Raw genomic sequence first — 288,358 nt, forward strand, 5'->3', positions numbered from 1 at the left:
ACAGGGCCACCATAGACATTATTGGCATTATTAACAAGTAATATGCATTAATTCATAATTGAATGTGATGAGACAAAAAAACTTAAATTAGACAAAAAAATTTGTTTGAACCTCCAATGTTCTAGACATGTTTATGCTCTTAATCCAACATAATATGATGGTATTTTGCAAATTCATAAATATACAGTACACAAGAGAAATGAACAAAAACTGCATTTGTAACAATTTAAAGTTAAGCATTGTTCATTTGGTAACCAATATTGGTTAAAAGAACCAACTCATGTTTGGAGAAATGGTACTTCAGACTCATTTGATCACATGGGATATAATTTATATAACAAGAATGCACTGAAACTTAGACCATAGAGTTTCATTAATTCCACAGCTATGCAGAAGCTGCACAGAGGAATAGGCATTCCTTTCCATTGATAACATCAGCATTCCTCTCTGTGTAGGAAAAATGAAAGTATGCAAGATCAGAGAAAACATAATTTCATTGAGGTCCATTGACTCTTTCAGGGGATCCAGACCGCATGGCCTCCTGCACTGAGAACAATGGTTAATCTGCATATCACACATATAAAATAAGGTTTAAAAAACTCACAGTGTAGGCTACACTAAGTTTCTGGGCTCATGGCATCTTAGACACCAATAGATTAAAGGTGGTGACATACTGTATTATGCCCTTTTTTACAAGACGTAGGGCCTTATTACACCAAGCGTAAAGTGCCAAGTGAGACACAAGTTTTTTGCTTGTTTCAGTCCGACGCAGTTATCATTTTGCGCCACGTTGTTTAAATAGCAAATGCATTTGCGCCCATTTGTGCGCCCATGCTGGTCTGAAAACAAGGTGTGTTCAGGCGCATTGTTGGCGCATTGCTATTTTGAGGCAACAGAATTTTTGGATATTTGAAGAGCGCGTTAAGCCCAATTTATACTTCTACGTTGAACTCACGGCGTAGCTACGTCGTAGGCCATGTGTAGCGCGCTTACCCTTCGGCGTACCCTGACATGTGTAACGGAGGCCAGCTAGTAGGCGCTGGTCGAGTAAACCTAGAGCCTGCAGTCTTTAGCCTCCTTGTTAGAGTGCCTGACTCTCATGCCGGAGACCCGGGTTTGAGACCCGCACGGAGCGGGGTGAGAAGGACCCGGGTGGAGGGGTTACATTGGTGCCGTGACCCGGATGGGAGTGAGATTTAGGGGGGTGAGTGTAACAGAGGCCAGATAGTAGTTGCTATGCGAGTAAACCTCACTCCTCTGATCTCAATGGGCGCTCTAGCGACAGACGCTAGAGGCTGCAGTCTTTAGCCTCCTTGTTAGAGTGCCTGACTCTCATGCCGGAGACCCGGGTTCGAGACCCGCACGGAGCGGGGTGAGAAGGACCCGGGTGGAGGGGTTACACATGCACCTCTCCAAAAATGTAACAATGCGTTAACACGGACGCAAGCGCTGTGATTGGTCTGCTAGAACCCCTCCCTCGGGTTTCACACGCTCCCTATAATCAGCCTTAAATAGCGAATCCGCCATGGCGCGAGTGCAACTGGCATTTGGGAGATGGGAGATGAGAGTCTGATTGGTTTACCGCACGTAAATCCCAAAAACACAACCATTACTCATTAGGAGAATAGGGACAACCCTTTTAGACAGTGCGCCTGGTGCACAGACCATTTTTCCCATCATTAAACTAGCAAAAGTGGATTCGGACACACCCTAAGTGAACTTGGGCCCTGCACTTTAGACCATGCGCTTAGATCGTTAAAATATGGCCGTAATTTAAATCTATGGTGTCCCCAGAATGTGTCTGTGAAATTTTAGCTCAAAATACCCCCCCAGATAATTTTTTATACCTTGTCAAAGTTTTTGGGTGTGAGCAAAAAACGCGCTTTTGTGTGTGTCCCTTTCAATGCAAATGAGCTGCTGCTCCCCGCCTCCGTCCAGAAGGCCGATCCTCGAGCTTCGGATTCAATAACAAAACACGCGAATTTCAGTCAGATTTCAGAAATAAAGAGCAGAGTGCAACCTTATGGAGAGACTTAGGAAGAGGTTGCAACTTTTAGACTCCACAACAACTACATAAATGTATCCACTAATCCAGGTGCAGTTACATTGATTCATCTTATCGACTTACATATCCGTCATGTTTAACTTTTACTCAAGTTAGTTGACCCTGAAGTCTTTATAAGACAGCTGTGACATTTTTGGTCAAACAGTGTTCTGTGCTCGTCTGTGCAGGACAGAACAGTTTGCATGCTTTACTCAAACTTTTGCCATTGCTTTAGAACTGGTTACACTGTTGTCGCTTGCGAAAATGGCGGCGCCAGGTGGAAACGTGCAGATTATGTTATAATATTAACATATTATAATGTTATAATATTTTATAAAATTATAATAAGATCCCCTTCCTACGTCACAAGGGGAGTGAAATCCAATCTGCTTTTTTTTTTTTGCAGAGAAAGGCTTACCAAAACAAAGTTACTGGGTTGTCACTTTTTACGGTTTCTGGGTTGGTTTACCGGGGACCAGATTATATCACTTATGGAAAAAGTCTGATTTTCATATTATTTCCCTTTTAACGACTCATAAAAGACCATAAAGTATGGAGATAAAACAGTGGATATTATAACTGTTGTTTGCTTTTGGGATCTGATAGAGCGTTTAGATCAACCTGTAAATTTCAACAACAACAGCAACAACAACAACAAAAACTTCAGGGGCCTGTTTCAGAAAGGAGGTTAAGTGAAAACTCTGAGTATATTAACCCTGAAATGAGGGAAACTCTGGGTTTTCCGTTTCAGAATGGGAGGTATATCAAACCCGAGAAAGCAGGGTAAGTCAACTCAGAGTTCAAGTTTTAACTCAGAGTTGGTTGAACCTCCTTATTGAAACAGGCCCCTGGAAAGTCGTTATTTACAGATTTATTCATTTATTAATGCAAATATAGCCTATAGGCTATATATTTGAGACTGCTTGACTATATTGAATCAGTAGCTAAAGCTACTCTGAACGTCCGAATTTGGGAACTTAAAGTGTAGAAGAAAAACTTTAGTCGAGTCTACTTTGTAAAAACTTTACCGCCTTTGATTATGCTTCCCCCGCTTCTGAACACGACGACACACTGCGCGCAGTGCGCATGCCCAGAATTTCCCCCTAATTATATGCACGTGAACTAATATTTACATTCAATTGAATTGTTTTTAGGGAACATAAAAACAGTGCTTTCGGAATCTTCCATCTCTCTCTCTCTCTCTCTCTCTCTCTCTCTCTCTCTCTCTCTCTCTCTCTCTCTCTCTCTCTCTCTCTCTCTCTCTCTTTTGAAAACGTACTCGGTTACTAACGTAACCTCGGTTCTCTCTAGGAGAGGGAACGAGTACTGCGTCGAAAGAACGCTACGGGAAAGATATTTCTTTGTCGAGATTGAAGCCTAAAATTAATCCTTAATTTTGTAATATTGTAAAACGCTTTTCTGAAGCATACAACCTAGGCGGAGCAATACAGCTCACCCATTGGCTGCTCTGCCAGAAAAGCACAGCCTATGCGAGGCCAGAGACGCTGACCAATGAGGACGCTTCGCGCCCTTCTGCGTCACCTCCCGCCCAAACAGGCGTGGCCTAGGCCTATAAATACGAGCATAGCTGTCTAACACGCCGATTTTCGTCAATGAAGCGACGCAGCGTGGGCACGCACGGCCATGAGACGCAGTACTCGTTCCCTCTCCTAGAGAGAACCGAGGTTACGTTAGTAACCGAGTACGTTCTCTTACGTAGAGTTCTCTCGTACTGCGTCGAAAGAACGCTACGGGAACCCTATGCAAACCGCCGTGCGTGCTCTTGGACCGACACAGACACCTAAGGGCGCGCGCGCCCTGGTATACAAGTGCCTACCCCAAGAAGTATAGGGAGAGCGGCTAAAATAGCATCATCCCTTTATAGTAGTGCCTCTTAAGGCATAATAGCATATATATGTAAATATAGATATATATGAGGGGTAATAGCATGCTCATGGGACACATTGTCAGTGAGTGATGCTTAAACATTGAAGTGACCTGGGCCGCAGCGCGGGGCAGGAACACTTATACATATTAAACATTGAAGTGACCTGGGCCGCAGCGCGGGGCAGGAACACTTATACATATTAACATTGAAGTGACCTGGGCCGCAGCGCGGGGCAGGAACACTTATGCGTAGTCTTCTAGACCGAGAGCAGTTTAGCCTGCAACGCAGGAACCTCTAGGTTATAGAACCTAATAAATGTAGACGGGGAGGCCCAGCCTGCCGCCATACAGATATCTTGTAACGAGATTCCGCTATACCAAGCCCATGAAGAGGCCATGCCTCTCGTGGAATGTGCTCTGATGCCCAAAGGGCATTCCAAACCTCTAGATGCGTAGGCTAGCGCAATGGCGTCCACTACCCATCGAGACAGACTCTGTTTCGTTGCGGCTCGCCCCTTGGAGCGCCCGCTGAACGAAACAAAGAGCTGCTCCGTCTGTCGAAAAACAGCGGAGCGGGACACGTAAGCTCTTAATGCCCTGACCGGGCAAAGGGAGCTATTTCCGTCCTCTGAGGCCGGCAGGGCCGACAGGGAGATGACCTGAGCCCTGAACGGTGTGTTGAGGGACTTAGGCACGTACCCATGCTTCGGTTTCAATACGACTACAGAGTCGTTTGGCCCGAACTCCATACAAGAAGCTCTCACTGAGAGCGCTTGCAAGTCTCCCACACGCTTCACTGAAGCGAGAGCCAAAAGAAACACGGTCTTGAAAGACAGGTGTTTCATGTCAACTGAGTGAATAGGCTCGAAAGGGGCCCCTTTCATAGCGTTCAACACTGTAGAAAGGTCCCAAACGGGGACTGAAGGAGGCCTTGGAGGGTTTAACCTCCTGGCGCCTCTAAGGAAGCGGACCACCAGGTCGTTCCTGCCTAGTGAACGGCCAAGCGTTGGATTAACGAACGCTGATATGGCAGCCACATAGACTTTGAGCGTGGATGGGGTTCTTCCCTTATCCAATAGCTCTTGCAAGAAGGAGAGAATCTCCGGTTCTCCACACTGAAGTGGTGACAGACCTTGATCTGAACACCATCCAGAGAACACCGACCATTTGGAAGCGTAGAGTCGTCTAGTAGACGGAGCCCTAGCTTGTTCGATCGTGTCTAACACTCCTCTTGGGAGGTTAGCGGGTACCCGTTTATGGCCCATACGTGTAGGGACCAAAGCTCGGGGTGAGGATGCAGAATCGAGCCCTTGGCCTGTGAGAGGAGGTCTCTCCTCACTGGAATCGGCCACGGGGCAGTACTTTTCAGTCGCATCAAAGCTGGGAACCAGGTCTGATTCGTCCAGTATGGAGCAACTAGTAGTACTGAGCATCCGCTCTCCTTGATACGCTCCAGCACTTGAGGCAGGAGTGAGACAGGAGGAAAAGCATAGAGCGGACGGCGGGGCCAGACTCTGGCCAGCGCGTTCGTGCTCTTCGAAAAGAATTCTGGGCAGTGAGCGTTTTCCTGGTTTGCAAACAGGTCTATTTCCGCTCTGCCGAACGTTTTCCACAGCAGACGCACCGTCTGTGTGTGTAGGGACCACTCTCCCGTAGGAACGTTGTTCCGTGAGAGTCTGTCCGGGCCTACGTTCAAGTGGCCTGGCACGTGCATTGCTCTTAACGAGCGCAGGTTGTGCTGGGCCCACACCAGTATGCGTTCCGCTAACCTGAATAGGTTCCGGGATCTCACGCCACCCTGGCGGTTTTTGTAGGCTACTACCGACATGTTGTCCGAGCGGACCAGGACGTGGTGTCCTTTTATCCGGGGACAGAAGCGCCTCAGCGCAAAGTCCACTGCCATCATTTCCAGGCAGTTTATGTGCGGTAGTTTGGCTCGCTCTGCCCACTGGCCAAAGAGCGGTCTGCCGTCGAGCAGTGCTCCCCAGCCTGAGGTGGACGCGTCCGTGGACACCACCTTCAGGCTCGAGGAAGTCCCCAGGCTTACACCTGACCGGTACCAGTCTGACGCTCTCCATGGTGTCAGGGCTGAAATGCATTCCTGAGTGACCTTGAGGCGATAACGACCGTGTAACCATGCTCGGCGCGGTACGCGCGCTCTCAACCAGAACTGTAGTGGGCGCATGCGCAGCAGGCCCAACTGCAGCACTGTTGAGGCTGAGGCCATGAGGCCCAGCATTTTCTGAAATCTCCTGAGTGGCACTATGTGGCCGCTGCGGAAGGATTTCGCCATTTGCAGGGTATTTCGCCTGCGCTGTGATGACAGCTGTGCTGTCATAGACAGTGAGTTCAGATCCAGTCCTAAAAAGGAGATCCTTTGACTGGGAAACAGTGAACTTTTCTCCCAATTGACTCTCAGACCTAAGCACTCGAGGTGATCGAGTATTAGTGTCTTGTGGTGAGCGAGTTCTCACCACAAGACAATGTAGCCAAAAGATGTAGCCAATCGTCCAAATAGTTCAGAATTCGAACGCCTCGGAGTCTCAGGGGTGCCAGCGCCGCGTCCATGCACACTGTAAATGTACGAGGTGCTAGAGACAGGCCGAATGGCAGGACTGTGTACTGATATGCCCGGCCCTCGAAGGCGAATCTCAAAAATCGCCTGTGACGTGACGCAATTTGTATGTGAAATATGCGTCTTTCAGATCTATCGCCATAAACCAGTCTCCTCGGCGAATTTGCGCGAGGATTCTTCTGGTCGTGAGCATTCTGAACTTTCGCTTTGTCAGCGCTTTGTTCAGATGCCTGAGATCTAAAATGGGTCTGAGACCCCCGTCTTTTTTCGGTACCAGAAAATATCTGCTGTACAGACCCCCTTCGCTCTGAGATAAAGGCTCTATGGCCCCTTTGCTCAATAGCTTCGCTATTTCGGCTCGAAGTAGATGTGCTACTTCTGTTTTCACCGTGGTTTCGACTTTCTCCGTGAAACGGGGAGGGCGTCGATGAAACTGTAGCGAATAGCCTCTTTTTATAGTCTCTAGCACCCATTCTGAGACCCCGGGAAGTCTTTCCCATGCATCTGCACGTGTGACTAGGGGTTGAATGTAATCTGGGCCCTGGTCGCGAAATGGCGGCGACACGAGAGCAACCGTGTGCTGTGACATGGACGCCGTGGCGTGTGAGGCGGGGGGCATGTTTAACACAGTATGCATCCCGCGCGCGCTCGGCTCTCTGTGTCGAGAGAGAGCGCGCGGGACGAGTCCCGTAGGGCTCGTTATGCTTGTGAATAAACGTGGGCGCTTGGTGGCGGGCACATTTATAACACCGGGGACACTGTGTTTGTGTACTGACTGACCGTTCGTTAGTTTCGTTTTTACAGAAACCGCTGAACGTGCAGTGTGTAGTGGTTGTGGGCACTTGGCAGTGGGCACGCTTACTACATGTAAAGCACAATCGATCTGAGTCGATTTTAAGTGTGCAAACCCTGTGTTGAACGGGGCTGCCCGTAGGGCTCGTATATTTGTGAATAAATGTGGGCGCGTGGTAGCGGGCACATTTATAACACCGGGAATACTGTGTTTGTGAACTGACTGATCGTCCGTTGGTTTCGTTTTTACAGAAAAACCGCGGAACGTGCAGTGTGTAGTGGTTGTGGGCACTGGACAGTGGGCACGCTCACTACATGTAAAGTACAATCGACCTGAGTCGATTTTATGTGTGCAGACCCTGTGTTGTACGGGGCTGTGCTTGCACGGGTTGAAAAACCGGGCTCTGGTCGCGAAATGGCGGCGACACGAGAGCAGTCGTGTGCTGTAACATGGCGTGATGCGGGGGCGCGCTTATCGAGCGGGCAGCCCGCGCGCGCGCTCAGCTCTCTCAGCTGAGAGAGAGAGAGAGAGAGCACGCGGTGCGAGCTCCGTAAAAACCATGTTGACATGTAGCTTGTAGTGATTGTGGGCACTTGAAAGCGGGCACGCTCACTACATATAATGCACAATCGGCATTGAGTCGATTTTATGTGTGCAAGCCCTGTATTGTGAGGGGCTGTGCTTGTGTGTATGAATGGGCACTGAGTCGTGGGCATACAGTTACACACATTACATCATCGGCTGTGGCTGGGACACCGTGTAGCACAGAGAGTACTGTCTATCAGAACCGACTGACCGTGCATTCGTTTCGTTTTTACAGAAACCACGGGACATGCAGTGTGTAGTGATTGTGGGCACTGAAAAGCGGGCACGTTCACTAACTTACATGTATTGCACAATCGACACGAGTCGATTTTATGTGTGCAAGCCCTGTATTGTGTAGGGCTGTGCTTGTGTGTACGAATGTGCACTGGGTCGTGGGCATTACGGATACACACATCACATCATCGGCCGTGGCCGGGACACCAGAAAATACATTTTCAGATTTACCTGGGGCGTCGTGAAAACGGCGTTTGTGTGCAGGCAAACGAGCATTGATGCTGATTTGGTGACTGCAAAATACACTGGCACGGTCGCGTATGTTGGGACTGTGCGAGCGAGACATTTTAGTGAAATCCGGCCGCGGCGGGATTTTAACACTGTAGCTTCCCTCGAAGCAGAAGTGCGCATCCTGGCTAAAGACGGGGCTTTCCGGGACTCCGCGCTTTCTTCGTGAATTCAGGAAGAAAAGGGCGCGGGTCGTGAGGACGGTAACGTACGTTCCTCTGCAGAAAAACAGCCATCCAGCCGGTAAGCGCGTCGATGCTGGTCTTTCTCCGTCGACGCTCATGAGCGGCGGGGGAGGGGAGATCCTCGGAGCTCGCCCATCCGAAGCGGGAGAGAAAAGCAGTCGTCCTCCACAGACGCGGCTTCACCTTCCTCGTTCACGACGGACGCGGCGGCACACAGCGGCCCTTGTCCGTCGATATAGAGTCCAGCGAAGCGGGCGGAGAAGCTGGCGGCAGCAGCGGCGAGCACCTCGTGGTGAAGGGAGGTTCCGGGCTCCGCTGAGCACGGCGCTTTTCACGGCGCGGCACTACAGCGGGCGGAAAAGATGCAGCTTCAGTAAATGAACGCCAGGCGAGTCCGCAGAGTCACCGTAGGCATCAAATCACAGTGATGGCAGCCGCCATCGACGAGAGCTGAAGCTGCGTGATACTCACAGGCAGGAAACACAAGCACGTGGTCCCCGTCGCTGAGCGGGGCTCTACACGAGCCACAGGAGGTGCGAGACATCTTGAAAAAGACGCTCGGCTCTTTTAGTGTGGAAAAACTGTGTGACGCGACGGCGAACACACACACAAAACACACACACATAATGTAAAGGATATTCCACGCCGGAGAAGCGCAGCAGGGAACGGCGGCTGAAGGCGGCGAAAACCAGCGGCTTCAGGTAAGGGCTCGTCCTGCTGAAGTGCTTGTTCCAAACGGCTGTGGCGGCTCGAATCAATCCAGCGATGCGTGCAGCTTCGTTGAATTTAAGAAAATCGGCGTGTTAGACAGCTATGCTCGTATTTATAGGCCTAGGCCACGCCTGTTTGGGCGGGAGGTGACGCAGAAGGGCGCGAAGCGTCCTCATTGGTCAGCGTCTCTGGCCTCGCATAGGCTGTGCTTTTCTGGCAGAGCAGCCAATGGGTGAGCTGTATTGCTCCGCCTAGGGCCCTGTCCCAAATGGCGCACTTGATGTGGACTTTCGGTCTCGTGGACTTAAATTGCGCGTGCTCGCTGAGTCTACGAGTCCGTAGGCCGTCCCATTCATCACTTTAACGCTCTGAAGTGTGCTCAGCAGCGCCCCCTTTGTACCCTTGAAGCGGTCTTCCGCGAAGCCCGCATAGATGCAGGCTTCACGCACTTTAACTACCCAGGAATCCTTGCAAATTTGCGAAAGGCCAATCAGACAACGAATGGGAGGAGCTTTCGCTCACGTTAACATGGATGAGAAGAAAATATTTAAGTGTAAATATCATTATGGTTTTTATGACCTATGTGTACATTTTACCAGTTATTACCTACAGTTTATACAAACATTATGGTCATCAACCAGTGGTTGATATCTCAAACATAAATATAAATATATATTTATATTTTATAAACATAAATAGCTTGCTGAATAATAGGCTACGATCGCATTATGATTCATTAAATAAATATAACCGAATGTCAGGGCTTTACTGAGTCATATATAAATGTAGAAATATAATATTTAAACAACAACCGGACCGTCTTCCTATTTCCGGCGTGACGATCGAGTCTGTCCCAAAAATACCTCTCAATGCGCCCTCGTGGACTCGCGCCAAGGGCCCTTTAGGTCTGCACTACATGACGTCAGCAAAGTGTGGACTCTGAGGAAGTCCACAAGTCCGGAGTGTGCCATTTGGGACAGGGCATAGGTTGTATGCTTCAGAAAAGCGTTTTACAATATTACAAAATTAAGGATTAATTTTAGGCTTCAATCTCGACAAAGAAATATCTTTCCCGTAGCGTTCTTTCGACGCAGTACGAGAGAACTCTACGTAAGAGAACGTACTCGGTTACTAACGTAACCTCGGTTCTCTCTAGGAGAGGGAACGAGTACTGCGTCGAAAGAACGCTACGGGAAAGATATTTCTTTGTCGAGATTGAAGCCAAAAATTAATCCTTAATTTTGTAATATTGTAAAACGCTTTTCTGAAGCATACAACCTAGGCGGAGCAATACAGCTCACCCATTGGCTGCTCTGCCAGAAAAGCACAGCCTATGCGAGGCCAGGACGCTGACCAATGAGGACGCTTCGCGCCCTTCTGCGTCACCTCCCGCCCAAACAGGCGTGGCCTAGGCCTATAAATACGAGCATAGCTGTCTAACACGCCGATTTTCGTCAATGAAGCGACGCAGCGTGGACACGCACGGCATGAGACGCAGTACTCGTTCCCTCTCCTAGAGAGAACCGAGGTTACGTTAGTAACCGAGTACGTTCTCTTACGTAGAGTTCTCTCGTACTGCGTCGAAAGAACGCTACGGGAACCCTATGCAAACCGCCGTGCGTGTTCTTGGATCGACACAGACACCTAAGGGCGCGCGCGCCCTGGTATACAAGCGCCTACCCCAAGAAGTATAAGGAGAGCGGCTAAAATAGCATCATCCCTTATAGTAGTGCCTCTCAAGGCATAATAGCATATATATGTAAATATAGATATATATGAGGGGTAATAGCATGCTCATGGGACACATTGTCAGTGAGTGATGCTTAAAACATTGAAGTGACCTGGGCCGCAGCGCGGGGCAGGAGCACTTATACATATTAGACATTGAAGTGACCTGGGCCGCAGCGCGGGGCAGGAGCACTTGTACATATTACCATTGAAGTGACCTGGGCCGCAATGCGGGGCAGGAACACTTATACATAGTCTTCTAGACCGAGAGCAGTTTAGCCTGCAACGCAGGAACCTCTAGGTTATAGAACCTAATAAATGTAGACGGGGAGGCCCAGCCTGCCGCCATACAGATATCTTGTAACGAGATTCCGCTATACCAAGCCCATGAGGAGGCCATGCCTCTCGTGGAATGTGCTCTGATGCCCAAAGGGCATTCCAAGCCTCCAGATGCGTAGGCTAGCGCAATGGCGTCCACTACCCATCGAGACAGACTCTGTTTCGTTGCGGCTCGTCCCTTGGAGCGCCCGCTGAACGAAACGAAGAGCTGCTCCGTCTGTCGAAAAACAGCGGAGCGGGACACGTAAGCTCTTAATGCCCTGACCGGGCAAAGGGAGCTATTTCCGTCCTCTGAGGCCGGCAGGGCCGACAGGGAGATGACCTGAGCCCTGAACGGTGTGTTGAGGGACTTAGGCACGTACCCATGCTTCGGTTTCAACACGACTATAGAGTCGTTTGGCCCGAACTCCATACAAGAAGCTCTCACTGAGAGCGCTTGCAAGTCTCCCACACGCTTCACTGAAGCGAGAGCCAAAAGAAACACGGTCTTGAGAGACAGGTGTTTCATGTCAACTGAGTGAATAGGCTCGAAAGGGGCCCCTTTCATAGCGTTCAACACTGTAGAAAGGTCCCACACGGGGACTGAAGGAGGCCTTGGAGGGTTTAACCTCCTGGCGCCTCTCAGGAAGCGGACCACCAGGTCGTTCCTGCCTAGTGAACGGCCAAGCGTTGGATTAACGAACGCTGATATGGCAGCCACATAGACTTTGAGCGTGGATGGGGTTCTTCCCTTATCCAATAGCTCTTGCAAGAAGGAGAGAATCTCCGGTTCTCCACACTGAAGTGGTGACAGACCTTGATCTGAACACCATCCAGAGAACACCGACCATTTGGAAGCGTAGAGCCGTCTAGTAGACGGAGCCCTAGCTTGTTCGATCGTGTCTAACACTCCTCTTGGGAGGTTAGCGGGTACCCGTTTATGGCCCATACGTGTAGGGACCAAAGCTCGGGGTGAGGATGCAAAATCGAGCCCTTGGCCTGTGAGAGGAGGTCTCTCCTCACTGGTATCGGCCACGGGGCAGTACTTTTCAGTCGCATCAAAGCTGGGAACCAGGTCTGATTCGTCCAGTATGGAGCAACTAGTAGTACTGAGCATCCGCTCTCCTTGATACGCTCCAGCACTTGAGGCAGGAGTGAGACAGGAGGAAAAGCATAGAGCGGACGGCGGGGCCAGACTCTGGCCAGCGCGTTCGTGCTCTTCGAAAAGAATTCTGGGCAGTGAGCGTTTTCCTGGTTTGCAAACAGGTCTATTTCCGCTCTGCCGAACGTTTTCCACAGCAGACGCACCGTCTGTGTGTGTAGGGACCACTCTCCCGTAGGAACGTTGTTCCGTGAGAGTCTGTCCGGGCCTACGTTCAAGTGGCCTGGCACGTGCATTGCTCTTAACGAGCGCAGGTTGTGCTGGGCCCACACCAGTATGCGTTCCGCTAACCTGAATAGGTTCCGGGATCTCACGCCACCCTGGCGGTTTATGTAGGCTACTACCGACATGTTGTCCGAGCGGACCAGGACGTGGTGTCCTTTTATCCGGGGACAGAAGCGCCTCAGCGCAAAGTCCACTGCCATCATTTCCAGGCAGTTTATGTGCGGTAGTTCGGCTCGCTCTGACCACTGGCCAAAGAGCGGACTGCCGTCGAGCAGTGCTCCCCAGCCTGAGGTGGACGCGTCCGTGGACACCACCTTTAGGCTCGAGGAAGTCCCCAGGCTTACACCTGACCGGTACCAGTCTGACGCTCTCCATGGTGTCAGGGCTGAAATGCATTCCTGAGTGACCTTGAGGCGATAACGACCGTGTAACCATGCTCGGCGCGGTACGCGCGCTCTCAACCAGAACTGTAGTGGGCGCATGCGCAGCAGGCCCAACTGCAGCACTGTTGAGGCTGAGGCCATGAGGCCCAGCATTTTCTGAAATCTCCTGAGTGGCACTATGTGGCCGCTGAGGAAGGATTTCGCCATTGCAGGGTATTTTGCCTGCGCTGTGATGACAGCTGTGCTGTCATAGACAGTGAGTTCAGATCCAGTCCTAAAAAGGAGATCCTTTGACTGGGAAACAGTGAACTTTTCTCCCAATTGACTCTCAGACCTAAGCACTCGAGGTGATCGAGAATTAGGGTCTTGTGGCGGATGCGTTCTGAAGGTGATTGAGCTAGAATCAGCCAATCGTCCAAATAATTCAGAATTCGAATGCCGCGGAGTCTCAGGGGTGCCAGCGCCGCGTCCATGCACACTGTAAATGTACGAGGTGCTAGAGACAGGCCGAATGGCAGGACTGTGTACTGATATGCCTGGCCCCCGAAGGCGAATCTCAAAAATCGCCTGTGACGTGACGCAATTTGTATGAAAATACGCGTCTTTCAGATCTATTGCCATAAACCAGTCTCCTCGGCGAATCTGCGCGAGGATAGCTCTGGTCGTGAGCATTCTGAACTTTCGCTTTGTCAGCGCTTTGTTCAGATGCCTGAGATCTAAAATGGGTCTGAGACCCCCGTCTTTTTTCGGTTCCAGAAAATATCTGCTGTACAGACCCCCTTCGCTCTGAGCTTGAGATAAAGGCTCTATGGCCCCTTTGCTCAATAGCTTCGCTATTTCGGCTCGAAGTAGATGTGCTACTTCTGTTTTCACCGTAGTTTCGACTTTCTCCGTGAAACGGGGAGGGCGTCGATGAAACTGTAGCGAATAGCCTCTTTTTATAGTCTCTAGCACCCATTCTGAGACCCCGGGAAGTCATTCCCATGCATCTGCACGTGTGACTAGGGGTTGAATGTAATCTGGGCCCTGGTCGCGAAATGGCGGCGACACGAGAGCAACCGTGTGCTGTGACATGGACGCCGTGGCGTGTGAGGCGGGGGGCATGTTTAACACAGTATGCATCCCGCGCGCGCTCAGCTCTCTGTGTCGAGAGAGAGCGCGCGGGACGAGTCCCGTAGGGCTCGTGATGTTTGTGAATAAACGTGGGCGCTTGGTGGCGGGCACATTTATAACACCGGGAACACTGTTTTTGTGTACTGACTGACCGTTCGTTAGTTTCGTTTTTACAGAAAACCGCGGAACGTGCAGTGTGTAGTGGTTGTGGGCACTTGGCAGTGGGTCACGCTCACTACATGTAAAACACAATCGGCATGAGCCGATTTTATGTGTGCAGACCCTGTGTTGTTCAGGGCTGTGCTTGCACGGGTTGAAAAACCGGGCTCTGGTCGCGAAATGGCGGCGACACGAGAGCAGTCGTGTGCTGTAACATGGGCGCCATTGCAGCGTGATGCGGGGGCGCGCTTAATCGAGCGGGCAGCCCGCGCGCGCTCTCAGCTCTCTCAGCTGAAAGAGGGAGCGCGCGGTGCGAGCCCCGTACGGCTCGGCATGTTTGAGAATAAATGTGGGTGCGTGAACGCGGGTACATTTATAGCACTGGGAAGTACTGTCTATTAGAACTGACTGACCGTGCATAGGTTTCGTTTCATAGAAACCGTGTGACATGTAGCTTGTAGTGATTGTGGGCGCTTGAAAACGGGCACGCTCACTACATATAATGCACAATCGAAATGAGTCGATTTATGTGTGCAAGCCCTGTATTGTGCGGGGCTGTGCTTGTGTGTACAGATGGGCACTGGGTCGTGGGCATACAGTTACACACATTACATCATCGGCCATGGCCGGGACACCGTGTAGCACAGAGAGTACTGTCTATCAGAACCGACTGACCGTACATTCGTTTCGTTTTTACAGAAACCACGGGACATGCAGTGTGTAGTGATTGTGGGCACTGAAAAGCGGGCACGTTCACTAGCTTACATGTGAAGCACAACCGACACGAGTCGATTTTATGTGTGCAAGCCCTGTATTGTGTAGGGCTGTGCTTGTGTGTACGAATGGGCACTAGGTCGTGGGCATTACGGATACACACATTACACCATCGGCCGTGGCCGGGACACCAGTAAATACATTTTCAGATTTACCTGGGGCGTCGTGAAAACGGCGTCTGTGTGCAGGCAAACGGGCATTGATGCCGATTTGGTGACTGCAAAATACACTGGCACGGTCGCGAATGTTGGGACTGTGCGAGCGAGACATTTTAGTGAAATCCGGCCGCGGCGGGATTTTAACACTGTAGCTTTCCTCGAAGCAGAAATGCGCATCCTGGCTGAAAACGGGGCTTTCCGGGACTCCGCGATTTCTTCGTGAATTCAGGAAGAAAAAGGCGCGGGTCGTGAGGACGGTAACGTACGTTCCTCTGCAGAAAAGCAGCCATCCAGCCGGTAAGCGCATCGATGCTGGTCTTTCTCCGTCGACGCTCACGAGCGGCGGGGGAGGGGAGATCCTCGGAGCTCGCCCATCCCTCGCTACCCGAAGCGAGGAGAGAACAGCAGTCGTCCTTCACAGACACGGCTTCATCTTCCTCATCCATGACGGACGCGGCGGCACACAGCGGCCCTTGTCCGTCGGTCAGAGAGTCCAGCGAAGCGGGCGGAGGAGCTAGCGGCAGCAGCGGCGAGCACCTCGTGGTGAAGGGAGGTTCCGGGCTCCGCTGAGCACGGCGCTTTTCACGGCGCGGCACTACAGCGGGCGGAAAAGGGTGCAGCTTCAGTAAATGAACGCCAGGCGAGTCCGCAGAGTCACCGTAGGCATCAAATTACAGCGATGGCAGCCGCCATCGACGAGAGCTGAAGCTGCGTGATACTCACAGGCAGGAAACACAGCACGTGGTCCCTGTCGCTGAGCGGGGCTCTACACGAGCCACAGGAGGTGCGAGACATCTTGAAAAAGACGCTCGGCTCTTTTAGTGTGGAAAAACTGTGTGACGCGACGGCGAACACACACACAAAACACACACACATAATGTAAAGGATATTCCACGCCGGAGAAGCGCAGCAGGGAACGGCGGCTGAAGGCGGCGATGACCAGCGGCTTCAGGTAAGAGGCGCGTCCTGCTGAGGTGCTTGTATCCAAACGGCTGTGGTGGCTCGAATCCAATCCAACGATGCGTGCAGCTTCGTGAATTTAAGAAAATCGGCGTGTTAGACAGCTATGCTCGTATTTATAGGCCTAGGCCACGCCTGTTTGGGCGGGAGGTGACGCAGAAGGGCGCGAAGCGTCCTCATTGGTCAGCGTCCTGGCCTCGCATAGGCTGTGCTTTTCTGGCAGAGCAGCCAATGGGTGAGCTGTATTGCTCCGCCTAGGTTGTATGCTTCAGAAAAGCGTTTTACAATATTACAAAATTAAGGATTAATTTTTGGCTTCAATCTCGACAAAGAAATATCTTTCCCGTAGCGTTCTTTCGACGCAGTACGAGAGAACTCTACGTAAGAGAACTTAGGCTACTGTTTTGTAAAGGGCAGCCCGTGAAGATTCATTCTTCAGAAATCTCGTGTGTTTCAAAAATATCAGCATGGGTGGGACTGCAGCGTTATGAGGGTATGTGATGACAGAAGTCTAATTTTTTTAGAACTATCCCCTTAATATCACGTCTAAAACAAATCAATTTCACGTCAGTAAATATTTTGGCCTCTTGGGTCAACGGAATATTTTTTTATAACGAACGCTTAACCTTTTTCATTAGAGCCAATTTCCTTTTTGTGGCTATAAATAATAAATCCGGGTGCATTTCTCCTAGTACCCACAAGAGGCTGCAGCATCACAACTAACTGACTGGTCATGTTAGGTTATTAACGGGTCAATACTGTACCAGTCAAATGCAGCGAGCCCATGCGATTTTAAACCGGTCAATGCAGTATCGACGTTTAGAACAACTGATAGAGCAGAGTTTATCATCAAACAGTTTAATTGGAATTATATGTGTAAGAAAACTTTTTTTCTGTTTGTTTATCAAATAATGATCAAAAGGCTGCATACTTTATCGAGCGCGTTCATCACGATGACCAGAGAACACCATACGTCATGTGATTACGCGCTCTCTGACATAATAATGGCACGCGGACTCGCTCACCTTGACTCCCTCACTAGCAACCGTTACACAAACACTCACAACTGTTGCGGGTTTGAAAAGATGGAGCAGTTTCCTCCAAAATTCAGTAAAGTGCTGGTGACACCCGACCCGCAATACATCCCTGGGTGAGTTCTCAGTTATTTCTCTGAATTGTTGTTTAATGATTTGTTACTTATTTTGTTCCAGAAGTTCACAGCGGTTGGTATTTTTATGAGTTTGAAAATATGCACTTTCTTTCATTTGAATGATTATAAGGGTTTATGTTAAAGTAACATTAACGTTAAAAGCTACAAACCTTTCTAAATGTAACGTTACCTTCAAATGAAGCATATTAATGTACTGTAACGTTAGGCTACTGCCAGCTGTCACTCTTGACTGCTATAACGTTAATGTTACTGGATAAATTCACTGGTGGAGGTCATTGTAATCTCTAACGTTATCTGTCTGCCTGTCTACATAATATCAATATAATTGGAAATGCTAATCACTAGGTGATTCTCCAACTTTACTAACTTTTATGTCCCATCTGTAGGCCTATCCCCCAGGGGATTTCAATCTCCATCATTCAGTTAGCATATATTGTTTGTGTTTTATTTATTTAATCTTGACTCAGACTTTCAATCTTAAACCATTAAAATCCTCCATAAAAATGCTATCCTAGATGTATTTGATTTTATTTCTTTTTTTTTAGATGAACACAAATGAAGATTTTTAGAAAACAATCCATCTCTGTTAATGCAAGTTTATGGGACCCACAAAGCTGACACTTCATAAAATTTCAGTGTGAACACACTACAAGAACGCAAATTGTGACGCACCTTGTGTATATTTAGAATACATAAAAATGCTAGCAGCAAAATTAGTCAAGAGTCAGAAATGTTTTCCCAAATTCTTTGGTGGAAGTGTTTGACAGTATGCAATGTGTGTATGTCCACATGGTTGATATATCATTATATGTCCATAACATAATCATCATTCCCAACATCTGCTGATGGTTGTGTGCAGGTATGCAGGCTACTGTCCTCAGCTGAAGTATCACGTGGGCCAGAGTTATGGTCAGTTAACAGCAAATCTCCTGTCTTCCCCGGATGTATCTCACTCACAGAGGCTTGTGCTCCATACCGGTCGCGTCCCATCCACAGAGAAGGACACAGAGCCCCACGATGAGACCTGGAGGAGCCAGCATGGAAGCAACAGGAACCTGGAGAAAATGATACCGGGATACACAGGTTAGTAGCATCTTGGGGGATTGCAGTACTTGGTGTCAAGTTTGCAAATCTGTTAACATATCTCTCTGTGCTCCAAGGTTTTGTTCCATTGCGCCAAAACTACTTCTGCAAAACATACGCAGAAACCTGTCGAGATGCAATATTGGAGTTCAGCCAGGAACAAAAGAAGAGACTTCGTTTAGCTTCTGCTGACCTGTCTTTTGCTGTCAACAACAGCGTCCCAGGCTTCAAAGTAAGACGTCACAGTCGGTTTGCTCCTCTTTCACAGCTCCCCTGTGTAGGGTCACCCTGTTTAATTATACATGCTAAATATCCAGTATCAAAGCAGGTCGAGTGTCACATGCCTGTGAATGAAAGGAAGAACTGTTACTAAACAAGCTCTCCAATCAGGACACAACATGATCTCTGGCAATTATCACCCCATTGTGATGAAACAAGCTGTGAAAGTCCCCTGATTAGATAGATAGATAGATAGATAGATAGATAGATAGATAGATAGATAGATAGATAGATAGATAGATAGATAGATAGATAGATAGAGATAGATAGATGTAATTTTTTTTAGCAACATTCATCAGCTACCTTCTTCAACTTGCAATGTCTAGTTTTAAATTCAAAGCTACATCTAATGGTTGTCCTTTGTTGTAGCCTGGAAGATCGAACAGCCCTCTCATTGCAATATCTAACGATCCTGCCCCCTACAAGGCCCCGGACCCCTGGATGCCACAAGGCTCCCCATACCTCATGGAGGATAACAGCCCACATAAGTATTTCATCTCAGGTGAGCCAGAGTTGTGCCTACCAAGATTGCCAAGGTATTTTAATGAATTTTGCACTAATGTTTAACAATTGTAATCTTGACAGGTTTTACTGGCTATGTCCCCAAAGCACGGTTCCTCTTTGGTACTGGATATCCCATCATCACCAACAAGGCACTAATCCACTTTAGCAAGGAAATGAAGGGAGGTCAGACCTCCCTCAACCTGGAAGAGGAGGAGTCCACCAGCTTGCCTCTGATACCCACAATATACCCCTCCAAATCAGGTCTCCTGCCCTCCTACACGGGCCACATACCAGGTAAGAGAAGATGGTAATTACTGTATGTTTCTTTCCAGAAGTGATGCTGTCTTTTCCAGTAGAAGAGCAATGAAAAGTTGTCATTTTATATCAACAGGGTACAGATTTCAATATGGCCGTACATTTGGGAAGCTCACCCGTAATGCTTTGGATCACACTGGTACACAGAGGAAGAATGCAGGGGGAAACAGACTGAGCTGAAGACCCAACCATGCAACGGAAATCAGTGATCACACGTAACTCATCTAAGGACAATTAAAGTCATGTGGGTCATCTAACAAGAAGCATGTAGCTGTGGTGTCAATGTTGTCATATTTAATGAGATTCACTATAACTTTAAAAGTGGTGGAATTGGTATGGTTTAGTATTATTATACAAAATCATGTGATCACTGAAAAGCTTTTCATTTAATCCAACAAAAAGAAATCTATTTTGACAAAATATATGCTTTTTACAAATACTTCTTAAATTCTTCTTGTACATACATACACACATACATGCATACATACATACATACAAAAAAAAGCACACAATACAAACATTAATGACTCAACAAATCTTTATTGTCACAAGGTTCCAATCAGGCACAACTTTAATATCAGGAAATAGAAAAAACACTGCTGTTAAAACTCACTCATAATCAAATCTTCCTCTTCAATGAGCTCTTGTTCATCTTTGCTTTACTAACATCAGGGGTCACGCTTGGGCAAATGTAGTCATCCACAAATATCACTACTTAACTAGTCCTGCTGTTAAGTGATCAATAAGTAATATATAGCTACTCAGCATGCATATTTATCAAAGAAAATAGCTAGATTTCATCGTGCAAAAAAATGCAATAAACAAAAAAGTTGTAATTCACTGAATACAAAACAGGAAAACTACAGTATTAGTTTGTCATGAGTATACATTTATACTGTCATGCATGGAAATGGCTGTAATATAAACTACCGGTATTTCGAATAGGCCATAATGGAAATGTACTTCTTTTTTTTTAAAGCCACAGTTCAATAACAGCAGAAATGATGTGTCTAGATGATATGACAGCTAATGACCTGAGACGGAGATAAAGTGCAGGGATTGGTTGGAAAAGACTTCTGGGGACCTCAGTTCCAGTTTTGTGCTTGATTGCTGATAGACAATATACGACTCTGCACAATACTTTGTGTTATAAATTTAATCTAAAAACCTTTATAACATCATGGCTTAAAAGTAAGTGAGTATTTTGATACATTTGAAAGACAAAGCTATAATATAAATTCTCCTGATTGGTAAATCACTATAGCAACATTATCCAGGAACAGATATGGTGCTCTTGCGTTGGGTAAAATCTGGATTAAGATTGGATTTTGGATTAATTGTGCTTTTACTCTGTCTAGCTGAAATCAGACTCCTTATGGGGTCTTAAGAGTTAATATTTCATCTTTATTTGCTGTGTCTCTGTCATGGTCACCACTTGGATGAGCCTCTGGCCATTTCCCTGTCCACACTGACTGTGCTAGCAGATCCACTTTTGATGCCCCAAGCTTCAGCCATTCTGAGGGCCGCCTAGAAGAAGACAAATGTTCTGTCATAAAGGCAACCAGAGTTAACAAAGTGAATTTATCAGAGGTTTTGAGGAATCACAGCTACTGACCTTCTTCTTAGAGATCCACTAATGCTCTTTTGTGCCCTCTGTGGCCCAACTAGGGTTCCAACTCCAGAGCCAAAGAGTCTGGCCCAACGCAGTTCACTGAAGTGTTTGTCCTCCAGAGGACTTGTTGAAGATTGTGGCATCTTGATGTTTTCCATTCCGTTTGCGTCATCTTCTTTCTTCTTTGTTCCACGCTCTGAGGTGGGTGTCTGATTTTGCCAAGATCCGTCAGTTACCCTTCCACTAACATCACTGTGACCTGTTGAGCTTCTGCTGTTTGTCTGGATAGAGCTCATCTGAAGAAACTGAGCTGACTGGGCAAGAAGCCGATGAGGCAGAGGTGCTCCGTGCTTTTTCTTTTCCATACTTTGAGGTTCGGGTGGCAGATGGAGGTCAAAGGGCACCAGGGAGAGTGGCTGCACCAAAAGAAGCAGCTCTTGAAACAGTTGTCCATAAATTGGCCCCTGGGCCAGAGCCAAGAAACCCCATTGGTGATAATGTTCCGTCACAACATCTATGAATTGAGTAGAAAATTTATATTTATTTTAAAAGTATAAAATGTAGTAAGGAATTAAGTATTGTGACGACGGACAATACATTCCTTTATAGTTGTCGCTAAACATCATAATACTTACCTACGCAAGTGTATAAATGATGGATCCAGAATTCCAAAGCACGCAAGCTAAAGAGCAACATGTTCATTAGTTAACTGTACTGTAGCATAACCTTACCAGATGTATTCAGCATTTTACCTACTTTAGCAGATCTATGATGAAGACACTGAGCCGCATGCGACTTGACAACTGGGAACATTTTTTTACCACAGATACCAAGCTGTGAGGCAATCGGGTAGATGAGCCTATGAAGACAGAAACATTTCTTAAGAAAGACTGTCCAATCAGCTTTTTGAGGGCACTTCACTTGGGAATGAAGTTGTTTCATTTGATTATCATGTGACTGACTCCCACAGACCTGGTTGTGCCGTGGCCTCCACGATGTTCCATAGTTTGTTGCGTCGCTTTCCAATAATCAAGTCGAATTTATACGCTTTCAGACCATCTTGAAGGATGTTCTGGATTGCGGGGTAGAGCTGTTTAAGGACAAGGATGCTGATTGTGGTGCACAGTGAACTGTTTCCCAGTCTGATCTAAAAACAAAATGACAAAACAATTTAAGAGATCTGCTTGAGACTTAATCTTCTAAAAGGACTCTGTCTGTACATAAAAATATATTCTAATATATTCTAATTAAAAGTCTAATTAGAAACCATGGGTATTATTCAAAATTTCTGTATTATTTAATGATAAATCTATCCAATATATTTTGCCCCATTTTCCATTTTAGGGTTTTTCTTTTTCTTTTCTTGATAGACTCCTGATAGTACCTTTTCCTCTGGGTCTTGTCTTGAGTTGAAATTAGCTATTATTAGATTCACTGCTAAACTCACAGCTTTCAACATACCTGCAGAAAAACAGAAAGAAATGAGAGGGATGGGAGTGAGTTAGAGATTCAAATTGATTCTGTAAAAAACACATTCTGCTGATAAACAGTGTTTTTGATCCCTCAACATTCGGCCTGATGCTCTGTAAAGGATTTTAAGACTCAATAAATATTTACACAATGCAAATTTTAAATGCTGTATTTTTAGGTAATTTCTCTCAATCCCTCTAAAGGACACGAACAAAATGAAGATACGTGAACCACAATAAAAAAGCAACATATAGTACTACACACATTTCTGTTCACATAGAAACACACATACAAACATGCCGAGTGTGTTAGCCAATCCAAGGCAGTGAGTGTTAAAAGTAGGTCACATTTTCCCCTTCAGGGAAGCAGAGGCAATGCTGCAGAGATCCACTCTGAATATTTCTGTAGCAGAAGGGATTTTTGCCATCAATGGCAGTCATTTGTACTTCAGTGTTTTCGGCATTTGCAATTCCTATGCAGCACAAGCTACTGTAGAAATTTTCATATTCACATAAGTCTCCATACATATCATGGGTACATTGCTATTCTGAATAAAAAACAGAACATTATATATTGATAATTGATAATAATAATCATGTAAGATGGGTGTTTAGTCATAAAAATATATGCAAAAATATTTATCATCTCACTTCTCTTGTGCAGAAGATCAATTGAAAGAATATCTGAAGGGGCTTCTGGGGAAAGGCAGAACTCGTCAGGGGGTCTGTCAGTCATAGAGAATGAGTCACTGTGTTGACGCTCCCTCATAACACCTGCAGAGTTAAGGAAGCATGCATAAAATTTGACTTAAATGCATAACTTCTGCCAGATTGCTTAGTATAAATTTAGGTGCGAAGGTTTTAAGCATTAACATCCACATCAGTACAGTAAGTGAATGGAAACAATAATATGATTTGAGATTCAATGACACTTACAAGGTGTTCTCAATGGCCCAAAGATGTAGTGAGCATTGGTCTTGGCTTCTTTATTGGTGCAAACCTGTGATGCAGCTTCAGTGCCAGGTAGAGAGATGAGGGAGGAGATAGAGGTCAAGGAGGTGACTGATGTAATGGCAGGGGAGGAGCTTTTTTCTAAAGGGTGGGATGCATCCAGAGGACCTGTAGTCTCCTCTATAATTACTGGTGGAGTCTGAGTCTGAACAAGGGGCACCTGCTCGAGAAGACAGTTGTGAGAAGCCTTTTTTCCAGACCAGGATTGATTTTGACTTTGACTTGAGCAGGCCTTTGGACTCTCTTCTGTTTGCTCTGGGCTTTGAGGGTTTCTTGGTCTCATATTTGGACTCATATGTGGATTGCTGTTCATCAAGTCCTGGTGAATAAGCCCTAACATTGTGCTGGGCTGGGTACAATGGGGGCGATTATGTGGCAAAATAGGACTTGATGTGCAGGTGGAACAACTGTCTGAACTGGTCGCTGCCTCCAGGTGAATGTTAGAGTAACTCCCGAGAGGAGAGGGTTGTACATGGTGCGGATGTACCTTGCTTTTGCAAGGAGCTTTGGATGGACCAGCCTTGGTGTACTTGTGGCTCATGTACTGATTGAGAAGAGAACCAAGAGTCTTGCTCTGTTGTTTTCCTGAGGGTGCCTGAAGCACAAAGGGCTGAATGGGTAGAAAGGTGGGCCTTTGTGCTTTTGTGTATCGCACAACTTCTGGGGATGAAGCACATGCACCTGTAGAAGACAAGACATTTTTTTGGAAAATAGTTGTGGTTTTTCTATAAAACAAAGAACTGAATAAACAAAATATTAGAGGCTTTCTAGTTTGTTTTACCTTCTGGATTGGACTGATTACTGCTGTCAGCACTCGTGGACTCTGCTGCCATCTCGGAATCATCCTGTTTCTGAATGGAGGAGAGATTATGGATAAAGTTTGAGCCTGATGGATCCTCTATGGTCTTTTTCATAGATGATTCTTCATTTCCCTTCTTGCATCGGACAATTTCTGCAAAAGAGGTAGCGTGTTTCCTAGATAGAGGTGAAGATGCATTTGTGTCTAAATGGCAGGGACAGCTGTTCTGCAGGGCTCCCAGCTTCTGTAAGGCAGAGCATTTCTGACTGCCAGTCCAGCTCTGAGACTGAGGAGTCTTGATATAATTACAACTTCCATGTTCTCTTGAAGCGGACTGACAAGTTTTTATGTGTGCCATCCTCTCTTTTGTTCCCTTAGATTGGTCCTTATTCTTCCCCTCATCACCCTGGAACAGTTGGAAAATTAGTTTCACTGTTGTGGATATCACTCGGTAGATGTAAATTATTCATAAATCAAACAATTTGGCTATTCAATGACAGTACATTACAACACATTAATACGTTAATCAAACCCTGAAACTAGAAATTTACCATAGGTAGGGTACAATAAGGGCTTAAATACCTGGTGTTCACTTTGGTCAACCTTTGGCTTCTCCTTTTCATCTCGCACTGAATGTCCAAAAAGGAAATATTCTGAAGGTGGAGAACAGCTTCCATGGCTTTGAGTCTCAGAGAAACTGGTCAAAGAGGACCAGGGTGGGCTGGGTGAAGACTGGGATGATAGGTCACATGTCACCAGTTTATAGTAATTCTGGGTGGAACCTGCTAACCGTGCCTGACTCTGCAGACACATGGTTAGGTCAGAAATTTCCATTGATGGGAAACCATCAGAGTTGGATGGATAGATGTTGCAGTTTGGATCACTGCTGTGAGATGACCAGCTTGGCAAAGGGTTTGAACTTTCTTTGAACATTGAACCTGATCCATGAACAGGACTATCTAGGCTAAGTGGAGTTGCAGGAACTGCATTGTTGGTTTTGTTGTATATGGCACTGAAGTTAACTAGTACTCCATCTGAGCTATTACATGAAGAGTCAGTGATATAGTCTGTTTGGTTTTGAGTAAAGGATTCAATAAGATTTTCAGTTGGAGCCCAGCTTCCAGGTTCCTCTAGAGTTTGCTTGCTAAAGTCTTCCACATCACCCCAATCCTGTTCATCACATTCCATTAATACAGGGGTTCCTTTGCTTTCACCGCATGCATCAAGCTCCCTCCCTTGTTCTTTGTTTTCTTTGGCTTGGTTAAACGTATTCATATTACATTGAGTCACATTTCCTTGTAATTGAAGGGATGACCCCTCATAGTACTTATGCAAGTTATCTCCCTCCGAGTCCTCATCCTCTTCATCCTCATTCACTTCTGATTCAGGGATGAAGAGGTTTTGCAATCTGGGATTACCTCTGCGATGGGATGGCTCTTTATTTAGTTGAGGACTGTTTGATGGAGAGTTCTCTGACAAAACACAAAGCATTGGGAACGATTTATATCCTCTAGTATTTTCAGTCCCCTTCCTGTCTGCTGTTTCTGTTGAACTTGACTTCCTTGTGTGGCTTAGCCTGCCATAGTCAAGTGCTTCCCTCGGTAGATCTCCTCTCTCCGGTAGGGATATACTGTGGGTTAAATTCAGAGAGCGTGGCTGCCTAGATGTCTGTACCGCGTTATGTAGGTGCCACCCAACAGACTGGCCATGGATGTGGTACACAATCAGAGTTTCTCCTGACTTTGGGGAGACGTCCATTTTCTAAGCACAGCACTTCAAAGCATCAGTCTTTGCATGGCAGGCTGGCTAAGTGACAAACACAGTGAATGCAAAGCTCAGTGTCTGCATTTTTATTGCTTTCAAGAAAGAATATTAAATGGAGAAAATAGGCATTCAGTGGATTAGCTATAAATCATGACTCAATACTTTATCAAATTTAAAGGGTTAGTTCACCCAAAAATTAAAATCCTGTCATTAATTACTCACCCGCATGTTGTTCCAAACCCGTAAAACTTTTGTTCTTCTTCAGAGGTTAATCCACTGGAGTCACGGTAGTTGCGTTGCTGTCAATGGAAGGACAAAAAGCACTCATTATTCGTCAAAAAGATCTTTATTTGTGTTCCGAAGATGAACGAAAGTCTTACAGGTTTGGAACAATATGAGGGTGAGTAATTAATGACAGAATTCAAATTTTTGGGTGAACTAACCCTTTAAAATCCAATTTTCCATATAAACCAATAAATCACAGAGTTGCTTGGATCTTAATGGGTGTGTCCCAATAACCATATAAGTTTTTTTAATGAGAGTATTTCTAATTACCATAGATTAACTCCACCCACTTTATTACCACTTCACTACTTCATTGCCTTATATATCACAGATCGATCATAAAAACAATGGCAAAAAAACAAGCATTTTCTTCTTTGTGAGAACCATCTATTGAGTTCAGTTGTTTTCATGCTAATTTTATTTTCTATCCCCTAACCCCAAAACGTTATTTATTACGTTTATTCATCTGGATTCCTCACTGGAACCGTTGGCTAGACCCCATATTAAACCTGAACACACACATACACACATTTACTGACACTATATCTAAACAAAGACAGTATAGATTTCTCATGTTGCAATTATAAATCCTACAGACTAACCCTTAAAAAACCTATTGAGATTGTAAAACATCATTATGTAACTTTTGATTCATTAATTATTTTTCCAAATAAGGTCATGTCAGAATGACTCCAAGAGAAAAATGTCAAACTTATGGTGATACTTTTGTCCCCAAATAGCTTAGTAAATTAAACACTGTAATTTATAAGATACTCAACAATATATTTTAGTATTTTAGTTGATAAATTCTTTGACCTCTTTCTTTAAATTCCAGACCTAGAATTCTATGTTTAAGTAACAGTAAATTAGGACCCTGTGGTCAGGCGGTTAGCATGGGTCAACTGCATCAACTCACCCAGCCGTAAAGCTCCATCAATCCGAGAGCCAGCACATAGTCACTCTCATTCTGTCTGCACAGTAACTAGAGCAAACACACTGCATGGTCACAACATAATGCTCTACATCCACTCAGCAGAGACCAAGCCAAGAAAAATAAAACATGGAAAGATAGGAAACGGGCAACGTCCCTCTTCTAGTTCCTCTTTAGTCACACTTCTTTCTGCTCGCTCTGCACTCCTCACAGCTCATCTGTTCCTCATACCTCCCCTCCTCCCCCTGTACAGTGGTTCTGAGCCCCACAGTCCTATAGCAACAGCATCACAGACCCCACTGAGCATGCTCAGTGCTTTGTTGTTGAGGGATCATATTTGAGGGGATGGCAGATTTGCCTCTGCTCTCAGATTGAACACTGACTCATAGAAGACTTTTCTAAAATTGAGATCCTCAATGAGAAACGAATGTTTTAAAAATAAGCAGATCTCTCACATAGAAAATATGATGGTCGTAACGCCATTTCTTTCGAGAGGCTTAAAGGAATAGTCGCCTAGAAAGGAAATTCTGTCATAATTTAGTCACCTTCAATTTATTCCAAACCACTTTCTTTCTACCGTGGAACTGTTGTTTTGAAGACTGTGCTGGTTGCTCTTTTCCATGCAATTACAATGGCGACTGGAGCCTCAAAAAAAGACACAGAAGCATTTTAAAAGTGGTTCTTAAGACTCTTCCAAATTGAAGAACAAGTCATCATTTATTGATAATCTTCCCATCCATTGAGCCGTTAACTGATGCGACAGGAGTTATTTATGAATCTTAAAACATCAATTTTGTGTGAACCAATCTTTTACTATTACATGAAGGAGCTGTTCAGAATTATACTTATCTTTGAGGTAAGTTACAGAAAAAATTGTCTGCCACAATAATCATCTCCTTCTGGTTGTCCTCATCCACCCCACGTCACTAATGAGTTGAGAGACTTGCCTTTGATGACGCATGGATATGGATAATCTCACAAACATCTGGTGTAGGCACTGATGGAAAAGGTGGCTAAATCCCTTCGCATGAATGCCTCTGTCTCTCAGTTCAAAAACCCATTGGAGAAAAGCTCTTATTTGTATCCACCATACACATGGTAAACAACAACAAGCTCATCAGATTATATATCAAAAAGCTTACTGGCTTTTCTGTTAATCTACTGACCTAAATCAGTATAACTATAAGATGCCTCAAAAATATTTTTTATGCCACTGTTTCCGTTTCGTACTCTAAATAGCATTTTAATAGTATTATAACTAACTGTACAGTAAATATAATGAGTTGCATAGGTTGATGAGCACACATCATTCAGAGCTTCATTAGGACAAGTGGCCTGTCACTCAAACCTCCTGTATATTTTCATCAAGCTCATCCGGTGCACTCAAGCAGAAAAAGACAAAAAGAGCCTTGTTTTTCCAGGGGAAGTCTTCTAGTCATTTTGTGTAGATGTGGACATGAACGCAACATGATGATAATCGCAGTACTGGGCTCAATCAAATCTCAATGTTTGTCAGTCTTTGAGCATACTTGGAAGAAAGCTCAAAACATTGTTAGTAAGGACAAGCCTTACGAAGTGTTCTTACAAATGCAGTTTCCAAAAGAGACAATTTCTTTGTATAAGAAAATATAAAGAACAGCTATTTTATGTTTGTTATTTATTTTGTTATTGGTTAATTATTAGGTGTCTTTAACCACAATGTACTTATGAAAAAAAAGATGGGTACAATGTACTTATTTTGTTCATGTTGTACTGCAAAACGTGGGATACTGGTAAGGTTAGGATGGGTTTGGTGACATGAGTAGGCGTAAGGATGGGTTAAGGTGTAAGGAAGAGGTCAATAGTGTAATTATAGATGTCATTACAGACATTACAGCTGTAATTACATGCATGCACACGTGTGTGTGTGTGTGTGTATGTGTGTGTGCACTACTCACTACTCCTAATGTGTGTGCACTAACTTGGATGGCTTAAATGCAGAGGACAAATTCAGAGTATTGGTTACCATACTTGGCCTTCACATGTCACTTTTACTTACACTCAAGTAGAATGATCAATGAATTTGAATAAATTGCTTAAAATGTTTTGTTCCATAACTGCATTGATCTCAGTACTGTGCATTTATTACTACAATATACTAATAAAATAGATTTTGGTAAATAAAACAATCACTAAGACAAATAATACAATAAAAATTCAAAAGTATTTTCTTAAAGTTTATTGTATATCACTAATCAAGGCACATTTGCATCTTTGTATAAAACATGATAAAGTAGAATGTCAAATCAATACATTTTGGAGACATTTTCAAATATTAATATTAAAAATACAAAACATCTACAAAATTGTCATACATAATTATAGCACTTGAAATCTGCTTGTGTGAAGCTATTTTTCAATAATCTCTAGGCCTTTTTATGTGCGGACAGACTAACAGCAAGATAACAAAGTTTGAATGTCCTAAAAATGTATTATAATATATATTCTTCTGTCCTCTGGTCTCAATAGGAACCATATAGGTGATTTTGAAGTGTTTCTAAGTGTTGTTGTAAGTGCAAGTTTTATGACATGATTTTCAGCAACTAATCGCAGCTAAAAACAGCATCTTACTTATTCAAAGCTTCACTTCATCTCACTTATTCCATATTTTTAAGCCCTGCCAAGAATACTTCTCCAAATACTCCTTTAGTATGCAATATTAAAACTTGCCGAAGCTTGACGGTAAGTCCTCACAAGTAAATATACAATAGAAAAGGCCTTTATGGGCTCTGAGTCTCCTCGAATATGGTTCGATACGTCTGGGGTATGCTTTCAGCCACCGGTGTCTGGCTGTGGGAGAAAAGAGCCGGTCTGGTCTTAACTGGGATACGCAGGAAGCGTCCAGAGGTGACAAGGTCTCCATAACCACGGGCATGAGAGAAAGCATAACCAGATCGCCGTGTGCTGATTCGTCTCCGGGGGAATTTGCGAGGCAGCGGCGCAGGGACAGCTTCGGCCTGTCTGACTTTATGTCGCACCTGTAGAGCGGAAGACAGAAATACGAAGAAAATAGAACAGAGAGTGGAAAGGAAAGAATATCATTAGTAAGAAGAAAAAGCAGGAAGGAGGAAAAAATGAATGATTCCCGCTCATGAGATTATGACCCGACTGATTGTGGATTCCAGAAATAACCTTGACATTACGCCTCAGCGTGAAGCCGCCGTGCCACTGCATCCCACAGCTCTGACTCACTCTACACATGCGTTCTACTCAAGATCTCACATTGTCATCCGGTCCTGAGTACTGGCGCATTGCCTGAGAGAGTATGAATGAGCTTTTAGAACAGAACTACTTTAAATTTTAAACATCCGGGCTTGACATTTACTTTTTTTGCTCACCAGCCAATGTGGTTACTAGCCACTCAACGTTTTCACTGCATGGCCACAATATCGATACCTATTGATCGATAAGTGACTACAGTGGCTCAACCATAAGTTTATCAAGCGACGAGAATACTTTTTGTGCGCAAAAACACGATAAATCGATATTTCACTGCGTGAGAACATGATGTGTGGCGTGAGAGAGCCATGGCTTGTCGGACGTACAGTAGCAACAATAACTTAAGAGAGAGGGTCTTTGCGAACCGCCAATCGTTTCAGAGTCCATGAAAACATGGTCTCGCACTATGGTATCGAGTACAACAAAGATAAATTGTATAACTGAAGTAAATTGTATCACTGAAGGAACTGGTTGAATCACCCACCTTGTCATTGATAGTGGGCTTGAGTTGGATGAAGAGGAACCGTTTTGCCACCACAGGCAGCGAGCACAATATGGTGGTCAGAAAGATGGTCAGCCACACGTTCGGCTGGTTCAGGGAGTTTCTTGCAGTGCCTGAGAAAGATTGAGTCATTTGGAGCCGTTTAAAACACACACAAACAACAGGATAAGCAGATGCGTTTAAGAGCGAGGGACACTCACCAATGAAAGGAACAAAAGACGTGAAGATCAAGTACATGCCGTTGCTGTACATGGTGAAGGTGACGGCAAAATACACTGACAGACTGCCCCACAGGAAGAACTGGTTCACTGCTGTCCAATAGTACGTTTCCAAACCCAGCTTAAACACACATAAACATGGTGTTTATGAGAACATGTACACGACCATTCTACATTTGGGGTCAGTAAGTTAAGGGAATTTAAACTTTTATTTAGCAAGGATGCATTAAATTGATTTAAAGTAACAGTAAAGATGTTTACAATGTTACAAAACATTTCTATTTCACAAAATGCACCTTTGAACTTTCTACTCTTCAAAGAAAAATGTATCATGGTCAGTTTCCACAAAAATATTAAGCAGCACAACTGTGTTCAACAGTGATGATAATAATCAGAAATGTTTCTTGAGCAGCAAGTCAGCATATTAGAGTGATTTCTGAATCATGTGACACTGAACACTGAATGATGCTGAAAATTCAGCTTTGATCACAGGAATAAATGACATTTTAAAATATATTAAAATGGAAAAGTTTTTTTAAATTGCAACAATATTGCAACATTTTTTTTATTGTATTTTTGATTCAAATATAAATAAATGCAGCATTGTTGAGCAATAGAGAACTCTTTCAAAAACATCTAAAATCGACCCCAAACTTTTGAATGGTAGTCTATACTGTACAGTGACCGTAAAACTATTTGGATGCTCAAGCCACACTAAAAAAATTATGAAATACTATAAAAATATTTTTTTTTATTAAAACATTTCACAAAAAGTAATTGTTACATTCCCAAAAATTAGCAAATAATTTTGGGGTTACATACAGTATGTGTCCAATATGAAATAAGTGATGCAATGCATTGCTAAAATGTGCAACGATTAATTTTTTCATCGATCAAACTTTGGAGTATAAGACATGAATATGCGTTAATAACTGTTTTAATATTTTTTTTGTATAGTGTTGAATGAGAATTTACCTGCACACTGACGGCAATAAGCAGGCAGGTCTGCGCCAGCAGGGCGAAGGACTGATAATCTGCGATTTCTTTGCCATCATCTCTGACCGTGTCGCACATGGCGGCCCAGGGGACGAAGAAGAGGATGAGTGAGCTGTAGCAGCTGTGCAGCAGGATCCTCGCGAAGGCCATCTTACTGAAATACTGGTTCAGCTGTCCCGGAGCATACAGCTGGGGGTACTGGAAACTCCAGCGGTCATTTACGTCCTGCACACATGTTCATGAGTGAATTTACTTTCAATGTAACATGCTAATCCAGGGGTATATTGATATACTGTATGATGATGACATACTTGATCAAAGAGACTGAGTCCAATCACAGGTAAAGCCGTATACACCAGGTTGTAGAGCGTAATGAACCACTCATCATACACAGTCTACGGAAAGAGAATAACACACACAGAAAATACAATGTATGCTAAAATATTCTAAAATTCATGGAATTAATTGTTCAATTCACACTTTCACTCAAATTGTTTTGCTGATAATGACATTTTAAAAAATTTTGTATTATAAGAAATTATTTAATACAATATACATAATTATTTTATGTATAATTTTATACACATGTAATATTATAATGTATCATTTATAATTATTTGAATTATTGTTATACAATAAATGCATTTTAAAAATAAATGTTAATATAATTTAATGTATTTAATTAGAAAACATTTTAAAATAAGCATTTCACTTGGACTGTACAGTATACATTATAATTTAAAGTTGTCAAATATTGTACACAGAATTGCTGAACTGAAATTAAACTCAATATTCACAAAAAATCGGTAGATTTTGGAATGAATGGTAGGAAGAGCGTACATTTCGACACCGTTATGTCAATAATCTCAAAGTGACCACACATCATCTACTGTATCACTAACTGTAGTACAACCAAATTCATGTGATATCATTTGAAAGATTTCCATCTCACCTGTGCAGAGAAGCCGCAGAAGAAGCCGTACCAGAAGTGAACGAATGTGAAAGTGAAGTTCTTGTAGAAGAAGTAGCGCAGGAACTTACACATGCGCAGATAGGACCAGCGGCCGTGTACCAACAGGAGGCGCTGGAGGTAACGGAACTGGGCGAAGGAGAAGTCACTGGAGAGAACCGCCTGCATGCCCTCCTGACCACTAATGCCAACGCCAATATGGGCACCTATTGAGGTCATGAGGAGTTGAAAGATTGCAAATGTTTTTAAACAGAAGAGGTTGGTAAGCAATTTTAGCATACTAGTCTTAGGTTTATAGTATACATATACTATTTATGTTGTAACGTTTGTCACTGACCCATTGTTTCTTATGAGTGCATATAATCTTACTCTTGCCAGATCACTTTCTGTGTCTTTCACACTCTTTGGGCCCCATCTTGCACCCAGCGCAATTGACTTTGTACACCGGCGCATGTATCATTCCTATTTTGCACCCGCGCACAGCGGACTTTTCCCTCCACAGACGCACGTCGGTAAATTAGGGAATGAACTTGCGCTCGCGGGGGCGGTTCTGTGAAAAGAGGAGGCGTGTTCCGGCGCAAAAGTTCACTAGTGCTATTTTGCATTTTTAGAAAGCAATTCCGCCATTGACCAGGAAAAACCCAGTCTAAAGCAAGCGGCAACCTCCCTGTCTCTCTCTTGAAACCAACACGGAAGTGAATTAAACGGCAATTCATCGACTGGCCGCTTGAGGCTGGCTGCAGAAGGGAGTCAAATCTGTATCTCCCGCATGTTAAAATGCCCAACTTTACAGCAGAACAAAACATGTTTACAGCCTGGTTCTCTCTGTGGCTTTGGTCTATAAAGCTAACTTTGCCCTTCATAACAACTGTGAGGGGGGTGCATTTTTTTATAACTCGCCCGTGTAGTTGATTAATATTTAAAGTTCTGCAAAATTAAGGGTGTGTCCACTTTTGAGTGACAGGTGGATTCCCGCTGATGTAAATGCTAGCCGGTTAGCAGTCACTTCACTTCAGCAAATTCCAGCTGCTGAATTTGCCATCTCTGCCGTGTTTGTGCTTTTATTCGGGATTATTTCATATAATTTAATACACCCATTACCTCGCCCACGGCTTTGGATTCCGCCGTTTTTCGTCGAGTATCGTTCGAGAGAACCAGCGCTGTATTCCAGTTGTTCTCCTCTGTGAACATGCACTAATGGATGTGATGTCTGACAATTTCGTTGCTTTTTGGAGTTTTCAGATTTAAAAACGTCTATAGATATAAAGGCTACACTCGTTCTGCGGTGCCGTTGCTCTGGACAGATTATAACATGCTTATGTACCGTCAGATGAAATCCTGCGGGTGTCTGTGTTTCTCCGTTCATGCAATAAATGCACATCCTTGAATGAGCGCGTATTTCTAGCGCATTTACTTGAACTTCACAGGTAATATATCTATGTTTTGACCCATTTGAGAATTGAGATGCGGCCAAAATCAGAATTTAAAATGGACTGAATAATAAAGCTCTCTACGGACTTGACGAGCGATGCCGCGCTGACGGACCATAGACTGTAATAAAGAGTGACTGACATGTATGCACATAATCACGGTCACACACACTCTCAGAGTAGCCTAATATTGTAAAGTTACTGCATAATACATTTTCAACAAGCAGAATAACTTAGCTGCACAGAATCGCGATACACAGTCTCACTTGTAGCTATGTCTTTTAACTATTACAATATTTCGAAGGGCAAAAACAGGACCTTTTAATTGCCATTCAGATTTTAATCATCAACTGTCAGTGTCACTTTAGCGCGAGCCCCTGTGCAGTCGCAGACTTGGTACTGTGAGTAGCATATAGCACTAGCTCCCAAGCCTGCTAACTCCATAACGTCGCGCTAGGTGGGCGTGGTTTCAGATAGCCAGGCTCCTCAGCTCCGCCTCTTTGCCCATATTCTGTTATCCGGGAGTGACGAGCGGTGACGCGAGGCCAAGATGGCGACGGCCGGCTCCGCCCACTTTAGGCTTCAAAAATGCTCTTCAGAAACCTACGGGTGACGTCACGGACACTACGTCCATATTTTTTTACAGTCTATGGTCTAAAGACAGTGGCGCGTTGCGCGTTAGTCATATGGTATTTTAAGGGCGCGTGCTTGGCCATAATGTAGCGTGTGAACAACGCGCATACACTTTGATTCTCTAATATAAACAGACACAGCAGTTTTCATTTTTGCAAATCAAACATTATTACAAGGAAAAATATTAACTCATGAGGGAAATCATTGTTGTGTCCGTGAGGATGTGAAAAAAAATCTATCTAAAAAAAAAAAAAAAAAAAAAATCTAGATTACACATTTACCCAAATTATACGCCTGTTTAACCAAAACTAATTTGGGTGGGTTTCTCCCATCATCCCCAATGTCACTTCTCTGTGTTTTACAGCCCTGATGTGAACGTCGGTCTCCTCGGCTGTGAACCGCTCCTGGCGTGCACCTGGCAAATCCGCCGTTATAATAGCAATCCGTGTTGGAACAAGCGCGCCTGCTCTTAAAGGGAATGTGAGAGGACGCTCTGATTGGTTTATTTCACATTACGCCCAAACCACACCTATGAATAATGAAGCTACTTCAGACCAACCCCTTTTAGATTTGCGTCGAGCGCAAGAGGCATTTAACCCGCCGGTATAATAGCGACAGCGCCGGGATCCGCCCACAAAGTTACTTGCGTTTCGCATTTGATACTTGCTTTTCAGAAGGTTAAAATAGGGCCCTTAGTGAGAAACACTTACTTTTGATCATGCTGACATCATTGGCTCCATCTCCAATAGCTAGAGTCACAGCTTGCTTGTGCTTCTTGACAAGTTCCACCACTTGAGCTTTCTGAAGAGGGGTAACCCTGCAACAGATGACCGCTTGGCACATACATGCGGTCCTCAAGAGCTCCAACTCCATGTCCTTCTGCAGAGCAAATGCCTGGGCACAGAATATTGGGAAACACAAGGATTAAAACAGTTTTCTGCTAATCAGCTGTTGTGTTTTATTGAATTTATGAGGAATGTTGGTTAGATTTCTCTTACCAGACTGTGGCCGTTAATTACCAGTCCGTACTCCCCATCAACCTTCTCGTCTTCAACCACCTGAGATTTTTTACCCGGAAATCTGCTCTTCTCAATGGGTGGCTCATCCCCTGAATCTGGTGACATCTTTTTCCTAGCATTCCTGAACATAGAGTGTGGATCACTCAATTTCAAATGTGATCCATTTAAAATGGTTTAGAGCAGGGGTGTCCAAACCCGGTCATGGAGGGCCAATGTCCTGCAGAGTTTATCTCCAACTTGCCTCAACACACATGCCTGGAAGTTTCTAGTATTATTAGTAAGAGCTTGATTAACTGCTTCAGGTGTGTTTAATTGGGGTTGGAGCTGAACTCTGCAGGACAGTGGCCCGCCAGGAGCAGAATTGGACACCCCTGGTTTAGAGATAGAGCGGTGAAACTCACACAAGCTCCTCTCGCACTTCCTCTGCTGTGCTGGCAGCCACGATGAAGATCTCTTTCATTTCCTCTCGGAGCATATTACAAGCGTAACCAATGTTCTCAGCCGTCTCTGTGGGACACAGCAATAGTTTGCATAATGAGCGGAAGGAAACACCAACTAGACCAGCACCAAACCAGCGTGGCATAAGCTGGTCTTCTGAGAAGTTTAAAAGGGCATTATTAAAAGCTATATTTGTGTAAATTAATAAGTTAACTCACCTTGTTTGTCTCCTGTCAGCACCCAGATTTTTATGTCAGCTTTGGCGAGTTGCTCAATGGTCTGAGGCACTCCATCTTGAAGTTTATCCTCAACTGCAGAAGCACCAAGGAGCTGAACGCACATATAAACACACTTCACGTAAGAATAAATACTCAGAAATAAGAGAAATCCCATTGGCTTACATCGAAGGAGGGACATCTAGAGAAGCAAACAACCTAGCATTGTTTAGCATTATGTGTGATGGTGATTTTACCAGCAAATCCTTCTCGATCTCTTCATAAATAGCATCCAGTTTTTCCTCGCGGTCATCCATTGACGTGCTGGCCTCATGATGTCGCTCTCTCCATTCCTCAAACTTGTCTTCATCTAAGTCCTTATAGGCCAACGCCAGTGTCCTCAGACCCTCTCCAGCATATTCCTGGGATTGTGTTAGTCAAATATGAGCAACTCATATTTGAGCACTCAACACAGTCTCATGGAAACACAAATGTAACTCACGTTAAGGTGTTCTGTGGTGACTTCCATGAGTTTGGAGGACGATGGATGCAGCCTCTCATAGATAATTGTGTCGGCTCCCTTACAGTACAGTGTCAGCTTGCCCTCTGGATTACGAACTGAAGAAACACATATACTAGACGATATTGTACTGGAGATTCAGAATGTTTTGCTGTACCTCCAAATCTCTCAAGTCTCACCTATAACAGACATCCTCTTGCGGACGTTGTTGAAGTCCAGCACTGCCAGTAGCTCGTAGGTGGTGGGCACTCCCATCTCCACCACAGAGATGGTCTCTGGGGTACGAGAACGAAACACGAAGCCAAAATTCCTTGCTGCGGTGACCAGAGCCCCCTCATCTGGAGACTGAGCCTGGTAAAATAGCTCTCCTGTGGAGAAAGAGAGAGTTCAGAGGTCAGTCCACTGAATGTGGGTGGATGGATATGAAATTCAATAATTGTTTCTTTAGAAATGTACTATACATTTTGTTATTATAATGATTATATTTGATTATTAATTTTCATAATTGGTGCATACAATATTCATTGTCAGATGCATTCATAAATTGTTACTACACTAATACAGATAATACAGGGGTTGGACAATGAAACAAACACTGATGTGGAGGTTTCACGCCTATACTGTACAGGTATATGCACGGCCTGGTGGCCAATTTTCACTGATTTTACATTCCTTCAGTAAGAGCAGAGTGTGAATTAGTAGAGAAATAGCACAGCTGTACATAAAATATTGCAATCCATACAACATAATGGGAGACATATCAGAGTTCAAAAGATGACAAATTGTTTGTTCACGTCTCGCTGGCTCATCTGTGACCAGGACAGCAACTGCCCAACCCATCGCAGGACCAGCGGTGTAGCCGCAGTGGTCTGTGGCCTGTTCCAGACATAGAAAGCAGTGTAGTCAGGGCCTGGTGATCTGTCCTCAGGATGAAGGCGTGGCCATAGAGATACAAGTGCCACCTCTCGCAGGCCCAGATGCAGGCTAATGCTTCATGTTCCCCCACCGAGTACCGGTGCTCCGTCTGATTGAGATGCAAAGGCGATGGGCTTCTCCACGCCCCACTGAGTCTGTGGCAGCACTGCTCCAATGGCTGTAGCCGACGCAACGCAGGTCACCAAGGTGGGGCTAGAGATATCGAAGTTAGCCAACACTGGAGCTGTAGGGAGCTGCACCTTGAGCGCACGTGCCACCTCAGAGCATGTCTGTGATCATAACCCGTTTAATTTTTTTAAACAGCTGGGGGCGGAGCTAAGTCCAAACGGCATGAGCGTGTAACGAAACACACCTGCATGGGTCACGAATTCTGGGATGGAGAGGCACTTGTAGGTAGCCCTGTCTGAGATCCAGTTTAGAGAACACTGTTGAGCCATGGAACTGAGCAGTGAGCTCTTCCGAGCTAGGCAGTGGGAACCTGTCCAGGATCACTGCCTTATTCCCTGCTCGCAGATCGACAAACAGCCGTAGGGCCCCTGATTACTTCTGAGCTACCACCAGGTTTGAGACCCACGGCAATGCATCCACTGGTTCGATAATGCCAGCGTCCAGCAGCTGCTTAAGTTCAGCTGAGACACCATCACAGAAAGCCCGAGGAATGCGGCGAAGTTTAACGGCGTGAATGACTGGTTTAAATGGCGGGGTTCAGGAGAGGTTGGTGGGCAAAAGCAGTGAGGCAACCCAAGCCTTCAAACAGGGACGGCCATTTATGCTGCCAAGGCGTGGAGACTGTAAGAATCACGACTCCATTTGTGTCCTCTAGGGAGAATCCTAGAGCCGAGAACAAATCCAGACCCATCAGATTGGCCCTGCGACGGGCAACATGGAAGGTAAAGCTGGGTACCAACTTGTTTGCCATACCCAACAGTCACTTGCAGGAACCCACTAGGTCAATCTTTGAGTCGCCATAGCCACAGAGTGAAGCAGAGGGTGGTGAAAGTGGCAGCGCTCTGAAAAAAACCCCCCCCTGTATGTGTGGATGTTCAAGAGAGACACACTGGCACCAGTGTCCAAAAGCAGTGGGATACACACATCATTTAGGCGCACTGAGCATGCTTTAAATGAGACTGGTCCAGAGTAGACATTGTGAATGATAGTGGGTGACTCGGCTGGAGCCGAGCGGCAGACTGAAGCAAAATAGTTGCGTTTGCCACAGTTGCGACACGTTTGGCCACGTTGGGCTGGGCAGTTCTGTGCTCTAGACGGATGAGATGAAGATCCACAGTTATCACAGGGCCGTGACGCTAGTGCTTGTGGGCGTGGCCGAGACCGCTGTGGTCGTCTCAGTAGCATAACTGCAGAGGAGTCTGCTGCCGCCAATGTGTCGTTCTGGCTGGGCTGTAATGTTGATGGGGGCATGGGGGAGGGGGCTGGGTAGTCTGTGATTGTTTGTCATTTAGTCAGCGCCGACGCACATGCAGCTGCACTCTCTATTTGTAATGCAATCATGATTGCTTGGGATAGTGATAAATCATCCGGTTCTAATAGCAGAGATTCACATACTTTTGCGTTGTTGGTATGTTCAATTAACTGGTTGCGAATAATTTCGTCCTGCAAAGCACCGAACTTGCATGTGCTGGCCAATCCACATAAGTTGGCTACATACTGTTGCACTGACTCACCAGGTGGTGTCTTTGGCAGAACAGAAAACGGCACAAGAGCGCACTCTGTGGGACTGCAAAGTGTGCGGTCAGTAGTTCCACGGCTGTGTCATAATCGCTTGTGGTGCCTGACTCGAGCGTTCCCAGCATACGCTGACCCTCGGCTCCCAAGCAATGCAGTAACAGCGCCTTTTTGCGGGCTGTGCTCACGTCAGTCAGCCCCACTGCCAAGATGAAAGTCTCGAAGGACTGTAACCAGTGAGTCCAGGGAATCGGAGGCTCACCAGGTAAAGCGAGGAAAGGAGCAGGAGGTGGTAGTGCGATATCAGCCATCCTCATCGCCAAATGTTGTGCTTGGTAAGGATCACACTGACACAGAGAGTAGCATCAACTTATCGTAACTTTATACTTCCAACACTCCCCTTTCAGACCCAAGTAAATGAACGCATACATTCGGCAGGCATAACAGAATGCTCTCAGCACAATCAAACTCTATGCATCACTAAACACAAACTCAATGCATTATTAAACCCCACTAAACCACACACGGGATGGATCAGTGATGGTTTGGGCTGCAATATCATGGCATTCCCAACTGTGCTTGATGGACATGACACTGCCAAGACCTACCTAACCATTCTGTTGAACCATGTGCACCTAATTCAAGCATTGTACTCTGAAGGAGGTGCCATCTATCAGCATGATAATGCATCAATACTCACAGCAAGACTTGTGACAAAATGGTTTGATGAACATAAAAAATTAAGTTGAACATCTCCCATGACCTGCACAGTCACCAGATCTAAATATTTTTGAGCCACTTTGGAGAATTTTGGAGAAACAACTCAGAAAACGTTTTCCTCCAACAGCATCACATAGTGACCTGGCCACTGCTGTGGAAGATGAATGGTTCAAAATCCCTCTGGCCACTGGTAAGGACTTATCTGTCATTCCCAAGATGAATTGATGCTGCATTGGCCACAAATGGAGACTTTACACCATACTAATAAATGATTGTGGTCTAAAACCAGATGTTTCAGTTTGTCCAACTCCTGTATATTTAAAACACTACATTAAAAATAAATGCAATGTGTGTATAAACATGTGAGAATCCATTTTGAATAGCTAATAGTGTTGTAGAACATGCACTAGATGGCACTCACCTTCTGTTTTTTCCTCAGGCATGACAGTGTGGCAGAGCGCCAGCAGACGGAAGAAGGACCGGACCTCTGGAGAGCCCAACTTCACCGCTTCCACCAGCTTATGGTCATGGAAAAAGAACTTCGGGTCGGCAAGAGAGTTCCAGGAGAAATCAACCTTCTCTGTCTTCTATAAATGAGGAAGAAAAAGGTAAAGGATTAGTAAGGAAAATAGATTTGTTCTTATTCTTAGGGGAGTCACTAGAATCAGTTTTTACTCAAGTATATATTTATGAGAAATAGATATTGTCAATTTTGTAACCACTAACCTCAGTGACTTCAACCCTCTGCCCTGCAAAGTCCACAACTTCACCTGAGGAATGTAAAAACAGGTGAATTACTGTAAACTGTGTAGTTGAAATTGTTACATGCAGTATGACAACTCTTTGAGCTCTTACCATATGATTTTCCATTGATGGAGCACATGTTAAAGGTCATGATGTTCTGGGTCAAGGTTCCCGTCTTATCAGAGAAGATATATTTGATCTGACCCAGCTCCTCATTGAGAGTGGTCGTCCTGGCCTGGGCTGGTGTGTCACTCTTGACATAATACATCTTACGATCCCAATCAATGAAATAGCTGTTCCCTAGACGAAGGATCTCGACACTATTGACAGGCAAAAAAGATCAATAGTATTTTGGTCACACTTTATATTAGGTGACCTTAACTACTATAGGGGTTAGAGTTACAAATGATACTACACATAACTAAATGCAAGTACTTTAAATGTACGTATAATGCACATACTAAACATGTATAGACATGCAATAATACGTATATTGCATAAAATCGTTAAGCATAGTAGTTAAGGTCACCAAATATAATGTTTGACCAGCATTTTTATCATTTCATACAATTGTCTTTCATTACAAATTATATCAGCATAATCATGAAAGGTTTAACTAAAAGATTTACATGAATTTCAGAATTTATTGATGTACTTGTTCATTAAATATATCTTCATTTTGCATCATAACTTATTTTGTTTTAAAGTAGAGGACATTTGCGGATGTTTCAAGTTCTACTTGTATTGAAAATATGTAAAATGCATGCAAATAATGAGATAGTTTTTTTTTTCAATATAAGTTAATTAAATATAAGTTAAGTTCTGACCTGACATAGAGAGAAATGGGCACTACAGTGTTGAGGATGATGACGTAGGACCAGAAGGTGAGAAATGCTGAGAGAGATGCATTCGCCCCATCAGCCCTGGGGAGGAAGGCAATGAAGGAATTCCCTTCCTGGTATTCCCAAATGGCATTCCCAATAGACAAAATGGTGCACATGAAGGCCAGAAAACCAAAAATCTAACAAACAAATGAACAATATTTGAAATGAAACATCACTCACAAACATAAACCAACAATATTTCTAAAGACATTTACATGAATCTACTCACAAATATCACCAGGAAATTCATGAGATGATCAATGCTGGTTCTCTTGAAGATGGATTTGCCAGAGTTCTGCATGAGCTTTGTGTCAGGACCTAACCAGATTTGAACAGAGCCGTTAAACTGTATTATAATCTGAGAAACTTTGGGCCGGATTTATTAACAGCTTGCTCCAGAGCAAACCCGGTTTTGGGGTTTAAAAACTAGTCAGTATTTACTAAAGATACACAGTGAAAAATTAGCAATGAAAAGGCTCAGACATGTGGCTGACCGTACTGGATATGTAGGAGTTTCCTTTTCAGACGCAAAATTCATAGGAGGATTTAAATAAATAATGTAATTTAGGTTTGCAGTAGTCAATTTGCTGGGTATTTTGCGCATTATTTAACACCTCAAAAAACTCAACCCTTAAATGTATGCCTCGGGTCTTTAGTGACCCGGGACGTCATTCACTACACTCCTCCTCATTCATTTTTTAAAGTTAGACATCAACCTTCTTAGTATTCCTCAATCAATTCATTATAAACAACATAACAAGAAAAAACATTTTTAAATGTAAAAGAACATTTATATTATAGCTACAGGTATAGATCCATCCGTGTTAGATATAGATCCGGGTTGCTAAAGACCCCCGAATATGTAATAATGGCGAATTGGCAAAATATTCATGCATGCTATGATAGTTCCTGTAGGAGGAGGCGTGACAGAGAACAGATAGAGTGTGATAGAAGGGAGAACATTAATTTTGCATGCCAGAGAAATAAGTTATGGTTGGTTACTCTTGGTAGATTACGTTAGTCATAATGGAAATGAGCGGCGGCATCTGTGTTCTTTAATATGCACATTGTCAGAAAATCACCTGCAGAACTTTCCAATCCCATTGGCACATTTATGGGATTGCGGTTTCACTCTAATTTGCCCTGTTTAGTAAACGGGCTCTTTTAATATAAGCATAATACGTCCATTTTCAGTATGATTCCGCACCTCCAAACACCACCAGGCCGAAGCACCACTCTGTGTTTCTCAGAGTACATCCTCTGAGCAGAATCCTCTCATTATCCACGGAAAACGTCTCTCCTCCCACCGTCAGAGTTCCTGTGAACTTATCCAGACGGTTGTTTGGAGGCTCACAGCGCATCTCACCTGAGACATACAGCATTATATATTTAGTATGCGGACACCAAACAGAGACACGTTCAGTCTATATATAGTAAGTTAGGCTGAATACAAAATTTGAGGCCTGAATTTATAAACATAAATGTGATTCTAGACAGTAGACATGTTTTTGTACAATTCAACTTTAACAATGTCCTAGCAAACACTCAGAACACCTTAGAAAGCACTTAGCAACACCTAGCAACCTGATATCATGCAGTTACTGTATAAGTGTCACTCACCATTGAATGCTGCGAGTCTCTGGATGTCATTGCCCAGGTCTCCTGTGATTGTCAGAGCTTGTTTCACCTTCAGGTTCGTCTCTCTGTGAAAGACAGGGGAAGAGAGACAGATGATGGCTCCGGTACACAGTTATTACAGATGAAGTCCATGTTTACATGCACATGCTGGGCTACTGACCCGTCCAGCTCAGCTGTCTCGATGTAGACGAGGTTGAGAGGTTCACTACTAGAGAGCAACAACAGATCAGCCTAGAGCACAGGAAAAACAGGCAAGTTACTTTATTAAATTGCTTACAAAGATGTAATGACTTTTACCTTCACGGTTTTAGTACCGGTACATTAAGGTTTATGTGTTACTCATGTTGTGTTTTAGAATGACGTCTCGCTGTTTTTAGTGATTGAAATAGTGCAGCAGGTGCTGTATAGTTGTATAGTTCTTTTTCCAATAGTTAGGTATATTATATTATATTATATTATATTATTATTAATTATCATAATTTTTTTTTTTGAGTTCTTTGGAGAAGAGTTCTGGCACAGTGTTATTTTAGTATTATTTATATACTATTATAGTATTTATTAATATTTTTGCTTTAATTTTTATACTTTCAGCTTTAATTAAAATTTTAGTAATTTTGTTATGTGCTTTAGTCATTATTTATAGTATTTTAGTCCTTTTAATACTTCAACTGGTTACGTAGCTGCCAAAGCAACATTTCCAAATTTTGTTTTAGTTTCTTAAGTTTTAAACTTTTCATCTAATATTCATATTTGATTTTGTTTCAGATGTATTTCCATGAAAACTATTTTTTTTAAGTTTTAGTTAACAATAACAACACTGTTCTGGCTATATCACCCACCAGCTAGTTGTTAACCATAATTTCTCAAAAAAGAAAAGAAAAAAAAGCGTTTAATGAAAGTAGCTTTTAATATCAATACTATAAACTTACTGTGACAAACTGATTGTTTTCCAGCTTGATAATGTCGCCCACTTGAACATTCATCCATTTTTCACTTTTCAACCTGTTTGAGAATATGACGTTTTATTCACCACCAAATTCATTTTGGAAAATACTTTTTGAAATAAAAAGATAAAAGTAACGTATACACAGAGGTTGAACACTTACTCTCCATCAATAAGCACGTCCACTTTTCTGTTGTTCACATGATTGTCGTTCTTGTGTCTGGTCTGTGTTGTAGAGTGAACATAAAACACAAGGCAACAGAAAGACAAATATGAGCGGAGAGTCCCATTATTGTCAGTATTGGACATGGACAGGAAGTAGACTCACAATGTCGTCAGAGAGATCTTTGGCTAGAGTTATAGACAGCACCAGCAGCAGAGGAACTACAGTGGTGAACCAGGACAGAGACGAGATTTGAGGAATCAGCTGTCCAACACAAACACGGTCAAGTATGTTAAAATTCCTCTCATTTTATATTCCTCTTATTTAAAAAAAAAGATACTTTTGTAATTCCAGAGCAAAATTTGAAGATAATACTGAGGTAATCTGGTTACCTGTAAGAGGAGAAGAAAGACGAAGTAGGCATTGGCCAGTCTCTGAAACTGCTCAAACAGATTGAGAGGGAGGAAAGTGAAGACGTTGTACTTGGAGGTCTTGATGGCATTGTTCTGTAAGGATACACATAAGAAATGCTCACGATATACTTCAAATATATATATTTTTAAAGTGCTCGGGATATTATGCGGATATTATATATTATATATTTCGGATATTACTTTTCATGCAGTGTAATAGCTATTTGTGAATGTAAAAGGTCTGCAACATTTCGAAGATCAAAGTGCAGATACGTGTCTCCTAAAGGAAAGAACTTATTCTGAACTGCAATCCGTAATCCCAGACTTACTTCCTGCTCAAATGTAAGTGTCAGGGTTCTGTCACTTCTGTCTATTTCTTGGTTTTGTGACAGAGCTCTGACACTGTTTTGTCATGTCTTTGTGTGGGCGCGCGGGTTCGAGCGCTCTCGGCCCGTGCGCTCTCTTGTCTGTATGCCTTGTTACATGTTGCATTCATTACATGGAGCATTACATTCATGCTCCGCGTTTTTGTATTCTGTCGTGTGAGCGTGTTGTTCTGTGTTCTGTGTAGCACGCGGTTCGTTTACATCGGCCACGTGCTTTCATGTCGTGTTAGCATTCATGATTCATGCTTTCATGTTGTCATGTTTTGTATGAACACGTGGTTTATGGGTGTTCTCATTGGCTGCGTGTTCATGTTGTGTAGGTTTGTAACACATTTGCATAAATCCACCCTATGGTCTTCATTGGCTGCCTGCGGACAATGTCTACTTTGACCCTCAAACTTTGTAGTTGTAGCTGAGACTGAAAGATTGTGGTTCCTGTTATTGACATGTTGAAAAGACACTGTTTTCTGTGCTGCGAAAATTCAAATCCACTTTGATGCACTTCCAAAAGATGAGGAATCTGGCTCAAACTGATACGGTAAAACCGACACCATCATTATTGTTCATATCACTATGTATCAAGTGCTGAGTTCGGTTTCCACACGCGTGGTAAGTGGTAGACCAATCACAACAGACTGGGCCATCAGACCAATCAGAGCTGAGTAGACCAATCACAACAGACTGGGCTATCTGACCAATCAGAGTAGAGTAGACCAATCACAACAGACTGAGCCATCAGACCAATCAGAGCTGAGCAGACCAATCACAACAGACTGGGACATCTAACAAATCAGAGCAGAGTAGACCAATCACAACAGACTGGGCTATCTGACCAATGAGAGCAGAGTAGACCAATCACAACAGACTGGGTCAGCTGACCAATCAGAGCTGAGCAGACCAATCACAACAGACTGGGCCATCAGACCAATCAGAGCAGAGCAGACCAATCACAACAGACTGGGCCATCAGACCAATCAGAGCAGAGCAGGCTGTTGGACAGGAGGGTTTTAGAGAAACTGAATCCTTTATTGAACACTTTCAGACAGTGCATGTAAGAAAATAGGTGATTCTGCCATCTATATTATGAGAAAATGTAAGATCCATGTAAACATTAAAAAAAGCAACAAAAATCTTTTAAAAAAGAACCTTTAAAATAGAATAATGGGGGCACTTAAAAAAAGTGAATATATTACTCACCGCATACTGAAACGACAGGTTGGATTCCCTGTCATTAGCTCGCAAATGCCTCTCCTCTGAGGTAAGTACAAAACAAAAAAAAACATAAATAACATTGAACATTGGGAAAAGAAACTATAAAGTAGTTTTATTTCAAGTTTCAAACGGTACATGCAGTGTAGTTATGAGTGATATACCTTCTACTTCCTTTTTCTTCGCATTAATTCCACACGCAGACAGCAGGGAGCCCATGTTTCTATGATCAAATCATCACGCTGATAAAGAGAAACCAAACCATGAAAACACATTAAAAATAATAATAATAAATAGTTCTTAAAAACATTAAACATGATGAAAACTACAAAACTAGAAACATCAATTGCTTCAAAATCTTCTAGTATAGAATAAAGAGCTGTATAATCTGGCATGTACCATAGGGGCCGGTCAGTTGTATCTAATGCATAGAGTTATGTTTATTGTACTATGATCTACTGTGTCATGATCTTGGATTTTGATGGATTTTGAACAATTAAAAATAATTCTGAAGCATTTATAAATCTTGGTTAATGTTTTTTTTGTCAACATTTACTAATATATTACTAAACATAAAAGTTGTGTCTTGTCTATGTAGTGTCATGGGATGCAGGACATTATAACTACATTTTACTCAAATAATTTATTAAATTGAAGTATTTCATTAATACATTACAATTTTATGTTAAAAGAAAAAATTGCCCTCATTTAAGTAAACAAAAAAGAAAAATCACCTGAAAATGAATAAATACCATGTGACCATATTTATGTGTTTGTTCTATAACAGTCTGTAGAGGGTTTCTGTAAAAATGCATGTTCACTCATCTGAAGCTGAATTGTGGTCAGTTTAAGTAACAGCTCATCCAACAAAACCTATTTAAAATCAAACTGCAGGTTGGATAGTCTCATCGTAATGCATTATGATCTTTCTGTTAGTGTCTGTGGTTAATGATAAACTGGCAGAAAGTTCAGTGTATTTTACAGCTCTCTTCTTATCAGCGCAGGTTATTGATGACAGGAACATGTATTTACACATATAGGCCTCCACACACATGTACTGTCGCTTCCTGATCTCATAGATTATGTCCCTGTCAGCCATGTTCATAGAGGTAAGCATTTGTTCATATAACACAGACACATTCAGCTTGATCTTAAATAACACTCTAAAATGCTGGGTTGTTTCAACACAAGGTTGGATAAAATATGGACAAACCAAACCGTTGGTTTACATTTTTTTAAACTAATTCTTAAACCCAATGGTTGAGTTTTTCCATATTTTACCCAAACATGGGTTGTAACAACCCCACATTTTTTTGTAATCACTATTAGATGCCTCTAGACTATCATACCTTTGTCTACATGTCAAAAACTAAGACTGAAAATACTGTATGAAAAAGGCTATACTGTATGAAATAAAAATGAAACTGGCCAATGTGAAACTAGTAAAAAGTGTTGTATCCGGTCACTCACTCACAACCCTGAACATTAGACCAAACTCACTTCATCTCACTCTTTATCTAATCTAATATTATTATGATCGCTCAAAAGTCAACACATTGCCAACGCCCATGGAAAGAATTGCTGTAAAGACTTAGTATCAAAAATGGTTGACCGTTTAAATTTAAATAATTTATTTCCAAGCAAAATAAGTTTAACATAACATCAGTGATTTCAAATAGAAGTTCTCAAAAATAATTTGTCTAATGCATATCATCAAATTAAACGCTATAAAATTAGAAAATAATGACACTGCAATATAAAGTTCCCAATTATTCAATTATTATTATTATTATAAATGTTAAACTTGTTATTAAAAACTTGAAGCTGTGGTTGCTAGAACATAAAAAGTGTTAATGTTTCCTGGCATTATAGAAGGGTATTGCGAGACTGTATGATTTATGATATGGTAATAAACAGACTTAAGCTAAAATCATTTGCTTAATATTTTGAAATATAATTAGCACCATAATGACACATTAGAAGACTACGTTATTACATAGAGAAGTTCAAAAAGGCCTTTTTAGCAGCCATGTAAAATTACTACAATGAAGAACACAGTGTTACGTGTGAATTACAATAAATGCACTAAAAACGTAGCACAAAACACTCCAATCCACATAATAACAAAAACAATGTAAATAAAACAAATGTGATGGCACAAAGCACTCCAACACACACACTATATATATTATACGTGTGTGTATCATCAAACTATTTGTTACTTTTCATTAAATCACATGTATTGTCTTTTTAAATATGATTTTATGGTAAGGTTACTTATGGTTAACTAATTAACTGGATTGTTCCATAGCAATCTATAATTGTTATATTCTATTAGAGTGACTCGATTTTGCCACATTGACAAGGAACAGTTCAATGACCATAACTAATGTTGGCGGTAAATGGCGTTGGTCTAGAGACCGGTTTCCCCTCGACAGCAGGAAAACACTCGACCCTTCACCATCTATATTCAAGAGTCAACAAGGAAAATCACACACCCTTAATGACTGCTTAAAACTCACCACCTTATCTCTTCACTTTTAACAAATCTATTTCTATACTGACACGCATATTAATACTCGTTATAATGTTCACTATTATTTTTAAACTAAGCACACTGCACTGCAAGTGCCTTTAGCCACTGTAAATAAGTAACTTACTGTAGACTTTTCACTTTCAGAGTGAAAAACCTTCCTCCTTAAAAAGGAAAATCGTACAAGATCAACACACTCTCTCAAAAACTCCCTAAACATCTATTAAATGATGAAGCTGCTCCAGCTAAAGGGGTGTCATACCTGAGTCACACGTTTGCCATCCAAGATCCCTAGAGAAACAGCAGCGTTTCAGAGTAAACCACCTCCGCATAAACATGCGTGGAAAAGGACACGCAGCACCTCACTACAGTTCCCATAATGCAACTGCAAACGAGTCCCCTACTTAGAGTACAGGTGAAAGTTGAGGGTGTAACCTGTCATCAGGAAGAGGTTTTCACGGCTGGGCGGAGCCACCGGCTGCAGTTGTTTCCTATGGAAAGGGTTAATGATTGGACAACTGCGGTTATGCTTGAAGAAGACGGAGGGATTGTACAGTGTAGCGTGTCCGGGGACAGGCAGAAAGCAAACAGTGGATGATCTTTGGACTCTGCTGGGATGGAAGAGAGAAGCTGGTAAAACAGTTGGATGAGGGAATGATGTGAGCCAGTCGCTAGAAAACGGCTGAATTTTTATAGAATGAAAAATCTTCCAATCTCGTTTACATAGTTTAGCTCAAATTTGGACAGCCGTACCAAGAAGAAACTCATTTTATTACTCAAGAGTTTGCTCGTTCACAGCTCAGGAGACAATTCTTCCATTTAATCTAGTTGTTGTATAGGACAAACAACGGACATATTACATAGAACTCTCTCCTCGGTAAAAGCTATCAAAACACTCCAAAACAGATGCTCATGTTTACAGCATACTATATCACACGTCAGCTGAAGATATGCAAGAAAGAGCTGTTTTATTGCCTCTTTTATTGATAGAGATTACAAAGAAAGGGCAGAAGAACAGCAAATGTTGCAAGCCGGATTAAAACTTAAATTTCGTACATGTGCACCATAGCTCAACAAGTTGGCACATGTGCGCAAACCACTAGGCCACGGCATCATCCTATATACAGTAGTGTGAGACTGAAAGGAATAGTTCACCCAGAATTTCAAACCATGGTATTTATTTACTCACCCCAATGATGTTTTGAACCTGTATGATCCGTGGACGACAAAAGAAGATTCATGCTGTTCTTTTTCAAATCATGAGGGTAAATGGGGACAAATGCTACAAAAAGAGGAGAAAAAACACCATAAAAGTTCATAAAAGCAAACCATATTATTAAGTCTTCTCAAGTCATACTGTAGTTCTGATTGTAGGATGTGCGATGTCAAGTATGGCAGGGATCGTAGCTTATTGAAACGCAAGTGATTAATTGCAAAGTTTAAAAGTACAATATGTACGAATTTTGTAATAAAATATCCCTAAATCACTAAGTTCCACAAGTTCCATAATTCCGCAGGAAATTTTGCGTCATCAACCTACGCCTTTGTTTTTGTAAGAAGTTAGCGACCCCTAGCGGCGAAAAAATAAATACATATTGTATCTTTAACCATCATGGAGTGAAAGTTTATAATTTGCACGTGTTTTAGGTCCTGTCAGTTTAAACATTCAAGCGATTTTAAATAATTCGAGCACAAGACGATGCGAAAGAGACCTAAATTCGGAACTTGCGCGCTGTTTTCTGTGTGCCCACACAGAGGAGCACAGACAGAACACGAACACCGAATTCCGCTCTCTTCCAAGTCTATTTGTGCTTACGAACACATACACGAAAAATTATATCCAAATGCCCGTCTCGGCAAGTATCCTATAAATGTTGAGTTATGCATACAGTATAAATACTGTTCCTAGGAGGGAAACAAGGTACAACACATGACTGTAGGATATCACACTCTTGCAGCTTCTGCTGTAGACACCTTTATTCACGGCTGAAAGGCCAATGCCACATGACGAAAGACAGCCCCTGGTTAAAAAAACAAAACAGCGGTGACCACGGACTGAGCTACCATCGCCGCAGTGACATCTAGTCAGCTGGCATCCGCACTAAAATCTTAAACCACGCCCATGACATTTCCATTCCCTTGTAGAGTGGACACACACACCTCCAGGTGGAACCTTATATGCTATAGACATAGCTTTTCTACAATCCAATGTGAAAGATGTCAGTTAAGATAGTGGCTTCCCACTGGCCGAGTTGGAAAAGATGACAAAAGACTGGTCAGGCGAGCGGGCCTGAAGAAAGTCTCCTGTCTTCCTCTTGAGTCTGAGATTTTACAGGGCAGGCAGCTTGAACGTGATCACACTCCCGACATCACTTTAGACGCCGCGTTCAGACGCAACACCACCAAACACAAATTGGATATAAAAGGCATTATGGGCATCAACAGCCCATAAAGTTCACCAATGTGCTTCGCTGATGCCAGTACCTACGACAGGGCAGCATCTTTACATTCAGGCTCAAACGGAGGTTCACACACAACCTCCAGGCCTATCATCAGGTCATGACGGCGCCATTACATTTTGTAACGAGCCTAAAACGCAGACTCCTCACTCCGCGCACCATCCACGTGACCATGGCATACAGTGCATGTATGACTTGATAGTTTGGGAACAAAGTCCACTAGCAAGTGCAAGTGCCGAATGCGTCTTTCTGCACTTATGGCCGAAGAAGTGTACATTGAAAAGCTCACACTCTCAACTGTGTGAAAGATGGAGTGGAACGAGGAAGTTCCATGACGGTCCACGCACCGTCCTTGTGACGTAATTATCAGGAGAGTTCGCGGATGTCTCCACACACCGTCCATGTGCAGCCCAATTTTTGTGACGCGCGGAGGGTGCGTGTACAACAGCGCATGTGCGAGTGACATGAATGAGGTATTTCTATAGCGTGTTTGCTATGTACTACCACACACCCCAAGCGCTTTACAATCATGTAAGGGGTCTCTCCTCAACCACCACCACCAGCATCCACTTGGATGATGCGTCGGCAGTCGCAGAACAACGGCGCCAGTGTGCTCAACAATCACCAGCTATAGGAGAGAGGGAGCGCTTGAAAACTAAAGCATTTAAAAAACAAAATCCACTAGATAGTACACATGCCGAAAGCATCTTTCCACCCACGCGGCCAAAAAAGTATACTTTGAAAAGCTCGCAATCTCGACTGTGCGCGAGATGGAGCGGAAAATTAATACCCATGGCTTTAAGGAATCGAAAGGCAAGCAGGTAAATGTTTGGTGCAGCACCATTAATGCCCTCATGACAAGCCGAAACTGCCATCCATTAAACTTCCAGCATGGAATGGGAGTGACTTTCCTTCAGAAAAGAACACAGTATCCCCTCAATTGGGCACTGATACGTCGATTCAGATCTTCGCCCGCAACAAGCTTCAAATACACGCTACTTCAAAGCAATGCAACGCACTTCAAAATGCAATGCTTCTGTATTGTTGCTACAATTAGATTTTCCCTCGCTCAACAGGTAGACCCCTAGATACCACCGTTCCGGCCGAGGGTGCAGAATCTCATACAGCTGCGTACTCATGCTGCGTACTTGCGTACACAGTCTCATACTCCTGCCTGGGAGCAAGTCCCTGCATAGGGAAAGACACTGTGGTGTCCTTAACAGCAACGTCATGATGCTCATGCACCATGTCTTCGCTAGTCAGCAAGACGCTATCAAAATCAGTGTACAGAGTCGTGGGCTATACATGTGACAGGGCATCCATCAGGGGCACTCCTCTCCATAATCAAGAAAACAGTGCATGTTTTCTGTAGATGCAAGAAGATCCACATCAAGGGTGCACACGCCACTCCAGGGGAGACTGCAGGTCTGCCCCATAGTAAGAGCGTCCGTTCCAACGGTAGGAGAGAAAGAGAGGGATACCCCCTTGCCTGCTTATATACTTATATAGTGTTTCAGCATCAGGAGAACTACTCCAAAAAATTTATGTATCTGACATAATAATCATCTTACAGGGCTGTCGACCACTCTCCTCTTACAGAGTTTCTAGTCTGTGTTGTTAAGCATTTGTCGTCACTACTACACAGGACATAACGCTGCCCAGGGTAATTCCTTCTGTCAACAGATTTTGGTGTCCCAGGGATCAGGGCCTGAACACACAACGGCACTATCAACATACCTATGCTTAAATGTTGTGTGCCATACAGCAAGCTACCAAGCGCCAAGTCCCGAAAGCCACGCACAAAGAGGAGAACCCACCCGTGCAACTGCTATCGAGGCCATGAGCCCCTGCAGTCTCAATTCTGTAAGAAGAAAACGCACTTGTCTCCCCAGCCAAAACTGAGCCATACAGCCACGAAAATCCTCTGCCCTCTGTTCTGCTCTGAATCGATCTCCATACCGAGATACAACAGCCCCTTTTTGAGATTAATCTGGAATCAGAGAGCTCATAAATTTAAATAAGTGCATGTATTTGTAACACTGCTTGTTCCCTGCTGTCTGCAGCCATGAGCAGGCCGCCCAAATAGGAGAATCATCTTACGCTCTGATGGCACCGTAGTACCAACACCGTTTCTGCACATCTTGCAGATATGCGTGGCAATATAGGGACTTAAAACTTGTAGGCAATTCCCTTGACAGAGACCTCAAAAAAATGTGTTGTGCCCCGAGTGGATTTTGTGGCAATATGCATCGTGCAAATCCACCGATGAAAGCCAATCCCGAGAATGCAGAGGCCATAACAGGTGACATACTGCAAGCAACTTATAACATCTTAAAAGTGTTTGTTCAACTGCCGCAAGTCTAAGATAGGGCAGAAACCCCTCTTTTCTTTTGGAGGAGGAAGTAACAGCTGAAAAACCTCTTCCTCAATCGTCCCTTGTGGCACCACCTGAATTGCCACTGAGGAGAACACAGGTTTCCTCTCTCAGCACTGGGGAAGCCCTCTCAGACAGAAGTTGTCGTTACTACGCAGAAATAGAGGGGGGATAGAAAAAAAACAGCCGATAGCCCCACTGATAGATTGGCAGGCGAGTTCTCACCACTGATTTTACAGGAGTCAAATAGAGCATGAGCTTCTCTGTATCGGGCCACTTAACTGACAAACTTTGTTGACGCCTGATCTGCCCTGCTTGAAAAATATATCGTCATTGCATTCCTCGCCCACATTATGCGAGTATACCATAAACCCTTTATCTGAACTTATGTTCAGATATTTATCATGAAAAAGATTATTACCAATTTGTTATTTGTACTAAGCTAAACTTGTGCTAAAAGCTTTCTCTTTTATGGTTAAGTTTCGACAAGAATCACCACCGTGGGCTTCTTGCGAAAATGTTGCGTGATTGTGTTCTAACATCGCGCTGAAGAACAAAGGGAATGACGCATGTGACTGCATTTATATGCTGTGTGTAGGTGAGCCGCCCATGTCGTTATGTGTCATAAAACTGTGAACTGACTGAATGGGAACACAGTTGCTAATGGCTCGTTAACTTAAACAATTGAGAAAGAAAACTGCTGCGTATCATTATATTGGATCCCTGCATTCGGTCTTAAAGTGACAGCAGCCTAAATGTCCCTGCTCCTGTCTATGTCATTTATGTTCAGCAAACAACAATATACAAAGATCAAAATATTTTCTAGCTTTAACAGATTAATTATATTAAATTTTTACAGTGAAGACTATGCAGTGTTACTTTACATCGGATTATTCAATTTCCATACCGTAATACTGTTAGACTTACCTGAAAAACAAAGCACTGCTTATTTCATATCTTTGTTCTATTGTATTTATCTTGCTTATCATTTGTTTATCATTTTCTATGCCCAATAAATCATTTTCTACCCAATAAAATAGCCCCAATAATTCTAGAATGAATAATTCATTCCAAATACAGCTATTCAAGTCATCAGGTGAAATTGTTTTCATATCGCAATATATATTACAGGAAAAAAATATATCGGAATATAATTTTTTTCTCCAATATCATGCAGCCCTATCTTCCACATACTCAAATTTGAGAGTGAGAGCGCATGACCATTTTTGGTGAATAATTATTTAACTAAGTAAATAAACTGCCCATCACACAATTTTTTCTTTTACATAAATGACATCAAGCAAACATTAGTTTAAGTTACTTTATACATAAATTCATTTGTTGAGTGCGCACACACATACATTTTAATAACACATTTTCCTTGTCAGTGACAGTGTACAATACCTATATAACTTAAAAATGTGAGTAATCTCTGTGATTATTGTTTCAAGAGTTTGAAAAAAAGGTGAGAACTTCCACAAGTTGGCACAAGGAATGTGTATATTACAAAGAGTGACAGTTCTCTTCTAAAATACAGTCCGAACACTGCTGGCCTAAACAACGGTAACAGTATATAAAGTGACACAGAGTTAGAAGTGAGAAATGTACAGAAATAAATAACAGGTTTAACAGTCACAATAATGATTGGCAATATTAACATACATTTTACATATTGGCAGTGCTTGTGAAAAATACAATAATTTACATTGAAATTTGGTTTAAAAAGGTGAGACTTTTTGCACAGGCAACAAACGAAGGGAAAAATCTAGTGTTACTGTCCTTTTCCTGTTTGTTTTTGCATTTTGAGTCATTTCTGGAAAAACAAAGCACAACACAGTACAAAATTCCTCAAATGAACAACTGAAGAAAATAAATCAGTCAAGCAAAACAAAGACACAGAGTAACAAGACTTCACAAAAAAAGACACTCATCTTTACTTTAAAAAAAAAGTGTTAAAATCATTTAAATAGAAAATATCAGAGCAAATAAAATAAGGCCGCTTTGAAACGAAAAAGAAACCTCACCATTATCTTTAATTGATCAGTTATCGTATTTGAGCTTGATCAGATATTTGTTACCTTTCGTATTTTCTCTTCCCAGTTGATGCTCTCCTTCCACTATATAAATAGCATTGAAAAGTATTACACGACACCCCATAAGCATTCACACGTTTTAGCTTCAATACTGTCCGATGCCGCTGCATTGTCTTTCGTTGGACAAAAACAAAAAGCAGGTGTACATGTGAACTCGAGATTATTGCTGCCACCTACTGGTCATAGACGATGGCTGAAGTACCGCTCACTTTGAAACGAATGGTGACCGCAAGAGGCAGAAGATTTGTGGGTTGAGGTGCAAACAGGTCATCCATCATCTGAGAGGCCGCAAAGCCTGTAACAAAGGCACACTTTCGGCTGACGGATGCGTCACGTGCGAGCAGACTTGGAAATGATGTGAAATGTACATGATATCTCTCTACAAACACTTTTTTTTTGACTTGTCGATTTTGATTACTTACTCTGATTCATGCATCGAATCACTCCACAACACCAAGTGAATGAGATCTGGCCCCTTGGAAACTAACACACTGTGTCTCAGGAGCCACGACATTCATAACAATCATAATCATTACATTTCAAACTGACACATTCACAGCATCAACAAAATAAGGCAATAAACACAACGCAAAAGGGAAAAAGTGCATGAATAGACGTGGAATCTGTGTATTCTACAAACTAATGTCCCCACGCACTCACAGCGCCCTCTAATGGTCGGAGGTCAAATCTCAGATTCAAACATTCTGAATACTCATAGGAACTTAAGTCAGGGATAGACAATATTTTTCCACAAACATGTTCACAAAAGTGTTTGTGAGAGAGACATGCCTGGTTTTACTGTTGTGTGCCTTGACGTTGATTATTATATGAATGAAAACATAAATAATGGCTGAATCACAAAATGGAAGCATCTCATAAATGTCAGGGTCAAAATTCACCCCAAAATCTGAATTAAAAAAAAGAAATTATATTTTACTAGTCTATTTTTAAATAATATGTTAGATTATTTGCATTGTGAATTTTTTCATTATTTATTTTAATTTTAATAATTGTATAATATTAATTGTATTTTTTAAATGGTATAGTATTCATCTATTAATACATCATTGTGAAATGAGCTTAACAGTCAAGAAAAATGATGCCAATGTCAAAACAGTCCTATACAGGATTCATTTTATAAATGTAAAATTCTACAAATGTAATAATTTCAAATTTTTATATTATATATAATTGTATGTTTTGGGGTAAATGTGGTCCGTTTTCATTAAATTCACTTAAATACATATTTCTAAAAAAAATATCTAATGGACAACAAACATGATTAGGTAAAAGTTAGGCACAATACAACCCAGTACAGTATGTCCATCCATCACAGTCTCGTTTTTCATCAAATATGGCATCTACCCTGACTAGTCCATTGCTAGTTTGTCAGTGGCTTGGTGTGTGAGTGTTTCTCATTGTATATCAACATATGGAAAAAACAAAGTCTTTCTTCTTTTTATCAGGATGACTCCCCATTCACTTTCATAAAATGTCACATGGCCGCTGAAAGCCCTTCTCTGTGGTACACCGGTGTGTGTCAGTGAGCAGCGAAAACATTGATGTGGACACAGAAGGGTGACAGTGTTGAAATCCAGCCTTTGTTTATCCGTCAATAACTAAACGAGTTTCAGATTGTCTTCGGCTGTCAAAGAACGTCCTCACCTCCCCTCCTCGGCCGAGCGGGTCTCGGACTTGAGTTTCACGAACTCTTTGGCCACCTCGTCACCCGAGCGCTGGGAGAGGATGCGCATGACGGTGAGGCCCGTGTCGTCGATGTGTACCCGTGGACCCAGCGGACACCAGCAGGCGCAGCTGGCCCTCGGTGCGACATCACGCAACTGTACGACGGCGATACCAACCACACGGTCTGCACGGCCGAAGCAGTAGTCCTTCACACACACCTGCAGCTCGTAACACTCCGGACCATCCTCGTTCCCAAGAATACTGCAGACAGAGAGGGGGAATTCATTATTTACTTGTTACACAGTTCAGTGCATACAGTCAGATAACAAATACAGTGAGTCACAGGCGATTCACACTCCAATCCAGAAGGGGGCGCGCGGTAATGCAACGCTTTTTGCTAACAGTCACAACAGGGAAAAGCGCAGAAGAAGAACAATGACTTGGGCCCTGTCCCAAATGGCGCACTTGATGTGGACTTTCGGTCTCGTGGACTTAAATTGCGCGTGCTCGCTGAGTCTACGAGTCCGTAGACCGTCCCATTCATCATTGTAACGCTCTGAAGTGTGCTCAGCAGCGCCCCCTTTGTACCCTTGAAGCGGTCTTCCGCGAAGCCCGCATGGATGCAGGCTTCACGCACTTTAACTACCCAGGAATCCTTGCGAATTTGCGAAAGGCCAATCAGACAACGAATGGGAGGAGCTTTCGCTCACGTTAACATGGATGAGAAGAAAATATTTAAGTGTAAATATCATTATTTTTATAACCTATGTGTACATTTTACCAGTTATTACCTACAGTTTATACAAACATATGGTCATCAACAAGCGGTTGATGTCTCAAACATAAATATAAATATATATTTATATTTAAAAACATAAATAGCGCACTGAATAATAGGCTACGATCGCATTATGATTCATTAAATAAATATAACCGAATGTCAGGGCTTTACTGAGTCATATGTAAATGTAGAAATATAATATTTAAACAACAACCGGACAGTCTTCCTATTTCCGGCGTGGCGATCGAGTCTGTCCCATAAATACCTCTCAATGCACCCTCGTGGACTCGTGCCAAGGGCCCTATAAGTCTGCACTACATGACGTCACCAAAGTGTGGACTCTGAGGAAGTCCACAAGTCCGGAGTGTGCCATTTGGGACAGGGCAATGGGCACTTGAAAACAAAGTCCACTAGATTGCGCGCATGTGCCGAATGCGTCTTTCTGCGCTCACGGACAAAGGAGTTTACTTTGAAAGGCTCCTATTTGAGTATAGGAGGGTTGGGCTTTGGGATGGATGTCACTTTGGAACAAATTGTAACACTCCTAATGCACAAATTATATTTTTCATTATTCTATTTATTTTGTACTTTTATAACACAACATGCTTTTCAGTTTTGTAGCTGATTGTGGCCAAATACCTATTGATTTTATCAGCCCTGCAACACAATATGAGCTATGCAAGAGTGGTCTGTAGTGTTTACTGCTTGGTACAGTACAGCCTCCTGTAGTGTATTAAGCACTAACTACCTCAAGGCCGCTAGGTGGAACATTTGCACTACTGTTCGTTCAAAAGAAATGAAAAGAAACCTAGCATTGTGGATTTTAGTTTAGGATTTAACACTTTAGTTTAGGGTCCAATTCTATGAACTATTCTGCATTACCATATTCTACATCCCTAATCCTACACAATACCTAAACTTAACAACCTTACTAACTAATAATAAGCAGTGATTAGGAGTTTTTTTTAGGCAAAAGTCATATTTGGACATGAGCTAAAGTGTGACCATTTTTCCTATTGTACCAAATTCGTATCAAAACGTACCATCCATCCACACTTCTATCCACTCATCCACTCATCCATCCATCCATCCATCCATCCATCCATCCATCCATCCATCCATCCATCCATCCATCCATCCATCCATCCACTCATTCATCCATCCATCCACTCATTCATCCATCCATCCATCCATCAATTCACGTTTGTTGCCCCTCTGATAAACCTGCTAATGATTTTAAGGCACTTTTAGATTCATTGGACCTTACCCAGTCCATATCCCGTCCCACTCATAGGTTAGGTCATACCCTTGACCTTAGAACTGTGAGGTTCTGGATTTTCCCATTTCTGACCACTCTCTCATACGGTTTGACATCTGTGCTGTTCCTCCTGCTCCCTCATCCACTGCCCCCCATCGTCGTCGCATTATTACTCCATCTACAGTCGATAACTTTGTTGCTGCCTTCTCTGTTTCTGACATCGTCTCCACTGCTGAACTGGCATCGCCTCTATGTCCTGACCTTCTTCTCTGCTCCTTCCACACCATCTGCTCCCAGATTATGGACTCTGTTGCGCCCTACAAGGTAAAGACCACCAAAGGTCCATCGGACCCCTGGCTCAATGATTCAACTTGGGCCCTCAGGCGCCAGTGTAGACAGGCTGAGCGTAAATGGAAGAAGGATAGGCTGCAGGTGTCACTGGAGATGTTTAGAGACAGTCTTGCCACCTATCAGAGAGCAGTGACGGAAGCTAAAAGACAGTACCTTTCTAATCTCATCAATAGCAATAGCCACCGCCCTGGAATCCTGCTTAGCACTATTAATTCTGTCATTAATCCGGTGTCTGTTGTTTTGAATGATGTATCAGAAAATACATGCAATGCATTCAAACAACACTTTTTGGACAAGGTTTCATCTGTTAGGCAAACTATCACACAAGCTCCTGCTGTTGTCCGGTTTCAGGTCCAGACATAGCACTGAATCAGCGCTACTGAGGGTCCATGATGACATCCTTGGAGCTCTGGATAGTAAAAGCTCTGTGGTTTTGGTACTACTGGACCTTACCGCTGCATTTGACACCGTGGATCATTCCATCCTCATCTCCCGTCTTCAACATTTTGTTGGTTTGCAGGGCGCAGTGCTCAAGTGGTTCTCCTCATATCTCACTAACAGAACTTTTTCAGTAATGCTTGACGACTTTTCCTCCTCATCTGCCCCTCTGTCATCCGGTGTGCCTCAAGGATCCATTCTCGGTCCTGTTCTGTTCTCTCTCTATATGCTGCCACTTGGACAACTCATCTCCAATCACAACGTTCATTTTCATTTCTATGCAGACGACCTCCAGATCTACCTTCCTGTGATTCTGAACAATCGTTCTGCGCTGGACCCCCTTTATAACTGCCTTAAGGACATTAAGCAGTGGCTTTCCCAGAATTTCCTTCATTTGAATGAAGGAAAGACGGAGTACATCCTGTTCAGCCCTGACTCACCCAATAGTTCTTTCAGTTTTGGTCCTCTTACACCTCAGTTTGCACCCACTGTGCGTAACTTGGGTGTTATTTTTGACAAAAATTTGCAGTACGACAAACAGATTAGTGCAGTTGTTAAGGCGAGCTTTTACCAGCTAAGGCTTCTCAGTAAGGTCAAACCATTCTTGTCCCGAGCTGACCTTGAAAAAGTCATTCATGCCTTTATCAGCTCGAGGATAGACTACTGTAATGCCCTCTACACTGGACTTAATCAATCACTTCTTAATCGGCTTCAACTGGTTCAAAACGCGGCAGCACGTCTCCTCACCAACACCTCCAAACGCTCGCACATCACCCCCGTCCTCCGCTCGCTCCACTGGCTCCCAATACGGTTTAGGGTGGAGTATAAGGTCCTGCTGTTCGTGTTCAAGGCCATCAATGGTCTGGCCCCGGTCTACCTCGCCGATTAAGTAACGGTCTATCATCCACCCAGAACTCTCCGCTCATCTGAACACATCTCTCTGGTCATTCCAAAATTTAAATATAAAAAGTTTGGAGGCCGGTCATTTGCTGTCCAGGGCCCTAATCTGTGGAACGCTTTACCAACACTTCTACGAAGCATCACCGTGTTGAGTGTTTTTAAATCGCAGTTGAAAACTCATCTGTTCAGACAAGCTTTTAACACGTAACCTCCGACTCTGGCTAATATTTGTGTTTTGTTTTTTCCCGTTTTTATGTTGTCTATTGATGTTTTTATTGGAAAGCGCCTTGTGCACCTTTTGGCTGTTGTAAGGCGCTATAAAAAAATAAAATTTGATTGATTGATTGATTGATTGATCCACTCATTCATCCATCCATCCACTCATTCATCCATCCATCCATCCACTCATTCATCCATCCACTCATTCATCCATCCATCCATCCACTCATTCATCCATCCATCCATCCATCCACTCATTCATTCATCCATCCATCCATCCACTCATTCATCCATCCATCCACTCATTCATCCATCCATCCATCCACTCATTTATCCATCCATCCACTCATTCATCCGTCCATCCATCCATCCACTCATTCATCCATCCATCCATCCATCCATTCATTAATCCATTCATCCAACCATCCACTCATTCATCCATCCATCCATCCATCCACACTTATATTCATCCATCCACACTTCTATCCATCCATCCATTCATCTACACTTCTATCTATCCATCTATAATCCATCCATCCATCTACACTTCTATCTATCCATCTATAATCCATCCATCCATCTACTCTTCTATCTATCCATCTATAATCCATCCATCCATACATACATACATACATGTGAAAGAGAGAGATGCATCCATTTTGTGGTCTCATTTAATTCCTCACGCATCATTGTTTACTGTACCGTTGTTCATTAATCTAATTTGTCCTGAATGACTAGGTTTTGCACTCACAAATGGAAGGTCTCGTTGAATTTGGGCGCCCAGCTGTTGTTCTTTGATTTGGTGGTGAACCTGCGCTTCTTGTCGCTGAGATGAGGGCCGATCATGGTGGCCTCCACAAACGGCCGAAACATCCCAGACGTCTGCCACTTCAGATCGTTTGCAGCCACAACTAGACACAGAAAAATGTAATTCCGCCATCAGACAATACACTTGTGGAACAGAAAACAAGCCCACTTAAAACAGATAAAAATGCAGTAAGACATACCTTTAACTGTAACTTTATGCTCTCCTGTGCCCGGGTGAGTAAAGAGGTCGATCTGTATGGATACTTCCCCTACTGGTTTATCAACTCCTGAGCCTAAACACACAGATATATTTACTTAGTTATCTAAATGGGGATCATATAGACTTCTGCTTTTTTATATATTGAGAAGTTATAAATACTATAACCTAACCAGAAAGAAAGAAAATCTGTTAAAATTCTGTCTCAGAAAACCCTCAATTATACCCAAAATGAGGTTCTGTCAGGTTTAGCTCACTTTGGAGTACCAAATTAGGGTTAAGTAGGGTTAAGTTAGGGTTAAGACACACACACACAGAAACAAAGGCCTCACATGCACGGTGGAGGAGATTTTAAAGGGGTCATCGGATGCCCATTTTCCACAAATTGGTATGATTGATGATGTAAAGTTTGTAATGTACTTTGGTTAAAATTTCTCAATGGTTGTGTAAAACAACACCCTTTTTAATTGTCTCTTTAAATGATAATGAGCAACTGCTCACCCCACCCCTCTCTTCCATGGGGGGTGTCGAATGGCTGAGGGCAGAAATATGCTAATACGGGACAGTCCGTCAGTGGTTGTGGGCGGAGCATGAGCAATATGACATCATAGTGCTCAAAAAATGAACCCAAAACAAATGTAGGAACGGATCTGGAGAAACGGGCTGTGAGGGTATTCAGGTCTCAGGGAGTCTGTGGTGACCTACCCTTGGAGGGCTGCATTTTCTCACTAGGTGTTATCCTCATACCCTTCCCATTATGCACTTGGGGCAGACACAGGCAGAAGCAGCAGTGAAAGAGACAACGATCAAAAGCAAAGCATTAACAACAAGAACAACAACAGAGAAACATGGACAGTAGCCACATTAAGCAGTGAGAGACAGATAAAGCTTGACGAGAGCAAGAGGTTTCTGTATTCAAACGAGTCCCGTCTACAGTTATCCACAGCTCAATACTGACACCTAGTGAAGCATTGCTTAAACTAATCTTTAAGATATCAAAATATATGAATTGGAGGATATGTGAGAGTGATCAGTGACGTTATATCACTAAATGGAAAAAACAGTGTGAACTTTTATGTTCCACGGAAGTAAGTCAGTCTTACAGGTTTGAACAGGCTTGGAACAACATGCGCAAATGATGACTGAATTGTCATACTATTGCTTTAAAATTGATATTATGATGCTATATTTATGAAAAAAGTGTGGATGTGTTACTATATGCGTTTACCTTGAGCATGCTGAGAAGTAACGAAGGTCTTGATGAGTGTGTCGGTGGTCTGGGTATAGAGGGACAGTGCATGTCTCAGTGAGGACAGTTCAGGACTCTTCTCCAGGAAGGCCTTCTTCAGTCCATTTCCTCCAGCATGGAAGTATTGCTACGGAGGATAACCAAAGATTAATTTTGAAAACAACATGGAACTTTGCAGCTGTTTTAAAGAAAACATAATTTATACCTTTATGGTATCGAGGGCCACGTCCATGACCGCGCACTGCTTGGGCGTCAGGCTTTTTGCGTCACCAGACATGTGATCCTGCAGAGGCAAAAACTGTTTAAAAAAAAAAACACAATACAAAAAACAAACTCTGACGCAAACCAAAACTCTACAACTGTTTCCTTATCATCACCTCAATGGACAGGAGTATCTGAACCCTGAATAGATGTCATTGACTAGAGGCGGTAATGTTTTAATGTTTCTGGATTTCTGACATCAGAAACCTATGGAAACCCGTTTCTGCCTCAGTGTAAATAATTATAATAATAATTGTTAATACAGTTGGAATTTTGAGAAATAAAGTTGCAACTGTGAGATGTAAAGGTCACATTGTAGCATATAAAGTCACAATTACAAGAAGAAAAACACAATTACAAGAAATAAAGTTGTGTTGACAAGAAATAAAGAAAGTTGTAAATAAAATTGCAATTGTGATATGCAAGGTCACGTTGTCGCATATAAAGTCACAGTTACAAGAAGAAAAACACAATTACAAGAAATAAAGTTGCAATGACTAGAAATGAAGTTGCAATTACAAGAAGATTTGCGAAATGTAAGGTCACAATGTGGTTATTTATATGACCACAAATACAGGAAATAAAATGTAAAAATTACAAGAACAAAAATGAACTGCCAGTGCATAGCATTTCTTTTTTTTTAACTGAGCTCAGTTTTTTTAACTGAGTTAGTTGATGAAAACGTGATGCAATGCATTTAATGCCTCAGATACGGACGTTTCCTAATGACTGAAAAAACACAAATCTCCGACATTCACTGGTGAAAAACATTGTAACTCCATTTGAGCTTGGTTTTGGTCAAATACTAATAATATAATGACACATGCAAGTGTCAGACCACAAATGAAGCCACAAATGTTGGACAACATGGTGTTTAATTATTTGTAAAAAAATATTTTTTATTTATTTCCTGAATAGTAGTGGTCCTACACTAACCTGCAATTTTCACTGGTTTGAAAACACACACCATGCTGGATATTACCTGCCATTCGTTTTCACTTAATTGTAATGCTTAAACGGTAAGTGACATTTCCTTGGAAAAACTCCTGAGATCCAAAAGCTAATGTCAGCGACTATGATGACTTGACAACTGAGCGCGGGTATTTCACTCACGCTGGAAGTCACACTGTCACATTTGCATAGGCCGTACTATTTTAATTCATGATTGGTTGACTGCCAAATTAAAATATTAAACAGAACGCTAAGATAACATTATTAACCAGTTAATGGTCATTTTAAATAAGCGTTTCTGTTCAGAAGGATTAAACCTGATCTCGTTTTTGTTTTTTCTTACGTTCCGGTTAAAAGTTTGTTTGTTTTCGAGCCCTGACCAGGATACAGAAACAATTTAAATTGAGACTCTTCATCTATATTCTCTTCCTGAACTCAGAGCTGGTTAAAAGAGATCATAGTCCGGATTAAACAAGCCTAGAGCGGTACCTTGAGTTTGGAGAGATGACCCAGTTCTTTAGCCGCTGAAAATATCATTCCCTGCCAGAAAGAGAAAAAGTGTTACAGCATTGTGTTTGTGGAAATCTTTACATGGAAAACAGGGATTTTGCATGTTAACATTTTACTTTTTAAGACGATGATAATATTAGATAATACGACTGGCTCTTAAAATTAAGCATTTAGGGTCCATCTAACATTTTTTGGCTAACTAAATCACTTGATTTAGACAGCAGTGTCTGGAAAAAGTGTGAGTCTCTTGCAGGTCTTACGAAGGTGTCATTGCCCTGAGGAAGGATGATGGTCTTCTCAAGACTGTTCATCACGATCCTCCACAGCTCCTTCAGCACTCTCTTCAGCACAGTTTTCTCACACACCGAGGCAAACAGCATCAAACTGTTCACAAATACACACAGGTCAGGGCAGGCTTCAGGTACACTAATGGTAGTTTCTGTACAGGTGAGGAGTTTTTCACTGACTTTGCATCCAGGAAGTCCATCAGTGGCCGCAGCATGTTATCTGAGTCGGCCTCCACCTGGTTACGGCTGTCGGCGTTGACGGGACCTTTGATCTGGTACAGCAGACTGGACATCTGCCGCATACAGTCATCGATGCGGCTCTGGAAACTACAGAGGAAGATCAGAGTCTAGCATGAAGAAGACACGTGCTGGACTGCAAACGTGTGAAATTAATGTCTTTTTCATTTAAATCAATTAAGGACTTTTTAATCTTTACTCAACAAAGAGTGAAGATATAAAAAATATATAATAAATAGATATATCCATTTATTTATAATAATAGTTCTTATTAAGTTAAGTATTTATATCATGGTATTTGTTGCACTACATTTTGTTTATGCTTATTTGAACAAACCAATTCCATTGTATTACAGGTTTTGGTAACACTTTATTTTACATGTTACGTGTACTTACTATTGTAATAACATTAAAATATGCATAGTGCAACTAATCCTAAACTGAACCCTATTCCTAAACCTATAATTGTTTCTTAATATTACACCGTACTGTCTGTTTTCATGTTATTCACCCATGTGTATATATGATATTTAAACACTGACGTGTTTCCAAATGTGCTGCTCAGCTCGTCCAGGACGTTGTTCAGCTTGACCTGCAGATCATTCAGGATGTCACTGGCCTCGGTGTCCAGCTGCAGACACACACAGACAGCACGAGTTAGTTCAGTGACTCTCCAGCGTCACATCATTTCACCCGGTGCACAAACACCACTCTCATAACCCCCGATGCTTCACTGATGGTGTGGTGAAAAATAACATGGTTTACGGTGATGAATAGCCTGTGAAACTTCACACAGTCCCAGTGAGAGGAGAGGGGAAATGAAGAAACACAGAACTGGATTCCTCTATTGTATATGTGCTCCGTTTATGAGCTCTCAAACACGTACAAACACACGTGTACCATGACAGCACAGGCTGCGTAACCCACCTGTTTATTGCTGTACACCACCTTCAGAAAGAGCAAAGTAAAGGAACACGTTTAGCTCTCATTCATTTTGAACAATTATGTCATAACCACATAAATGAACTAGACTAATCAGCAGAATTGAAAAGGAGGGAGGGCTGATGGGTTAAATCATTCTGGTGAACTAGATTATATTACTATTACTAATATAATACTATTAGTATGTAATGTCTATAGCATGTAGTACTGCAGACTGGGACAACATATTTTTGTAGGCCAAAACCAAGAAATGAGTTCGCAGTTCAGCACTTCCGGTTCCATTGTCCTGAAGACACTGGGTAGTTTTGAGTTTTTGGTTAAATGCCTGAAATAAAGTCTGTGGTGAACACAAGCTCAATGTTTTTATTCTATGTGTGATTTTGAGGTTTCACATGTCTTGTAAAAGGCGGTTTCCAACAAGTGTCTGAATGGGACTCCAGAGGTTGTCAGGAACATTACACGTCATCACGCCGAACAGGTAAACTCATCTACTCACTATTCCGCTTTAACACACACATTGTGTTTATAATTGCACTCTTGCAAACTATTATAACACGTCCTTTCAGGGTTAGTTGTCGCGAGCTTAGGGATGGTGATGTTGAAGTCATGAGACCGTAGTTTAATCCGTTAATTGCCTAGGTTTAGTTTTTACTTTTGGTGATTGTATTTAACCATCTAAAATCATAAAAGGTTTGATTAATTGTGAAGATCATCATGGTGAACAAAACGTATAAGAATCACAAACTTTTGTTTTGCCACAGAGGTTATTACTTCAATAATCCAAAAGCCAATGGAAAAATACTATGGGTTTTTGTCGAGGGAACCAGGGAGATGCGAACTTTCAGGATTGGCCTAAAAATACATCATCACTGCAGCGCTCTATACTGCTGAACTCATGTTCGCCCAATCACGGGCAATCAAAGTCAGGGGAATTTGCATACGATAGTCCTATTGGCCCAAAATGCTGTTGCTGTAGCACAATCAACCAATCCCGAAATGATCAACACTTGCTCATGCTAATGCACAATCTCTCATTCTTTCAATGAAATTAAAGGTTATGTTGCTTGATTTCTGGACCAATAGGAAGGTTGAGACAAAATCTGGATATGTTAAGAGGATTGCTTGAATGAGCAAGTCTGTGCCTCACCTTCTGCTTCCTGTCAGCTTTCTCAGGCTTTTCATAGATATAAAGAGATGTTGTAGAATTAAGTACCAAGTGCAAATCAAGATGCATTTTTGAATGTGTAATATACAAAAAATAAAAACAAAATCAAGAAGCGACTCAAGGGACTCAATACACACCTTGTCCTCCGAGATCTCCGTCTATGGGCAAGGTTAAGAAAAAAATAGACTTTAATTGTCCACCTCTCATATAGAGATACAGTAAAACAATTACTGTGCTGTTTAGGGAGCAACACTAGGGTGATGGTTAAAAGAGTGAATATAATATATGATATTCCATTAGGCTCAATATGAAAACAGAATAAATAGGGGGGAAAATAATAATTTTTTTAGTTTTTTCAACAAATTATTTAGCCCACCTCAGGTTTTTAAATGAGGTGTGCAATTTTTGAACAGTTATGAAATTAATAAATTTTTAACATGAAATACATCAAGTGGTATAATACGTCTATTATTCAAAATATATAAATTGTAATTATAAACTACTGTTAAACATATTTTTGAAAAGTCTCTTATGCAAGTATGCATTTATTTGATCAAAAATACAGTAAAACAATATTGTGAACTTGTTTAAAATAACTTTTCTGTTTTAATATGTTAAAATGTAATTTATTGTGACGGCAAAGAATTTTCAGCATCATTACTCCAGTATTCAGAGTCACATGATCCTCCAGGAATCATTCTGATACACTGATTTGATGCTCAAGAAACATTTCTTATTATAAATGTTGAAAACAGTTGTGCTGCTTAATATTTTTGTGGAAATCATAATACATTTTTTTAAAGGATTCTTTTGAATAGACAGTTCACAAGAACAGTATTTATTTGAAATATAAAAGTTTTTTTAATGTTATAAACGTTTTAATTTTAATCAATTTTATGCATCCTTGCTAAATACAAGTATTAATTGGTTTCGAAAAAGATATTCGTACTGACCCCAAACTTTTGAACAGCAGTGTACATTACATACAAGCTGTTATATAAAGCCTGCTATTATTTATGCCTTTTTTTTTTTCATTTGAAATTTAGTCTGTAAATTCATATTGAGGGTTTGAGATGATCTTTGGTGGAGGGAGGGTATGAAGAGAATGTAATAAATTCCCCTACAAGACACATGAAGGTCACAGTGAGCCACTGTTAAAGGCTTCACGGGGGGAGGGGAGGGGCTGAGGCTCGGATGGGAGTTCACACACAGTTCAGACACGGGACAGCAGCGTGTCTGTGGGCTGGAACGGGGCACTTGGGAGATTGCTGGATTAAACGGACAATAACGGATGAAACACAACCATGAATCCAGCACGCATGATCCAATAACAAACCTCCTGTAACTCGTCCTCCTCATCCTCACTCTCTTCCAGCTGGGGACAGAAGCCAGATCATACAGTCAGAACTGAAGTACTGAAGCTAATGTGTGACGCCCATACAAATACAAGCTTCTCGTAATGTACCACCTTCCTAAGCAATGAGCTGTGGAGAAATCTGGCCAGCAGATGTCACTGCAGAGTAAACCTGAGATACATTTGATTTCTGAGATACACTATTTACATCTTGAAAAAAAGGAAATGGGTCAAGCTTCCTTCAGAACCACCTTATAAGCTCTGATATCACATGAGATATATATATATATATATATATATATATATATATGAGAGAGAGAGAGAGAGAGAGAGAGAGAGAGAGAGAGAGAGAGAAAGACAGAAAGATGTTTTTCTATTGTCAAGTAATTAATATATATCTCTAATAACGCGGAATCATTAAGCAATAAAGACCTGCCAAGAACACAAACATCTTACCATAATAAATAAATGAATAAATATTGTTTACTTATTTTTCAGTAAAAAAATATATTGATACACTATAAAAACCTAATAAATATACTTCAGAAGTAAAATTGGATAAGATATTAAAACATGTTTCAGAAAATATATTTGAAAATTAAATATGAGTTTCATTTTCACTGGCAAATAGTTTTTTTTTTAGCACAATTCTGACAAAAGCTAGTGATATTTATATTTAAAAACAACTTGACAATATAAATAAACTTTATATACTTTAATAAATCTTACATTTTTAATTAACTTCCAAGACATATTCTCTGAAAATATTCTCTTACTTTTATTTTACTTTTTTAGTAAAACTTTTTTTGACCTTACCCTAAGCCTAAGGATTTTAACCGAAAAACAAATGCATATTCAGAATTATTCACAGTTTTTGAAAACAACCAATGATAGACACTACATTGTCTTTTTTTTAAATAATAAATTATTTACAAAGAAAAAGGGAGCCATAAAACAAATGTACACTTAAGTCAACCACAACAATCTGAAACTGACTGAGATTTCTAAACGCTGCCGTACAACGAATCGAACAAACGTATAAAAAGCAAAAAGAAAATAAACCGATCAGCAATGTGGAGAGCTCGATGCCACTGTCTCATGCACAGAAACACAAGCAAGACTTCACTAATCCTTAACTACTCAGCCTGAGACCGGCTCACACTAATGCCACAACACACACACATGGGTTTCCATGATTTATGGGGACTCTCCATAGACATAATGATTTTTATACTGTACTATATTCTGCCCCCTGACCCTAAACCTATCCACCACCACAGAAAACATTCGACATTTTTACATTAAAAAACATTCTGGATGATTTATAAGCTATTTTACTCATGGGGACCAAAAAAAAGCCACACAAGGTAAAAAATGACTGGTATTACTATTTTTTTGTGGACAGTTGGTCCCCATAAAATAGGATTTACCAGGACCACACACACACACACACACACACAGGCTAACCTCAATCTCTCATCCACCCCAAATGAACACAACCAAACGCATTCTAAGCCATCTGATCCAACAGGATTCAAGACATCAGGCTTCTAATCAAGCACACGTTCCACACACAACACAAGCAACTACTCTACATTCAAAACTACAAATCTTTTCTAATATTAATTCTATGTTAATGGTTTTACTAGAATGGAGTATGGAAAAGTTGCCAGGACTGAAATTATTTATTAATATCTGGCAGAATCACATCTAGCCTACTTGTACCCACCTTGCCATCTTCCACATTTGCCTCAATAACCTGATTAATGACAGACGGAAAACAAGTGAAATGCCTTCAGGAGCACACATACAGATATGTGCATTTCGGGACACAACATTTCTGTGTACCCACCTCCTCCTCCTCCTCCACCTCATCCCCAGAGTCCACTTTTGAATCCATCTTTATTTAAAAAATATATATGTTAAATCACATGATTTATGCTATATATTTCTGAAGTCTGCTATCATGTTCAAACCGTCAGATTGACATTCACAACAGCTAAAACTAACACTACTCTACTAATTCTAGAGCGGTCTAGTCATACCCTGGCTTCCTCTGAGGCGATCTGATGAGGAAAGACACAAATGCTGCTTTAACATCAGCCAAAACTGTAATGAATGCAACACGAGCTAAATCTAATGATATTATCAAAGTAAAAAAATAACATCTGTGAAACACTTTGATATTTATATAATTCCTAAAAGGAACCTGTAAGCGAAACGTTGATTTTTATAAATGACAAGACGACAACGCTGCATCAAGCCCATGCGGATACACATGGGAAAGATTTCTCTTAATATGCAGGGAGAGAATACAGGCCCCTGATGTCCTCTGATGTCCCAGACAAATGACTCCTGTGCTTTAGGAAAGGTCACCTTTCTCTGCTGCTCTCCTACCTGTTTGGCACCCATAGATTCAAACATCTTCTCAAGCTGGACACGCAGCTGCTGGACATTATTCATCAAGACGCATGGCTGAGGACAAACAGAGAGACACAGACAGATTTATTAGAAGAAGAAAAAAAAAAATGCTTCAAATGCAAGCAAACAGAGGCAGACTAAATATTTTAATATCAACATGGATGTAAATAACTAACTTTTTTTTAATTTAACCTAAAATTAAAATGATCAATATAATGTAACTTCTATGATATTATACTTTATATATTTGATTCCATATATTTATATTCTATTAGTTACATTCTATTAGTAATTTGAATACTTATGCATTTAGGTTTAATAAAACATTTTGTATTATTTATTTAATTTTCTCAAATGTGAAATCTAAAATATGCACAAGTATTAAAATTACTTATATAATGTAATATTATATATTTGATTCCATATATTTATATTCTATTACATTATATAGGCTAAGTCATTTTAATACATATTTTAGATTTCACATTTGAGAAAATTAAATAAATAATATGAAATGTTTTACTTAACCTAAAATATGCATAAGTATTAAAACTACTTAGAATATAAATATATGGAATCAAATATATGATTAGTAATTTTAATACTTATGTGCATATTTTAGGTTAAATAAAACATTTCATATTATTTATTTAATTTTCTCAAATGTGAAATCTAAAATATGTATTAAAATGACTTATATAATGTAATAGAATATATGTATTATATTTATTTACAAATTAATAAGATACATACATTTAAATAAATAGATTTTTTTTAAAATAAATAAATCAAAACTGGTTTATAATTTAGTGACCATGTGATAATGGATAATCCAAAGGATGAATACTTTACAAATGAAAGAGCAGAGAGAGAGATGTATTAGAAAAGACAGCAAACTAACAGAAATGTCAATGTCAACTACCAAGAGAACAACTTACAATCTTCTCCTTATCACAATAGGACGGGAAGCTCTTCTTCAAAATGGCACTGTACTGCAGGAGGACTTTGTCAATGGTCTGTGAAGACAAAGGAATAAGAACCGAGCTTAACGTTTTTCAAAAGTCAAAATGTCTTGGTAATAGCATTACCAACCAAACAAATGAAAAAGCATTTCAGGAAATCTAGTAGAAGCTCTCTGGGGCCATCTCAGCGCTCGGCGCTCTGTGCCTGCTACCATAAAACTGCTGGACATCAGCCCAATAAACTCTCCACATGTCCCATAAACATTCTTGAGGGGACTATACATTTCTATCAGAGGCTTGGTCTGGGGACTGACTGAAGCTTAATGGAAAGGCCTGCATTAAGCGCTTTCATTTGATTACAACAGCATCTCATTCTTTCAGACAAATGTTTATGCACCATTGATATTCTTCATCTGCTCCGCACCAAGATGCCCTTTGGCTAAAAATGGGCCGTCTCTCAGAAATCGCAGATAATTCTAGAAACGAGATGATGCTCTGACAGTCGACGTTTGTTCTGACATGAATCTATTTGTAATCAGATTAGGAGGGACGCTGGTCCACCTTGGCGAAACGCCGGCTGTAGAGGGCCATGACTTTGGGGTCGGGACACTCCAGTTTCTTGATGATCTCAAAGCTCTGGTTGAGCTGGGTGAAGACGTCCACCACCGAGCAGGAGAAGAGAGCATGCTCTGACGTCTGCTGGAACTGTAGAGGAGATAGAAGCACGTCATTTAAATGCCATTTCCATTCAGTTTTGTGTCCAAATTTAACACTCGCCAATTGCTAAATGTCAAGGGCAAAGAACGATTACTGGACAATTTGAAAGATGTATCCCTCATTATGCAGACACAATCCAAGCAGGAAGAAACTCATTTCAATCTAAAATTACTCTGAAAATACTTGCATGTGGCAAAACTTTTGAACTCTTCAACAGTTTTGAAAGGCAAAACGACCGGATTGTGGGCGCAAGAGCGCCATAAAGCCCAAGAAACACTTCTGTGATAATTTGTGAAAGATAACAGGCTATTAGAGGGAAATTGCACTGAAAAACATCTTACTCCATCTTTTTTATCTCTCTCCAGGGCTCCATGCATGAACTCCATGGACACATCCTCGTTCTCATCCAGCCACTGCAGCACAAACTGCTGGAACCACCTGGAAAACAAAAGACATATAGCCAGATTTACAAACCGCCAGCGCAAACCGTTAAAAAACAGTAATCAATAACCGTTAAAAAAATCAGGATTTACTAAACATGCAGTGAAAAATGAGCGCTGAAAAGGCGCGGACAGTGTTATTTTTGCGGCTGAACTTATTGCATATGCATTTGTAGAAGTTTCCCTTTCAGATGCAAAATTTATGGGAGGAGAGTATTTAAATGAATCACACAAGGTGATTTTCTAAGGTTTGCGCTCGTTAATTTACTGGTGTTTGCGCCGATATTTAACGGCCAAAAAAAGCATGTCTTAAACCAGACGCTAATTTGCGCTGCTCTTGGTAGATTGCGTTGGTCATTATGGAAATTATCCGGCTGCATTAGTGTTGTTTAATTTGCGTGTCGTCAGTAGATCACGCGCAGAACTTTTCACTCCCATCGATGCCTTTGTGGAATTGCGCTGTCACTAATCTGCCCTGCTTAGTAAATCTGGCCCCTGATGTTAACAAATATCAAAAAATGCTTTTGCTTCTGAATGGGTTTGGTAGTTGAGATGATGAAGAGCTCACTCACGTCGGGTATTCAGGCACAACTCCTTTGAAGGCTGGCAAATCCTTCACATATTCGTTATACAGCCATTTGACCTTGAAGTGCAGGTTCATGTAGTCTGCGCTCTTACATAGTCGGTGTTTCTCATGTTCTATGGAGCAAGAATAATTGAATATGAACAACATTTGGTGGCTAAACAAAAAAAAAGGATGACACACGAGATTTTAGTTTGAAGTTTAAAGAAGTTAGTATCTCTGATTTACCAAATCATTGGACAGAACTGTTACTGACCTTCCATGGCGTATTTCATATCCTGAGAGAACTGATTCCACATGACCTCTGCACTCAACTTCCCAACGTTCAGTTCCTGAGGAAACCTGAGGAGAAACAGGAACAGATGGTCACATGATGGCAGGACAATAGAGTTAGATGAGGTGTATATATTCAGGTTTGCGTGCACACTCACTGGTTTAGGACAGGGGTGTAAGAGTTACGGTCCTCCTCAGTGATGGACACAATGAGGGTGATGAGTTTGGGCCAGAAGTCCAAGTTCTTGATGCTCGGGCCCTGATCTTCTGCAGTGCACTCGTCCTTATGCTGAAAAAAAAAAAAAAAAAAAAAAACATGAATCATTTGCATGGTAAAAGATAATTCATTATTACAATTGTTAATAATAACAATAGTTATTATATCAATTACATGTATCATGTCATTTTATGAACACAAGAAAAGTACACCCAATCCTTCTGTCGAAACACTGAGATAAAAATAAATTATCAAAACTGTAAATGTTTAATACATTTAAAATGTGGAAAATAAAAAAAGTCAATTTAAATTTCTAATTGTATTACATTAAAAGTCTAAATGTTTTAATGTTAAAAACTGTTGTTATTTTTTATTAAAACTACTAAAACAATGTTTTCACTCTTTTAAATAAAGCTGAAGTAAAGTAAAACACACATACGCACATAAATACAAAATATATATTATATATATACTTAAAAAATTAAAGAAAATTAAAAATATTGCTTTGGAAACTAACTGAAAAAAAAAATGAGTGCTAACATTAAAAACTAAAATAAATTCAATAAAAATAAAAAGCTAAATAGAATTTTTATATATATATATATATATATATAAATGACAAGAAAATAAAAAGACAAAAGAATATATATTTTATATATATTATATTTTATATTTAAATTATAAATACTATATTAGCATATACATAATACTTAAATACTTTATTCCATTCCATTTTGGTTTGTAGTGACTACAAGTAGTTTGTTGTTGATTTGCCCTGAAAAGTGTATACGTTGTGGCCGTTTTAAAATGGTTTGTTTGAACATCCTGACCAGATCTAAAGCAATGGTGTCAGTCTGGGCGATGTGTTTACTTATTTTTCAACACTGTTTGCCGATGCTAGTGGCAGAGAAATAGCACACTTCAGCTTTAAATCTTGAGAGTATGCATAACTGGTCGGTGGTAGAGGAGTGACTGTCTAACCGTGTCTCCAATTTGAGGATATTGCCGACTGTACAGCTCTTGACAGTTGTTGAAGATGTAGTCGTACGTGGAGTTGAGGCAGGCTTTGACACAGTCTCGCACAACCTGACTGGCTCTCGGGGGACTTTGCAGTTCCTGGACCTGTCCAGAGTAACATGGTAGAGAGTACATATAACTGACAAAATAAGCACTGATGGAAAATAGGCTTGAGAATCAAAAACTGGTTCTAATATTTTTTGCTTGTCATTCTTCACCTTCATTCTGAAGAAGGTGATGCTGGTCAGGAGGTCCACTGTAGATTTGAGGTCCTGTAAACGGTCCTTACTGCTCGCAGGGAAATTGTTCTGAGAAAGAGAAGAGACAAACACTGAGAATCACCATCTTATGAGCTAAAAATAGGTTGTAAATGAAAAAGCCAGTAAGTCCCCAAAACTCACTCGATACATTGAGAGGTCAATGCGCAGGGAATTGTGCAGCTGATCCAAGAGCTTGACAAACCTTTCTTTCTGTTAGAAGAGAAGAACGAAGCAAGATGTTCAGCCATCCAGGACATTGTCAGGAAATTAGGGATGCATCAATTTGAACATTTTGGCCGATACCAATAACTCTATATATATTAAAGCCAATAAATATTTTTTGTTTCAAAAATAAAAGCCATGTCACCATGAAAAGCCATGTCACCATTAAAAGCCATGTCCCAAGAACTTTAACATAAATAAAGCATATACAGTAGCCAAGTTTGAACGAGATGAGCTTGAGTAATTTATGATTTTGAGCCAACTACTATTGGCATTAACAAGCTTATTTTTCATCTGCAACTTAATGACATTAAACAACTGACACTGTTGTCTTGACACTATAATTCAACATAGGCTCGTTGGGAATACAGTCTCCTCCACCTATACAGTACTACATACAACTCAACGCAGTTTCCAGCCGACATGAACACTAGAGGCATTAAAACACAAACAACTTATTTTTTTTCAGAGAAGGGCAGATTATCGATTACTGTAAATAGTTCATAATTTGTAAACTAATACATTTTGATGTTTGCATCACATAAACAGCTGCATATATTTGGCTTTTCTGATGTAGTTAACTTGCTATGTATCTCTGATACAGCATTACACTTGAGATGCTCAGGTACGACTCCCGTGAAACACGAGTCATGATAAAAGAGCTCAAAGACTTGTAGAAGCAACCTAAAATGGCATGGTTGCTTCAGCAAATGTGTTTTATCTCACGTTTGCTTCTGTTTACACTATCGGGTATGTTTAGGGTTTTGTGTAGGTGGTATGTTGTTTACAAACGCGATAGAGTATTCTGTATAGTGCTATAATTACAACTTGCAATTAGCTGAAGTGTTCGATCCATAACGGTGATACTGAATTGTGTGTCCCATGGTACTTTCTTTATCTTGTATTGACAGACCAGCTAAGCAAAGACTGCCACAATAGACGCTTCCATTTTCAAAATGGTCTTTCGATTTCGTCTTTCAAATGTCCTGGTTGATGACTTGAACATGTTTAATGGTTTAGTGCTGACACATTAAAACTGTGAAATCTTTCTCAAAGTCAACTCCATCAATAAAATGCAGTAAAACAAGCAAACGCCAAATAGAAATGACGATTTTTGTTGTTGTTGCTTCTGTTCCATAACTTTGTCTACTTCCTCCTTCATTTAGAAGTATTATTTAGCATTAACACGGATTGGTCAAAAGTTGAACAGTTACCATCAAGCTTTACTTCTCACCTATCCTCTGTGGAAGCTTTGATAGAGCACAAGTGACCAGTTTTTGATTATGCAAAGGATGTTCCCTATTCACACCGAGTCAAGATTACACTGTTTTTAGTTTAGAGACAGTTAACATAAACATGCACTGTAAAAACTGTAAATACTATTTCAGTATTTCTATTTTAAAACTGTTATGTTTAATGCAATGTGTTACTTGCAGTTTATTTGTAATTGTTTTAATTAAATCCTACACTAAATTTCTTTCAGTGTACTTAAAGGTACAATATGTAAGAATTTTGTAATAAAATATCCAAAAAATCACTTGCACACTGTGATATATTTCCTGAAGTTGTGTACTTACAATATCCCAAAAGTTCCCAAAGATTTTTTATTTCAGAGAAATTCCAATTGTAAATAATTGGCTGTCCCGGAATCCCTGTTCACTTGTCGCCTGTCAATGACGTAATATCCGCGTTATCCCTGGTTTCCACTCGCTCGTACTGCCATAGTAACCATGGCGACAGACGTGGACAACTGCATAGTGCGTAACGCTTAGCGGCACGCTCACGCTGTTGTCGTTTCGTTCAAACATTATGGACCATGGTAAGCAGACTTTGGGAAAAAAAAGGAGAACTAAAACGAGGATTAATAGCAGCGTGGCGTTTTCGAGATGCCGAGAGCTTCGCGTCTGTGACAAACTTCGACTTGACAGAGCTGTTGCATGTACTTTATTAGATAGGTGAGCAAATGTATATAAAACCAATCAATGTTATATAGTTTAACATGATGAAATGTTAGAATATGATCAGTATGTTATTCTAATATTGATCTAGCTTACTACTAGTCTCATATAGCCAAAAACTAACAGATAGAATAACATTATAACTTTGTGAATGTATTCACTCATCCATAAACATTATTAAATCTATCGGCTTGACGTCAAGTTCCATTATTCCGCAGGAAATGTTGCGTCATCAACGTACACCTTTGTTATTGTAAGAGGTTAGCGACCCCCAGCGGCGAAAAAAATTACAAAAAGCTACCAGAATTACTTTGCATCTGAAGAATTTAAATAAATACATAAATAAACAAACCAAGCCTAGAGATGCTTTTGTCTAATCTTGTGTGTTTTTGTGACAGACTTGGACTTGGTGTGTGAACAGACCTTCAGAATGGACATTATGTATGTGTTCTTTACAGGTCGCATATTGTTTGATAGTTGAACGTACCCCAAAGTTGGATGCGGAAAATCTGTCGCTGGCGGACACATTGGTGGATGCAGTGGTGTGGGCGTAGTAGGCGTTGATGTTGGCCAGCAGGGTGCTCATCACAGCAGGGACACCAGGACACATATACTTAGACGAGAGACATGCAAAGTGCCTGTACACACACAGACAGGAGAGATGCAGAGAGCAAGTGAGCATTGTGCAAAGAATGACAATCACACTACTACAAAACCAATGCTTCTACGATTCCATGATGGTTAGGATCCCTAAACAGAGCTAAACAGTCAACTGGGTGAAATTAATTAATCAAGATGAAATGTTGAACTGAGACAACCTCCACACTTTTGACTCTCACTCAGAGGCAATGGCTCTCCAAAAAGGTCTGTCTGAGAGACCCCTAGTTAAATCACTGCTGATTGGCTGGGTAGAAGGATCTGCCATTGCTCCAACTGACCTTGTGGCTCATTCGGCGTGAAATATGGCCGTTTGCGTGCGCTTTATTTGAGGGATGTGCTCAGTTAATGAGCATCTCCTCACACTCCTGACGCCTGATCGACACCGACTCATACTCAAGCCATTAACAACCACAGACACGAGCAGCACTCAGGAGTTCATTTCATTACTGCCCTTGCTAGCCAAGATCCAGCTACTGCCACAGAGATGACGACTATATTTATTTATCCCTCGCTCACCTTCACTGATTGTCAAAGTTATTATACTTGAGCTGTAGTTCTCTTAACCATCTTAACTAGTCGTGAATCATTGCTCCTGTGCGATTATCAGGTAAACTGACTGGTAACGTGCGCAGGAGCTCACAACCTCATGATGGTCTCTAAAGTACAGGGAATCAAAACTTAGAAGATCCAAAAAGGTTATAAAGGCGTCGTAAAAAAGAATCCATGAATCTTTGAGATACAATAGCTTCATATGATGAACAGATTGAAATTAGGCTTTATTCACATATAAACACGCATACATAGAGCACATCACATACTATAAACACGAAAGCTTACGCTAAAACAAACATCATTGGTTCTCGAACATCACGCATTATATTTGAGCTTATGTGTTTACCATATGTGATGAGCTCTATGTAGTATATGTGCCGATCACTGTTTAGATATGAAATATCTATAAATAAATGCCTAACTTAAATCTGTTCATCATATAAAGTGATCATATCTCTTTACAAAACTTGGATTAAACCGCTTACTTCATATGGATTCATTTTACGATACCTTTAGTACCTTTTCGGATCTTCTAGGTTTTGGTTACCTATACTTTTATTCAGTGTTTCAAAGAGTAACCAAAGTCATACATGTTTAGAACTGTGAGTATATAACATAATTATTATTATTATTTTTTATAAAAAATAATAATTAAATATTAATTTAGTGTGAATATAGCAAATAAAAATAGGTGGATGAGGGGAAAGAAATATGATGACAATAGTAGACAGTATGGACGGAGGACTAATACATACGTCATGGCTTGGTAGATGGATTCAATCCCATAGCGCATTGCAAATTCATCCACTATCTCTTCTGGCACATCGTCAAAGTAAACCTTCCAGGCATCATCGCCACGGGCTTCTGGGATTTTCACCACACCCTGACCGAGGACATCTGTGATGTGATGAAAGAGGTTCTACGAGGAAGAACAGAGTTGAGTAGATCATCAACCGTGACTGATAATGACAGATTTGTGCATGTAAACGCATGAGGCAGATGCTGTGGTGTCTGTGAGCTGGTGGTGTTGCTCTACCTCATGCAGACAGGTGTACTGGACGTGGTAGGGGGCCACTTTCTCTTCTCCCTTAATTTCCACGCTGATCTGAAGACGGATGGCACCAGAAACAGCAGACTTGTCCGTTCTTTTCTCTGTGGTGTGAGATATGGATGAATAATAACTGTATGTGCAGAGATATTTAACCCAAGGGAATAGTAAAAATAAGTGCAACAGGGTTAGATAGGACCGGAATATATTTGTGTGTGTGTGTACGTGCAATAATACATAGCCAAATTATTATTTTTATTAGTGGTGATTGCCAAGGCATTTTTAATGGAAATTTTAGTTTTCAATATTACAGTAACAACAAATAAAAACTCAATAAATATGTTAGCCATTCATATTTACTATATTTAGAGGTTTCGGAATTTTACAACTAACACAACTAAATTGTTGTATTTTCTGTCATGCATTTTTGACAAGAATCAATGAATCATACACTTGAAAGTTGATCGTTACTTTACAAGCACAGCCGACAAAATAATGCACAGGTTGATCTTCATGACAACGCCTCTGATGTTTACATCACTTTTGTCTGCATTGGCAAGAGGATGTATTGTAGATGTTCTAGAACCAAATGTCATGAAAATCACTTGGTTTCAGTAATTTAAACAACTACTACTAGTTTCACCTCTAATAAATATAAAATAAAGCAACAAGTAACAAGTCACAAGAAGCTGTGCGTTACAAAGATGTTACATGTTCTTGAGCTAGGTTTTATAAAACTGGACCAACAACAAAATTCTTTAAATAAAAACATAATTTTAATAATAAATTCAAATGTTTAATAAATATTGATCTAATAAACATCATGTGAATCATTCATATGAATATGGTATGTGTCTTGTCTCTCTCCAAACAGAAAAATCCTTTGAAGGTCTTTTAATAGAGACACCGGGTTCTTCTTTGCGCAACCATTTCCCCTGACAGGCAAATTATTGGGATAATTTATATGTGTCGGCTAAGAGGAGAATTTCCAACTGGAGTGTGCTACATTATAATCAAGGAGGATATCTGTTCTGAAGGAGGGAATGGAAGAAAGAGAGCGAGAGAGAGCGAGAGAGAGAGAGAGAGCGAGAGAGCGCGAGAGAGAGAGAGAGAGAGAGAGAGAGAGAGAGAGAGAGAGAGAGAGAGAGAGAGAGAGAGAGAGAGAGAGAGAGAGAGAGAGAGAGAGAGAGAGAGAGAGAGAGAGAGAGAGAGACAGACAAGACGACGTGAAGCTGAATTACTACTATTGAGAATAATTGTTACAGCAGATGCGGTGGCCAAAGATTCAGAGGAAGACGTTCAGAACACTAGAACGGACTGTACAAATGAGGACAGCAGAAATGAGAGAATAAACAAAGAGTAGATCTCGTCAGAATAATAGTGAGACGTCAAGAGAAAAAGAGGGAGAGATGGACACAGAATTTGGAGCAGTGTATTTCACGGTTGGGACGTCCTGGAGGCCTCTGGGCTGCTGCACACTGGGGTAATTGGGCGAGAAGGGATGTGCTGTCAGGTTGGGAGATGTGGGTAATGGAGTACACACACAAATCTTGGAAAAGGGTCACATCCCACTTAGAGACAGGCAGAGAGGTTGTCTACACATGGCGGTCTTCCATCATCTGGAGCAATTGCCACAATGCAATAAGATGTTGTTTGAGGGTGAGGGTGAGTAAATGACGACAGAATTGACATTTTTGGGTGAACTATTCCTTTGATACCAACAAGTCTATAAGTCAATGTGAATGTTTTGTGCTCTGTAAGTGCCTTAGGTTTAATATTTTAGTAACAAAATAACCTTTTTTCTTTTATAGCGAAGTCAAAGCACGACAGAGAGATTTCCCACAAAAGACCAAACACATTAAATAGATGCATCTGACCACAATGACAGCACAGTGTCATCTGAGGAGACTCTTACTCTTCCGGCTAGTTTACTCTGACTCAACAAACACCAGCACACACCAACTTTTGTTGACTCATTGTCAAGTCAACATTACAATCATTTCAATCCAATATTCGGAATCAAATAACTGAAATGTTTCCGGTCGTTTGCGCAGTGTAAGGCAGAAGTCAAGTTCCTGCATGTCCTGGATGCAGCAGAAATCAAACAACCAGATAAATTTAATCTGTGTCTCTGAAATTTTACATAATTGCAGAGAGGTCAGGACAACATGCAGGCTGGATCAGAACCTGCATTTCCTGCATGAGCACTAAAGCTTAACATATAAAAAATAATAAATCACAGACATAACACACAAAACAGCACTAGCTTACCCAGGTTGTACCAGACGTCCATTTCTCCACTCAGCGTGCGCACCTCAATAATGCTTTGGCCCAAGAAGTCGTCAGATTCCCTCTTCAGACGCTGCTTCACTCGCGACTTTATGTCGTCATCTTCATCCCAAACACGAACTTTGATGCGATCGGAGGAGTTGTGGCATTCACTGGAAGACAACACGTATACATCTGTTTTTAAGATCAGAGACTAACGATGCACCAAAACATTTTTTTTTTTACCAAAACCAAAAATGTAATGATAAATTATGTGTCTACTTCAATTTGTATAATTTGTACTTCAATAATATACTGTATGCGTGTACATATATTAATATACTGTATATATGTGTGTGTGTGTGTGTGTGTGTGTGTGTGTGTGTGTGTGTGTGTGTGTGTGTACTACATATAAACAAACACACACTCACACACGTTTGTGTTAGATGCGATTTGACATCATTAAATATAATGCATATATTTAGCTAAATGCTCCTCTCTAAAGGTCATTCTTCTAGCTAAATATTGTGTTTATGGTCATTGAATGGCTTTTCTGAGGTAAACGTAGCGGTACGGATTTTGTTTAACAGTCGATTTATTTGTTGTCCTTCCACTGTTGGAACACTGATTGAGCGATTACATGAGACATGAATTTCAGTAAGTTGTACTGCATCTTCTGATGTCCATGCATGTTTAATTTATGCTGTAACTAATAGTAAAGACGGTCAGGTAGTTGCTTGGCTGGACAAAGTGCTGCAGTGTTTCTCGGAACTTGCGATAGGTTTTCTATCTAACAATAAGCGAAATAATCTGATATTAAAAGTCGTATTCCAAACTTATGGTACAATTGGCCTGAATAATATTTAAAGTAGACCAGTGGCTTAACCAGAGCCTGTTCACTCAGACAAGTTTATTCCATTACTGAAAAGAGACGAGACTGAAAACTGGGTGACACACATTCTGAGTGAGAGAGCCTGGGGCATGAGAAACAAGAATGACACTTAAGACACTTCTATCAAAGAGTTGGTCTCTGATTGGTCGAATTATACTTACAAATGAAACTTCTCCTCCCAGACAGGATTGAGATTGCCGTATATCGTCTTGGTCCTCTTTTTGGTTTTACCCACCTGGACGGTCACGTAGGGGTCACTGGAGCCGGTCTTATCTTTAGCCTGCAGCCCTTGAGCACAGACAACTATAACCGAGACAAGAGTAGAAGATGGGAAGTCATCGAGGTATAGTAGAGAGTTTGTGTTGTGCACCATTTAGAACTGAACTGAGATTGCTGAATTTTCAATAGCTAAAAGGGAATGAGAAATTGTGACAATGACAATGTTAATGATCAATGTCTGAACCTGTGATGGTGATCTTGGCTGACCACTTCGAGGTTCCATCAAGGACGCTCTGCTTGATGGTCTTCATCTGCTGAGCGTGGATGGCCTTGCTGACCACAAACACGTCTCGGATGACCTCGAAGATCTCGGGCTTGTTCCTCTCACGGATCTTCATGCGATCCTTCATGGCCATGATGATGTTCTGAGTGCGGTCCTCTGCACCATGTTTGGAGCTCTTTTCAGCCGCGCCTGAATGAAAAATAAAAAACATTAATATCTAATAAAGCAACTCAAAAAATTATTTTTGGGATTTCTAAAATTATTATAATAAATTAAAAATAAATGTTGTGGATGTAATTCATTAAATAAATGAATTGTGTTCATATTTTATAATAGAATTCTATAATTAAAGAATTAAATGTATTGCATGTTCTATTTGCAAAAAGTCTTCCATATTAATACGCACTAAACAACAACAGTAGGATATGACAAGCTCATAAATCCAATAAACACCCCGTCTTATAAAATATGTGTGTGATGATAATTTTACTGTGAGCATCACCTCTAAATCATTTTCGTAATTTTGGCTAATGGACCTGTCAACATGTCACTGAAGGAAGTCCATTTGGGTAAATGAGTTCAACGGGGAAGATGTTAATAGAATAAAAATAAAGTGTTTTGGTACGACAGAAGCTCAAAGGAGACTTTCAGTGAAAGCACCAGTAACCAAGGCTGTGTCCGAAACCAGTCTCAGGCAGTACATAAAGGTAGGAAGCCATAAAGCAGGTCTTTTGCTTCATATATAGTACAGGTGCTCATACTTACGCTGCAGGCAGTCTGCGTTCAGTAGCTCCTGACACTTCTCGTGACACTTGACCCCGCACTCAGTGCAGCGCATACCCTGCCTTGCGATGCCCCAAAGAAGCCCCTCACACTCGTAACAGTAGGTGGGCGTAGTGGCCGTCCACACCTCAAAGTTGTGAGGTGTGGTACAGGAAATGGGATAGATTAAAGCTTGTAGCGTTTTCTTATACACATGGTTCTTCTGTAGAAGTTTGGAAATAAAAGTAGATAAACATGCATTTAGAAAACTAATAAGATGTCTGTGCGTAATATGGTGAGAGAGAGCAAAACAAACTAACCAGTTCTTCATCTTTTATGGAGGAGCGTGAAGCCATCGCAGATGCAATGCCAGCCTTCCTGGCCTGGACCAGAGACTGTCATACAAAGAATAGATATTAGAACAATGCAAAACCAGACAAAATCCCATAAAACACCCAAGGTGAAAGAGATATCAGAAACCAAGTGGAATCTAGATGTCAAAAATAACATCTAAACCTAAGAGCAACAACCCAGAACTTCTAAACTAAGGGTGAAGACTATGGGAGTCCCAGAAATAAAAAGGGAAACCAATGTCTGTGCAGTAAAGGAATGAGGGGTAAATGAAGAAACCATCACTAGTAAGCCTGGGTATGAAGAGGCATCTACAGTAAAACACCCTATAAAATAGAAGAGAACAACCCGCTATAAAATAGCCCTTTGAAAGTGATGGCCCAAACATGTCAATGCATGTCGGAGGGAAAGTAGAAGTCCAGTAGAAAGGACTTTTTTTTTTTTTTTGCTTGCTTGTACAGTATATCAAGTAAGGTTGTAATGGTTTGCAAACACATTCATTAAATAAATGTTTTAGCATAATATCATAATTATATTATATATAATAATAATAAATGTATTGTGATATTAACAGGTAAGTTGAAGTATTTAAAAGACAGACATTTAAAATATTTTGTTTTTGCATGTTTTAACAATTACAGTTACAATGTAACACCCTGAAAAAAGTTTGACTATTCATCAAATTAATTTTACACTGTCAAATGTTCAAGCTGTGTATTTGCAAACTATTAGAGCAATACTGATCCTGTGGATACAGTATTATCTTGATATACACAAAAAAGTAGGTTCAATCATTCTGTATGGGTTATTCTGAAAACTTACCATAGCCTGACCATGCAGAGTGAATGCATTCAAAAGAGTTGTAGAGGTTTAAATGTATGTTTTCATGGGGAGGAGAGAGATCAGAGAGTTGATTTTACTTCACTTTATATTTTTCTGAGTCAGAACTTAAAAGTTATAATGGTCATCAATTATTGCTTATGAAACTGGAACTTTCTCGTAGTCGTCTTTGTCTAGATTGTTTTATTTGGTGACTTAATATTGTCAATTTACTTATTATTATAAGACTGAACAAGTAATATTTAGCAAAATTGGATTTGGATTGCTGATGTTTCTATTGGGGAACAACACCATGTTGAGAATTATAAAAACACAGGTAGCTTTTCTTCATTTTAATGCAAGGTGGAAAGAGTGCTTACCACATCGCTAACCAGAGGGATAGCTTTCTTCTTCCGCAGGTCTGGCATACTGTCAATTCCAAATATTCCACTCCCATTTCTGTGGATATCAACACATTGTGAAGGAGTATTTTCCACGCTTAATAATTAATACACAGACAATGAACACGTTAATAAAATGCCACTAACTTCTTAGAAATAATTCTATATACTCATAAATAATTCCATAACAAAAAATAGAAAAAGTACAATACGTTATAGTATCTGTGAAACCTAAAGAGAAACTTACCCAGCTTTAACCCAAGCATTTCTGGAAGTATCTCCTTTTTCTTTGCCCTATAGCATCAACAATACAGTTTAGTGTACAGGGGCAGTCAAAAATAAAGATAAAATAAAAACAATAAAACTTGAGTATAACCTAAGATAAATGCAGAGGACACAGGATTGGTTGAGTTTAACCATAAGGTCTGAGAAAGCAAACCAAAACAAGACAACGGTAAAAAAAAAAAAAAAGACTTTAAGTTCCATTGATGGAAATCCTTAAAAATCTGATCCAAATGATTGACATGCAACTCATGAGATCAGAGATAAAGATGAATGAAAAGTGAAAAAAATAAATCACATTTTAAAGCACACACACTCTCATATTGCCAGCAGACCATAATTATATGACGGACAAACACCCTAGTGAAATCCAGACAAACATTTAGCAAACTGTCCCCGTTTCCATCTTAGGTGAACCACTTTTGTAATAGCATGAGCATTCTTCCTCAGATAAATAGACGTACAGCTGGATAGCTGAAGTCCCCCAAGGGCAAGTGGTATGTGGTATAGAACTGCTTTTAAAAGCAACAATGCAGCAAGACGAACACCACCATTTCAAATAATCAATCATGTAAAAAGATGGCAAATCACATTAAAGTAAGCAAAACAAAACAGAAGCAAAACACTACAAGTAACCATTAAAAGACACAAAACATTGAGTGTTAAAGTCAGACAGAAGATACAGCAAAATGAAATAGAGGGAAGCCTCATACATTTATCATACACTCCACAAAAGAATGTGCATTCAAATAAACTTTGGATGAAAAACAAAGAAAACTGGCGTTAATGAAAAAAGAAAAGAAATAATGACTAAGAATTGACCAAAACATAATTATGACCTGATCATCTTCCCTGCTTCCCTCTGTAAGACAGAGCAGGATAATAAAGAAAAAAGAAAAGAACAGTTGATAAACAGTGTTAAAATTAGGGAAGATTCACAGAAAAAGAGTAGGAACATTTCATTGATCTTAATTACAGTTATAACCAACCAAAAATAAAAGACAGCTTTTTGAGTTCTGAACCACAAAAAAGTACCTTGTTTAAATTCCTCTTCAGAGAAAGTGTTCTTTGAGGCATTGGCAATCCTGGATAGTCTATGCCGATGTCTCTTCTCTTTGAGCACACGTTCAATATTGGCAAGGCACTTCTGGTGGTGAGGGTCCTCGAGGGCAGGTTCATTGTCAATACTATGCTCCACCTGTTTTGCATTAACATCTGTCTCCAGTGTTCCTGAATTAGTGCCCTCTGGACTTATTTCGGTATTACCGATGCCAAATGCCATTTGGTGATCATAATACTCAACAGTTCCTGAACTCAGACCCGCATGTTTTGGGCTAAGCTCTGGAATACACTGCAGATTGGAAAGTTTTTGATCTGTTAAAGTTTCCTCTACAGTATCTGAGTGGTCTACTGCATAATATTCAGTTGGAGTATGTGAAGGGGAAATCGTGCTAGGAGTAGATACTAGAGGATCAAAGGCTTGAGAATTACGCCGTTGGTTTAGTAATTCCAGCAAGTCCTTCCCATGGAAAGAGGCTTCGATGCTCTTATGAGGAGATGCACTGAGATCTAAAGTTGCACCATCACAGTGTACAACAGTGTCTACATTTGACTCACCAGCACTCTCCTCCTCAGGTTCATTAGATTTGCAGGGACTTGAGACTACAGACTTGGTGTCTTCATCTAGACACTGGGGTTCATGCATGTCAAGCTTTGTCAAGGCTCCCTTTAGAGCGGAGTGGAAGGTTATCATGGCTTTATTTATCTTTACAACATCATATCCTAGATTAGGTGGCTGTGACTCTTCAGTGTCTGTATTTTCAGAGTAATCTGGGTCATATTGATCCTCAGACACACTTGGGCAAACCGCACCTGGCCACTCTTTCTCCGAATCCATATCACAGAGGCAATGCTCGCAAGAGGAGTGTAGATTTTGGCAACCGTCATCATAGTCTGTCATTCCAACAGTTGAACAACTAAGGCTTCGGGATGGCCCACTACATGATTCATCAGCATATGCATCCATGGTGTGGTATCCAGAACTTCGGGAGTACAGGCAATTTGATGTGCAGTCACAACCAATGTTACCGACAGTCTGTTTCTTAGGATGCCCCCAATCTACAACACTGGATGAACTGGATGGAGAGTCATTATGGTTTCCAAACAGTAGGGATAGGTGTTCAGAGCTGCTTCGTGATGAATGACACGTTGTGCTGCTGTTCTCGCCACCATTGTACCTGTGCCATGTATCTGGGTGTCCAACAGTTTCCAATCCGTCTGCACTGTTCTGGCAGGAGCAGTAATCCTCCTCACTCCATCCAGTGTCTCCACTCCATCCTCCTCCACTCACGCTCAACTGCATTTCCGAACGTCTCCAACCACTGTTATGTTGGTCAACTTCCCTTGATTGATAACTTCCATCTTGATCATGACTGTTAGAACTAAGACCTGAGGATAACGAACTAGTGCTTGTAAACTCTTGCCCATAAACTGGACAATAACTTGACTTCTTAAATCTGGAAGAGGGGGCATTAAAGTTGTCAGAAATCCTAGGATTGTTTGAAATCTTGGCTCTTCTAGGTACATCTCGATAATCAGTTTCCATATCCCATCCTGACATGTTAGGTCTGGCTGCTAGTGATCTAACTTCATTCTTCTCCAATTTTCTATGCTTTACTACTGGGCTATTATTTCTACTTTGTGGGACTGCAGCGGCATTCTGCCCACCTGGACTCCTTTGATGAGCCACAACTCTTCGAGGTGATGGATGCCCTACAGCACCAACGGAGTACATCTCCTCAATTTCCAGCAGCACAGCATCGACACAGCAGGACACCTCATCTACGGAACCACTTACAGATGTCAGGTACTGTCTCAAATCTGATATCTCCTCTTGGATTTTATTGATCCCCTGCAGTTCCTTCAAAATGTGCTCCACTATGGTGCTTGAGCCGCCTCCTCTTGTTTTGTCTCTGTCCTTAATTCGGCTTGGTTTATTATCCATGGCACCTCTTCCATCTACACATCCACTGTCTTCTGCTTGGTCTGTGGGCTCCAATGCAGGACCATTCATTTCCATGATGCATGGGATTGTAATATTGCCATCACTATTACGCCTCCCCTGCCCAATAAATTTACTCTTGGAGGTTCTAGTATGACTTTCAAAACTACGCTGAGTCGAGAGAATACACTCATGAGTACAGGGGTCTCTCTTTATGCCACAGATGAACATGTCATCCTCTATCTCTACAGGAGAGTGCTGGGAGTCATAGGCAGTGTGTTCCCCTGAGCCCTGGAGGAATTTCTGAATCTTCTTGCGTATGCTCCGATTGACCTTAGGACTCTGGGTCCGCTTCTTCCCAAGGTCTCTTTTCTTAGACATTCTTTGCTGTAGTTCACTCGACCCATTTGTTTCATCTTGCTCATTGGAATGACTCCGTGATAACATCCCTTAGAATCAACTGTACCTCAGGTGCGGACCAGAACCTTGAAGCTCTGGTGCATGCGATTACAGAGTTGTTGCATTTCACCAACAGTGCACGAGGATGTGCTTTTCAGTCAAGATCATAACTGAGCTTCAGGCACACCTGACATTTGAGGACAATGACATGAATAGATTAATACAATTTAACAGACATAGTTTAAAAAGTTATTGAGAGTGTAATACAAATCATCAGTTAAATATTAGCATGCATGTAAAATAATAAACATTTACTCTTTTTTTCATGGCCATTCAATGTTTTGCACTTCTGCAAATACACTATTGCTCTGTTCTAAAACCTAATTGTCTACAGAGGTACTCCCAATGCAAAGGCCTTTACAAAATGTATGCATCTTAATTGTGCAGCATTCGAACATTGTTTATTTTAGTCCAATTCTAAGGCATCAGGAGTGTTATTTGTGTGGCACAGTTGAAATGCTGCCCATGTAGGCCATTCCAAATCAGTTGGTTGCTCTTGGAAAAGAGCTTATGACCCCATACTTCATTATGTACTGTACACTAAGCAGACAGGTGAGGTGCTGAATGTAGTTTCATAATTTATACTACTGGAGACTTTGATCAAAAGTAATACTAAGGGTCATCCATATGATGAAGGGTAAGAGTAAGAATATCTGGATCTCTGCCATGTAGTAAAACACCACCACAATGGGCAAAACAGATTTTACAATGGCGCTAAATCCCTTTACACGGTTTATGCAGGATGTACATGGCACATAGCGACTCATCAGCTGATACTGTAACACTGGCCTTAGCTTGCTTATAAAACTAGTCATACTAAAGTATGACTTTAATAACATTAAAATGTATTCAGTTGAAAGAAAGCACTACTATGGTCTTGGTCTCCAGAAAACAGCTCAATAAACCATATAAAGGTACAAAGTTTTAAGTGTTTAATCAAATAATGTGATCGTAGGCAAATTCTAATAAAAAATTTTGTTTAAGGATTCTGTTGTAGAAGTCCAGACATTGCCAAAGTGGTGGGGCATATTCCACACAGAACACAACATATTATCTTCTTGCCTGTCAGCTCTTCTAACAGTAACTGTTACAGCACAGGGAGGGCGACAGCCCAGCTGTATTCACTGTGCATCATGATTGTTAAGCACAACCTGCTGGGTCTAATAGCAGCTTCATCCCATTTCCTGCCTGTCAGGACAAAATGTTAGCTAGTCTCGTATACACTAGGCTATTCAGCTTTTGCTTATTTATTTATTTAGACACATTTATTAGGGGGGGGGGGGGGGGGGGGGGGGGGATCATACAAGGCAGTCATTGAAATTCAGAGACTGTCCTCTGTGTTATTCTCCACAAGCATTTAATGGCCAACATGATCTTTACTGTGACTCCAACAATGAGCGTTTAGGTTGGCAGCTTTCAAGGGCACATTTTGGCTGCTTGCCATGTGTCTGCAATAGGCTGAAATTAATGTCAGGGACAGTATGTTTTATGATGGATTTTTTACTTTACATTTAATACAGTTACAAGAAATGACATCCTTTCGGATTAAGCAGTTTTAACTAAACTTAATTAAAATACTACTTAAAGTGCTCAAGTTAAAATTTTACACAAATGTATGTGCCCTAGTTTTGCCTTTAACTTTCATGCCACAAGAATGCTCCGAATTTCATAAATTACATTTAAATATTCCCATTATAAAGTTTAACCTCTGCCCAATATCATCCCCCCCAAAAATGACATGATAAGAGCACAGCTGACAGAAACTAATAATCAGACACTCTTTGAAGGTTTGAAGGGCCAATGAGGCCATAACTGATATGTGACTAAAAAGGCCTAGTTAAACTTGCTGGAATTAAATAAGATTGTGAACTAATTTCTGTGACATTCATTCCGCAGATAGCTCAGGTATCAAAATATTTCATATAACTGCCTAATTTGCTATTCCAACCACGAGATAAGATATAGTATAAGCCTCAGAATTTCTAATAAGAAACTGCAACTATCTCTGCACTGCACTGTTTAGAGTAAGTAGCTCTCATTACTAGCGCTGTCCCTGATTTACCTAGGCTAAATGAAGACATAATATAATAATTCAGGACTCAATAATAAGAATGACTCAATGCACCAGGCCAGAGTGAAATATTGTGCAAATTATGCTGACTTCTGGTAATTTAAATCATTTAGCTGACTGACATATAGAATTTGTCAAAACAGCAAGAATATATACCAGTCAAAAGTTTGTAAGTCTTTTGTTTTTTTAGAAGTCTCTTCTGCTCACCAAGGCTGCATTTATTTGTAAAAACAGTAATACTGTGAAATATTACCATTTAAAATATTCCAAAATCATTATAATATGCTGATTTGGTGCTCAAGAAACCTCATAATATAATATATGGTACATATCAAAAGCGCGAGCCCAGAAAGAGCGCGCAAATACTGAATTGTGTTCTCTTTCACATCATCTTGCCATTGAACAGACAAAAATACACATTATGTCAAAATGTATATTGGATCCGTGCTTTAGGTCTTAAACTGACACCAGCCTAATATACCTGCTGCTGTATGTTTCAAACTAATTTATTGACTGAATAACTTTTTGTAAATAATCTTAATTTCATTTATACAGTGAAGACTATGGTATTATTTGACATGTGATTACTTTATTTTATTTTTGTATCTGAAAACTACTGTTAGACCAACCTGAAAAACACTGTTTATTTTTACTTGTATATTTGTTCTATTTGGGGGTTGCTGCTTTACATTTTTTGCATTTAGCAATTTATTTGTAATAAACACATTAAGTGGGCTATTAAAAACGTATTATTTATACGTTTTAAAAAACACACGCGTAGTGTTACGTCATATTGTGACCATTGCAGTGTGAGTAGAAAGAATTTGTCCGCACTACTCAGAGCGCAAGTCCACCGTCTGTGTTGTGTTCATTTCTATTTATGTCGCTGTGCAGGCTCTTCTATTGTATATAACAGTGTAAACAGCTCAATAACCCTTTTATTTAAAGGAACACGGCGACTTTTTGGGACTTTAGCTTATTCACCGTATCCCCCAGACAGAGTTAGATAAGTCCACTCTGAGCGAACTCCCTGCTCCTCATCACGGGGCTTCTCGGGTGCGGTGAGCAAATCACTCCGCAGAAGTAGCAGTGCTTCGCCTTCTGAGAATATAGTTCCCAGTATGTATACGGATAGAAGATGGCTGTGTCTGCGGTTTAAACGAGTGTTCTCACTGATACGCATGTTGTGCTTCGCAGAGTTTTGACGAGTTTTATAGACTTGATATGGTTTTTTATTCATATCAAAAGTGGTCATAATTTGATTATTTGTTCTTAGTGTATTACTGGCGGTTAACTTGTCTTTAACAATATTTGAAATTTATACGAGTTGGCTAGTAGTTTTTGGTGTCATAACCTTATTTATTAAGGTTACATGGGCCAGAAACAATGCAAACAATGCAGTAAATAGGCCTCTATATATATATATATATATATATTTTTTTAGGTCCAGTGAAAATTGTCAGGGTAAGTAAAAATTTTAAATTCATACTTTTATTCCGCAAATAAGTATTTAATTGGTCAAAAGTGACTGTAAAGACATTTATTATGTCTTTACGTTACCAAAAAATTGTATTTCAAATAAATGCTGTTTTGAACTTTCTATTTATCAAAGAATCATGAAAAAAATGGCCACCAAAATATTAAGCAGCTAAAATTTTCAACATTTATAATAAGAAACATTATTAATAATTGAGCAGCAATGATAATTCATAATAGCTGATAATATTTTATAATAAAACCAGCATATTATAATGATTTATGAAGAATCGTGACACAAGAGTAGATTTATTGGCTGATGAAATTCAGCTTTGCATCACAGGAATAAATTAAATTTTAGCATATATTAAAATACAAAACAGTTATTTTAAAATAAAATGGTGTAATGTCATTCACAATACGATAAATTACCAATATATACAATCACTGCCTTACACTTCAGTAATTTGACTATTTATACAGAAGTAACATGGGTTGTTGAGCGCTTTTCAGATTGACTTTAAGTGCTTTCATTTTTATAGTGCATTATTTTTATATATATTTTTAATTAGGTGTTATAAGTATAAGTACTTCTAATACTTTCTATTACTCCTGGTGTTCGGTGTCTGCAATTGCTTTTTTGAATGGCATAAACAAGCGGAGAACTTATCAGACCAAACTACACAGTTATAAAACATTTAATTACTATTATAATAAAGATTCAACCTTTAGTTTAATATTACTACATTCAACATATTCAGGTGACCCTCATGAACAAGTGATCAGGACTTATTCCACCCCAAGAGGAGTAAAAAGGTTCTAAAAATAGGCTTTCGGGTAAAATATAACCCCAGCATTTCTTGACAATTTTCATAAAACTCACCCTTACTAATCTTCATCAGCACAAGACTCAAACAACTACACCGAAAAAAGTACAAAACTTACCTCACAGGGGAAAAAAGACAAAAATCAAGTTTCACTTTGAGGATTCCAGAACACCCAAACCACCTGCAAATAAAAATGCCTCCGGATTTCAAATTGTTGACCTAATCAACACTCCTGCTTTGCAAGGATTTATCCACTCGGCTGCTCTGGCAATCCAACACATTTCAAACAAAAAAGCAGACACAACCCTTTCCACAAACTGACATCTGCACAGTTGAGCGGATTCCAGTCTAGGCTAGTGTGACAGTCACAGTGGAGCATCTCTCCCTCAAACAACCTCCTCACTCGCTCTCCCTCACTCGCTCTCTTTCTCGTTGTCCTCTGGCAATGTATTCCAACACAAAGCTAATCTGGAATTGTCAAAATGCCAGCATTCCATCTCTCCTCTTTTTCCCTCCTCTTTTGTCGCTATTGCCTCTTATTAAACATTTAAATGTTACAGTGCACTTTGGTTTTTCAGAAATATTGTACAGTCAATTAATCAAATAACAGAAATGTTATATTACTGCTCAAAGATCCTTCATAAATATGGCATGATGTGGTACAGCATAATGTTAATTAAAAAATATATGACAACACAATAAACACCATTTCTGTAAAAACGCTAAAGACCAATCAGGGGATTAGCTAAATCGTATTACACTTAAAGCAGAGAGGTGTGTAAATCTAGTCTTAACAGTCTTATCTGTGTTTGATTTATGGCTGTAAGGAGGCATTTAAAAGGCTGTTTTACAGCTAAATCTCCTTTAATACAGATGTTTATAAAAATAAGCGTATCTTGAATAATTTCCTATGTCCTTCACAGCAAAAATAATTTATGTGACCAAGTAACGTGCTAAGCCACACCCATTGTCTCCACTGTATTAAATTAGCAGCTTTTACATAAGCATTCACAATAAGTCGCAAGCAGCAATCACTATAATGGAGCCTCAATCAAGAGTGCCGTATGTGAAACCACTTAATTAGCATGAGCGGCGCGTTATCGGAATAAATTACTACACCTTTACAAATTCATAGTCCTACAAACATTATACATAAAAGTAGACATATTCTGTCACATAAAATAAAAAAGCAGGCACTTTTCATCCAAAGTAATCTAAGTTAGAATTAATCTGATTTGCCATTATTATTTTGTGACACTATTAATTCTGACTTAAGGTGATCAAGCCACAAAAGTGCCTTGCGATGTTAATTTATTTCTAGTGGCTCACACACTCAATTGTGTGTGCGGTCAAATGAAAGAACCGAAGGGGGGACAACCGCATAACTAATTACTGACGGTCAAGATGAGAGAGAAAGAGAAAGAGAAGGAGAAGGAGAAAGAGAAAGAAAAAGAAAGGGAGAGACAGAGAGAGAAAGAAAGAAATGAGGCAAACAGGGCGAGATTTATAGAACAAACAACAGAACATGGGGGGGAAAACAAAAAAAACTGAATATAATGATGTATACAAAGCTTTAAAATTTAAGTAATCTAAAATACACTACATAGATTGTAAAAATGTATATAATATATAATTGCCAATAATTAATTGAATGTAAAGGAAAAATAACAGTAAAAGGACATAATTCGTAGAAATAATTATAAAAAAATAAAAATATATATTATACATATTTACAAAAAAAATGTTTAATACTGCAAAGATAATTTAAGCATAAGTGCGATTCAATTATTACTTTTATACACCCACATCCACACAATACTCCACTGCATATACCTTTACTCCATCTTTAACATACTATATTCCACCACTTTTGATAATTAGACATGACCAATAGCCCTGTACTTCACTTTGTGGACTTCCCAGAGTCAATTCCCCAATTTCTTTTAACTAGTCATTAAATACCCTTCAAGACACACACTATCTCTAGCTCCCTGCTTCTCTATGCTTAATTACTCTGAGACTTTATCAGAGGCATCAGACAGCAACTCTTCAGAGTCTGACCTTGGCCCTTGCAGATTAATGCTGTGAGGTCTAGGCTAGGAACCCAGCATGCCTTTTCTTAGCTGATACAGTACCATAGTGGACTACCACTTTTGCATTGATGAATTTACTATGCCCCAAGTTTCAACCAACCAAACAACGAAATGCAGATAAATATGTCTAAAAAGTCTCAAAAATGTAACCGTTTAAATCTTGTATGGTAAAACTCAACCAATCCAAAACAGATGTTCATGAATGAGCTGATAGGGGCTGTGCAATTCATACTTACCAACTAGAAAATAATAAAGGTATGTAGATTCAATTCAAGAGATAAATTCATTACAGATTGATAAGATGCTGGTAACTTGTGCAGGTTTATAGGGAAAAATATATGTGGTAGTGTTTGATCTAAAGTGTGACACTGGGTCAACTGAAGGAGGAATGACAAAGGAGATGGAGGGTATGAGCTCCCTACTATACCTCCTTAAGCTGAACTCTCACTTTGTTGATTGCCTTAAGCCAGCGTACTCTGGATTGAGAGAATGGCAAAGGTGATCCATCATTCCTGAAGCTAGAAAAATAAAACATCTTATGAAATTGAATTCATGCAATTGAAAATATTTATTATAATGTACTCTGCAAACTCACTGTAAGCCAGTACAATATCTGTACCTTTTGAGAGTTTTTTCAGGCATTTTGTCCACTTGAGAAACCCCTTCATTTTTAATGGTGCTGCTTATACCCTTTCCATTTTCTTGGGAGGATTTCAATTCTTCGTCTTCCCCCCAGGAAGCATGTCCATTGGTAGGGTGATGCCCATTTCTGGATGGCCGATAGCCGGTGCTGTGGTAGGAATGGTAGGACTCCTCTAACTCTGAACAGGCAGCACTCTCCTGACCAGTCTCACTAAGCTGAGAACTTGCTTGACTGAGATTGCCTGAAGATCCAAAACGACTAGAGTCCACAGGGCTAGAGAAAGAAAGAAAGAAAGAAAGAAAGAAAGAAAGAAAGAAAGAAAGAAAGAAAGAAAGAAAGAAAGAAAGAAAGAAAGAAAGAAAGAAAGAAAGAAAGAAAGAAAATTAGTAACAAGTGAGTTACAGTCACTGAGATTGTGAACTACATTCACTGCATAAGTGTCTAAATTCCAATTAAGAAACACAATAAAAGCAACACAGCTAATGGAAATACACATTTACAAAGAACCAAAGCACAGTTACAAAAGTCACATTGCGCTGAGAAGAAACAAATCACATGTAGGGAAAGACACCATCTTCATAAACTAAAGCTAAAACTAAAGTCAGTGAGAACGTTTACATGCACATTTATATTCTTAGTCTGCATATTCTGATAATGATGAGCCCTTAGAATATTTTATTGCTTAGAATAACCACAAAAAAAATTTAAATTAGTATTTGAAATTTTCAAATTGTAAAAGTAAAACACTAAACTACATAAGAAATAAACATTTATATATTTATATACAGTATGTTAGCCTTGTAAGAATTATGACTGTGCATGTAAACTTATTGCAACATAAATGGTTTATGAAACCATTTAGTATGCTGCTACTAGCCTTTTTGGAATCAAAAGGTCCTTCTTTTCCTGCTGTAATCCTGAAGAGACATCTGTAGAAGGTTGGGTCTGGATATGGATTTCTATTTCTTTTTGTGGAGGTGGATCAGGTGTGGAAGCACCGAGTTGGGATGTATCTGTGTCATTTTCTGGGACAACAAATTCTGTCTTTTGGACTTCCAAATTTGCAACAATTTCTAGTTTAATGTCAACAGGGTGTGTGATTTCAACATTTTCTTCCTTTGAGATAAAATTGTTATGCCCTATTTTAGTAGTTGTACTATCTTCAATATGTAGTTTATTCTCCTGAGCTTTAGGCTGGGTTGTAATAATTGTAGGTGTTTGTGGCTTAGGAGGTTCTGGAGTTTCTTTCTGCCATGGAAAACCAAATTTTGTTCCAAATAAAGATGTTGACGTTTCTTCTTTTGATATCACAGTCTTCTCCTCTTGAAACAGCCCTGCTGAAATTGACTTGAATCCAGAAAGAAACTTGCCACCTTCTGTGTTTGATGTTGAGGGTGGTGAAGAAAAGAGAGATCCAAAAGACTTTCCAGCATCTGCAGCTCCAGCCATGAAACCAAACTTAGGTGGTGTTAAACCTGGCATGCCAAATATGGACTGAGAAGGTTCTGATGATGGAGGGTGTTGAGCTATTTTTGAGCTACTGTCTACTGCAGGTAGTGATTTGTCTGTAATCTTTGCTTCAGGTTCAGAAACAATGACGATGTTTTTCTCATGTATTACTTCACCTTCAGTAGGCTCCTTAACAACCGTTTCAGCTGGATGACAGCTGGAAGCTGATGTGGGATCTACAGTTGCAACTGTTAAATTACTGAAAGTATCATCAGCAGGCATTTCTTTCACAGGTAAAAGGATTTCTACTTTATCTTTGTCTCCAGACAATGTAACATCCCCAGGAGATGATAGTGAATCATTGTGTGCACTCTGATCTTGGACTGACTGAAGCAACTGAGTAGAGGTAACAGATTTTGTTGTGTCAGCTGCTTTGGGTGCTTCTGGTGATTTAAACATACTGAAAAGGTCAGTTTTTATGGACTCGGTGGGTAAGCTACTTGGAAGGCCAAAGAATGAGGTTCTTTGTGTGGTGGTGTTTGGTTGTGGTTGTGAGAAGAGACCACCTGATGAATGTGTTGCTGAACTGGCACCAGTGAACAGTTTAGACATAAAGCCACTAACAGCTTCAGTTGATGAGTCTATAACAGATTTCTGTGGCTCAGGATGTTTAGGAAGTCCCTCAGAGCCATTGGGCTCGGTTGAATCACCCTGTTTTATATGTTGAGTTTGACCATCTGTAGTCTGAATTTCTGTTTTTATACTCTGCTCGGAGTTTGAATCAATATCCTTTGATAAAGCATCTCCAGGCACACTAGAATTATTTAGGGTAACATCTAGATTACTCCCTTCAACAACTATTGTCTTAACAATGGGATCTGAGCTTTTTTCAGTGATATCAGCAGAGACCGAAGCCATTGAGGCTGCTTTTTCTTCATCGACCAAGGGTATAGAGGGCTTGGAATCATCATCCTGGGGTCCTGATTTCTTTTCCTCCATGGAGCTCAAATTTGACAGGCCAAAGCCCACAGTCTTTGATTTATTATCCTCAGTGGCATTCCCACGGTTTAATAATGAAGTAACTTTCAACAGCCCCTCAGTCTCAGATGGTTTTGATGTTGGTCCAGTTTGACTGGGTGAAGGTGTTGAACTAGGACCACTGAACATGGAAAGAAGACCTTTACCAGGAGCATCCTTAGAAGCAACTCCAGATAGAATACCTCCAAATAGTGAAGAAGACTGAGGAGTGGCCTGTTGTGGACTTGATCCACCAAACACAGAAAATAAACCTTTTCCTGGCAACTCATTAAAGGCAGAAGCACCTGGACTATTACTTTCACCTTTATGCCCTGCATTGACTGTACTGGGCTGTGAAATTGGTCCAGAAAACATAGAAAATAGATTCTTGCCAGGAATTTCCATTGATCCTGAGGCACCAGGGAAAATCCCACCAAGTATAGATCCGGTCTGAGAAGGAGCATTTTGAGAACCTGACCCAGAAAACATTGACAACAAGCCTGAGGTTACTCCCTCTTTTGGTGGTACTACACCCTGAGCAGAAGAACCATCCTGGTGTGCTGGTGACTTGTTTAATTCAGAAGATGCCAAACTACCATCAATAGCTGGCAATACCTCTTGTGGGGCTTTTGGTGCTGATACAGTTGGATCACAGCTTAGTGTCTCACTTGCATTTGGTTCCTGGGTGCTAGGTCCACTAGACAATGATGGTATTTCATTTACTGATTGCTCTTTACATGGCCTATTAGGTGGGACAGCAGACTCAAGAGTCAAGCTTCCCTGTACAGCTGTTGGGTGGCTGGTTGTTCCGGAACTTGCAAGTAAACCCTTTGCTGGACTGTCATTAGGTGGTTCCTTCATAAGAGTTGCTCCTGTTGCAGGAGAAGAGACAGATTGCGGTGGAGCTTTTTGAGAGTTAGACCCATCCAACAACGTAGTATGTTTAACTTTCTGCTCATTAGTAGTGACTGCAACTCTGGTGGGTGGTGATTGTGCTCCAAACATAGAGAATAGGCCTTTTGCTGGACTCTCATTAGAGCTTGATGATCCACCTAATATACCACCCAAAATTGATCCTGCCTGCTGTGAAGGTTGTTGCCCTGAACCACCAAACATAGAAAATATACTTTTACCCAGGGGCTCTTTTGGTTGTTCATTCCCTTGGGGTACAGGCTGAGTGGTAGAGTGGAGATTAGGGCCACTGAACATGGATAGCAGTCCTGTTACTGGTGTATCTTTTGGAGGGTCAGCTCCAGATACAGGTGAAGTCTGCTGAGGGCTAGAACCACTAATCATAGAGAGTAATCCCATGGCTGATGTTTCCTTTGGAGGGACAGTTCCTGGTGTTTGTTTTTGATTAGAAGAACCCAGTTGTGTTGAAGACTGTTGTGTACTAGTGCCACTGAACACAGAAAATAAATTCAGACTCTGAGTCTCTTTCGGAGGAGCAGATCCTGGTGTATGAGTTTGACTCGTGGATCCAGATTGTGGTGAAGCCTGTTGAATGCTGGAACCTCCAAATAAAGTCAGGATGTTTTTGCCTGGTGGCTCTTTTGCAGATGCACCATCCATTGATTCTTGAGAAGTTTGTTGCTGACTGGAACCACCAAACATGGACAGCAGCCCTTTGCCTTCCTCTTTAGAGGCTGTGGTCCCTGAGAACATATCCCCAACAGAGAAACCAAATAACCCACCAGACTGCTTGGAGGGGGCATCTGGTTTTGTCTCCCCAGTTGGTGGCATAGTTTGAGATCTCCCTGGTGTTGGAACCTTGTTAGCACCGGCAGAAAATATCTGAGATCCGGAGACACTCCTTTTTTGAAATGACTGTGATACACTAGGTAATTCTGACTGACGATCTTGTCCACAGGTACTTACGGTTGGTTGTTTCTGAATTCCTTTAGGCATTGTTGTTTGGCCGCAGTCTTTGTTTACATCTTTTATCATAGAAGTTGGCTGCAGGTGTGAGGGAGAATGTTGCAGATTTGTCTTTGATAGTGTGGGAGAGGGACTTTCTGTGTTAAAAAAATCCCCTATTGACCCAAAAAGGCTAGACATTCCAGTTTTGTCTTGGTTTGCGGTTGCATCCTTTTTGCCAGCAGAAACAGATCCATCTTTCTCTGGTTGTCTAGATACTGACTGAGTAGATTTAGAGGGCTCTGACTTTACTTCATCCATTCCCACTGTTGTCTTGAAAAAGTTTAAAAACCCACCCAACTGCTCAGATGGCTTCCCACCATGTGTATCTCCTGGCTGGGAAACATCTGGAGAGGCAGATTTGCAGGTTACACTTGAGCAGTCTCTTGAAATTGTAGTAGTAGAACCAAAGGATGTTAAAGGAACAGAGGGCTGTTGTGACAATGTAGCTTGTCTAGCCAGTTTAGGTTTCTGAGATGAGCTTAAAATGGATGCACCTCGAGGAGTTGTGGAAGCTGGTGACTGTGTTGGAGATGTTAGTAAAACTCCAGATGTTGTTGAAATTGGTTTGGATGTTAACTGATTTGAACTCTCTGACTGAGTTGTTTCACAAGAGGAGTCATCCTTTATGATCTTTGATTTAAGACTCTGAAAACCTGTTGAGATAATGTTTTTGGCTTGCTGGTCAATAAGTCGAGTTTCAGGGGCTTTATTAAATTCGCTTTGAATTTGTCCTGGGTATGGAGCATCTTTGGCAGGAGGTGATCTTGAGGCAGTTCTGCTTTTGGTTGATTCTGAATCTGAGCTTTTACCAACAATTGAGGATAGAAATGACGATATTTTCTTAATGGATCGATCTGGCTGCTCCTCCCCAGGCTGTACTCTCTTTCTCCACTCTTCTTCTGAAACATCATCTACATGCTTTACTTGTACTCCAGTGGATGAACGGCGTCTCTGTTGAGGCTGGTAGCAGCTATAGACACCTGTGGTAGGTGAATTTGTAGTTGGGGTAGCACCAAATGAAATAGAAACCTTCTGTGATAGCAGTTCTTTCATTCCTCTGCTGTTGAGATTTGCACTATTGTGGTTGGCACCATAAAATGAGAGGTCAACAGCTTCCTGAGAAGGATCCCAGTAACAGTAATTGTTCTGGATCTGTTGTTTTGTATCTATCTTAACCTTGTTGAATTGATAATTGGAAAAATCCAGAGCTTGCTGTCTTTGACGAAGAATGGAATCCTCAAACATCTGAGAGAAACACTCTAGATTCAGATTCATGATTTGGTTACCTTTTCTATAGGCTGCTGACAAGTCAAGAGGTGCAGTAAGAAGTTCAGCTTCATTTTGGTCTTGCCCTGGAAGCCAGAGCAGCTCATCTTCATTGTAGAGAGGAATCTTAAAACCACAAACTTTAACCATCTCATTATACAACCAGGCACTAGGATAGAAGTCCCCTTTATTTCCCCACTCTTGTTCTGGGGCACATGCATAAACATATTGCCCAGACTCGTCTGTCAGTAGGGCGTAAATATACTCATAATCAGTGTAGACAAAATATCCACAATCTCCATCATCTGCAGGCCACCACATCCCTTGGTCCAAAAGTGAAAGCCATTGCTGATACCACTCTGACTCCTCAAGATAAACATGTCCCTCCATATCAATGTTGCTTGTTGAGGAGTAGTTCCAATGATTTGGTGATGTAGGTACATTAACATAGCTTCCATTATTCTCAGGTTGACTGAAGATTTCTGATGTGCCTTGATAAATATACTGCCCATTAGCAGAGTAAGAAAGATGTGGAGGGGTTTCCTCATAATATCCCTCATGATATGAAACACTGTTTAGACTGTAACAACTTTCTGCACTAAACGAGTGCCACTTGCCTAATTTAGCATTGTTTTTCATGCTCAAATTCAATACACCAAAATCTTGGCTACTAATCACATCCAAACTGTTATGGCTATTCCACGCTCTCAGTCTCATTGAACTATTGGGAATATCTTTGAAATACTCTGGTTGATTATCGTTCTCTCCCTGATATCTCATCCATTCCCGAGTAGGACAATATTGTTGATTTACATCCATATTTATATTGTTCAGACACTCAGAAGATTTGTGGACTTCATCGCTAAGTATACTTCCATGTCCGTCAGGATAGCAGCCCAATGACTGATCATTCAGCTGTTGCCACAAAATTGATTCTTGGATCCATGAGTGTTCATCATTGGGACTAAGTCCCAATGCATACGAAGAAGAGCCTTGTTGGTAACCATACTGCTCAGATATACTATGCAAGGATGGATAACTCTGCCTTAAATATTCCGCTGACATTACAGCTCGAGACGGGTAACCAAGAGGGGGGCTCCGAAGATTGTCAGTGGTGTATGAAGTGTTTCTTACTTGACTTGAGAGCAAAAAGTTTTGTGAGCTATATAAGAGGGGTAAATTACCAGTGCTATTTGATGTGTATGCAGCACGATTTTGTTGTGACCTTGCATAACTTGCTGGTGTCCTTAAATCAAGGCTCTCTGTGCCACTGTTCCTAGACACATTATTTAGGTCAGATACATTATGTCTCAGAAGTCCTATAGAATGCGATCCTTTCACACCCATGTCCTCCATTTTGGCAGGGGAAACATCTGTTGTAATCCTGGTGAATATTCCAGATAAGATACCTTGATGATTAGAGGGCTTTTGGTTTTGCAGTTCAGCTTGATTCTGAGAGGGTAGTTGAGGTAGCTGCCTTTTTGATTGACCTTTCTGAGTGGAAATCTCTGTTGGTATGTGATGCTGCTCCGGTTTCTGGTCAAATGAACTCTGTCTGTTTGGTGATGCATCTTCAGGATGCGAGGATGTGAGCTTACTGAAAAGACCAGACAAAATTCCAGACTGAGAGGATGTATCTTGCCTTGCCACAGGAGAACTCTGTTTTGTCTCAATTGACTGCTGCAAACAAGCATGGTCATTGTTTTCCTTTGTAACAGGTGGCATATTCAGTTCCTGTGACTCAGTGGAGGATATTTTAAGAAAGGCAGAGAAGAGACCACCTGACTGGGGTTTTTGTCTAAATGAATTATCTTGAGATGAGTGGCTTTGTTCCATCACATTTGTTTTTGGCTGGAGAGGAGAGGACTGCTTGTTAGATGCTTGTATTTGTTGTGCTGACTGAGAGACAGAAACATCTGACGTGGCAAACTTGAAAGGGCCAGACGAAAGTTCATCTTGTTGAGAAGGTCCTTGATGGGATACACTTTGTCCTGGGGCATCTAATATTCCTTTCTGATGTTGGTCTGACTGCTGATTACTAATTCTGGACTGCTGAGCAAGGTTGCGGCTCTGTCCCTCTGCATTAATCTTGACAGGATTTTGATGAGAACTCACACTTGATGATATTTGTTGCTCCTGGGACATCTTTGTTTGAGTGTCTGACACCTTGTCAGTGGAGGCAAATCTGAAAAGGCCAGACAAAATACTCCCCTGTTGAGGTGGTGCACTTGCACATTTTGACTGTTGCTCAGAGAATGGACTGAGTTTTTGGAGAGGTCTATGAGTCAACTCATTTTCTGTGGAGGAAAAATGTAACTGCCCTGTGATAAGAGGATTAGATGCACTTTGTGGGGGGTGAGGTTGGTTTTGTTGATTTATTATTTGAGCAGACTGGCTCCTTTGTTGTGACTGATTGAGTTGAGTAACTGCAGTCATATCACCCGTTGATGCAAATTTCATGAATCCTGAGAGTAAGCCTCCTTGCTGTGATTGATTAGTAGATGTTCGGGAACTTGATGAATCATCAGAGGCAGCTGATTTAAACAAACTAGAAAACAGACCCTGACGTTCATATTGAGATGTTTTTTGCTCTGTAACATGGGGGACTTCAGTTGGACCAGGATGTTGGTGCCTAAATTGCATTTGTTCTTTAGTAGAAACTGGACTCTGATGTTGCATCCTAGGTACATTCTGATTTGACCCTGGAGGAAGTGGAGAGCTCTGAATATTAGGGCTTTGGGGAGGAAGTGGAGAGCTCTGAATATTAGGCCTTTGGGGAGGAAGTGGAGAGCTCTGAATATTAGGCCTTTGGGGAGGAAGTGGAGAGCTCTGAATATTAGGCCTTTGGGTAGGTGTATTAACAGGTTGCAGATCTTCGGTTGGTGCCACCTTAAAAAAACTAGAAAACCAACCTGTTTCTGTGTTCACCATAGCCTTTGCCTCAGGGGGTTCTTTATGGATCTGTGTTGTTGGTTTTGTATTGTCAGGAGCTGAAGATGGAAATACACCTGTAAGTATGTTTGTGGCAGGAAGAGTTTGATCTGTCTTAACTGAGTTTTGTGACATACTTCCCGCTGTACTAGAATCCTCACCAGTTGCAAATTTAAGAAAGCCAGAAAGCAGCCCCCCTTCTGATTTTTGAGGTTGTGGGACAGATACATTGTTAGAGGAGACAAAAGGTTGCCTTATAATGGAGGATTTATCTGAAAGTTTCTCTACTTTAATGTCTTCTGCTGATCTGAAGACAGGGAAAACTGTCTGTGTTTGAGTCTGAGGAGGCACTGGATATCCAGGTGAGATTAATGAACTGAGAGATTTCTTAAAAGGACTAAAAAATCCTGAGTCCTCAGCTGAGTTTTGTGTTAGAGGCTTAATGTGCGTCTTCTCACTATTTATTGCATTAGAGGTAGTTGTAAGAATTTTAAGGTTTTCACCGTCAACAACTTGATATGCATCTGACATTTTACTGTGTTTTGTATTGTCATTCAAAACTCTGAGCTGCTCTCCTGGCTTATTTTGCCTTGCATCAAAATCATTTTGAAAATAACTTTTGTCCATTACATTCACAACATTTTCTCCAGTGAAAATGTTCCCATTTTCCAGCACTGAATTCATAGAAGATGGTGTCTCTTTGTGAGCTGTGACACCACTGTATTTGTTGTACTCGTTTCTGATTGTTTGAGTTGACTGGTCTACCCCTTGAAAGTTGGCATCAGATGGCTGGAAAGACGGAAGAGATGACATTGAAAACTTCCTATCAGACTGAGGATCCTGAGTAGGTGATACCACAGCTACTGGTGTGGGACTTACAGACTTTGGCATGAAGGACAACAATTTTGATATACCAGAACAAGCTGGAACATTATGTGGTGCCTCTGATTGTTCAACTGACTGAGACCCCACTTGTTTTGGGCTTGACACAACTTTATCTGTTAAAGAGCTAAATAATGAGCTCATGGCATTCTTTATCTCTGCCACTCCATGTTCAGAAGCACCACTTGAATTTCGTTCTTTGGCATCTATGGGTTTTTCTTTTACTTCCTTAGAGATGATCCCTTGCTCATCTCCAACGGATTCCGTTCTTGCACTACCCTGAGATGACAGCCTTGATTTGTTTGACTTCGGTAAGGATCCATATTTACTGATCTCCTCTTCTTTTTCAGCTAGATATTCTGATACAGTTTCAACCAGGCACTGCAGCTCATCCATAGGATCAACATATTCATCACTAGGTTCCTCTACAGGAGACAGCATGACCTCTGGAGCCCATCCACCAATTTTACACTTTCCACTTTTCTTATCACGGTAACCTTGAAGCCTCTCACTTTGGCTACCATATGTTGAGAGATATCCATAGTGGCTATAATTCTTTCTCTCCTCACTCCTGAGTGCCTTAGCTAAAGAGGTCATTTCCTCTAACTCCTCCTCAGAGCCAATGGAATATTGTATCTCATCTGAGCCCTCAGAATCAAAGCCTACATCTTCCCTCAGTCTAGCTGCTTCTTCCTCTTGATATGCGACATAATTCTCCAGTGTGTTTTCTAGCTTGTTTTTGGCCCACATTCTAGTTTTGTAGAGTAAGCCATTTTTGTATGGTTTCAGGCATGGCATCATGTTTTCATCAGCCTCTTCCATTTCTTTCACTTGGCGTAACACAAGCTCACTCCGTTTTTGACGGAGAAATGCAAGATCGGGAGGGAAATGCTCTGCTCCGACATGTTCCAGTCCTCCTGGGTCCCGGATTTTTTTCTTTCTCCTTCTATCAATAGTGGCATAGCCTTCTGGGTAAGCAGCATTTAATGAAGCACTTTTATTTTTTACTGGAGACAACTGGTTGAATATGGGGTCATGGTAAGCCGTTTTAATATGAACAAGATCATCTTGTCTGTCATGCTCCTCAATCCATGCCTGTTTCTCTCTATCAAGGAACTCATTCAGGGTACTTTTACCCTGTCGTTTGTATTTTACCTCCCAATCATCCACACCCATGCCTGAATCTACTGGGACAATCCTAACTCTACCCCTCTGATTAGGAACTCTAGCGGAAATTAAAAGGATGGAAGAGGATAAAAAGGAGGGGGAAAGAAAGAAAGAAAGAGAAAAATGTATTTCAACATTAGAGACAAAAGCTGCTTAAAGCAAAAACATGATCATAGTGATGCACAAAGCAAAAGCTTTGAGTTTAAAGTGCCCCTATTATGCTATTTTAAAGTTTCCTAATGTTGTTTTGGAGTCTCCTACAACATGTTTACATGCATCAAAGGTCAAAAAACTGTTTCAGTTTCTCATAATATACATTTGCACATCACCACATTTTCAATGATTCTCAAACGACTCGTCAGATTAATCGATCTCTCTAAATCCCTCCCTTCCACGAGCTACTCTGCTCTGATTGGCCAGACAGCTCAGTCTGTTGTGATCGGTCTACCGCGTGCAGTGCGTGTGTTAAAAACCAAACCACCCATTGTCATAATTTCAGCTCTGCGTGTCCTGAGGCTTCCTACACCGTAAACTAAACAGTAACGAACAATGACGTCGATTGTACCATATCAATCTGAGCGCGAGTCCGACGATGAAACATTGGAAGAACTAGTTGTTCAACCCGAACCTCCATCACAAGGACGACTCGCATGAATCTGCATGAATAGACACAGTTATAGTTAATAGTGGCCCACAACTGATCAGCAGAAGTATTTCAGTAATGTAAGTTAACCAGTTAGCAGGAGACCTACACAATATAAAACTCAAAACCAAGTATTTTGAACACCATCTTTCAAGAGCAAGCGGTTTGCGAATCCTACACTGAACTCCGAGATTTAAAAAGCAGATGTAAGTAAAATAAAGGCAACACAGCAAAAGTTTAGGATTATACTGCTGTGGCATCATGGTAAAGATTCATTTTAACAAATGATTCTTCAAATGCTCGTCCTTGGGCACTGAACTGGCTTTACCTTCACATTGTAGAGCACAGCTTCTTCTCAACATGATGCTATCCACTATCCACAGGAATCAGCTGCCCACTTGAGGGGGTTCAAGTTTTCCCCCGGTGTCTGGGCGGGCAATATGCTAAAATTTTCGTTTTGACGTCACAACGAAACGGCTTATTACTTGTTTGAAAAACGATTTTGATGACTCAAAGTCGACGCTTACTTTTGAAAGACAATAACTTTATATATGGTGCACTTTCAGATTTAAAACTTTACAGGATGTTTTCATTCTTTTAGAGGTGTTACACTACATGAAAGGCCATTTTCAAAAATCCATAATAGGGGCACTTTAAGTAAAGTTAAGAAAAAGAAAAAAAGTTCCTTATTATACCATGAAATGCCTTTCACCTCACTGACAAATATATATCCCCCTCCCCCAACCATAACTTAATGATCAAAAGAAATACAATCTCTAGTCTGTATTTTTTTTTTTAAAGGGATCTGATGCAATAGAATTATCCGGATTAGCTCTGTGCTGGGCCACACAAAAGTCTCTGATTAACCACAATCTCGGAATACCACATTTCAGTTTTTTCTCTTACACAAATCCCAATCCTAAAAGACTAAAAATCCATTCTCAGATTGCAAGTTTAAAGTTTGGCATAACAAACAAAGATGGTCTGCACCCAGCAGGATATTTGGCAGAACACAAAACAATAAAAAAAAAAAATTGAAACAAGGGGAAAAAAAGACGCTCATAAAAAGATATTCATATTCCTTAATATATGTTAAAAAAAATTCTAATTGCTATTTCAAAGCTGGTTTATGGACACATCTGTTCCAAAATCATTATGTTCAGTGCTAAAAGTGTTGTAAAATGGGTGCAGTTGTACACAAAGTAACAAGACGTATAGTGTGTATGCATACAGTGCAGACCTCAGTAGTAACTGAATGTACCTGCTTGCATGGTGCTCCCTATAGTCAAATTCAAAGCTGTGCAAAGAGTCAGCACAGGAGTCCATGTGCTGCTGAAAGCGTGGCCCCATGGGATACTGGTGAAGTGAAGAGTTGGGCTGGGCTGTGGTGTGGTAGCGGGGAGGCAAGCTACTGCTCGTCTCACTCCTGTAGTCACTGTCTCTGTCCTCCACCGCACTGTCCAGGTCATCCAAAGCTACATAGGGTGAGGCAGAAAGGTCAGGCTGGAAATATTACGGATGATTAATGCATCAAATTACAATCTATCTTGGATTTTTTATAAATATATTTTTAAGTAAATAAAAGAAAACATAAAACAATCTCTGATCATCCAAGTGAAATCAAAAGCATCTCTCTGAAACAAAGTTGCCACACAATACAAACAAGTAGACAGAAGTAAATGCAGAACATCTTAAACCGGGAGCTCACAACATACACAAAGAACAAATCATTATCTCAACAGGGTAAAAACTCAAGGAAATGTTTGGGGGGTGGGGGGAATTTGCAATTTGTATTGCAAATGACATATACAGAATATGTAAAAACTCCTAAAAACGATATCATCCCTCATTTACTTGGAAGATGCTCTTCATGAAGCATTACACAGTCAAATCTGGTAAGCCTAAATTTGATCATATAATTAAACTATCAGGTTCATTATCAAATATTCTCAGCTATTTTTTTTTACACCTTTTGAAATATTTCAACAAGTTTAGCATTAAAGAAATAGCTGCCAATATTTACATTTGCCATTGCAAAAATATTTCTAAAATGTGTTGTGAGGTTGTATTGAGATTGTGTGCATGAAAATCTCAAAACTTAGGGCTCATATGAAAGTACAGAAGGGCTTTTAAGGGTCCAGGGAAGTTCTAGGGGGTAATCTAGAGTAAAGGGTTACTGTATAAAATGACATACTCTGGCTGTCGGCCCATCCAAAATAGTTGCCTGGTGAGGTTAAACATCAAGAGTGAGAGAAGATGTGCAAAAATAAAATCATTTACAAAGACTGACATTTTGGTTCGAATGTGAATGCTCTTGTGTTTGATTCAAATGCAGGATGCTTTAGCGAACATATACGCTGTGAACAGATTGTATGTTAACATATACACTACTCGAAGTTGACAAAAAGAAGAGACATGTGAAGATAAAGGAGTGGAGAGTGCAGTGAAGCATCAGGCATGATGCCGTGGCTCCATCTAGTGGGAGATGTGGTCACTCACAGCATTGAGAGGCAGCACAGGGCAGTGGGCGTCCCGCTACTTCATCCTGTAAGGGAAACTAACACGAGGAGAGAGAAAGAAGAGGATTAGAGTAAACATGAAAAAAGTATAAAGTATGGTTAAGAACTAATTACATGCAGATTCCAATAAATAACAATTAAAATGCATGCATAATCACTGCAAAACTCACTTCAAACTGTACAGATACAATATGATATATATGAGACTGACTACCTTTATTATGATTTCTGCAAAAGACGCAATTATTGGATATGGATTCATGATTACACTGATAAATCTGCTGTATAGTAATATATATGTATCATTTTTATTTTATTAGCGTCTTTCCAAAACCCACGGTTGCTTTACAGAACAAGGGGGAAAAAGCATATGTGACAAGTATTTGAAAAGTATGCTGCTTATTGTTTTAAAATAAATCATGACCTTATATGTATTAGAGGGACTACATGTAATATTTGTACTTTTTGTACTATTAAAAATTGCCTCACCACAGGACTACTTAATTATTTAGTCGAGGTCTAGACAATTCTTATACACGCATAAATATTTAGCAAAAATCTTGATGATGTTTATAGCAAAAAGTCCTAGACAATTACCCATATGTGAGTTTTATTAATCTGGGCACATTAATGCACAGCAAAAACTGCTCAAAGCACACACACACATGCTGATCCCATACCAATGCTGTGACGCTAATTATTAGATAACCAAGATGGAAACAGAAGAAAAGCAAAAACATTAAAAACCATAGACCTACATTTATAACTTAGAGACTACAACAAATCTACTTGCATTATTTAACATAAGAATTTATAAGTAACAATAGACTTAAGGAAAACTAGATAATGACAAATGTATTGTGTTACAAAGGGGTGATGGTGGTTTGATATCAACATTAATTACAGCACGTCTTCAAGAGATAACATTACAATTTAAAACTTAAAAGGTCACACTTTTTACAGTGTCTTTATTACATGTAGTTACTACAGTAATAATAATTATAAATTATGCACAATTACATGCAACTAACCCTAAATAAAACCAAGCCCTAATCCCCCTAACCCTATAGTAAGTACATGTAGTTACGTGAACTTACAACAAAGACACCTTTAAATAAAGTGTAACCGCTGAAAATTAATATTACTAAATAGTTTACACCCTTTATGGCTAAAACACTTTTAGCTGTCGCCTGTCAGGGATGATGTGTGTTTAAAGCAGAAAGTCAAAGTGAGATATACAGTAAAGTGATACATTACATATTTTAATAACTATTATTTTAATAATTTTTTTTGGCATTTTTAATATTAACTATGAATGTTTGTATTTTTAGACAAAAAAAATCAGTTAAAATCAGCTTGGTTTCAAATAAAAATAAGATAAATGGATGTCATCAAGTTCATTAGACATTTAAATATTTTTAAATTCATTCATACACTTTCTATTTCATAACTACTGTTACAATTAGCCACGATCTCACAGCTATGATCTTGAATCAAGTAATAAAGTGACATTATGATTTCTGGTAAACATTGTCTACACTTTCAAATGCAAATTTCAATGACAACTGTAGCAAAACACAATGTAAATACACCATCAATCTCTTCTCATTATTGTATATGCAACGACAGTCAGTGTGGACAGTTGCACCCCCATTGTAGTGAAATATTGAAGTCATGCTGTAGTTTTGCTGCACATGCACAGGTCTCACCTCATCGTGAATGCCCATAGCATTGATACGTTCCAGTTTGCCGGTCCAGTATCGAGCCTCATCCTCTGGGATTTCTGCAAAAATGGTAGTGAGACGTGAATTTTGCAGTCTAAGACGTAAACCTTCATGCAAACCATTTAAATGTGCCAAGACGTTATGATTAGGTATTCAGCACTTTTAAATGTATAATGAGCTACTTGGCCGAGGGACCTCAAAAATAGTCTGCCAGTTAAAAAAACAGCGTATTACATGACACTTCACTTTAAAAGCAAGTACAGGGACAAAGGCATGTTGTGCTGTCGGACTAAAGCTCCATTTGTCGCAATACATAGAGGGGTTGGAAAAATATAGTTTAGTTCATAACAAAAATACCGGTTACTTTGCAAACAAACCATATGTATAACACCAAGGCATTAATAAAAATCCAGTATGTGTAGACATACTTTGTGCAGCCAATCAACAGTCATACAGGTAGCAAAATAAAATTAAAATAATACTAAAATCTGTTTCTATGTTTGTAGTTTAAACATGTTTGCAAACCCGACCTTAAGCACATTCATACTGTATGTACAGTAGTTTGAAACCAGATAAAAATCTTAAAGTCTGAACTAAACGAGTCTTTCATGTTTTACAATCATTGCTATCGAAGCAGCACTGTTAAAAATATTTTTTTACAAAAAGATTATTGTAAGTTATAAAACAAGTTCCGGTCCTTGATTCTGATTGGTTGAGCCGCGTAAATTACTCAAACACACACCTGTGACCGCATTACATTAGTGTTACTGCGCAAAGTGCCGTTTGTGATTCTTTGTTGCTGCATATGTTGCTTAGCAACCTCTTTGGAACTACATTGTTTGGCGGAGGAATAAATATATTACCGTATATAATATATAATTTTTTTACAGTCTATGATTATAACGTCATATTTTTTATTGCTGGTGTTTATTTTATGAATAAAATAAATATTAAAAATGAATATTTTTATGGAGTAACCGTTTTATAAAGCCAATATGGTCAAGACAATATGGTCACACTTTAGCTTGGGGAACACCACCAATATTAACTACAACTTTTGCCTCAAACTCCTAATTTACTACTTATTGATAGTTGATAAAGTTGTTATTTTAGTGGTTAAGTTTAGGTATTGGGTAGGATTAAGGGATGTAAAATATTGTCGTGCAGAATAAGGGATTAATATGTGCTTTATAAGTACTAATATGTCCACACAGGCAGCAAAAATGTACGTGCACTCTATGATCTTATCACATATCACTTACTGTTTACCCATCTGGTCACAAGCTGGTGTTACGTCACTGAAACCCCTGCAGTCACTTTATAAACGATCAGTTAAAATTTTGGATAAGAGATCAATTACTTCTCACCATTGTCCAATATTACTAAAACATAGATTACTCAGCTGGGAAAACATGGTCAAATACTCAAATCTATGTCTTCTATACAAAATTATTCATGGTTTATCATCCCCTCCACTCCACCAGTTTGTTAACATCCGTACAGCTGATCATAGCAGAACCAGAGGTGCAGCGAGGGGAGATTGTGTCATTCCCTTTAGAAAAAGTGTATTTGGTCATACTTCTTTTTCTGTTCGAGCTGCTACTGAATGGAACCGCATTCCTTTAATCATCAGAAATCAAAATACATATTGTACATTTAAGAACCATTTAAAGAAATGGCTTCTTGAATTTCAGAGCTGTCAACATTAACACATTTCTATATGTGCTCTATCCATTGCTGGCTTCTTGCCTTGTGTGTGTGTATATGTTATGTCTTTGTCAGATGTTTGTTTGATTGTTGGTTTGCTGTATTTCGATTTCTTACTAAATGTATTGTACAAATTTTTTTATATATTTTTTTTTATATGTAATTTTATTCTCCTTTAGGGTGACTTTTAACATCTGTCCGGGGACTGCAGATGAAAAATAGCCTTCTGGCTAATTCTGGCATATTGGCAGAAATGTTTATTAATATGCACTGTCCCTGTAATAATAAATAAAATAAATAAAATAAATAAATAAAAAATAAATAAATAATAAACAGCCAATATGCATGCTAATAATAATAAGCAAATAGTTAATAGTGAGAAATGGTCCCCAAACTAAAGTGTCACTAAAAATGTAATTTCAGTCTTTCAAAATTCAAAGCGTTACAGTTTAATTGTGCTGCTGTTCCTTTAAAACAGTTTTCACTCTGTAATTATTTGTGAAATGTACAAACAATTTCTAAGTACATCATTCCCCACTTTTTCCCCCAGTGTGATTTACGTTTATTGGTTAGTGAATACACTGTCTGAACAATCAGATCCGAATTCATTGCAAAACGACAACGATTTAAAAACGAATTGGAATTGGGTGCAATGTGAACAAAGCCTCAGATACTGCGCTCCGCGTCCTTTGAAGGCACATGGGATACTGAACACGAGGAGAGTAGCTTCAAAGTGCTCGGATAAAACAGTCAGGCTTATGAATGGGATCAATGGCAGGTAACCAGGCCAAACGCGGCACTTACGAAGCTTCGACCTTTCCCATCCCAACAACCTGCACCGCCACACACTTTATTTACAGCCCATAGCTCCACTCACAATGAAGACACAGCTGGCAAACATGTAAATATCTTTTGTGAAGTCTTACACAAAGAGGAGCAAATCAAAGTGATAATTCAACCAGCCTCCTCAAGCCTTCTTTTATCTCTCCGCTGCATGGATTCTCAGGAAACGGTGCAATTCGAGTCTAAAACGCTGTTTTATGTTTGTTTGCGTGTACTTTTTATCAAAGTACATTTTTTTTTTTTTTTTACACAAGATGTACATTTACATTACATCACATTACAACAGTGTATACTGGATAAAGCAGCTGTTTTGGAGAGACAGTTTGATAATTGATTTATTAAAAAGATAGAAGCTGCCTGAAGGAGATTCACTCAACCCTGATGACATTCAACAAATCAATAGAAAGCAAAAGCATCAGAGAGGCAGACGGGATTGATCTTAAGCAGTGTTTCCAAACAACAGATCAGCAAGCCATTCTTAATGTGGAACACAATGTTCACACTGCTCTTTTGCATATGATGAAGTTGAAAATTTCTCATTTTGTGCACCTCGGAAGAAAGGAAGGTTTGGAAAGACATGAAAGTATGTTGAAACTCGAAAAATGAGAAAATCGTGCAAAAGTTCATTTATTTCAGTAATTCAACTTAAAGGGGTCATGACATGAGAAACCAAATTTGCCTTGATCTTTTGGTATATAAGAGGTCTTTGTACCATTAAAACGTCCTGCAAGTTTCATAGCTTAAGACGTCCTCCCCATTATAAACGAATCATTTATTTAATCAAGCTCTAAATACAGCTCGTTCTGGATCCATGGTAAGAAGTGACGTCACGGTACGAAGTGACGTACCAGCGTTTGCATATAGACCGCCTCCAGCACAAGACAACTACGCTTAAAGCGCAAGACAACTACGCTCATTTCGTATCGTTGTCGCCCCGCGTGCCGCGCGCCTCACAAGTGTTCAGTCGACGGACAGCGAGTGGGTCTGTGTACAGGGAAATTACGATGCCGCAGATGTGCTGTTCCTGGCTGTGGACAAACAACATCTTTGAATACGCTGCGAAAGATCCAGTCGTCAGGGAAAAATGGATGCACTTTATTTTTTGCGGACGTCTCAGTCACGGCAGTGTTAGTTTAAGCGTTTGTTCTATACATTTGAAGGATGACTGTTTTGAGAACAAATCCCAAAATGATGCTGGCTTTGCCAGAAAACTGTTGCTCAAAGATAAGTCCGTGCCGACTATTCTGGGCTCAACAACAACGACGCAAACTGTAAGTAATGTATAAAAAACTTTAAACTACTTTTTAAATACGCCGAATCCGCAGATGTTCTGGCTGGGGGCGTTAATAATTGATGCATAGGCACTGACGTTAGCCAATCATAACAGTGGGCGTTAACACTGAACTCTTAAAGGGGAAACACCCCCAAAACAGACTGTTTGAATCAGACGATGAGAAACAGGGTGGGAAAAGGTCATAAATCACTACATTTTAAAAGTTTTTTGTAAAAAAAAACTATAGTAATACTATAATTGCACCTAAGGGAACATAATAATAAAATAAAAAAAACCATGTCATGACCCCTTTAAAATGTGAAACTAATATATTATATAGACTCATTACATGCAAAGTGAGATATTTCAAGCCTTTATTTGTTATAATTTTGGGGTTTTCATAAGCTGTACGTTAGGGATGGGACGGTATGAAAATTTCATATCACGATTACAGTGACCAAAATTATCGTGATTATCAATATCATCACGGTTTTGTTAAAACGAGATGAAAGTGTTCAAAAAGAACTGATGCTCACACTGAAAACATTTCAGCAAGTTTATATTTGAAAATCAACAAACAACAAATAAAACAAGCAGCTCTATGCACTTATTATTATTATTAAAGCAAGATTATATTCTGTGGCATTTCCTTCCTTATAACAATGACTGTCGTCAATAGCAGCGCATTATAACACAGCGCACATCCATGTATCACAACAGACGCGCTCTCTCGTTTCATTCAAATACAACTTGCAGTCTTGCGTCTCGGTTTTTGATTGTATTGATAGTTGATTTATTGTTTACAGAGTTTGATAATATTGTTGTGATCATCTTGTCTGGACGATTGTTTTGTACGCTGTACAAAATGGATTTATAAGCAAGATTTAAAACAATCTCAATTCAATATGTCCCGTAATTATGTGGTAAAAAAAAATATCGGTGTAATATTTCGGTTGCTGTGTCCATTTCTTATACCGTCTATGGTTCCAGCCGTTTGTAGTCCTTAAAAAGCAATTTCTTTAAAATAAAATATTTCCCTTTGCTTTGAACTTTGAGCGTTGTAACTTTGCAGATGTTGTTTATGCTCAAACAGCAACATTACACACTAACTAAAGTTAGAAAAGTGAAATCATAATCAACCACCCCTTTAAAATCCTGAAATGGCAAAGCTGAATTTTTAGCATCACTACTCCAGTCTTCAGTGTCACATGATCCTTCAGAAATCACTCTAATATGATGATTTGATGCTCAAAATACATAATCAATGTAGAAAACTTGGAAACTGTGATTTTTATGGAAACTGTGATGGTCATGCAGAATAAGGCATTATCAATAATATCCTAGTAAGCAATTCATGCTAATATGCAACTAGTTAAAGGTAGGGTAGGTCAGAATTGTCTAAAAAAAACTTTTATTCAAATTTGTTTAAACTGTCTTTATATACCAATGCATAATTAAAATGTAAGTACTCTGATAAAAAGAGTATAAAAATCGAGTGACTCTAGACCGTTTAATCTTCATTAAACACAGCTCATTAATTCCATTCACTCCCACCTAAAAACGGGTGCGCGACTGCGCGCACGTGGGCAGAGCCAGTAATAACGGCGGTAGTCATGGCGACGTCGAGTGACAGTCGCGCAAGCCAATCCTGTGATTCGTCCCGAATGGAAATAATGAGCTGTGTTTAGTGAAGATTAAACGGTCTAGAGTCACTCGATTTTTATACTCTTTTTATCAGAGTACTTACATTTTAATTATGCATTGATATATATAGAAAGTTAAATCAAATTTGGTAAAAAGTTTTTATATAAATCCTACCTACCCTACCTTTAATAGTGAGAATTCGACCCCGTAACTAAAGTGTTACCCAAAAAAATTGAAAACACATTTATAATGCTATGTATTGTGTTATATTACAGTAATAATTGTGTTATATTACAGTCAGTAAATTGCAAAAAAAATAAAATTAACGCAGCTGTGAGAGTGTTTCTAATACAAAGGCTGAAGAAGTGATGACAAGCTTTGACATCTTTCTCTCTTCTGACCAACTTAATCAATTGTTCTATATTATTTCCATCTTTTGGAAAGTCGTGGAAACCCGATCACTGATTTTTCATTTAGCTATTCGAGCAAATAGAAATACAAAAATGATATTCGCTGTCGTCTCCCATTCACAGCTATAGAAGTTTACCCAACTATGACGACTTTCGCTTCTGAGAACCCCGGAAATGTGAATAGGGTAGAAAGTCTGCATTAAATAACACATGATGAACTTTTTCTTAATTTTCTGAAGAAAATAATTTTAAAGAGTGAATCTCACCGAAGGGCAGTTCAAAGCGAGTGTCCAGCAGGATTCGATGCGGCGTTGGGTTTTTAGTCCCATATATCTCATCTGCCTTCATCAGAACTTCAGAGTCCAGAAATATCCACTCGCCAGGGCCCTCCTGTTCAGAGGAAAGGTTATTCATCACGTTAAACCGCATAAGTTGAATTGAATTGAAGAGCAAGTTCACTGAAACTACAACTAAAAACATCCCATAAGAAATGTATTTTAACATGGAATGATGGAAGATTGTGTGAGCTGTGAAGGACTTCCTCACCTCCTCTGAATGGCAGATGCTTTTGAGCGGGATCCAGGCTGTTCCTAACATGGTGTCCCAGATGAGACCTTTGTTCCACACCTCTACGATGAGGCCCAGGTCCAGCCGGCTGATCTCACTGAAGGCCACAAACAGAACAGAAAGACACTTCAATAGTGAAAAATTAACGTTCAAATGAAGTGTAACTGTTGGTTATGTTGAACTTTTCATAATTTTCAGCACCTTATGGGGTCCGTAAGATTTTTATTATTATTTTGTTTCATAGAAATTAATACATTTATTCAGCAAGGATGCATTCAGTTACAAATGCATAAATGTAAATTAACGATAAGTGATAGTAAAAACATTTATAATGTTACTATTATATCTCTATTTCAAATAAATGCTGTTTTGAACTTTCTATTCATCAGAGCCCTAAAAAAAATGTATCAAGGTTTCCACAAAAAACAGTTTTCAACATGTTTCATGTGTTTTAAACATCATATTATTAGATTGCTTTCTGAGGGATCGTGTGACACTGAAGACTGGAGTAATGATGCTGAAAATTAAGCTTTGAAATATATTCAAATAAAATAAAAAAACAGGAATTTAAAATTGAAATAATATTTCGCAGTATTCATTTTCTACTGCATTCCATCAAATAAACGCAGGCTTGGATAAGAGTCATCTTTCAAAAACATTTAACTTTTTAAACGGTAGTATATATGTGAAGACAAACGGAGCAATGTGTTAATAAATGACCTTCCATAAACTTGCACCAGCACTCCAGTGTATCGAGTGCCTGATCTCCATATTTTTACAGTGTGTGGGGCACTTCACAACACCAACAAGTGGAAAAGGACAAAAGCAGCCGAAGCAGATCTAATTAGCTTCATCTTCATCGTCTTTAATAAGATCCCAGGTGTCGTGTAAGATTTTCCAAACAAAAAGATTAAGAGATTCATGCAGTAAAAAACCTGCTCAAATGTTGCTTCCACAAGCCTAATACCAGCTACAGCGATTTCAGCAATCCTATAAGATCATTACAGATCACACTGTAGGACACGGATCTAATAAACTTTGGTATGTAGACTGTACTATTGAATCGTAGGCTACGATGCAAGTTAGTATAGAAGAATAAAACGTCATCAGCATGCGCTAGTGGTAAACAAATAGAGCAAGATGAATCGCACTTTGGCAATTGTGGTTTTTATGTGCGCTGAAAAAAAGAGGAGGAAGCGAAAGAGGAGAATATAGACGCGGTCATGGCCTGTGAAAAGAGGCAAACTTGACATGCCGAATTTGTGAATGGAGCTTTACGTTTTAGCGCCATGTCGCGTTGATGAAAAAAAAAAAAAGTAAACTATGAAGAGTGTGTTTGAGAAGTTTACAGAAACACTTACTGCAAATGATTGCGTTAATTGACATTTAACGCATAGTTTATATACATCACATGTGTTTTTTTGCTCAGGGCTCATGAATTTGTTCAAATTACTATACAAAGTAATTTTGCATAATCGCATACAGTGTAAAAACATAAATAATGCTTGCACCGGTAGAACAGCGGCTTCGCACCATCTGCCAACAGGCTGCAAGGCTTTCTACCAATGAATGACACAAACACGGCTTTTATCTGCCGCTCTGCTTGTTATAAATAGAGAAGACCAAAGCACACATGCGCGCCGCAACTAAAGAGGAACATTTGGAAATCCATTCATTATTCATTTAGGCTTTCAATTGTCTCCTAAGTGAGGTGAGGATGAAATGGCTCTAGACCCCCAGAGAACACCTTTGTTTGCTTATCTGCAATTTCTCTTTTTTTGGCACTTGTTCATTTTCCAGAACATGCCAAGCGACGATGGGCTGAGTAATTACTAATTGATGGGTTGCTATAGAGACCGCTAGAGCTTGCTGACGCCACACACCGCACGCACGCTAAAAATGCACTCCCGGAGAGACGTCACGTCTAAAAACTAACCCGAAGGGTCATACGGAGGTTCACACAGAACAGATGAACTCGTGACACGTCTGAATGATAGAATAACTTTGCCCTTTGATTAAACAAACAAGCGAGGAGCTATATAAACAGCTGTAATCCTATCGGTGATGCGCTTATATCATCATAATTATTTAAGCTAGTCAAACAGGCTAAGAGTGAGCAAACAGACAAAAGTGTGCAGGTTTCTTAAGCTTCACCTCAATGGGCATGAATTGGTTGGAAGGAAATGTATGCAACACATCATTAGTTTTGAATACTGCTCAGCTAGGAGCTTAACAAATCTTAAGTAAATGTCCACTGAAACTATTAATATTGCTGATTTGATTTAGGGGGTTATTCAAATCTGCATGTCATTCCTGTGTCAGTGTGTGTGTGTGTGTGTGTGTGTGTGTGTGTGTGTGTGTGTGTGTGTGTGTGTGTGTGTGTGTGTGTGTGTGTGTGTGTGTGTGTGTGTGTGTGTGTGTGTGTGTGTGTGTGTGTGTGTGTGTGTGTGTGTGTGTGTGTGTGTACTCTCAGTGCTTGGTTGTGTCAGGAAGGGCATCCAGCATAAAACCTGGATGGATTCAAATCTCAAGTGTAACACATCCCTCATCATGTGCGATAAACCATACTTTAGATCCTACGGCTTTTTGAGGAACCGGAAATCGAGGGTAAAGCGGATTTGACGTCATTGACATCACTGGTTAAAATTGATGATTTCTCTGGATTTAAACATTGTTGGAAACATATGAGGTAAGTACACAAGTCAACAAAATATATAACATTGATCTAGTGGTTTTTGGATATTTTAATTGGATATGATAAATTTTGTGCATTTAAATACTACAGAGGCTAAAAATATTTCAGTTAGCATACTTACACCGTAGCCAGTGCTTAATTTGTAAAGTGGGAGGTCCCGGAGCGCAGAGGGGGGGTGGATCCGGCGACTCAAAACGGGGGTTGGAGGAAACGGAACAAAAAAATTAAATAAAAATTACACTGCCTACGTAGCTTCTCTCCAGGGACAGCATATGTGCTGAGTGGGTGCTGCTCATTGACGGGGAGCTGCGCGAAACTTGGTCACTAAATATTTAATATTCAGTTATGTTAATGATCACAATTAAAGTTTTAATTTTATTAAATTGAACAAGCGCAACATTCAGCATTCAATCAAATAGATCTATTCTAAAAGATGTAGGCTATTATTATTAATAATGTTATTTCAACACAATATCTCGTTATTTCGAAATAATATGTGTGCGTAATCCGGTGACACGTGTATTGATTTTTATTAATAAACAAGTGTTTTCTCTAAAAGTGTCGACTCGGCTGCAAAGATGAAGTTGACGATCGCCATCTCCGTGTGAACGCGCTTATAGAGAGAAATGCACATAAACAAGCCTAAGGCCGTGTGTCCACCAAAGCGTTTTTTCACGCGGCTGGCTTTATTTTTCTATTGTTGTCAATGGGAACGCTGCGTTTTTAGAACGCCATGAGCGTAACGAGGCGCTGAGCGAGTATTTAACGCTCAAGCGCTGAGCGCTCGGCGTTTTTTACAGGTCGCCGAGAGTTGAAGAATGTTCAACTTTGGGTAAAACGCAGCGCTTATCACTTTCACTTTTTAGCCAACCGTCCAATCACTGTGGAGGAGGGGTGGGACTAATACCACACGGACCAACGGATATTCTGTATCATAGCAACGATGCGTCTCAACTGAAAAAAAACTGCGCTGCCAAAACGCTCTCAAGCGCCCGCAGCTAGGCGTTTCCAGCAGAGAGCCTAGCGTTTTCAACTGGCTAAAAACGCTTTGGTGGACACACGGCCTAATAATGGATTATCAGAGAGTAGCCTTTTTCTTTTTTCGTTTTGAATTATTTCGTTTAGAGACATTTCAAGCTTTGTGTATTTGATGTATTTGTCATGTCTGTGTGAGGCATACACTGAGTTTCGTTAAGTTAGGATGCGCTCTAGTTCACGTGCAATAGCGCGCGGGCGCCTCCGTTATATTTGTTTCGTCGGCCTATTGATTAAATACAGGCAATTGGTTGATGAAAAATTGATTAAAATTAAGATATAATTTATACAAAACGAAATTCACTTTAAAGAAAGGCTTTCTATAACAACTTCAACTTCAACGGTCAAAATCATGTCTGACCCGCTCCATGTCTCATATTGCGCATCGTATCTTACTCGTCGTGCTGTTCACTTATCATAAATCAACATAAAAAAAATAAATAAATAAAAACATTATAATATTTGAACAAATATGAAACGCGCTTTTTTTAATGGCTACAACAGTATAGTAGGCCTACATATCCTACTCTCTATTTGTACAAATTTCTTCACATTAATTTAATTCTGAATTTTGCACACACAAGTTGAAAGGCATTTGTTCAAAAAAAAAAAAATCACGGATAATTGTGCGTGCATTTATTAGCCTAATCATTATGATACTAAAATCCTAACAAATAGGCTATGTACAAAAAATCAGATGAGCCCATAATATGAACGGTTAAGCATTTTCCTCCCATAGAAAACCATTAGGCTATACGAACGCTTAATGTGGCTTAATGCAGACTAGAATGTCCCCTTATTATGTCGAAATAACGAGATATCGACACTAGGCTACTGTGTCCACCGTGTCTCCTTTTTGATCAGCGGAAACGATTTTTGCTTTTTTGGGATCTGACTGTCCAGCGTATTTGAAAAAGTTAAGCAAACTTTCCTGTCTTTTTGAGTCCCGTGAGTGAAACGATCGAGGCTAACAGCAATCTCAACTCGTACAACAAGCGCGCAAGTCATGTGTCACAAACATTGAACACTACACAAACAGTCATTTTTTTTTTCATCTAGGCAATTAATTTTAGTGACACAGGAGGTGCCAGATCCAATAAAAAAGGTTCCGGATCCAATGTCGGAGGTGACGGAACATGTTCCGGCGTGTTCCGGCTCAAATTAAGCCCTGACCGTAGCCTACTAGCTTAGCATAGTTGTAATTTGTGAAGAAAATGCTTGTTTGGGTAGCACAATATATCAAGAAAATGTGCTATAAGTTATAGTAAATGCATCAACAAAAGATTATAGTTAACGAGACAAAGAATTCATCTTTTTAAAAACATTCTTACTTTAAATGATCAAATGTAACAGGAAAGACGTTAATAATGTTGCATAAGATTCTATTTCAAATAAATTGTCCTTTTAAACTTTCTATTCATCAAATAGTTATGAAAAAATATTTTAAGCAGCACAACAGTTTTCAGCATTGATAATATTAAGAAATGTTTCTTGATCATCAAATTGATTCACTGATAAATGACTCTTTCTTAGTGAAACTTTAAGAATGCATGACATCAGGCAAGAATGTAGCACATATATATAATCAGAAATCAATATAATAATCAGTCTCTGCTCATCGTCCGCCGGCCTGTGTTTGTCCCAGAGGGCTCAAACATTACTGGATGCTGCTTTTAAACGCTCCTCCGAGAACATAAACACACAAAGCTTGGCTAGATTTAAGGGCTCCGTTCAATTACCAGGACATCTGGCTTTCTGAAATTCCATTAAGACAAGAAAGCATGAAGTCATCAATGGGGACGCAAGGGTCCATCACTGTCCCTGTGGACAAGCCTGTTGCATAAATTAATTAGGCCTGGGACAAAATTGCTCCACAGGTTACAACAGGGGTGCAAACACATGTATGGTCAAAAAAGAGAGAGGTAATCGAAGCCCTCGTCCCGCGGCAAATATCCGGTATTACTGCTATTTCATGAAAACAATTTCACCTGATGATTTGAATAGCTCTTTTTGTAAATAATTAATAATTCTAGGATAATTGGGGTAATTGTGTAGGGTAGGACTAGTGCATCTGCATAGAAACTAATAAACAAAATACAAATATGAATACAATAAAACACAAATACACGAGAAATAAAGCAGTGTTTTATGTTTTTCAGGTAAATTAACTGTATTAAGTATTAATACAGTTTATCTTTTGACAAAACGTGATTTTTCTCTTTCTCTTTTGTTGTTTGATTAACTTTGGTGACACAAACAGCTGCAGGTATATTGGGTGCTGTCCCTTTAATTCGAATGCACGCATACTGGTAATGACACGCATCCGTTTTGACTGCGTTTACGGAGAAACTCGTTGAGACGGACACTGGCTTATTTTTTCGTGCACATGTCTGTTCAAACACAAATAGATAAAATAGAAAAGGGAATTCGGTTCACGAACTTCACGTGCTGTCTGCGACTGCGTGGCTGTGCGCCGACAGACCATCTACATTTGGATGTGAAACATAATAGCCTATATAGACTATAGCCTGATACAGCAAAGACAACGTCGGCAGTATTGACGGCAAAATAGGCTACAGAATATTTCGTTCTGTAGGCCTGACGGGCAATATTTGAAAATCGATAATTAGGCCTATTTTTTTAATTACAATTATATATGCATTTGTCAAAACCGAGAGACATTCAAGCATCAAAATGTAATTTATTAATATGTATTTGCGCCTTCTATTTTGTCTGAAAACTTCCAACACTCTTGCGTGTCGCGTGAAAAATAGGCATCGGTTGCGGTTCTATTTCTAGCACGCGGTTTCGGCACGGCTCGAGAAGTGTGTGTGTCACACTCACACAGGCAGGGCCGGCGCTCCGTACACGCACTGCGCGTAGCAGGCATTGTGTAGTCTAACCAGTTAACATGAGAGCCGACATAAAAACGGACACTCCACGCCACGCAGAGAGAAATGTGATGCAGTCAGTGGCAGATCCAGAGAGTGAGACAGAAACACTAGTGGTTCACGCTTGCGCACAAACTGCTGGTTTGGCGCGCAGTGTTCTGATTCGCTTATTTCCTATTTACTTGTTGGTGGACGCAATCCAGAATTACTGTCGGTTAAATTATAATCAGACCCTCTCAACCCCCCCCCCCCCCCCCCCCTCCTTAAAAAAAAAAACTCTTCGGATCTGCACGATTCACACAAGTCACCCAAACTGACGTGAAAAAAGCGGGAGGCGCCGAAAAGCGCGCTGTTTGCACCCATACAAGGCAAATTTTCAGTATTTAATTCACAATGATGTGAAGTGGTTACAAATTCAGAACGGCCTTTGGATGTCATAGCATTTCACCCGGGAGGACTGAAGAATTCATCCATGTTAGGAACTTCATGCATGTTTCTCAAAGACCTGATGGTCATTATTATGATCAGCAGTGATCATTCCATCACTTGATGATATGGAGCTTTTCCTGTGTTTTCACAAGCTTGAGAATTGAATCACAACAGTCAGATTCTACAAGCAAAAATCCCTTTCAAGATTTCCATGGAGAAACTGATTTGCTAAATCAAATACTGTTTTCTGTAGAAACTTTAATCAGTGTGTTTTCTAAAAAAGTTGAATTGACAAATTCCAGGTGAATAACTACACTCACAACAGACCATTCAAATAAGTTGTTGCTACCATACTATTTTATGTTATATATTTTTAAAATTCAGTCTCAGTTTTAAAAAAACATTATCGGATTAATCGGTTATCGGCCAGCATGGGCCAACCTAGTTATCATTATCGGTCAAATACACTATCGGTCAACCTCTTATTTATTTGTTTGTTTATTTCTAAAACAACTTACTGTATATATATAAAACTATTGATTATAGGTCACTGAAAATAAATTAATCAATTAATAAACTGTTTATTTATTTTCAATGATCTATAGTAAGTAGTTTTATATTGTATGTAGTTAATTGAATGCCATAATTTATGGGATGAGTGATTCATTCATAGTCATAAATCAGGAAGAAAATATTTTTAAGAAGTAAACAAAAGAAATGTGTCAACTAGATTGAGTTCCACTGATTTAGAGTGATAAATATACTAACACATAGGTGTAATGTTACACGGACAAAAATAATGTTTAAATAGTCCAAGCAAATGCAAGACTACGTGCAGAAAAGCACTACATGTGTGAAACTACAGTCCACATAAGCCGAGCAACTATAGACAACCACATCCCGGTGACAATGCAAACAAAGACACGCATCCAGGGCGGGAATCTAAATAAACAGATAGAAATCTCTGAGACAGAAACAAATGAGCGACAAGGAACACGGAGTCAGTTTCATTTCCTGGAGCGAGCCACCTGTCCTTGGCACACAGAGAAAAAAGTTCTCAGAGTAAGAGCCATAAAGCCAAGATCAATAGTTGCCATCTAAACTACATTCTTTTAACTTTGTTTTGTTTCTATGCTACTCTTTTAGTGAAATACATTTATATTAAATATCGAAACCACCTAAAACCAAGGCCACATGTACACTGTCATACAATTTTCACTGATACTTGGTAGAGGTCGGATTTTGATGCATCCAAGTAAACAACAAAAATACATAAGAGATTAGTCGTTGTTTTGCATGCATGCAATTTAGGTCACTTTCCAATGTGGTTCTAAATCTGCAACATATCTGATATCTAGTCATCCTACATTTGTATCTGCATCTTATACGCCCCATTTCTGTCATTGTTACAGAACAAATAGGTAAGGGAATCACTGGGAGGTTCTAACATGTGAATCATGAAAGTATTTTAACACAGAAAATGACACATTTCACCTTTAAGGAACCGACCGGGTCTAGATGTGGAACGTGACACACTGACAGCCTGATAATCGGGGTTGTTTTCTTGGCGGCTGAGAGAAGCTCATTAGTTTGCCAACAAAAGCTTTAAAAGCAGAGTGTGTGTGTGGGTGCCAGGTTAGATATCGCTCACTGCTGCTGCTGCGACAGATGAATGAGTAGTGAAAAGAAATCCAGACCCTCTACATGGGACATTTCCCTAGCACATAGTCATTTATCAGTACATTAGCAATAACAGACTGCTGTCTGGTAAGTGCGTTACAGCGGCAGGTTGTGACAAAAAAAAACTTACAACATGAAGTCCTGCTCCCAGCACGGCTGGTCTCCCCGCACAGTGATGGTGGTACTCTTCACATTTTGCACTTTCAGCGTCACATAGGCGTTGAATTTATCTAGAAATAAAGCAGAAAATGCATGTTTATAAACAGTTTTTATGGAAATAACTAGTAGTGTTTGCAAAGTAATTGAATTTAATTGGAACCATTAAGACCACAGTGAAATCTAAAGGCTGTGACACACCAAGTCGACGTCAAAGAACCAGCGCCTCTCTGCGACTGTGTCAGGGACAAAAAGCTGCGCTTGAACACACCGCAAAGACGAAAGCTGACTGCCAACTAGCAGGTGTTCCCTGAATATAACAGTCTATATCAGCAGGTATCATGTTCATCATTCAAAATGAGAAACTTCAAGGCCTGCTGAGGTACAAAGTGTAAACAAAGCAGTGCTTGCTTTCCAATTTGAATATCAATCATGATGATTACTTTCATTACAGCTCATGCTGTTATAAAAATATTTGCGTATTGGAAATCTCCGGAACGATGATGTAAAATTAGAACAGCCGTCGGTTTTCGTTTTTTCTTTTCCTCGCTTTTATCATGTGCTTTTTAAGCGACTTGTTCGCTAAACTAAACAGCCAATCAGAGCGATCTCTCTCCCCCATAGTCCAGGCAGCGATTCAACATTCTGAATCAGGCCGAAGTGGGAAACACGCCGCAAAAACTAGCCCAACAGATGGCCCTAAATTTAAGTTATGAGGCTTATGTTTATGAGCTATGGGGACATCTATATGTTAGTGTACTGCTAAACATTGACAAATTAACTATTAGCAGATATATGAATACAAAACTTAAAGGTAAAAATAAAAATTCTCTTCAGGTAAAATGAACCAATTAAAAAATATTATGAGTCATCCTGCACTTAAGGGCGTGTCCATTTTTTGTCCAACCACATGCTCTCGAGAATGAGAATGTCCCTCCCCCTAATTTAAGCTGCCACCGGGGGGGGGGGATAAAAAAAATGTGGCTACGATTGATCAAAAATTAGGGAACTACTTCGTACAAGAATGAAGGAGCGAATTAGTATGTGGCCATGATACACACACAAACACACATTTGTTTTGCTATACTTGTGAGGACAATCCATAGGCGTAATGGTTTTTATACTGTACAAACTATATATTCTATCCCCTTACACTGCCCCATCCCTAAACATCACAGGAAACATTCAGCGTTTTTACATTTTTAATAAAACATTGTTTTTGGTTTTTTAAGCTATTTGACTTACAAGGACTCATGAAATGTCCTCATAAACCACATTTAAGTTGAAATACCAGTGTAATACGCATGTCATTATACAAATTTGTGTCCTCATAAATCACATAAGCAAGCACAAGCACACACACACACCTTGTTTTGCATGCTTCTAAAGTAACAGTAGTATGTGCGTATGCTGGTTGGTCAAGTTTGCCTGGGAATCCCAGAGCACATGTGTTAGGACTGTGACTAAATAAAGCCCGAGCAATAATGCTGTAGTGCTGAGTGAGAGTAAAGATTAGTGTGATTCCCCTCCCCCAACACCAATGAGAGACAGACAGAGCCCTGACCTCCATAATCTCACATCAGATCCTCAACAGAGTTGAAAAAGCATCACTTTAGCATCATTTCTTTGGGAATTTTTGCCTCGCATAGAATAATGTGCCACAAAGCGAGAATTTTATTAATTAGCTACGGCAAGCATCATTACAGCCATTGCTCATACTAAAGCCTTCGGATACAGTCAAGACGGTCTGCAGGGGTCTTTAGTGTGATATCATTTCCTGTTTTATGTGTTTTTCTGCATTCTTCTGAATGTTGGTTGCACCACATGACTTTGATTTGACGTGGAAAAAATTCCATTATTATCATCATTATAAAATAACTAAAAATTCAGAAATTAAAATAATCATAGAAGAGTTATAATCAAGTTACTGTATATGAATAGCATATTTAATGTATTCCAAAAAATGTGTGACGTAATTGACTCAAGCAAAGCATGCATATACGGAATATTTTCAAGTCAAATTCATAAGGACGGTCCTTTATACGCATGCAAACAAACATGCACGCAAACACACATATACACACGTACGCACTACTGTCGCAAGAAGGATTACTGAGACAGTGACATAACACACACTTCATTTCCTGTTTGCCAGCGATGGGGGCCGGCCAACACGTGCCCGATGATGCACTGTGCCAGCGTGCCGCCCACTGCTCTCCTCCCACCCGAACAGACATCTAAACATTCAGGGAGCGGACACAATATTATTGTGACGCATTACATGCCACCTGCTATATCTGTGCCAAGTTTGTCTGGAAAAGTGTGACATAATTGTCTTATTGACCATTGTTGTTAACAGTAAAGTTCATAACATTTTAGTCTAAGAAAACTTCTCAAATTGAATCACAAAATCTGCATGATGCCCATTTACTTTTTTATTAGGATTGTACAAAATAATTAATTTAAAATGAATGACTACCATGTTTAAAATAAGAAAAATAATAATAAATAATACACAATAATAATAATAATAAATGTTATTATTATTATATTTTATTGTCTTATATTTTTTTTGTATTTAATTGATTTAAATCACACTACATTTTCATGTCAGTTGAAAGAACTAATGATGTGGTGTATCCATTACTTTATTAAAGCACAGCTTGATATCCTTATGTCAATAGGGCGAGCTCATGAGAAGAGTGGAAGGGACGTCGGCTGTTAAAACAGATTTGATAAACTTTGGTGCTTCACGGTGTTTGTTTCCTTGTTTCAACAGGTTTCCACAGAGACAAAGAGAAACAGGCCTCTCCACAACAACAAAATGTAACACAAACCATTAGACAGGGGACATTTACTTTCTTGATGTTCCTTGTCTATTATGTAACTCAGTAGTGCATTCAGTTCTTCCAAACTAAAATTTCCCTATTATACTTTTTTAGGTATTAGCTTTCATGTAGTGTGTAATATAGCTGCTTGTGAAAGTAAAAGGTCTGCAAAGTTTGAAAGATTAAAGTGTAGAGAAAGAAAGAAGAACCGATTCTGAACCGCCTGAAACCAGTCGACAGTAATTCCAGTCTTACGTCCTGCTTAAACCTACAGTATATAGGTTTGTAAAGAATTTGCATAATAAAAGCCTCTGGTCTTTATTTGCTGCCTGCAAGCAACATCTATGTTGACCCTCAAACTCGTAGTTGTACCTGAGGCCTTGAAGAAGGTTTGTGTTGATGACATGTCGAGGAGACGATTTTTTTTACCCTGCGAAAGCAAATCCACTTTGCATGCACTTCCAAAGGATGATGACTCGGGCTACAACTGATACGGTAAAACTGATGCCATCGTTAGCTGAAAGTCAGATATGGTAACGGGCGTTAAGTTTCCGACACACGCTGTAAGCGTAAGACCAATCACAACAGACTGCACTGTAAAAAAAATGTGGCTGCGATTAGTTATAACAACTTAAAATTTGTTGAGATAACTTAAATATCCAACTTAACTAAAGTTAACTAAACTTAATATTTTAAGTCAAGCATGAACACTTACTTTTCAAAGTTGAAACAATGTTGGATTTTAAGTTGTGATAAATAATCGCAGCAATTTTTTTTTTCAGTGTGGGTCATCTAACCAATCATATTAGAGCAGACCAAATCACAACAGATTGGGCCTTCTAACCAATCAGAGCAGAGTACACCAATCACAACAGACTGGGCCATCTAACCAATCAGAGCAGAGTAGACCAAATCACAACAGACTAGGCAGAGTACACCAATCACAACAGACTAGGCAGAGTACACCAATCACAACAGACTGGGCCATCTAACCAATCAGAGCAGAGTAGACCAAATCACAACAGACTGGGCCATCTAACCAATCAGAGCAGAGTAGACCAAATCACAACAGACTAGGCAGAGTACACCAATCACAACAGACTGGGCCATCTAACCAATCAGAGCAGAGTACACCTATCACAACAGACTGGGCCATATAACCAATCAGAGCAGAGTACACCTATAACAACAGACTGGGCCATCTAACCAATCAGAGCAGAGTACACCTATCACAACAGACTGGGCCATCTAACCAATCAGAGCAGAATACACCAATCACAACAGACTGGGCCATCTAACCAATCAGAGCAGAGTACACCTATCACAACAGACTAGGCAGAGTACACCAATCACAACAGACTGGGCCATCTAACCAATCAGAGCAGAGTACACCAATCACAACAGACTGGGCCATCTAACCAATCAGAGCAGACCAGACCAAATCACAACAGACTGGGCAGAGGAAGCTCTCGAAAAGTAGGGGTTTAGAGTGCAATTGAGAAAATGTAAATTAAGCAAAGTTTAGAGCAATGATTGATTGACAGATGAGGTGAGCTGTTACCCAGGACACATCAGTTCCAGGGCACATTAGCATTAACACTAAAACAGTTCACAAAAAGATGCATGCTGGGTTTCAATAAAAAAAAAAAGAATAAAAAAAAAAGATACATTGTTCAAACTCAATTATTTAAGGCCTTTTGGTAGGACATTATTTTAGGGTCACTATATTTAGCAAAACAACACAAACGAAATGAGTAAAATTAAAATGTAAAAGATTGTTCTGATCATGATGATGCTTTTAATTAAAAAAGCAGTGAACTGCCAATGAACTCAATTCTAAGCTTTGGCTCCAACCAGGTGGACACTGGGGTTGACAGGAACTAATCAATGAGCATCTCAAGAGACAAAACTATGACATTATTCATCACACCTGGGCGGATTAGCAGAGAGCTGCTTTTCATTCAGATGCCCATTACGGATTCAGCACTTCTCCTGATTATCCATTATGTCAGGTAGCGTAGGAGAGAGCGAGGTGGGGAAAAGCTACAGATGAAGCGCATATCAAGTAAGTAAAACTGTAAACTTACATCATATTAGTCTCACATAGCCAGACTTTTGATGATTAGGATAAAGTCCAGATTTAAGTTTATTCTGAAACACCCACTTCTGGTCTGTCTGACTGACATGGAAAGCAACCAAACAGAGTTTGTTTTGGTTTTATGTGGCTTTTAGCATCTAAATTATCTGAAATACCTGATATTACAATAAATAATGGTTGGGAAACAATACAGAAAGAAATATCTCACATCAGTGATGTCTTTAACCAGATGGACAGAAAACACAAATTAGCAGGAAAGGGTCTAGACTTCTAGAATTTCTGTACATCCAAAAGTGACATGGATATCTAGTTTATTTGCTACTATGTGAACAAACAAAAAATCCTACTACTTTCATCAAAGTTTTAACTACATGTCTGAAGTTTCATGGGAACATGATGGTTTTATTGTTTCTTCATGACTGCACCACGTCATCATTCATTATTGACTCTAGTTGAGTTTTCCAATAAATTAGTTAAAGGTAGCGTACAATCGAGAGCTGACATTTCCGTTTCACAATCCTGATGAATCTTGTATGAGGTTTGGGATGGATTTGCAGGTTGTATGCAGGTTCACATGAGGGATTCTTGTATGCGTGCAGTTTTGCTACGTCAACAAAGAGTTTCTGCTGAACAGTGGTGGACTTAGGAAAAATACTTAAGTTATGGTTTATGTAATGAGGAAATTAAAAAATGTTTCGCAGATAGGCATACGATTCAACTGATGGTGTCATTATTAATGCCTCCATCATATATGACTTAATGTACTGGATTTATTTATTCGATCAAAAATAAAGTAAATATATAATATACAAGTATACTATTTTTTTAAAGTTAAGGTACTGAAATATACAGTTTTCCTCAATTACTGTATCTGTAGAAAAAAAGAGATTATTTTCCTCATAACAAGAATGTTACTGTTTTTTGTCTTCACTAAATCACATACATTTTTATGAAGCGTGAAAAATAATAATATATAATAATTATTTCCTTCCTTGTTTCCTTAATATACATTCCTGGCCTTACTGGGCACTGTTCATTTTTGTGTGCTATTCCTTCCCTCCTTCCTTTTTGGGCTGGTGTAATACACGTTTTACTTTTCAAATCTGGTACAATTGTTTGAAAAACAAAAAAAATTTACTGAAAGTTGTATGCAATATCTATATAAAAAAAGCACAAAACCTGACCCAAATATTCTTGCAACACAGTCCAGCAATTTCTGTCTAATATAGGTCACACATTCACACATTAGAATCAGGATAATCCTTGCTCTGGCCGAACAAACTTAGTGCTTTTAGAGAGGTAAAGTAAACACACTCCAGCGATGGAACACAAAAGAGCCACCTGTCAGAGACAGACAGAGGCCGACAGGCCTATCCTCAAGAGACTGTTTACTATCTGACACAATAGAGCCAGTGACACAGTATTGCAGTCTGACATGCGCCGCGCTGCATGTTTGTTTAAGTGATGGTGCAGAGTGATTGGGACATTCAGGATCGGGTGTGATCTGAGTTAAGAGCGTTCAAGAGTCTCAGAGGGAGTGAGCCCATCGGTTCAGATAAACCAGGCTTTTGTGATTTTATTATCCCACAGGGACAGGCTATTTGTGGAAATTGTTAGTGCAGAATTTAAAGGAATTGAGATGCAAACAATGAATATATATATATTTTATATATTTATATATATATTTTTTTAAATAATATATTTATTGTACTCCAAATGTATCTCATAATGGCTAAAAATCACCCCATTAATCATGTTTTTTTATGGAACACAAAAGATATTGAGAAATTACTGAAAAACCGTGTCTTATGTCATTTTGCGCTTGACATGACTGTGAAAGTTGCTGCAAAAAGGAGCCACAGAGAATTTTTCTCCACTTGTGTTATTTTATTTGGCATGCAAGAAGACTTTATCCGAACATACTGTTTGCCAAACAACATTATTTTTGTGTTGTTAGTAGATTACCTGCACTTAATTATATACGGCACTGCTTGTTTGCGACCCCGCGCTAATTTGCACTGCTCTTAGTCGATTGCTTTAGTCATAATGGAAATGAACTGCTGCGTCTGTGTTCTTTAATCTGTGCATTGTCAGTAGATAACAAGCAGAACTTTCCACTCCTATCTGCACTATAATGGGATTGCGGTCTCACAGTAATTTGCACTGTTTAGAAAATCTGGCCCCAAATCATTTCTTTTGTGTCCCATAATGTGCAGGTATCCAAAGGGTACTGGGGTACCTCAGGGATCGGTTTTTGGGCCCTTCCTATTCTCCATATACATATCATTGCTGGGACCCATTAACCAGGCACATGGTTTCTCCTACCATTGCTTGCTGATAACACACAGCTCTTCTTTTCATTTTAAGCAGATTTCAGTTTAACCCACGGTAGCTGCACTGATCTCAGACTGCATGGTGGACATCTCAGCAAAGACAGAGCTTCTCGTCTTCCCAGCCACTCTAACAGTACAGGACAATTTCACCATCCAACTAGGTCCATCAACAATAATCCCATCACGTTCGGCCAGGGTAATCTTTGATGACCAGCTGACCTTCAAAGTCCACATTGCAACAACAAAACCATTATGTAGGTTTGCACTGCACAACATTAGGAAGATCAGGCCCTTCCTAATTGAGCATGAAGCACAACTTCTCATCCAGGCCCTTGTCATTTCTAAGCTGGAATACTGCAATGCTCTTCTGGCTGGACTTCCAACATGTGCAATCAAACCACTACAAATGATCCAGAGCGCAGCAGCTAGACTGTTCTTCAACTAATCAAAGAGTATCCTTGTATCCAATATATCCTTTGCGGCTCGCATCAAGTTCAGTTAGTTCAAATGCAGTTACAAGGGCATGTAGACTCGTAAGAGAGAGTGGAGGTAGGAGGGCAGAGCCTGTGGCCGTCCTGTAGACAAATGTAGGACCAATGTAGGACCAATGACTTGTCTACAGGACGGCCACGGGCTCTGCCCTCCTACCTCCACTCTCTCTTACGAGTCTACATGCCCTCCAGGAGCCTGCGGTTGGTGAGTGAGCGGTGCCTCGTGGTGCCATCAAAGAGAGGCACAAAATCACGCTTTCGTTCTCTGTTCCTTGCTGGTGGAATGATCTTCCCAACACTATCTGGACAATTGAATCTCTGACAACATTCAAGAAACTCACACTTACAGTAACTGCATCCTGCAGAAAAAAAACTTCACTATTCCTTAGTCCTTCTCTGTTCTACCTTGTACTATTCTGAACAATGTTTGTATTGCTGGCACTTCTTGTGTTTATTTATTTCCTCTTAAGATTAATCGCATGCATTCCTCATTCGTAAATCGCGTTGGATAAAAGCGTACCTGCTAAATGAATAAATGTAAATGGAACAATATGAGGGTGAGTTAATGATGACAGAAGTTTAGAAGTTCAGATCCAGAACATTGCCCAAGGCATATATTGTTAAATTTGCATACAAGTTTAGAGATTCCTAAAACTCTAGCCAACATTCGTACTGCGCACAAAATATGAATGCGAGGTGTGAGGAATCCTGTGATGTCCCAATAAAATCCAAAAGCGGATGCAGAGCAGTTTTGTGCCTGTAGATCACCTTCCTATCCAGGGACACAGTATTCTGGCTTAGGTGATCCATGTGTAGGCCAACAGTGTGGGGATTTGCAGATGAGGAGGGTGTGGGGATTTGGGCTTAACCTACACTGATCTTACACACTAGCTCACAAGCTACAAGCTCTGGGACTCAGACAAAATGAATAACAAAAGCGCAGAATCAATTATCAAATGAACCCCTGAACCTTCATGACTCCACAAGGAGAGGAATCAAAGTTGCTTCCTCAAGGACATCAAATAAATGAAATGTGATGTGAAATACCACAAGCTGAGGGGTGTTGTGTTAGGCTAGATTGCACATAAAAAAGAGAGAGTGTAAAACCGAAAACACTGTCACACTGTCCAAAAATCCCCAAAGCAAGAAGATTTACATACGATTTACATGGCCCAGAGAAAAGCAAATATTGTTTTTACATCATTCTGAATTGTATTTAGAAGAACAGAAGTACGTGAGAATTTGCTTACCTGGAGGTCCTTGGAGTTTGGCTTTCTTAACTGAAAAAAATAAATAAAAATAAATGGTCAGAAAGACAAAATAATTACATTATTATTTCATGAAAAGAGTTACATATTGTACACTGGCACAAGTCTAGGTGAAAAAAACACATTAATGGGATAGTCCATCTTCTCAGTCCTATTTAAACCTGTATGACTGTTTCTTCTGCAGAACACAACATAAGATATTTTGAGAAATGTTGGTAACAGTTTTGGTATTTAAACGATGACAGAAGTTAAATTTTTCTGGTGAATTATCCATTTAACTTTTGGCGTAACCCTCCAGCAGAGAAAATAATTATGGGTGAGCCCAAGTGATGTCCATGTTTGGATTTAAAGAGTAATTCTAAGCAAAAACACATACAGTGATTTCACTCCATCTAGACGTTGTGTTCATCTTGATTTGATACGTTGGCTGGCCCACAATAATTGAAATTTTAATTTTATTTTATCACATTTTCAAAATGTGAGACCACAAACCTGATGTTAAATATTATAGATTTAACAGTTTTGTTCCTATCACAAACAACCAGAGTCCCGACTGTGAACACGGGAAATCTTGTCAAATCTCTCGCGGTCAAACGTGACTTTAGAATAAACAAACATGGCGGACGACGGGCAAGAAGAAATGGCAATAATATTGTTTGGACTGCTTTTTACAGACAATTCGCAGGAAAAGTAGGAAAAGGTTTGGGATGATGTCATAGAGATTGTTATGCTTCCATCTACCATCAGCTTGCTTTCTGATTGGGTATCGTTTCGTTCCACGAGACAATCTACAGAGCATGCTAGCGTTTGTCCTCTGGGTTTGTCCCACACAACAGGATTTATGATTGTAAATGTTCAACATGTTGGATTCACGTTCTTCAGAGCAGATTCAGTCACTCTTAACACACCTCACACCACAAGAAAACCTGAAAAGATAATCTGTAGAACCCTCAAGATAATCGGGTTTTTTTCCTCGGATTGTCGTAAGGGGAGAATTGGGGGAGAATTGGGCCCAAAATCGACCCGATTATCTTGAAGTGTGTGGGTGCCTTAATACATAATCCTATTCTCTATACTGAATGAGGTAGTTAAACAAACATAGTGTAATACATTTGTGTGCAGCCTTAACACGCATACAGACAGAGATATATATTGCACGAAGTTAATCGTTTATAAATTTGTTTGTTTGTTTGATGAATCAACCAGAAAAGTAAAGGAAAAGCTGCAACTCCTTCCACACTATTTCAAAAGTATCCCAGGATGCACCTCATGAAGTTGAAAAATCAAAATATGCAACAACAAAAAAAGAAGAAAAGAAAAAGTGATAAAAATATGTCACCACTATAGGGTAACATCGCCTAGCTGGCCAACATACGAGGTATACTTAATTGATTGGATATCTTGGATAGATTTGAATCATAAAGAGAGTCTAAATGCTTCCAAGATAAATATGAGACTGAAATCTAACAGTTTAAAGGAGATGGTTTGAGAGCCATACATCAAGACTAAGCCCAAGTGAAGGTGTATTGCAAGATAGACTTGTGCTAGTCTTTGAAGCATCCGTTAGAATGGGCTGAAAATTATAAGCCAATCTGAAATTGTCATTGTTTTCCAACAAGAAAGGCAAAGGTAAAAAAATATATATATATAATTCATAAAATCAACTTATAATGTTGGCAGGGCAAATAAAAATGACCAGCAGAAAAAAAAATATTGTTGCTGAGCCCTTGTGCATTTAGAAAAACAAAAGCCATATTTTGAACAATACTCCTGTTTGGATATACCAATTGTTTTGACCCTGCCCACAGCCATACAATAACTGTTATGGGATTGAGCTGTGATTTAGAGCAGATTACTTCTGATCGCTGCTTGAGCCCCGTGTGCTGGCCGTGGCTGGGTGGGTATGCCAGATGGATGCTGGGATTGGACGGCGGGCTGCGAGACATCACAGTGGATTACTAACGTGTATTGCAAACTCTTGCTGGATATCTGATGAGACACAGGAACACGAGCCTCGTGGGACAGAATGATGTTGAGATTAAGACTGAGAGACAAAGGTTAACAACGCAATGAGGAACACGCAAGAAATAGAGTTCCATACGTGTCCATTTCCCAGAAAGCAAATCAGACAATGGCCATTCTGTGTTTTTTGTTTGGAAGTCTGTGTGACGAAGGATATCCGAGTGTGTGACTATTTGCCACATTTCTAACTGAGAGGAAACAGACATTAGGTTTTATTAAAGCCCTAGGGTATGGGTCACCGTGTCAGTGGAAAGTCATCGCTCTTTACTGCGGGGTGCTAACGGAAACCGATGCATGACTTTCGATTCAAGCCTTCCTGAGATGCTGTTTAGATAGGGGGCGGTTGGACAGGAACTTCCTGAGTCTCCTTTGTGGAACGTTAGTTTGTCCAATCTCCTCGCATTTATTCCTGAATGTACTACAGCTTGTGAACTACCAGTTACTCCGCTAAGAAAACCTGTTTAAACCCAGTCTGGTCATCTGAAAAGAGGCCATAATACTACGAAAGACCAACAACACAAATAGACAAAGAGCTTAGGCTGGTTTAAAAAAAAAAAAAAAACATATAATGTGAACATTATATCAACAACAGGCATTCAAAACTGTTAACATTTGTCAGAGCAACGCTCTAGTGGTTTACCACACACGTAGTAGTGATCTATGATTTCTGCAATGCGGAAAATGTGGACAGAACCACAGAATCCAGTCATAAAACATTGATTAATCTTTATTTCGGTCTTAAAAATGACAGTGTGAGCACTAAGCGAACCAGGACTAAAATGATTATTTTCTATTTTTTTTGGTCCGGACTAAAATAACCAAGAGATCCAAACTAAAAGTGTGAACACACCCTTACTCTGCAGCTGCACGTCACAGATTCTGTTGTCAGAAGGATTTATTTTGTCTAACTCTGCCCACCATTGTCTGGTTGAGCCAGTGTAAATAGGAATTTGAGGAAAAAATATACAACTCATTTCAGCCTCTCTCTCTCTCTCTCTCTCTCTCTCTCTCTAAACATACTAAACCATCAGCTACAGATTTCTGCAGCTTCTCAATCTCTATAAAGTGACCAGACAAACAATGGAGGAAAGCAAGAAATACAGTGTACGAAGCAGGAAGTGGAATCGGTGTGTCATACGGTGTATGGTTTTCTTTCGACCCTGCAGCCAGCGAGGAGGATGCTGGATGACGGGACGGAGAGAGCAACAGATGGCCAGAGGATTACATTTACAATCCCCCCACTCACTTCAGTGTGAGGACTCACCGTCAGACACACACACTCGCTACCTTCAGAGCACAACCATTAAATTAAAGAGTTCAATTATAATATTTAAAGATTTCATTTTGTTTCTCCGGAGGAAGGTTTCTTATGACATTTCAAATTAAACATTTTGTATTTTTTGTTTTGTATTTCTTGTGTTTTAGTGGACATTAGCAGCAAAAGTTAAACTACGTTTACATTTACCTGATTTTAAAAGATGACAGATATGACCCTTTTATGATTAATTACAACACAGGGAATGTCCCTTTTAGGTCTAGTAAAACTTTTTTTCTCAGAATTGCGAATTATAAAAACAAGATTTTTTGAGAGAAAATGTCAGCTCACAATTCTGACATTTTTCCTTGCAATTGTCAGCTTATATTTCACAATTCTGACTTCAACTTGCAAGCACAAGTTTATATCTCAGAAGTCAGAATTGTTAGATTTAAGCTAGTAATTGTTCAATTGTAGCAAAAGTTTGCTAAAACGATGCCCAAATAGCTATTTGCACGGTGGCCGAGAGAGCTCAACACGCTGCAACTGAAGAAAACACATGCTAATAGAAAAACACCTGCAAATTAAGAAAACATCTTCATCAGTTTCACAACACACGTGTGCTCCAAATATTCTCAACACAACCAAATACAGAAACTGCAAATAACACAGACCACAACGGAAATGTTTCCAGGGGACCCTCAATAGGTGACGAACCCGGCTGGGACGTGCTTATTGCTTGTGAGCATCCCTATGCCCTACTCCCTTCGAAGGGCCCTTGAAGTGGGGAATTGAGTGAGCAGGACACTAGTGTGCCATTATGTAGCCGTTTCAAACGCACTTGATGAAGAGAGCAACGAAAGACAACGTCATTTCCTTGTTATTTTCACCTGGGATGTTCCCATGACAACGCAGCACGGTGTCCATCAGCTGAATACAATAGCTGTTCTTATGACAGAAATATCTTATTAATGCTGTTAACATAACGGTTGCACATAAATATACTTTTTTTTTTTACAAAAAAAACTTTTAAAATATGCGTTATATATCTGTGTGTGAGTGTCCCTGCATTACCTAACATTTCTTATGAAACTTTCCTTTATGAAAATGTAAACATAACATGACAAAATGTGTACAATGTAACTGATGTATAGATTAATATCTTTCCCTACTGTTCTTTTTCTCTATCTTTTTTATTTATTTAAGTTTTCAGCTCATGGTTCTTTTCTCATTTGTATTCTGATGACATTGCACATATTGTTAATACATTTTGGTTATTGTATACAAAGTTGTACGGTATGACATATACATGTCATCTCTGTATGTTTTGTAAAAAAATTAAAATTAAAAAAATAATAAAAGTTAAAAGAAATAAATTAAAATAAAGTAGACTTTTGAGCAATAAGCACGTCCCAGCCGGGTTCGTCACTTATTGGGGTCCCCTGGAAACATTTCCGTTGTGGTCTGTGTTATTTGCAGTTTCTGTATTTGGTTGTGAGTATTTGGAGCACACGTGTGTTGTAAAACTGATGAAGATGTTTTCTTAATTTGCTGGTATTTTTTCTATTTGCATGCGTTTTCTTCAGTTGCAGCGTGTTGAGCTCTCTCGGCCACCATTTTTTGGATAATAAAACAACAGCGTACGCAGTGTGACAGAGTCAAAATACAAAATTATTTTGAAAAAAAAACAAGATTTTAGTAACATCTAAAAGTTTGTTTATATATATACCGTATATATATATATATATATAAAATGTGTGTATGTATTGCATGTATGTGTGTGTGTCTACTAAAATATATATATATATATATATATATATATATATATATATATAATACATACACATATTTTATATAAACACAAGCATTTATGTAAGATTAATCGATTTGACAGCACTAGAAGGTACCATTCTGAATCAGTCTAACAAATCCTTCAGTGAACAAACTGACTGAATTGGTCAGAGAGGTTAACAACGAATCAACATTTGATTCCTTTACTGAACTTTTTATGTACTTTAAGTTAGTGAAGCATCAATCAGTATCAATACAGATTAGTTGTTCATACAACAATGTGTAGTTAAAGATATATATTTTTAATAAAATAAAACATAAAAAAAACACATAACCAGATGATTTATTCTGAGCCTTTAGTAATTCATTCTGAAAAAGTGCTGAACAACAATATTCGCTAAATGATTCAAACGCACTAACATCATGAGGAACCTTCCCTCCCACATCAGGAGTCACAAGTCAGCAAGTGAATGCAGTAGAGAGGTAAAACCCAGCCATGCATGCATGCTTCATAAACACACACAATCCATCAACACAAGTGTGCAGAGCCACCTATTTAATAGCTCTTATCTCTTTAATTAAACATAGTGAACACAGCAGATCAGCACCCCATACGACTCTAATAAAGACAATCTGATGAATGTCTGCAAGCGTGCACTGGTACGTTTATTCTGCAAAGCCACAGCAAACGGGTCTAGTGATCGGACCGAACCAGTCACACTAACAAACGTAGGTCCATGTTTGTGACCCCACACGGGCGCTCTTTGTGTCCGTCTTGCGTGGATGCGTGGAGAGATCGCTCATTTGTGTGTGTAATGACATCACCATGGAGATGGGCCTTTTGTCTGAACAGCAATAAATAAAGAAACAAAACCATGATCCTGATGAAAGAGGTGGACGGTGAGTCAGGAAGGCCAGAGCGCTTCTTAGGTTAGTCTAAACACAGGTAATTCATTACAGAGGACCATTTTTGGGAGACAGTTCTGCTCATAAGTTTACATACCCCTTGCAGAAAACGCATTAAAGGGATAGTTCACCCAAAAATGAAATGCAGTCATCATTTACTCACCCTCAAGTTGTTTCAAACATGAGTTGGATGAGCTCATAAATCATAAAGAGTTCATTCTGTTGAACACAAAAGAAGTAATTTTGAAGGATATGTGCAACCAAACAGGCCCAAGGCCCCATTGACGTCTATAGCATGGAGAGAAAAAAATCCCGTGGAAGTCAGTGGAGTCCATCAACTGTTTGGTTACCGACATTATACAAAATATCTTCTTTTGTGTTCAGCAGATGAAAGAAATTCATACAGATTTGGAACAACTTCAGGGCGAGTAAATGATGACTGAATTTACATTTTTTTGGTGTACTATCCCTTTAAGAGCCAGGGCCCAGGGGTGTACATTTTATGCTTATTCTGTCTTTGGGAAAACATGTTATACAGCTTCTAAAGGGCAGTTTTACAATTAATGCAATTTTTATGATCCCTCTGTTAAAAAAAAAAAAAAATGTATTAGCATCTTGCTTTTTCGAAGGTTAATATGTACAGAACTGTAAGTCAACAGCTAAATGACAGCTTTTACATACAACAATCTTTGCTCAGTTCAGGCCGCCGCCCACCTGCCCTAAATACAACAGAAGCTCCCTACCCAGTGTTCTCTGCTATCTGCACTGAGAAGAGGATATCCACTGCACTTTTTATTTGGTATGTCCTGTTAATGTGATTCCAAATACTCAAATCCTCCTGCTCCAGTTAAGTTTACAAGAAAGAACAATAAGGAAACTACATCACAATTGAAAACATGCAGAAAGATTTCAAACTGGTGATCCACCAACAAAGCCAAACTTTCGTGTGAGTAAAAGGTGTAACTTGTGAAATCTGAGGATACCGGAAGTCTGTTGAGAAAAGGGTTGTGACATTTGATCCCTTAAAAAGCTCTTGTGAGACACGCTAAGGAATTTAATCACAGTCTGGTTCCTGCACAAACATTTCCTTTGTCTCTCTGAATAATTGACTTGTTTGGAGAACAAGTGAATCCAAATGGACAGTTCTTTTTTTATGAAATATTGCTGTATGTATTATAAATGATTTATTAGTGCAAATCTGGTTTTTGTTTTCTTTTTAAATGAATGTGCTTCGTAATCTTTAATCAAAATAACTTCACCTCCCTCTTGCAGCGACATCTCGGCTGCATCCAAAATCACACACTTCTGTACTATACAGTAGGCGAAAAACAGTATGTGACAAAAGTAGTATGTCTGAATTCACAGTATTCATAAGAGTAGGCAAAAAGTTATGGATGATCAGCTACTTCCGGCGAGATCCTGAAGTGTGCACTTTACCATCCCATGAGGCCAATGGAGAGGATTTATGAACGGCAGTGAGGCGACACAACTGATGCTGGTAGGTCACATGATAATGACAACAAGGCGGATGTAGCATGTCCAGACTACCTTCATACTATATAGAACGTACTTGATTAGCGGTCGTGAAGTAATTACTTTTTCAAGTGAAGAGTATGTGAATTCGAGCGCAGCCATCTTCTCTTCTCTGATGATGCGTTTACTGGCAACCTGTCACTCACATGAGGGCGGGGCAACCTGTCACTCACATGAGGGCGGGGCAACCTGTCACTCACATGAGGGCGGGGCAACCTGTCACTCACATGAGGGCGGGGCAACCTGTCACCCACATGAGGGCGGGGCAACCTGTCACTCACATGAGGGCGGGGCAACCTGTCACTCACATGAGGGCGGGGCAACCTGTCACTCACATGAGGGCGGGGCAACCTGTCACTCACATGAGGGCGGGGCAACCTGTCACCAACATGAGGGCGGGACAACCTGTCACTCACATGAGGGCGGGGCAACTTGTCACTCACATGAGGGCGGGGCAACCTGTCACTCACATGAGGGCGGGGCAACCTGTCACTCACATGAGGGCGGGGCAACCTGTCACTCACATGAGGGCGGGGCAACCTGTCACTCACATGAGGGCGGGGCAACCTGTCACTCACATGAGGGCGGGGCAACCTGTCACTCACACACACTACAGGACTGTAAGACTAGCTGAATTGCTGTGGCGCTCGCACTATACAACTAATAGGTTTCTTGTCATATCATATGTCATTGTCTTGTTATAGCAGCGCGCATATAATACACAACACAACGCTGACGAGGTGCACAAACTACAAGAGGTGGTCAACGTGGTCAAGAGGCAGTCCCGACCAACAATGAAAAAAAAAAAAAAAAAAGTTCTCACATAAATTCACGTGCGAAATTCAAGTGAGTTTCTACCATCTGCACTGTGATTGGCTGGATTAGTTCCACCTTGCCGTTGCATTGCAAGCACTACAAGATCACGTGCCGATACTATCAAGATCACTAGCCTCAAAATTATATCACGATATTTCAAGAATATGTGTGATAATGATATTCATGACGATATAGACATTTCTTTTTTAGAAAATGTTCTTAGTACTTTTATCTCACGTAAATGTTTGCTCACTCATCGCGTTTTTACAATGGGGTAATTTTGTTGTTAAGAGTTTACACAACACAAGGAAGCTTGATTTCAATCTTTGAATTACATTGAAAAAAGAAGCAAAAATGTATACAAAATAATAAAGATAGGCTACAAATAAAGAAAAACGTTTTTGGGGTAGGTCTAACACTGGTATTCAGAAATACTACAGAAACTGAGTAAAGTAATCAAGTGTAAAATAACACATTTATTGATTCCAGACTGAATTAAATAGGCTATTAATTCTCATTCCTTACAATTAAAGCTATATTTTGTAGTTTTGACGACAACATTAATGACAGACACATATTTTCACTTTTAGAGCTAGTGCACGGATCCATTACTGTTTTTATACAAACCTAACCTTGCTGTGAAGAAGTCTGTGGAGGACCTTGAACTGGATTAAACCCAAACGAGTACAGGAGGTTGTTCCATTCACTCATAATAATGCATTATTCCAGGTTTCCTCGAATATATCCACTGCCAAATCCTTTGTCTATTCTGCACAGATTTTGTCTAGATTAATATTTTTTTATTGAAAGACCGAAATTGAGACACAATTTTGCGTTCCCCCTTTCACTCGGATATATACGTCACAATAAAGTGGTGCAGGGATGACGTCAGAACTCGGGAAAGACGAGTTCCTTCAAGCTTTCCCCATGGGGTTTTACAATTAACGAGTAAAATAAAGCCTGTGGTAAACATGACTTGATGATACTTTGATGTTTTGTTCTACAACAAAATTATTTGTAGGTTTTAAATATTTTCAAAAATAAACATAAGTGCTTCAAAATTTGCATTTTCGCTATGGGTGTGTGTAATTTGCATTGTAGAACAAAAGTCAAAGTATAGCCTAGTCAAGTTATGTTGGCTTTATTTTACACATAAATCGAAAAACCCCATTATAAAAACCCATAGGAAAATCTCGAAGGAACCAGCGGCGAATTAAGACTCCCGTGTTCTGATGTCATCTCTGACCACTGTACAGGGACAAGAGTACCACAAGGATTGGTCCCACTGTAAACTGTATTTGCTTCTTTTATTGTGTCTTCTTTTGTCGACCAGCCCAATCACTGTTTAAATCACATTAGCCTGCACCTCTTCATAGATGTGGATGAGCAATCGGTGTACAGATCCCACCCCCACACCCCACTCAGCCTTCAAGCTATATTGTGTGGACAATAAGCAGAGACACTTTCACCAAAGACAGCAAACAGCAAAGCAAGCATTGCCATTGAGGAGCGCAGAAAAGAAAGAGAGGAAATGATGGAGATGTTGATCTGCAACTGGCCGGTGACCAAAGATAAAAGGAGAATGTGCATCTCTGAAGAGTGTGAGAGAGAGAGTAGATGACACACAATCTGCTTTCCTTCAAGAGGGCCGGATGAGCGAGCATCATTTACAAAATACTGCATGCTAACAATAATTCAAATGGTCTTTAATTAATAGCTCAATTAAATCACTAAATATAGCATTTAAAATATTAAACAAATAGTATTCAAATAAACATTAAGATGTATTAATACATGTATACATTTTATGTCTGTATTTTATACAAATACAAACTATAACATGTAAAATATTAACATGTAAATACTGAATTGTATGGTCTTCCATTAATAGCTCGATTAAATAACAAAAATAATATAAATTATACATTTTCATTTTATTTCTATATTTTATACACAAATTATAGCATGCAAAATATGAATTATTTATTATTTTCATTTGATGTGTTTTATTTAATACATTTCATTTCATTCACTCTGAAACTATTTTTATTAGTATTTAATGTATTATTATTTACTTATATTAATACTTAAATGGTTACAGTAATATAAATACATACATATATGAATATAAAAATATACATAAATAAATATCATGCTATAAAAAAATACTATAATTTTGCATAAAATAATACAGATATCCTATCATATTAAATGCAAGTATCAGCTACATCTTTTTTGCAATAAATAAGGATAAGATAATACTTTATTAAAAGTTTATATATTATTATTTAAAATGCATTCTTTATTTCCCACACTGTTTATATGTGTTAGTAAGTTGTCTTGAATGTTGTTCTGAATAACTCCAACACCAAATTGGTGAGATTTTTTCATATTAAAAAAAAGTTTATTCAACATTGGGAAATATTAGTTTCTTTGTAGCTAATACCTTACAGTAGTTTTAGAAATCTATATAATGTTTCGGCTGCAGACCGACAGTATTATATGATGACGACAAACAGCTGCTTCCCTCAAGCTGCATCATCACCTACAGCAAACCGATAATTATGTAATATTATTATCACAGACCTGTTTGAACTGACACCATCACTTTTTTTTCACAATTTATATGAAATGTATATCATTCCATGAAAACAGAGAAAGGAAATAATAATATATTTATAGCTTACAAAAGCGCTCGCGCCTCATAACTTTTAAAGAAACAAAACACCTGCTGACTGCATGCTGAGTGGATGACAGGTGCAAATACAGGAATACAGGAAAGTTCGCAAACACGTGAACAACAGCACTCACCTCTCACGCAGAGGAGAGACATGGCAACCCAAGTTTTTCCTCCTGGATAAATCCTGTCAGTATAATCGAAGTTCTCAGCTGTCCGGTGACATTTCAGATGATGTCACAAGTTGTTTCCTCGTCATGAGCGCACTTCTGAGGGTAAGTTAGATGAAGCACGGATGCTCGACGGAGTAACTCGGCACTATCCTACAGGTGACGCGTACTGACTCAAATGTCCCATCGCCATGACCAAATTGAATGTGTAAGAAACTCACAGGATAAGAGGCGGGGCTTGCAGGGATTTAGTGGCGTCAGAATTGCCCCTGACCCAGAGGGCGGGGTTTGCTGGACGGTTGACCAATGGATGAGCGAATGGGCGTGGCTTATGGCTACACCGAGGGAAGGAACAGGTGTGACGCTGGCCTACAAAACTTGGATAAACATTTTTGCCGTTCTACTACTAATCTGTTATATTGTGGAGTGAGATACAGAATTTATCAATGAATATATTCAGTGCTCAAGACCTCTCTCACTTTTATGGGAAAATGTATTTTTGGCTTCACTGAATATACTAAAGAGGATGAAAAGTGTTTTTATTTCATTTAATATAATTATATTTTGACTAAATTTCACACTCTTAAATGTAGCTTTAATAAAAACTCAACAGAAGTATGACTGTAGCCTACATATAAAGCAGAGACTCTATAAAGCTATACAGACTTTCAAAGTTTGTGAGCTCTAAGTATTTATTTGATAGTCTGATTTATGTCTGATTTTTATATTATTACCCCACAGCCGCTTCTTTCTTTCTTTCTTTCTTTCTTTCTTTCTTTCTTTCTTTCTTTCTTTCTTTCTTTCTTTCTTTCTTTCTTTCTTTCTTTCTTTCTTTCTTTCTTTCTTTCTTTCTTTTTAAAGTTGCCCTTTCCCTCTTTTCTCTTCTTTTTTTTGTATACATAATTGTATTATGTTCCAGTGTTATTTTAGCCTCACTGAGATTCTATTATAGTTTATATTAATATTTCAGATCAGCTTTTATTTTTAATATTTTCTGTTTTCGTTTTTATTTAGTCAAAAAAATGTGTAAATTTTTTTGTGTGTTTTTTTGTGTGTCATTTTGTTAGGTTTAAAAAAAAAAACATAACTGATGATAACAGAGACTCCAAACTAAATAGTTCCTTTAAGTGCTAACATTTAGTTAACCCATCATTTAACTACATATTGCTTTTATTGAATTAAGCAGGCATATAAACCAACTTTATATTGTTAAATTTGTCCCAAAGAGGGCTGATGAACTCTTCCTCTAGTGCAGGGAAGAGGAAAATCTGCCATTGATTCTGATGTAATGATGGACTTGGCCGTTGAAATGAAATTAACATTGTCATATTTCCTTTCATCAGTTCATCAATATGGATATTTCTGTTATTTACTCTCCTATTGTGAAACCCTAGTGTGATCCTTTGGTCAAATATGTGTAAAAATAATAATAATGTTTTGTAACATTTTGTGTGAAAAAATTGTATGCAGAACTAAATGTATGCATTATTCTGTTATTAGTAAAATAACTTTACATTTTAAATCTACAAATCTCCATTGTGACTGGAGCAGTATTATTTATATAGACATACTATAATAATATATTCAAATATTTTAATTTAGATTTAATTTAAGTTTTAGTCATGTTATGTGCTTTTGTCATTTATTTTATATTTTTATTTAGCTTAAATTTCTTTTTCAGTTTTAGTTTTAGTCATTTTAGTACTTCAACTTAAACATTTTAAACATTAAACAGTTTTTCATGAAATCTTAAACCTCCGGTTTCACAGACAAGGCTTAAACTAGTCCCAAACTGAAAGAAACTTGCTCTGAGATAACTTAAAATACATCAGTGCATTGTTTTGTCTCAAGATGCACACTAATGTTTTTTTTCTTCTTCTGTACGTTTACAAAAGCTTCTTAAATGCCTTAACTAATGCCTAATCCTGGCTTAATCTAAGGCCTGTCTGTGAAACCGGGCCTATATTTCATTTTAGACCTTTATTTCATGTGCGAAAACAATTATTAAAGGGTTAGTTCACCCAAAAATGAAAATAATGTCATTAATGACTCACCCTCATGTTGTTCTAAGCCCGTAAGACCTCCGTTCATCTTCGGAACACAGTTTAAGATATTTTAGATTTAGTCCGAGAGCTTTCTGTCCCTCCATTGAAGCTGTATATACGGTATACTGTCCATGTCCAGAAAGGTAATAAAAACATCATCAAAGTAGTCCATGTGACATCAGTGGGTTAGTTAGAAGTTTTTGAAGCATCGAAAATACTTTTTGGTCCAAAAATAACACAAAATAAGACTTTATTCAGCATTGTATTCTCTCCCGGGTCTGTTGTGAATCTGCGTTCACGACTCCGCAGTGACGCTGCTGACGGAAGACGCTGATGACGTGTTATCTGGTGCGCCCGAGCTTCGTTTACAGTCTGAGGGAGACGCACGCTATATTCAAGCTATTCTACATTGTTTGCGTGGATATCATTTTTTTAATGGTGCGTAAATGTGCATGTCGCGGATGAGACACTTTTACAGCGTGCGTTTCCCTCAGTCTATAAATGAAGCTCGGGCGCACCAGAAATACACGTCATCAGCGTCTTACGCCATCAGCGTAACTGTGAAGGATTGACAACAGACCCGGGAGAGAATACAATGCTGAATAAAGTCTTATTTTGTGTTATTTTTGGACCAAAAAGTATTTTCGATGCTTCAAAAACTTCTAACTAACCCACTGATGTCACATGGACTACTGTGATGATGTTTTTATTACCTTTCTGGACATGGACAGTATACTGTATATACAGTTTCAATGGAGGGACAGAAAGCTCTCGGACTAAATCTAAAATATCTTAAACTGTGTTCCGAAGATGAACGGAGGTCTTACGGGCTTAGAACGACATGAGGGTGAGTCATTAATGACATTATTTTCATTTTTGGGTGAACTAACCCTTTAACAGTTTTAGTTTCGCTTAACAATAAAAACACCGGACTTGAGCTGTTGATATGAGCACACAATTTATAATTTCTCCCCAGAAATTAATTATAATTGGCTCCCCTTGTGCAAAATAGTTGATGCAGTAGGCTACAGTAGTTTAGTATAGTCGTTCATGTTGTCATGAAGAAGAAAATGACATCCAATGGTCTGGGACCTTTTAGCCTAGAAGGCATTTAGCCACATTGCACCCCAGAGAAGTTATATAGCCATATGTAAAAGTTTGCTGTACAACATCATCTAAAACCTGAATTAAAAATATGACTGCCCACTAGTGGCTGAATTTTAAAATACAAAATATATATTAAACAACAACAAGCAACAACAACAATACTACTTCTACACTACTACTACTAATAATAATAATAATTATACGAAAAAATATCAATTTAAGCGTTCAAACATTCATGAACATACTGGTGTGTACAATCACACGGTTATTTGTAATATTGTAATATTTCACACTCAACGTTCAGCTACAGACATTACGGACGTATTCCCGGAACCATATATTAAAATCATTCGTTTCCCTCGCAGACCCGGATGTTTGTAATTGACGCACGCTCGTGGTGTTGTAACTTTGATTTCCGCAGCTGTAAGAGGGTCACGTTTGTAGTGTAAGCTCGGGAAGAGTTCATTCATTTGTTATAGACATCTTCAACATCTGTTTTCATACAGGGCGATCATGCTGAGGACGGTGGTGTGTCGGGCAGGGAGCGGCCTTTTAAAGGTAACACACGTGCACTGCTCTTCTGTAGGACTGTCCCTTCACTGCTTGACACTTCAGCTGATTTCTGTCTTGAAGTTCATTTCGAAATGAAATCGATATAAACGAGTTCGTTCGCACGTTTTCTTTCGAGATACTATTCTAAATATTTAATTGAAGTATTATGAGTATGAGACATGTGATGATGGTAGCTACTTGTTTTATCAGGTGTGTTACATCCAACATTACTGTGTACGTGAATTTCAACTCCAAGCCTCATATGAATGATGGCTGGTGTCATGTTTAATAACTTTTGAATTAAACAAAAAGGTATTGTAAATGTCAGAATGACTTTGTTTGCCATTGCAGAGATACAGCGGAATGTATCTTCTTGATCGACTACACACACACACACACACACACACACGCCAACAGTACAAGTAGGACTAGAAGAACGAGTTTTACTCCCTGATCTATTATACATTTACTACACTACACAGTCCTCAAAGTTTTAATATTTATTTCAATGTATTTTTTATTTAAATAAATTAACAAATATGTGTGTATTTTTTTTATGGAAAAAAAATATTGTATATATATATATTTGCTGTGTAATTTGCTTTCATATGCTACATCTGGTTGCGTTCTGTCTCTCTTCTGTGAACAGCATTCGCGTCAGACAGTGCCTGTGTTGTGGAGGACTCGAGCCCAGCAGCGATGGGCCTCCAGCCTTCCCATGAACACTGTGGTTCTGTTCGTTCCCCAGCAGGAGGCTTGGGTAGTGGAGCGGATGGGCCGTTTCCACCGGATCCTGGAACCAGTGAGTTCTCATCTCTTCCCCACGAACAGCTTCAATATATATGAATCGCTTCCATTTGAAATATTTGATTTCCCCGCAGGGTCTAAACTTCTTAATTCCAGTCTTGGACAGAGTTAGATATGTTCAAAGCCTCAAAGAGATCGTGATAGATGTGCCGGAGCAGTCAGCAGTCTCCCTGGGTAAATCGCAGGCATTCTGATCTTTTTCACTCCCACTTTTATGGATTATTGAGATGAACTTAATATGATGTTTTGCTTTTAGACAATGTGACCTTGCAGATAGATGGAGTTTTATACCTCAGGATACTTGATCCGTTTAAGGTAAGTGCTTTGCTGCTTTATTCCAGTGTTTCTTTAGGCTTTCCTCATAATGTGCTGCTGTTGTTCTCGTCTGAAGGCCAGTTATGGCGTGGAGGACCCAGAATATGCCGTCACCCAGCTGGCACAGACCACCATGAGATCAGAGTTGGGAAAACTGACCCTGGACAAAGTGTTTAGGGTATGAATGCCAGGCAATCTGTCAATGACTTACACAATATTGTATATACCATTGATTTGCATGCTTAACAATCATTTCATCCTTTGGCAGGAAAGAGAGTGCCTGAATTCCAACATTGTCCACTCGATAAACCAGGCATCAGATGAATGGGGGATTCGATGTCTTCGATACGAGATCAAAGACATTCACGTTCCTCCACGGGTAAAAGAGTCTATGCAAATGCAGGTATGATGATTTACTCTTCAACTTGATCCTGTAGACCTAAAGGACTCAAAGGAGCACCTCTCAATCATGTGACTGATATGACATGAATGTCGTTCAGGTCGAGGCCGAGAGGAAAAAGAGAGCGACTGTTCTGGAGTCAGAGGGACACAGAGAGGCGGCCATCAACGTGGCGGAGGGTCGCAAACAGTCTCAGATTCTGGCGTCCGAGGGACAGAAGGCCGAACAGATTAACAAAGCTGCTGGTGGGCTTTTTACTTTGGTTTGGAATAATGTTAGCAGTAGATTAAAATGTTGTTGTCAAATCTGAAAACAAAATGATCTTATTGTGAACAATGAATTCATGGTATAATTTGCCCCGCCTCTGAACTGAATTTCTTTTTTGGCTGATGTCACCAGGGTTATTATCGTAAACTAAAACCATAAACAAAACAATTTAATTACTTAAATAAAAATAAACATTAACTGCAGTATTGAATATTAATTATTTCAGCTATTTACTATTTGTCTTTTTTAATTTAAGTTGAAGTACTAAAATAACAAAACATTAATAAACTAAAACAGAAAACTAAGACATTGAATAGTTTTTACATTGAATAACCTGTTTCACTTGGAAATGCATACAAATTGAATGCTGTTTCATGTTATATAATTATTAATTTGTAATATGGTTATTTCATATTAAAAATGTATAGTGAATTTAAATAAACATAAATATAATAACTTGGTTTTTATACATTATTATACATTGTTTTTATACATTATTATTGATTTATAATACATTTATTTATAATAATACAAATTACTGTTATAATAACGGATAATAGCAAATAACAAATTTAAATAAATTGTGAAATTGTTGTTGTTAATTGTTTTATTGTTTATTTATATTATGAATAAATAATGCAAATGTATATGAATTATATGTTCATAATTAAATGAATGATTCATTCAATTATTCATAATCCTCACTGGCATGTTACTGATCTTTTTCCCCTGTGCAGGAGAAGCAAATGCAGTTTTGGCTAAAGCCGAGGCAAAGGCCAAAGCCATCCGGCTGCTGTCCGAGGCGCTCACTCTGCAGGTACAGCTCTACATCTTTTGAAGAGCTCAGATCACACTTATAAACATGATGACACTGTATCTTAGTACAGAGGAAATCAATGTGTGTAAACCGACTGACAGAGTATTACACCTGGGACAAATATAGTGAGTTCAGACTGTTTAACATCATAAAGGCATGTTGTTGATGTCTCATAACTGTACAGAATGGAAATGCAGCGGCATCCTTAAGTGTGGCCGAACAGTACGTCTCTGCTTTCTCCAACCTGGCCAAGGAGTCCAACACCATCTTGCTGCCCTCGAACACAGGAGACATCAGCAGTATGGTCACTCAGGTACGACTTCATTCTGTACCCGGCTAAAGTTAGGAATAAGTATGATTCATTGTTTCTGAACGAAGTCTCTTTTGTTCACCAAGGCTGCATTTATTTGATCAAAAATACAACAAAAGCAGTAATATTGTGAAATATTATTTTCAGTTTAAAATAACTTTTTAAAAGTGTTTTAGGAGGATCTGTAGACAGAAATGCAATATCATATACATAAGTATGTTTTCAGTGGTGTATAAAGACCTTACTTAAAGCGTAACTGTTGCCAAAAACGCAACCTAGGCTCTTTTTGTTAATCTAGCCGAGTCAAACATTCGTTTAAAAGCATAGTTAGAATGGAAACGCGACTTTTAAGATTGACCGTATTTTCGTTTTAGGTCAAAATGCCTTTTGAATGGGAGTGCATGGGGCACTTCTATGATAGTGTTTTAAAAACAGTGATTTTGATGCTAAGGAGGCTCGATACAACATAAAACTGTGCTAAAACTGTAGGACTCTTGATGTACTAGTTGGTAGAAGTAATTATACATTAATGAGCACATATCATTTTTAAAGAACAAAGTGGTTTTTGCTAAGAATCACCTTAAAAAATTACACAGTGTAGCTTTAAGTCAACATAATTTCTCAAGTTTATATTTGTAAAGAAACAACTTAAGAGTCTCAGGCGACGACATCTTTTCCCGTCGGCCACGTAACTTCTGTTGGTTGCAATTCACAACCTCACCACTAGATGCCGCTAGAAATGACACTGTGTACCTTTAAAATGTCATTTATTCCTGTGATCAAAGCTGAATTTTCAGCATCATTACTCCAGTCTGCAGTGTCACATGATCCTTCAGAAATCATTCTAAGAAGCTGTTATTAGTTATTTACAATTATAATAAAATATTACTGCCATAACAGTAATAGATGACTTTTGACCGCTAGTGTATGTATGGCACATAAAATATCCTAATAATTAGAATATTTTTTAGTTTACATGTATTCCTCATTGTTCTCTACCGTCTTCAGGCCATGGCCATTTATGGGAATTTATCAAAGACACAAGCTCCGAGCACAGCAGACGCCGCGACCCCCGAGTCCTGGGAAGGAAATACGGTGTCTGAATCTGAAACTGCACAGAAATAGGTTTGAGTCTCATTCTGGGACAAAAGACACAAACTGAGACCGATTCTGTTTGTAGAGGACTGATTTGATGAACTAAATTATGATGATTAAATACCTGAAGCACTATGGTGTTCTGTAGTAAACTACACAAAGATTTTATTGTGTGTTATGTTTTGTTTCTGTCTGTTATAATAAGTTTGGGATGTTTTGTTTCTAGTTCTTGTACAATTAAAGGCCATTCACCATTATTCAAAGGTTTCTGCTATTCATGTTTTCAAAAAAAAAAAAAAAAAGATTAAACTAGTAATATTCATGAGATGCAAATGAATGAACTGCAGAACATTGGTAAATGTTGTATAGCTGTATTACAGCTATTTTCAAACCGATGTATTTTGAGAGAGTTAAGGTACGCCACATTTATGAAATATTTCATGGGCGAAAAAGGTCTTGTCAATTGTAGATGCACGCAGGTACGCCTGTACACTTTTAGGGAGGACCCCCGCGTGTGGTTGCTACTAAACAGGATGCCAGGGCCGCTTCTACATGAAAGTGGCAAGTATCTGAAGCGTGGTGTGATGGGCCGTGGTCTCACATCATACCGGTTCTGATCTGATGCGTACCCCGAGATGAAACCCTGCAGGCGCCTCTGGAAGCACAGGTCACACAGAAGCCACTTTCACAATAGGCAGGTTTATGTTGTTGGTCAATGCAGAGAATTTGCGTGACCAACTTGAACTCGTTGCAAAACCTGCAAAATTCCCGATGGCATGGAGATGACTGGATTGTGACCGCAGATTTACACATCTGTCCATACAATAGAAAATAAATATTTCATAAGACAAGTGGATTTAGAAGTGCACTAAACCAAAGTCACCTATAGTTTATAATTCAGAGCTATAGCTACTTTTATATGGTTATAAGTAGAGAATCGTGTATGTATGATATTTGCTAAATAAACCAATTGGTGATCAAGACTAGATCATTTTTACATTTTCCTGAAAATGCACAAAATAATACATAATCACATTTTAAAAGACATTAACCTTTATTGCAATTGTAAACATGTTTTGATTTTCAATCAACACAGATGGAGAATTTAAGTCCTATCAATGTCAATCCTCCTTTTGACAAGTTTGAACAATCATCCATTTTTTCTCATAAAAACAATCTTCATTCATTTCTTAACACTGTTCCTCAATAAAAGAATTTTAAAAATCCCAAATATGTAAACAGACTGAAATGAGTGTGTTGCTTGCAGGAAGGCAACATTTACAAGCAAACCATTGATAAGAAAGGCTCGTTTGCATGAAACACAGTTAGAAACTCATATCACGCCCCAGTCCAAGTGTCAGTAGTCTCAATACTTGCCAGTTTGCCATGACTGTTAATGTCTGTGCCACTAGGAAACAAAAATACTTCTGAAGGTTTTTATCCATTATTCTCCATGGTGATGATCATTTATTAAAATTCAACACATGTAATGCAATTATAAAAATAAAAATAAAAAACACCACTTTGGTCTGTGGAAATAAAATCAAGTCACACATCCATTCTTTTAAATTGAAACTGTCATTTATTTATTTATTTATTTATTTTTTTTGGGGAGTTTATGAAACTGAAAACACTTTAAGGCACCAAGAATAATTAACAATATATTAAATGCAAATTTGCAGAAAGAACAAAATAAGAATTCAATAGTTTCCAATGAACATTTACACTCAATGAGTTCTAGGTCATGGAGATTGTAAAGTACAAGTTAAAGGAGTGAACAAGTGATTAACGTGGTAGTTTTAACATATCAGTGCAAACTTAGCACATGATAGCGACCCTGACCACTCGCAAACACACTAGTAGAGAAAAACAAGAGCCATCTATAGTGCTAATCCCAGTGCTTCTACACACTGTACAGTTTCTCATCACAAGATGATATTATTAAGAGTTAAGTGGGCAATGTACCCACAATCATATAAACGCTCACTATTACGGTGAAACTTTACAGTGCATCCTGGCTGGCTCTTCTCAAAATGTACCTGAAGGGCACAAGAGTGAATCTCATGAAACCCGTCTAGAACACAAAACAAGGGGAAGTATTGAATTGTAATTATCATCATATTAGTAGTAGTCTTTAATTAGATATTTTTAATTGGTAAGTACTTTACAATATTTATTTAATGTAATATGGCTAAACACACACACACATATATATATATATATATATATATATTTTTTTTTTTTTAATGCAAAATGATCAATGAGAATACAAAAAACTTAATGGGGGAAAAGTGCTTAATTGAGAAAAAATTTGACAACACAACCCTACAGAGATTCACCCACAAAGACGAATGTAGACAGACTATGTCAAATCATTATTTCCTCTATGGCTTTTGTAGTCTGTGAAACATGCTGATTTAGCCTTAAGTGTTCTGTACAAAGTCAAATTGTACAAATCTATTGTTTAGAAATCTATAATAATAAAGATACCAGTAAAAATTCTAGTATAATTATTAATTGCAATTTTTTTTTTTTTTGCAGTGAAGTTGAGTGATGCTACAGTACATTAAATGCTAGGCCACTGTTAACAAAATCATGAATGAATCGCAAAACTGACAAAAAAATATAATATAAAATCTATTATTTATAATAAAATGTATGTATATAATATCATGTAAAGTATATTTGTAGTACAGATCAAGTATTTACTATACTGAATTGAACTTATGCAATGATAATAAGATTCTTCCACGTTAGTGCTTAATTGTACTGGAAATAATATTACTAAAAATGGGTGAAATATAATTTCCTATTTAGGGGGCGAAATATAAATAAGACTTCTTCATGAGATTCACCAAGAAAAAAATATTTTCAAATAAACAGCACATAAATCCAATCTCTCATCTCCACGAGAGAGTTTATCGCTCTTCTGTTAAAGTTCACCTCTGAGGCGGGTGTGCAGATCCTCCTGGTCGATTTTGCCCGTCTGCTGGAACCAGCGGTGGTGGGCGAGCAGGGCCAGATTACGGCCCGAAATGGCGCTCATCTCCATGGCACTGGCCGCCCACTCCACGGCGTTGAGGTAGTAGAGGCGATCGTGGAGGATGAAGGGAGGCGTCCTGCGGTGCGGCGGGTTGTAGGAGGGGTACGCGAGCCAGCTCTTCTCCCACACAGAGTCCCAGGACAGGAAGATCTGCTGCAGATGCTGCTGGGAAAGAGGCTGGGACGAGAAGATCTTCCATACTTTGCTTTTGCTGGCAGGGCCTGGGGTGTAGCCCTTGGGAATCTTCACCGGGCTCAGAGAGCTCAGGCTCAGGATGTCGGCGGCTTTGTTGTCCAGCGTGAGGACATCGGATACGTAGAAGTCTTCCGGTTTTTCTGTGGAGCCCAGAAAGGACACATTGAGCAGGCCGTGGACCAGCGTGGCCACCGTTTGGTGGTAACGGCCGGGGAAGTGGGATGGAATGGGTGGAGAAAAGCCTGAGAAGTTGATGTCAGACATGCCCTGGTGGAGAGGTGTGGCGACTACAACTATGTCGTACATGGAATGGGCGGCACCAGACTCACCAACGTAGTTCACCTCATAGAAATTTGTGACTGAACCTGAAAGGGCAACAAAAAAATATATAAATATGACCAGACTAGAGACACATAACCATTCAAAAGATTTTAATATTTTATTTAGTCTCTTATGCTCAACAATGCTGAATTGATTTGGTCAAATATACAGAAGCAGTAATACTGTGAAATATTATTACGATATGTTTTCAATTTTTTATTTATTCATGTGATGCAGTGTCACATGATTCTTCAGAAATCATTATAATATTCTGATTTGATGCTTAAGAAACATTTCTTCTTATTATCAACATTGAAAACCATTGTGTAAAAAAATGTTCGGATTCTTTGATCAATAGAAAGTTCAAAAGAACAGGATTTATCTGAAACAGAATCTTTTGTAACATTATAAATGTCTTTATGGTCACTTTAGGTCAGTTTAATGTATCCTTGCTAAATAAATGTGTTCATTTCTTTGAGAGAGAAAAGATTTACTATAATGTTTATAGTGGACTGTACCCATTTTGGATGGTCTCATCTTTATGGAGATGGTAGTCACACGAGCTGGAACAAGCTCGGCTTTGCTCTGGTACAAAAGCCCGGAACAAACCAACTTATTCCCTCCATCCACTGCCCACAAACCTGACTCGGCTCCTGCTAGTGCAACAGCGCCTACAAAAGGAATACACCATATTCACACACTTCTGTAAGTATTAAATCAGTGTTTATATAAATGCATTTGCTGTTGGACCAATTACACATTAAGACAACAAGATAATACATCAGATATCAAGTGTTGACGACCCAACACAACAACAACTTTATGGTACAAAACTAAAAATGCTAACTTTGCTGTTACGTAATTACAGCACATGATCTCTATGGCATTTGAGACAATGACAAATAATAGTGTACATGATTAAGAAAAGGCAAAAAAAAAATTAAACGTTTTTTTTATTTAAATGTATGCTTTGGTTGTTACATTTTTAAATGTATGTTGGTTTCATATAATTTTGAAAAAACTTTTAAAAAATGAAGAAAAGGATAAATAATGACTAAAAATGTCATGTGGTGTAACCAAATAATAACATTTTCCTTACACTGCGAATACACACCTTAATCATTATGTTCAGAAAAGTTTTCAATAAATTTTTCAATGTGAAAAGTATATTTTTATTAGAAATATAATGAATTTGTAAATCTCATTAAGTTTTTACGGCGTCGCACCACATGACATTCTTCAACCTGAACTAACTTTGCCTTGTCATAAAAAGGTCAAATTATCTGATCTTTTTAGAGACAAACTGACTTTGACAAACAGTCATGATATGATTTCCCTGCATGTTTGTACACTGGTTGCACCAGATGATTTTGATTTGGCACAAACATTCAGAGTATTATAAATATTTTAAAGCAGCGGCTATTTACACTGTTTAAGTAGCAATAGTTGTTTATAATTTACACAAAACAATTTGTTATATCCCCATTTGTTATTAATGCTGAAATTAACATACCTGCAAATCCATTGATTCGGACACTTTGGCCGTAGTTGACTCGTGTGATGGGTGCTACCATGTCATTGAGAAAGACCTGAGAGAAGCCCTCGGCCAGCATGGCCTCCTCCAGCGTCTGATTGACCAGAGTGAGGAAACCGTCTCCACCCATAGCATGCAGCAGCTTCTCCACGCTGGAGAACGAGTAGCCAAACTGCTGGTACTGATATATCCTACACAGAGGACAGAAAGGGACAATACAAGGACCTTGAGAACTTACTGATCGTGATCATTCAATTCCTCACTAGATGAATTAAGGCAACACGACAGACAAACCTCATAAACTTGTCCAGTATACCCTCCACCCACATATTCATTCGAATGAAGTAGAATCCATATCTCCAAAGCATGCGTATGAAATTCACGATGAACCAGTCGCTCTCTTCAAAGGTCAGCTCCTTCCCGTCAAATATCGCCAGTTTAGAAGGTACATCAGCACGAGGTGACATACCTGATCAAAGACAATGACATGAGATAGGGCTTTTCGCACTTAACCCGGGTTGTCGTCGCTCTAAACCCTGCTTTTAAACCCAGGTTAAGGTCACACATATAATTTAAAAGCAGGGTTATCGCTTTTTACCCGGGGTTATGAAACCCTGGTCCGGAGCAGGGTTAGCAGTGCTTTTGCACAGTTAGCTCTCTAATGCGGTGCCGAACGTGTGAAATTATCTGATCTGGTGTTAGAATGTTACAGCTAGCAGCCAATCACGTGCCTCAAATTCCTGTGCTTTGGACAGTCACGGAAACACTTATGTTGTAACAGCCGTTTTAGCGTCGAATGGTAGCAGAAAATGTGTCAGTTGGTGTAAAGAAGGTTTTGATTCGTAATACTTGACAGCACAGTCGGCAATGTATAAAATTTGATTTTATATAAATCGATGCTGTGCTCGTCCAATCAGTGACCTTGGCACTGCAAATATGCAAATAAGGATGTTAACCCAGGGTTTAGGAATGTACAGTGTGAAATTACATTTCAAGTGTGAAAAGCCCTGAAGTGACACTTTAGTTTTCTAGATTAAACTGAATATATCCAGTTGTTTCGTAGAAGAACATCGTAAGATTTGTTTAAAGATCTTGAGAGGGAAGTGGACACTGACCGAGTCTGTCCAGAAAGTACTTCATGTGCAGGTTAAGGGGGTGAATAATGGATCCCCCCGTCTCATACTCGTATCCTCCAATGTTCTCAGTGGCCAGACGCCCTCCGACAGTCCCCGCCTCGAACACTTCGATCTTCACTCCCGGCCCAAACTCTTGTCTCAAGAAAAACGCTGCTGCCGTGCCTCCAATACCACCCCCAATTATTGCTGAAGAAGAAATGGACACTTAAACCATCAGATCCCACCAAACACACCAGTTATAAAGTATACCGTCTCATATTTGGTACATACATTTCTAAAGCCTATAAATGAACAACATGCTGAAAAACCTGTTGTACACAATTTACTACATGCATTTTCCTTTACCGGTACATGCAATATTCACAATTCAAATGTTTTTAGCAAGTAAAGGGTATTTTAGTGTAATTGTCTTTTTGCTGTGAAAATAAAAATCAAGTAAAAATAATAATTTCTAATATTTCAAGATGAACACTCACTGGACTGAAGCAACTGAGGTTTATTTGATTATCCATACATATTTTCTTAGAAAAATCACATTAAAATGCGAGTATCAAATATGATACATCAGGCTTTTGAAGAACGTTTATTAATATATCTTGCAATTATCATTGTATTGCATTGCATTATATGTTTTCACCCACAAAATAATTGAATTATGTAAACATAATATCTTAATATCATATATATCATATTATTAGATATATAGAGTGAAAACTGATATTTATGTGCATTTTATGCAAGTAGTCTGCTATACTGGTTTTACAAGCTAGGCTATATACATTTTGGCCATACAAATAACATCTGCACAAAATAGCAGAATTTTGCTCAGTTTGGACTTTTGGACAGTTTGGAGGTGTTTTTCTCCTCCTCAAGTGTGACCTCAATATTTCTCACTATATCATCCTATATGAGCCGTAAAAGCCTGGTGTATAAAATATGATACAAAATCTAAAACAAATATTTTTAGATTTAGGCTAAAGGTTCAATAAACTGTTTAAATTATGTGAATTTGGCCATACCGATTTTCTTGGGTGGCTCTCTGACTTCAGGAGCAGAGGCAAAACCCCTGCGTCCTACTTGACAAAGCCCAATGAAGAGGAGAGCCTTCACCGACAGGTGTCTCAGAGACATTCTAGGGATTTAGTGTTTCACAAATAATAACATCTGAAAAAGAAATGGAAGAAAATAGGTAAACGAGGCATTTACATGAGATCATAAACTTTTTTTTCATTGAGGAAATGTACTTTGGAAGAAGGTGGATGTTCGAAATGTCTTCAGTGATAGCAGTGTTTAATATCATCTAATAGCAAAGGTCAGATTCTGCTTTACAAAACAAATCATGTAGCTTGCTTTCAGATTTACATTTTATTATCTGGTTATGAATATGTTAGAGAAAAATATTCAATGAAGGAATTTTCATGAATTTGCAGGGATGTCAAATGCAACACATTTGTGCAAATGTTTTTTTCCTAACAATAAGTTACAAAGAACTGGTTTAAAAGACAGTGATTGGGAGATTCTTTATGTTATAACTTGACTATGTCATCATATGGTCTGTGACATGCATATTACATGTTGTAAAACCGTTTTGACTAGGAGTATTAGTTTAAATAAATTAAAAAGTTATATGTCTGGCTAATGTAAAGGCCCTTTCACACCAAAAGTTAAATGAATAAGACTTAGGCTGAAGAAAATGCAAATTCACGCGTACAGGGAAAACTATGCAAAAGCAGCAGTGCTTCCGGCGCACTGACTCGTTTTTAGTCACTATAAGTTAACTATAGGCTATTAGTGGAGTAATGTAGGTAATAGAGAATGAGGGTATAGGGTGTAGCCTCTGGCATAATTCCATTACGTGCTATAGTAGGCGAAAAACAGTTGTGAAAAAATAAGTATGTCTGTATTCAAAGTTCTCAAGTTCTGAAGTGTGCATATGGACACTTTACTATCCCATGAGGCCACGGGAGAGGATTTGTGAATGGCAGTGAAGCAATGCAACTGACGCTGGTAGGTCACATGATAATGACAACATGGCAAATGTAGTCCAGATTACTGCACACATTCATACTACACACACACTCATACTATATATAGAATGTACTTTAACAGATGCGAAGTACGTTAACTCCTACTCACGAGAGTAAGCTTTTTTGGATGCAGCAATACAAACTAAAAAAATGACCAAATGTATGTTTAACTGAAGCCATTTTTGCTTACTTGTATTAGTATGTCTGTTTTTATTAATTTTGAGGATTATTGAATCTGTTTTTGTCCCAGTGAGATGAGTAAATGCGCAGTGCTCACATTTAGTCTAGCACTAACCATATCTACCATATCATATTCAGTCAGCACACAACACCTCTGCACTTATACCAGATTTCTCTCAACATTGGGACAGGTGAGCTGTCAGTCAATTCATATATGAAAACAAATTATCTTGCGTTACTTATTTGAAAAATAACGTTAACTAAGTTAATTTGTAAAGTAAATTTTAAAGTAATTTTACTAGTTGATTGAAAAAGTAATCTGATTATACCTCGCGTTACGCACAACACTGGTAATAAGGAACAGTAAAATATTTGATTAGGCTACTCATTATTTTCGTTTCGTCCATTTTTAATGAATCGTTTAACAAATTGTTTTACAGTCTATGATTGACAGGCGCCTTTAAGACTATTTTCACCTGTGTGAAAGGTGAATCTTGCGTTGAGTTCAGTCGCGTTGAGCTCCGTCTGTTCTTGAACACAAGCATGGATAAGCCCAATTTACAATTTCGACAGTCAGCTAATAATGTAAGCTGTAATAAAAATGTAAGTCTTTAATCAATATCATTGATAAAAACTGCTGTAGATAGAGAGGACAAAGTATGGATTCAAAACAAAGAAGTTAAACTACTTAAGACTTTCATGCCGACATTGTCATGCATGTCACGTCCAAGTTTACGCAGCTGTCAAAACACCAAACATCTCACCTCTGTAAATCTCGTTTTGAGAAGTTAAAATAATAAAGTGCGTGAAATCCAGCAGCCGCAGATTCGTCCTTTCAAAGAAGAAGTACGGATTACGGAACCGGAAATAGGACGCACGATGGCGGAAGTGGCGTGATTATAGTGGCACTGTGGCAGCATGCTTAGGTGTAGTAGGAGGTGACCTTACTGTATTAGTATTGAATTTTGTTTTCAGTTCAAACAGATGCAATTTGTAAGGTTTCAGTAATGGTTGCCAGGAGTTGTTAGTAAAGCGTGCTGGTTGTGATTCATGGCGTTATAGAGTCGCTGGTTAAAGAAGAACTGAAGCAGTGGATGTGAGATCAGGAATGGCAGAGGCTCAGCAGGCTCGCGTGCAGAAGGCAGTGGAGGACATGGTTCAGAGTCTCGAGAGAGAGCACATCCGGAAGATGCAGGTGAGGAGGATGAGGAGGATGACCTTCAGATTCTTTGTAAAACATGAAATCAGGAATAACTGATCTGAGGGATAAGATGCTGATACGAGAACACTAGTGCTCCTTGTGGCTCAACATTCATTTCTGGGTTTTTTTATGGTATGACTATGAATAGGAATGTTCAGCAATGTTGTTAAAATGATCACAATTTAAAATAACTTGTTTTCTATTTTTATTATATTTTACTGTAAGCAGCCATTTCCAGTATCATTAGATACTTCAGTCACATGATCCTTCAGAAATCATTCTAATATGCTGATTTGATGCTCAATAAACATTTATTATAATTATCAATGTTGAAAACAGTTTTTGCTGCTTAATAATTTTAGGGAAACCATGATGCATTTTTTTCACAAGAAAAATATTAAGTACTAAAGCATAGCATTTATTTGAAATACAAATCATTCATAACGTTATAAATGTCTTTACTGTCACTTTTGATTTGTTGAATACTTCAATGCTTTAAAAAAAACATATATTCACACATTACAAGTTTGGGGTCAGAAAGATGGTTTTATTATTAGTAGTACTATTATTATTAAAGAAATTAAAGCTTTGCCATCACAGGAATACATACAAATTTAAAATGTAATAAAATAGAAAACAGTTATTTTAAATATAAATAATATTTCTCAATATTACAGTTGAATGTATTTTTTATTAAATAAGTGCATCCTTGGTGAGCATAAAATACTTTTTTCAAAAATATATATATTTTTAAATCATAACGACCCCAAACTTTTTAACAAGCAAAAGTTGTTAACTTTTTAATAGTTAATTACATAGTTATATACAATACATGTAAAAGGAATTAATATTAAAATATTGTTTATATACAATGGATTATACAAAAAAAATATATAATGTTAAGAATTATAATAAATGTTTTTTTTTACTTATCATTTCTGTTAATATGAAGCAATACAAACTGCATATAACTAATTTTATACAAGAATGTTTTGAGATGTTAAGCATAGTTTTGTCATTGATTCTGTTTTTCTCTCCCTCCTGATTTTCTATACTGACTAGAAGTATTTTAATGTCTAAAATCTAGTCTTTGACCACTTATTAATCTGAGGTTGACTGAATAAACGTCTGCTAACACTGAGTTGTGCTCTCAGGGCCGCATGTTCCACTGCAGTGCCGAGTGTTGTGAGCGTCCCGGCGAGTCCATGAACCAGGTGCACCAGTGTATCGAGCGCTGCCACACACCGCTGGCTAAAGCTCAAGGACTGGTCACTAGTGAGCTCGAGCAGTTTCAGGTCAGTCGTTCTGTGAGATCATAACCTCTTAATCTTCCAGCTGGAAGAGCGTGATGTGGAAGAACTCTTGATTCCCCCACAGGATCGTCTCTCGAGGTGTACGATGCACTGTAGCGATAAAGCCAAGGACCTGTTTGACTCCGGGGCGAAGGAGCCTGCTGTGCGGGCGCTGATGGACAGCTGTGTGGGCAGCTGTGTGGACGAGCACCTGAACCTGCTGCCCAGTGTGACCCGCAGACTGAAGGACAGCTTGAACTCGATACCGCAGTGAAGATCAGATCATGCTCGTGAACTCATCGGTTTACTAGGAAGGTTTGCTCTTTGCTGACACCTTGTTGTTGAGTGACGTGTGTCGATTGCTGTCTGTATTGTTTGTGGCTTTTGTACAGGCAATAAATGTGACGAAATCAACTTGCTGTCTGTTGAATGTGTCCCAGGGAAACAGAAAAAAAAAAGTTTGATGATAGAAAATGAATTTTTTTGTATGGTTAAATTATTTTGATTATAATTTAAAAAAAATGTTGTAAATATTTATTATAATTAAATTCAAGGCGTTGTTTTATATAACATGCATACATATGTAAATATATGTGTGTATAATATATATTAATAAATATAATACTTGTTTTTTCAAAAGTTAACTTTTGAATTTTTAATTATAATGAAAAAAGATGTGTATTTCACATACATATATATATAATGTATGTATTTAAATGTATATGTATGTTATATAAAATATAAGTTTTTGTTTTAATTATACTTTTTATAATAAATATTTTTAATTAAAATAAATACTTCACAAAATGGTAGTATTAATCATTCCAAATATTAAAAAATTATTTTATAACTAAAAATGCTTTTTTTTTTTTACAACAAATATACATAACATATTTACAATATATATATATTTATAGAAAATGAATGTATATAAATATAGCTATAAAATGTATATACAGTATATTTATATATACACATCTTTGTACTATTAACTGTTCTAAATGAAGTCTATAATACCGGTAATTAAAATCATTGAAACTGTTCTAGGCCGGTTTTATTACTGCACTGGAGTGAGAATGAGATGTTTTTCATACTGGATAAAAAAAAAACGAACAATTTCTTCTGTCATTGCTGTTTTAATGTACATCTTATAAGAATTTCTATCGTATGATGCTTTGGTCCAACAATATTTACATTTAACCAAAAACACATTGTGTATAAATTTTCATTAGACACTTGTGGAAGTCACTTGAAATGCCCTGCTGGTAAACCAACACATGCCTGTTCAACCTCCACTGATCCTACATCAGCATGCATTGACAAAAACAACAACTTCTATCATGTTAGCACCAATTTCAAACGATTGAGAGAGTACAAAAACCAATACTTTTTTTTTTTTTGTAAAGAAAAAAAATGTGGGAATGCCTGACCAAATAACAATCAGCCTAACAATAACATTAATAAATGTTTAAATATAAGACAACTTCCAGCAAATAACTTACAAACAGAATCAAACGGGCAGAAAGAACGTGAAGTCCAGGATCAAGAGCACTCACTCTTAGCTCTGATACTGATATATAGTAAATTATTTAAAAGGCACCTGACTATTTACAAATTAAGGATACAAATAAAACAAATGAAATAATATACATGAGGCGAACAGAACATAAATAATAAAAAGAGGCTCGATTCCAGGCGGTGTTGGGTCACGACACACTGCGTGCGCTGCTGCTCTCTGGCTCTGGTGTGTCGCCTCTCCTCTCACTGGACGGAGACGTGTAGAGGAAGTTACAGCACACATACAGAGGGAAAGACAAGAGCCGGCTGTCCAGGTTCATCACCACATATTCCTGTCAATGTGACACAGGGAAGTACTTCGGTCAAGTTACTGGAAACAAAATGATTTTATATTCGACATTATGATGACAGAATACCTGGTCCTTTTCAAGGGTCACAAGCTGGTAGCCAGTCGACCGGCTGCAAACCACTTTTCCACTGCTATCAAAGGAAGCAAGGCGCAATCTGAAAAATAAATCAATAATAAAAAAAATTTGTTAAACACTAAACTAAAAATATAGTTGATATTTTAAAACATTTATCATAATTTATTTAAATATTAACTTAAAATAAATGTAAAAATGAATGAATAATAAAGTAACAGAAATGATCAATTATAATAAAAAAAAAAGTTTTCCACCTTGCTAAATACCATATTAAAAACTGATTTAAAAATACATTTCTACTATTATTTAATATACAATTCATTAATAAATACAATTAAATTAGTTACTGAATATTTAATTAATTAAAAGTAATTGAAATGATTCAATAATTTAATGAATTTATTAATTATTCAAAGCATATAATAATTTTTTTTTATATTTTTTTATACATTTAAGTTTTCTAGATAAATAGACAATTTTATTACTAAGAAACAATTTCCATACATGTACAGTATGAACAAACATATACACATTGTACAAGTAAGCATTATTATTATTTGTAGGAAGATGTGTAAGATAAATTGCTATATTATAATACTCATTCCTTCATAATGTAATGCAATGTAATATAATGTGAGAAAAATAAGCAGATGTGTCACAGCTCACCGGTACGCAAGGTGGCGTCGTGGCTGTAAGCTGACAGCGCCCCCACATGGCTGACTGAGGGTGTTTCTCTTAAAGATTATGAAGCGATTTGTGTACGTCACCAGCAGGTCAAAACCATAATTGAACCCCGTCCACCGCCAACAGTACTGTAGACACAACGAAAATACATACATGTTATTCAAAACACAAATATGCAATATGTTGTATAGCAAGAGTCCAACTCACATCTCCATCTTTGGTCAGTTTCCGTCCACAGCGCATGCTGTTCAGCTCAAACTCCTCTTTATTGGCCTCTTGTGGTCTGTAACGATCAGATTCACTCATTTGCAATTCAAACCACATGTTTAATGTGTAGCAGTGCAGGTGTTGGACGTTCTCTCACCCGTTATCATTATCATGTTCTGTCCTCAGCATGGCGAACCACTGCTGCTTGTACACGGTGCTCAGCCACTCTGATAAACACACAAGAGGAAGTTGGGTTAATATATATGCCCCACTAACATCCGCCTCGGAAAACAATGGACCGGTTCAGGACAAGATGATGCAAACTGCACAGAAAAATAGCAAAAGCTTTCTCAAAAATATTTAATCTGACTGGATTCATGCAAGTTCTGATTGGAGCAGGAGAGTCACCGGGCGGGAGGATGTTGTCCCGTTCCAGCATGCGGGCGGAGGCCAGGTCATTAATGATGTACTGCAGGCGGATGAGTCGGAAAACGGGGACGAAGGGCATCCCGTCATCCGAGTTCAGAAAGGGCTCCGGTTCTCCAGCCTCTGTGTACGAGTGTGGAGGTTAGAGGAAGATTATAGACATGTGTGTAAGCATTTGTATGCGTGGAACGTACCACTTCTTCTTTTACACAGCCAGGAATCTGCATCGAGCAGAAGCTGTTTGATAGGACCATCCCAGGATGGATTAAGCTGCAAGAACATCCACTGAAAAAAATAAAAATAAAAATAAAAATAATAATATTAAGCTGTGATGTAATTTCAGCGCACCACTAAAAACACAGACTTAACCCTATAAAGCCTGACATTCATTCTTTAAAAGTTTGGAAACATAATTTTTTTGAAAGTAGTCTCTTATGCTCACCAAGGCTGCATTAATTTGCTCAAAAATACAAAAACAGCAACATTGTGAAATATTACTACAATTAATTACATTTATTTTAAAATATAATTTATTCCTGTGATGCAAAGCTGAATTTTCAGCATCATTCTAATATGCTCCAGAAACATTTATTATTATCATCAATGTAGAAAACCGTTACATAAAAAACAAATCAGGCTAATTAATAAATTTTGTATTTTAATCAAACAAATGCAGTCTCGCTGAGGGATTATATAAATAAACAAAACTAAACCGTGTAAAGCCCGACTAATATATAGATATAAATATATATATATATACTAATATAATCCCTCAAATACATGTTGCATCATGTTTTAAACCCAAATGTTCTATAATTAATGTATGAAATATTAAGAAAGCCCAAGTTGCTTAAATCCACTAAACATTATCTTTAGAAATATCAGTAACAGTATAAAGTGTATTCTTTTTTTCTCCTTATAATTTTGTTCTTTTGGTATTATTTCTTCACAATCATCAAAAACATATTTAAATGTATTATATTTCCATCTACTTCCTGAAGCATGTTTAAACCACCAGGGGGCAGAAGACATGTGGATCACATCCCACATCACTACCTTTTTCAGCGCGGTGTAGACGTCCATCTCCACTTGCATTACGAACAGATCGGAAGACTGAATAAGTTGTTCCATAATTTCCACCCTACACACACATATAAATGAGACCAAACACTTATAAAAACGAAACCTTCAGATGCATGAAGTAAGACTGTACCCGAGCTCCTTCATGAGGTCCACGTTCTGATGCGTCATGAGGTTATTGAGGAGCCACTCTAAACACCTGCAAAGCACATGCAACATGCTCGTTATGTCACAGGAGTGTTGGAGAATAGTGAAGGGAATCAAACAAGACTACTGACTTCTTCATGACGGAGTCCAAGCCGTACATGGTGGCTGAGTTATAATAGCTGCACACGGTCTTCACGTTCACGTTCTCCTTCATGGTCTCTCCACACTGCTGGATTAATCCATCCTGGGATAGACAAAAAGCATATTATTAAGGATGACCATAGAAAGACAACCTGCACCAGTGATTAAAAAGTGTAGTTGGTGGCTATAGGCGTGTTGCTATCTGGTTGCTAAGGTGTTGCTGGGAGAGTGATTCTGATTGGGTGTGTATTTGTCGCTTTCTGCAGCAGTGAGGATTTTTTTTCTGCTTGTCTTGTCATTCCAGTAGTTCAGATTTGTATTGCCCTGTCAACATTTGCATTTGTTAAGAACACAAGAATTATATTATAAATATTAAATATTATACAGTTTTCACACAAGCTCTTTTAAAGGTGAACTATGCAGGTTTTTTACCTTAACTGAACAGCTTGAGTCATTAGAATGGTTATATTACTTTTTTCGGGTTGAATGGTGGTCGTTTCGCACACTTAAAAAAAACCTTGAAAAAAAACACACTTGCAATTTTGAGCCGGCGGGCCGCCGAACGCGGCGTCAGGAAGTATCGCGTGATATCAGGTCTCGCGATGTAAAGAATTGCTTTACGGCAAAAAGTAATCTGCTAAAATTCTGTCATTATTGCGCTCCCTCAAGCTGTTCGAACCCGAATGAAGACGTTGTAAAGAATGTCCCGTCTACTTTGATGTTGTTGATCTACTAGCCTCTGGTATCTGAGAGTCACCAACAAGTTTTTCGACAGTGCTGTCAAATATCTATTCCGAAGCTGTAGGGGGAGCTCTAGAGAAACCTGCGAGCAAAAAGCGAGAATACAGCGAAGAAATTCCCGAAACTGCATAGCCCTGCTTTAAATAAAAAAATAAAACAAATGGGTTCTGTTTTAACAGAAGTCTCATTCTCACCAAGGCTGCAAGTATTTTTGCAATATATTATGAAATGTAATTTATTCCTGTGATATAAAGCTGAATTTTCAGCATCATTACTCAGTGTCACGTGATCCTTCAGAAATCATTCTAATATGATGATTATTATTATTATCAATGTTTAAAACAGTTGTGCCTCTAAACAGTTTGGAAATAGAAATCTTTTGTAACATTTTAAATGTCTTGACTATCACTTTTGTTCAATTTGATGAATCCTTGCTGAATAAAAGTTATAATCTCTTTTCTTTTTTTAAACATACTAAATCCACACCTTTGAATGGTAGCTCAATAACACCTAGACATTATAATTATTAAAATCAAACTGAAACTCTAAGACAGCCATGCATTCATTAACACTTTTGCTGAAAAATGACAGCATAGATGGCGAAACCCATTCATACGGATATGTCACTATGACTATCAGAAGTAATTCTAGTAATTTCATCTATCTAGTGGATTAGATCATTTTATGTAGCTAACAAGTTGATAAGCAGAATTCACAACCGCACATTTTGGAAATAAAAATGTGTGCACATGATCAAAAATGTAAGATAGGCCACGTGACCGAGAGAAATCGCATATATTTACGGATCAGACGCTGTTTTTAACCCTAGACGTTCTTACCAACTGAAGCATACAAGCAGCAGCGAGAATATTAACAACCCGACTTGGTTTGATCAATACGTCATCCCTGTAGAGCGACCCGAACACCACTTGCAGGGCTACAGATGGAGAAGAAAACAAGGTCAGGATGTGAATGTCCACAATACAAATGCAACAACTTAAATGTGTTCATTGGATCAAGGTGGTGTAAAATCCTCACCCTCAGTGTCAATATTCTGGTCTGGGATCTCAAGCTCAATAACCATCATGTTAGACTCCTTCCAGGATCCGCTGAACATGCTGGAGAAATAGCCGGACTGTTTCCAAACAGGAAAATGAAAGGGGGGATCAAAAGCGAAATGAGTAGTCTGTTATTAGGAGGACTGAACAGCTGGACCAACCTGACACAGGTATATTTTATGCAGGTTCCACTCCTGCCCCAGGGCACGGATCTGGATGTCACTGTTCTCTCCATTCAGGAACAGTGTCTGGTAGATGTACTTCGAGGTGCTTTTCAACTTCTTCCTGTCCGCAGAAAGAAAGAAAGAATGCAGACAAAAACATCTATCAAATACAATCAAACAACACTATAATTAATGTGACAATGCAGGTATCAACCGTCACATTTATATATTTTTATAAGAAAGAAATGAATACTTTTACTCCTTGCTGAGTAAAAGTATTAATTTCTTTCTTATAAAAATATATAAATGTGACAGTTGATTGATCAAAAGTGACAGTTAAGACATCTATATTTCAAATACAGTCAAACCAAAATGTATTTCTCACATTATCAGTTTATTCGCTATGGTTTAGAAAATGATAATAAAATATGACAAGAACTCAGAGTAATGAGTTGATATTTCACTGGTTTTGGCCATCCTTCTGTTAGACTCTCTTACATTAATTATGTTGAATAGCTGTCAGCTGTTAAATTTAAGTACACAATTAGATAATACCAATTTAGGTAAACCAGTTAACAAGCAATGCTTCATTTTGTTCAGTCTGTGGTGTAAAAAGGTTGCATAAGCAAATAAAGAAGAACACATGGCCAGGTCAAAGTGTCTGAAAGAATTTTGGTCCCAAATTTTTATAATGTTACTGGTACTCCACTGTATGAAGAATATTTGGGTATAATGTGTCACAGTTTACTTTATTTTACTCTCCTCACTTATTTTGCTATCCTCTCCCACATATATGAACTAGAGTGTCCTGCACCCACTAGTAAAAAATAATAATATTGGTTTGACTGTAAATGCTGTTCTTTAAAACTTTCTATTCATCAAATAAACAATTTCCACAAAAAGATACAGCAAAACAACTGTTTCCAACATTGATTATAACAAGAAATGTTTCTTGGGCAGCAAATCAGCATAATTTCTGAAGGATAATGTGACATTAGCTCAAAGTTGTGTATGTAACTAATGCGCCAAAATTGAAATATCACATAAAAAATTTGCGAATAAAGCAACGTTTCCATCCCAAGTGTTCAAGAGAAAAAAAATTCACTTCCGTACGTGTGTGGAAGCATAGCTATTGAGACTGGCGTAATAATGCTGAAAATTCAGCTTTGCAATCATATGATATTTTAAAACATATACAAATAGAAAACAGTTATTTTAAATTGTAACAATATTTCACTGTATTTTTGATCAAATAAATGCAGTGAGCAGAAGAGACTTCTTTCAAAAACAAAAACTTCTAATTGACCGACCCCAATCTTTTGAGCGGCAGCGGTGTGTGTATTCTGACCTGCGTGGCGTGTCCAGCTGGCTGTCCTCTTCCTCCGGCTCGCTGTCACACTCACAGCGGGAGCTGCGCTTCCTCTTCCTGCACTCACAGCTGTGCCTGTTTCCAGCGCACTGCCTCTCCAGGGCCTCCTCCGGGCCCCGGGCCGACGGCTGGAACCGGCTCCCGAGTGAACCCATGATTATTCAGCCTACAGAAAAACACTACTCATTTAGTCATGTAATTAAACTGCTTCACAACACCACTGACGTGACATGACAACTGTACAACCAGTGCATTAATTTGGTACCACCTGCAGAAAGTCTAAAAAATTATTACATTTAAGCACTGTATGGATGCCAGGGCGTGAAGTCAGGTGACAGGTGATGATTGAGATCACTTTCCCCTGCTTAATTTACTTAATTTACTAATGTTATTTCATTTAGCAGTGGTTTCATTTAGGTCCTGTGAAGCTCGTCTGATGGTTTAGTACAGAAACAGTGACGTTATGCTGGCAGTATTATTATTTCAACATGAAGAACTTATTATTTTTCCATAGGCTGTATATTAAAAGTCGTGTGTATGTTAAGAACCATAAATCTGGCCTCTTGCAAACACTCACCACACGCTTCTGCCTCTCAAAACACTGGAAAACACACCCCGGAATCTGCTCCTCAAGCGCTGCACAAATGCATTATTAGGCGTGTTATGAACGCATATTGTGGCTGTTAATGACTGTACATCAAAATCGGCTGTTAAATGTATAATGAATTAAGCAGGCGTTTGAAACAACAGCAGACTGCTAAATAACAAACAGAGGTATGTCTCTCCTCCACGTCAAGGCTGTGTGTGATGCTCATCGGGCGCTGCTGCCCCTGCTGTCGCGGAGACGCCGCAACACCTGAAAAACAACTATTTTTTGTTATGAAAACGTAATTTTTTAAAGAAAATAAAAAAGACAGATTTTCTTCTATGTCATAAAAACTATTTTATTTTACTGCAGTCTTGTTTAGTGTAATTATATATGTTGTGGTGACATTTTAAATCTAAATTTTATTATTTAGCGTTCATCTCAGTGGTTATCTTCACTCAACAAAATTATAAACGCAACACTTTTGTTTTTGCACCCATTTTTCGTGAGCTGAACTCAAACTATAAGAAATATAAATACTATTTCTGTAGCCTACACAAAAGGCCTATTTCTCTCAATTGTTCACAAATCTGTCTAAGGCTATGTTTACACGTGGACGGCTATTTTCATAAACGGACATTTCACCCCTCTTCGTTTTCAAAAATAACCCTGTGCACACGAACCCGTGTATATGCCGTCAAGAGCATGCCAAACCTGTAGGTGGCAGTGTAACGAGAAGCTCAAGCCCATGTTAGTCAACCAGAATCCCGAAAAATAGTCACATACTGTGACGTTGCTGCCTCCGTGTTTCTCAGTTTACATGCAAACGTGCAAACGGAGTTTTCCAAAATCTCCACTCAGGCCGGAGTTTTTAGAAAGAATCGTTTACAGAGGAGAATTCTCCGTTTGCGTGTAAACGAGGGGCACAACCGAAGGGAAATGTCTCAGTTTTTCAAAATAACCATGTACGTGTAAACGGGGCCTCAATCAGTGTTAGTGAGCACTTCTCCTTTGCCGAGATAATCCACCCACCTCACCGGTGTGTGGCATATCAAGTTGCTGATTAGACAGCATGATTATTGCACAGGTGTGCCTTAGGCTGGCCACAATAAAAGGCCACTCTAAAATGTGTAGTTTTATCACACAGCACAATGCCACAGATGTCGCAAGTTTTGAGGGAGCGTGCAATTGGCATGCTGACTGCAGGAATGTTCACCAGAGTTGTTGCCCGCAGTCTTAATTTAATGTTAATTTCTCTACCATGGTCTTCTCAAGGACCATGTTGGAAATAAGTGTTTACACTTTAACATGTTATCCTTTGGATTATGTATGTTTGTTAATCCATAAATAAATCAAATCAAATCAAAAACCATAAGCCATCTCCAAAGGCGTTTCAGAGAATTTGGCAGTACATCCAACCGGCCTAACAACCGCAGACCACGTGTACCCACACCAGCCCAGGACCTAAACATCCAGCATCTTCACCTCCAAGATCGTCTGAGACCAGCCACCCGGACAGCGGCTGCAACAATCGGTTTGCATGACCAAAGAATTTCTGCACAAACTGTCTCAGGGAAGCTCATCTGCATGTTCGTCGTACTCATCGGGGTCTCGACCTGATTGCAGTCGTAACCGTCTTGAGTGGGCAAGTGCTCACATTCGATGGTGTCTGGCACTTTGGAGAGGTGTTCTCTTCATGGATGAATCCCGGTTTTCACTGTTCAGGGCAGATGGCAGACAGTGTGTATGGCGTCGTGTTGGTGAGCGGTTTGCTGATGTCAACGTTGTGGATCGAGTGGCCCATGGTGGCGGTGAGGTTATGGGTAGGCGTATGTTATGGACAACGATCACAGGTGCATTTAATTGATGGCATTTTGAATGCACAGAGTTACCGTGACGAGATCCTGAGGCCCATTGTTGTGCCATTCATCCACGACCATCACCTCATGTTGCAGCATGATGTTGCAAGGATCTGTACACAATTCCTGGAAGCTGAAAACATCCCAGTTCTTGCATGGCCATGCATACTCACCGGACTGTTTATATAAATCATTTACATTTTTTGAAACGCTTTACACAATACACTATGCAATAAACAAACACTGTAAAAAACAAAGTTGCTGCCTTAAATTTGTAAAATCAACTTGGTGTTTATTTAATTTCAATTTAAATTACATTAAAATTACTTTTTAAATTGTTTAAAATAAGTTGAAAATTGCTTAACTTATTTTGATGAGTTATAGCAATGTAAAAACATATGTTGTAACTTATTGATCATATAACTTTTACAGTGCACTTTAGACTTCACAATGTCTCATTTGTTAACATTATCAATGTATAAACTAACATGAAAAAGCAATACATTTTACAACATTTATTAATCTTTGTTATTGTTTGTTAAAAATACAGTTATTTATTTGCTTGTTACTTAACATTGCATTAACGAATGTTAACAGACACATTTTTATTTAAAAAATGTATTAATACATGTTGAAATGAACATTTACTGAGATTAATAAATGCTGTAAGTATTGTTCATTCTTTGTTCATGTTAACTACTGTAGTTAACTAATCTTAACTAATTAAACCTTACGTACACTTTAAAACTGAGGTTTTTCTATATTTTAAGACATATGCCGGGACATTACTTCCCAGTTTACTTCAAAACAAGAATGATTGGTATTCAGCTGAGATATTTTCATTGACTCTAAAATAGAAATTAAACAAAACAAAAAAAAAGAAAATCCCAACAACCACAACCACTGACTGGTTTTGACCACTAGACCTCGTTTCCACCATAGACATGTTTCCACTTCCCCTTTGAAGGGCGGGACATAAGACGGAACCAGCCAATGAGCGTCGAGACATCTACGCAGTCGCCTACCTTTCTGTGGATAGCCAAGCTTTCAGTGTGCTGTGTGTCTGTTTGACACGTACCTCACCCTGGTGTGTGTGTGTGTGGAAGTCTACCCATGTATCGGGTGTGAAATAATTTCGGGCGGTTCAAGACTGACAGACCTTTTGTAACGTTCAGTGCAGACTGGTTTCATAACCTGCAACATGGAGCCAGGGGCGAGTGACGCGACAGCAGGTAAATACTGTATTACTACAGTAAAAGTGGCCTAAAGAGATTGATATGGATATAATATTATATCAGATAACTTTGCATAACACATGATTATATAAGGTGTACGTATCGTCTGATTAAGTGCATTAAAAGTGAAAATGTAGTATAATTAGATTTATGTAGGTTGAGTCGAAAACAATGCAAGTACTGTTTTGTAACTTAGTATACTATGAAGTGTACTAATAAGAAAATGTATTTCTCAGAGGTTATTTATAGCTTATGAGTTCTCCGTTTAGATTTATTTAGTTAACTTTGTCTCGGATGTTTCTCCTAAAATTATTTATGTGAAGCGCCTGACAATACAGATTAATTTAGCCTAAATATTTGTGTACAAAGCTGTGAAATTAATTTGGACAGCATATCTCTCTCAGGTTATTTAATCTAAAATCAACAAGAAATATTTGAGTTCATACAGAAATCATACTGACATCTCTGACTTGTCATTGAAAACTTTGGTAAACTGGCAACTTTGACATATTTTTAAGATCTCTTCTGAAACTGTAGGTGTGATGGGCATCAGTATAATAATGTTTTTATTTTTTTCAGGAGAAAAATCTGAGACACTGGTTGAATTAAAATGCTAAATTCACTCTGTTTAATATCATCGCTGATTAGGAGAAACAACTGAGATATTATTGAGATTCCCTTTGTTACTTTAGCAGGTGCTCGATACGCTGAACCCTCCAAAGCGAAGAAAAAGAGCAGTGAGGAGAACGAACAGGCGACATCGTCCCTGTCAGAGCAGACCAGCACCATGAAGCGTCTCTTTGGCTTTGAAAAAGAAGACGTGTCATCATGGCATCAGCTGGTGTGTCTCCTCAATCGCCCCACTGACCCGGCCTCATTGGGCATTTTCCGTTTCTTATTTGGTGAGTCTTCATTTGTGCATGAAGTATGTGATTTTACAGCATCCTGATTGTGGTGCCGGTGTTGATGTGTGCTGTGTTTCCTCAGGTATGCTGATGGCGCTGGACATCACCCAGGAGCGAGGCCTGAGTCATCTGGACTTTAAGTATTTAGACGGGGCACCGGTGTGCCGCTTCCCCCTCTTCAACTTCCTGAAGCCCCTTCCCATGGACTGGATGTTCTTTGTGTATTTTGTTATGCTCCTTGGTGAGTTCCTCGTAAAACTCTTTGTGAAATGCAACAGTGACTGCCCACTTTTCTAGTGGCCTTGCTTCTGAAACCCTTTTTTTCCACCTTTCATTTTCTCCAAAAGCATTTCTAAAAATTCTTCAGTAAAGTGTTTTGACTTTGAACCATATATTACCTACCTGATATGGGATGTATTGCTTTGAGTCTTAAATTATTTAAAAAATAATGATACAATAGAAAAATATGGACTTACATTAATTATAATTAAAATATGAGTTTTATAAATATAAAAATATTAATTATATTTATATTGTTAAAATGTATACAGTTGTTGTTATTATTATTATTAAAATATATGAATTATTAAATATTACAAATATTTTATGTAGGGATTCACTATATACTGGTTCTTGGCCAGCATTAAGAGAGCTTTTAAATGTATTTCTGTCACTCAATATTTATTTGTACATGTCTCTATTTTTACATTAAGATGAGTTTTTATGTCATTAAACATATATAAATTGTAAAATATATATTATATTTGTATTATTAAAATTGATATAATATTCATATTATTATTATTAATTATATTATTAAAATATATTAATTATGAAACATGAACAATATTTGTTGTAGGGATTCACAATATACTGGTTCTTGGCCGATACTGAGAGAGTTTTAAATGTTTTTCTTTCATTCAATATTTGTTTGTCTCTATTTTTACATTTAGATGACTTTTTCTGTTATTTAACTCACTGAAGGTTGATCTTAAAAAAAAAAAGATTAAAAATAAATAAATAAATAACTCAAAATAGTTTATTAACAGTGTTAAATATAATCTTAAAAATGTATATCCATGTTTCATACTGTACATTGTAATGTGTTGAGGCCTAAATTCTGTTGTAGCATTTAACATTAGTATTTTAATTTTAATTGATTTAGACAAAATAATATAGAATTGTATATTGGCCATTCATCAGTTATCAGCCATTGCTGAAAATAATTATCGACGTATTGGTATCAGCCAGAATGGAGAAATGTAATGATATTTTTTATTTCCAGAACCCATTTTGTCAGATGTGAAGACAGCACTTCTTTAAGAAGACACAAGACTGATCATCCACTTGTGTGTTTTGCAGGCGCTGTTGGTATCATGCTCGGCCTTTTTTATCGCCTTGCCTGTCTGATGTTTATATCTACTTACTGGTACGTTTTCTTCCTGGACAAAACGACCTGGAACAATCACTCTTATCTGTACGGACTCATCGGCTTCCAGCTCACGCTCATGGACGCCAACAGATACTGGTAAGATACTTCCTGTACAGTGGCCCCAAAAACTTTTGGACACTTAGCTCACACTTAAAAATATGCATTACACAACAAAACATTAATCCAAGAGTCATTTATTTGATCATAAAACAAGCAAAACGTTGTTTTAATGCAGGTCATTAGATGGACTCCGAAACCCCAGGAAGAGGAACGCCCATGTACCGCTGTGGAACTACACTTTGCTGAGAACTCAGGTCAGCTGATGGATCTAGATTTGGCCTGAAATATTATCCCTGTGTTGTAGGACATTATCAGCATAGAGAAAGTTATGATGAGATAAATGTGTATTGCCTTTGACAGATTTTCATAGTGTACTTCATCGCTGGGGTCAAGAAACTAGATGCTGATTGGGTGGAAGGGTACTCGATGAAATACTTGGCACACCATTGGTTATTTGACCCTTTCAAGTGAGTATATTAGCCTTCAATTACATCTGCCTTAGCATGACAGATTGTTGTAATGGATCAGAATCAAGGCTATGTTCACACTGCAAGCCTTAGTGCTTAATTCTGATTTATTGCTCAGATCTGATTTTTTGTTGTGTCCAATATCAGATTCCAGGTTGAACTGATCGCAGTCCCGAACTGACCTTTTAATGCGCAAAAGAACAATAGCAAGACGTAAACACAGAGGTTACTGAAGTCAGCATTTACACATCGAAGTCGGATTTAGGCAGATTTTGCCTGCAGTCTGAACATAGCCATATTTTGTCAAGGCCTGTCACGATTATTGATAAATCGTCAGATTAAATTTCAGTGACATTTTGACATTCAAATAAGAGAAATGTAAGCATTTATAGAGTGGTGCAGGGATGACGTCAGAACCCGGAAGACTAATTCGCCGCTGGTACCTTCGAGATTTACACATGGGTTTTTATAATGAAGTTTTTCAATTTATGAGTAAAATAACTTGATGCGTAACATTTTGTTCTACAACGTACACTGCGCACACTCACACCTCAAACGTTCTTATCATAAATAGTCATGACTGCTTCAAAATTCGCGTTTTCAAGTTATGTTTACCACTTTATTTTACTCATAAATTTAAAAACACGATTATAAAACCCCATGGGAAAATCTCAAAGGAACCAGCGGATCAGGAATCAGTCTTTTCCGGGGTTCTGACGTCATTCAATTGATAATCGCTATTATGTAGCTAAGACTTCATAATGATGACATACATCATTTTGTCTTTTTTTCCCCTCTCCCTCACTCTGTTTCAGAATGATCTTGCCTGTTGAATTGGTCAGTCTGATGGTGATCCATGGCGGGGGTCTGATCTTAGACCTCACAGCTGGCTATCTGCTTTTCTTCGATGTCACACGTCCGGTCGCCATCTTCTTTGTCAGCTATTTCCACTGCATGAATTCCCAGCTCTTTAGCATAGGTAAAAAATGACGCTAAAGGACTAGTTTACTAAAAAGATTTGAGATTTTAAAACTTTATAATGTTTATTTTTATCCTCAGGAATGTTTGCTTACACCATGTTGGCCACAAGCCCTCTCTTTTGCTACCCTGACTGGCCTAGACGCTTCTTTGGCCGCTTCCCAGAGTTCCTCTGGCCTGTACTGCCCCTCATCTCTCCTGCCCCGAGTCCCAGCTCCTCCTGCGTGTACCCAAATCCACCCACTGTGCCTAGAGAACAAGATGAGACCCACTCGGCTCCAAAACCCACCACACCGAGCTTCAAGCACAAGTTTAGAGCCTTCTTCGCCATCCTTTACATCACAGAGCAGCTCTTCTTGCCATACTCGCACTTCATCACACAGGTGATTTTAAACTGCACTATGTTGTCTAGATGCAGTTTGATCTAGAAGGTTCATTGCGCTTTCACAATCAATGTAAACACAGATAGTGAACAAAAGCAAATATCTGCACAAACCTTTGGAAGAGGAATCACATGCCTTGCTCACGCTTCACTTCAAAGGCCCTGTTTACATCTGGTATTAAGATGCGTTTTGGTCGATGGGTTCACAAGTGGGCGACGCTAAATACTGGCGGTCTAAAACATTTTGAGACTGTCCACTTTTGAACACTTCCAGAGGTAGTCGAAAACACATTAGACCAAATTGTTTTTGTAGTGGAAACGTTCATGTGGTCGAATGTGTACGAACAGCCACAAAAGACGCCTAGTGACCTAACGCATAAACATTATGGGAAGCGCTCTAGCCAGGCGGGATTTAAACTCTGTAGGCTGAAGACCCAAGTTTAGTTTGAAGACGAAAACATACCAAGCACGATGTCCCCCCCCCCCATAGACCCTCCCTTCAAAGAAATCAGGAAATGGTTGAAAGTGGATAAAAGAGACTGATTAAAACACCAATAATTAAACTTTCTATTTCAATTATTATTATACAAGAACAGGGCTTGACATTCACTTTTTTTTATCACCAGCCACTGTGGCTAGTGGTCTTCCAAAGTTACTAGCCACTAAACATTTTCAATGGCCACAATTTTGACATCGATACCATGGGGAAAAAACAGCGATATAAATATTTTTAATATTATCAGCTAGGCGTGTGACGAGACACTTATCTCACGAGACAAGACACGAGATTGGGTTCACGAGGACGAGATGAGATTCTTGCTCAATATTTATAGAAATCCTCAATGACAAATGGAAAAATAGTCTGCAGGTGCATTTTGAAATGTTTGAACTAATAATTTTCTAATGAATGTCATTTCAGTTCTACTTTATGAGTATGAATTATAAAATGCATTGAAAGACAACTATATACAAGCACTGTAAAAGGTTTTGCCACAAACTCAACTGACTGGCTTTTGAAATCCTGTATGATTTCACAGGAGTCTTTTCAGACCTTACTGTACATGAATTATGAGCTTTCAGAACTTTAAACTGATTGAGGCTGTGTGTGACCTGCTAATTAAATTCCTTTCCACAAATTGAACATAAAAATAAAAACAGTATAAATCACAAAAATATATACTTTTTCTTAGTCTTATTACCGGTAAGTGCAAACAATAAGTGCAAGTGCAACCATAATCAAAGTACTGTAGCGCACAGACTCTTTATAATTGTTGTAAAATTGCTGTTTTATTTTGCACCAGTGCTGAGCGCGCATTCTACAAGATAAGACATTTATCAGACGAGATCTCGTGGCACCCCTATTATCAGCATAATTTCACTGCTGTCACTTTAAGACCTAACGCACGGATCCATTACACTATTTACGTTCTCTTAAAGCTAGAGTAGGTAATGTTGGAGAGCTAGCCAGATTTGAAAGTGGCACCTCTTCTAAGCTCCGCCCCCTCCTGTCAGTGCTCCGTCCAAAGCTACGCCCCCCCACAAACATGAACGCGCATCCACATTTGGAGTCAGCTGCATGTACCTACCAGTGATGCGCGGGTTGATCCAAAATGAGCGGGTGCCTGCGCGGTTACGAGTCATCCAAAAATATTTTTAATGATATTCGGGTCGCGGTCGGTCGGGTCGTTTACCTTTGTAATTTATATAGTACTAGACACAATGTTCTATGAAATACATAGGTCTACACTTTATTGGCTGAATGCGCGAGGATGACGCACGAGCAGTCTGCAGATGAAAGTGGGAAATCCTTGTTTACCTTTTGAATGTTGAGCGCGTTATTAACTTTTGAATAAAAGCTGACGCGGGACAAAATGCCCGATTTTCCAACGCGTTGAACTGAGCAATGCCATTGTGCCATTTTAATAGGCTACTTTTAAACGCATATAGCTCAGTAATGTCAGTTTTATGTAGCCTATTTGCTGAGAGGGGGCGGGATTTTTGTTGGGAAAGTCCGGGGAGAGACGCACACGTCGATTAGACTGGATAAACACATGCAGCATCTTAATTGTTAAGAAAATGAAACGAAATAAATAAATAAATCAAGCCTTTATTATAAAACACTAGGCTATATCATACAGCATTCAGAAAAATGCGCACCCCTAGTTCCTCCGTCTATGGCCCATGACGCGATGAGCATTTACTATAGCTACTTTAAAAAACGCGGGTCAGGAAGCGGGTCGGGTACAATATTTTCTTTCTTTTTTTTTGCGGTCCGAGTTGCGGGCGGGTTAGTTGAAAACGTCGGTCGGGTGCGGGTTGTTTATACATTGACCCGCGCATCACTGCTGTGCACGCAGTGGTGCTCGGGCACGAGACATGAAGGCATATGATTGGTTCTTTACATTCGCACCGAATGGCAGTGATTGGTCAGAGTTTTTACTGTCCTACAGCTGCTACAGAGGTCAGATTTGTTTCATTCCTTTTTCTGAACACATAATGTATTGACTACTATCAGAATGGAAGGACCATTTCACCCAGTATAAAAAAAATGTTTCTGAACAGGATTACCAACCCTACCTTTAAAGCTGCCGTTGGCAAGTCTGGCAGATTGAGTGGACTTAGACAAAATTTTGAATGTTTACAACTCTCATGCCCCTCCCCCACTACCAACGAGCACCCGCCCATCGTCAGTGCGTGTGTACCTGATTTTCTGTGAACGCGTCCGTCTCTTCAGCATCGATCAACACCATAGACTCGGAGGTAGGCTGCCCATGCTAATCTATCCATAGATAGCAATAACCGAGGAACTGGAAGCTTGTTATTAGATTTTCTCTCTGCCATCACGCTTCGTACAATCTTCAGGCGAACTTCAGGCGTGTCGTGTGCATGTGATATTGTAACGTCCGCGTCTGCGCGAGGGAGGGGGATCTGTGATTTGTGCACGACCTGTGATTGACAGTCAGATCTCGCACCCCCCTGCGCTGATTAGACCCGATGATCCGGGAGCGGTGGATTTTTGCAAAACAAAATAACACGCTCCAGGTGGAGTTAGAAGCTCGGGTTTTTTTCTAAAACCACCTTATTTATGTTGTTCTGTCGGATTATAGTGTCAATTTCAATGAATTTGATCAAATAAATGTTGCCGACGGCAGCTTTAAAACGTAACTAGCTGTTTAGGTGAATACTTGTTAAGACTAGCATTTTGACATTATTTTGTGTGTATTTGACTGTTTAAGCGCAATACGCTTAGTACTGAGAGGCAGCTTTATGTGAGCGCTCTTTGAGTGTGAGAGCAAAAAAAGCAGCTGGTATCGTATATTCTGTGCGAAATGAGTATCAAGCATTTCAGATATTTCAGTATCAATATAAAACAAATTATATTTTTGACAACACTACATTATACTTAATTTATTACTTCAGATATCTTTTAAAAGACTACAATTAAAAATTTATATATTAATACAATTCAACCTGCCAAGGTGGTTAATAGGAGTGACTGTGTTTTCACGCCACTGCTGAAATCCACCTGCATTATGGGTGTTTTAATGTCAAGCCCTGTGTAAGAGTTATAAATGTATAGAAACAAATTTATAAACATTTAATCTCTGGGCCATACAGGGCTATAATAACTGGACAAATGGACTGTATGGCTACTCATGGGACATGATGGTTCACTCTCGCTCACATCAGCATGTCAAGATCACCTACAGAGATGGCGTAACAGGCGATGTTGGATATCTGAACCCTGGAGTGAGTCAAAACTATTTTACAGGAATGTTCCAGGCGAAACCGATTAAGCTCTATTAGTAATCATTGTTTTTACATTTTTCATTAGCTTGCAACGCAAGTATATGGGAAAAAAAAGTGACTCTAAATTAATTTCCTGTGATAATCGACAACATGCTACAGATACCATCAATAGAGCTTGACTTGTTTTTAGCCCACAATATTCCTTATTTTAACACTAGAGTCGTTTAAATTGCACCACTACATTGTTATGCGCTTATCTTCTCATGTCATTCCAACATGCTGCAGGTTTTCACTCAGAGCCGGAGATGGAAAGACCATGGAGACATGTTGAAGCAGTACGCGACTTGCCTCAGTGAAAATCTGCCACGCTTCAATATCTCAGACCCAGAGATCTACTTTGACATTTGGGTGTCCATCAATGACCGTTTCCAACAGAGGTTAGTCGTGTTTATTGCGTGTTCAATTTACACTGCTAGATGTTCTTTGATTCATACAGACAAAATGATAGTCCAATGCTTCTGACATCACAGTTAAAAAGCCTTTATTTCCATATGGTTCTGCTTCTATCCAAAAGGATTTTTGACCCACGCATTGACATCGTAAAAGCCGATTGGTCGCCATTCCGCCCCAATCCATGGCTGATGCCACTTCTCGTTGACTTGTCACCATGGAGAACCAAATTTGAGGAGATTGAGGGGTCTTTGGACAACCAGACTGAGGTGGTATTCATTGCTGACTTCCCAGGTATGTATCTCTAACTGATTTTTTTTTTCATTACTGGAATACTTTTGGTTAATTTGTCCACACAGGTGCTCAGTTATTATTAATGTGACATCCACAGGCCTTTTCCTTGAAAACTTTGTGAGTGAGGATCTTGGGAACACCAGTGTTCAGGTCCTGGAGGGTCTAGTGAAGGTTGAAATAGTGGACGAAAAGAAGAACTACAGTTTACAACCAGGAGAAAAGATGCAGGTACAATTCTCCTATCCTCTATTATGAAACTCTGAACTCTTTGTTCCAGTGTAACATTTTAAACTCTTACTATTATTAATGTTAGTATCTATGTTGATACATTTCATTATTGTGTATTAAGATTCCAGCTGGCGCATACCATAAGGTGTACACTGTGTCTGGAGGGCCATCCTGTTACATGTACATTTATGTAAACACCACTGAGGCCGAGCTTCAGAAGAACTTCACCAAGCTTTCTGAACTTCAGGAGAAAGTGCGCAATGGAACAGGTAAGTCACTTTCCGGTTACATGGGAAAACTTCTACAAATTCCTTCAGATTAAAGTTGGCTAATTCTTTGTTGTTTACCAATAATATTCACATGTCAAATAGTTCATTTATTCTCTTTAACATATTTACTTTGATTTGTACATATGTATTTGCCAATTCAACATTGCTAAATGTGTTCACACAAACAATGTGAATTCCAATTAATTCAGTGTAAAACAAACAATGTGAATTCAAATTAATTCAGTGTAAAACAAACAATGTGAATTCAAATTAATTTAGTGTAAAACAAACCATGTGAATTCAAATTAATTCAGTGTAGAACAAAGCCAAGCCACAAAACACATAGCAACAAAACCAAGAACATCTTTATTTACAATATGAACTGAGCTTATTGATATACTATTATAGTTTTAGTAAAAATGTTTTCGTTTGTTTTTTATATTTCTATTCAGATAAAAATGATCAGTTTCAGTTTGTCATTTTAGTACTTAAAATTTCTCCTCTGTTGCCAAGGCAATATTAAAAAAAAAAAAAAAAAGTATTAATAAAAACTATTTTTCAATAGTTTTAGTTAAAGTCGGCATGAAACTGAAGTTGTGATAGATTTTTTTTTTTTGTGACGTATATCCAAGTGAAGCGGTTTCACAAACAAGAATAAATGTAGGGTGGGACCTGATTTTGTCCATTGGGAATTGATTGGATGATTGTGGTTTGCTATTGGACGATCTCATGTGAGTGACAGGTTGTCCCGCCTTCGCGCCAGTAAACACATCATTAGAGAAGAGATGTCAAAGTTACTTTGATTTAAGATTACGAGGGCATTCAGTCTTTAGACCCTAATGTAATTTGTCTCACAGAATGGCCACTTTTTTTGTGCACAGATAAATCGTATTTCATAATAAATATAAGAATTGTCCATTTTCATTTCATGGTGGCTTTAACAATAGCAACACTGGTCTAGATCAAAAGCTCCCTTTAGTATAACATCTTTAAACATCTAAGGGGCTGATAGAAGCCATTTCATTTATTTGTGTGTCGCTACGCTGAAGAAGCACACATAACGTGTTGCTGTTTGTAGAAACCGAGCCTTTGCCTCCTGAGCTGCAGCCGCTCATCACCGGTCTCGACGACCAGGACTCGGACAACAGCGTGATCGACCCTGTAGTACGAATCTTCCTCAAACGACAGAAGCGCATGCAGGAGGTGAAAAAGCGTCGGGAAGCTTCTGTGGTCGAGAGGTTCCAGAGATTTGCCTCAAAGAAATACTACTCGATTAGACGAGGGTATGTAGGGGTATTAAAGGGAGATATTAAATGTCTTGCGACAGTACAGATTCATTATTTTGGTTCATCTCTTAAGGTTCCTGATGACAGCCATCGCTTTGCGTAACCTGGCTGTGGGTTTGCCACCGCTAGAGCAACTGACAAGAGAGGTGGCCTACGCCAACCTGAAGGAGCCCGAGAGCGAGACCAATCAGGACGAGCGTCTTAAAGACGAGGTGGGCCACGGAGAGCTGTGAGAAAACAGACTGTTACCGATCTTGCAGAAAATCAACAAACGCTTGAGTAAGTCAGTGTTTTTGGAACTCCACGATTGTGAGAAAAAAAAATCAGGTTATTGTTTACAGTTGTTTTTTTATCATAGACTTAAGACCAAAAATGTAAATCTTTTACACACCCTCATGTCATTCTAGACCCGTATAACTATGTTAGATTTTAAGATTTGTGAATAAGTCCTGGAATGATGTCCTGTTCTTAACATGGTCCTGTCATATGGCTTCAAAAGACCTGGAATGTACTGTAGCGCACAAGTGGTAAAAGACTATTTTACAGTACATTTGTCAGTTTTTTGGAGTTTGACAATGTCTTTCTTTATTCAACTTTCATTGTATGGAGAGAGAAAAAAGCAGCTGGAACATTCTTTAAAAATTCTCTTTTTGTGTCCCATGGATTTCATGCAGGTTTGGAACAATGATGGACAGAATTTATAATCTTTAGTTTAACTATTTGTTCATTCCCTTTTACTGGTTACTGAAATGTAAGTAATGATGACACTAAGATTTACTTTTTTTTTTTTGTGAGACTAGTCAGAAAAAACAAGTTTAAAAGCTATTAATTTACTATTACTTTTTCAGTATTAAAATAAGTCTAAATGAAACTTGGCCTTCTTGGAATGTTTGAAGTGTAGTTTTTTTTTTTACCTTTAAACCAAATAAAAGCTTTTATCTTACAATTCACTCATTTGTGCTTAAGGGATCCTGCTATGTTTAGTCTCATCACAGGAGTTATGCATTCATTACATCAAAATGCATTTAGAAACAATTTTCAGGTCATCTTTCAATTGGACAACTCTTGGCTGTAAAAAGTGCCAAACATGGACGGTACCGAATTGTCTGTTGCATAAGTTTCATTATGCTAAATGCTGTTATTAAACGCCTGGGTGGCCTAACATAACATGAACTCAACCTTTATATGCACACTGACTGTGATTGTGGGATTGAGAATGCAAGAAAGCTGTTCAGATTGGAATTTGTGTACGTGTCAGTTTTTTAATAAAAAAAAAAGTGCAACACTTCCCCAATGTGTCATTATAACATGCTTGAGTGGTGACAAAGTATTTAGTTAATGAATAAATGTGTTCTGTTTTATTGCTATCAGTTTTAAAATGATACTCAGTTACAACTGATCTTTTCACCCTTGTTAAAGTGCAAGAGACAATCCAAAGTGTCAACAAATACACACATAATGGAATGGCACATCGTCCACACACAGAATTAAGACATCTAAATGAAAACAAACACTTAAATTCTGTCAAATGCTTGAAATGGTACATAAATCCATTCTTATCGTTGTCACCTTTATAACATTTAAACAGCTATAACTCATAACCACTCAAACCGAGTGGTCATCACCAATACTACTGCCGTCAGTAGTGTGTAAGCTTTTAAAACTATTGTTCACATGCGTTATTTACACAGTGAAGTTCCTAAAAATATTAGACTAACATTGGTCCAGACTAAACTGCATTTACAAAGAGGTTAACCCACTGAAAAGGATTTACTTGGCTCCAAGTTAACAAAGCTAACTAGCATGGTAACTTAAGTTTTTGACTTTTAACAACTCTTTTTCACAGTTTTGGGCAGTAATATGATATAAGATACTAGATCTGATCGACAGCGCTGTGCGGACCTGTCACGGTACTTTGATGTCACACACCGATCAGTCAACTCCAACACATCTATATATACACTGGCTTGGTCCACCCATTACTTCCCTTCTTGCTAATTATAAGCCAAGGCTGTTAATCGAAAATTGCCACATCAAAAACAAAGTAAATAACGTCCATACAACAATTCAATAACAAATGAAACGGTTCAAGGCTCTTCCAACAACTAACTTATTTGATAAGTCGCCTCATCTGGAGAAACATGCAGTCAGTGGATGAGAAAATCCGCCTGACCTCATATATGACACGAGGAGAGATGTGCAAATACTTGCGGAGGTACTTCTCATATTAAACGAAACCTTGACTCGGCAGTCGATATGAATGTTCACTAAAACTAAATATGAATTCCTGCATTTGCAGAACACAAAAACAAAACAATAAAATCTCATGGAGTGTTGAAACCAAACCACACTCTTCAAGGCTGCTATGAGCGAGTCTGTTAAACTGGTCCTGCTTGGTTTTAGTGTTGGTAATACGACTCCCTTTTTCATCCGTGAACTTGATGCGATGTCGTCCGTAGTGCTGAGATCTACCTTGGCTGGAAGTCTGGATAAAATATTCCACGTAACACACCTTCGATAACCATATTTGAAAACGTATCTGCAAAACAATTGGAAAGCCTTCATTGAATGTATATGTAAAATAATACATGTGCAGTGTTAAATACAGGATTGTTTTGTCTTTTGCAGGATGTCTTTTAGTAAAATACTATTTATTGCAACAAGACTCTGAAACTTTAACTACACGGTGACAACTGAACAGTACTTTGATTGAAGTCTCAGCTCAGTTATAATCCTGTGGTTAAGTGAGCGAATGAGTCAGTTCAGTGAGGATGGGAGTTGTCTGGCTGATTCACTAATAAATGGCTCAAATGGTGCATTAGTTGATTTGAACTCAAGTTCACATGCATATATACACACTTACACTACTGAAATGAATGCTTATATACAGCAAGGATGCATTAAATTGATCAGAAGTGACAGTAAAAACGTTTATGTAACAAAAGATTTAAAACATTTTTTATTAAATGCTGTTCTAAACTTTGTTCAAAGAATCCAGAAAAAAATGTATCATGGTTTCCACAAAAATACGCAGCAGCGCAACTGTTTTCAACATTGACAGTACCGGTAATAGGAAACGTTTTAGCATCAAAACATCGTATTATAATGATTTCTGAAGGATCGTGTGACACTAAAGACTGAGTAATGATGCTGAAAATTCAGCTTTGATCACAGGAATAAGTTACATTTTAAAATATATTATAATAGAAAACAGTTATTAAAAATGTATATTTCATAATATTCCTGTTTTTACTGTAATTTGATCATATAAATGGACCCTTGATGAACATATATTTAATATTTATATATTTTTTATATCTATTTCTTCATAATATCTTTTGCAATATGTCTAATAATATAAAAAAAATTCTGTCACTCCCAAAAAGCAGAAGGAAACATGAATGCAAATGCATTCTTTTGCCCCTTAAAAAAAAAGGAAAGCTGAAGGATAGACATGTACCGTTGGTGACAGGCAGCAGATAGGGATCCCTCAGGAAGAGAAGTGCTGGCTGATGTGTCAGTTTACTGCAGTGTGTGTAGAGGAAAGGTCAGAGATCGAGCGAGAGAGAGAGAGAGAGAGAGAGAGAGAGAGAGAGAGAGAGAGAACAGAATGACTCACAATCTAGTTTGGTTTCTGATGATAGTGTTAAAAACAAAGCGGACTGTGAAATTTATCACATGGTTGGTGTCATTTCCCAGCCAGCGCAATAACTTCTCAAAAACGCTTTTATGACAGCACGTCACACATGGAAATGGCTCTGAAAGGTTGGATTTTTACATTCTGTGCTTCTTTCAGATGTAAATACTACATACCTTGATTCATCCGATTCCGTTTCAAATGATCTGAACAGAGAAAAGACAGTCACTTTAGCACACATGTACATACACATGTAATTACTATATTGAAAAGTCTTTGTCCAAAGGTCTGCATTCTAAGGCCTTTACTTCAGACAAAATTACACACTATAAAGCCTTACCCACAACTCTCAGTTTTTGGCAGTGACGGGAAATGGCGGATATTGAGGAAATCCAAGAATATCTTTGGAAGAACCTCATTTTCCATGATTATACTCTACACACACACACACAAAAATCAAATGGTTATTCCAGACCATACGGGAAAGGACGGAGCTGTTTGTCACTGTGTGATTTAATTTGTTCAGAGAACGGATCAATACCTGGAGGTAGAGCTCCAGTCCCAGTCTCCTCTGCTCAAGAACCTTAGGCACCCAGTTCCTCACATGCTTCGAAGGGATTTCTGGAGGTTTAATGCTCTTTTTAAGCTATTAAATAGTAGTTAAGGGTAAAAAAAAACATGTTACACACTGTCCAGAAGGAGTCTCTAGAGTTTACAAACATGTTTTTCAAGTGGAATTTCTGCATTTTGCCAAAACTGTTAATTGCGTAAAATTCCACTTCATCTGACACTTGACATCAAATATCCTCTTTCCTCAATGTACACAATCATACATTGATGTACTCTAGTAGCACACAATACATACTCAACATTATTTCTGACCACATACAGTAAATAAGTGCTGATCTGAGAAATTCTGCTGAAAACTTGCAGATGTTTTCCAACATTTCAGCAACACTGCTTTTTCACATGTACATGCTGTTATTTCATAATAATAGTATATTATTATTGGCTTTTAGGAATCACCCTGGGACAATTGTGTGCAGTTAGAGTCAAAATATATATTAGATTTTATGAATTAACAATCAACAAACATTTTACAGCATATAATTTAGGAGATATCTAATAAGGTTAAGGAAGGCCATTTTTAAATTAAAAAAAATGATCCTGTTCATTCTATTTCTAAAAATATTCTGACGCTGATGGGACATGCTCATCAATTTATTATTTGATTGTAACATCACAAATAAATTCTGGTTTGATTTAATCTTTCATTTTAGCCATATAGAAGATAATCACTCATTTGTTATCAAATAAATTATTTTTTCATCATGAAAACCCTGAATGTGTTGCCAATTTCTTTATATTGCATGCAAAATGTTTCATTCACAAACAAAAAAAATTGTCTAATTCTCCTTAATGCCTTGAATTCAATTCTAATTTCATCCCCAGACTTATACACAATAACTAAACTACTAGATTTGTTTAGCCTTATGAGAGTTTATTAAAAGATAACACTTAATTTTGATATTATGATTTCTTCTATACATGTATTTTTTATTCATGTTTGCCCCTACGTAAAGAAGTAATAATTTATTTTCATGCAAAGTTTCATTCATAGATATAGAATTGTCCTATGGTATAATTCATGTTCATGATACATTAACTGAATGTTAACTAGTGTTACGAATTTATTAAAAGTATACATACAAATTAATAATAATTACTCTTACATTCATGAATTTACCAGATGGTTTTATCCAAAGCAACTTACAAGTGAGTCAAAATTAAAGGGAGAGTTCACCCAAACATTGTCATTTTCTTCATTTAATTTTTCGGATTCACTTTTTTTTTTTTTACCACCAAATACATTACGTATCCACCATTACGTATTTTACTGCAGTGTGATAAAGAATATTGTTAGCAGTTTTATGCGTGGTGCTTACCATTTTATGCAGGGCGTGAAATTCACTGTAGCGTTTCTCAACAGTGTGCTGTCTACCACACATGAGCACCTCGATCTTAAAAACCTGGCGAGACAAAGTGCTTTTCTATCATTTCCTTCGAATATAATACAGTCTAGTTGAGTGAGCTGAGATGGCTCATAAATATCAGGATTAATTCACTTTAAATACAGGCTATATCAAAACCTATATGTTATAGATAGACATCATTCACAGGCATCAAACGCGCCCAAACCTGCTCCTAGTTAGTCAGCGCATTAGGCTTTGAGACACTGCCAAAGAGTCTACGTCTTAAATCGACATTTCTCGTTATTCACTGAGGTCAAGTGTAACGTGTATTATCGTAAATTGGAATGAAAGCTTGTTTACGCCAGCTGGGTGGTCTTGAAAGTAGCCGCTGTTGAACTCACCGTGTAGCCTTTCTCCATGTTACTGCCCTCCGATCGAAAAGACGGGATTGACACTTCTAAAGGATGCATGATCCAGCGAGATATATCAGCAATTATGTGGCACACCAGATCAAGTAATTGCGAGAGACCTTGGTGGGCCCTTCAGAGTATTTTTACTGACTGTCGAGTTCACTGGACGCCTGACATGAATTGAAAATATTCCACGCACTTCTTCTCCATCGCATGCAGGAGGTTCAGCGCTCGGTCTGCAGATGTAATGCTGCCACCTGTCGTTCTGACAGAGAATACATCAGAAGAATTAATAACACTGCAGCGAATCAGCGTGCGCGCGCGTTATTCCCATGGTTTTTCCAAACTGCAAAAAAGTCGGATGAGGCAGCTAGTTGGGATATCTGTAAGACAGTTGCTGCTGTTCCATGTAGGCTATGTATTGTAATAAATGCATTTGTATATTTTGTAGTTTCAATGTAGGTATTATTATGACTTGACTATCAATTGTCAACATCATGCATTCAGCTCGGTTACCAAAGTTACTGTAAGACAAATTATCAAAAGGACCTAAATTATGTATGTATGTATGTCAGGTTTCCGTTCTGAGGACTGTTTATCTGCTTTTCTGCTTACTGTGCTCTTTCTGTTTCCTAGGTTACTGATTATGCCCTAGTTTTGTCCAAGGGGGTAATTCATCCGGCGGAAACTGAAGCCTCCCCGGGGGCCGCCATTGAAGCAGAACTTCACCTGCTGTTAGCATTCCATGGACTCCCATTCATTTTGGCTTCACTTTGACAGCGAATAACTTTACATCTGAGGCGTTTAAAGACTCCATTTGTCCATTATTTATTTCTAAAGAAACACGACAATTTATAAAAGGCTCCATTACCTTGTATCTTACGTTATGGCCCCGTAGAAGCAGTTTTTGTAAAAATAGGCTAACGATTGCGTGATGACCACTCGACTCTCTGTCGCACAGTCGAGAAATTACCGTGTAGACAGGCGGAGAAGCTTGCAGGCAATCGAGAGGACGTGGAGGCATAAAGTCCGATAAAGTCAAGGGAGAAGCCCATAGAGAGTCATAAAGTTGCTCCTGCTGCTAGCTCATGGACAGCTAATGCTATCGCTCTCCGTCTCTGCGAGATTCGGAAGGGAATGAATGATTCAGATTTCTCTCGGCACAGCTACTAGAAGACCTACAGCTGTCAGACAGTTGCTCACGTCACATATACGTCGTCAAGCTCAGTTTGAGCCTGCGCAGTACGCTCAGCCATCAGGAAGTGAGTGTATGTACATTTATAACACTTTACTTTGTATTATATACTTTTGAATCAAATTACTAAAAACTAGTTTACGCTGCTGTGAGGGTGTTTCTAATACAGCGGCTGTGGGAGTGAAGGTAAAAGTTAACATCTTTTTTCTCTTCTGACTGCCGTTATTAATCTCTCTCTATTTTTTTTCCCCTTTTTGAAAGTTGTGAAAACACTATTGTGGAGTTTTTCTTTTGCTATTTGAGCAAATGGGAACACAAAAAATATATTTATAATTATATACATTCATATAAATATATATTTAATGTGTTCTCTCATTCACCGCTATAGAACCATTGTACCATTGCATTGCTGTCAGTCACAGAAGCCCTACGAATCGCAAAAGCTGCCTCCAAATCATCAGTTCTCATTCTCCTGGATCTGTCTGCTGCCTTCGACACCGTGAATCATCAGATCCTCCTGTCCACCCTCTCATCACTGGGCATCACAGGAACTCCTCTCCACTGGTTTGAGTCATATCTCTAGGTAGGTCCTTCAGGGTCGCTTGGAGTGGCGAGGTTTCCAAAGCACATCAACTGACTACAGGGGTTCCTCAGGGTTCAGTTCTTGGACCGCTCCTCTTCTCCATTTACACCACATCACTGGGACCCATCATACAGGCACATGGCTTCTCTTACCATTGATGACACCCAGCTCTACCTCTCATTTCAACCTGATGATCCCACAGTAGCTGCACGTATCTCAAGCTGCCTGCCGGACATCTCGGCATGGATGAAGGAACATCACCTGCAGCTCAACCTGGCATAGACTGAGCTTCTCGTCCTCCCTGCCAATCCGTCTCTACAGCACGACTTCACTATCCAGCTAGATTCAACTTTAATCACCCCATCAAGGTCGGTCAGAAACCTTGGAGTAACATTTGATGAGCATCTGACCTTCACAGACCACATCACAAAGACAGCTCGATCATGCAGGTTTGCACTGCACAACATCAGGAAGATCAGGCCCTTCCTGACTGAGCATGCAACACAACTTCTCGCCCAGGCCTTGGTTATCTCTAGGCTTGATTACTGCAATGCTCTTCTGGCCGGTCTTCCATCATGTGCAACTAAACCTCTACAAATGATCCAGAATGCTGCAGCCCGTCTTGTCTTCAACGAGCCCAAAAGGGCCCACGTCACTCCTCTGTTCATCTCTCTGCACTGGCTACCACTCGCTGCTCGCATCAAGTTCAAGGCATTGACGCTTGCTTACAGATCGACCACAGGCTCAGCTCCCTCCTACTTTCACTCGCTCCTACGAGTCTATATCCCTACCAGAAGCCTGCGATCGGTCAATGAGCGACAGCTCGTCAGTACCATCACAGAGAGCCACAAAATCACTCTCCAGAACATTCTCATTCACGGTTCCTTGCTGGTGGAATGATCTCCCTACCCTCGTCCGGAATGCAGAATCCCTGACACAACATTCAAAAGACAACTGAAAACTCATCTCTTCCGTGAGCACTTGACATAAAAAAGATAAAAAAAATTATCTTTAATCCTCCCTTGTTTTGGCTTATGCTACTCTGAGCAATGCCAGAACTTTGTATTTTGAGCACTTCTTGCGTTATTTTTGCCTCTTCACGATGACTCGCTTGCTGTAGTCCTCAGTTGTAAGTCGCTTTGGATAAAAGCATCTGCTAAATGACTAAATGTAAAATGTAAATGTAAATGTATACCAATCTATGACGACTTCCGCTTCTGAGAAACCCGGAAATGTGAAAATGGTCATTTCCCGTATCTGCGTAATATCAGGTATACATTCCTTTTATGTAAAGGAAATTAATTATTAATGTAAAGGATTATTAAATTGTTTAATTAAGGTTTATATATAGTTTCCATGACAGAGTTCAAGATACAGTACATATTTTCATTACTACTGGAGTTGCCAGTTTGCTAAGTTTTAAATGATTATTAAACCGCAAGCACAAACTATGCAAAAGCGGCAACCCCTTCCGGCGCACTCAGTGTCCGAATTCACTCACTCGTTTTCCTTCACTCTTTTAAGAGAACGATATTAGTGGACCAATGAAGGAATAGTGAATGAGGGTATAGGGTGTGATTTCAAACACAGCCCTAGTTTGGCATGGTTATTGTTTGCTTTGTTCACCTGTTTCTTGTTCAGTTTGTTTTTTTCTCCTGTGTATTTAAACCCTCAGTTTAGTTCTACTCACTTTACAGTGTTGTCTTTGTGTTTAAATTTGTCTACTCCTGCCATTTGGATTATATCATTTGTTTTTGGTTTATTATTAAAGTTATATGGCTATGATTATATCAACTATCTCCTCTTCCTAGACAAAACATATACATTTTTAGAAAAATAAATAAATCACACAAAACTGTATTCAGACACATCCACATTATGGGATGTGTCTGAATACAGTTTTGTGTGATTTATTTATTTTTCTAAAAATGTATAAATGTAAAAATGTATACTTAAATGTCCTAATTGAACTAAGGACTAATCCTGGCTTAATCTAAGCCCTGTTTGTGGAACCAGCCCATAATATTTATTTTAACCACCTGTGGCCAAACATTATTTTATGAAATGTAAGCACCATTTGTAAATTATCATAACGTGAGAATACCAAGTCAGAATACAAATAAGACAAATTCACTTAATGAGGCTGAGTGTGAAGTTTATTCAAGTAGTTTTCATTTCATATATAAAATGTGTTGCAGTAATATGAGTATCTGTATATAAATATCTACTTAGAATACACAACTAAAGCATCCCTCTAGCACACACAAAAAGCACCTTTTAGGTAAAAAACAACAACAGCAGTGTGGATCAACATCTGAAGGTTTCATTTTTATATTTGATCAGTCTGAGAGAATGATGCTTAATGATTTGGGGAATGTGTGGCATCAAACTGTGGCGGATTCGGGAAAAATAACCAACATTTTATCCAGTTTTTAGGAGGAATCCAGCACAATATGACCCTGGACACTTGTAAAAACATTGTTTTTGCTTAATAAATTCAAAGCAACAAAACAAAAAACAAAAAAATTAATAATGCAATTCACTTCAAAACTGTATTTATGCCTCAGGTTTTTATATTGTATGGCATAGTCATCACTAAAATGCCCTGCTTATTGGCTCTCACAAACAGGAAAGTGGCCCATGACCGCCGTCCATTTATCTGTTCACTTTGTCGCAGGTTTTTATCATCAAACTTCATTTCTGATGATCATTTCCTATTCCTTGGGATTATTTTGTAGATTCTTAATACCTGAAATAAACCAAAAACATGAATACGTTACATTTAACTAGATGCAGCTGCCCTAGTCATTCGAAATACTGAAGGTCTACTCACTGCGAAATATGACATCCTGAAACATAAGCGTAGTTTCCGGTGTAACGTACATCACAGCGCACAATATTGTTACTGTAGTCCGACTCTGGCACCTGGTAACTGGGATTTACACTAACCTAAACCAGAAAGGGAAAAACAGGCTGGAACTCAGGAACAAGATATTTCTTGAATACAATAACTCCTAATTTGATTAAGGCCATAAACCTTGAGGATGTAGTTTCCAGGTTTCACATCGGTAATATCTATCCATTGGCAGTCGATGTCGGCATTGTAAGTGTCGTAACACCCTGGACTCAGACCCTGGACCGACAACAACGGTATACTTTCAGCACACAGACATGTTAAATGGTAACGGTATGTTATTTGGGTTGCACTTTATTTTACAGTTTGTGCACTTACAGCGTTCTTACCTAAGAAAGTACTGGGTAATATAAGGTAACTACATGGGTTACGGTTATGTTTAAGGGTAGCTTCAGGGTTAGTGCATAGTTATTATACAGTTATTGTAATCACTATAATAACTAAGTACATAGTTTGTACATGTGGAACAGGACTGTAGAATAAAGTGCTACCGTTATCTGATGTACCTTGAAGTATAATGGAAAAAAACAAGATATATTATTCATACAGCATCATGGTATTTTACAAAGTACCATATTACCATCATGCCATCACTGGACCATGGTACTGCTATAGTAAGGTAAAAGAATCAGAAAAACGACCTGAAACTGAAGTTGCGATAGTTTTTTCTTCTCTATTATGACGTATTTCCAACTTCTCAAAAAATATATAATGTAGGCGGGACTTGATTTCGTCCATGGGGAATTGATTGGATGGTTGGGGTTTGCTATTGGTTGATCTCATGTGAGTGACAGGTTGCTCCGCCCTCAGAGAAGAGAAGAGATGTCGCCGCAAGAGGGAGGGGAAATTATTTTGATTGAATATTATTAGGGCAAATTCATTTAAATAATAATGATGGATACATTAATAATAAATACATTTATAAAAAATAAGAATGCTCAATTTTGATTTCATGGTGACTATGATGTATTAGGTGTGTTTGCGACATAAACACTTACAAATGGTAGTCAGAATAATTACACATTGACATGGTGATCCCAGAGTGCATTGTAAATCCATCCAAGATGGTGGACAATGTGGTAAAAATATGAACATATCTACTTAAAATGTCTTCAATGCTAAAAAGTATCACAAAAAAAAAATATTTTGATCTTATAACAAATATAGGATAATTTACCCAATATGTGTGTTTTATCTATTATTGTTTATGTTTATTGGAGAAGTGTTGTTAGCTTAGCAACATGCTAACCTCAAAGTCTTTTGAAATCAATTGTGAGTTGAGTCTGCTGCGCTTTTCATGAGAACTATTTTTATAATTTATAGACTTGCTACCAAACCTGAGTGCTCCAAATCCATCACATATGAGTCATAGAAATCTAATATATAATGGCTTTAAAGTTACCATTATATCAAAATGGACAATTCTTATTTTTTATTGAATATTGCAGTATTTATTATAAACGATGTATTCGTGCACATCATTATTATTCATGTGCCTCGTAATCTTTAATCAAAATATCTTCCCCTCCCTCTTGCATCTCATCTCTTCTCTGGTGATGTGTTTACTGGCGTGAGGGCGGAGCAACCTGTCACTCACATGAGATCGACCAATAGCAAAGCACAACCATTCAATCAATTCCAGGTGGACAAAATCAAGTCCCACCCCACATTTTTTCTTGTTCCAGAAACTGAATATATGTCACAATAGGGAAGAAAAGACTATCGCAATTTTCGTTTCATGCCATGAGTGTGACCTGAGTGTGGGAGGTGCAGGCGTATCGTCGGTAGTAGCCGTAGTCACAGGACGTGTCCTCAAGACAGAAACTGGCCTTGTGTCCCTCTGCTACTCTTCTCTGAGAAGAGGCGTCCAGCAGGTCATAATGGCTGAACTCGTCCATGCTGTGGTAGTGCCTATAGAGACAGCAAAATATATCAGGTTATCATCATGCGTGACTTTCAACTGGTGCATTTCACATTTTTGCCTGCCTCTGGGAATCACATTGATAAGTGGGCTAGATAATCGACTTAGAATGCCTGCCATTCATTTTCAACGCTTTAATCCTATTGATGAATTTCCTTAACACTGGGACATGTATCAGATTTTCAGGCAGAGAGGAATGTCATGTGGAGCCTTTCCAGATGTACTTCATGGCCAATGTGTGAGCAGGAATTTACACCACGCCAGAATCTGCTTAGTTCACCTCAAATAGTTTCAGTGGAGCCAGTGAAAGTGTTATAAGGACAGTTCACGTGATTTACTAACTTTTTCATGATGTTTTTTTTTTCTTCTTCAAAAATAACATTTTAGGACAGTTTTTCATGCGGTTTTTTCCATGAAATTACAACAAATGGGGACTTTAGAGCTTCAAGAATGCAGCAAAAGCACCATAAAAGCTTTTTAAGCCATTCAATAGCTTTGTATGAGGAACACGCTGAAATGTAATATTTTCCCTCCAGCAAGCTGTTCATTTGAGAATCACTGCTACCAGATCATTAGCTAATGTTTCGTATGCTAATTTTCTGAGCCAAAGTTCGTTATCAAAATAATGCTTTGGTATATTGACCTCCCAGAAGCGTATCACACGATTGCGTTCCCAAACACCAGGCATACGAACACAAAATTTAATCTTCGCTCTCTGAGACGGAAGTCATTTATGATGTATGGGAAAAAGAGAAGTGGCTTCCTCGATTGCAGCAACTTCAATGTTTATTACAGATTTGTGAACAAATCTTTCAGACTGTTTTTTTGTGAACTGGACTACACAGTGATTTGTGAACTGAATCAATGATTCATTGAATTGATCCAACTCAAAAGAACAATCAATTCAGAAATCAGTCTTTGCTACACAAATGGTATCAAGACTAATTTATGGTGTTTTGCATCATATTTGCAGCTTGAAAGCTCCAGTCGCTTCATTGTAATTGTATGGAATAAAACAACCTTTACATTCTTCAAAATCTTTCTTTTCATGTTTCACAGAATAAAGAATGGTATACAGGTTTAGACTGAGTAAAAGATTCAAAATGGTCCTTTTTTGGTGAATGATTCCTTTAAATCAATCGTGAAAACTGCAGCATAGCACACACACACACACACACACACACACACACACACACACACACACACACACACACACACACACACACACACACACACACACACAAAACACTTTCAATTGCCCCAGTGTAAAGAAGAATATTTTGTACAGTAATAAATAAATAACAGGCAAGAAAAGCAGAAAACGATCATATTATGACACGTCAAATAAATGCAAATCAGCCCACAGACTTTACGCCCCATTTATGCGCAAGACCTAAAGTCATTGTATACACTGGAGCTTGTCCAAATGTACGCCGTAGTTGGTGGTGAGACGGCTTACTTCAGGATGAAACTATGCAGTGAGCTATTACTGACTCAACTGAAGTATAAGCAGCAATACCGGGCCTCTGCTGAGTGTTTTCATTTAGACAAGAACACAGACCCTTTTCCTTGTTAAAACACCACCACCAGCATTGAGATATATCCCTCAGATAAAACACACAAACCATGATAAAGCCGCAAATGAGCTTCGCAATCTTGCTTTTTCCCTAAGGAATTCAGTTCACTGCATCATATCTTCTCCCTTTAGAGTTCTTAATAGTGGTCTGTGATGCATTACTTAAAGGAGTAAAGTTAGTTCACTTTAAAATGAAAACGACCCCATGATTTACTCACCCTCAAGCCACCCTAGGTGTATATGACATTGTTCGCTCAGACGAATACAATCTGAGTTATATTAAAGGTATAGCGGAGGATTTTCTTTTTCCGGGTGGGTAGTGTATACTATTGGTCCACCTAAATGTCAATCATTCTGGTGATATGTTTACGTAAGGCCGTTCACATGCTGGCGTGCGCTAAAAGCACAGGTTGGGCTTCCCACTGATGCCGCAGTCGCGAAGATTCTACTAGACAGGTAAAGTTTGTCATGCTATTTGGAGAAATCCATTTAAAATCACTGCTAGTAAGCGTTCCCTCTCGGTCGGGAGCAAATAGAAATTGGGGAGGGCGGGTCTTTTCTGAAAGTAGGAAAGATCCTCCGCAATACCTTTAATAAATGTCCTGGCTCTTCCAAGCTATGTCAGTGGTATTGCAACCAACAGATTGAAGCTCAAAACTAGACATTTATTAAAGGGGTGGTTGATTATGATTTCACTTTTTTAACTTTAGTTAGTGTGTAATGTTGCTGTTTGAGCACAAACAACATCTGCAAAGTTACGAAGCTCAAAGCAAAGGAAGATATCTGCTTTTAAAGAAATAGTTTTTTAAGGGACTAACGTTACATGACATTCCTACTGGGTTAGTGACATCACCAACCCTAAAATGTACATGAACCCCTCCCCCGGGAACGTGATTCATAGATTATCATGACAGAATATGCTAATGACTAGAATAGTTACTCCACATCAGCTACCTAAATTCATCAACTAACCATTCAGAAATGTCCTGTTGCTTAACATGTTGTCACTTCTTCTTAGGTCTCTCCATCTTTGTCTGACTCCGTTTTGAACATAAACATTGACATTTTCAGTGCATTTCTGTGTGAGGTAAAAGGACACACGCTGATGTAGCTCCGCCCCCTGTGCTGAGAGCAGCAGTTCATTTGCATTTAAAGGGACAGACACAAACGTGCGTTTTTGCTCACCCTCAAAAAGTGACAATTTTAACATGCTGTATAAAAATATCTGTGGGGTATTTTGAGCTAAAACTTCACACACACACTCTGGGGACATCAAATACTTATTTTACATCTTGTGAAAAGAAAATGATACCACCCATTTAATATAACTGATTGTATTCATATACACCTAGGATGGCTTGAGGGTGAGTAAGTCATGGGGTAATTTTCATCTTAAAGAGAACTACACTGGTTTTGTGGCACTGTTGTTTTTACCCAATTATTTTTTGTTAAAGTAACACAGATATATTTATTTTACCTCCAAAACACTATTATATTGCGTTTAATTAACTTAACCTGTATAATTTTCCACTATACTTAATTATAAATCGTTAAACTAATGTAAAGGGTTTAATTTTGGAATTAAAAAAAAAAACTAAGTTTACTTAATCTGTTTGCGTTGGATTACATGAATGATTTGTGTTGCATTATCTGAAACTGGGCGGTGCTTAGTTCCCAGCATGCTTTGCATATAGCTAAATTAAGAGAGAATAAATGTTGAAATTAAGTGTTATTTTATGTGTTTTTGAGAAAATGAGAAAAGAGGAAGACTTGATAGTGTGTAATTGTGTTTAATATTCGATTACATTGTGATTATTAGAACCATTTAAATTACAGTGGGTTACCATTGTGGAGAAGAGTTGAGCATTTGGTTAGGCTGCGGACTGATTCAAATAAGTTAATTATCTGTGGCTGAAGGAGCATTGTAAAACTTAACATTTAAAATGTTAATAAGTGCTCTTATTAGTTCATAGCTATAGTCTAGAAGTTCAATTGAGAAATCATTTAAATCCATCACACTTTATTTTGTTCAGTCCAGTTTAAATATAAACAATATTACAAAGCAAATAAACAAAGCATTTTCGCTAAACTTAACCGGTTTAAGTTACAGAGAATCAATTTCATGTATTTGATTGTTCATTACTATTTAATTCAGTTGTGTTGTAACAACACAAGGAGCTTACATAGAGTCAAACAAATCCATTAATGTTAATACAACTTAATTTGCTTGTGTGGAACCACTGTCCATAATTGAATTAAGTTATTTTAAAGAGTAATTTTTTTGAGTGCACGTGAGAAAACTGCATAAAATGCTGCAAAAGGTTGGAGCTGTCAGAATCAGACTTACTGATGGCAGCTGTGCCATTCCCAGGTGTAGCGCGGCCTGCTGGGAAGAAAGTCGGAGGTACCTTGGTTCTTGACTCGCTGCGGGAACCTCAGCAACATGCGCGTGTCGTAGTCTCTCACGTTGGAGCTGTATGCAGAGCTGCTCAACAAAAACAGCCAAGCGGTTACAGAATATCAGACATTCCTTGAGTTTCTCATATTGTCCTAACAGTTTTCAGAATGTGTTTCTTGGCCCCGTGGCCACATTTCAAGTGCACATGGAACAACTACAGATGCACGTCTCCAAAGAAACACTCCTTTTACCGGACTAGACTATTCTTGTGTGACCCGGTAATGTGTTTCGCAGTCAAGCATGGGATTATTTTTCCATGTAAACAACTTTATGTGAAGTCTGTTTGCATAAGTTTCTCACTTCCCATCGTGGCAGGACTTTCGTTTCATTTTTTTTTCTCCCTCACAGAGCTGGTTTGAGTTATAGGATGTTCCTACCACATGGGTTTTAAATAGGTTCTCATGACTCATCTGTTACACTCGGAGGAATGCGAGTGTACTAACTCTCCTTCTCTAACGTTCTTCTGTTTTATATCAGTAATAATACCTCGCCAAGCAGTTTTCCTCAGAGGCGCATCTGAGATTGTACATTGGAACCCTCTGCACGTAGGCGGACGCTTGAATGTAGTATGGGTCTCCCACGAGATCAGGCAAACCTATGAAACACTGAAATGTTTTATTAAAAGATACAAGAAAATACACTATACAAATAACAGCTTAAACCATGGCCAAATGCCCCAAAACCATCTTAACCCAATGCAACCAGACCACCCTGACCAGCAAACCACCATAGGCTGTTTTTCTGCTGCAAAGATGTCATTATTTGAAACTGACAGTTTTAATTAAATTAAAAACACGTAATTATGCAATTGAAATACTAAAGGTGGATCCGATGACGTCAGTTTTTTTTTTTTGAGCGAGCACCAGTGATAGTCCCGCCTCACTTGGTGCCAAGACTTCTAAACACTTTTTTTAACTTCATAGTTTTCAATAGCTCCAGTTATAGAGTTTTCATTTTAGCCAGTAGATGGTGGACAGATTATGAAGTTTCTGACCTGATTTTACTGACCAAAATTAGACATTTGAATGGTTGATTTTTTTTGTCATAGCATTGCAGAAAAAATTGTAATCCTCAATAATCACTGTAAAAAATAATATGATCAATTATTTAAGTTATGACAACATGTGTTTTTACATTGCTTAAACTCATTAAGCCTTTTTTGAAAGTCAGTTAAAAGTGATTTAAGTTGATTGTACTTAAAAATGTTTTACAGTGCATGCAACTTAACTATCAAATAGAACTATCAAACTATCAAACTATCAGATAGATAGAAAGACAGACAGACAGACAGAATAGATAGATGGATGGATGGATAGATAGATAGATAGATAGATAGATAGATAGATAGATAGATAGATAGATAGATAGATAGATAGATAGATAGATAGATAGATAGATAGATAGATAGATAGATCCTTACCGTGCTGGAAGTATCTCGTGCCATATCCCGGGCGCTCTTCAGCACGGGGTCTCTCGTACGTATCATAATAGTTATAATACGGGTTGTCCGGGTCAGTAGACTTGTATGGGTTGTTGTAAGGATCATCTCCGACCATCACTTCGTCGTCCCGCGCGGTTCTGTTGGTGCCGTTGACCGATGTTTGCAGCTGATCCGTGTGATTCCTGCGCCCGTGCGATCCTCTGGCGCGCGCTCCATCGCCATCTGATAACCAGCGCGAGGCACCACCGCGCGCACCGATACCTGACGGCAAACGCGCGGACCCGCGGCTCTGGGAGGCTCGTGAAGGGGAAGATGAAGAAGCTGAGCCGTCGGTTCTCGTAGCCGTGTCATCATCGCGCACGATGGCTATCGGCCTGGCTTCCGTCTGCTCTTTCTTCCCGTCTCGTTTTAACGGTGGCTGATACTCAGAGCCTTGACTTAATATACTAAAGAGTTTGCCGTTGTGCTGCCATTGTATGGTTTGTCTGAGAGCTGCCGCTCCAGTGTTGCCCTGACGCTGAGAATGACCCGTTTGTACAATGCAACTTAATAAACACACATGCGCAAAGGCGTAAATGAAGGTGTCAATTAAACTCGTACTCATTTTTAGGTTTAATTGGATTCTCCAGTTCTTCTGCTTGTCGATGTTCCAGTAACTGAATTGGGGGAACAAGAAACTGGGCTAAGTTGTGGTCTTTCATAAAGCTTGTTTGAAAATAATAATAATAATAAAAATAATAATACATTCAATTCAATAAAGTGAGACTTACATAACGGAAAGGTGAGATCTCAGTGCGACCTCCTATTGCTCTGCATTTGGACTAACTGATGCGCAAGTGTAAGAGGGAGGAGGAGCTGACTTTTAAAGTTTCTTGTTATACAAGCTCCGGTAACGGTTCTTATGAAAGCTGCATAACGTGAGATTCAACATGTTCAAAAATAAGACGAAAACATGCAAAAAAAAAAAAACTTTCAGTGGAGAAATATTTATTGCAATTTTCCTCGGCGCAATAGCTACATTCCCAATCTTATGCTCACATAAAATTAATTTAAGAAAAAGGTAATAAAATAATAATAATAAAAAGGAAATAACTTTTAAAAAATCTATGTAAAAATTTGTGCCATGTGTTTTCAAAAAAAGTATAGGCCTAGCAAAAAATTACCACTTTCAAAAAAAACAAAAAAACAATACTTGCTCCTTGAATAGCATTTAATCATTATTTAAAAATAAAATAAAAGGTAAAACTATTATTATGTTAGGCTACTTAATTATTAGAGGTTTCTTCATTTGACTTAAAAACGCATTTTCATTTTAAAAAGAAATCTAAATATTTTTAAACAAATTAATGAGCCTGATGAGTCATGTCTCTGTCCCTTTTTGTTTAAGGTTTTGTTGCTTTATTTATTTTACAAATAGATAAATAGTCTACATATACAGTACATACATACATAATATACACACACACATACATAAATATATAAATAAACAAATCCAAACTTACACAAAATATGTTTAAAGGCTTTTATAAAAGAAATCTCTGGATTTTTAGTTACATTAATTTCTGACTTTTTATTATATTTTTGAATACAATCCAGATGGGGAAAAAAAGTTCTTACATCATTAAATAATTCCTTTTAAACATTATTAACAAAAGATGTTTGAGGAAAGATATGGTCTTCATGTTGTGTTGAGACAGATCCCTCTCAGTCTGACTTTTGGATGAACCTTTATGAGGCACTTCAGAAAAAGAAGTCTTGGCTCAAATGTCTCCGCATGTCATTGTTCTCATAGAACACGGCCTGCAAAGTAAGCAAATTATATACACGATGTTGTCTGTTCGGGAAGTTGTTGCTCATAAAATAAAATCCGTTTTTTATTGTCCTCTATCACTTTCACAAAATCCTTTGATACTTTCTGCCACTTCTCTGAAAAGCGAAAGCAAAGTCATGTGTGGGGCCTTCACAGGTTTACGAGGTGCTACTTTAAACATCACATGTGCTTATAGTTACAATAGGAGCTCCATGTCTTGTTGGAAACTGTTCTACGTTCATCACATGATGCACTGTTTATAACATTCAATCATAAACGCACCTGGGCCACCCAGACCTCAACATAGATCCACTCTTTCCTTCAACTGCTCTCATCTGACCCAACTACTGCCTTATACTTTCCCATGAGCAATGCATCCTATGGCTTGCATGATTGCAAGTTAGAAGAACTTAATCAATGGTCTTGAAATTCTGTGTCTAGCCTCTTAAACCACTCATGCCCAGTGACAAACCACAAGGACCAACATTGCAGAGCTTCCCAAAGTCTCTCTTTTCAGTCGACCAGCAGAGAAAATCCTTTAAATTTGAGGGTTCGTTGAACGTGGTTCATGTATTACATAGATGATATTTCACTGTGGCCTTCGCTCTGAACCCAAAGATTATCTGAGTCAATGTTTTAAAAAAAAGATGAGCGACTATTCATCATCCACGAGTGCAGTCAACTTCCATAATGCGGACACTAGAGGGCACATTGTAACTTAAAAGTCTGGTACTCTTCTTTACAGGCATGCTAAAGTAATAGAGGAGTATATGATATTTTGTATCCTCAGTTCGTGAATGTATTTAGAACAACGTGGAGATGCCCAACTTAGTTAAAATAATGCAAATTAAGAAAATGACAACATTTGTCATTATGACAAATGGGAAATTATGTGCTATAGGCAAACAGGCTCAGACTGTCTGCCTAACATATGGTGACTATATTCACAATATAGTTTGGCCTTGTGTAAAATAATTACCACATAATAAAAATGACATAATAAAAATGACATTAAATGAATCAAGATATTTTTTAAATATTAAAATGTTCCATTTTATTATAACATATTATATATTGTATTAATAATATTAACATTATTTTTTTTATTTTGAACAAACTAAAAAAAAATAAACATCTTTCCATGCAAACTAACCTGTGCAGTTATTTAGCCTGTAGGTGAACTGGTGATTCATGCCACAGCTGCAATGCTGCATCGACCAATCAGCATCCAGGAATCTGTTTTATAGTCTGCAGCGTGTTATGTGTTAAAGCCATGCCATGCAATATGTCCTCCACTTGTGTCATCAAAGTACCCATCAATCAGTTGAGTGTTAAGAACTGTATTCAGCTAAACATTTGATTTATTATAATGATCTATAAAATCTAACACGCATAACTCAAAAATGGGCCATACATATGAACATTATGACCTCCCTGAACCGCTTGCGTAAGCTGAAACGTGCCAGCAAGGCTAATTTTGCACAAAAGTGGACGTCTGCCCAAAATTTCTTGGAAGTCCGCGAGTCTTAACAGTTTGAAAACGCTGCATTTGGTTCAAGAGGCTATGGCAAGAATAAAATGAATGTAAAGTATAAGCTACATGACAATAACACTTTAAAGTATAAAACAAACCCTAAATTCCTGTCCTCCTCCATGATCTGCTGGCGCATTCAGAGAGATAAATAAAAGTGTTTTTCTTCACAAGGACTCAGATGGAGTATTCAGAGAATGAAGCTCTAAATATCTGCTCATGTTCCAGAAGGCCAGATTCAAACGTTTCAATATGCCTTGCGCTCCAGTGTAGCTGTCTGCCATGTTTTTGTGAAAGAAAAATAGAAAACACTTTGTACTCGTCGTCTCAGAGCCACATGAGCAGAACCAGCTGTACTGGGTCACTTTTTGTTTTTCGTATATCACCCGGTACATTCAGCGCCTGGGCTTCCCTTTCCTCTGGCAGCGGTCACTCCTGCTTTCCTCAGACAGTAGAACCACATATGAAAGTAATTAACCTAGTTCCTCTGTCCACGTTGCTTGCTTTCTCTTCAATTGATAGGCTATGCAGTCAAAAGTGTCTGGTGAAAACACAGAGACAGCCTAAAAGTGGTGGGCACAGGGAAATGAGGTAAGACACAATGTGAATCATAAATCTGTCAGGCACTGAACACTCAGATGGGTCACACATTAGAGGAATTTCACAGATAAAAAATGGTTCATTATCAATAGTAGGCCTATAGCGGCACATGAATCATGTACGCACTTTCATGAGATCGTGTTGCACATTCTGTTGGTCAACGCGGATAATTCTTGTGACCAAGTTGAATACGAGCGGAATCTGCTTGGAAAACATTTTCGCCCTGAGCGATGGTTAATGTTAACTTACTTTTAATGCCTAGCCTACAGGAGCAATCCATCTACAATATGTTTGAATCACGTCAACATTAAAATATATAACATGTTTTTTTGGTTTCCAAAAAATAACCAAACGGGGCCAAATAGGCTACTAAGGGTATGTTTACACGACAAGTAGGCCTACTGTAAACAGAAAATATTTTCCTATGCGTTTTTCGTGTAGGCCCTACGGGGTTCGTTTTGACAATGTTGTCGTCAGTAGCCTAACGACAACATTGTCAAAACGAACCCCGTTCACACGGATCCACGAAAACAGCTGTATTATTCAGGCCAGTAGATGGCGATGTCATTGTAAAGAAACACTACGTGCCTACATGTTGTAAGCATGCATGACGGCACTGTTTTCACCGTTTCTTGTAGTTTATACAAAGAAGTTAAAGCTCCAGTCCATAACTTTTTTGGGTTACAAATTATCCTAAATGTATTTTTGAGCAAGTAGCCGTCATAACCAGCCAGTGTTCAAAACGTTATGCTTGCCTTAGCTCGATTCAAAACGGCAAGCTTGCCTTGTAATAATGTTTTAATTCCAGTGGTATTGGTGGATTTTCGCGGGAAATTCGAGCATGTCTTTGCGTCATTACGTCACATCGGTACACAAGGAATCTCGGCTAGTCGGCTATATTGCGTGTGAGGATGTTGGAGGTGGATATTTGTAGCCTTTTCTCACACCACATAAATACACTTTTCAATTTGATGGCGGATCCAGAAAGGTATAACGACAATCACGAGTGATTCACCCATTGTACAAAATGAAAAAGACTTCGGAGTGCAAGGAGACAATATCGAGTTTTTTAATATAAAGGGGTTTAAAACGGACGAAGAGACCGCTTTTTTTTCTCCTGCTGGACAGGTAAGAAATTTCAACGGTTCAAGTATGTAATTCAGTTACTGAGTAGCCTACGCTACTGAAATACATGTCAATGCTGGTGATGTTAACATTAACGATTTGACAACAAAGTAGAATTTGCACGGTTTGACGTGATGCTACGACCATTAGATTTAATCAGCTTGATTTACTGCAATACTTTTTTCCCCTTAGTTAGAACAAAGTGGATGTGTTACTTGCTTGTTTAGATGACATTTTCCGGTGAAAATTATTATGTTGGTCATACTTCCAAAAAGTAGAATCTGTGATTCTGAATGCAGGTCAGGATCCACACCGGCGGCGGCGACGGATAGGCGCACATTCTCCTCATAACATTGGATTCATCCGCGCTGTGACATGCTGAGGCACAACTAACGTAAAGTTGATTATTATAATTAGAATAACTGCAATTGCAGATTTCAAACAGAAATGGCGGCAAAGAGGAAAGCGAACTGCAGCTTTAAAATAATCGTTTTCAAAATCGTACACTTTCAAACCCGTTTTCAAAAGTTAGTGTTGTTATGCCTCCAAAATGCTGTCGTGGTGTAAATGAACGGCCAAAACGCAGAAAAAGTGTACCGTTTGTAATTAAAAACTGTCTCGAGTAAATGGCCCTTAGGGGAACACATTCTTCTAAGCAGCTAACATTAGTTTTAACCTACGTTTTAACCATGGTTTTAACTGACATAGAGGTCGTTTTCACAACACTATGAGTTTTGGCCGTTCATTTACATGCCAAAGGTGTTTTGGGGGCCTGGAAATGCAACCTTTTAAAAGCTAGATTAAAAAAACAATATGCTCATATCCATGTAAACAACAAAAACATGAATTTGTGAAAATGGTGACGCATGCGTATTACGTGTTCAGTCTAGGCACTTTCCTTACAAAGTGACATCGCCATCTACTGGCCTGGCATGAATAATACATCGTTATCTGTACGCGAAAAACGAAAGGGCAAAACTTTTCCATTTATCAGTACATTTAGTACATCGTTGTCATGTGAACGTACCCATAAACCCATTAATCGATTTCCTACATTACAGAGGAAAAGGAAGATCTTCCTCTATAAATTCCTAATATAATATTAAACAAGAATCAAATACTAACATCAGGGGAACGTTCTGTACTTCGAAATTATCACATGAGCAGACTTCATTAACTCACTAAACTGCAAGAAAATCTATTTTTCTTTAGATCTAACATTAGACTGCCCATAAATTCCTATAATAAAACCTTTTTAAATAACTTAAATCATAAATTATCTAATATAACACCTCTATACTATTTGTAGACCATCCAAATAAAGTTGTAACTCGACACAGTTTGAAAAAACACGCAAAAACAGCAGGTTTCCATTACTCAGAAGCAAGGAGCAAAGCCTTAACTGGTATACACTGGCCTGCTACGTGGCACTCGGCACGTGTAGGCTGGATTGGGAGAGAAGTAGAGTGAATAAGGGGAGGAGTCCCTCTCTCCTTTAGAATAGGGAACATCTTCCCATCTCCTTTCTAAACATTTCTGTCATGCCCTTTCGGCCATTTTTGAATTCCCTCATTATAAATCCCACTGAATAGCGGCTGTTTATGAGTAGGAGTAAACCACACTGTTATCATTGGTGGTGACGAAAGAAGAATTCAAAGTTATCCCAGACTTTTGGCTAAACATTTCCACAGAAATTCTTCTGGTTTTGAAGTCGGGCCTCCCCCCTCCCCCCTTTTAATAGGGTGATAATGTAAGTTGTTTGATTGAAAGCAGCAGAAGAAAATAGTGTTTAGTCTGCTAATAATACAAATATGGACAAAAATATATTGTGAAAGTACATATTAGTTAAATAATATAGGCCATATAAGAACCTATTTTCACAAAACATTCAAAGCAATTGTATTTTCCAAAGCAATAATAAAATGTAGCCTATTATCTAAAGGCATATAAGTCTCCTGAAAATGAACACATACAGGCCCAATATAACCTAAATATCAAACTTCAGCTGAAAATAACTGTCTTTTACTCGGTATTGAAACATTATATTACTATAAAAGTTAATAGGTACTCTTTTCAGATGACCTCGTCCTCATCATGAAGCATGTTTAATTAATTTTAAAACAATTAATTTATAGGAGGCATGTTTAAATAATGATGCAAGAATATTGAAAATTGTTGCTTTTCCATCACACTAAAAAATATTTCTCCTTTGGGTGTTCTATACAAACAATGTAAAATATAATAATAATTGCAAGTGTTCACAATATACATAATACTGCATGCTATTCCTGACACTGTCACAAGTCACTTCTCACTACAGGATGTGGTACTAGCTCCACCTGTTGGCAAAGATCTGTAACTGTAGCACTTCAGTTCGTAGCATCTTGTTCATGTTCATTTTTTAAATCCACTGACTTTTGAATACATCTTATATTTGAACATATCTTAAATCGCTTTTTTTTGTACAAACAAATTCATTTATTCCCTCCGAATCAGTTTAGTCTTCTAACATTTTTTAACATTTAGGATCATACAGGAGTGTTCAGAAACACAAATTACAGAAGAGGCCTAGTATTTTGACTGAAAAAAGTTAATACATAATTTGACAGTAAAATTAACTAGGCCATTTAGGTCATTCTTATTGTTTACAAATACCATATTTAACCCTAAACCTATAGGCCAGTTAAATTAAGCCAGGATTAGGCCTTAGTTAAATTAGAAAAAACAATGGCACTGATGTATTTTAAGATGTCAGTGCAAGTCGCTTTCATTTAAAACATTTTAGTCTGGGTCTAGTTTAAATCTTGTCTGTAAATACCAGGTTTTAGTAGGCCATCTAGTTAGCTAAGCTATATTAATTATGCTGACCCATTCACTAAAATAGATATACCAATCCAATGACAAGTATATTTTATCTGAACTGTGTAGTTAAGTATCTTGTTTGCATTTTAAAACGATGCCAATATCAGAAAAGGTGTTCTACTACAACAATAATTTTTATTTGCAACAAATGCGGGTGTGTAAAACACTGCACAAGGACTGCACAGCCCCAAAACATAACTATCAATAAGACATCATGTTAAGCAAATCTTAACGGCACACAAGGAACACTAAACATGTGCTTGAGAAAACAATACTGTAGATGTAGTGTGTTCGTGCATCAGTCAGTTTAAGAAATAAATGCGCAGCGAACTACGTCGCTATACAGACTCCTTCCTCCTCTTTAGAGTCCCAAATTCCCAATTCAACTCTGCGTGTCTCCTTCTGTCCCACAGTCCGGGGAGATGATGCAGTGTGATCTTATCTTTGCTGAAGTACAGCATCTTGTCCAGCTAAAGCCAGGACCTCGCCCACTAGTAACTCCAACACCCCGGTGAAACGCCCTCCTCTTCGACTGTCTGACTGCGCGGGCTTTCCGTCGCTGGCTGAATGTTTTCTGAAAGTGCTCGAGGAAACCTGCACGTGCAGACACCAAATCAGTGACGGCGATGGTGCGCTTCCTTTTCTTCTTCGTCAGGGAAAAAGTCTTTAACCAAACCACTGTTTACATAAGTAATTTGGACTTATTCATTTAGTTTCATTTCATTACGTGTTTTGTAGACTTGTTACTTTACTTCCATTAACAAATGTTGGTCTTTGGACGGATCTTGCTATGCTGCCCTCCGCAGGACCGGAATATAAGGTGTTCATGTCATGTCGTAATTACCTGGGAAATGTATTTACGAGTTAGAAGTCCTAGTCCAAATTTATACAACAAAATGTTTATATTAATTAAAGCAACTTAACTTGATAAAATACATTAGCTATCCTAAATTAACAATGGAGCCCTTTAATGGATTTTGTTTTAATGTATGTTGTTTTAAATAATGTCTAATTGTAACTCTAGCTATAGCCTATACTTTGTGTCTTATTACCCTAGCATTATATTAGGCTATTGTCTGCAGTAATTCATATACTCTCTTTTTGAAAGGTGTGGAAACACAATAGATTTTTATTTTGCTGTTGAAGCCAAATCCACAAATAATAACTTTACTTGCTATGGTCTCATCTATAAGTTTATGCTATAGTTTACTTCCAAACCAAGAATGTGAAAAGTGTCCATAAAGCTGTTCAACTTCTATCTGGAAGAGAATTAGCATTTGGCTGCTAGTGCTAAATAGGTCCTCTATGGAATTTTCACATAAGGTGTGTGCGTCCCATTCGACAGGGTCCCTACGCAGTGTTCACTGTGCCCTGCAACGTCATCAAAGAAAAACAACGACGGGGTCATGCAGATTATGATATATAACATAAATAAATATTGTAATTTATCGTATTTCAAAATCATATAATAGGCCTAAAAACACAGCATGTATCTAATAAATAATAATTAAAACATTGTTTATTACATGGACTACTTTTACTATAAACACTTTAAGGCTGTACAGTAGGCTAACTCGTTCAATATGAAAATAAATTTTGATTTGGTTAACTATGTATTTATGTGCTCTTAATACGGTCTTAATAATTGTATAGAGCTTTTAATTTGTTTACATATTCATACAATTGACTATGGAAATGTAAGGTAACACTTTAGAATACTGTATCTTACTTACTGCATAACTAATAAGGAATAATTGAAGAACTAGTAGGTAATTCTTCATTAACTACTTCTATACTATGTTAACTACTAAGGAAGATGTGTTAACTAATCAGTATGTAATATCACGGTTCATTAGTTACTACTTAGTTATTTTTCTTGAACCTTAATTAGTAGTAGTTCTTGAGGAGGTATGACAGAATTAATTAGTTATTGATTAACTAACATGCTTAACACAATCATAAAATTCTATTATATACTGATTAGTTAACACATCTTCCTTAGTAGTTAATAGTGAAGAAGTAGTTAATGAAGAATTACCTACTAGTTCTTCAATAATTCCTTATTAGTTATGCTGTAAGTAAGATACAGTATTCTAAAGTGTTACCAAATGTAACATTAATCACCCTAACCATTCATAAATACTTTAGTTTGTAATAACAATATTTATGAATATGAATACTCCAATGCATACATAAACTCAGAGCCGTTTAAAATCTCTTCCAACGACTCTGCTGGTTAGTTCAGAGTGAAACTGGTGACGCGGTGTGCAATGACAGTTAGATGACTTTCGCTCTCCACTTCCTATGAAGTGATCTATCGATGTTCCCTTATTCCCTACGCCGTTCGCAGTGCCCTTAAAACTGAACATGTTCGCTCCTTTCGGATTGGAATCTCACTTAAGATGGTAAAAAAAACACTTACGGTTGAATGCAACGCACCATTAGTTTTGGATATCGCATTCAATTTAAAATGTTACTTTTCACTTATAAGGCTCTCCATAATCTAACACCTTCATATTTGTGTGAACTACTTCATGTGCATTCACCTACTCGATCTCTAGGTCTTCTTCTTCTTCTACGACTCGGTATAGTACCATCTATACGTTTGACCACCATGGGATGTAGCTTTTAGTTGTACTGCTCCGAGTCTTTGCAATACCTTACCTCAAGACATACAAAATAGTTCTAGTCTTTCAATTTTCAAATCATGTCTTAAAACGAATTTTTTTAGATTAGCTTATTCTGATTGACATAGCCTTTTGTGTATTTTTATAAAAAAAAAAATCATGTTTATATTCGTTGTTCATGTATTTGTAGGAATTGTAATTTTTAATGTAGGAAATTGAATGCAGAATAAACTGAACTGTGGTTGCTTGTTTTACATGTCAGTCAGACAGCCTCTAGTCGGTCCTTGGCCAGTGAAAGCTGCTATGGAGTCCAGACATTCTGCCGTCAGTCTGAAGGTCTGGCTAGTGGCTATGCAAGACTTTGGCTGCGTCTGAAAACTAAAAAATGCTACCCTCGGAGGATGCATTCCAAGGTAGGAAGGCTTCAAAGTACGTCTGAATACAATGTTAGCTTCCCTTATTGTCTTCATCTGATTGATTTTGAGATGCCTTCATCTGATTGATTTTTGAAGGCAGCAGTGATGTATCCTTCACTGATATCCCACAGATGTGCTTTCCATACTGTGACAGCTGAGCTAAAAATATAAACATGCCGTCTGAAAGTTTTGGTGGTCAGTTTGTAAATGTATGTTTTTGACCAACTTTTTCAACTTTTGATGTCATTTCTAGTTAGAAATGACTATAGTAGTAATTAAATATTCCCTTAGTTATCACCAAATCTCTGTTTTACTGTAGATCATTGAACTGTTATGCTGCCTCAGAAGTCTATCCAAAACATAGACAGTATAAACTGGACACAGCGGCCCCATAGGTTTTAACGGAGAAAAGTGAAGTCAATTAGAAGCACTCACTTCCTGATGGCTGGGCAAACTGCGCAGGCTCAAACTGAGCTTGACGACTTAGATGTGAGTGACGTGAACAACCTGTAAGTCTTCTAGTAGCTGTGCCGAGAGAAATCTGAATCATTCCCTTCTCGTGAACGCACGAAAGAAATTTTAATTTACATTACACTGAGGTGATTTATTATGATTGAAAATTATGAAGAAAGGTCCTTTGTTTTCTCAGTGAGTATAGTCCTTTCTGGGACAAGTCTTACATGTCTAAAAACAATCAGTTCGTATAATCAACTTATTGCTTATTGAACTGTTGTATAAAATTAATATTACATTTGTAATTGTGCTGATATTTGAGAAAATAGCACTCTTGCTCATGTAATAGCCAATTGCTTAAATGTATTCTGTTATAAACACGAAATACAAGAATTTATACAAGGGAAATTCATATCTCGAATTTTGAGGGCATTTTATTAATTTGTGGCAGCATTTCCGACCTTGCACGATGTTATTTTGTCAAGACCAGACCAGTGTGCTTATTACCTTAATGTATGGATATTGCGTAAGTTAGGCTGGCAGTATTGAGATGGTTTGATAGTGGTTTAATTTAGCGATGACAAACAGTGCCGAAGTTTAGGACAAACATGATCGTTATCTCACTGTCAGCAGGTCCTCTCCCGGATGCTGCTCTGCAGTGCGCTGTGGTGGCTGTCACAAGGGATGAGAGTAGGATTACAGAATTATTAAGAATAAGTTGTTGGGCACACGCTTATTTGTGAATTGGTGCCATGGGCCAAATTAAAATAAAAACAAACAAAAAAGTCTTGCAAAAAGCACACTTATCTAATCAGAGGCCAAAAGGGCCGGTGCTTGAGCACCACTTGGAGTCTATCTGTGCATGTGCCTAATATTTTCCCTTTTGGTTGTGTATTCACACTCACAATTTAGAAAGTAGAACAAGCCCAATAATTAATATATAAAGTTTTTAATTTTATTTTTTTATTTCACTTTGCTAAAAGCATGCACATAAATAACTGTCACCGAATGGACAACAGAATATTTTTGCTGCAATCTAACAACAAAACCAAAAACAACATTTATCATCATACATGACGTAAGCGGTTACGTCAATGTTCCTAAATTATGAATCATTTAGCTTTAAACAATTCAAAATTCCAACATTAAAACTGAACACTTCATTTTGCATAGCTAACATATTCATATTCATCTTATTAATAAAAAACAACAGAAACGACTACTTTTAAAACACTGATATCTTTCTTACTGTGATTTCTAAAGACAATGGGGAAAGTAGAAGTTTGCATTTTATAGGCTTTTTTCTGGTTATTCTTATCCGCAGGATATGAGCATTTGTACGCAACTGCATTTATAATAAATAAAAACAACAGCTACATAAAAGGAAAATAGTAATGCATTAAAAGTAATAGTCTCAAACAGGAAAAAGAATATGGCCAGAGAAATAGCTGGAACTGCCTATAACATTTGCACCCCGTGAAGCCTCTATCCACACACGGTCTCCTATCTGTAGGTTCAGTATCACCTTTCCTTCAGCTAATGATCGCGTATTAAGGTTGATTGTTTCAGCAGTTAGCTGTACAGCATTATTTTTCTTTAAGGTCACTGTGCCCAAAGTCTGAGTTCCTATGCATGAGAACTGGAATTCATATACGCCAGGAATCTGGCAGAAGAACAGCCCTGATTTTTTGTTATAATGGTTCTGTCCATTGTAAAGGACCCGACTGAACACAATCACTTTAGCAGAGGCAGGAAGGGCGGTGCCAACAAAAGCAAAGAAGGCAGAATGTTGTCCTGTAGTATTAATGGGGGGTCCTGGGGGTCCTGAATGTCCAGATGGGCCTGCTACACCTTGTGGACCTGGGAAAAATAAATATTAGAGAAAACGATAAAAAAAGTGATATTGATAAAAAAAAGATATTAAATATGTTATTTGCATTAGTTTTTATCTTGGCTCAGTTGGTTTGTTCAGTTGTCTGGCTTAAAAATTAAAACAATGAGCAAGGTTGGTGGTTTTTAGATAGTTTGATCTATGGCTTGCTTACCAGGTTCTCCTGGAGGTCCTCTGGGTCCCGGAGGTCCTTGGAAGGACTCTGTGTCTGAGGGTTAATGCATAGATGTTATATGTTTGTACTATACAGAGATGGCAAAAGTACACACATCCTTCACTCAAGTAGAAGTTTTTTTTCCTCTCAATTTAAAGAAAATAAGTATGGGCTCTGACATGTACTTAGGTAAAAAGTAGCCATTACTACTACCCGTTTTAGTGTCACTCTGGTAAATGGACCTTGCATCATATTAATACATTAATACAAAATAACTTGCATTTTAAATTTTGTTAGCTAATGAATGTATCCAGGCTGAAAAACCACCATATAGAACAGGGTCGGACTGGGACAAAATTTCAGACTGGGAAATGATGCTCATCCAGGCCATCCCATACACCAGGGATAGGCAACTCCGGTCCTGGAGGGCCACTGTCCTGCAGAGTTTAGCTTCAGCCCTGATAACAACTCACCTGCCTGTATCTATTCTAGTAATCCTGAAAACATTGATTGCCTAGTTCAGGTGTGTTTAATTAGGGTTGGAGCTAAACTCTGCAGGACAGTGGCCCTCCAGGACCGGAGTTGCCTATCCCTGCCATACACCCACAAAGAATTCTGAAACCATGGACAACCCTTTTTTTTGTACGATGATAGTAATGAGGTGCTACTGCACAAAGACAAAACCACAATAGCATATTAACAGATGAAACTGAACTGCACTTGAAGTCCTGAACGGATCAGTAGTTTTGCCTCTCCATTCTCAGGTCTCTCGCATTGATTACTCTGATCGAAAGAAACCTTTTGCCGTTGGTGTGGAGCCAAATCATAGCGTTTGCCAGTCAAGACTTGCCAATTCATGATTTTTTAGAGATGCCACCGAATAGAGATTAAAACTAAAGTAACAAACCTGGTTTGAAAATATTAGTAGAAAGTACATATATTTGTGTAAAAAAATGAGTGACAGAAAAAGGTTGACAGAAAAATAAATTGTGAAGTACTGATACGAGAAAAATCTACTTAAGTACAGTAACAAAGTATTTGTACTTCTTTACTTACCATCTCTGGTACTATAAGCATAACCGTTTGCATTAAAGTAGAATAAATCTCCGATTAATATGCAAAAGAGGACCCTAACCCAAGCAAAATTACTAGGTAGAAAGGTAGAAAAAAGGTAGAAAGAAGGACTAAACAGCTTAGGTTCAGTTCAAAGGTTTGGTTCAGTTCATGTGCAGTCATAAAACATTGCTTGACAGTTGTGACATCCAAATGTATTAATTTGTCACTGCACCAGTACTAGATGCCTTCCTACAATTTCTTGATAAAAGTGGGCTTTCCTCACAAACAAACGTAAATGTGTCATTAGTATGAGAAAATTAGATTTTAATCTAATTTTTTTAATCTGTGTCGTGCTCGGGTCGGGCTCGGACAAAAATATCTTAATACCTGTCGGGCTCAGGTCAGGTTCGGTAACTGCTCTGTCGGATGCGGGCCGGGCTCGGACAGAAAAATGCGGCCCGATCCGCACTCTAACCAGTACAGTGTAAAGAAGAAACTACTCAAGCTGTGTCCGTTTTAAAGGTTTTGCAGTGAATGAATTTAAGCTATTTAATTTATTGCTATTTAAGCTAAATAATAAATCATGTGCACAACATCAACACTCGCTCTTTGCTCTTGCAATTAAGAGAAAACAAACACTTGTTTAACCTCATTTCCAATGTCTGAAAATGTTGATGCAACTGTCACCTGGAAGGTTAAATCCCAAATCACAGGTGAACCAAACCATGCTGACCATGCAGTCAGATTATAAAATGTCTTCAAAATCTGATATGTGCCTAAAGAGCTCTTAAATGCTTATGTGATGTGGTACAACATAAATTGTCTTCCTCTGACTGCAAATTTCTGCCTAAGCTTCTTACTACCTTTTTTATGTGCCTGTAGAGTACTTAATTTAGTTAGTACCTAACAAAAGTAGCTCTAATACTATGGTGCCTTACCAGTTTCAATCCAAGGGTTGAGGTCTAAGGCGGGGATATCCCCACAGTTAACGAAATTGTCTGAACTGGTGAAGCGGAAAGGATCTCTGGGAACTCTGCCGATTCCAGTGTTGTCACAGATGATGCGGGCCAGCGACACAGAGGCCAGTGAGGCTTTTTGTTTGGTGGTAAACACTCCTTTGTTCTCCCACCAAAACCTGAACACACCGTGACACCTGACATTAACACCAATCAAACACATACTTGTCTCATTGACTAAATCAGGAATGTCCAATCTTGCTACTGGAGGGCCAGTTTCCTGCAGAGTTTAGCTCCAACCTGCCACAGTGCATTTTACCTGGAAGTTTCCTGAAGACTTTGATTAGTCGGCTCAGGTGTTTTTAATTAGGGTCGGAGGAGGATAGTGGCCCTCCAGGAGACTGATTGGACACCACTGGACTAAATACACAGAAATCTTTACCTGTCACCCTCCCGAATGTGCTGGAACTGTCTAGAGATAAGGCAGGCAAAAAGAGAACCAACACGACCACCAGGAACAAAAGGCTCAGCAACGCCTCCCAACCAAATGTCAATGTTCTCAGGGGTGCCATAAAGCTCAATCAGCCTGTTAGCCAATTCAGTGTTGTTCATCACCACAGCCAATTGTTGCTCATTCTGAGGTGCAGACAGTCCACAGAACCGACGCCATGCATTATAGCCTTATGAGGAACAACAGATGTATACCGGTAAGTCTTCCCTCAAAAACACATTCAGTGATAATGCAGCATGAAGCTGAGTTGGCTTCAAGTGGTTCAGTTTAAAGGGTTCCAAGACTTGGTGTGCATGTTGTGTATGAGTCCAGAATATTTACCTGGTAATGCATGGTCACGGCCTCTTTGCATATCAAGGGCGGCCAAGTCCAAAGCAATGTTGACTGTAAATGCAAACAGTTTCTCTCTTAGAGCATTCACCATCATGTGGTCCTGCGTACTCAGTTTTGCTGGCCGACCAATCAATCCACGGAGCAGAGGATCGATGCCCCCTAAGCAAAAAGCAAAGCAGAAATAAAATTGGAAAGATGACAGATTTAGGTCTCTCTAGGTATGCTGTAACAAGCCTCACAAACTCACCCTCGAATATCACCCTCCACGGCGAGAAGAAGGCCTCGAAAAGGGGAATGCCTGGAAATTGAGGATGGTTCTGGTAATTTTCATCAAGACGAAATATGATGGGTTGAATGGCCAGGTGGGCAAAACGGAAAGCTGCAGTGGCAAAGACGTTTGAAATGGTAGGGTCCGCATTTTCATTGTAACCTGGATATTGTCCAAGGTGTTTATTGTTAGCCTCAGGGCCCACAATTATTGGCACGTATTCCTTAATCACCAAGATCTTAAAGAGAAAGGAGAGGTTGATCATGAATATCTGTTTTACTCCACATTTAACTGTGTGTGCTTGTATTATTGCACCTTTCATTGAGTGTCTTTACCTGGTTGTAGGCACCCACAATTTTTCTTGCCTCTTGATAGAGGGTTTCACTACTCCAGGTAGGATTGAGCACATGGAAGGCACGAGCCAATCTATTGTGCTCTCTCAAGAAAAGTGCATGTAATGAGGTCAGACCAATGTTCTCATCAATACGAACATCCCCTACACACATCAAGAGTTTATTAGCATTTGCAACATGGAGTTGTGCAAATACCATACATTTTAAATGCTGGATTTACCAATAACGACTAAAAAGTTACTGACCTGCAATAAAGCAAGGCACCTCTGTTAGGTTGGTGTCATTGAGGGTTGTCCCACGCGTGGCACAGAGGTTACTTTGAAAATTGGTGAAGGGCAGGTGCTCTCGTCCATTGTCCTGGAACTGATCGTTGACGCGTAGTAGACCACCATCATTAGTCAGGTCTCGCAGTTCCTTTGCTAGCCCATCCTCTGCTCCATAAACCTGTCCAGCATCTAGGAAAGCTGTACGAGCATTGATCTGTTCCCGAACTTTGGGGACCCTACCAAAGATCATGGCGGTTTTCCCAGAACCACAGACCGGTGATGAACGGAAGAAAGGGAGACAGGAGTCAGGAAGCAGGCGTTGATCTCCTGGAGGAGCCTGTGTTTTGACAATAAGTATAGCATGAATTATAGCTATTATACAACAACCAGAGTGGGACAATCTTTGACAGAAGGACAATCTTTGACTGACTGGAATTGGGAAGCAGGGTTCAGAGCGCTCACAGCTCTCATCACAGTTGAGGCCACTGCTGAAGGACTTAATGCTTGGTGAGGTGGGCGCTAACGTCAGATCGTGGTCAATCCATTGCCCAAAAGTGGAAAGCATGGAGGTAAAGTCAAGATCACTCTTTACGTCGGCATCTGCAGTGCTTAGAATACGATTGGAAACCAGTCTGGCCTGAAATCAATAAGGTAGACAGAATTCAGACATTGTTAACTTATTGATGGCCTACTTGGTTGTCAAGTAGACTTCAGTAAACTATTCCTAATCATCTCCTTCATACCATGGGCAGCGCTGCACCATTAAACAATTTGTTGGGATCCCACCCTTTGGGCTCTGAGATGTCATCCTCATAGACAGCAGGCAACCAGCTGGCAAAAGGGGTGTTGGATGCACCAAGAAGAGGGTTATTCCTGGGAATGATACATTTAGTTGCTTAACATTTTAACGATCTGAAACGCAAGTGTCAAAGCGCAATTAACTTTGTGGGTGGATCCCGGCACTGTTGCTATTTTCCCGGCGGGATAAATGCCTCTTGCGCCCGGCTCAAATCTAAAAGGGGTTGGTCTGAAGTAGCTTCATTATTCATAGGTGTGGTTTGGGCGTAACGTGAAATAAACCAGAGCGTCCTCTCACATTCCCTTTAAGAGCAGGCGCGCTTGTTCCATGGCGGATTGCTATTATAACGGCGGATTTACCAGCGCATGCCAGGAACGGTTCACAGCCGAGGAAACCGACGTTCTCGTCAGGGCAGTAAAAGACAGAAAAGTGACATTGGGGATGATGGGAGAAACCCACCCAAATTAGCTTCGGTTAAAAAGGCGTATAATTTGGGTAAATGTGTAGCCTAATCTAGATTTAGATAGATTTTTTTTCACATCTTCATGGACACAACAATGATTTCCCTCGTGTGTTAATATTTTTCCTTGTAATAATGTATGATTTGCGAAAAATGAAAAATGCTGCGTCTGTTTATATTAGAGAATCAAAGTGTATGGGCGTTAACATGCTACATTATGGCCAAGCACGCACCCTTAAAATACCATATGACTAACGCGCAACGCGCCACTGTCTTTAGACTGGGTTTTTCCTGGTCAGTGGTGGAATTACTTTCTAAACCTGGAAAATAGCACCAGGGAACTTTTGCGCCAGAACACGCCTCCTCTTTTCGCCGAACCGCCCCCGCGAGCGCAAGTTCATTCCCTAATTTACCGATGTGCATCTGTGGAGGGAAAAGTCCGCTGTGCGCGGGTGCAAAATAGGAATGATACATGCGTCGGTGTACAAAGTCAATTGCGCTGGGTGCAAGATAGGGCCCTGAGTCTTTGATTAAGACTACTCTGAATAAGGAGGTCAAGACAGACCTGTTGTTGCAGACATTGTTGGCAGTTCGATACTTGTTTATGTTGGATGTGGTTCTACAAGAAGGGGGCCGGGCATGAGCAGCACAGCCTGTCAGACGTGTAATCGTGTTGAGCTCGTCTTCAGTGAGTAGATCTAGGGAAAAACACAATGACATATTATAGCAAGGAACATCAGTCAGTGATGGATCTTTTCTGAGCTTTGCTAGATTGGCAAAGTTTTTTGTTCTCATACCTGTAGCATTAATGGCCCTCTTGTGTACATGATGAGCTTTCTCACTGATCAGTCTGAGCGTTTGCCCCATGTAGTCTGCGGCTCTCACAGCTTCTCGTGTCTTTCGAGCTGGCTGTTTCAGCAGACGTAGCTTGTCGGAAGGCTTGATGACATCTCCACGCACCCTTGCTAAACTCCTGAAAGTGGGGAGATTGATAAAAAATAAAATGGATCAATGACTGATGAGATGGCACAGGAATATTGAGCAATATTCTTAAAACTACTCACTCATCACGAGAATACTTGTAAGCAGCATCTACAATTTTCTTTGCTTCCTCAATTGAATCCAGAATGAAATGTCTCCCGGTACTCTCTTTTTCTGCTAAAAAAGAAAAGGGTGTTACATGATGATATGGCCCTAGAAAGGCTAATAATTACTAATTATAATGAAACCTGTCATTTATTTATTTTGGAGGGTAGATTAATTAACTTAGTTGTCACTCAGTTTCACTCAGTCTATAGATATTTACACCTGGTATTAATACAATTCTTTGTATATTTTCTACAAAATGGAGCAATTGTAACAATATTGCTGTAATGAATTAATCACACAATGACAATACAATCACAACAAGCTTTAATATACTGTAACACGCAGGAAAACTCAGAAAAATAAGGGTACACAGCTACTGGTAGAACGGGAACAGACATAAATTTTGTGTATAAATGCCTGAGGCAAAAAAAAAGTGTGGTCAGGTTCACAGCTGAACAGAATAGCTAACAGCCAGGAGGCATGGTGGAGATGATTTGATGGAATGTGACACCCTGGGGACGACCAACGAAGATGGAGTTACTGAAGATGCAGACACTGGTGGAGCCGATCAACAGACAAGCCTACGCAAGACCGAAGGCACCGGAGAGGGCGAGGTGGAGCCGGGGCACTGAGTGTCCGAGGTGGAGCCGGATAACCAGAGAACCGAGGCAGAGCCGGTGGGACCGAGGATGATGGTAGAGCAGTGGGAGGGCGAAACAAGATAAAGGGCAGGCAGGCAGGCGGAGCCTGATGGATGAGGGAGTCCGGTACAGCCGTATGGCCAATGGTTTCTGGTGGAGCTGAGGGAGGGAGGAGTCAGGGTGGAACCAAAGCCAGGGGATCCTCTAGGCTTGGTGGAGCTGGTGGCCTGAAGACACTTAGCAGGTCCTGTAAGAGGGAGATGCAGAAGGGCTAAATGACACTAGCGGAGGCGGGGCTGAGGAACTGTTTGAGGAGGTGGGAGAGGGAGGCTGGGCAGGTATTCTGGAGAGATGGGGGGGGGGGGGGGGGGGGGGTGCTGGAAAGACATGGAATACTGGAAAGACAGGGAATACTGGAGATACTGGGAAGTTCTCCAAAAAGTCCATTAAATCCTCCTCAAAAATGTCCTAGGCCTAAACATCTCATCCACAGCTGTGGGGTTGTGGGCAGGGTTTTCCTCCCAGTCCTGGAGCTCCACAAGCACTCCCTTCGCACCGGGCCGGTCTCCATAATCTGTGGTGGGCACATGCAACATCTCCGTCAAATGGCCACTCCCTGAGACTGGAGAAGTAGAACACACAAAGTGAGCAGTCGAGATAGCGTTAGGCACGCCAACTCCAAACAAATCCCTGTTGTGTTACTCCAGGGAGCAGTCCTTCTGCTCCAGGCACAATAACTGGACAGCGGGAAAGTACATGGTGATGGAGAGAAAACAAAAAAAAGAAAATACCACAAAAATAAACCCTGTTTTGGTACGTTCTTCTGTAACAATGTTGCTGTGATAAATGAATCGCACGATGACAGGAATACAATTCACCCTTCGCCGAAAGATTGACTGCCAAGCGATCTCAACAAAAATAACGCCGAATCAGCCGTTTTGTCTGACAAAGTAGTCAAGGGAGCTAGCAGGTTAACGCCGGTGGACTTGAACTTGGAAAAAAAGTGTGTACTGACCTCTTTCCGTGGCTGAAACAACATTACTTCTGATGTTCATTCATGTTTATTTGATGCTGTAAATTAACTAGATGGAAGAGATGATTGATTCACGAGCCTCTTGAACTAAGGCTCTACAGTGACTCTTACGACACATTAAAGATCCACAAAACGGTATCTATTGTTTAAGTTTCATATCAAAAGAAACCTGCTCTGTCTTGTCTGTCGACGCGTTGTCGGTGTCTTCTTTTCTCTGCAATGTATTTTTCACTGCGTGAGAACATGATGTGTGGCGTGAGAACGGCATGGCTTGTTGGACATATAGCAACATTAATTAAAGGGGGCGGGTCTTTGTGAACGGTCGATTACAACGAGCTTTAATATAACACGCAGGAAAACTCAGTAGAATAAGTTTACACAGCTACTGTTATAAACGAGAACGGACAAAGGAACAGACCGAAACTCAGGCTATAAATGCATGAGGCATACAAAGGAGGTTCACAGCTGAACAGAATGGCTAATCAATGAAGGAATGAGGCATTTATATAGCGCTGTGTGTTTACTACTGTACACCCAAAGCACTTTGCAATCATGTCAGGGGTCTCTCCTCAACCACCACCAGTGTGCAGCATCCACTTGGATGATGGGACGGCAGCCACAGAACAACGGCGCCAGTGCGCTCAACAGACATTGTCTGTAGGTGTAGAGGAGAGAGTTATAGAGACAATTCAGTTGATGGGGATTATTAGGGGTTATCATGATTGATAATTGTCAATACTTCGGTTTAACGTCTCATCTGAAAGACTGTGCTTGTTACAGTATAGTGGCCTTGTCACTATGTTGGGGCATTAGGACCCATGCAGACCACAGGGTGAGCACCCCCTGCTGGCCTCACTCAGAAACCAAGGAGATTAATGAGAACTCAAATAGGCAGACAAATGGGGAAAATAATGAACAGAATCAGATAATGAACGTGACAGCAATGTGCAGTAAGGGATATAAAATATACACGAAATTGACTCTCCAGAAGACGGATGTCAAACCAGGTATAGCTTAAATGACTAAAGCACAAGACTGAATTTCAGGCACCAAAAATATTGATATGATTTGATTCTATATTGTTAATCATTAGCCGTTTGATTTTTTGATGGCATGATGGGTAAACTTACCACCCATTGAAAGGACCCAACAGCACCCCAACACAAAAAGAAAATTGGTAAGATTCATCTCTGAAACACAAATTGAGACATATAGAGAGTACACATAAATGGATATTATGTTTATGAAAATTGCACTGTTTTGTGTATTTCAACAATTGTTTAAGATAAATTCCTCTACATTTAAGAGAAATATATATATTTATATATATAATGATAAATTAACTTAAATAAAAATAACTTTTTTTAAAAACCTATTTTAAACTACTTTTTTCTATAAAAAAATTATATTTTTATACTGTGTAGACATTAATGCTATTTTTCATACTGTGTAGACATTTGTTATTTTTAAACAAAATGTGTTGGTTTAAAATGTTATATTTTAAGCAAAAATAATAATACTAACAAATCATTCTGAAAGAAAAAAAATCCGTATAAAATAAGAAGTGTCTATTAAATGTAACCATTATTTACTCAATTCTTTTCATTTGCAATCAGCATCATAGAGTTTCATGATACTAGTTTTTTTTTTTTTATTCCAATGAAATGTATGTAATTTAAAGATAATTTTTGCATTTCTCACCTGGTGACCGGTCTCAGGCTCTCTGTTTCTGGACTCAAGGCTCAGAGTGTGTTGTACTGACTGGATGAAGCAGCCGTGCTTTATACCGTCCCTCATCTAAACTCTGCTAAGCATCACTGAGGGAGTCGTAGGCGGGGCAACTGGTTTACTTCCTTCTTCCTTTTCACGCCAAGTGCATTTACCATATGTAGAGTTTGATTTATTTATATATTTATTTGAGTCTGACACTTATTTATTCTTCATTGCTCTACATTACAGGAAGTTAAAGATTTCTGTACTTAGTGTCTTAATACTGACACAAAATATTGTGAGTGATGGTTCACCCCAAAAAGGAAAGTTCTGTCATGATTTACTCACCCTCATGTCGTTCCAAACCTGTATGCCTTTCTTCTGTGGAACATAAAATAAGATATTTTGACAGATGCCTCAGTGTTTTTTTGTCCAATGCAGTTTAATTGGATCCTATGTTGTTTGGTTACCAATGTTCTTCAAAATAGCTTTGTTTGTGTTCAGCAGAAGAAAGAAAGTCATACAGGGGCCGTATTCACAAAATAATTTATCTTACCACTAAGTGTTCTCCTAAATAGCAGTAAAAGTTCTGAGGTAATAGTTTCCTCTTAAAACCTATTCACAAAGCTGCTGAGACCAACTTTTACTAAGGAACAGAGAGAAATCTAAAGCTAAGAGAAAGGGTGGGGTTGACCTTGTTGCTATGATGATGTCAACACGCCTACTAACTATGCCCACTGTGATTGGCTGATGGGGAAGGGGTCTCTGTCAGAAATGTAATCATAGAAATATTGTAGAACTAGGTGTCATGTTGCCATATTCAAATAAATCTTTATTTTTTATTTTTTATGTTGCCATATCCAAATAAAGGTTTTAAAATAAAAGTGTTGTCATATGCAAATACAATTTTAAAACGTAGGATACATTAATCCAGATTTGAAAACGGTGATTCCGTTTCAAAATGCTCTCCGTCCACACTAGCATTTTCCAAAAGTTTATATTCCACACCTAAATGTCAGAAAACAAGTACTGAAATGCTAGACAAACAAGAAAATGCTAGTGTGGACGGAGAGCATTTTGAAACATATTCATATTCATACAATATATATATATGTATAATACTTCTCAGAAATGCTTTTAAGAATAGTCTTAAAAGTGTCAAAAGAGCAGGGAAGCCCGAAGTGGCTTGATTTTGCTGCATTGTTTGAAGATCAGTTGGAAAGTCAAAGACCTGCCATACAGTAGTGGCCATAATGATGTCCGGCATTGGAAAATTGACATTCACCCTGAATTCAAATTGTATTAAAATGTGTTAAAAATGTTGTAAGCATATTGGGTAGTTGTGATTGGAGTCAATTGTTTTATTTGTGATAACACAGTGAAATATGCCAAAATTGTGTCTGTACAATTTTGCCAAGGCTGTCACGAAGAAATTATGAACACATGAAAAAACAAGAGAGAACCAGTTGAATATTAATAACTTGTATAAATGTTGTAATATTTTTTTTCTTCTTCTAAAACCTATAGCTGTGGTATGTCTTGTTTTGTCACTTAACCGGCAAAAATGTAATTATTTCTTTAATTTATGCAGTTAGAGCATTGTTTTAGAGTGGTTATTTCTTAAAGGTCAGTTACTAAAAGAAAAGAAAAATACCTTTATGATCAAGCTTTTATCGTTTGATCATTTAACTCCAAAACTTTGTTCATGGAAAGTGTGTGTTCTCCTCTCTGTATGACAACAGAGAGGAGAACACACACTTTTCCACACTTTCTTGTTACTCCTAACTAGGACCTCTCCAGCACTCTTAAATAATTTAGGAGCTGAGACTAGTCTTAACACTTAGGAACCTCTATGAATCACACTTATCCGTTTAGGAATAAGATTATGCCATTCTTAGAATTTTGACACATGTAGACAGAGTGGCTTTATACATACAGGCCCGCATACACCCCCATAACAGCTCACTGAGATGATACAGACGGAACAGACATAATAAAGCATAATCACGCAATTCTTCTGGCAAAATATCTCACCATTCACTGATGCATCCAGGTCCCACTCACTCACTATTATATGTTTGGTCTAAAACTCAGAGGTGGACAAACTTTATTTTTTGAGTGAAAGTACAGATACTACTGGTCAAATATGATTATATTACAAGAGAAAGTTGTAAAGACAGATTTTTACTTTAGTAAAAGTATAGAAGTACTTGCTTTTAAAAGCACTTAAGTATCAAAAGTAAATGTCCTTTTTTATGCCAACCCATTGTTTTTATTATTGTTGCAATATGTTATGCAATATTTACAATAGGCAACTTTATGTCTGGAATAAAGAGCTTTTAGAATGTTACCAAACCTATATAAATTAAACAACTGAATTGACAAAAAAGGCAGACATAATAATCTTCTTTTTTTTTATTTAACCCTTCGTCCTAACCCCTACAGTAAAATTACACCAACTCAACAAAATCTAATTTTTAAACAGTCACTGAAACAATGTAATCGGTAAAATCATTTTGTCAACTTTCAAAAGGTGTTTGTCCTTTGATCGTAGACATCAGTGTTTATATGCAAACTGTAAACTTGTATCCCAGTATTTCTGTGATAAATTGAATGTTTGTAATGCAGAAAGAAAAACCCGTAAAAACCCTGCCACTAACCCAACAATTTACTAATACTCAGTACATGCAGGCTCTAAGAAAATTCCTAATCAGCAGTCTGACAGAAACATGGCTCGACAGTAGTCATAACTTTGTCCTGAATGAAACACCTCTGTCAGATTTGAGATATTTGAGTGTCCTTAGACTTAATAAGAAGGGTGGAGTTGCCTGCCTGTTCTGCAATACTTTGTGCTGTCAACATATTTCTCTGGGGGATTTTGAATCATTTCAATACCCCGCAGTCACAGTGCATCTGAAGAGTGAACATCCTGTTATTTTTTTAGTTCTCTATCATCCTCCTAGACTCAACAAAGGCTTTCATGATTTTGGAGAACTGCTTTCTAGGATTTTAACTGACTTTGAATATGTGTTAATCACTGATGATTTTAATATCCATATGGATGTATTTTCTGATCCATCGACTGTTAATTTTTTAGTTATACTAAACTAATTTGGCCTTATGGAGCATTCAGCTAGCCCCACACACAAACATGGTCACACACTCGATCTGGTGATCTCATGTGTCTTAACCATCAGTCACCCACATATTGTAGATGTTGCCATATCTGACCATTATTGTGTCTTTTTTGAGATTTCAGTATGTTCCAAAACTGTGAGTGATAAGAAAACTGTCAATAAGCGTTATCTCACTGCTGATTCTGCCACAACCTTCATGGAGCTCATGTCATCCAAGGCTCGAAATTGCGACCATTTTGGTCCGATATGCTCCCGAAATTTAATCTGTGCGACCTCAAAATATATTTGGAAGCATTTGTGCGAGTACGCATAATTGGTGTGGTTTTCAGTTTTCTACAAAACGTTAGCTAGTTACTGCACAGCATGTGCCTGCTGTGAGATGATATAGTAGCTGTGTCCCAATTCAGGAGCTGCATCCTTTGAAGGCCGCGTCCTTCTAAGGACGCACCGAGACTTGTTAAATGGGGGCGGGATAGCCGATTGTGTCACCACAGCGCGACGAAGGCTGTCCCAATTCCAAGGCTCCTTCGAAAGCTCCTTTAAATGCTGCCTACAAATGCGGCCTTCGTTTCATGTGAAATGAAGGATAGATTTACCCTTCATGGCCTTGCCTACCACAGAATTAATTTTGTGCCGGTGACAACAGTTTTATTTTAGAGAAATTGTCAGATTACACTTTTAAATGTAAGCATAGAGTTTTAATTAATTTTTAATAATCTTATGTATCTACTGACACAAATGAAAAAATACAATAAAGGTTCAAATGTTGACTTATAGTATGTTACCAACATTTGATTTAATAGGTTTTCTCTTTATTATGTACATAAATGGACCAAAGTGAACATGTATAGATAGGTTTTCAACCCTGTTTTGATTTTAGGCAGTTGAATAACTTTAAAAAGTCCAGTACACTGGCGCTCATCAATGTCAGCTATCACAGTTGGTAAGAACAGATCGTCCCATTGAACAACTCAGGGATTCAGCTCTAGTTAGCAACAATTTGACAAGAAATGTTGTTAGTTTCATTTTCCAAATAGCCAGTGGCGGAATGTAACAAAATACATTTACTCTGTATTTAAGTATATGTTAAGTATACTTTAGATTTTATTTAAGTCCACTTAATCTCAGAGGAAAATATTGTACTTTTTACTTTTTATAAAGTTGATATTAGATTTTTATTTAGATATTAGATATTGTTTTAAAAAATATGAACACTAAATAATAGAAACACTAAAAATGTGGTCTTATAGATCAGGGATAGGCAACGTCAGTCCTGGAGGGCCGCTGCAGAGTTTAGCTCTGTAGTCATAGAATGGTTTTGCATGTTAAAATATTCAGTGCTGGATAGTAACTGATTGCATGTAATCTGGATTATGTAATCAGATTCCAAAAATGAAGTACCGGTATTTGTAATTTGATTATATTAGGTTTTAAAAAACTCATATTCAGACTAACATAAAATGTGTCTATTAAAGGTACAATATGTACGATTTTTGTAATAAAATATCCAAAAATCACTTGCGCAGTGTGATGTATTTCCTGCAGTTTTGTACTTACAATATCACAAAAGATGAATTTAAGAGAAATTCCCATTTTAAATAATGGCTCGTCCCTGGTCATTGTAGCCTGTCAGTAATATCCGCGTTATCCCTGGTTTCAGCTCGTACTGCCACAGTAACCATGACGACGGATGTGGACAACTTCGTTACATCCAGCTGCACGCTCACGCTGTTGTTGTCTCGTTTAAACATTATGGTCCATGTCAAGCAGACTTTGGAACAAAAGGAGAACTAAAACGAGGATCAATATCAGTGTGGCGTTTTCGAGATGCCGAGAGTTCTACATCCGCGACAAACTTCGACTTGACAGAGACGACTCTCCTGCATGCACTTTATAAGACAGGTGAGCAAATTTACATAAAACAAATCAATGTTATATAGCTCAACAACATGATGAAATGTTAGAATATGATCAGTATGTTATTCTAATGTTGATCTAGCTTACAGCTCATATAGCCAACAAACTAACACATAGAATAACATTATAACTTTCAACACACTCAAATGCAGTTTAGTGTGTAGTGAAACAGACCTGTATTACCTCACAAGTTTAATTCGTCTAACAAACTGACCTGTGTGAGTAGTATTTCTGCACTTGCGGGTAGTTCGGTAGAATGAAATGTCCTTATTCCTTTTATATCCATGGGACGCAGCATGTGGCGCTGATATCTATCTCTCATTAGCAATTGCGTCCTACTTACCACAGTCGTGTTAAAAACATCAATGTATTCACTCATCCATAAACATTATTAGATCCATCAGCATGACGCCAAGTTCCATAATTCCGCTCATGCGTCATCAACCTTCGACTTTGCTATTGTAAAAGGTTAGCGACCCCTAGCGGTGAAAAATAATTACATATTGTAGGTTTAATTTGCATACTTTATATATTTTTTAAGCTGTCCCATTTTTTTTTTCCTGCAAGGACGTGACCTTCACCAGCATGCACATTTTGGCCGAGTTTGTGGCACCGGTAAATAAATACTCTTTCGAAGTAAGTATTTCGGATTTTTTTTTTTGCTCCCCTTATTTTAATAAACTCAGCTGTCTGCTCCTGAAAATGAAAATCTGAAAATGGCTCAATGCACTGCAAAGTCTGTCAGACAGAGGTTACAGGTAACACTGTGTTTGCCACTGAATCCACACATTTTAAGTTTGAGAGATCGATTAAACACGGTGAGAGTGTCAAGCACAAGAAAATGCCGGGACAAGTGTGTGGCGAGGTTTGAAGCTTTTAATCTTCAGGATGGTGCAGGCGGTTCCGCTCAATAGGCAAAGCTGATCGTGAAAGTTAACACCGCATACACCATCTGTTAATATATATAAATATCAGTAGTTGTGGTGCTCCTTAACTTCTGGTGCTCCTAACTTTTTGAAATTGGGAGCACCAGTGCTATTTCGAGCCCTGCCATTGCTCCCTCCTCTCACAGGTGCTATGCTAGACTGGTTCAGATCCTACTTAAGCAACAGGGAATACTTTGTTACAATGGGCATCTGCACCTCTAGGCATTACATCATTTCTTGTGGGCTTCCTCAATGCTCAATTGTGCGTCCTCTATTATTTAACCCAGGGATAGGCAACTCCGGTCCTGGAGGGCCACTGTCCTGCAGAGTTTAGCTCCAACCCTAATTAAACACACCTGAACAAGGCAATCAATGTTTTCAGGATTACTAGATAGAGGTGAGTTGTTATTAGGGCTGAAGCTAAACTCTGCAGGACAGTGGCCCTCCAGGACTGAAGTTGCCTATACCTGATTTAACCTATGCATGCTTTCTTTTGCTGGTGTAATTAATCAATACAATATTTCATTTCAGACACTCAACTCTTTCTTTCCCTTGCACCAGATGCCCACAATTCAATGTCCACCCTACTGGACTGCATAGAGAGCATACAATTGTAGATGCCACAGAACTTCCAACAGCTAAACAAAGATAAGACAGAGGTACTTGTTATCGGTAACGATGCACAGAGAACATCTATTGCTCCACATATAGACCCTCTATCACTAAAAGCCAGTAATCAGGCCAAAAACTTATGAATCATGTTTGACAGTGACCTCAGTTAAAAAAACATATTAGCAATGTTACTAAAACAGCATATTATCACCTCAGAAACATCTCCAAAGTATGTGACATTATTTCCCTTCAGACAGTGAAAAACTTGGTCATGCATTTGTTACGTCTAGACTTGACTACAGCAATAGCGTTTTTGCTGGTTTACCAAAAAGCTTTAAACGCTTACAAAGAGTTCAGAATGCAGCTCCACGAATGCTAACTCGCTCTAAAATTAGAAATCACATTACTCAGATCCCCTCACCGGCTGCCTGTATCATTCAGAATTGAATTCAAGATCCTCTTATTAGTTTTTAAATGTTTTCATGGAAAACATTTAAACTTTACTTACTCTAATGACAGTTAGTTAACATGCAGTTAACAAGTTACTTATAGTGAGGAGAATGTCTGAAGTGGACTATCGAAATAAAGTGTACCCGAAATATTCATTGGAAGTATGGGAATTATATACAGTGAAAACTATACAACAAAATAAAACTATATTGTATCTGCTTCAAAGTCAATTTCAGGACATTCTCTCAAACAACTTTTAAACTACTGAAAGAGTTTAAATGTATGATGGTTACTTGTGCCTGCTTTTCTTTCATTATCCACTCCAGTTCATCCATAATAATAATAATAATGTTATTTCCATTAAAATAATTATATTCATTCATTGACAATTATTGTCCACAAAGCTAATTTTAAGCATTTAAGCTCAAGACTTAGATAAAAAGTTTTTAAGATCACGGGTGTAGTACCTTTCGCTTAAACCAGCTAAAGATGTCAAATTATGACTTCATTATGACTTCAAATTATGAGACAAATTATCTCCGCATTACACTTGATATACGGAATCTCCCCTTTGCTTATAATAAAACATATACTTTGGGAATTACATTCAGAAACCCATTCAACTGTCATAATCAATATGACATACAAAGTGCCACCAACACACAAGTGATAACCTCAGAAGATCCCCCCCCCCCCCCCTCCCCATGTTAAAATTCCTCTTACATTTCCATTTTAACCTGAGAGCATAATGATTTTAAACATCGTTTAAATGTACCTTAAATGTAAATGTAATGTGAACACAGTGCGATATATGTACAGTATGCATAACATCTTAGTGCATGCCATTTCCTCAACAAGATCACTCAATAATAAAGTCTTTAAATCTCCCAGGCAGTCTGATTTGTCTCTGTGGTCTCATTTGTGGAGCCACCACACCACCTAGTGTTTTACTCTGGATCAGCATTTTGTCAGAAATTATTTGCCCAGATTTCTCTGTTACTTATTTGACTGGTTCTGTCTCTGCTTGGTATTGCCGTTCATCTGGACTGTCATTTACATTCTCACTGAAGAATTTATTCGCAAATGTTGTGTTCCTTTTATAATGTGTTCCCCCTAAATCTTCAATGGTCACAGAATTTCCCTTTTTGTACACAACAGTGTATGGAACTTGCCTGAATGTGGTTGTCATTTTGTCTGTCTTTTCTTGTCTCATCAGAACTTGATCTCCCACATCCATCTGTGAGTATTTTGCCCCGCAGCGGTGGTTTGGGTAAAGGTTGTTTTTACCTTTTTGCTCAGCATCATGATCTCCTGCTCAGTGTTGTGGTCAATAACTCTGTAGGTGGCCACATATCTGCGGAGCTCCTTTTTCCAGTCTAGGCCTTCCGCCTAACAATCCAAATGCGTTTCAGTATAGACACATTCTGCCTCTCCACCTCGCCATTTGCCTGAGCCCACTTTGGTGTAGTGCACACGGAACACCTCCCCAGGAATGCGTACAGGAGGTATCCGGAAAAGATGCCTGAGCCACCACAGTTGGCTCCTCTCGATATGAAAGAGCAGCGGCTCTACTCTGAGCTCCTCCCGAGTGACCGAGCTCCTCACCCTATCTCTAAGGGATCGCCTTATTTCTTATTTCATTAATTGCTATGCTTATAGATAATAATTGTTGTTACATGTGGCAAAAATATAAGATAGCCTGGCTAGAAATTCTGTCCATAAAAATTATGAGCAGAACCGGTAACAAAGGGCAGCCCTGCCGGAGTCCAACATGCACCAGGAACAAGTCTGACTTACTGCCGGCAATGTGAACCAAGCTCCTGCTCCGGTCGTACAGGGACTGGAAAGCCCTTAGCAAAGGGCCCCGGACCCCATACTCCCAGAGCACCCTCCACTGGACGCCGTGAGGCACACAGTTGAATGCCTTCTCCAAATCCACAAAGCACATTTGGATTGGTTGGGCAAACTTCCATGAACCCTCCAGCACCCTGGAAAGGCTATAGAGCTGGTCCAGTTATAACAACTTCAAATTCATAAAAGGATTGAATCATTATAACAAAGGGAGTTGATTATTGTTTCCTTTCACCTTTTATCAAAAACACGGCACACAAAACAGCGTGATTGCAAAGACAGCAAAGTTCCCAAGAATATGGTAATGAAATATAAAGGCAACTTAGACACTTGTAAGGGACACGCAAACAAAACATAAATCTGTTGAGTCTGTGTATAAAACTCAAACAAAATAGTCCATATTGGGAAAGTTCAAGAGTAGTTAATCCGTGCAAACAAAATATAACAAACACAGATAATACTCAACAGTCCTGTCTCAGTCCTTTTCCGCTTTGGGGTAGGTAGGCAATTTAAAGTCCTGATGAAAACAATGTCCCCAAAAAGAGAAAAAGTATGAATCCACTGGTTCAGGGCCCCACAAAAAACAGGTTATCCTCCAGCTGGAAAAAATCCCCAGAGTATAATCCACCATGTCTCTCCCAGACCAGAGCATGCACATATGAACCGGCCCCATTCAAAATGGCCGCCCCCCAGGCTCATCATAATAAGAGTCCAACAAAAGTCCCCCTTATTCTCCTACCAACAAAAGGCATAGGCAAATGCTCAAAATTCAACATACACACAGTATACAATATATATACATATATATTGTTTTAACTTAAGTGAGCATTGTGCAAGGCTTTACTGTGGCAGTGTCACAGAGTCCCCCCCCCCCTGCCGGAGGCTATTTTGGAGTTCTCCCCCAAAGTATCGTTTAAGGTTCACGACATTTACATTGTCCACCTTTTCCCCAGAACCCCATTCAACAAGATAGTTCACCGGCCCCAACTTCTTTTTTATCTTCACAGGGCCCTCCCATTTAGGGGCAAGTTTAGATGTAAAGAAATCATCTGCTTTCGACATTGGATGAGCACGAACCCAAACCAGGTCTCCCTCTTGGAATTGTACAAACTTCCGTCGGGCATTATAATACCTGGCTTGTTTGGTGTGTGCTTTCCTCATGGCCTTTAGTGCATCCTGCTGGAGTTGTTGTTGTCGTTCTATGAGGGAATATCCTGATTGTCCCGGATTTGGAGGATGAGCGACAAGTCGTTCTAGGGGACCTTTCAACTGCCTGCCCAGTGCTAGCTCAACAGGTGAGTGTCCCGTGGACTCATTGCGAGCAGTGTTAATAGCAAAACGAAATTCAGTCAGCCACCTGTCCCAGTCACGATGGCTTTCGCCTACAAAGGAGGCAATCATGGTCTTAATGGTTCTGTTGACTCGCTCTGAGAGATTCGTTTGAGGGTGGTAGCTGGTGGTGAGCTTCCTTGTTATTCCCCATCTCTTACACAGATCCTCCATCAGCTGGCTTAGAAACTGAGGCCCGCGGTCTGACAGTAGAAATTTTGGAACTCCCCACCTTGTAAACACCTCCTCTTGCAGAAACTGGCAGATTCTGTGCGTCTTGCTATCTCTGATGGGAAACAGCTCTACCCATTTGGTGAAATAGTCGACTACTACCAGAAGATACACATTACCCTTTTTACTTTTGGGAAGGGGCCCCATAAGGTCCACTCCTAACATGTACCCAGGCTCCTCCACCTCAGTGGACTGGAGGAAACCGGAGGGTTTGGTGTTGCTGGGCTTGTATTTCTGGCAGACTGTGCATTCCTTCACGTACTTCCATACGTCTTCGCGCACTTCAGGCCACCAGGCGACTTCTAGGATTTTCAGAAGTGTCTTCATTCGTCCCAGATGTGCCCCCAGTGGATTGTTATGGAAATAATTGATGAAGGTTGTGGTTAGAGTCTTGGGCACTGCTAGCTGGTACTTTGTGCCAGCAGCAAAGGGCGACACTCTGTACAACACCCCTTGCTGGACTTCCCATCTGATGCGGTTGGCGTCATCAGTGATCCCAAGCCTCCCTTTCAACTCATTCACCTCAACATCCTCACTCTGGGCTTTTAATATTTCTGCCATGGTAGATGGGATATCCAAATTCCAATGGGAGGATTTCTCATCAACATACACCGCTAAGGGGACATTACAATGTTGAGCTCTCGACAAGGCATCAGGGACTACATTCATCCGTCCCTTCCGGTACTGGACCTGGAAGTGAAACCGCTGGAGCCTTAAGGTCCATCTCGTCAGCCGAGAGGTAGTTTTGGGTGAATTAAAGGCCCAGGTCAAGGCAGCATGGTCTGTATAAACCACAAAGGGTACTCCTTCCAGGTAATGGTGCCACTTTTCGACAGCCCAAACCACCGCAAGGCACTCTTTTTCTGAGGTTGAGTAATTCACCTCTGCTCCCCTCAATCCTCTCGAGGCGTACGCAATCACCTTCTCTTCTCCACTGATGTTCTGGGTTAAAACCGCTCCCAGGCCAATTGAGCTAGCATCCATCTGAACTTGGAAGGGTTGCGACAGATTAGGTTGAGCTAGTACAGGGGCATGTTGCAGAGCATGTTTGAGACTCTCAAAGCTTAACTGGGTTTCGTTGGTCCATGTCCATTTCATGCCTTTCCTTTTAAGGTGGTTCAAGGGGGCAGCCAGTTCAGCAAAGTGTGGGATAAACTTATGGTACCATCCAACCAACCCCAGGTATCTCTGAAGTTCCAACAAATTTTGAGGGGTTGGGTACCCACTGATGGCAGTGATCTTGTCCGAGTCGACTTTTACTCCCTCCTCAGACACAACATGTCCCAAAAACTTTAGCTCTGCTCTCATGAAGTGACATTTCTTTAGGTTTAGGGTAAGATTAGCCTCCTTCAGTTTCTGAAAGACAGCTTTGAGATCTTTTAAGTGTTGTTGTTGGCTTGGGGAGTAGACAATTATGTCATCTATGTAGACGAAGCACACCTTTCCTCTTAGCTCACCCAACACTCTCTCCATCAACCTCTGGAATGTGGCCCCAGCATTTTTCAGCCCGAAGGGCATGGTCAAGAAATGAAATAATCCGAAGGGGGTTATAAAAGCTGTCTTTTCCCTGCTGCTTTCTTCCATTTCGACCTGCCAGTATCCGGATTTTAAATCGAGGGTACTGAAATAATGGGCACCTTGCAATGACTCCAGAATTTCATGAATGAGAGGCATCGGATAGGCATCTTGGGGAGTCTTGGAATTAAGCCGGCGATAATCCACGCAGAACCTTAGACTGCCGTCTGTTTTTGGAACCAATACTACCGGAGATGCCCAAGGGGATTGAGACGGCTCGATGATACCTTCTTGCATCATCTTATCGATCTCCCTTTCCATCACCTCTTTCTTCAACGGAGACACTCTATAGGCCTTCGACCAAACAGGTATTTCATCTGTTGTTATGATCTTATGAATGGCTTGATTAGTTCTCCCTAGAGCTCCAGCACAGACCGTCGCCCATTTATTTAGGAAGGACTGGACTTCTGGCGGTTGTCTTGCTATAATATCTTTTCTGAAAGTGGCTATCGCAGTGGATGTCTCCAGCTCTCCACCCTTCTCCATGGGCACTGCCATGTACAAGGAGATAACCGGTTCCCTCTTCAGAATACACTGCTGCTCCCACTGGGGTTGCTGGAGAAAAGGATAGACTCTAACTTGCCCTTTGACCTTCAACTCATAGCTCATTGCAGCAATGTTCAGCTGTACCCCCGTTTTCCTCAGGAAGTCCAGTCCGAGGACAAGAGGAAATGCCAGGTGTTCATTTGACATTATATAGGTGTCAATGGTCCAGACCATTCCATGCCACTCATAAACCACAGGAGTTCTACCCTCTGATACGTGAGCCTTTCCATCTGCCACCATGAACGTCCTGCTCAGACTTTGCTGCAGCCGCTCTTCTGGCTTTTTTATAGCCTCCCATAATTCTTTCTGCATTAAGGAATAGGTCGAACCAGTGTCGACAATGGCTTCGACGTGGTAATTCCTCACATCTATGGCCACTTTCAGCAAAGCAGGCGTGATTGTTTGAATCAGTGAGATATGTTGGACTGGTGTAGTCTGTGGTTTGGATTGTTGGTCACGTCGGAATGTGGCACCCCTTTTTCCTTCATTAGTTCCCTTGAGCTGGTTGACTCGAATCCAGTAGTCCTTCTTTGAATTCAAGTCTCTCTCCACCAATGATCCCACTTTAACTAGTTGCTCCACAGTATACACTGCCCCTCTGAGACTGCTCGCCAGGGAAGGATTACAACTATTTAGAATTCGTCTTACCACCTCCTCTTCTGGCAAGTCGTCCCTCCATCTCAGGCACAGAGCTCTATAATCATAGGCAAAATCCCGGATACTCTGGTTAGGGCCTTGAATCATAGCCTTGAGCTGGTCTTCTAACTCAGTTAGGTAATCGGTAGAAAGGAAGGCAGACATGAAGGAGTGCTTGAACTCATCCCAGTTGCATATCTTTAACTTTTCAGCTGCCCACCAACTCCTTGCAGGACCTGTTAGCACTGCATTGATTGTGGCTAGCAGTTCCACATCTGTGAGTGGTCTGAGTGACAGGAAGATTTCACACTTTTCAATGAACTCCAAAACATCACAGGTTTCACGATTTTGACCGAAAGTAGGAAACTCTAGGTTGATAGGAGGCTTAGGTGTCGTCGGAGAAGGAATCACAGAGGGAAGATGTCCTGGATCTGAAAAACTATGCATGAAAGGGTGGGGCGATACTGGGGTACTGGTCGACTTTACTCGTGACATTTCTTTTTTCCAGTGCTCATCACGTCGCTTAAGACAATTCACCATCTCTGTCTCTAAGTGGTTCAAAGATCTATTCATTCCCCTTTCCAGTGCCTCGAAACGTTGATCCATAGCATCCCTAAAACAGGCCTCCCGGTTAACAATGCTATCGTTACTGGCCATGAAATCACTTTTGAGTGTTTGCACCTCTGTCTGCAAAGCCTGAAGGGTTGAAGAGAGTTTGGTTATTTTAATTTGAAGTTGTTCAAACATTCCTCCCCTCGATTTCAACAGTGGGGGTTCATCCTCTTCACTTCCTTCAGCCTGGCCATCAATATACATATCACTCATCATGGAACTTAATTCTATTACTGGCAATGGTTCTCTATATGAGACCCCAGGGGGAGGTTGATAAGGAGGGGCCTCTGGACACTCTTCCCCCTCACCAGTCACAGCCTGCCCACAAACATCATCTGATGGGTTATCCGTGATTTACAGACAGACAGTTTTGCAAATATAAAAGGTACAATATCAATTTGTATACAATTTCTCACAATAATCGTCCCCGTACGGGCCACCATCTATAACAACTTCAAATTCATAAAAGGATTGAATCATTATAACAAAGGGAGTTGATTATTGTTTCCTTTCACCTTTTATCAAAAACACGGCACACAAAACAGCGTGATTGCAAAGACAGCAAAGTTCCCAAGAATATGGTAATGAAATATAAAGGCAACTTAGACACTTGTAAGGGACACGCAAACAAAACATAAATCTGTTGAGTCTGTGTATAAAACTCAAACAAAATAGTCCATGTTGGGAAAGTTCAAGAGTAGTTAATCCGTGCAAACAAAATATAACAAACACAGATAATACTCAACAGTCCTGTCTCAGTCCTTTTCCGCTTTGGGGTAGGTAGGCAATTTAAAGTCCTGATGAAAACAATGTCCCCAAAAAGAGAAAAAGTATGAATCCACTGGTTCAGGGCCCCACAAAAAACAGGTTATCCTCCAGCTGGAAAAAATCCCCAGAGTATAATCCACCATGTCTCTCCCAGACCAGAGCATGCACATATGAACCGGCCCCATTCAAAATGGCCGCCCCCCAGGCTCATCATAATAAGAGTCCAACAAAAGTCCCCCTTATTCTCCTACCAACAAAAGGCATAGGCAAATGCTCAAAATTCAACATACACACAGTATACAATATATATACATATATATTGTTTTAACTTAAGTGAGCATTGTGCAAGGCTTTACTGTGGCAGTGTCACACAGTGTTCCACAACCGGGGCGAAAACCGCACTGTTCCTCCTGAATCCGAGGTTCTACTATCGACCGAATTCTCCTCTCCAGTACCCTGGCATAGACTTTCCCGGGGAGGATGAAGTGTGATCCCCCTGTAGCTGGAACACAAACACACCCTCCGGTCCCCCTTCTTAAAAAGAGGGACCACCACCCCGGTCTGCCAGCCCAAAGGTCGATGTTGCAGAGGCGTGTCAACCAAGACAGCCCCACAACATCCAGAGACTTGAGGATCTCATCCACCCCCTGGTGCCTTGCCACCGAGGAGCTTCTTGACTACCTCGGTGACTTCAGCTTGGGTGATGCACGAGTCCACCTCCGAGCCCTCTGCCACTGCTTCCTCAATGGAAGACATGTCGGTGGGATTGAGGAGTGCCCCAAAGTTCTGCAACCACAGAAACCGAAAATTCTCAGGCCAGCAGCATGTGTCCAAATTTCAATCTTAAAGGGGACCTATTATGCCTTTTCACAAGATGTAAAATTCTCTGATGTCCCCAGAGTGTGTATGTGAAGTTTTATCTCAAAATACCCCACAGATAAATTTTTACAGCATGTTTAAATCGCCACTTTTCGGGGCTGAGAAAAACGCACCGTTTTAGTGTGTCTCATTCTGAAAACCGCATTCTGGTCGTTGGGAGACACTGCTTATGATTTATGGGGATTTAAAAAAAAGGAGTTAGTGGATTTTTATCACTGCAGGGTGGTTGTGTACACACACATTTATGTCCAAACACCATTCAAAAGTGAATTTTGCATAATAGGTCCCCTTTAACCGTTCTATATCACCAGAAACGATCTGAAAACAGGGCTTTAAGTGTAAAATACCGAACTTGTCCTTTAAGGGGACACGCGCTATAATGAATGCCCGGTCATTATAGCGTGCTTCTTAAGATTATTTTACGAAGAGGTAATTTAAATACCAAAAAACATACAGAAAATTATGCCGTTCTTCTGGACCCTCTGCGTCACCAACGGTTGCAAGGTAACAAAGGTAACAAAACCAAATGCTATGCGGAAACGTGACCATACTCCCCCCCCATTTAGAAAGTAGAACAAGCCAGATTATGAATTAATATATAAAGTTTTTGACTTTATTTGTCTATTACACTTTGCTAAAAGCATACACATAAATAACTGTCACAGAATGGACTACAGAATATTTTTGCTGCAATCAGACAACAAAACCAAACACAACATTTACCAACATACAGTGCCTTAGCAGGTACGTCAATGTTCCTAAATTATGAATCGTTTAGCTTTAAACAATACAAAATTCAAACACTAAGTATAACTGAACTTTAGAGATTACAGTAAGAAATAAATCAGTGTTTTAAAAGACAATGGAAAAGTAGCAGATATACAATTTGCATTTTATAGGCTTTTTTGGGTTATTCTTATTGGCTGGACATTTCCATTTGTTGCACAGCATTTATAATAAATAAAAACAACAGCTGCATACAAGGAAAATTGTAATGCATTATAAGTAATGGTCTCAAACAGGGAAGAGAATATGGCCAGAGAAATAGCTGGAACTGCCAAAATTTGTACTCCGGGAAGCCTCTATCCACACACGGTCTCCTATCTGTAGGTTCAGTATCACCTTTCCTTCAGCTAATGATCGCGTATTAAGGTTGATTGTTTCAGCAGTTAGCTGTACAGCACCATTTTTCCTTAAGGTCACTGTCCCCAAAGTCCGGGTTCCTATGCATGAGAACTGGAATTCATATACGCCAGGAATCTGGCTGAGGAAAATCCCTGATTTCTGGTTATAATGGTTCTGTCCATTGTAAAGGACCCGACTGAACACAATCACTTTAGCAGAGGCAGGAAGGGTGGTGCCAACAAAAGCAAAGAAGGCAGAATGTTGTCCTGTAGTATTAATGGGGGGTCCTGGGGGTCCTGGTGGTCCTGGAGGTCCAGATGGGCCTGCTACACCTCGTGGACCTGGGGAAATTAAATATTAGAGAAAACGATAAAAAAATCTCTGCTCTGTCGGTTAGTTCTGTTATCTGGCTTAAAAATTAAAAAAATGTGTGAGTTTGGCGGCTTTGTTGAATAAATATTTTGATTTAGATAGTTTTATCTATGGCTTGCTTACCAGGTTCCCCTGTAGATCCTCTGGGTCCTGGAGGTCCTTGGAAGGACTCTGTATCTGAGGGTTAATGCATAGATGTTATTTAAGCCAAACTGTTTGCATTAAAGTAAAATAAATCACAGTTTAAAATGCAAAAGAGGCCCCTAACCCAAGCAAAATTCCTTGAAGCATGCAAAAGGAAGAAAGGACTACACAGCTTACAAAGGTTTGGTGCAGTTCATGTACAGTCCTAAAACATTGCTTGACAGTTGTGACATCCAAATGTATTAATTTATGTCACTGCACCAGTCCAGTGTACTGCAAAGAAGAAACTACTCAAGCCGTGTCCAGTTTAGAGGTTGTGCAAGTGAATTAATTGCCATTTAAGCTAATAAATCATGTGCACAAAATCATCACTCGCTCTTTTTTCTTGCAATTAGAAGAATAAACACTTGTCTAACCTCATTTCCAATGTCTGATATGCTGATGCCACCGTTACCTGGAAGGCCAAATACCAAATCACAGGTGAACCAAACCATGGTGACCATGCAAACGGATTATAAAATATCTCCAATACCTTGTATGTGCCTATACTACCATAAATTAGGCACTCTACAAGCACATAGAAAAGGTAGTAAGAAGCTTAGGCAGAAATTTGCAGTCAGAGGAAGAAGATTCATGTATGACCACATACAATAGCACATAAGCATTTAAGAGCTCTTATACTATGGTGCTTTACCAGTTTCAATCCAAGGGTTGAGGTCTAAGGCGGGGATATCCCCACAGTTAACGAAATTGTCTGAACTGGTGAAGCGGAAAGGATCTCTGGGAACTCTGCCGATTCCAGTGTTGTCACAGATGATGCGGGCCAGCGACATAGAGGCCAGTGATGCTTTTTGTTTGGTGGTAAACACTCCTTTGTTCTCCCACCATAACCTGAACACAACGTGACACCTGGTGTTAACACCTCCTAAACACATTCTAGTCTCATTGACTAAATCAGGGGTGTCCAATCTTGCTCCTGGAGGCAACAGTGCATTTACCTGGAAGTTTCCTGAATACCTTGATTAGCAGGTTCAGGTGTATTTAATAAGGGTTGGAGGAGGATAGTGGCCCTCCAGGAGAGGGATTGGACACCCCTGGACTAAATACACATAAATCTTTACCTGTCACCCTCGCGAATGTGCTGGAACTGTGTAGAGATAAGGCAGGCAAAAAGAGAACCAACACGACCACCAGGAACAAAAGGCTCAGCAACACCTCCCAACCAAATGTCAATGTTCTCAGGGGTGCCATAAAGCTCAATCAGCTTGTGAGCCAATTCAGTGTTGTTCATCACCACAGCCAATTCTTGCTCAGTCCGAGGTGCAGACAGTCCACAGAACCGACGCCATGCATTATAGCCTTTTGAGGAACAACCGATGGATACCGTTAAGTCTTCTCAAAAACACATTCAGTGATAATGCAGCATGAAGTTGAGTTGGCTTCAAGTGGTTCAGTTTAAAGGATTCCAAGACTTGGTGTGCATGTTGTAAGTCCAGAATATTTACCTGGTATAGCGTGTTCACGGCTTCTTTGCATATTGAGGGCGGCCAAGTCCAAAGCAATGTGGGCTGTAAAGGCAAACAGTCTTTCTCTAAGAGCATCCACCATCATGTGGTCCTGTGTACTCAGTTTTGCTGGCCGACCAATCAATCCACGGAGCAGAGGATCGATGCCCCCTAAGCAAAAAGCAAAGCAGAAATAAAGTAAGATTGAAAGAAGACAGATTTAGGTCTCTGTATGTATGCTGTAACAAGCCTCACAAACTCACCCTCGAATATCACCCTCCATGGCGAGAAGAAGGCCTCAAAGAGGGGCACACCTGGAAATTGAGGATGGTTCTGGTAATTTTCATCAAGACGAGATATGATGGGTTGGATGGCCAGGTGGGCAAAACGGAAAGCTGCAGTGGCAAAGACGTTTGCAATGGTAGGATCCACATTTTCATTGTAACCTGGATATTGTCCAAGGTGTCTATTATAAGCATCAGGACCCACAATTATCGGCAAGTATTCCTTAATCACCAAGATCTAAAAGAGAAAGGAGAGGTTGATCATAAATATCTGTTGTACTCCGTATGTAACTGTACTTGTATTAATACACTTTTCATTAAATGTCTTTACCTGGTTGTAGGCACCCACAATTTTTCTTGCCTCTTGATAGCGGGTTTCACTACTCCAGGTAGGATTGAGCACATGGAAGGCACGCGCCAATCTATTGTGCTCTCTCAAGAAAAGTGCGTGTAATGAGGTAAGAGCAATGTTCTCAACAACACGAACATCCCCTGCACACATCAAGAGTTCATTAGCATTTGCCACATGGAGTTGTGCAAATACCATACATTTTAGATGATGGATTTACCAATGAAAACTATGCCCGATACTTGCAAATGAAGGTTTGAAGATAAAGATTTTCTAAGAATTAAAAAGTTACTGACCTGCAATGAAGCAAGGCACCTCTGTTAGGGTGGTGTCATTAAGGGTTATCCCACGTGTGGCACATATGTTACTTTTTACACTGGAAAAGGGCAGGTGCTCTCGTCCATTGTCCTGGAACTGATCGTTGACACGCAGAAGACCGCCATCATTGGTCAGGTCTCGCAGTTCCTTTGCTAGCCCATCCTCTGCTCCATAAACCTGTCCAGCATCTAGGAAAGCTGTTAGAGAGTTGATCTGTTCCCGAACTTTGGGGACCCCACCAAAGATATAGGCGGTGTTCCCAGAACCACAGGCCGGTGATGAACGGAAGAAAGGGAGACAGGAGTCAGGACGCAGGCGTTGATCTCCTGGAGGAGCCTGTGTTTTGACAATAAATATAGCATGAACAATAGTTTTTTATAAAACAACAATAGTGGGACAATCTTTGACAGATGGACAATCTTTGACTAACCGGAATTGGGAAGCAGGGTTCAGAGCGCTCACAGCTCTCATCACAGTTGAGGCCACTGCTGAAGGACCTAATGCTTGGTGAGCTGGGCGTAAAAGTCAGATCGTGGTCAACCCATTGCCCAAAGATGGTAAGCAGGAAGGTGAAGTCACGATCACTCTCTACGTCGGCATCTGCAGTGCTTAGAATACGATTGGAAACCAGTCTGACCTGGAATCAATAAGGTAGACAGAATTCAGACATTGTTAACTGATTGGTGGCCTAATTGATTGAGAAGTATAATTCAGTAAACTATTCATAATCATCTCCATCATACCAGAGGCAGCGCTGCACCATTGTGCAATTTGTTGGGATCCCACCCTATGGCCTGGGAGATGCCATCCTCATAGACAGCAGGCAACCATCGGGCAAAAGGGGTGTTGGATGCACCAAGAAGGGGGTTCCTCCTGTGAATGATACATTTAGTTGTTTAGCAAGGCAAACACTGAGTCTTTGATTAAGACTACTCTGAATAAGGAGGGCAAGACAGACCTGTTGTTGCAGACATTGTTGGCAGTTCGATACTTGTTTATGTTGGGTGTGGTCCTACAAGAAGGGGGCTGGAGTTGAGCAGCACAGCCTGTCAGACGTGTAATCGTGTTGAGCTCGTCTTGAGTGAGTAGATCTAGGGGAAAACATATAATGATAGTTTAAAGCAAGGAACATCAGTCAGTGATGGATCTTTTTTGAGCTTTGCAAGTTTAACAAAGTTTTTTGTTCTCGAACCTGTAGCATTGATGGACCTCTTGTGTACATGATGAGCTTTCTCACTGATCAGTCTGAGTGTTTGCCCCATGTAGTCTGCGGCTCTCACAGCCTCTCGTGTCTTTCGAGCTGGCTGTTTCAGCAGACGTAGCTTGTCGGAAGGCTTGATGACATCTCTGCGCACCCTTGCTAAACTCCTGAAAGTGGGGAGATTGATAAAAAATAAAATAGATCAATGACTGATAATGGCACAGGAATATTGAGCAACAATTTTAAAATTTTACTCACTCATCACGAGAATATTTGTAAGCATCATCTACAATTTTCTTGGCTTCCTCAATTGAATCTAGAATGAAACGTCTCCCGGGACTTTCTTGTTCTGCTAAAAAGGAAAAGGCTATTACATCATGATAAGGCCCTAGAAAGGCTCATGATGACTAATTTTAGTGAAAGCTGCTATTTATTTATTTATTTACTTAACTTTACAAAATACAGCAATGTGCAGTAAGTTATACATGTAGTCATGAAATATAATATCTAGACGACGAATGTCACACCAGGTCTATAGCTTAAATGACTAAAGAGAACAAGACTACATTTCTTGCACCAGAAATATTTTTAACACAGGTGGTTTGATGTGATTTTATTCTATATCATTGTTTATTAGCAGTTTGATTTTTGATGGCATGATTTGTAAACTTACCACCCATTGAAAGGGCACAACAGCACCCCAACACAAAAAGAAAATTGGTAAGATTCATCTCTGAAACACAAATTGAGATATTTAGAGAGTGAACATAAATAGATATTATGTTTACGAAAATTGCTCTGTTTTGTGTATTTAAAAAAAAAAAATTAAGATAAATTCCTCTACATTTGAGAAAAAAAAATATATATATGATAAATTAACTTAAATAAAAATAACTTTTTAAAAACTATTTTAAATTATTTTTTCTATAAAAAAAATGCTATTTATACAGTGTAGACATTTGCTATTTTTAAACAAAATGTATTGTTTTAAAATGTTACATTTTAAGAAAAAATTATATTAACAATTCATTCTGGGGAAAAAAATCAGTCTAGAATAAGAAGTGTCTATTAAATGTAACAATTATTTACTCTAAATTCTTTTCATTTGCTATCAACATCATAGAGTGTCATGATACTATTTTTTTTTTTTTTTTTCAATTAAATTGATAAATAAGTCATGCATTTAAAGATAATTTTTGCATTTCTCACCTGGTGACCGGTCTCAGGCTCTCTGTTTCTGGACTCAAGGCTCAGAGTGTGTTGTACTGACTGGATGGAGCAGCCGTGCTTTATATCGTCCCTCATCCTCACTCTGCTAAGCATCACTGAGGGAGTCGTAGGCGGGGCAACTGGTTTACTTCCTTCTTCCTTCTCACACCAAGTGCATTTACCATATGTGGAGTTTGATTTATTGATTTATTTGAGGTGACAGTCTGACACTTATTTACTCTTCATTGCTCTACATTACAGGAATGCAAGGACAATAGTTATATCTCTACTTATCTTCTTAATACTGACACAAAATCTTTAAAGTGGTTCAGTGGCAGTGGATCAATAAAAATAATAATAATAATATTGTCATTATTTGCTCCCCCTCATGTCATTCCAAACCTGAATGCCTTTCTTCTGTGGAACATAAAACATAGTATTTTGACAAAAGTGTTTTTGTCCAATGCAGGTCAATAGGCTCCTATGTTTTTTAGTTTCCGATGTTCTTCAAAATATCTTCTTTTGTGTTCAGCAGAAGAATGAAAGGCATACAGGTAGATATTGTTCATGAAATAGATATACTAACTTTAAGTAACTTTGCAACTACATGCCAGCTACAGTCATTGGAGTATTAGTAGACTGTCTGTATCTGCTAACACTTTATTGTGATGGTCCACCAACAGACATTCTACTGACTATAAGTAACTTTGCAGCTACATGTCAACTTATTGCACTAACCTGAATCTTATCACCTAACTCTAACCTAACAGTCTACTATACTCTGAGTGTTAGTTAACATGCAGTTGCCAAGTTATAAGTAGTAAAATGTCTTAAGTGGACTAGCGAAATAAAGTGTAACCGAAATATTATTTGGAAGTATGGGAATTATATATAGTGACAAAATACTAAATAATTTAAACCTCTTATTCTATCTGCTTCAAAGTCAATTTCAACTTTGGACATTATCTTAAACAACTTCCTGCTTTTTTCATCCATAATAATAACAATGTTCGTTGCATAAAAAATCGTATATATATATATAACAATTTATATTGTCCACAAATCTCATTTTAAGCATATAAGCACACTATTTTTAGAGAAAAAGTTTTTAAAATCACAGGTTTGAGTTCAGTTACTGTCATAATGTTTCTTTTATTTTTCTAACATTTAGGAAGTTAATAAATCTCTACTGTGCGACAGCCAAACAATAGGTGAAATTGTTTAACAACCAAGTGACCTAAGATGTCGGGAAGCTTTCTTGCTAGGAAACATTTCCTTCTCTAAATTTAGCAGTGTCTGGACCAATGTTTTTTACCAGCACTGCACCCGTCATAGAGTTTATGGCATCAAACCACATGATGTGATGAATCAGAGCCTGATTATTAAGTTGTTTTAAAGCAAATTAAATGATCCCTACTTTTATTGGGCACAAAGTCTGCCCACATTTTTTTTTTTTATCTTTTCATTTCTGTTTTTCAAAATTTCTACTTCCGTAAGACTCTTTCATTATTGGAATCATATCAAGATTCATTTCGTGTCATTTTAATTGAGTTTTTTTTTTACCACTAAAAGGAAACGCCTGTAGATGTGAAAAACAACTGAATATCATTTTTTTTTTGGTCTTGCATAATTTTTCTCATAAAGATGTTAGAAAGTATTTAGAGGAACTTACTTCACTTTGTTGGCTAAGTGAAGGCAAACCTCAAGACTGAATTTTCAACAGACATTACTATTAGATTAACTACAAACTGTCACGTATTCACTTCAATCTGAGACTCTCAACTTATTTTTTGTGGTTTTTGTACTTCTCTTTTGTACTTTTTTGTGTTTTTGTACTTCTCATGGGGTATCAATCAATTAAACTTAGAGTTTGACATTTAAACAAAACTGTAAAAGATGAGTTTTCTCTTTGATGTGATGATTTTATCTATTTTATTAGATAAAATAAATAGACTCAACCTAGACTTTTTAGTTCATGAAGTGACACAGATAAGGTACAGTAAAAATTTCTTAATATTTGTTTTTTTTATTGCTAAAAGAAAGCATGTGAAAGATTATTAAAGTTAGAGGATAATATTTTACTGTTGGAAATGTGTTTAATGTCAAACTGCTGTATCACATTGTATCACAAATAAGGCAATGACTAAACAGCAACGTTTTTTTCATCGGAAAAAAATAAATCTGTCATCATTCTCTCACCCTGTGTGACTATACTTTCATGGAACTTACATGGAGTTAGCAGAATGTGGCACTTTCTCATGTGACATGATGAGTGTGGCGACAGCTGTCAAAAAAGATTTGGAATGACGTGAAATTAGTGAATGACAGAAATGAACGAAATATTCCTTTATGTGAGCAATATGATGGTTCAAACCACACAACCTTTATTTGTCACAAACATGTATGCTACCATTTTTTTTCAGTTGGGAAGTGCCACTGTCTGTCAAACGGTCTCTTCTTGCAAACAAGGCTATTTTGTATGTGGGCTGTTTGTCAACTATTGAGCTAATTCATTAGACATCAGGTGACAACAGGACAGTACAAAAACATTTATCGTAAATAGAAGCCCTCAAAATAAATGTGTAATTTATTCATTTATGTTATGAAAAACAGTGGAGTTTGATTGGACGCACAGCCCTTGATGGCAACAACAAAATATATGGTGTTTACTTCCTTTTAGAAAGCAATACGCCTATTTATTATCCTAGCTATATGATTGGGATAGTTGCATTTTATTATCTTAAGCAATGTTTTTGCTGATGTCTGTGATCCTGTCAGAGAATGACCTACCATTTGAGCTTTATCACTTTGAGTTACTGGTTTACAGAACTGGGTTAACAGAACAAACCATTTTTTCGCCCCACCTGCACTCCAGTGCTGAGCGTTGCATTGCATCAGCCCAGTAATGTGTGTGGTTATATCGTTTGCTCTCAAGTACTTTCTGTACTTTCTCTTTCTGGCAGGAAGGGAGAGTGGGGTAAGCAGTGTTGGGGAGAAACTAGTTATATGTAAAGGAGTTACGTAATTTAATTACAAAATAAATGTAACTTTAATCAGTTACAGTTACTGATAAAAAATTGTGTAATTAAATTACAGTTACTTATGAAAATGTTTCATTTCAAACGATTACAAAGGGGGTTACATCTGAATATTTTCTGTAAAAGCTAGGTGTTGAATATTAATATTTTGTTGCTTTGCCTGTTTTTGATGTGCACGATGCATTTAAAGGCTGTTTAGTAAAGCGATGCTATTCTGAAGCTTTTGATTGGTGATCTTGTTTGATTTTGCAGCGCACCACGTCTGCCAATCACATACATTCCCGCTAAAAGCTTTAGGCTACAATCTGTCTGAGAGTTACCACCATGGCAAGTGATACAAATACTGTGTGCTGGAAATTAGAAAAGTAATCTAAAAGTAATCAAATGCAATCAGTTATATTACTTTAATATAGTAATTGAAATAGTTACACTACTTATTATATTTTAAATAGGGCAACTTGAAATCTGTAACCTATAACATTTCCAAAGTAACCTTCCCAACACTGGGGGTAGGATGAGCCAGTGGGTGTCTAAGCAGATTTTCCCTGACAAATCTTAGTGACATTTCAACTAACATTACTGAATTGTTTACAATTTTTCACAATTGTTAAGACACATTTTTTTTTAAACCTTCACCCATTTTCTCATAACACTAAACATGAATCCAAATTTTCAAACTAAACTCAAACTTAAACAAACAACTTTTTAAAAAGTCAAACAATTGCTTCAAAACCATTTCACCTGTACTCAAAATCCAACAATGCTTTCAGATCTTTGGTTGGTTTAAACACGTCATAAGAAAGAAGTTTTAAGAATTATGCATTTCGATGAAAACTGTGTTGTGTTGTTTAACTTTTGCCTCTTGTGTTTAGTGTGTTGCGACAGTGTATCACAGTGCGAAATGTGTTTTAATGAGTGAGAATGTGTCTAGAGTTGTGCAAAAATAGTGCAGGAGATGTGCAAACAGTGTCTGTCTGGACTTGTTTAAGGTTTGGCAGAAATCGTGATTTATTCGACAAATTGGTTTAGGCTATTGAGAGTTTAGTGTTTTAGCAATTCAGAAAAATTGTCATGTTTAATGACAAATTATTAGTTATAAAGTTAAAATGGTATGAAAATCAAAATGAACTGTTATAGGGACTTGAAACCTAATGCAGGAAATACTATTACATGACAGGATTTAGAAACTTTGCTAGAACAAAGTTCAGGCCGTATTTCAATGAAAAAATCAAGGAAGAAACCTGCACACCTTAAAGACAAACAATTGGGGATTTTTACCGTGAACTTCTGGGTTCTAGAAGTCAAGAGACCTCAGCACTGGCGAAACACAAGGAAGGAGGAACACTTCAAATTACCAAACAACCTTCATGTTGAAACTTTGTGAGTGAAGGCCACTTATAGATCTAGAGAGATTTTTGAAAGAAAAAAAAAGATTTAACAGTTTTTCTCGATTGCAAACACTAACCTCAGCTGGCCCAATTTCCCAAACCGTTCATTCATTTCTAGAAACAAAGACAAGTTTCTCAAAACGTTCAATTGCTTTCACACATATTCCAATTTTCTCAATGTTTATTGCAAAACTCTACACAACCGCATTTTACACATTTAACTATGTTCTCATTCAGAAACACATGATATAATTACCTCAGGTGTCACGCTGTGAACTCAAACGGCACACCTTTATCCATATGTAAACATTAAGTATGAAAACTGATGACACACCAATCAGAATCTCAGGATAATATAAATAGGGCCACGAAGAGAACGGGGAAGAGGAAGAGAAGAGAAAAATAAAAATTAAGGGGACAGGTTCAAAGGACATTTGTTCCTTATGATACAAAGCACTTGTTCTTCTGCAGGAATGACTATGAGGAGGGAAGTTGGTCTACATGCCTGTACAGTGGGTTTTATACTACTCACATATACGGTATAATTACAGCACACAGTAGAAGTACTTTAGATGGGAGAACTTTTACTAGTACAGTAAATATAGTAGCATATGTTGTATACCCTCAAACTCATAATTGTCAAACTTATTTGTAGCCAATTACTTAAGTTCTTACATTTAGCATAGCAGAACTGAGAGATGACTGCCTCTTTAGTCAGAAGACTAAACCGCTCTAGTATGGCAGATATGGTCATTACCAGGACCGTAATGCAATTTGGCAGAGGATGCTGGATCAATTAATTTACTGTATTGTACAGTAATTGACAGTGTATTGTATTGCAATTCCAACTTCATGGTCAATTCTTTGTTATTTCAACTTTTCTTTTCTGCTGCAAGGTCTCTTTACAGTAGTGTAAAGAAAATACATTGTCTTACAGGTTTTTTTTTCAACTGCTTACACACATTTTCAAAACTTTGGCTCTTTTTTTCCAAACCTTATCACACAAATCCAAGAATTGCACACACAAAGTGTTCACATCACAGCAAAATGAATATTCAAAATATCACAAACACATCTCAAAAGCAAACATTTGTCTTGTGTTGCAAACACCTTTGCCATAAAATTCTATTTTTGGATATATCACACACTCAGATATTCAAAACCTAAAGCTCTTCTTTCATGAGCTCCTATGTACATTTCTGTACAAGATTGAAAGTAATTGGCAGAGAGATGTTGAAGAATTCTCGGTAAACACGGAAGCAAGATTGAAACCAAACTATTTATTTTTTACTGTAAGAATTTGTGGTTGTGAATACAGTATTGCACAGTCCGAAAAACCTATAACTTGACCGTTGGCCTATTCTAAAGCCATGATTGGTTGGTGTTAAGTAAAGAGTGTTTGCACATGTGAGGAGTTAGTGTGAGGCACGAATTAGTGTGGCATTTTGATAGGTTGTGTTTGAAAAAGGAAATCAAGATACTTCCTGTTAGATTTTTTGCGTTACATAGAGAATTGTGTGTTGTGGTTTGCAAAAGGTGTTTTATGAAATTGTGAACTGAGTCAAAGGCTGAAAACTAGGTTTTGCAGATTTGGTGTGGTTCTGGTGTTTGAGTGTCAGGTTTCAGAAATTGTGTGACAAGTAAGGATTTTGTTTGTTGGTAAAAACTGTAAAGCTTCATCCCTTTACCCACAACCCTGACAGTGTCCCCCAGACGTGTTCGAGAGCTTGAACGTGCCTTGGTGGAAGAGTGGAGTAACATCTCACAAATCTGCTGTAGTCCATGAAGATGAGATGCACTAGGACTTAAAGCAACTGGTCCCCCCTTGAAATCCTTCCTAAGCTCAGTAACAGCCCTGCTTTAACACCTAGGTCTGGTTTTAGATTAAGCCAGGATTAGGCCTTAGTTCAACAAGGACATTTAAGTAGCTTTTATTAACGTGCCTTAGAAAGAAAGAAAAATATTACTGGTGTGCATCTTGAGACAAAACAATAGCACTAAAACAGCTCAAAATGCATTTTAGTCTGGAACTAGGCTTAAGCCTTGTCTGTGAAACTGGGGCCTAATTATCCAGTGTTCTTGAAGATCTTCAGTAACTGGTTCAGGTGTGTTTTATTAGAGTTGGAGCTGAACTTTGCAGGAAGGTAGATTTCCAGGAACAGGACAGGGAACTCCTACTTTAGGTGATAACGACTCATAAATACAATAATAAAACTTGTGAACATTTTATTTTTTTATGATAATGAACCAATGATTCATACAAACATAAGTAGGTGACTGTAGATGTTTACTGCAGGTCACTAAATTATAATAGAGAATGGAGTAATGAGATATGTACACCATGTTTGTTTGTCAATGTTCAATCTGTTGATTTGCACCTGTCTTTACCCATAAACCCTCTGTTGTGCAAAACAGAGAAAGCTTCTCATATAGACTAGTGTTGCCTTGGTCAAGGTGTTATTAAACGGCCCTGCATAAATACAAATAATATGCATTACACATCAAAGGGTAAAATAAAGTCTGTAAATTAGCAACTTACTGTGTCATGTGCTTCTGTCAATAAATGTTGGAGAGAACAAGAGTTACGAAATCTTAGGAGTTTATTTCTTTGGAAAATGTAGGTCCGCCGGAGTTCAGTAAGGAAATGCCCAAGGAAGTTTTGATAAAATATATCAGACACTATATTGTCCTTAATGACGCAGGTGCTTTGAAAGGTAACCAACAATATATTGTCCCAGTTGTTGATTCATGAGAAACGCAATTTAACCACAGTTGCACAACGAAGTAGTTCATATTTGGTGCTGTGGAAACAACCGTTTGTGTTTTTTTGCAGTTATATATAGTGTATTATAATTACAGTGTAACTCACCTATATGACATGTGGGCAACAAATCGAGATGTGTACCCCTCAAAATGCACAGCAAGATCTTCCTCTGTAGCACTAATTAGTTGTTGAATGTCTTTCTTGCCTAAGAGTGAGGTTGATATGTGGATGTGAGTATTGAGATAAAGGGCATATGAGGATCCACTAGATGACGCTTTGCAGTGAAGTTTTCATTTGAATCTTGGGCTTTCCATTAAAAGCAATGGAGGGAAGCCATTTTAGCTTAAAGGTGCCACAGAATGCATTGATTTGACACGAGGTTTACGTATGGAGGAAACAACGGTGTTTGAGGCTCAGGGTGTCAGTTCCACACAGAACTCTTATTATTCAACTATGCCAAGTTAAATGCAGTTTTCCATTCTATGGCAACTTTAAAACATCCCCAGCATTACTCGTCGTAATTGCATTTTTTCTAGAAAGAATTAAACTGAGCTCTACAATTTAATTCTTACTAATAACAATTATGATCAGAGAGCTCTCTAATTCAGTGTTCATTTTGATTTAGTGATTTAGTCAGTTGTAGCACGGTTCGTTGTTATGGAAGAAGGAGTCGGGAACCGGCGAACATTCAAAGACTTTGATCATAAAATAAAACAAATAAAAAATGAAAGTATAAACCAGCAGCCCCCTAAAATGCCATTTAGTTTTAGTCATATTTTAGTCATCTGAATTGTTTTAGTCGAGTTTTAGTCAACTAAACATCTTAAGATTTTAGTCCACTAAATCTACAGTAGATTTAGTCAACTAAAATCGAATGGGTTTATTTAAAGTGCCCCAATTATGCTATTTTAAATTTTCTTAATGTTGTTTTGGAGTCTCCTATAACAGGTTTACAGGCATCAAAGGTAAAAAAACTGTTTCATTTCCTTATACATTTGCAATGATTCTCAAACGACTCGTCAGATGAATCAATCTCTCCAAATCCCTCCTTTCCGCGAGCTGCTCTGCTCTGATTGGCCAGACAGCTCAGTCTGTTGTGATTGGTTTACCACGTACAGTGCGCGTGTCGAAAACAAAAACGCCCATTGCCATAACAACATCAGCGTCGATGATGACGAAAAATTACGTCGATTTTACCATATTAATGCGAGCGCGAGTCCGATGATGAAACGGTGGGCAGTGAAAAAAAAACTGGCTTTACCTTCACATTGTAGAGCACAGCGTCTTCTCAACATGATGCTATCCAGTATCCACAGGAATCAGCTGCTGTGTTTGAGGGGTTTCAAGTTTTCCCTGGTGTCTGCGCGCAATAAGTGGACGGGCAATATGCTAATGTTTCGTCCTGACGTCACAACGAAATGGCTTATGACTCGTTTGAAAAAAAAAAAAAAAAAATCAATGGTATGTTTTCTTTTCTTAACTTCAAAGTCACTCAAATCTACAACACTGAGGTGGAAAAGGTTCTGGCCCTGAAAGAGGCCCTGATCACATTGGTGGTAGGCTGTTGAGGAACTGTGCAGAGCAGCTTTCAGGGATTTATTCATTTATTTTTAATAAATCATTGACTTTCTAAAGTCCCTCAATGGAAAGATTCCATAGTGGTGCCAATTGCGAAAAAATTAATGATCTTTCTCCTATTGATTATAGGCCTGTTGCACTTACTTTTTTGGTTATTAAATCTTTTGAAAAAATAGTAAGGAAGGAGATTTTCACCTTTACACAGTCAGCACTTGATCCTAAGTTTGCATATAGATCAGGTAAAGGAGTGGATGATGCCACCTGTACCCTACAAAATATGATTTTAAGACATTTGGAAGGCACAAAAAATTATGTACGTTTGCTTTTTATTGATTTTCCCTCTGCTTTTAATTGTGTTCAGCCTCATATTTTGGCAAAGAAACTGATCATTTTCATTTAGACTTAAACATTGTGGGCCCTATTTTAACGATCTGAAACGCAAGTGTCAAAGCGCAAGTAACTTTGTGGGCGCTGTTACTATTTTCCCGGCGGGATAAACGACTCTTGCGCCTGGCGCAAATCTAAAAGGGGTTGGTCTGAAGTAGCTTCATTATTCATAGGTGTGGTTTGGGCGTAATGTGAAATAAACCAATCAAAGCGTCCTCTCACATTAAGAGCCGGCGCGCTTGTTCCATGGCGGATCGCTATTATAACGGCGGATTTGTCAGCGCACGCCAGGAGCAGTTCACAGCCGAGGAGGCCGACGTTCTCGTCAGGGCCGTAAAACACAGAGAAGTGACATTGGGGATGATGGGAGAAACCCACCCAAATCAGCTTCGGTTAAACAGGCGTATAATTTGGGTAAATGTGTAGCCTAATCTAGATTTTTTTTTTTTATCTAGATAGATCTTTTTCACATCTTCACGGACACAACAATGATTTCCCTCATGTGTTAATATTTTTCCTTGTAATAATGTATGATTTGCAAAAATGAAAACTGCTGCGTCTGTTTATAATTATTAGAGAATCAAAGTGGATGCGTGTTAACACGCTACATTATGGCCAAGCACGCGCCCTTAAAATACCATATCACTAACGCGCAACGTGCCACTGTCTTTAGACTGTTTTTTTCCTGGTCAGTGGCACAATTGCTTTCTAAAACTGGAAAATGGCACCAGGGAAGTTTTGCGCCGGAACACGCCTCCTCGTTGCGCCGAACCGCCCCGCGAGCGCAAGTTCATTCCCTAATTTACCGACGTGTGTCTGTGGAGGGAAAAGTCCGCTGTGTGCGGGTGCAAAATAGGAATGATACATGCGTCGGTGTTCAAAGTCAATTGCGCTGGGTGCAAGATAGGGCCCTGTGTGTTGGTTGGTGGATTTTTTTAAAACGAATAGATCCCAATGAGTACGTGTCAATGGTGTGTTGTCTAATGCATTGTTGTCTTCAACTGGTACCCCACAGGGTTGTGTTTTGTCCCCTCTTTTGTTTTCTTTATATACTGATGACTGTCATAGAATTTTTAATGGGAGACACATTGTTAAATTTGCAGATGTGATTGTGTCTCTCCTCACTGAGTCAGATCTTGGTCCAGTGGTAGATAATCTTATTCAATGGTGTGATGCTTAATTTTGAAATATTAATGCTTCGAAAACAAAAGAGATGTCCATTGATTTCCGTAAGAAGAGCTCTGTACCTGTGTTGGCTTCTGTCATAAAGGGACATTAGAAAGAAGTGTTCAAACAGTATAAATATTTAGGGACTGTATTTGATGATAAACTGAAATTTGAGGCAAAGACTGATATTATTAGAGGAAAAGCTCTTCAGCGTATATATTTTCCAAGGAAACTTCAAACTATTAATATGGATGCTTCCTTTATGAAAATGTTTTATACTTGTTTATTGAATCTGTTTGAAGTTTTTCCATTATTTGTTGGTATGGCAATCTTAATGTCAAGAATAGGAGGAAGCTGACTAGTATATAATGTCCAGCAAGATAGTGGGGACCGACTTAAGGACTATCACACAAATTCATGAGCATAGGGTGTCTAGGAAGGGCCAGTTAGTATTTTCTGATGTCACTCACCCATTGTGTACTGAACTTCAACTGCTTCCTTCAGGACGTAGATTTAAACTCCCCTTGTGCAAATCAAACAGATATAAGAATTCCTTTATACCTGCTGCAATTAGGTTTTAAAATTATTTATTATAAATGTGTGTTATTTTTTGTGTGTGTTGTTGCTATATGTGTATGTACACTGCTGTCTACATAAATAATCGCTTTAAGGACAATAAAGTTAAATCAAATCAAATCAAGGTGCTTCCTCTGGCCATCACCTTCATTACCAGCATTATGGTGATTATCTCACTGCTTTTTAAATTAGTTATTAAATATAAAATTAGATTATTAAATAATATCTGGATGTAGTCAAATGGAAAAAGTTCCGCAGCATGCATGTAGCGCTGTGATTTTAATTGAATCCTGTTGTAAAACGGACCAATTGTATAAAGACAGAGAACCACAAACTGCTCATCTGTCACAAACGCTGGTGTAAAGGCTTTCTTGTGCAATGCTCTATGTTCCTGTCTCAACAGCCCTTGTTATACCCGACTGATGATAGTAAGATCTCTCTTGTGTGTTCACTGCTCACGGGAAAGACGTTGGAATAAGCCAATCAAGGATTGAACCGCACTTTCAATGACTTTATTCAATGATTAAGTGAGGAATTCGAACATTCTGAGTGAGGAAGGAGTGCTGGGGAACAACAGCTTGCACTTCGCCAGAGAAAAAATACCACAGCTGAATTTGGTCACTCTCGTTGTGCAGATGGGTGGAGGACACATTAAAATTGATGTTTTGTCAAGGATTAAACACAGATATTTACCAGCCCTCTCAGTCAAACAAATCAATCGAATGATGATGCTGAGCCTATGCAAGTCGAACTAACTCATCTCTCCTCAGAGGAGCATGAACGCTGCATCAGGTACATTCTCTGTCTATATTGTGGTCAAGTGGTGCATAGATTATCACCAGTTTAATGATCTTACCATTAAGGACGCATATCCCCTACCAAAAATAGAGGAATGCCTGGATGTGCTGGGTGGTGCAAAGACATTCTCGACACTGACCTTCAGTCAGGATATTGGCAGAATAAAATGAATCAAAAAGACAGATCCAAGACTGCTTTTGTGAAGAAATATAATAATAATAATAACAATAATAATTAATTACATTTATATAGCGCTTTTCTTGACACTCAAAGTGCTTTACATAGAAGGGGGAATCTCCTCAACCACCACCAATGTGCAGCATCCACCTGGATGATGTAAATATGGACTTTATGAGTACACCAGAATGCCATTTGGTCTGTGTAATGCACCCAACACATTCCAGAGGGCCATGGAGCTGGTTCTACAAGGGTTGCAGTGGAACACTTTGCTGATATACCTGGATGACATAATCATCTTTGGTGAAGATGTGGAACAGTCTATTGAGCGCCTCGCAGGGGTTTTTCGTAGGATGCAGGAATAAGGGACAAAGTCACGTTCTTGGTCACGTTGTGAGTGGTGTGCCTATGGACCGACTAAACATTAATGTCCTAGGACCATTCCTGGAATCCAAGTCAGGCAACAGGTACATCCTTGTTATAATCGACCAGTTTACTCGTTGGGTACAGGCTGGTGTTTCACTTCATCTCACGCTTTGGGGCTCCCCTTGAGATTCACACCGAGTTCATTGTTCACAGAGGTTTATCGCCTGTTACAAGGAACCAAGACCTGGACCACACCATATCATCCGGCTTCGAACGGGCAAGTGGAAAGATTCAATAGAACGCTCTTGCAGATGATACAGTGTTACGTGGACCAAAGTCAGCGGAATTGGGATGAGCATTCAGCAGGCAGGGTTCACATCAAATCAGCTGATGATGACAGGTGGCTAAGGACGGCTGAGATTACCAGGGAAGCTCAGGAACTGCAAGCTAACCTGCAGCAGGCTTATCAAGTGGCACGGCAAAACGTACACTCTCCTCAGACTCTCCAGAAAAAGGTTTATGACTTACGAGCCAGAAAGAAGTCCTACCAAGTAGGTGATCTTGTGTTAGTGAGGGTCAGTAGCAGGAGAAAAGGTTACAGTCCAAAAGACCAAGCACCATGGCAAGGACCATTCATCGTCATGGATCGTTTACAACCCTATCTAAGTGACCACATACCTGCCTGGATGCAGCGTCTGTGATGCAAATACACCTGCACAGAGTAAGGCTCCCTGGTTCCAATAACTGCTCAGGAACCTGTAGTCACAGAGACAGAAGAGCCAAACCCTTCACCCTCTGACGAGACTGTGTCGGAAGAGCCTCCGACACTTCTTGTAACGGACTCTAATTGTGATCCTAGTAATTCCTTTGGAATAGAGGAGATGAATACAAAAAGGGGGCAACTTGTTCAAGCCCCAAGTCATTATATGGACTGAAAAAAATAGAAGAAAATAAAAAGTTATCTATTCACCCTCAGTGGTGCAGAAGGGGGGGGGGGGGGTGTTATAGTGTTTGGTAAGTAAATAAGTTGTTTGAGTTTCAGTTATTTTATATGTTTACATAATGAGTTCTGTATTAGCCAATCAGATGTGGCTACGTCATTACACAAGGATTAGTTTACTGCTTGTTTACGTCTAGCGCCAGTGCTTGCAGGCTCTGGTGCAGACTGTTGATAGACAAACCCATCAGCGCTGGGAAAGAGCATAAACCCCCCGTTGTTGTAAAGTTGTGTCTTAATAAGTAAAGTTCCTGAAACGGATTATCTTAGTTGTGTGATTCTCTTCACACCTTCAAGGACACCGATAAACTACAATAGAATTGCACAGTGAAGTAACGAGCCAATACCGGGCCCTTATGCAGGATTATCAAGGCGAGCCCCCCTACTACAGCACGTGATGTCCACGAGTAGGCTACCATGAATAGGACAGGATAGGATCATAGAGACAGCATAAGAGATGAGATAAATGAAAAAATCAGGAGTAGCCTACGCGCACCACCCCAACAACAACAACCAAATAACTAGTGAATGCGCACCATAACACATTGTTACTCACTGCTATGACTACACACACATAGGCCTAGGTCCAAATACATATCCACACTATTCCTGCGCCCCATGGCGCTTTGCGCGAATTGTGGGTGTAACTGCCGTTAAGCTGTAACAATCAGTGAAAAGGCTCGCTCTATGAACGCAATTTGTTAAGAAAGTGTCACAATGAGACGACATTAATCTACTCACCGTTCAACCATCGGACATTAAAAGGACATTTAAAAGTGTAAAAGCATCAACAAGGTACTTTCAACAGATCAAATAACCCCAAAAGTGCAAGTCTTTGGTTAAATATCACTGTAATATATATCTGTATTATGTAACTTATGTTGCCTTAATAAAGAAAATTCATTAACTTCAGAAATACGTGATACTATTTCAAAATGATTTCCGTCATTTTGACAGATTATAAATTGCATTTACCTGTGAAAACAAACCTGGAAAAAGACGTGAGGATTTGATGAGAATAACGAGAGATTATTCATGCATTCCAGTGAATTATTAATGGAATATATCGTAAATTAAATTCGGGAGAACAGTAAGCTTACCGATAAGCAACCGCGTACCCTGTTTACCGATAGTTATGCCTGTTGAATTGCTAAAATAGAAAAGAATCAAGGTGTTGCACTGGCCCAAAGTCCAGACCTTAACCCGATTGAAAAGATGTGGATCTTCAGAGGCCTGTGCATAAACAGATGCCCACAAACCTCAATGAACTTAAGCAACTTTGTAAAGAATAGTAGGCCAAAATTTTGTCACAACAATGTGAGAGACTGATAAAGTAATATAGTAAATGATTACTTGATTGATTGAAATGATTAAGGGGGTTCTATTGAATTATGAGGTGCACTTATTTTTTTCACTCATGGCTTCTCCATTTTGGCTTTATTTCTGTTAAGTAATGACACAGTGTAATATGACAACATGTGTTGTTGTTCATCTGAGGTTGTATTTACCTAATTTTAAGACCTGCTCAGGACCATGTGATTTTTTTGTTATGCACTGATATGTAAAGTATAAAGTATTAATTTCTAAAAAAACAACAACTTTTTCACAGTAGTAGGTGATGCTACATGTCAACAATGTTTCTGTCTACTTTTACTTCAGCCTTACTAACTATAGAGTCCTGAAGGGAACTCAACTGACCACCAGGGGGAATAGTAGGCTCACTAATTATGCTCTAGTGCTTCTAAAAGACCTTCACTGCAAAGCAGCGGATCATCGCAGCTTTATCTCAATACTCGCATCCACCCTGTTCTATAGGAAACTAGACACCAATTAATGGTATAACTTGTTGAAGATTAGACAGTTCTAATCATCTTGCTGTGCATTTTGTGGAGCACACAACCAGATTTGTTGCCCACATATCAGATTGGTGAATTACGTTAACAGCACAAAACACAAACTGGGTTTTCCAGCTGTGATCCTTAGAGAGTCTTTGGCCTGTTGAACTTGTCACAAAGGCATAGTAAAAACTCACACTACGAAGATGAATAAACATGAAATGATTTTACTAATAAACTCAATGATAACAACAACACCTTATTGTGTAAATGTAACAAGACCAGAATAGAACAGAACAGAATAAACATAATAGGGGATATTTATACATAGAGTAAATCATGAACACCTGAACGTGATTAACAAATGAGTTTCCATAAAAGTGGAACCCAGTGGAGTCTCAGGGCAGACAGGCCACAGAGGTGACGAGGGAGCGCAGAGCTAAACATTAAATTGCTCGCACCTAAGGCGGTTATTGTAAACGAAATGGCCACAGATAATAGTTTGGATGTATTCTGCCTTACAGAAACCTGCCTTAAACCAAATGATTTTCTATCTTAATGAATCTACTCCCCCAGGCTACTGTTATAAGCACGAGCCCCGTCGGATTGGTCTTGGCGGCGGTGTTGAAACTATATATATATCTATAGAGAGATTCTTAATGTCTCGCAGAAAACAGGACACAGGTTTAATTCATTCAAAGTGGAAAAATATAAGGAAAAAATCCCTACCATCTCTTGTTTTGACTACGGTATACAGATCTCCAGGGCCTTATGTGGATTTCCTAAAAGAGTTTGCAGATTTTCTTTCAGACCTATTGGTCAACATCGATAAAGCATTGATTGTAGGAGATTTTAACATTCATGAAAATAATACAAATGATGCATTAGAGGTTGCATTTACAGATTTATTTAACTCCTCCAAGCATAACGTCACTGGACCCACTCATTGTTTTAATCATGCATGGAACCAATCCAACTGTTATAGATACTGTATTCTGATATAGGAATCATTTAGGTTCCTGGGCACCACCATCTCTTTGGACCTGAAGGGACACTCACAGTCCATAGTGAAAATTATGTCATTGTGCGACCCGGAAGTATACAAGGGGCGCCTTGCAAACATGACATTCACCTTATCGTCTGAAGGGACTGTTTGGTAGGCAGACCCCGAGGCATGGCAAGGAGACGCAGTGTCTCAGGGAAAATAGGTTACAGTAATAACCTAGACATTTCCTTTTGAAAGGGAATTCGCACTGCGTCGAAACGCATTGGGGAATGATATACCAACGCCACCATGCTAAGGGGAGTGCATGCCAAGTGGCAGTGACAACTGTCAGAACCAGCTATTCAAATGAAACGCTAGAACCACTCACCCTCAGGTCACACTGGGCTGTCAGTGACAGCATTCCCTACGGTCATAGCCCAAGCTATAAGCCTCACAGGAACACCTCCATAAATATTGTTTACCGAAAGGCCTACCTGGGCCTACTCAAGGGCCTGGAACCACAGCTTCAAATTAGAAGGGGTCCCTTCTAGGGAATGTGGCTAGGTAACCCGAAGGTGCCCCAGCCAATAACTATTCAGGGGAATATACTCACCCGAAATGTCACCAGGAAGACCTGGCATCGGTGATACCTTACCTTAATGTACAATAACATGAAGGGAAACAAAAGGTCTGTAGAGAAATACACTTTAGTGTTAGTTGCACACAAAAAAAAATCTTAGAGAAGACCACTCAGCTCACCTGCGGCATGCAGAGTGAAGACTCACCAGACGGTTCTCCATGAACATGGGGTCTACCACTTTACTTGTCTGAAAAAGGTGCTCTCACTAACCAGGCTGAGGTGGGCCATCAGAACATCGTTTTCATCACGCCTCTTCTGCGACTTGCTCCTCCATAGAAGGGGCGCCTGTCTGGGTGTGGATCCGGGTCTCAGCGGTATACAAGTCCTGAAAGCACCTGAGCGCACCTTCGCCTCCCTGAACTTTCCAACCACCGCCTCCACAGAGGTGCCAAAACGTTCAGAGGGCGAAACTGGCGAGTCGAGGAAGGCCTTCTCTTTCTCTCCTATGTCAGCCAGGTTTAACCACAGATGCCTCCCTGGTCGAGATCCCCCAGCAGATCGGCCTGGTATGCCTGCAACACCACCATGGTGTGCAGGGCAGCACCGGCCTGACCCGCTGCTTTGTATGCTCTGCCATTCAAATATGCGGTAGTCTTCAGCGTTTTCGATGGCAGGGTTGGAGCTCTAAGTGTCGACGCCTGCCCAGACACGAGATAGTTTGCAAACTAGCCTGCAGATGACGGTGGATCCGGGCAGAGTATGGGTTCTCCCATGCCCTCTCGATCTCCGTGTGAAGATCAGGAAGGAATGGAAGGCTCACCTGAGCTGGTGGTCTATGGCCGGGGAGAAACCGATCGTCAAGCCTGCCGCGAGCGGTCTGTCCCCTAACGTGCCGCCACACCAGCTGCAACGCCAGCTGCAACTGCAATACGGGGCAGGGTGGCTGAGAGGGTTCAGGATCTACCTGATTATCCCCCTCATCAGCCATCTCCTGCTTGTCCTGAAGAGCACTCGCTGCAGGAACAGTAGGAGAATAGTCTTACTCAACCACCTGCAACTCACCCTCGTCTGCCGGCGAATCGTCTGAGAGGTTTACACCCCTCTCAAGGCGATCGGCGAGGTCCTTCTGGGAACCCCATGATGCAAGTCGCCGCTCTGCCTCAGCATAGGGCTGGACGATATGGCCAAAATTTATATCACAATATATTTCTTAATTTCGGTCGATACGATATAATTCCGATATAGTTATGAACAATATAAAAGCCTCAGGAAAAACTGTTAAGAACGCCCACAATTAATGTCTGTACCTACAAACTTCTGACAAATTAATTTGCCAAGTCTCTGAAATCTCCTCCTATAAAACTATATAATATTTTAGAAACAAAAATGGTACAAATAAATTATTGTTTATATTTTATTTGTATTTAGCCTTCATACAAACAAGAAATGTGAAATCACCGTCAAATAAACACAAGTTAATAACTCAACTTATTAATATCTTTAACTTTAAGCTATAGGCTAACATAGGTTGATTATAACCTTTGGGGTCAAGCAAAACGTTAGTGGTCCCACTCATCGTCTTAATCATACTCTAGATTTAATTATATCATATGGAACCGATCCAACCGATATAGATATTATACCGCAAAGTGATGATGTCACTGATCATTACATGGTAACTTGCATACTACGTACGGCTGAAATGTGTCATGTTGCGCCGCGTTATCGACCAGGCAGAACAATCCTTCCAACCACTATAGATAGATTCTTGAATAGCTTACCTGATCTATCTCAGCTCCTCTGTGAACCCAAACTGATGAACTAGAGGAAATGACTAGCAGTATGAGCACCATTTTCTCTAGTACATTAGAAATTGTTGCACCAATTAGATTAAAAAAGGTTAGAGAGAAAACTAAAGCACCATGGTACAACAGTGCTACGCATGTTATCAAGAGAGAAACTCGTAACTTAGAGCGCAAATGGAAACAAACAAATTTAGAGGTCTTTAGAATTGCGTGGAAAGACAGTCACGTTATAAAAAGGCTCTAAAAGCAGCCAGGGCTGAGCATCTCCACAAACTAATAGAAAATAACCAAAATAATCCAAGGTTTTTATTTAACACTGTGGCTAGACTAACAAATAAACAGACGTCACCTGACCAAAATATCCCGTTACATCTTAGTAGTAATGATTTCATGAATTTCTTTACTGAGAAAATAGAAAGCATCAGAAACACAATTGTAAATGTACAATCTTTGACAGCGTCTTATGATTCAGCCTCAATTATTGCCCCTCAACAAATACAGCGCTTTACAATAGGACAGGAAGAGCTAAATAAACGCATCACTGCATCTAAACCAACAACATGTTTATTAGATCCAATACCCACTAAACTACTGAAAGAAGTGTTACCTGTAGTGGAAGAGCCTCTTCTCAATATTATTAACTCGTCTCTATCTTTAGGTCACGTTCCAAAAATGTTCAAGCTGGCAGTTATGAAACCTCTTATTAAGAAACCACAATTAGATCCAAATAACCTAGCAAATTACAGACCCATTTCAAATCTTCCATTTATGTCTAAAATACTAGAAAAAGTTGTGTCCGCTCAATTGTGCTCTTTCTTACAAGAAAACGATATCTATGAAAAATTTCAGTCAGGATTCAGGCCGCACCATAGCACAGAAACTGCACTCGTTAAAATTACAAATGATTTACTTTTAGCTTCTAACCAAGGCTGTATCTCAATACTAGTTTTACTCGATCTTAGTGCTGCGTTCGACACTATAGATCATAAAATACTCTTAGATTGACTTCAAAATTACACTGGTGTTCAGGGACAGGCATTAAGCTGGTTTAGATCGTACCTATCAGACCGTTACCAATTTGTCAATTTAAATGGGGAAAAATCAAAGATAACGTCAGTAAATTATGGAGTGCCACAAGGATCTGTATTAGGCCCTCTGCTATTCTCAATTTATATGCTGCCACTTGGTAATATTATAAGAAAACATGGAATAAGTTTCCACTGTTATGCTGATGACACTCAATTATATATTTCATCACGACCAGATGATATCACTAAATTATCTAAAATGACAGAGTGTGTTAAAGATATAAAATATTGGATGACATGTAATTTTCTTCTATTAAATTCAGATAAAACGGAGGTATTACTGATTGGTCCAAAAAACTGCCCACAAAACCTCTTACAATACAACCTTAATCTAGAAGGACGTCCTGCTACTTTATCCTCTACAGTAAAAGATCTGGGTGTTATACTAGACCACAAATTGTCTTTTGAAAATCATATTTCAAATGTCACAAGAACAGCCTTTTTCCACCTTAGAAACATTGCTAAGCTACGTAACATGCTATCTGTTACTGATGCAGAAAAGTTAGTTCATGCATTCATGACCTCGAGACTATATTACTGTAATGCTCTATTAGCTGGTTGTCTCTCTGCCCACTGCTGAAATTCACAGACGCGCTGTCTGTAGACGAGTGTGTCAGTGTATCGTACATCAAACCTGTTCTCCATCTTTTCAACAGCACTGTTTTTGCTGCAGCTGATTAAGACCCAAAGTACTCAGACCCAGAAACGGTTGACCTGCTGGATATGGCCTCCTTGGTCGACCCATGGTTTAAAGATACATATATAGCCTGATGACCGCCAGGAGTTCATCAAGACCAGAGCGGTAGCAGAAATTCTGTCACTGTTGGAGATGCAAACTGCAACGGTCACAGAGCCACACACAAGCACAGAAGCTGCAACTGATGGTGCTGAAGCTGCTGAAGTAGCTGGTGAGAGGCAATCCAAGAGGGTAAACTGAGCCTGGGAATCTTTTTCAAAAAGGCCTCCGATTGCACAGCCGCCTCTCTGACAGAGAGGCCATCGAAGTGGAGCTTAAAAGTTACCTGCAGACAATGCAGGTTAATGGAGAGACTGACCCACTGGACTGGTGGCGTCTGTACCAAGCTAATTTTCCAAGGGTGGCAAGACTGGCCCAGAAATATCTCTGTATCCAGGCCACAAGTGCTCCTTCAGAATGGGCTTTTAGCATTGGTGGCAAGCTGGCAACATTGTTACATGCCACCGGTCTCTGTTGAAGCCAGAGACTGTGGGCAAGCTTGTGTTCCTGGCGAATAATCTTTAGGGCCTAACAAATGACAAATGGTGTAAACACAAAATCTCAGTGAGTGCCCGATCTTAAGATTCGTGGTTGTGTTGCTTTTTAACTGAGAAGACACCAGTTTTTCTGTTCTTTGCATCTTTTAAGAAAATAACTAAAAGTGCCTTCTGCACTGTTTTATACTTGTTACTGTCTATGGCCTGGCACTACTGTAAATAAACTTTTATACTTGAAACATTTTCTTTAGTTGACGTATGTGCCTTATACTGGCTTAAATTTATTTATTTTTATTGTGCTTTCATTTAGCAATTTATTATGTTTTCAGTTGAAGTATCTGTTCACTACACTTGGAAGAATTTTCTTTATTTGAAAATGCCATGCCTAATACTGGAAGTATTCCTCTAATTCACAGTATCCGTTCCTTTATTAACAAGACACCAGTTTTCATTTCATTAAGAGAACAAAATGTTTAAAACCAAATGCGTTAGGCCTACATTAGGCTGCAGGTAAGAAACTTTCTTTGCCTAAACTGAAAGTATTTTCAGTACAGTGTCTGTTCCTTAACTAAAAAGAAACCAGTTTTCCCTGTTCTCTGCATCTTGGGTGGCATAACCTGTTCTGAAATGGTTCTATTATAATTTATATATCGTTATATAAATCGATTTCACTAGAGGCTGCAATATCGCAATATGGATTTTAGGCCATATCGCCCATCCCTATTAGGCGATAATTCTAGTGGATGTAAAGGGTATAAATAGCAGCACAGGTAGCAGGGTATTCCTAAGCCTCCCATGCGGGTATATTCTGGGCGTTGTCAGACTTGTCTCTCTGGAAAGAGACAGTTGAAAGCAGTTATGCTGAGGTCTCCGCTTTCAGAGCTGTTTATTGTAGCTAGGAATTCCCAGCTAGTCTTTAGGTGGGTTATCTTTAGTACTCCCTCCCATTGGGGACGGGTTTGAGTACACTCCCTTAGAGCCTGAGCATGCCATGGGCGGACGTTGTTGATAATTGAAGTTGTTGGCGTTTCTTTGGGCCTCCTCGATAGTCAGGTAATGTAAGACTGTACTCCCCTTGTTTAAAGGGTCGATAGCGCTCTAGCTGAGTACACTGTCCATTGGCAATGTAAAGTAGGAAAAGCCGGGACCACAGTATTTCTGTGAGTACACCTATGATATCTGAGGCTAATCTGCTAAAAAGTATCGCTATCAAGTAGCAGGCCTTCACAGGCCTCCTTGAAGGTGGCTCCACTATGTTGTGGAATTTAGGAATATTCATCATGTTGTAGGCTCCCTTTGAGCCTCCCTGATTCTAGCCCAGACCCTAGTCAAATATATTTAAATATATATAATTAAAATAGTGTTAACGTTAATCCTGTCAGATTGTCCATCCATTGACTTCAATGGAAGTCAATCCTTCAATAACAATCGCAGCCCTGGACAGTGAGTGACCTTGAACATTAAGATGGTCCCGGAGGTCGTCCTCGAGCAGCCCGTTGTTGTCCCAGAGGCCGTCCCCGAACAGCCCGCTGTAGTCCCGAAGACCGTCCCCGAACAGTCCGCTGTCATCCCGGAGGGTTAGTCCGTGCAGCCCGCTGGTGTCCCGGATGTCGCCCCGGGGCTGTCCATCAGTCCTGCCACAGCCAAGAGGGTTGTCTTCCTTTTTTATGCGGTGGTTGTACTGCATGCTTGGAGGAGACACGCGAGTACTGCCGATCCAGAAACCGTTCACGTCACGCCTGCCGATCCAGAGACCGTTCACGTCACGCCTGCCGAGCCTGAGCTTCACGTCACGCCTGCCGAGCCTGAGCTTCACGTCATGCCTGCCGAGCCTGAGCTTCACGTCACGCCTGCCGAGCCTGAGCCGGTGCCCGTGTCTGTTCCTGAGCCGGTGCCCGTGTCTGTTCCAGTCCCTGAGCCGGTGCCCGTGTCTGTTCCCGTCCCTGAGCCGGTGCCCGTGTCTGTTCCCGTCCCTGAGCCGGTGGTGTCTGTTCCAGTCCCTGAGCCGGTGGTGTCTGTTCCAGTCCCTGAGCCGGTGGTGTCTGTTCCAGTCCCTGAGCCGGTGGTGTCTGTTCCAGAGCCGGAGCCAGTGTCTGCTGTTCCAGAGCCGGAGCCAGTGTCTGCTGTTCCAGAGCCAGTGTCTGCTGTTCCAGAGCCGGAGCCAGTGTCTGCTGTTCCAGAGCCGGAGCCAGTGTCTGCTGTTCCAGAGCCGGAGCCAGTGTCTGCTGTTCCAGAGCCGGAGCCAGTGTCTGCTGTTCCAGAGCCGGAGCCAGTGTCTGCTGTTCCAGAGCCGGAGCCAGTGTCTGTTGCTGTTCCAGAGCCGGAGCCAGTGTCTATTGCTGTTCCTGAGCCGGTGTCTGTTGCTGTTCCTGAGCCGGTGTCTGTTGCTGTTCCTGAGCCGGTGTCTGTTGCTGTTCCTGTTTCTGAGCCGGTGTCTGTTGCTGTTCCTGTTCCGTGGCTGCCCGAGGGGTCTTCACCGATGGACTGTCGGTTTCGCCCTGGCCGCCGGCTAAGTCGTCACCCCTTGTTCCTGTTCCCCTCCATGGACCTGGCCCCCCGTCCCGCCCCCTGATCCTCCACCATTTCACCTTCCGTCTGTACTCTTGTTTTATCTGTTATGTCTTGGAGCGTCTGGTAGCTGCTCCGTAGGAGGAGGGTTATGTCACAGTGTCTGGTTTGTGTTTCCCTGGGTTTAACACTAGAGGTCCTCAGTTTTCACGGTGTCTAGGCATTCTCACTACGTTTCCCATGATCCTGTCTGTCACTGAGTGTTCATTGTGTTCAGCTGTTTCTCGTCACCTCGTTTAGCACTTGTGTATATATACCCTGTCAGTTTCAGTGTTTGTCACGGAGTCCTTGTAATGTATCACGCCACTTCCGAGTCCTGTTTTCTGGTTTGTTCCTGTTTTGTTTCTTGTTTTATGTTTGGATTGCTTCTTTGGTTTTGACCCCTGCCTGGACTTGTTTGTGAGTACGGATTACCCTCTTAATAAATACAATACTGCGATTGGATCTCCCTTGTCTCCTTGAGTGTGGATCGTGACACTCTCTCTCTCTCTCTCTACACACACACACACACACACACACACACACACACACACACACACACACACACACACACACACACACACACACACACACACACACACATAGTGAATAAGGACATTGTGTGATAGGATCTGTTATTAAATGTGTCTATGATAGTGCTAGTGATAGTGCTTATGTAACTGTAGGAATGCCAGAAAGGTGATAAAGTTTTTAATTATTCTGTAATGCCAATGTATATAGGTGGGGGTAGACATGTTTCTGCATTCTCCAGTATTCAAGTGGGTCTTCAGCTTTATATGTTTGTCTCTATGAGGTATTTATACACTTCTACGATCGCATCAGAAGTGGCATTTGAGCTTTGCTCCACACCACTGTCCAACAGAAACCAAAGGTTTCCACCTTAGAAGTGTGAGGAAAAGAAGAATTTTATTGGGAGTGACTGTACATTGTACATTGACTGAATATAAGACACATCAACGGTCAACAATTATAAAATACAATAATAAAAAATAAAGTAATAATAAATAATTAAATAAATAATTTTCTTCTTCTTTTCTAGAAATGGATACATAGATTGGAAGCTATTAGCTCAAAATATTCCCAGATGTTGAATGTTGGCTGTTGTCATTTCTCTAAATACAAGCCCTTCATCAAACACCAACACCCTCTCCCCTCTCCCCTAAGCCCACCCTAACCCCAAATACCATCAGCAAATGACCTAAAAAACACCAAAAGTGCTAAGATTTTACAAAAAGACACAACAACTACAGAAAAATAATAAGTAGTTTTGGTTATTTAAATGTAATGCATTGATTAACTTTCAAAGTACAGCACTCTCCTCACAAACCCATCAACCAGACTGAGCCAACAAGGACTCGTTGAGTAAGATCTGGGGTTCGAGCCTTCTGACACCCAAAGTGAAACGCACACGTGATTGGAGAGAAAGTGAGGATTCATTTGTCAACGATCACGTGACTCTGGGAAACCAATACACACCCCGATACGGGGCTTCAATAGAAATTGCGTTGCATACGCAATACGCACATCAAAGCTTCAGTGTCATACGTAACATCACTACTGTGAAGAGTTGCTGAATGTCCAACGCCTCACCATTGGTCTCGTCTTCACATAAGCCTCCCGGACCTGCTGCTTAAGCCGTCTCTATCTGATTATTGTTTTGAGAAGAACCTTTGTTTATCGTCCAAAGTGGCTTTGCTTTATTTCTATTAAAAGAGACTTTACCTGCTTTTCACCTTTTGGGTCCTCTCTCTCTGCATACCGTGACAATAGTAACTACGTTCAGCTGATGTGGTCTGATGTGTCTGACCCCAGCGCAACTCAACACTGAAAAAAAATATTTGTGCTGGTTCAAATTGCTTAATTAAAATGAGCTTAAGCAACACAATTGCTATACATTTTGTCCAAACTTAAATTGATTGTGTCCAATCAAATTCAAATCCAATCAAATCTGCTTAAATATATGTCAAAATTAAGTTTACTTAATCCGTTTGTGTTGGATTAGATGAATGATTTGTGTTGCATTAACTGAAACTGGGCGGTGCTTGTTAATTCCCAGCATGCTTTGCATATGTCTGAATTACGAGAGAATAATTTTTTTTTATTCTTGGGGTTGACAGTCTCTCGTATCTCTCACGGAGGAGCGGAAGCATAAAGGAGGAGCGACGACTGTGAAGATTGAGAAAGGCCAGGCCTGGATTTTATTTGATGTTTTGTTTTTGTTTTGTGAGGCCAGCAGTCGTCCGTCCGCGAGGGGCTGCAGGCTTATACTTTCGTTTTGTATTTGTTTTATTTTGTTATTCAAATCTGTGAATGTTCGCCGGTTCCCGCCTCCTTCTTCCCATAACATCTGAAAAGTTCAGAGTCAGCCGAGTTGCCATGACCCACTTCTATAGGTCAACTATTGAAAGCGTTCTCACTTTTTCGATGCTTGTCTGGGCGGTCACACAACCGCTCAGGACAAAACTAGGATGGAAAGAGTAGTACGCAGAGCATTAAAAATCATAGGCTGTAGCCTCCCTAAAAAAGGCTAAAAACATCATAGCGGACCACTCTCACCCTGCTCACCATCTCTTTAATCTCCTCCCATCAGGAAGAAGATATAGGAGCATTAAGACTTCCACATCACGTTTCAGAGACAGCACTTACCCTCTGGCCATCAGACATCTGAATTTGCACTGACTGCAGCATTTTACTAACTGTGTGCACTGTGCACTTTCTTAGCACTTTCTTCTTTGTATTGTCTCTTTAATGTCTGCAGGGTTTGGTCTACTGTTTAACTGTTTGCTGGGTATTGTTGTTATTATTTTTGTACTTGTGTTGTCTGTCTTTAGGCTATTTATGTCTGAGAGTTGTACCAAGACAAATTCCTATCAACTTGTTTACATGGCAATAAATGATTGAAATGAAATGAAATGATCTGAACCTCGTTACATTCCTCTTGCTGGGAGTGGTCCACTGATGAATGTCTTAACTTTCAGTCTTTTAAGTCTTTCAAAAAGTTTATTGAAATCCTTCTTAAGGAGTTCTGACTGCTCTTTATGAATATCATTCTTCCCCACATGAATGATGAGTCGATTTGCAGTCTTATGTTTCATCAGAATGTTCTGAAGTTCCCTGTTTACACCAGAAGTTGTTGCTTGTGGAAGGCAGCTTGTAGTTGTATCCCTGCTGCTAATGTTTCTGAATATGGGGTCACCCACTAACAGAGTCCTGTGCTCGGCTGCGCTCTGAGCTGAGTGCCGCTGTCTGCTCGACCTTGAGTGCCAGTTAGCATCAGCTGCTACTGGCTGATTCGATCTTTGTTTGATCACATTCATCACGTTTGGGGATTGGCACAGGGAGTCAATGAGGCACGCGCATCAACCTGCTTAATCGATGATCGAGAAGTTGTATCGATTAAATGTATTATCGACAATTAATCGATCGTCGATTAATCGTTGACATCCCTAGTGGCAATATGTGATGCTCGTGACAATCTAATGTCTTGAGTGCCTTTGGGTGTCGCTCTCGCTCCCTGTTTGTACCATCGATTTGTATGTCGATCAGTTACTTTTTTCTCTACACATTAGATTCATGGGACTCACCACAAGGGCGTCCATGACGAAGCTCTGCTGTGTGTTCCGTCTGGTTTGGTGGTCCCACAAGTAACTTTGTTTCAAGAACTGCAATCCTTTTTAAAAGTCTGTGTCAGTTTGTGCAGCAAGTAGATTATTGAACCAGAAGAGGCATTTTCTCTCTTATCCTTTTAAATGTAGGCAGTTGTGTTTTCCCTTCCCCAGAATAAGACTAGAGCTGTGTCTGAAACGCTCACTCGTTCACTCATTCACTAATCCCTATATAGTGTATGGCATTTGAGTGCACTATATCTCCAAGGAGTGAATGAAATGAAGTGAGTGAATTCGGGTGCTGACGTTTACACTTTGCGTCGGAGAGCTGGAGCTGTCGCAGAAAAGGCTTTGTCACACATAGTGATAAAACTCCTTTTATCTTATTTTATAAAATAATATTAACAACAATGACAATCAAAATTGAGCGTCAGCATCAGTTCTGGCAGGCCAGGTAGTCAAGACGCTGCATCGCTATTTGCTAACAACACAGCCTCATCAGCTGATTCTGCTCCAGCTGAGCTGCATTAGCTTAACTCCCCTCGAAGCTAAATGGCTCGCTCAAACAGGGCGCCCTATTTAAAGCACTTTCAGTTGCATCCCGTCTACTTACTTGCTGTTTGCTTTGCTGCTGTCAGTACGTTCAAAAACGCTCATGCTGTCGTTTCACACAAAAAATTACAATTGCTTCTTCAGCAAGTGATCCAGTGCTTTCGGCGCTGTCGGATGTTCAGTCTTCACTCCTCGATATGGCTATCAGGATATCAACGCTGGAAACCAGCTCCGCATTCCGACCTTCCTTGACCCCCGTCTCTGCTCAATCGGCGTCCACTCCTGCTTGGCAGCCTCCGCCGTCTCCAACCCGCGTCACCACCTGCGCCAGCCTCATTGCTGCCATCTCCCATCAGCTGAGGGGTCAGATTTTGGCAGGTGCCGTTCCAGTGCTGATCCGCCGGAGCCGCTGTTTGTCACACAGACGGGGAAACCAACGTCTAGAGCATTGGTTCTCAAAGTGCGGCCCGCGGGCCAATGGCGGCCCGCGGAAACATTTCTGGCGGCCCGCGATAACATCTGATAACATTTGTAAAACTGTTAAAACTGTACATTGCTTTGAAAAAATATTTTTTCGTTTAGTGGTGTTTAGTGGCATCTATAGGCATAAGCGGTAATTACGACCGATCGCACTTGACCTCTCACTCCCAGAAGGCATCAACGGAACGGTTGTCTGTAACGTTAGATGGATATGATGGATCCAGAGCCAGGGCGGGAGCCTGGCCCTTCGAGAAAAAAACGTCATGTTAGCGAGGAGAAAAGGCAGTTTCAAGATAAATGGACAAACGATTACTTTGTCGAACCTCACGGGTCGGATAAAGTCGTTTGCCTGATCTGCAAGAAGGTAATTGCAACAGAGGAACATCAGAGGAATCGTGGCCAACCGAAAAGAGCACCACAAATCCCATTGCAATTCAAATCCCATTGCAATTTAAAAGGGTATGTTGACCAAGTAATCAATATTCAGTGTGATTTAATGACAAGCTTATTGATAGCCTCGTTTCCATTACCTTACATTTTTTTATCTAATTTCTGATCATACATAAAATAATAATACATTATTCGCAACTACTTTTATTTATGTGAACTCATAATAACAATAAAACGTTGTGCTTTTGTCAAATAAAATACAACAATGTTTAAAAAAGTGTCAAAAAGTCATAAACAAAAATCTGAAAATTCGTCGATATTTACTTTTTTTGCGCAGCAGTTGGTGTTTCAAATTAAAATTTTGGTGTTCAAAAAGACGTTTTGAGAAGTGTTTTGTTTCAAAAAGACAACAACCGTTCATTTTTCAATTACGGATTAAAATAGATAGGCTAGATAGGCTAATAATAGGGCAAAACATTTGCGCAAATCTGTAATGGTGCTTTCACACCGGACGCGAATAGCGCGTCAGGCGCGAGTCATTTCAATGTTAAGTCAATGCAAAGACGCGTTATGCGCGTAAAACGCGTGTAACGCGTCTTTGCATTGACTTAACATGGAAATCACTCGCGCCTGACGCGCTATTCGCGTCCGGTGTGTGGGTGCAGTAATAATGGAAACGCGACTGACTGCACCCACACACCGGACGCGAATAGCGCGTCAGGCGCGAGTGATTTCAATGTTAAGTCAATGCAAAGACGTTTACGCGCGTAACGCGTCTTTGCATTGACTTAACATTGAAATGACTCGCGCCTGACGCGCTATTCGCGTCCGGTGTGAACGCACCATGACAGGCAATGATATGATGATATGCATGATGATGATGACTTGTTTGGTAAGCTTCTATTTTAAAAGTTTCTCTCTCTCTCTCTGTCTGTCTCTCTGTTTTCTCTCTCTCTCTCTCTCTCTCTCTCTCTCTCTCTCTCTCTCTCTCTCTCTCTCTCTCTCTCTCTCTCTCTCTCTCTGTCTGTCTGTCTGTCTGTCTCTCTGTTCTCTCTCTGCGCTCTCTCTCTCTCTCTCTCTCTCTCTCTCTCTCTCTCTCTCTCTCTCTCTCTCTCTCTCGTACTTGAAATGGACTGCACACAGGACTTATATCCAAAATTTGTCTGTTGAGGGTAGAGAACACTAGGGATTTTGTTTGAATTGCAATTTTTCTCAAGATTTTCACAAGTTTTGCCAGGTTTAGCCTCAGTTATAAATTAAAATGTGTTTATTGCAGTAAATTTAAACTGTAGAGATGCAACCTGGTCATTAAAATTATTTCAAATGGGATTTTCTCTTCAGTTTTTTTTTCTTTTTCTCCCCCGCCCCTTTGGCGGCCCTCAGTTCAATGTTGGGTTCCTAAATTGGCCCTCACCTATCAAAACTTTGAGAACCCCTGGTCTAGAGCCTGGTTTGCTTCTCACTTACTTTTCATTCAGCCAATTTTGCGGACTGCCTCAGGACCGTATACAGCTCATTCTCTGCGCATCGGTGCAGAAACTACAGCGGCAGCATCCGCTCCAGTTTAACCCTCAAAGCCATGGGGCGGTGGTCTTCTGCCGCTTATGAACGATACCTCCGTCCCGACGTTCGGGCTATTCTCGATGCTCAGAAGGCCACGAGCTCAGATCCCTGATTGTTTTGCCTAATAAATAATTGCGCTCATCTGCTAAACCTGCTTTTGCTTCTGCTGGAGACAATCGCCCCTGGCGTGCTACCGGTGGCTTAAAAATTTCCATTTTCTATTTATTTCAGGAGGCTGAGGTCTTGCTATCTAATTTTATAGCGCTTTTTAAAATAGACTGTCAATATTAACGGTGATTAAGGCAACCGAGATCGGTGGCTTTTATTACGGTTGATAATTATTTTCCAGCAAGTATTTGATCGATTGACTTCCGTCGCATGATTTTTAGTATTAAATTAGGGTCGCTCAGTCGTCACTTATTACCGACACATGGTTTGTTTGGGAGAAAATAGTCTTCTCCTAGTCTCAATCATGTGAACATCCTTAACGCTGCATACTGTTGTCCTTATGACCAGAATCATATTGCAACTTATTCTAATCATATTAAGATCTAGCATTATTTTATTTTATTTTTATCTTCAATTCCACCCTCTGTCTATCACAGAGAATTGCCAGGTGTGGTTTTGTTTGGGGGGAATAATTTAGCTTTCCCAGTCCTAAACTGTGTGAGCGTTTCCCTTATGCTGCTGCTGTCCTCTGACTCTCTGCTATTTCATGGTGCTCATGGAAGGTCAGAGGACTCCCTGAACAGAGCCATACCGCCAAATTTAATTAAGAATTATCAACTTGAATTGCAATTTATTTAATAGAAATTCTTAATCATTTTTATTGTCTGTGTGTTCTTGACTTTATGGACCTGACAGAAATTACTTTATTTTGTAATTATATACCTCCGTGCCAGCTTTATAGTTTCATCGATTGAAATTGTTAGAAACTCTCACGTTCACAGATGACGTTGACGTTGAGCGCCCTCAGGCGACCGTTGCGATTACATTCGAATGAATACGCTTCCTACAAATGATTAACGAATATTTTTTAAATCATCCACCAAATGATCATCTATTCCTTACAGTTCAACGAGTTAACAATAATGCCACAAATGATTAAAACACCTGACTGTTAGTAAAACACATTAAATTGTGTTAATGCCTAAATAATATATTTTATTAAAAAAATTATATACCTAGGCCTATATAATTAAAATTCATCTATATAATATTGTCTCAATATTTGAATATGTTTTATTCAAGTAGTGATTCATTTAAAAAAAGAGAAAAAAAAACTAAAACTATAGCATGAAATAAATATTAAAGCAGAAATAAGAAAGCTGTATAGTAATCTCGGGTTTAAACTTGCTCGCTCTGCACTTTCATGCGCGAGTCCCCTCCGCATTGGATTGTGGGAAATAGTGCTTCAGCAAGTGTACATCGAATGTACACTCGAATTCAGAGAGGATTGTGGGTAAGTAGTGAACGAATGTAGGGAATGATGTCGTTCACTCAGAATTCGGACACCCCTACAAAATGGCCGACACCCTATATAGTGCACTATATAGTGGATAGGGAGCGATTTCAGACACAGCTTAGGTCAGTATCAGGTCAGCCTCCCTAGGGGCATGTGGGGTTGACTACGTCCCTCTCGGGAAGTGACTGGACGGAACTCCTTTCGGATGCCCTGGCCATATTCCCTTAAAGGGAACCCCTTCCATGGAAGCTGTTGGTTTCAAGCCCTTGAGCGGCCTTGGTAGGCTTTTTCTGTGTTTGGAGGCCTCTTGAGGCTTATAGCTTGGGCATAACCATAGGGAATAATGTCACTGACAGTGTATGTGACACGAAAGGGGAGTGTGTTCTTGGCCTTTCAGGTTGAAACTGCCAGTTCTGACGTTTTTGTCACAAGCCATAATGCACTCCCCTCAGCATGGTGGGATTGTACATTTGTTTCCCAATAGCATCATCGCAGTGCGAGTTCACTTTCTAAAAGGAAACGTCTAGGTTACGACTGTAACCTCGGTTCCCTGGGAACAGGGAACTCGCACTGCACCATTAGCCATGCCTCGGGACAGTCCCTTCAGACGAAAGTGGATGACATGTTCTAGGCGCCCCGGGTATACTTCCAAGTTGCACTAGTAGTGACGTCATGCTGTCGCCGGTCAAATTCAATTACCGTCCGCGATTGGATAGTTTTTCAGACACCGTTTTGCGCGGAGGGCGTTCTCCAAGACACAGTGCGAGTTCCCTGCATGTTCTCAGGGAACAGAGGTTACAGTGATAAGGTAACCTAGACGTTTCGTGGCCTACTGAAAATTCATGAAACTTATATCAGCAGAAGCATTGACTGGTTGTGTGGTTAAGACCCTCCCCTAAACCTTGCTGTTATTATCGAATGGTGTTATTGAAACAACAGCACAGAACAACAACACAGCATAGATATCATAAAACTGTATTTTGAATAAAACGTTGTTTTTTTGTAATTGTACAAAATTTTCTTTAATTATTTTTTATCACAAGTAAAATAGTTTTTCATTCATTTGTTTTAATCATGATGTTATTTGCTAAAATGTTTAAGGATATAGTCTCATGAATTTCTTCATTATATCACCATTCACCACCCCTATTTTGAGTTGGCTGTTGTATTGTCATAGTGGTGATTGTCATAGAAGTGAATCCATCCACATTACTTTGCAACAGGTAGGTAAGCTATTTTCTTTGAATATGCCAAACTTCAGGATGACATCAGAAGCCTTGCACAAAAGTAACAATTTACCATGCCCACTCTTCCAGTAAACATAAGGTGGAAACATCAGTAATAACTTTTATTGTTTGTAATGTAAGCATAATTCTCTTTCAGTGTAAAAGGTGCACGTCAGTAAAGCATGGATTCCTCATTCCTGGACCTGGATAGCCACATTCCTCCTGAGTTAGGTAAGTGCACACATGGCTGCACAATTTTTTATATAGGCCTAGGTTTTTGTGTAAATATTCTGTGCATTTGTTTTAAAGTAATTCATTCGTAATTAAATCTATAATTTAATGTATTCATCTTTGAGGTACAATTTAAAATGTAAATATGATGTAATGTGATGGATATTCATTTGTTGCACTTTAACTCTTTCCCTGTCCGTTTTTTTAAACAGTTGCCAGACACTGTCAGCATTTTTGATAATTTTCACAAAAGTTTCATGGCCCTCAGAATATTTTGTTGTATGAATATCAGAACATATGTCAAAAGAAAGAACAGACCCTCTGCTTTATTGAAACAAACAAACAAAAACACATACTTTTTTTATCAACACTTGAATGTGGTTAAGTTGCATAAAAAAAGCAACATTTTGAGCAAAAAGCTGAGAAAATCTGAGTTTTTGACAAAGACTACATCCAGATCAGATTTAGAACGATTAAAACAGTTGAGTCCATCAACACCCCTAAGGCTTGCACAGTCCTTTAGCTCGTCCTGGGTAACATTACGCAGTTTTGATTTATATAGAATTTATTTTCCACACTAAGATTTCATGTGGAATTTTGGAACTTCTTTGTGACTCACTGTTTGCACTGAATTTTCACTCAGCCATGAAACTGAAACAAGAAAACCTTCCTACTTTACCTAAATGTTTTGCTTAGCCTATCTTCCTAATGTTGTTGCTTTTTGTTAGTTTTGTTGCTTTTTTTTACCTATATTAATTTTGTTTCTTATTTTCTATTCATATTCTTGCTTATTTTGTTGTTTTTTGTTCATTTAATTGCTTTTTTAGTTTCTTTTTATATGACATTGCAGAGGTTTCTTTTTTATTTTATATCAAGTGTACATTTGTAGTTTACATTTTTCTTGAAATAAATATTTCTATGTTCTGTATCACTGTTTTTTTCTGTTTAGAAGATAACTAAGCATTTAAATCTAATTTGTAAAAGCTTTAAGAGGCATAATAGATGAGCTCACAAAAATAGTTCTCTGACAACTACTAAATGTTTTATAACTACCAGAATTAAGAATTTCAGTAGGAACATGTGTTAAAAAAAGCATTTATTAACACATTGAGTAACTATTACTATATGTATAAATGTACATTTAAATAGTTTATTAATAATTTACTCACACTTTATAAATTATCGTATGAAGCACTGACAACTCCTAATTTGTAAATAATGTAATAACTAATTTAGAAATGATAAATTATTAATAAACTATTAAATTACAATTATTAAACACATTTTAGATATGCTTATACATATAGAATAAAGCATTTATAGCTGTATTTTTTAAACTGCTTACAAATGTCTTTTAATGTAGGGACATTGCTTTATTGATGATAAATTAACGATTTACTAATACTTAACTAATGATTCATAGCATGCAGTAAATAAAGGCAAGGAAAAACAGTTTGCACTTAATCACGTATACAGACTGTGAACAAAGGGAAGGAAAACAAAACTGAAAGTTGGATAATATAAAAAACTTCCTCCTTCCTTGTGCTTCAATGCTGAAACTGTCACGAAACACACACAGGAATGGGTAGATCCAATAGCAGTAAGTTTTAATGGGGAAATCCAGTCCAGGCAGAGGTCATAACCAGGGTAGCAATCAAACATAAAAATAAACAAACAACAGGAAAACAGGCTCAAAAGCACAACGGAAGTGTGGGGACAATATACAAGGACTCCGTGACAAACACTGAAACAGACAGGGTATATACACACAAGTGCAAACAAGGTGACGAGAAACAGCTGAAGGAAATGAACAATTAGTGGGAGACAGGATTATGGGAAATGTAGTGAAAATGCCTAGACACCGTGAAAACTGAGATCTCTAATGTTAAACCCAGGGAACCACCAGACACTGTGACAGAAACCCTGAAAATGCTGAAAGAGAAGTGCTCGAAATAGCAAACCATATAAGAACAAAACTGACTATACACATTACAG

General features: G+C 39.5%; 15 protein-coding genes across 21 annotated transcripts; 4 read left to right on the forward strand and 11 right to left on the reverse strand.

Annotated features, from left to right (window-relative positions):
• Window positions 1–10,726: 10,726 nt before the first annotated feature.
• On the reverse strand, window positions 10,727–12,420 carry LOC306992026 (uncharacterized protein). The gene is made up of 2 exons (XM_079600444.1): window positions 11,197–12,420; window positions 10,727–11,143 (listed from the first exon to the last, which is right to left on the reverse strand). The coding sequence occupies exon 1, from the start codon at window positions 12,295–12,297 to the stop codon at window positions 11,290–11,292; it is 1,008 nt and encodes a 335-aa protein (XP_079456570.1). The 5' UTR covers window positions 12,298–12,420; the 3' UTR covers window positions 10,727–11,143; window positions 11,197–11,289.
• A 4,553-nt stretch (window positions 12,421–16,973) lies between these two features.
• Window positions 16,974–20,107, forward strand: cimip2b (ciliary microtubule inner protein 2B). The gene is made up of 6 exons (XM_079598825.1): window positions 16,974–17,432; window positions 18,313–18,536; window positions 18,614–18,768; window positions 19,185–19,317; window positions 19,401–19,613; window positions 19,711–20,107. Exons 1-6 carry the CDS (start codon window positions 17,155–17,157, stop codon window positions 19,812–19,814), a joined length of 1,107 nt encoding a protein of 368 aa, XP_079454951.1. The 5' UTR covers window positions 16,974–17,154; the 3' UTR covers window positions 19,815–20,107.
• A 49-nt stretch (window positions 20,108–20,156) lies between these two features.
• LOC306991191 (AP-4 complex accessory subunit RUSC2) lies at window positions 20,157–27,756 on the reverse strand. The gene is made up of 12 exons (XM_079598824.1): window positions 27,491–27,756; window positions 26,512–26,588; window positions 25,108–26,331; window positions 24,508–24,931; window positions 23,652–24,407; window positions 23,367–23,489; window positions 22,631–22,707; window positions 22,219–22,393; window positions 22,003–22,105; window positions 21,882–21,928; window positions 21,250–21,760; window positions 20,157–21,161 (listed from the first exon to the last, which is right to left on the reverse strand). The coding sequence occupies exons 3-12, from the start codon at window positions 26,281–26,283 to the stop codon at window positions 21,008–21,010; spliced, it is 3,546 nt and encodes a 1,181-aa protein (XP_079454950.1). The 5' UTR covers window positions 26,284–26,331; window positions 26,512–26,588; window positions 27,491–27,756; the 3' UTR covers window positions 20,157–21,007.
• A 1,961-nt stretch (window positions 27,757–29,717) lies between these two features.
• Window positions 29,718–50,325, reverse strand: atp8b5b (ATPase phospholipid transporting 8B5b). The gene is made up of 28 exons (XM_079599332.1): window positions 50,219–50,325; window positions 47,588–47,665; window positions 47,412–47,467; window positions 45,808–45,921; window positions 45,581–45,679; window positions 45,416–45,477; window positions 45,239–45,311; window positions 44,470–44,540; window positions 44,292–44,374; window positions 43,879–44,037; window positions 42,901–42,989; window positions 42,615–42,808; window positions 41,899–42,107; window positions 41,770–41,813; window positions 41,465–41,630; window positions 37,884–38,072; window positions 37,687–37,802; window positions 37,442–37,606; window positions 37,188–37,299; window positions 36,933–37,038; window positions 36,511–36,652; window positions 36,223–36,406; window positions 33,432–33,655; window positions 32,791–32,874; window positions 32,459–32,704; window positions 31,466–31,604; window positions 31,248–31,378; window positions 29,718–30,522 (listed from the first exon to the last, which is right to left on the reverse strand). The coding sequence occupies exons 2-28, from the start codon at window positions 47,640–47,642 to the stop codon at window positions 30,265–30,267; spliced, it is 3,570 nt and encodes a 1,189-aa protein (XP_079455458.1). The 5' UTR covers window positions 47,643–47,665; window positions 50,219–50,325; the 3' UTR covers window positions 29,718–30,264.
• An 8,043-nt stretch (window positions 50,326–58,368) lies between these two features.
• Window positions 58,369–149,918, reverse strand: LOC306991193 (protein unc-13 homolog B-like). 2 transcript variants are annotated; one of them, XM_079598826.1, is made up of 42 exons: window positions 149,673–149,918; window positions 138,521–138,550; window positions 129,495–129,594; window positions 120,614–120,731; window positions 120,334–120,457; window positions 114,176–114,249; window positions 112,447–112,504; window positions 112,142–112,171; window positions 111,209–111,422; window positions 98,649–98,945; window positions 98,457–98,547; window positions 88,068–88,114; window positions 87,800–87,878; window positions 86,570–86,644; window positions 86,253–86,472; window positions 85,449–85,676; window positions 85,147–85,288; window positions 84,097–84,266; window positions 81,814–81,929; window positions 81,533–81,696; window positions 80,053–80,203; window positions 77,527–77,595; window positions 77,344–77,433; window positions 77,090–77,230; window positions 76,050–76,180; window positions 75,875–75,960; window positions 75,608–75,734; window positions 74,937–75,033; window positions 74,440–74,583; window positions 73,855–73,932; window positions 72,893–72,970; window positions 67,962–67,982; window positions 67,577–67,665; window positions 66,978–67,124; window positions 66,771–66,894; window positions 66,490–66,540; window positions 64,994–65,071; window positions 64,768–64,915; window positions 64,245–64,301; window positions 63,523–63,615; window positions 63,267–63,426; window positions 58,369–58,829 (listed from the first exon to the last, which is right to left on the reverse strand). In XM_079598826.1, the coding sequence occupies exons 1-42, from the start codon at window positions 149,692–149,694 to the stop codon at window positions 58,544–58,546; spliced, it is 4,845 nt and encodes a 1,614-aa protein (XP_079454952.1). In that variant the 5' UTR covers window positions 149,695–149,918; the 3' UTR covers window positions 58,369–58,543. The 2 variants fall into 2 exon arrangements, with proteins under 2 accessions (XP_079454952.1, XP_079454953.1); XM_079598827.1 differs by lacking the exons at window positions 67,962–67,982; window positions 112,142–112,171.
• Window positions 88,319–91,484, reverse strand: LOC306991306 (uncharacterized protein; the record flags this gene model as incomplete). Its single annotated transcript, XM_079599037.1, has 2 exons — window positions 88,319–88,326; window positions 89,138–91,484. The coding sequence occupies 2 exons, from the start codon at window positions 91,482–91,484 to the stop codon at window positions 88,319–88,321; spliced, it is 2,355 nt and encodes a 784-aa protein (XP_079455163.1).
• Window positions 149,630–157,686, forward strand: stoml2 (stomatin (EPB72)-like 2). 2 transcript variants are annotated; one of them, XM_079598830.1, is made up of 11 exons: window positions 149,630–149,813; window positions 153,367–153,418; window positions 154,062–154,214; window positions 154,294–154,393; window positions 154,476–154,534; window positions 154,611–154,712; window positions 154,803–154,937; window positions 155,035–155,179; window positions 155,939–156,018; window positions 156,203–156,331; window positions 157,337–157,686. In XM_079598830.1, the coding sequence occupies exons 2-11, from the start codon at window positions 153,374–153,376 to the stop codon at window positions 157,451–157,453; spliced, it is 1,065 nt and encodes a 354-aa protein (XP_079454956.1). In that variant the 5' UTR covers window positions 149,630–149,813; window positions 153,367–153,373; the 3' UTR covers window positions 157,454–157,686. The 2 variants fall into 2 exon arrangements, with proteins under 2 accessions (XP_079454956.1, XP_079454955.1); XM_079598829.1 differs by lacking the exon at window positions 149,630–149,813 and adding an exon at window positions 152,962–153,283.
• A 2,533-nt stretch (window positions 157,687–160,219) lies between these two features.
• On the reverse strand, window positions 160,220–166,783 carry pcyox1 (prenylcysteine oxidase 1). The gene is made up of 7 exons (XM_079598828.1): window positions 166,624–166,783; window positions 164,672–164,816; window positions 163,632–163,838; window positions 162,811–162,985; window positions 162,496–162,707; window positions 161,501–161,653; window positions 160,220–161,026 (listed from the first exon to the last, which is right to left on the reverse strand). Exons 2-7 carry the CDS (start codon window positions 164,781–164,783, stop codon window positions 160,356–160,358), a joined length of 1,530 nt encoding a protein of 509 aa, XP_079454954.1. The 5' UTR covers window positions 164,784–164,816; window positions 166,624–166,783; the 3' UTR covers window positions 160,220–160,355.
• On the forward strand, window positions 166,683–168,994 carry fam136a (family with sequence similarity 136 member A). The gene is made up of 3 exons (XM_079598831.1): window positions 166,683–167,054; window positions 168,215–168,355; window positions 168,438–168,994. The coding sequence occupies exons 1-3, from the start codon at window positions 166,968–166,970 to the stop codon at window positions 168,624–168,626; spliced, it is 417 nt and encodes a 138-aa protein (XP_079454957.1). The 5' UTR covers window positions 166,683–166,967; the 3' UTR covers window positions 168,627–168,994.
• A 359-nt stretch (window positions 168,995–169,353) lies between these two features.
• On the reverse strand, window positions 169,354–177,172 carry gmcl1 (germ cell-less, spermatogenesis associated). The gene is made up of 15 exons (XM_079600432.1): window positions 176,890–177,172; window positions 176,292–176,478; window positions 174,941–175,064; window positions 174,760–174,856; window positions 174,561–174,658; window positions 172,971–173,083; window positions 172,826–172,891; window positions 172,669–172,753; window positions 171,807–171,897; window positions 171,595–171,735; window positions 171,344–171,413; window positions 171,187–171,262; window positions 170,962–171,107; window positions 170,287–170,374; window positions 169,354–170,202 (listed from the first exon to the last, which is right to left on the reverse strand). Exons 2-15 carry the CDS (start codon window positions 176,465–176,467, stop codon window positions 170,059–170,061), a joined length of 1,515 nt encoding a protein of 504 aa, XP_079456558.1. The 5' UTR covers window positions 176,468–176,478; window positions 176,890–177,172; the 3' UTR covers window positions 169,354–170,058.
• Window positions 177,173–179,727: 2,555 nt separating this feature from the next.
• On the forward strand, window positions 179,728–191,342 carry ggcx (gamma-glutamyl carboxylase; the record flags this gene model as incomplete). Of its 2 annotated transcripts, none has more annotated exons than XM_079598705.1 (15): window positions 179,728–179,989; window positions 180,685–180,894; window positions 180,980–181,138; window positions 182,260–182,425; window positions 182,565–182,643; window positions 182,750–182,856; window positions 183,672–183,835; window positions 183,916–184,217; window positions 187,835–187,966; window positions 188,252–188,403; window positions 188,541–188,710; window positions 188,808–188,938; window positions 189,060–189,207; window positions 190,286–190,490; window positions 190,567–191,342. In XM_079598705.1, the coding sequence occupies exons 1-15, from the start codon at window positions 179,959–179,961 to the stop codon at window positions 190,724–190,726; spliced, it is 2,316 nt and encodes a 771-aa protein (XP_079454831.1). In that variant the 5' UTR covers window positions 179,728–179,958. The 2 variants fall into 2 exon arrangements, with proteins under 2 accessions (XP_079454831.1, XP_079454832.1); XM_079598706.1 differs by having other exon boundaries at window positions 179,753–179,989; window positions 180,688–180,894; window positions 190,567–190,726.
• Window positions 191,059–196,813, reverse strand: snx24 (sorting nexin 24). The gene is made up of 7 exons (XM_079598707.1): window positions 196,505–196,813; window positions 196,077–196,160; window positions 194,672–194,776; window positions 194,471–194,565; window positions 194,307–194,336; window positions 193,954–194,018; window positions 191,059–193,032 (listed from the first exon to the last, which is right to left on the reverse strand). Exons 1-7 carry the CDS (start codon window positions 196,571–196,573, stop codon window positions 192,962–192,964), a joined length of 519 nt encoding a protein of 172 aa, XP_079454833.1. The 5' UTR covers window positions 196,574–196,813; the 3' UTR covers window positions 191,059–192,961.
• Window positions 196,814–200,427: 3,614 nt separating this feature from the next.
• loxa (lysyl oxidase a) lies at window positions 200,428–209,500 on the reverse strand. 2 transcript variants are annotated; one of them, XM_079598815.1, is made up of 8 exons: window positions 209,372–209,500; window positions 208,581–209,257; window positions 207,647–207,755; window positions 207,050–207,187; window positions 202,960–203,116; window positions 201,329–201,424; window positions 201,125–201,240; window positions 200,428–201,040 (listed from the first exon to the last, which is right to left on the reverse strand). In XM_079598815.1, exons 2-8 carry the CDS (start codon window positions 209,203–209,205, stop codon window positions 201,034–201,036), a joined length of 1,248 nt encoding a protein of 415 aa, XP_079454941.1. In that variant the 5' UTR covers window positions 209,206–209,257; window positions 209,372–209,500; the 3' UTR covers window positions 200,428–201,033. The 2 variants fall into 2 exon arrangements, with proteins under 2 accessions (XP_079454941.1, XP_079454942.1); XM_079598816.1 differs by lacking the exon at window positions 209,372–209,500 and having other exon boundaries at window positions 208,581–209,345.
• An 11,494-nt stretch (window positions 209,501–220,994) lies between these two features.
• LOC306991530 (eosinophil peroxidase-like) lies at window positions 220,995–231,586 on the reverse strand. The gene is made up of 15 exons (XM_079599468.1): window positions 231,537–231,586; window positions 230,966–231,025; window positions 228,137–228,230; window positions 227,870–228,045; window positions 227,638–227,770; window positions 226,557–226,686; window positions 226,244–226,450; window positions 225,793–226,150; window positions 225,530–225,690; window positions 225,174–225,432; window positions 224,915–225,085; window positions 224,525–224,762; window positions 224,065–224,261; window positions 222,071–222,124; window positions 220,995–221,885 (listed from the first exon to the last, which is right to left on the reverse strand). Exons 2-15 carry the CDS (start codon window positions 231,021–231,023, stop codon window positions 221,440–221,442), a joined length of 2,682 nt encoding a protein of 893 aa, XP_079455594.1. The 5' UTR covers window positions 231,024–231,025; window positions 231,537–231,586; the 3' UTR covers window positions 220,995–221,439.
• A 16,019-nt stretch (window positions 231,587–247,605) lies between these two features.
• LOC306991529 (eosinophil peroxidase-like) lies at window positions 247,606–253,599 on the reverse strand. Of its 3 annotated transcripts, XM_079599467.1 has the most exons (16): window positions 253,522–253,599; window positions 252,986–253,045; window positions 252,571–252,664; window positions 252,304–252,479; window positions 252,070–252,202; window positions 251,855–251,984; window positions 251,542–251,748; window positions 251,090–251,447; window positions 250,776–250,936; window positions 250,424–250,682; window positions 250,161–250,331; window positions 249,777–250,014; window positions 249,350–249,546; window positions 249,072–249,109; window positions 248,635–248,688; window positions 248,325–248,480 (listed from the first exon to the last, which is right to left on the reverse strand). In XM_079599467.1, the coding sequence occupies exons 2-16, from the start codon at window positions 253,041–253,043 to the stop codon at window positions 248,466–248,468; spliced, it is 2,289 nt and encodes a 762-aa protein (XP_079455593.1). In that variant the 5' UTR covers window positions 253,044–253,045; window positions 253,522–253,599; the 3' UTR covers window positions 248,325–248,465. The 3 variants fall into 3 exon arrangements, with proteins under 3 accessions (XP_079455591.1, XP_079455592.1, XP_079455593.1); XM_079599465.1 differs by lacking the exon at window positions 249,072–249,109 and having other exon boundaries at window positions 247,606–248,480; XM_079599466.1 differs by lacking the exon at window positions 249,072–249,109 and having other exon boundaries at window positions 247,606–248,480; window positions 252,571–252,661; window positions 253,522–253,561.
• Window positions 253,600–288,358: the final 34,759 nt, after the last annotated feature.

This window comes from Phoxinus phoxinus (assembly GCF_949152265.1).
Source record: "Phoxinus phoxinus genome assembly, chromosome: 23".
Lineage (NCBI taxonomy): Eukaryota > Metazoa > Chordata > Actinopteri > Cypriniformes > Leuciscidae > Phoxinus > Phoxinus phoxinus.

Excerpts from the sequence above, each read along its gene's own strand:
- LOC306992026 (XM_079600444.1), bottom strand. The coding sequence starts at position 12,297 with ATGGGCCATAAACGGGTACCCGCTAACCTCCCAAGAGGAGTGTTAGAC.
- cimip2b (XM_079598825.1), top strand. The coding sequence starts at position 17,155 with ATGTGTAAGAAAACTTTTTTTCTGTTTGTTTATCAAATAATGATCAAA. Across the intron at positions 18,537-18,613 it reads AATGATACCGGGATACACAG|GTTTTGTTCCATTGCGCCAA; the intron begins GTTAGTAGCATC and ends CTGTGCTCCAAG. Across the intron at positions 18,769-19,184 it reads ACAGCGTCCCAGGCTTCAAA|CCTGGAAGATCGAACAGCCC; the intron begins GTAAGACGTCAC and ends CCTTTGTTGTAG.
- LOC306991191 (XM_079598824.1), bottom strand. The coding sequence starts at position 26,283 with ATGGACGTCTCCCCAAAGTCAGGAGAAACTCTGATTGTGTACCACATC. Across the intron at positions 21,929-22,002 it reads TTCATCATAGATCTGCTAAA|CTTGCGTGCTTTGGAATTCT; the intron begins GTAGGTAAAATG and ends GTTGCTCTTTAG. Across the intron at positions 21,761-21,881 it reads TCATTTATACACTTGCGTAG|ATGTTGTGACGGAACATTAT; the intron begins GTAAGTATTATG and ends CTCAATTCATAG.
- atp8b5b (XM_079599332.1), bottom strand. The coding sequence starts at position 47,642 with ATGGGCTCCCTGCTGTCTGCGTGTGGAATTAATGCGAAGAAAAAGGAA. Across the intron at positions 45,312-45,415 it reads GACGTGCTTATTGATGGAGA|GTTGAAAAGTGAAAAATGGA; the intron begins GTAAGTGTTCAA and ends ATTCTCAAACAG. Across the intron at positions 42,108-42,614 it reads CCCATTTCTCTCTATGTCAG|TGTCGAGATCCTTCGTCTAG; the intron begins GTCAGAACTTAA and ends GCCTGTCAATAG.
- LOC306991193 (XM_079598826.1), bottom strand. The coding sequence starts at position 149,694 with ATGTCTCTCCTCTGCGTGAGAG. Across the intron at positions 81,930-84,096 it reads GGACGTCTGGTACAACCTGG|AGAAAAGAACGGACAAGTCT; the intron begins GTAAGCTAGTGC and ends CTCACACCACAG. Across the intron at positions 66,895-66,977 it reads ATGGACTTCCTGGATGCAAA|TTTGATGCTGTTTGCCTCGG; the intron begins GTCAGTGAAAAA and ends ATTTGTGAACAG.
- stoml2 (XM_079598830.1), top strand. The coding sequence starts at position 153,374 with ATGCTGAGGACGGTGGTGTGTCGGGCAGGGAGCGGCCTTTTAAAG. Across the intron at positions 154,215-154,293 it reads TCCACCGGATCCTGGAACCA|GGTCTAAACTTCTTAATTCC; the intron begins GTGAGTTCTCAT and ends ATTTCCCCGCAG. Across the intron at positions 156,019-156,202 it reads CCGAGGCGCTCACTCTGCAG|AATGGAAATGCAGCGGCATC; the intron begins GTACAGCTCTAC and ends ATAACTGTACAG.
- pcyox1 (XM_079598828.1), bottom strand. The coding sequence starts at position 164,783 with ATGTCTCTGAGACACCTGTCGGTGAAGGCTCTCCTCTTCATTGGGCTT. Across the intron at positions 163,839-164,671 it reads AGAGCCACCCAAGAAAATCG|CAATAATTGGGGGTGGTATT; the intron begins GTATGGCCAAAT and ends TTTCTTCTTCAG. Across the intron at positions 161,027-161,500 it reads GATGAGACCATCCAAAATGG|GTTCAGTCACAAATTTCTAT; the intron begins GTACAGTCCACT and ends TTGCCCTTTCAG.
- fam136a (XM_079598831.1), top strand. The coding sequence starts at position 166,968 with ATGGCAGAGGCTCAGCAGGCTCGCGTGCAGAAGGCAGTGGAGGACATG. Across the intron at positions 167,055-168,214 it reads AGCACATCCGGAAGATGCAG|GGCCGCATGTTCCACTGCAG; the intron begins GTGAGGAGGATG and ends TTGTGCTCTCAG. Across the intron at positions 168,356-168,437 it reads GTGAGCTCGAGCAGTTTCAG|GATCGTCTCTCGAGGTGTAC; the intron begins GTCAGTCGTTCT and ends ATTCCCCCACAG.
- gmcl1 (XM_079600432.1), bottom strand. The coding sequence starts at position 176,467 with ATGGGTTCACTCGGGAGCCGGTTCCAGCCGTCGGCCCGGGGCCCGGAG. Across the intron at positions 174,857-174,940 it reads ATAAAATATACCTGTGTCAG|TCCGGCTATTTCTCCAGCAT; the intron begins GTTGGTCCAGCT and ends GTTTGGAAACAG. Across the intron at positions 171,108-171,186 it reads AACTGACCAAAGATGGAGAT|TACTGTTGGCGGTGGACGGG; the intron begins GTGAGTTGGACT and ends TTGTGTCTACAG.
- snx24 (XM_079598707.1), bottom strand. The coding sequence starts at position 196,573 with ATGCATCCTTTAGAAGTGTCAATCCCGTCTTTTCGATCGGAGGGCAGT. Across the intron at positions 194,777-196,076 it reads TTCACGCCCTGCATAAAATG|CTTAAAAAGAGCATTAAACC; the intron begins GTAAGCACCACG and ends ACTATTTAATAG. Across the intron at positions 194,019-194,306 it reads ACGGAATCGGATGAATCAAG|TAAACTGACACATCAGCCAG; the intron begins GTATGTAGTATT and ends CACACACTGCAG.
- loxa (XM_079598815.1), bottom strand. The coding sequence starts at position 209,205 with ATGAGTACGAGTTTAATTGACACCTTCATTTACGCCTTTGCGCATGTG. Across the intron at positions 203,117-207,049 it reads GAATGGCACAGCTGCCATCA|GCACTACCACAGCATGGACG; the intron begins GTAAGTCTGATT and ends CTGTCTCTATAG. Across the intron at positions 201,241-201,328 it reads CTGGAAACTACATCCTCAAG|GTTAGTGTAAATCCCAGTTA; the intron begins GTTTATGGCCTT and ends TTTCTGGTTTAG.
- LOC306991530 (XM_079599468.1), bottom strand. The coding sequence starts at position 231,023 with ATGAATCTTACCAATTTTCTTTTTGTGTTGGGGTGCTGTTGGGTCCTT. Across the intron at positions 226,687-227,637 it reads AACAATGTCTGCAACAACAG|GAATAACCCTCTTCTTGGTG; the intron begins GTCTGTCTTGAC and ends TATCATTCCCAG. Across the intron at positions 221,886-222,070 it reads AGGACCTCCAGGAGAACCTG|GTCCACAAGGTGTAGCAGGC; the intron begins GTAAGCAAGCCA and ends TATTTTTCCCAG.
- LOC306991529 (XM_079599465.1), bottom strand. The coding sequence starts at position 253,043 with ATGAATCTTACCAATTTTCTTTTTGTGTTGGGGTGCTGTTGTGCCCTT. Across the intron at positions 251,448-251,541 it reads AACCCTGCTTCCCAATTCCG|GCTCCTCCAGGAGATCAACG; the intron begins GTTAGTCAAAGA and ends GTCAAAACACAG. Across the intron at positions 248,689-249,349 it reads CAACCCTTGGATTGAAACTG|ATACAGAGTCCTTCCAAGGA; the intron begins GTAAAGCACCAT and ends ATTAACCCTCAG.